The sequence below is a fragment of the Balaenoptera borealis genome (genome assembly GCF_965194805.1).
Source record: "Balaenoptera borealis genome assembly, chromosome: 11".
Classification (NCBI taxonomy): Eukaryota; Metazoa; Chordata; class Mammalia; order Artiodactyla; family Balaenopteridae; genus Balaenoptera; species Balaenoptera borealis.
Genome location: NC_138868.1, coordinates 8,100,839 through 8,344,631, shown reverse-complemented (window position 1 = coordinate 8,344,631; position 243,793 = coordinate 8,100,839). Strand labels below are relative to the sequence as shown.

Sequence of the window (243,793 nt, the reverse complement as noted above, 5' to 3'; positions counted from 1 at the left end):
GTCCTGGGGTAGGAGAATGAGGTCCCCATCCTTGCAGACAGCACAGCAGTTGCTAGGGTGTTAGAAGAGATCCCTGCCTCCCAGAGAGTCTGTCACCCACAGGGTGACAGACCCTGGACCAGTCCAGACCCTTCCCTCCCTGGACCAGTGAGCCCCCTTCTCCATGCTTGCTTATTCTCTTTTTTTTTAATAAATTTATTTATTTTATTTGTTTATTTTTGGCTGCGTTGGGTCTTTGTTGCTGAGCGCGGGCTCTCTCTAGTTGCGGTGAGCAGGGACTACTCTTCATCGTGGTGCTCGGCTGCTTCTCATTGCGGTGGCTTCTCTTGTTGCAGAGCACGGGCTCTAGGCGCGCGGGCTTCCATAGTTGTGGCTCGCGGGCTCTAGAACGCAGGCTCAGTAGTTGTGGCGCACAGGCATGTGGGATCCTCCTGGACCAGGGCTCAAACCCGTGTCCCCTGCATTGTCAGGTGGATTCTTAACCACTGCACCACCAGGGAAGTCCCAATGCTTGCTTGTTCTAATGCCAAAGGAAGTGCCCAAGGGACTGCCCTCATGACCCAGTGGTTAAGACTCCGCGTTTCCACTGCAGGGGGCGCAGGTTCGATCCCTAGTTGAGGCAGTAAGATCCTGCATGCTGCAGGGCGTGGCCAAAAAAAAAAAAAAAAAAAAGTGCCCAATGTGCAATATTGGAAAATGCAGCAGAAAAAGACCATTTTCCTGCCATCATCTAGAGAGCGCTACTGTTCACAACTTGTGTGTGTCCTTCCAAACTTTTATCTCTGCATATCTATTTCCCTAGGTATGTTTTCTTTGTTTTAGAAAAACAAGATCCTATCACACATTGTTTTCCTTGCTTTTTTCTTATCTGTTTTAAAACTTTTTTAACTGAAGTGTAACAGGCATACAGAAAAGTGCACAAGTCGTGAATGTCCAGCCACTCATGATGGAATTATCACGGGTGGACGCATTCTTGTAACCAGCCCCCAGAAGCCCCCTCGTGCCTCTCTCGATCCTATGCCCTCCCTCTTCCCCCAGGATCCCCACCACCTGACTCCTCGCCCACCACAATGGCTTAGTCCTGCCTGCAGTTGCACTTTATATAAACAGGACCACACAGTCTGTGCTCTTGGACATCTGACCTCTTCTGCTCAACATTATGTTTGTGGGAACCATCCATGTTGCAGCTGTAGTTTGTTCATTTTCACTGCCGTATAGTGTTTCATTATATAAAATACCACCTGGGTTCACTGCTCTCGTGTTGATGGACTGTCCCTAGTTTTGGGGAGGGGTGGGCTGCTGGAGGATGGGGGAGAGAGCAGAGACGTTGGTATTAATCCAGCTGCCTTATTTAACCTCTGCAAGCCTCCTTCCTCCTCTTTGATGGGAGTTCTGAAAGAAGTCACATCACAGGGGCCACGAGGAAAGCCCTGGAACAGAGCACAGGGGTACCTGCTCGACATACATTCACTCTTTTTCCTCCAGACGCAGGCGGAGGAGAGGAACATGAGATTCCTCAAGGGAGTAACCCAGGGAACCACAGAAAGGCCATCCCTTCCCAAAGCCTCTCCAGGGCTCCTGCCTGGCAGTGCTCTAATCTGGGCGTTATTACTTTGTTCACAGGACAAAAGCCTGACAAAGCCCCCGTAGGGCCGCAGGGAGGGCCCTGTCTCTTCATTCTCCCGGGGGCAAGCAGCTGGGGTCTGGGCCTCCCAGCCCTGTGTGCCTAGGCTATGCCCCTTGGGATGTGGGGGGAGGTGCCTAGAAGCATCTGTCCTGGGCTGTTTGCATCTGTCCTGGGCTGTTTGCCAGGGCCCAGGGCAGGGTGAGGGCAGGGGGCCTGGTAGCTGGCGGTCAGGCTGGACCAAGACTGCTGGACATTAACAATACCCACAAACAGGGTGGGGGAGATGGGGAGGGGTGGAGAAGGGCCCTGGATGGCTCAGGGCCTGGGAGACCACCTCTCCAGAAGAAGCTCAGGCACAGACCACCCTTTGGGGCACTCTGGGTCCATTCCCACCTTTCTGTGAGTACCCCCCTTCTCCCATGGGGCCAAGGCTTCTCCTCCAAAGCCCCTGTTTTCCGGGTCTCTTGCCACCTCACCTCATCCCCATCCCCTTTAGCAGCCTTTGATGCTATCGACTACAATATCAAAACTGGAACTGCTGGAACTTCTCCCTCTTGGCGGTTACTTTTGTGGTGGTTAAAAGCATGGGTTTTGGAGTGGATAGACCTGCCCTGGAATCCTGGCTAGACAGCCTTGGAGCTGCGTGACCTTGAGCAGGTCACCCAGTTCTCCAGGCTTATTTCCTCATTTGTAAAACATTTGAAATAATAATAGCATCTCCCTTGTGACATCGTTGTGAAGGTGGAGTGAGATTATATAGGTAAGGCCTGGCTCAGTGGCTGGCCCCTCACCCCCTTTCCTGTTCTCCTCTACCTATTGTTCAGTCTCCTGCAATTCATAAACGTCTGAGTGTCTGAGTGTGTGCCAGGCCCTTTGGAGACAGTGGTGAACCAGAACAGGCTCTGCCCTCACATGGCCCCCAGCCTAGAGACAGAGATCACTCCCGTGGGCAGGGGCTGCTGAGCACAGAGGCGGCACAGGCCTGGGGTGGCCAGGGAAAGCTTCCTGAGGCAGTGCCACCCCTGTTACTTACTATCACATCATGGCACTTTCAATAGCTTCTCATTAAGTGTTCGTCTCTTGTCTGTCTCTTACCTCTGGAATGTCAGTTCTGTGATAAGGGAGTCCTTGTTCACCTTGTTCACTGTGTGTCTAGAACAGTTCCTGGCAGACATAGGGGCTAGGAAACATTTGATGAATAAAGTAAGCTGTAACGGTTAGTGGAGACCTGGAAGTAGGAGCTGGAGTGGTGAAAAAGGAAGGCTATGTAGGTAAGAGATGAAAAAGTGTTCTGTAGAACATAAGATACAAAGAAGCAAAAGGCTTGGGGGTGGGGGGAGGAACCAGAGGGCAAGGAAGAAGGTGTGGAATACTTAGAGATGAGGCTGGAGAGTGATGTCCGGGAATTGGGACTTTGTCTGGTAAGCAATGAGGAGCTTTCAAATTAGGTGTATGACTTGGTTAGATTTATGTTTAAAGAGAAGGGAGGAAGGGAGGGAGGGAGGAAGGTCGGCTGCCTACTGCATGGAGACTGGACTTGGAGAGGGTAATAGTAAAGGGGGAGAGTTCATTTAGGAAGTTAGTGTCAGGCGGTCGGACCAGAAATAATGGAGTCCTGGCAGGGAGAGGGGATTTCTGAGTAGAGATTTGAGTATGAATGGAGGGAGGAGTCAAGAGTGCCGCCTGGGTTTCTGGCTTATGTGATTGGGTGGGCCACAGATGTCACTCACGAAGATAGGCGGCTTTGGAGGCGGGACATAATAGAAAGGAACGCCCCCCCTCTGTGCCCCGCCCATCGGTGGTAGGATGGCGTCGATTGGCTGTTTCGAGGAAGGCGCCAAAAACTGACAAGGGCGGGCGAGAGGTGTATCCTTACGTCACGTCCTAGGAACATCCGGGCCCCTCTTTTCCCGGCCCCACAGCTGCGGAACTTCCGGCTGGGGCCGCCATCTTGACTTCGCGACCTTGGGTTCCAGCTACTCGCTACCTGCAGTCTGCTCAGTGTGGTCATGTCCGTGCTGACTCCACTGCTGCTGAGGGGCCTGACAGGCCCGGCCCGGCGGCTCCCGGTGCCGCGGGCCCAGATCCATTCCAAGCCGCCGCGGGAGCAGCTCGGGACCATGGTGAGGAGCGGGCCGGGAAGGACATGGGAGATGCCGCCGGCCGCACCTGGGGTCCCGCGGCAGGCTGGGGGCCCGCCGGGTCTGGCGCGCTGCACCTCGCGGCCCGCAGCCTAACGGGGAGCGGCAGTGCTGGTTTGGGTCTGGAGGGCGCGAACGAGGGGATGGTGCCCGGGGTACAGTCGGTGTTCAGTCAGCCCCAGGGTCTCGGGTCAGACCGTGTCAGTGGAGCCCTGCCGCTCCCTCGCTGTGCGGTCTCGAGCAAGCTTCCTTAGCCCTCTCTGAACCTGTTTACCCGTCGGTTCATTGGGGGATGCCTGACGGCTGTCAGCGCTGTCGTTGTTACCGCTTTTATTTATTTGGGGTGGAGAAGAGGACCCCAGCAGGCTTTAGTAATGCCCAGAAACGTGGGCGAGTTTAACCCTTAGTGACTTTCACCTGTTTGGCGCATTTCTACATCTGCCTCAGTGGCAGAACTCGGCCTTGAGTGCGAGTCTTCAGGGTCCAGGTTAGTGGGCTTCCGGTTAGGAGCCGAGCCCGGAGAGCGCTGCGGCGGAGGAAATAATAGTGACAGGAATTGCAGCTGAGTGCCTGCTGGGTGCCAGGCACCGTGCTAAGACTGCTGTGCTGGCCTCATTCGGTCCTCCCAGTCACCCCGAGAAAGGGCCATTTTCTCCATTTCGTGGCTGAGGGAGCGGAAGTTTAGGAGCAGTGTATTGACTTGTCAGAGTCACACCTTCAGTGGCAAAGAAGGAATTTGAACTCCAGTCTGACTCCAAGTTGTGCTGTGATCTTAACTGCTGTCGGTAATATGGAAGTGGCTTTAAAAACGCTTACCTCTAGGACGAAGTGAGAGAGTGGCATGGACATATATACACTACCAAATGTGAACTAGATAGCTAGTGGGAAGCAGCCGCATAGCACAGGGAGATCAGCTCGGTGCTTTGTGACCACCTAGAGGGGTGGGATAGGGAGGGTGGGAGGGAGAAGCAGGAGGGAGGGGATATGGGGATATATGTATATGTATAGCTGATTCACTTTGTTATAAAGCAGAAACTAACACACCATTGTAAAGCAATTATACTCCAATATAGATGTTTAAAAAAAAACAAAAACGCTTACCTCTAGCCCCAAAGGTTTGGGAAGGGAGGGCTTTTTAAGACAAGGAAGGGGAGATGCATTTTTTTTAGAGTTATTGGTCTGTGCGAGGTCTCTGGGTCCCAACAGACCAGCTTTAAAACAGGTTTAACATCCTTGTTCCTGTCCCTTCACTTTATCATCTGGTGGTGGATTTCCCCTAACCCAGGCTGACCCCCCACCCCATATCTGACCCTTTACCTTAAGGCCTACAGTGGACCTTGGATGCGCTGGCCCTGCTCTGGAGCCTGAATCTTGACTCCTGGAGGGGGCTGTCTGGGCAGACTGCTCGGACTACGAGAAGCCTGGGGGAATCCTGACTCTGAGGGTTCCTTTTTTCTTGTGCTCTGTGTAGGATATCGCCATTGGGCTCACCTCCTGCTTCCTGTGTTTCCTCCTGCCGTCGGGCTGGGTCCTGTCACACCTGGAGAACTACAAGAAGCGGGAGTGACAGGAGCTGTCCTCTCCCTCACCCTGTGACCTGAGCACCCCGGCCTGTCCTGATTGTGTCTGCTGCATTCCTGGCCGGCCTCCCCTGGATCCTGTCCTTCAGTTACAGTGACCTCTTCTGCAATCGTGACCTCTTGATTTCTCCATGTTGACATCCTGGGACCACATGTATCCATTTAGAAGGCCCTGCTCGGTAGGGCCTCCCTTGTAACAATAAAGTCTATTTAAACCCTGCTTCAGAGGGAATTCCCTGGCAGTCCAGTGGTTAGGACTCCGCTCTTTCACTGCTGAGGGCCCGGGGTCAATCCCTGGTCAGGGAACTAAGATCCTGCAAGCTGTGTGGCGTGCCCAAAAAATATATAAATAAATAAACCCCACTTCAGAAACTCATCATGCCTTTGGCCTGGGCTCCTGCCTCCATAGTTGAGCTGAGGATGGTGTTGGGTGGGGTGTGGAGAAGAGGGCCTGGCCAGCTGCCTGGCCCTGCCGGCTTACTGCCCTGTGGTAGGTCCAGTGTGCTCAGCCGTTCTCCTCGATACCTGGAAGTGGTGCTTCCATTGCATGCTCTCCTCTGTTTAAATGTTTTCTGGCTTCTGTGGAAAACAAATCCTGTTGTCGTTGGGCAGCCTTTCTTGCTCCCCCTCTAGTCCTCTTGGTTGTACCCAGCTCGGGGCTCTGTGTCTGTGTCTGCCCTCTCCCAGTGGGGCCGGCTCTGCAGCTGGAAGCCCGTTCTCTGTGGGGCCAGCCTTCCCTGTCCTCCTTGGTCGGTGGGCTCCAGCCATTTCTCAGGTGCTTGTTGCCCTTCCTAGTTGCAGGTGGGCAGCGTTACAGTATCTTGCATTTTTATGTCAACCTGGGGCCCCTTTCCTTTTAGCACCATATCTGTAAACGCTTATGCACTGACTGGCTTCCTTGTTCTCTTCCTGCCTGCTTCCCTGTATCCTCCCCTACTTGGCTTGGAGAGTTTGCTGCTCCTCCATCCATCCCAAGGGCCCTTCCTCATTGATTCTTCCTGGGGGCGCCTCTTAGCTGGGACAGGCATGTGAAGCGCTCCCCACTGCGCTGGAATTCTGACTGCCAGTGTCTGGAAGGAAGGCTCTGACCTGCTGGACCCACCCCTGGAGAAGGACATGGCTTTAGTTCTCTGCATCCTCTTTGCTGGGGTGACATGAATGATTTCTGAGCAGACACAGGTTCAGCGTCCCCTGTGGAGCTGCTGGATGGTGGGCAAAGACGCCAGGTGAGAGCTGAGGGGCTCTAGGTTGTGGGTGCTTTAGGCCCTGGGTGTCAGAACATGCATCTCGCCAGCCACTTTTGCAGGGCTCGCTTTATGTTGACAGGAGCTGAAGGGGGACCCCGCTCTCCCTCCCTTGTCTAGTCTTTCCTGGCCGTTTTGTGTGGTGTCCAGTGACGCCTGGCTGCTGTGGGCACAGAGTAGGCTGTGAGCTGTCTTGTTTCTGTGGTAGCTCCACTGCCCTGACAAGGGTTTGATTGGGTGTCCCCCATTTTTGCGCCCCTGGATCCCAAAGGGACACAGTGGTCCCCTTGGCCCAGGAGGGCTACCTTAGCCCGAAGCTGTGTGTCTTGAGCCACCTCTGAGACTGATGGGAAGCCAGTGGTTACAGGCCAGATCTTCAGGACCCGGTCTGAGAAAGCCCTTAGGAAGCCCAATAGCACCTCCAGCCATTGTGCTCCCACACCTGCTGGGTGCTGCAGCGTGCTGGAAGGAGGCAGGGTTGTAGACTTGTGGGTGGGTGGGAGAGTTTTGGATGTGAGTGAGCTGTCATGCTTGGACCACATCTTCCCCTTGTTCTCAGTGGAGCCACTAAGCCTAAATCTGGTCACCTTTGTGTGTCCCTCTCTTATCCCTAACCAAGTCAGAGGCCGAGGGGCCATTCTTTGTAGCAAAAGCAAGGCTCCTTGTGCTCCCAAACAGCATTTTCTGTGTCTATTTGAGGATGTCTGTCAGATCCTGAGTCCGGAGGGGTGGAGGTCTGTCCTGATGTGCACACTGGGCGGGGTGGAGGGGTGCGGGGGTGGTTACAGTCATGGCAGATGATATAATGTCAAGAATAGTGGACTGGGAGGAGGCCTGGCTTGGCCATTTACTGTATGACCTTGAGCAAGTCATTTAGCCTCTCTGGGTCTCAGTTTTCATGATTGTACAATGAAGGTGGTGATGTGGCACGAAGAATAATGTCTTCCCCAAGATGTCCGTGCTGCCCTAATCCCTGGAACCTTGTGAATATGTTACCTTCATGGCAAAGGGGACTTTTCCGATGTGATTAAAATTAGGCATGTTGAAATGGGAGGTTATCCCCTGGGCCTCGTGTAATCATATGGGTCCTTAAGGTGGACGGGGAAGGCAGATATTTTGCATCTCAGAGATGCCGCCTGAGGACTCTGCCTGCCTTGGGGCTTTGAAGATGGAGCAAGTGGGCCGTGTTCCAGGGAATGCAGTGGCCTCTAGACGCTGGGAACAGCTCTCAGTTTACAGCCAGCAAGGACATGAGGACTGCAGCCCCAGAGCTGCAAGAAACTGAATTCTGCTAATAGAACCTGCATGAGTGGGAAGCAGATTCTTCCTCAGAGCCCCTGAAAGGGAACATAGCCTACAGATACCTTGATTTTAGTCTGATGAAACCCATTCCAGACCTCTGACCTCTAACACTGTAAAATTATACATTTGTATTGTTCTAAACCACTAAGTTTGTGGTGATTTGTTATGACAGCAATAAGGAGACAAATGTATCATTCTCCTGGTGCTGTGAGGCTCTCAAAGGAGAGGCTGGTGGCTGGATCCTCGACAGACTTGAGGTGAATTGCAATGTGAGGCATTTGCAGGAGGAAGGTGCCCCAAGGAGCGTGGGTGGTGTGAGTCGGGGGGTGGCGGGGCTCTCCCTTGGCCGCCTCTGCCCCTCCTCTGCTTGCTTCCTGCCTTAGGTGGTGTGAACCCTGCAGGCAAGCATCAACCCAGCCAGTGGCCCTGAAGTACAGCCCCTGCTCAGCTTCATCAGCCTGGGTGCACCATCAAAGCCTCCCTAGACCATGATTTTGGAGCTGGCTGCCTGCGGACCGTTGTGCATTCCTGCAGTGGCATCTCCAGAGGTCCGTTTCTGGGCTGGGCACGCCCCCACTCTTCCCACTTGGGCAGCTGCCTGACTCCCAATCCTGTGTTGGGAAGGATCACCGGGGCCTCATCTTTGGCGCACCTTGAGCCTTTCTCCTGGCCATGACCCCCCTGTGAGGACTGTGGCTTTCCCAAGGCCCATACCATGTCCTGTTGCCTGGCCCCTGCCCCTGAGAGGTTGGGTGGGCCTGGAAGCCTTGTGGCTCTCTAGGGCCTCTGTGCCGTTCCATAAACTCTTCCTCTGTGGCTGAGGTTTCAGAGTCCCTGGGTCCTGGTACGGGGTCTCCTCTCCCTCCACCTGACAGAATCCTAGGGACAGGGATGTGGGGTCTGGACACATGCCAAGCCTGTGAGGAGGCATCTATGCCTTGTCGGTTCCACGGAAAATAAAGTCCTGAGCCGCTGCCTGTCACCTTTGTGACTATTTCCAACAGCAGCCTGAACCCAAGCACCAGTGCTGCCTATTTCATTATAGGCCTCAGCAGGCAGGACCAGCAGTGCTGGACAATTTCTGGGTCCAGAATTGGAGTCCAAATCTGGGTCCAAATTGGGAGGCAGGGATAAACATCTGGAGCTATGCTGGTGATTCCTGGCAAATATGCTATTGGGTTTTAGACGCTTCAGGATAGAGAATCAAAACCCGAAAATGGTAAAAAGTACCAGGAGAGATGGAATGAGGGTAAGAGAACAGTTATTAACTACTAAATAAATTGGCATGGGAAAGAGTGGGGCAAAAGTTGACCATCCTGGGCTGGATTAAGAGCCAAAGTTTCCCCCTGGGCATTTCCTTCCCATTCTGCCTGACAAGAGGGGGAGAGTGGGCAGCAGGTAGGAGGACCCCTCGTTTACACACCCTGCATACATTGAGGGTGCAGGTCTGTTCTTCAAGCCCCAGACCCTTGTGTGGGAGGGAGGCATTTACTTGGTGTTGGCAGCCTGCCTGCAGTCCAGCACTGGGCCACAAATGGATTCCTTCTCACTCCAGAGCAACTGTGTTCTCTGTCCCCGCCATTAATCCCAATCCCAACTCCCCCTGAATGCTCCCCACCCCCCAGACTCCCTAGTCAAAGTAAGGAGTGGGGGTAAGGGTGGAGTTGTCTTATAGTTATTTTCAAGATTTTGTAAAGCCAAATAGAAATCATGTTTTTGTCATCAACTATCTTAGCTCATTTGGTAATACCAGTGCTACTGACTGAAGATCTGATTGGCAGTTACAGATTGCATTGTTAAAATTGGGAAAAGGAATGAACACTTTGGTAGGCATGGAATCCAAACAGGGTGGCCCTTTGCTTCCTTGAGTTTGGAAGCAGCCCCAAGGCTCAGTGACCCAATAAATAATAATTTGCAATGTGGCTGGGACACAGACTTGGCATTTGTAGCGTTGCTGTGAGAGAGCCACTGTGGGCTGTGTGGTGAGCCTGGGCACCAAATGCCCCTGCTCCAGGGCTGGATGTAGCTGATAAAGACATTAGATCACATCCCGCTCCTGTATTGTCACGAACTGAGGGATTTGATTGGAGCTCTGGCACAGCCTTCTCAAGTGCTAACAGACCACCGTCACTTCATGAAAGAAGGCCCTCCATAGTGAAAAGCTGACAACCAGAGCCCCAGACTGTAACCTCTCTAAATAACAGCATCTTTAGCATCCAAGGCCTTGCTACTTTTTAAGTTTTATTTTTAGATAATTCACAGACAATTTTAATAGAATACACAGAAAGATCCTGTCTACCTTTTACCCACTTTTCCCCTATGGGTAACATCTTGCATTTGAAACTACAGTACAGAATATTCCAGGATACTCATATATAATCAAGATAAAGAACATTTACATCTCCACAAGGATTCTCTCCTATTTCCTTTTTACAATCACACCCACCTCCCTGCTGACCCCTACTCCTCCCTAACCCTTGGCAACCACTAATCTGTTTTCCATTCTTATCAACTCCTTTCTTAAAAAAACCCAAAAAACCAAAAACCAAACACCCTGATTTTCTCATAACCAGAAGGGCAGGGAGTCCAAAGTTAGGTCCTTGACCCCAAGGGACATGTTCTCCCTGTCGTAAGCGGGACACCAAAGCCCGCTCAGAACCGAGGCTCAGTGGAGCAGGGCGGTGAAGCCCAGGGCTCTGATATTAGCACGATTCCTGGTCTCCTCCATCAGGTGATCCTCAATCGCCTGCCATGAGTTCTGGAGCCCGCAGCAGGAATGTTGCCTTGCGTGATTTTAATTTCATCTTCCTGCTTATCTCAATAACACAATCCGCGCTTCAAACTCCAGTGAAAAAAAAAAACTGAAGTGGCCCCAGGAGGCTCTTATCACCACCCGGCACCTTGGGAGCCTGGGAAGATGGAGCCGAGCGAGTGTGCGGGTGGAGGGTGGGCGGGGACTACCTTCCCTTTAACCTGCTTCTGCGGCGGCCTCACCGGACCGTGAGCCCCTCAGGTGACGGCGCCCGAGGGTATCCCGTTGCTAGGGGCGTTACCAAGGAGGGGCCACGAGGAGGGGCTCTCTTCCGGGAGGAGGGCAACTGGTAACCCGGAAGCGGTCGGCAGTGCGGCGCTGTTTAAAGATGGCGGCGGAGGAACCTCAGCAGCAGAAGCAGGAGCCGCTCGGCAGCGACTCCGAAGGTACCAACTGGGGGAGGGCCGTCCGGCCTGGGCTAGCGGGGGCGATGCCGGATGGCCGGTTCCCGAGGAGTGGCCAGGGGTGGGGCGGCCGGCGGCGAAGCGCGCGGACGGCCCCTTCCTCCGCCGCCTCGCCCCCTCCCCCTCACAATGGAAGGAGGCTCTGTCGCGACCCCCGGCCGGGCGGGCGGGCGGGCGAGCGAGCGAGCGAGCGGGGCGGGCCCACGGCCTCGGCTCTTCTCCCTCGCGCGCTCCCGGGGCGGGGCCTAGGCCGCCCCGCCCAGCGCCCAGCCCCTCCGTGCCGGGCGCCGGGCGCCGGGCTCCCGGGTCTCTAGCTCTCCCGCCCCGGTCCTTGCAGTCAGCCCCGGGCCTCCTCCGGGCCCGGCTGTCCGCCTTCTCCAGAGCAGCCCGAGCCCGGAGGGGCGTCGAATTACGCCGGGCTGCGGAGCACAAAGGACTGGGTGGGCCGCTGGGGATGCTGCGGGCGGCCCGGGGTTGTGAGCGGCCGCAGGTGTGTGCCCCTGAGGGCAGCAGCCTTCGTTTCCGGTGGAGCAGCCTCTTCTGGCTTTGCAGCCTCTTTCCTCCTGTCTAGGCATTGTTTTCTTAGACCCCTGAAGAGCTGGACCTTTCAGAACGGTCCCACCCTCTTCTTTTCACCCCTGAGTTAGACGCGAAGACTGAGTAGGTCACTAGGGTGGGAGGGACAGCCCTGTTGCAGGGCAGCATAGGGGATGGGTGGAGGCCCAGCTGAGGATCCGGGATGCTCAGGCTCAGAAGGACTGGCCTTAAAAATCATTCAGCACCCACCTCCCATTCCAGTCGCACACTTGAGGGACTGAGCTTTCGGAGACCCAGCCCCCTAGAAGGGACTTGTTCAGGATCATGTAAGTTAAGAAAGAGCCAGGGCCAGGATTCACATCTCCTGGCTCCTCACCAGTGGCTGCTCAGAGCGGGGCCCACAGGGTGGACCTGCCCAACTCACTGATGAGTATTTAACACTATGCCTCTAAGGTAGCGCCTCCTCATGACATTTCAGTGAAGGGGGAAGGTGGTGGTATAAGTCCCTATTCACAGCTGAGGATAAGCCTCGCAGTGAGGTAGCAGAGGAGGGTTATTGTGATGAAGAGTGCAGGCTTTGAAATTAGACAAACCTAGGTTTGACCACAGGTCTTAGACCTTGGGCAGATTACTTCACCCGTCTGCATTTGTTTTGTTATCTGTAAAATGGGCACCGTTAAGAATACCCAGGATGGCAGGTGGAGGAGGGGTGTGATTGAGCAAAGTGCCGGCTCACAGGAAGCTCTCATCCAGCCCAGGACTCTGCCTCCTCATCTTTCTTTCCTCAGGAGACCCCGCCTGGCTCCAGGGCATTCCCGGGCTGCTGGGAAGTGATGTTAGAAAGCAGGGGGAAGGGTTTGTTAGAGCTTTAAGAGTGCACCCTGGGGGTGATCACCTTGGCCTCCTCACTTTAAAGATGAGAAAACTAAGGCCCAGGAAAGGAAAGGACTTTGCCAAGATCACACAGTTGGGGTGGAGCAGGGTGTGACACAGGCTTCCAGATTCCAAGTCTGCTGTCCTCGCCTGCTCTTGTCCTCTGCCCAGCTGCCTGGAGTGGGGATAGCCAGGGCCCACTGTAATCCTTGGCCTCCTACCTTCTTCCAGGTGTTAACTGTCTTGCCTACGATGAAGCCATCATGGCTCAGCAGGACCGAATTCAGCAAGAGGTGAGGGGCTGTGGCCAGCGGCCCTACTTTGGGAATGCATAGGGTGGACCTGAGGCCGATGTTTGTCTCTACTTTGGAAGCCCCCTCCTCTCCAGGCTGAGCTGGGTACTAGATACCTTTATGGGGCGGTGGTCACTGTGCCACTCGGTGACTGGCCCAGCAGCTCTCATTTAGGTGTTCTGGCTGATAGGTGTGGGTCACTCCGTTCACCTATCAGAACATGATGGATTTCCTGCCCTCTGCAGATTGCTGTGCAGAACCCTCTGGTCTCAGAGCGGCTGGAGCTCTCTGTCCTATACAAAGAGTATGCTGAGGATGACAACGTCTATCAACAGAAGATCAAGGTGGGAGCCTGGCTGAGGGGGCAGGAAGAGCTCTCGGGTAGGGACAGGGCAGGAGCGTGCCTGCCTTAGACCTGCTCCTCGCTGGGTCTGGCCTCAGAGAGGGTAGGATGTTGGGGGAGCCCTCTGGTTCATAAGCATGCAGACTCTGGAACCAAAAAGACCTCGATTCAAATCCTGACTGCCACGCAGCAGCTGTCTCCTCAGCCGCTCCTTCGACGTCTCTGAGTTGTGGGGTCTTCATCTGTGAAATCAGGATGATGAGAGCATCTGCCTACAGGGTGGTTGTGAGGTTGAGGGAGGTGATGCCTGTGGGGCCTGGTGCAGGCTGCGGGCAGCTGACGCTTTCAGTGCTCACGGTGGGGCTGAGCGGGCTGGGGCCGGCTGCGGGACGAGGGTGGCAGCGGGGACGCAGTCCTGCATCCTGCTTCCGGGATGCACGGAGAGGTAGGCAGCAGTGGGGAAAAGGGGCCTACAGACCTTTGTGCAAGGCCTTGCTGCATCACTTACAAACAGGTGAGTCCTTTAACCACTCACTTCCTTCTCTGTGAGCTGGGAGTTTGAAATGCGACAGTGAGTATGTGTAAACTGTCTAATTGGCACAGCCTAAGGGTTTAGTAAAATTTTTTTTTTTTAATTTTATTTATTTATTTTGGGCTGCGTTGGATCTTCGTTGCTGCGCACGGGCTTTCTCTAGTTGCGGCGAGCGGGGGCTACTCTTCATTGCGGTGCGAGGGCTTCTCACTGCTGTGGCTTCTCTTGTTGCAGAGTGTGGGCTCTAGGCGCGGGCTTCAGTAGTTGTGGCACGCGGGCTCAGTAGTTTTGGCTCACGGGCTCTAGAGCGCAGGCTCAGTAGTTGTGGCGCACGGGCTTAGTTGCTCCGTGGCATGTGGGATCTTCCCGGACCAGGGCTGGAACCCGTGTCCCCTGCATTGGCAGGCGGATTCTTAACCACTGCACCACCAGGGAAGTCCCAGGTTTAGTAAATATTACTCCTCCCCACTCTCCCCCAAAGATCAGAGATGCTTAGAACCTTCCACCTGAAAGGATGGACCTTTGGGGTTAGCCATTTCAGGGGCCAGTCAGGTAACCCAGGTGATTGAAGGTGGCTGGGCAGGTGGTGAACAGCCACGCCACAGCTCGGGTCAGCCAGTAGCAGGCAGTGGAAGCTCATGGGGCTGATGGGAGTGTCCATGCCTGTCACTCCATCGGTGCTTCCAAGACAAGCCAGACGTTATTTTGTTGTAAAATCTCCAGACTCCTAATAGTTGGCAGCTTATTCAGATTTAAAATGTGTGGGCCAAACAATGCACACAGATCCAGCTATGTGTGGCCTGTGGTCTCCTCTGACCCCTTGCTCAGGGTGTTTGTGGTTTACCCAAGAGGCCTGTAGAGAGAGGAAAGCACGGACTCTGGGGCCCGATAGACCTGGGTTGGAGTCCTGGCTTCACCCCTTCTGTGTGATCTTGGGCAACACCCTGGGAGGAGGAGGAGGAGGATAATGGATATTAGCCCGCAGCAAAGGGCCTGGCAAAGAGTAAGTGCTCAGAATGATTCTGGTAGCGGCAGTGATTTGGGCTCTTTGTACACATTTTTTCCTGTTCATTTAACATTTCTGAGCACATACTGTGGGCCAGGCACTGTTTTAGGTGCTGGAGATAGAGTGATGACTACAGCTGTCGACTCCTGCCCTTAAGGTGATGGTTCATAGTGGAAAGACAGCCATTAAATGAGAGGTAACCCTAATGTATGTCAGAGGTGGTAGGCGCTGTGGAGAAAAGTGAAGCGGGACGAGGAGATCAGGAGTGGGAGGGTTTGCGGTTTTATTTTTTAATTAAAAAAAATTTTTTTTAATAAACTTTATTTATTTATTCATTGCTGTGTTGGGTCTTTGTTGCTGTGCGCAGGCTTTCTCTAGTTGCTGCAAGCGGGGGCTACTCTTTGTTGCAGTACATGGGCTTCTCATTGCAGTGGCTTCTCGTTGCAGAGCATGGGCTCTAGGCACATGGGCTTCAGTAGTTGTGGCACACGGGCTCAGTAGTTGTGGCTCACGGGCTCTAGACAGCAGCCTCAGTAGCTGTGGCACATGGGCTCAGTTGCTCCACGGCATGTGGGATCTTCCCGGACCAGGGCTCGAACCCATGTCCCCTGCATTGGCAGGCGGATTCTTAAGCACTACGCCACCAGGGAAGTCCCCGGGTTTGCGGTTTTAAATATGGGGGTGTGTGAGTAATGAACTGAGAGGCAAGGGAGCAAGCTGGCGCAGCCGGCTGGGCAGAGCTGGGTGGGGGCCAGTGTGGCCGGAGCAGAGCGTGTAGGAGACGCGGGGGTTGGAGCCGAGAAAGGACTCGGAGGGAGCTGAGTATTTAATGGGTTTCTCTGGTCGCTGGTGGCCTGGGTGGGGATAGACTGAGCAGTGAGGTGGAGGCAGGGAGACCTGTGTGGAGGCTTGTGCAATGAAACCGGCCGGAGATGGAGGGACAGCCAGGGCGGCTGAGTGGCCCAGGTGAGAAGCGGTTGGATGTGGGCACAGCCGAAAGGGTCTGCTGCTGGGTTGGATGGGGTGTGAGGGTGGAGTCGGCAATGGCTGGGAGGTGGAGGGCAGGCGGTTGAGGGGAGGCCGGGAGGAGGTCAGGAGCCGCCTGTTGGCTGGGTCGGTCTGAGGCGGTGGAGGCAAGGCAGTTGGGTGTGAGTCGAAGTTGGAGTTGAGGGCCAAGAAGGGGGCGGGTGAAGAGTTACGTTTAAATCCCATGAGCTGTGAGGTCAGGAGAGCGAGTAGAGCTGACGCCGAAGCTGCCCCGGGCCTGAGCAGGTTATGCTGTTCACATGGCAGGGGCTGTGGATGGTCTGTGGCGTGGTTGTCTTCTGGCAGGTGACACGTGGGCTCTTGAGGAAGGGTGCTCTGTGGTTTGGTGGCAGCCGTGACCGCCACAGGTTAGATGAGGAGGGGCAGCGGTGAGGTTGGAGGACATGGAGAGGGTGGGCCTGGCAGCACGTGAAGGGAGGACGGAAGTGGGGCGGGTGCGTCACCACACCAGTGGATGCAAGTGGACGCTGCTGAGCGGCTGGTCTGGGGAGGAGTGGGTTCGACCTTAGGGCTTGGGAGGCCATCCGTGACCTTCACTAGAGTAAAAGCCTGCTGGGATGGAGTTCACAGCAGAAGAGAAATGGAGACAGTGGGCACAGACGGCTTCACTAGAAGCCCCACAGGAAAGCAGAGAAATTGGGTGGTAGCTGGAAAGGAATTCACGGGAAGCAGAGCGTTTTTTTCGAAGGGAGAACTGGTCTGGGTTTATATGCTGATGGATCTAAATGGGTCGGGAGAGAGAAATTGATGATGCGGGAGGAGAGGGGAGACATCCTGGAACGGTGAACTGAATCCAAGAGAGGGGCGGCTCTGGTGGCCGCCTCAGACCCTCTGAGGATAGAGAGAGAGGCTGTGGGTGGGTGTGCTGCAGGGGCCGAGGGGTCCTCAGTCGGAGAGGAAGCAGGGTCATCGGGAAGGTGACTGGGGTGGGGGGGCTTCAGGAGAACGGAGAAGGTATGAGATAGGAGAAGGGGAGGGGCCCAGGCCAGGGGAGTGAGGCCTGCTTGCCAGACAGCACTGAGGGCCAGACACCCCCAACTCATTGGGGACGTTCAGTAGGCAGAAGAAATTTCATTGAGCTGAGGAGGAAACTGGAAAAGAGCAAACCAGCTGTGAGCAGGCAGGGTAGAGATTAGATGGGGGTGAGGGAGGCCGTTTCCCACCCCGGGGCTGTGTGGTAGGGCCTCAGGTGTGGCACTATGCCCCGTACCCTAACTTGTTTGCCCTGGAGCTCTCAGGGTTTGAAAGGCTGTTCACTGGAAAAGCTGTGTCGGTCAGGGACCCATTCTCTTGCCTGTTTTTATGAAACAGCAGCCCTTCGGGCCCAGCAGCATGGCATACCCATTGGCTGGTGACCGCTTCGGCAACCCGTGCACGCAGTGTGTCCATAACTCAGTTTCCTGGGGCTTTGGGGGCTCCTGGCAGTGGGTTGCTAAGTGAGCCCCCACCCCAGAGTCAGCAGCCAAGGCTGCCAGGTGGCTGCTTGGAGCTCAGTTGCCACCCGCTCTGGTGTGACCTTTCTTGGGGGGGGTTTCCTTGGCCTGCCATGGTTCTGGCCTGATGTTGATGGGCACGGGGTGGGCTGGGGGCTGCCTCTCCGCAGGACCTCCACAAAAAGTACTCATACATCCGCAAGACCAGGCCTGATGGAAACTGCTTCTATCGAGCTTTCGGATTCTCCCACTTGGAGGCGTTGCTGGATGACAGCAAGGAATTGCAGCGGTGAGGAGGGTGGCCACTTGGGCACAAAGGAAGCAGGTAGGGGAGGGTTCCATGAAGGGCTTGTGGGCCCCCTCCTCCCTCTTGATGACTGGGAGGTGCGGTTCCACCTGAGGCCCAGTGACGGGCTGGGCCTCTGCTTGGGGCTTCCGTCAGTGGCCAGTCCCCCACCCCTGGGCTGGTCTCTCTGGGCCCCTGCTCTGCTGGCCTACGAACTCATGCCAGCCTCTTCTTCCCTTCCATCCACAGGTTCAAGGCTGTGTCCGCCAAGAGCAAAGAGGACCTGGTGTCCCAGGGCTTCACTGAGTTCACAATTGAGGATTTCCATAACACGGTGAGCCCAGCCGCCCGGTCACCCGGTCAGCCAGAGTGGAGGGTGGGTGGCCTGGCTGTGGCAGGGTTGACCCATCTCCTCCCTCATCTTGCCCTCCGTCCCCCTCGGGTGGCAGTTCATGGACCTGATCGAGCAGGTGGAGAAGCAGACCTCAGTGGCCGACCTGCTGGCCTCCTTCAACGACCAGAGCACCTCGGACTACCTGGTGGTCTACCTGCGGCTGCTCACCTCGGGCTACCTGCAGCGCGAGAGCAAGTTCTTTGAGCACTTCATCGAGGGTGGCCGGACCGTCAAGGAGTTCTGCCAGCAGGTGCTGCCCCCTCCCTACTTCTCAGACTCGGGGCCCTTCTTTTCTCTCGTGCCTCGGGTGGGGAGCCCTGGGGCTGGCGGGGGGGGGGGGGGCCGGGGGAGGGGCACCGAGACGCGGGCCCTGAGCCGCCCCTGTGCCTCAGGAGGTGGAGCCCATGTGCAAGGAGAGCGACCACATCCACATCATCGCGCTGGCCCAGGCGCTCAGCGTCTCCATCCAGGTGGAGTACATGGACCGCGGCGAGGGCGGCACCACCAACCCCCACATCTTCCCCGAGGGCTCCGAGCCCAAGGTCTACCTTCTCTACCGGCCTGGACACTACGATATCCTCTACAAATAGGGCCGGCCCCGGCCTGCCGCTGCCCTGCCTGCCCTCCCCTCTGCCAGGCGCTAGACATGTACAGAGGTTTTTTTGTGGTTGTAAATGGTCATACTTCACTCCCCCACCCCCTTCCGTGTCACATGACCTTCCATGTTTTATTAAAGGGGACGCTGGTGGTGAGCCGCGTGTGTGCGTGTCCCTGCTCTGCTGCTGCCCCCCTGGCTGCTCTGTGTCTCGCTGCCCCCCTTCCCCGCAGGTGGGTTCCTCTCAGCCTTCTACCTGTCCACCCGTGAGCTTCCCCGCCAGGAGCAGTTTTGAGGGGGCTAGGCCTCTTGGAGGTCCCTCCTGCTTATTGGGGTTCTGCTTCCTTCCCTTCAGGCCTCTGCCCCTTCCCTCTTTAGCTGGCCAGGGGCTTCCATGGAGATGTGGAAGTCCCTCAGAGACTTGCCCAGGGACCCAGGACCACCAAAGCTTCAAGCTGCTCCCTCATAGGCCCCGCCGCCACCCTGCTGTCCTGGCCAGGGCCTGGGTTGCCTGCCCTCCATCAGGGCTCTGCACGGCGGAAGAGTTCCGGGCGGAGAGGGCCGGCGTGGTGGTGGGGCCTGGCTCCGGGCAGGTGGCGGAGCGGGGGCACCCCAGAGCCCCCCAGGTGGTGCCCACCAGGTGGGGGAGGGGCAGTCCTCAAGCCTGTGCTGGGTCCTCCATGCCCAGGCCTAGCGGGGCTTGCCAGGCCACCATTCTCTTCCCACCCCTCCCCTCGGCCCGCTGCCTGTGCCTGCTTTGCACCCCCACTGCTTGGGCCGCGGTGTCTGCATCGCCTTCCTTTTTGCCTTCACTTCTTCTCTTCCCCCCGGCACATGTGGGGTCTCGGCCCCCAGGCTGTGAGCTCCTTGGGGGCAGGCCCTCAATAAATGTGAAGTGCTGCTGCCCACCTCTGCTGTCTGGCCCGTGCCTCCACCTGCCTGGCTCACCGAGAGCGCTCGCCAGCCCCTTTAAGCCAAAGCACCTGTCCACACCTGGGCTGCTTCCCTCACCCCCCCCCCCGCAGCCAGGGCTGGGACAGTAGGAGCTGCAACAGTAGTGGTCTTTATTAGAATAGAGGCTGCTGAGGGGGCAGGGGGCGGAGGGAAAGAATAGGGTGGCCAAGCCAGGCCCTGCTGCAGGCTTCTTAGAGCTGGGAGCGCGGTCCGGTAGGCCCAGACGAGTCTGTGGGCAAAGCCAGTAGGTCAGAGCATGTGGGCCATGGGCCTCCCCCAGCCTCCCAGGCTTGCCTCCCTGGCTTCCCTGCGTGGGGGTGAGCGGAGCGCGGGGTGAGCGGGTGTGTTAGTGGGCACGAGGTTAGTGGGCAGCCACACGGAGGGCCAGGCCCTGCTTACCAGTCCTGGTCAGGGTAGGCGGCGGGCTGCCGTCATGCTGGAAGGCAGAGGACAGTGAGAGCCCGCCCGGGGTGGATGGGGGCGGGGCAGGGGCTGGCCGGGGCGCGCACCACGGGGTACGTACCGACGGGGAAGTAATGGGGGAAGCGTTGCCGGTAGATGTTTTCGTCCTTCTCCAGGAACACGCATATGATCAGCCGGTCCACCTGCGCCAGGGCCTGTTCAGCCTGGGCGGAAACCACCCACACCCCGGCTCCCCAGCTCCCTAGCTCCCCGGTCTTAACACCACCCCGCCCCAGCAGGTTTTCACCTGCCTCGCCCTTGGGGCGCTCTTCGACCTGAGTTTAGAGCTCAGGCTGCAGAAGGCGCTCATGGTGTGGTGTGCTATTGCCTTCTCGCACTACCCTGTGCCCTGGTTGCAGGGGAGGAAACAGCCCCGAGTAGAGGAGAGGGGACACAGAGAGCAATGGCAAGGCCTGAACCCCATGTACCCGGCACTCTGCACGTGACTGGTGGGGCTGGTCAGCGGGGCCGGGGTGCGCCCCGCCACCCACCCCCGTCCGGTCCTCTTGGCTGGGCCCAGGCCTCACCTTGTCCTTGTGCTGCTCCAGCCACTCGCGCAACGTGGTCAGCACTACCTCGGCCGCCGCCTCGTTGGGGTAGCCTGCGGACCGGACCCGGTGGGGCGGGAGTTGAGTCCCAAGCTCCCACCCGTCCCTCGCCGCTTTGCCTCGGCTCCCACCCACCCCTGTACCGGGCCCCACCCCTGCCCCGCCCTCCCGGGCCCCTCCCTGCGTCTGGGCCCACCTGCTGCCCACCCGCGCCCTTCCTCCTCTAGACCCCACTCACCAAACACTCCTGTGGAGATACAGGGGAACGCCTGGGGTGGGGGGGTGAGAAGGGATTGGGGACCGCGTCACTCTCCGCTCCGCCTCCCGCCAGGCCGTGCCCCACCCCCGGCTTCACGTCGCCCCCGCTCCCGCCGCCTGGCGCCCCTTACCACCGAGCGGAGCCGGTGCTCCAGCAGCAGGTCAAGGCTGCTCAAGTAGCAGCTGCGGAGCTCGGCAGCCTGGCTGGCGCTGGGCTCTCCGTGGGCGATGGGTCCCACCGTGTGGATGACATCTGTGGGAGGCGACGAGATCAGACCGGCCGGGGGCTCCGTCCGGTCCTCGGCTCTCCCTCCTGCCGGCCTGGGCCCTGGAGCGGACAGGAAACAAGCCCCCTCCTCCCCAAGTTCTGAGACTCCCCGGGGAAGGACCCCACCCAGGTCGGCACGCAGGTGTACCCTCGAGCCTCAGTTCACGCCTCCACAGACACAGGCAGGCCCACGCTGGGCCCCTCCCCACATCTGTAGGCACCCGGCTGAGGCAATGGGGCGTTGCTTCCTTAGCTCTTACCCTCCCTTCAAGTCCTGGCCCCTCCCCAGCCTCCACGCATCCCCTCCCGCCACCGGCTTCCTGGGGAAGGCGAGGAGGGGCCAGGTCCTGGCACTTCAGAAGTGCCCCGGAGGAGACCTCAGCAATTCTGTGGACGGTGCACCCCTGATCCCCAGTTACAGCACTCACACAGGCGCCCTGTCTGCGCCCCACCGGCGTGGGAGTGTCGGGGACTCACACTTGGCCGGCAGCCGATAGCCGCAGGTGATCTTGGCCTTGCCGGTCTCGCAGCTCTGAAGGGTCCTGCACTCGTCGGTGAGGAGGGGTCCGGCGGCCCGGTGGATGCAGCCGTCCACTGCAGGGGACGGGGCAGTGAGCCTTGGGGTTCCCCGCCTCCCACCTGAGCCCGTTTTACAGAGGAGGCCGAGGCCCACAGACCGAATACTCCCGATCCCCTGTCTGTGCTGGGACTCACAGGGCACCTCGCCTTTCTCCCGCGGCCTCCAGACGCTCCCTCACCTCTCCACCCCCTACCCCCACCCCTGGTCCCACACTTGTTTCACGTCTAGGGAAATCGAGGCGAAGACAGGGGCCAAAGCGGGCCCCGGCGGGAGCCGGCGCAGACCTGCCGGCAGGGGGCGCGCCCGGCCCGCCCTGCTCTTTCCTGGGCTCTCGGCAGGGGCGCGGGAGGGGTTGGGGTCTCCCCGGGCCGGGCACAGGTGGCTCCGGGAGGCAGGGTCCGGGACGGCAGGAACCGCAGCCCGAGCCGGGCTAGGGGGAAGTCCGCCCTCCCAGCTCCGGCCCGGACGCCCCGCGGTGCCCCGCTACCAGTCACCGCCTCCGCGCCAGGAGCCCAGAGTCCCAAGGTCGACCTCCCAAGGCGAGGCCCCTCGGACCTACTTTACAAACTCTAAGACCCACTTTACAGACGCGGAAACTGAGGCCACCTAGTTACAAGAGGCAGATCCGATCCCGGCCTTGAGCTAGGTCTTACAGCTCCTTCCCTGCGCCACGCGGGGAAGGTGATCCGGCTCGCGCAGGTGTCTCCGGGAGTGCACCCCAGCTCGTTAACGAGCCGCCTCGTTAGTGCATCCGGCTTAATTGGGGCCGGGCCTGGGCTTGTTTATCCGAGGGCGGCTCTGGGGCTTCGCTAGCGACCTTGGGGACCCGGACCCAGATAAACAACTTGGGCGCGGGCGGAAGAGACTCTTCTCCTGTCCGACCTCGCTCCCGCGGCGCTGAGGGACAGGCGGGGTTCGGCCTTGTCCCTCATTGGCTGCCGCACCTTGGTAAGCCCTTTCCCCGCTCCCAGATTGTCCACTGCCTCATCTGAAAATTAGGCACAGTGACCGCGCCCCCCCCGCCCCCCCCCCACCCCGGCCTCAGGGGAGGCGTTAACATCCTGGCCAGGAGAACATGACCCACCTCTGGCAGGTCCCCAGCTCCGATTGCACCCTAGGCCTGTGCCAGGGGCTTCTTGGACACCGAGCTCAATGCTCTGCAGCAGGAAAGGACTATCATTTCCTCATTTTACAGATGCGCAAACCGAGGCCCTGGCTCCTTCATCACAGCCCCACCCTCAACATCTTGGCACAGGACCAGGGACACCAGCTGGACCACCCCCTTTTCTTCTGTTTTCTTTTATGCCCTGTGAGCCCAATTAAACCTAATTTTGCGACTTCACTCAGGGATGGCACCAGGCGATTTCCCAGAGCGTCCCAGGAGTGGGGGTGGGCGGGTTGGGTAGAGGAGTTGGGGGAACCCGGGGAGGGAATCTGGGACTGGGTCCCCCGCCTCCTCCTTTCGGGCAGGGATGAGGACGGTGGCACCCAATGGGAGGGGGCGGAGAGTGTGGCACAGTGGGTGTACAGCGTCCACGTGCAGTGTGTCTGTTCTGGGTGGGGGTGCCAGGCGACCCACCCAGCACGGTGTGCCACAGCAGGGGCTGTGGAGCTGGGCAGCCTGAGTTCAGATGCCAGCTCTGCCGGGCACATTTGTGTGACCCAGGGCACTTAACCTCTCTGGACCTCGATTGCCCCATCTGTAAAATGGGATAATACTAGTACCCACCTCATAGGAGTATTGGAAGGATTAAGTTAATTCCTGTAACATGCTTAAGGCATGAGTGAAGGTGACGCCAGTGTTGGCTATTACTAGGTAAGTGAGACTGTATGGGCGGGTGCCCAATGTGTATATACCAGGGAGCGGGGCGGGAGGTAGCGTACAGGGTTAGCACAGGGACCTGCCGGAGCCGGCTCACCTGGGGACCTCCCAGCCCTGCCCCAGTGGTCTCATCCACTTGGCACCTGGTTGCCTGCCATCTCCCCGTGCTGTCCACCCTGCAGGCGACCTTGGCCCACTGTGGGGGCTGTGTGGAAGTGGCGCTCAGCGAGATCTGTGTTTGAGGGACTTATTGTTTCCTGCAGAAGTGGACGGGCCTGCAGCCAAGCGTTTGGGGCTGACCTGGGGGCATGAGGGGGGAGGCGGAGGGAGGAATTGGCGCTGGCAGAGCCCTCGGGCTGGAGTCCCCCGAGCAGCATGCAGAACAGGGCCGGGCCGTGTGCAGGTGCCCAGGGAGCAGTTCTCCCAAAGCAGAGCTGAGGGACAGGCCTGGGGTTCCAACCCTGCTCACCCTTCCCCCAAGAAGCCAGTGCCCAGACTGGCCCTGGCACTCAGGGTTTCAGCAGCCAGGCCCCCTCCTGCCCCTGCTCCCTGTCCACACAGCAGCCTGTGGCTCTCCCATCCCTGAGTGCCAGAGGAGGCCCCCAGCCCAAAGGGCTGCCCTTCCCATGTCTCCACCATGACCTGCACCTCCCCTGGCTCTGACCCCCAGGCCCGGTCCCGGCTCTTCCTTGGGCTAAGCTGAGCCCTGGAGACCAGAAGGAGGAGGCTTCCTGGGGTCCCATCCAAAGACAATGTCCTTCCTCCCCACTCCCCACCTGACCCTGGGGCAGCTGGCCCTTGGGCCTGCCTGGTTAGGGGGTGCCCCAGTTCATACCAATTGACCTTCGGTCCCCTCCCTGGTCAGCCACATCCAAAAACCCTCTAAAGCAACTATACTCCAAAAAAATTAAAAAAAACAAAAACAAAAAACCCTCAAAGCTCCAACTTGACCCCCACCTCACTCCGAGTCAGCAGAAAACCTGGGGTCTCTCCTGGGGAGACTGAGCCCACATGGGTGGTAGGGCCTTCCTCAGATGTCCCTCCACTAAGGTCAAGGCTGAATCCTTCCTCTCCCGGAAGATGGCCCTAAGGCCACTCTGCCTCCATCCTCAGCCTCCCCCTCGCTCCTCCACCTTTAAGGTCCCAGATCTGGCTCCTTAATTTTAGCCTCAACAGCTTCTTCTTTTTTTTTTTTTTTTTTATAAATTTTAAAAAATTTTATTTATTTATTTTATTTTTGACTGCCTTGGGTCTTTGTTGCTGCACGCGGGCTTTTCTCTAGTTGTGGTGAGCGGGGGCTACTCTTCATTGCGGTTCATGGGCTTCTCATTGGGTGGCTTCTCTTGCTGCAGAGCATGGCCTCTAGGCCCGTGGGCTTCAGTAGTTGTGGCCCTCGGGCTCAGTAGTTGTGGCTTGCGGGCTCTAGAGCGCAGGCTCAGTAGTTGTGGCTTGCGGGCTCTAGAGCGCAGGCTCAGTAGTTGTGGCGCACGGGCTTAGTTGCTCCGTGGCATGTGGGATCTTCCCGGACCAGGGCTTGAACCTGTGTCCCCTGCACTGGCAGGCAGATTATTAACCACTGCGCCACCAGGGAAGTCCCTCAACAGTTTCTTGGTGAGCAAGGCGCTGAGCCATGTACATCCACCGTCTTATTTGGGCCTCACAGCCTGGCTGTGCTATTATTTTTCCTGCTTTAGAGAAGAAGAAATTGAGGCACAGAGAGGGTGAGAGACTTGCCCAAGGTCACACAGCTGGACTGCTCTACTTCCTCTAGGACCATGAAAGGACCTGTCTCTCCGTTCCCATCCTGAGCCTCCCTCCCACCCTGGCTGTCTGTCTACTGTTTGCCCTCCTCACCCAAACACTTTGGGAAGACGTTTTGTCTACAGCTGCTGTCTCCTCACTGCTGGCCCCTGCCCCCTCCCCACATCTACATATCCCCCTCCCAACAGAGGGACTGCTTTGGGGACCTTTGGTTGCTGAGCGGTCTGGGACCACTCCTCTTGCACGACTGTTCAGCTGCACCCACAGGCTGACCACTAACTGTCTCCATCCGATCCAGCAAGGCTGCCTTGGAGACCTGCTCTCCCCGTCCTCCTGCCTCCCTGATCTCTTCTGTCTGGGGGCCCTGTCTGCCCTCTCTCTGTTCCAGCCCTAACTCTCCGCCCTGGTCCAGGCACGTTCCCCAGAGAAGCCAGCCGCCCCTGCTTGGAAGCCCACCCCAGCCTCCTGCCATCGGTGTCGCCTCCACAGCCCTGCACTGAGCCTTCAGGAGCATCAGCTCAGACTCAGCCCCTGCCTCACAAGTCCAGGGCTGGGAGGGCGCTGGGAGAGGGCAGGGCCTGGAGCCGGGCCCTCCTCAGAGCCAGTGGAGGTGAAGCAGACAGGCTCCCGTGGGGGCCATTTGCCAAGGCGCTTAGGATATTTTGGCCGCTATTTAGAGTGCTGTAATATTCATGAAGGGAAGATTAGATATTTAAATTTATTCAGCAATAAATGCATCTCAGTGGGGGAGCATTCCTCATGCTAAACAAACAAGCAAGCAGGGGCTAATTAATTATTTACAGGAACACAAGGAGGCCTGTGGCCTGGGGGAGAGGAGGGCAGCTGTGCCCCTGACAGAGGGCAGGAGACCCTGGCTGGCCCTGGGCCTACCACTCCATCTCCCCCCAATTCCCCTCCACTGTCCTGTGGGTCTGGCCGCCCTGCTCGCCCCCTTCTGGGATTTCTCTTTCCAGAAATCCTGCCCACAAGCTTGCCAGTAGCTTTGGGCCAGTCACTTAGCCTCTCTGAGCCTCAGAACTGGCCTCAGAAAGTTTGTGGGGAGGACTGAGGTTTGCTGAGAGGTGGCCGGGGGGCGGTGGGAGACTAAAGGCCAGAATTATTAAGCAACTCGTCCAAGATCTCACAGTTACAGGAGAGCAGATGCTCAGAGCCGCTTCCCCAGCCTCCATCTCATAGGAACAGGGACAAAAGCTCCTGGAGGCAAAGCCACTCTCAGCCAGGTAGGGGTTGTGAGGCCTTGCCTGGGCAGCCCCCAGCCCTACCCTGTGGGCTCCTGTGGGTCCGCAGGGCAGCGGAGGGAGAGGATGGGCCTGGGCAGTGCCCTCCCAGGGTGCCAAGTCTCAGAGCCTCTGAAAGGAGCTCGCTGGGGCTGTGTGGGCCACGCCTCCTGGTAGCAGAGCAGACCTGGCCCCGAGAGACCCAAGGCTCCCTCCCCCCAGCTCTCCCGCCACTCCGCTGGGTCACTTCACCTCCCTGCGCCTCAGTTTCATCTGTACAAGCTCAGTAACAGCACCTCCCTCTGCATTTGGTGTGAGCGTTCAGTGCGAGATGGTACCAAAGGGCCCTGCACGTTATCACATGTCGCCCCATTTTACAGATGGGGAGACCGAGGCACAGCCACGGACTCCGTAGGCAGAAGACTCCTCTGTCCCTCATGCTCTTGGGGTCCCCTTTGCCCAAGGGATGGGACACACTGCCAGGTGGAAATGTCACCCAGAAAGCCCTGGCAGAGAGAGGGCTGGGGAGGCAGAGGGGTGAGCTTGAGGCCCATGGGGCCAGGGGAGGGGTGCACCTCTCGAGCCCGGGAAGGCACCTGGGTCTGGGCCCTCGGGACCACCTCCCACTTAGACGTCTCACCCCGCAGGCCCCAGGGGCTGGGCGCCCGGCCTGAGAGCCCTCCCACTCCAACCACCTCCCACTCCAACCACCTCCCACTCCAACCACGTTGGCGCAGCCTGCAGCTGCCACCCATCCCAGCCACCTGCACAAACGCCGAATGCCAGGGCTGAAAGGGGGCAGAAGCCTGAGCCGCTGCACTGCCAGGCCCCTAACCTGCAGGGGGCAGGCCCAGCCATAAAGCCTGGCCAAGTGACCCAGGCCAGGGCCTCGGGCCCCCTTCTCTCTGGCCCTTCCTGCCCTCTTCATCTCTGGCCTCCATCTTCCTCCCAGGCCCAGGCCGAGACTTGGGATCCTCAGCCCCACATGATACCCCACTGCCAGAACTGCCTCGGCCTCTGCCTACACCCTCCTGGTCACTCATTCAGTCAACAAACCCGTGCCAGCCCCCGCTCTGTGCTAGCCTTGGGCTCATCCCACTGTGGGGGGCGGGATGCAGAGCCCGCCCTCGTCAGGACCCACCCTCGAGGGGCCAAGGCGGGTGGGTGCCCCAGGGAGAAGATGGATGAACGACAGCTCCGCGATGTGATCTGAAATTCATTACGGGGTGAGATCAGCTCCTTAAATGGGGATTTGAAAACATTAGGGCTTCATTATGTACACAACGGCAGCACCTCATTCATCATGCAAAAATCACTCCCGTTATTAAAAATCCCTGTGGCAGCTGCAGGCAGGGGCTTGGAAGCATCTTGCCCGCTGGGGGCAGGGCACGGGCCCCAGAGGCCGAAGCTGGCGTCCCTGCCCTTCTCTCTCCCACCCAGGGAGGGCTGGCTGAGGGGTGGGGTTGGGGAGCGCGGTTCAGCTCAAGGGACTTGGTGCCTCAGTTTCCTCATCTGCAAAATGGAGATGCTAACGGTACGCGTGTCCCACAGTGCTGTGACGGGGGTGAGATTCTGCAGGGAGAGCCCAGCAAGGCCCTGGCACCCCCGCAGGGAGCGCTCCACACGCCTGGCAGCTGTTAGCACCTCCTCCTCCTCACCGGGGCCTTTACTTGGGGGACCGTATCACTACCCTGCTCATGAAACCTCCCATGGCTCCCACAAGTCCATGAAATAAAATCATCAACGCTGAGCAAGGCTGGGGCTCCCTCCGGCCTCCGCCTTAGATGACATCCGGCCTCCGCGTGCCTCCCCCACCATCCTCGACACAGGCATTGGGCAGTGGGGAGGTGGACCCGCCAGGCGCCAGGCCCTGGGTGAGGGAGGCGAAGTGCGGCTCTAATATCACTGCAGTGAAACGGCAGAAGGAAACAGACTCCAGAGCCAGAGGAGAGGGAAGGGAGCTGGGCAGGCATGGGTGCGGTTCAGGGTTGGGAAGGTGCCTCTGAGAAGGTGGCATCTGAGCAGAGCCCTGAGTGATGAGAAGAAAGGCTTTGGGGAGGTCGGGGGAGGAGGGGTCCAGGCAGAGGGCTCAGCAGGGCAACAGGGGGAGAGGTGGGAGGGGAGGGCTGCATCAGCAGGAACCATTGCAGTGGGAAGGTGCCAGCAGGGCAGGAGCGTGGTCTGAGATGGCCTCTGGGGCCCTTTGCTGTGCCCTCGTCCAGGAATGCCCTTCCCCTCTCTGCCGCAGCACGGCCCCCTGCCCCAGACAACTTCTGGCCACACCCGTCCCATGCACCCCCCTGCCGCAGCCTGGCACGGAGCCGTGCTCAGGATCGGCTGGTCGGCCCACACGGCCTGGCCTGGAGAGGGCCATGGGGGCCCCCTGTCTGCCTGCTGTGCCAGGCCCCAGCTAATCGGAGCAGAGCCGGGAAGCAATCACAGATCAGCGGCGCTGGGCGATGGAGATAGTGCCAGGTGGAGGTGCGCGGGATGGCAAATGAGCTGGGCAGAAGTCGAGGCCTGAATCCTGAGGGCGAGTGAGCAGGAGAGAGCAAGAGGTGGAGAGAATGCACGTGCCGGAGGAGCCGGCGTGGAGGAGAGAGACAGAGAGATGGAGCGAGAGTGAGACGGCAGGAGAGGCAAGAGACAGACCGAGTGGGGGCGAGGGAGACTCAGACGGAGACAGAGAGAGGAAAGAGGGTGCCCCCCGCCCCCTGGACTCATGGGTCCCTGTGTGGAGAGAGGAGAGGCTGGGCCCCGGGTGGCAGGTTCTGCCCGAGCCATGTGCCTGCGTGGTGGGTGGGGGAGGAATGCACACAGATACCTGGGCTGTGGGGAGGCGCCCCTGGGCATGGCTGGGTCACCAACAGGTCCCCACTGAGCACCTACTGTTTTCCAGGAGGTGGACAGACAGACGCCCTGTGCATGCCCCTTAGTGGGGGAGTCTGATGGGGAGCAGTTGGTACTTAATCACACGAACAAGAGTCTGATTTTCAAGGATGACAGAATACTGGCCCAAGAGGGGCAGTGGCTGCTGTGTCCCAGTGCCTGCTGTGTTCCAGCACTGAGGACAGTGCCAGGAACGTGGCAGGCCCCTCAGCAAATAGAGCAGTGTGTGGGCGTGTGTGGGCGTGTGTGTGTGTGTGTGTGTGTGTGTGTGTGTGTTGGGGGGCTGCTGGTGGGAGGGGCTGCCCTGACATGGAGATAACTAGGTGGGAAGGTGTGGTGGGCGGGCACAGGAGCAGCATGTGCAAAGGCCCTGTGGCAGGAGAGGGCTATGCCGGGAGCCGAGCCACCTCTGGCTTCTCCCTGGTGGGAGATGCCTGGGACCCTGCAGTGTAAGGGACGCACACATGGACTTGCAGTGTGGGCATAGGGAGGAGGGCATGCAGAGCCGATAAGCAGGAGGGCAGGGTGGCTGTGCCCTCACAGGCCTGCAGGTTTGGGTGGCCTGCTGACCTCCGGAAGGGAGGGTCCTTGGCAGTGGCTGTGTGTGGACGGGGCTCCATCCTGCCCTGCCCCTGCCAGGGACCTGCCTGACCCCAGCCGCCCACCCCTTGGGCTGGCCTCCGGGGCTCTGGACAGGCGGGGGCAGAGATGGCCGCTGCAAGCAGAGGAAGGCGGCCCTGAATTAATCTGTCACTAAAGCTTGGCCGTGGCAGGCGCAGTCATGATTTAGATGAATAATTGAAACGCTCCGATACATTTATTATCCCTTTAGTGCGAAAGTGGCAGAGAAAGACGAGGGGTAATTGAAAAAGAGTGCACAAATCTCCACCAGAAGGCTGGCTCCTTATCGCCGAGTAAACATTTCAGTCCCAATAAACAGGAGAGACACGCGTCAGGGCCCTGTCGATTCCCATCCTGATTTAGGGCCCGCCTCCCTTCCTACCATACAATAGGAGAGTGTTTGTTCACAAAAATTTTTTATCGAGCCAGTAAAAGGCTCTCCAGGAAGGAGGCGGGAGCAGGAGTGGGTCTGGCAGTCCCGAGGCCTGAGGGTCCGGCTGGGTAGCTGCCCCAGCCCTGTCAGGTCTCCCCACCGCAGACACTGGGCTCTCTACCTGGTGGGCCTCTCCATCCCTCTGTACCCGACGAACTCCTATGCAGTCTTTGGGACCCAAGTCAAATGCCCCCTCTGTTGGGAAGACTTCTACCAAAATGGATCTCTTTGAGGGCAGGGTCAAGTCCTGAGTCCCAGGGTTTGACACAGGTGTCCTCTCCAGCTCCATATACACACACACTCAGAAAGAGTGCTGGGAAGGAATGGGGAGTGGGGGGCCTTCACTGTGTTATCACACCACCTACCTTGGCCTCAGGGCCTGGTGGGTGTCCAACCCCAGTGAGGCAGGCCCAGGGGCCCTGGACCCTTTGGGTTAAGTCCTTTTGGCCCCAGCAGCCCCTGGGGGTTCCCACTGAGGTTTAGGGTGCCAGAAGACTCCCCTACATACTTGCTGTAAACACTGCGGTTCCCTGCACCAAAGCCCCGCAGGCCAGCCTCAGCCCCCCTTTCAAGAGCTCCTTTCTGAACTGATAGCTACCCTCCCCCAACAGGACTGTATGAGAACCCCGGGGCGGGCTGTTAGTCCCCAGCTCCTAGGGCAGCACCCAGCACACAGGGGTGCAACTAACCACCCCACAAAGGCTGATCTAGGGGCTTGGAATCCCCTGAACCCTGTTCCTGGGGAGAGTATGTTCTAGTGGGGAGAAAGGCAATAAAAATAAGCACAAAACACAAGCATGTTGAAAGGGCATCCGTGCTCTGGGAACAGGCACAGGACAGGGGAGAGGATCAGCATGGAGGGCTGGGCTGGCTGGGGGAGTTTTCAACAGAGTGGCCAGGGCAGGCTGAACGGGACCAGTGCTTGTTAAATGCATGGGTGGTGGCTGGATAGGTAAATGGGTGGTGATGGGAAGTTGGGGGTGGGTAGAGGCCTGAACCCCTGCAGGGCTGGACTTGGGAGAAGAGGGCACCTGGGAAGACCAGGGTCTGTCTGGGCAGGGTTAGATGGGGACCCAGACCCCCCAGTCCCAGGCTGCCCCTGCCTGTGCCCTCCCTCCTGGCAGGTCGGGGCGTTAAGGCTGGATGGACCAGGGGGCGGTAGAGGGTACAGGTGGCAGATGTGAGAGCAGAGGACATCCCGGGGGCCCAGGGCCTGTTACCATTCCCATCCCAGGTGGGCGCCAGGCCCCCCCAAGCCCCAGCCTCTCCCTATCCCCTGTCCCCTCCCTGCCACCTCCGCCTTGTTCCAATCACATTAGCAGAGTGACAGCCCCAGTGAGCACTGGCGGCGGCTCCATAAATCTCGGCCGGCGTTAAAAGGCTGGACTCCGGGCCCACTTCCTCCTGGGTCCTGGCCCACCCCATCCATCTCTGCGTCGGTCAGGCTGTGCTTGGGGCCTGCTCCAGCCTCCTCTCACCCTCAGTGCTGCAGGAAAGGGAGCTAGAGGGACCCCACTGGGCCTCCCCCCTCAATCTGGCCAGAGCAGGTGTCCTTTGACCTCCCAGAGTGAGGTCACCAGGCCATCTATGAGTCACTCCCTGCCCTGCCTGAAACCTCAGTGGCTCCCACTGCCCTCATCAGCAAGTCCTTTGCTTGACATGTAAGGCTGTCTGTCCCTGCCTTTACCTGTAGTTCATTCATTCATTTATTTATCAACCATTTATTGAGCACCGACTGTATGCGCCAGCCCCAGTCCTAAGTGCTGGAGATACAGTCATGCCTTCTGGAGCTATCATTCTCCGCGGGGAGACAGCCAATAAACAATGAACATAATAAACAAGTAAATTATATAGCACATTAGGAGAGAGGTGCTTGGAGGAAAATAAAAACTAGAGCAGTGTGAGGGGCCTGGGGAGGTGGGGCAGGGGCAGGGAGCTGCAATTTCGAGGGGTCAGAGTGGGCCTCACTGAGTAGACGGCACGCAAGTAAACACTTGCAAGAGGTGAAGGGAGCAGCCACATGGCTCTCTGCGGAAGAGCGTTTGGGGCAGAGGGAAGAGCCAGTGCAAAGGCCCTGAGGCAGGAGTGGGCCAGGTCTGTTCCAGGAACTGCAGGGAGGTCGGTGCGGCTGGCACAGAGTGGAGAGGGCCAGGCAGTCTGACGGGCGGCTGGAGACCCTGTGGGCCGTGGGAAGGAGGTGAGGTGAGAGCCCTGGCAGAATTTTGAGCAGAAGAGGGGTGATGACCTGACTTAGGACTTATAAGTCCCACACCTTTCTGCGATCCTTTGCCTTCCTAACTGAACGGCTAAAAATCCAGCTCCGCACGTGGTCTCTGAGGCCCCTGAGTCCTCTCCCGTCTCCCCTCTTCCCGGCTGGGCTCCGACCACTCCAGTCTTCGGAGTCTCCCCGAATGCCCCACGCTCTCCCTCACTCCAGGCTTCACCTGTGCCGTTCCCTCTGCCCAGCACACCCTTCCCACTGCTCTTCACCGGCTGCCTTCTACCCATCCCTTGGGTCCCAGTGGAGGCACCATCTCCTCCAGGAGCCTCCCTGGTCCCCAAGCCCGGACACTGAGGCTGTACTCCTCACTGAGCACCCGGCCCAGCGCCCCCCGATCGCACAGACCACCCTGCGTCGTGGTGGTGCTCCCGTCTGGCCTGTGAGCTTGAGGAAGTAGGGACCAGGCTCCTTTGGTGCCCGGCAGATCTGTCCAGGCACTTGGCTCAGAAGAGGGTCCTAGATGGGCCTGTCTGTGGACCCCCAGTCCCCAGTGAAGCCACCTCATTCTGTGAGGCCGCCAGGGTAGCTGTGACCTCCACAGGGACAGCTGGAGGAGAAGCAGGGGAGGGAGGGAGGGAGTGAGGGAGGGAAAACGTCTCTAAACACAAACAGGCTCCCCGCGCCCCCCCCCCGCCCCCGATCCTGCATCCTGGCCGGTCATCAACAGCTCTTAACGCTGCTCTTATTTATTCCTGACCTTCTATGCCCCTTTTATTTTTCCCCTTTTAAAACCTGGCCTGGGCCCCGCCACGACTGCCGTAAGCGCACCCTGGGATTTATCCGACGGCGCATTAACCCCTGACCCTAGCTCACCAATCTTACGGCTGCCTGCACAGACAGCGGGCGGCCCCGCCAGCCGGGGGGTGAGGGGCTGGGGCTGAGCGGCTGGTGTGGCCAGCCTGTGCTGGCCTGGCCGGGCCCCGGGGCCATAGGGGCTGTCCCCCCGCCCCTCCCCGCCGGCACCTGCTGACCTTGCCCTGTGCCCCTGGGGGCCGGGCCCACGCTGACTTCCAACACCCTGCCCGCCTGGCCTGCCGGAACCCCTGCTTCCTCGTGGTCCTTGACAACAGTGAACACACACGCATTGCATTCTCGTGGGCTTAACCGTTGGCGGAGCTCCCCCTGACTTGATGAGAACTTGTCCTGGCGGCAGAGCCGCCCTGCGAGGTTGCAGAGACGCTAATTTTGCCCTCACAGGTGGCGAAACTGAGGCCAAAGGAGCGCAGGGCTGGCCGAGGGCCCGTGGGCGTCAGGGGCAGGGCTGGGCTTTCCCCACCACACCTGTGCCCCGGCCCCGCAACGACCCGGTCCCAGGCCCAGTCCCTTTGAAAGCTCAGGGGGCCCTCCAGCCCCCAGTTACAGACCAGGAGGCCTCTGCTCAGAGGGTGGGGACCTACCCCAGTCACCCAGTGCTGAAGCAGCCGGGCCTGCCAGCCAGGTGTCCGGCTTCATCCACAGTGAGGGCGACGCCGGGCAAGGCCGATGGGGTGGGAGGCGGTAAAGAAGGGCAGAGATGGAGAAATGGGAACGGCGCACCGTGGGGACCGGGAGGAAGGCTGTGGGGAAGGCGCATGGCAGCCAGCTGGGCTCCGCGGGTGAGGGGCCAGGAGGAGAGAAGCAGACCCCCAGCCAACCCCCAGGCCGCAGGAAGGGCGTACTCACCGCCGCCGCCTCCGAGCAGGGAGCTGTTGGCTGCAAGAGAGAAAGACGAAGGCGGTCAGTCGGGGAGAGGTTGGTGGGGCATGCAGCTGCGTGGAGGGGGCGATGGGGGGCTGCCAGCCAGGCCCGAGGGCCAGCCCGGGTCCCTGGACACAGGGTCCCTGAAGCAGGGGCAGATAACCAGGAGGCGGAGGGGGCTGGGACTTCCTCTCCAGCTGAGGCTCCCAATGGGCCTGGGTTTGGTAGGGTGGTGGGAGTGGGAGGCACCACGGTCGAGTCCGCTCACCCCGGAAGCAGCTGCATGTGGGGTCTAGAGTGGCAGACGACCCTCGGCCGCACGTATCCTTCATTCACTCGTTCTTTCTTTCTTTTTTTTTGGCTGCACAGTGCAGCATGTGGGATCTAAGTTCCCCGACCAGGGGTCAAACCCGCGTCCCCTGCATTGGGAACATGGAGTCTTAACCACTGGACCGCCAGGGAAGTCCCACGCTCATTCTTTCTTCCCACAGGGTCTCCCGAGCCCCTCTGTGCCAGGCCTGGTGTAGAGATGCGGAGCTCACAGACTGTGGGGGACACAGAGCTGCAGCCACTAGGAACAAACTGCATCGCTGCAGCCGTGGTAAGTGCCGCCCAGGGGATGACTGTGAACCAGGGCTGGGAGCCTCATGGACGACAGCACTCACGTGCGAGGTCAGCACCCCACCCCGGGACAGCGCAGGGAGGGCCCAGGGCACTGGGACTGGAACCGGACCGGAACAGATGGGTGACTTGTGAAGGTCAAGGAAGAGAGAGGGCTCCTCAGCTCCGCCGGCCCCTGGCCCCCCGCACCCTCGACCAGAGCTGGACCGCCAGCTGCCGCGGCTGCCCTGTCCGTCTCACTCTGCCTGGCCAGCTGCCCTCTCCGGCCTCCCCAGGGGCCGACGCAGGGGCGAAGTGAGGCTGGCAGCCTCTCCATCAGAATGTGAGGGCTGTGCAAGTCAGCACCCCCTCCCAGCCTGGCCTCCAGCTTCCGGCCACACAGCTGCCTCTGTGTGAAGCACTGATGCTAATGAGTGCAAGTGATGGGTGAGACAGGGCAGGTGCGTTCCCCAGGCCCAGGTGTTGCCCGGTGGGGAGATGGGTCAGCTGTGCCTCAGCCCCTCTGGCCCCACGGGTCCTGGCTCCCAGGCGGGGCCTCCAGCTCCGACACCGCTGTGGCATCCCTCCCTGCCTTCCCAGGTCCTGTTGCAGCCCCTCTGTAAGAGGGGGACCCGGAAAAGAGCCCAGGCCAGGAATGGGGGCCGTTTGTGAGCCGGCCCAGCCGTAGGCCCGGGGTGCGGCGCGGAGGCTGTGGGCGCTGCTAAGCGGTGTCGGGTGGCTCTGAGTGGCTGGTCTCCCAGAGCTGACAGCTCTTCGCTTGGGGAATAATTAATTCCACAGCCCGAAAACCCAGGGCTGCAAGTTGCCACGTTACTTGCAAGATTAATACAAGCAGCTAATTAAGATGGAGAGGCGAGGAGCGGCTGGGCGCTCCCAGAGCAGCGCTGGGGGGCCGCGGGGAATGTGGGCGGAGGCGGGCTGAGCAGGCGGGTGAGGCAGCCAGAGCCGGAGCCGGAGGGAGAGCGCGAGGAGGAGATGGACCACGCGGGACACCCAGGCAGACGTGGCAGGCTGCTAGGGGCTGGGCCCGCAAAGGCTTGGAATGTGGCCTCTGCCCCAGGAATGCACGTCGCCAATGACCGAGCGAGGGCTATTTGCCAGGCACAGACTGACCCCATTCACTATCATAACAAAGCCACAAGGGCAGTGCTACTGCTCCCATTTTACAGATAAGAAAACCAAAGCTCAGAGGTTGAGCTGCGTGGCGGCAGGATTGGAACGGGCTCTGTCTGACTCCAAAGCCAAGCCACAAAGCAGGCCAACCTCGAAGCAGACTGCTGAGGGACTGTGGGAGGGAGGCTTCCCCGGCCCCGCCCCCGCCTCCCCCCCCCCCGCCCCCCAGGGCTGGGGCCCGCCTCCTCCACATCGGGCAGAGCACACAGCAGGCCCCTCTGATGCAGTCTTGACCCGCCTCCCGCCCCAGCAGGTTGGCTGCAAAGACGAGGGGTCGGACGTCCGGAGAGCTCTGCCTTGGAGCCAGCGCGGGAGACCCAGGCATCTTAGGTCGGCGCGGGTCCAGCTCCCGGCCCCCTTGGCTCCCAGGGCAGTCCTGGCGGCTGTCGGAAGCTGCCCTCCACGGCCCTTCCCTGCCTCCCCCCATCACCTCTCTCTCTTAATTAACACCGGCCGCAAACGAGCTGGCTCCCGCTGGTGGAGAGCTCAGTGTCAAATGCACTGGCAGCGAGCCTCAAAGGGCCGGGAGGGGAGGGGCGCCGACTTGCTGTTTTGCAGGCCCCTTTGGAAGGAGATGCCAACATCCACCTGCCCTGCACCCCCTAAACCCCACCAAGTGTGGCCCTGCCCGGGTGAGGGGACTGGGGTGGATTGGCCCGATGTCTCATCCAGGGGCTGAGGAGGGAGGTGAGCCTGGGGCAGAGGCTGAGTTGGGGCAAGGGGGGACCAGGTAGCCAGGTGGCATTACCTGCCACAGGTGGGAGAGGAGGTATGGCCCAGCACTGGGGGCTCAGAATCAAGCTGCACGGAGGACCTGGTCACCAGCCTGTCCCCAAGTTCAGCAGGTAACCCAGGAGGCTGGTCTGCAGTGTCCCCTTCCCCCAGCCCACCATGCCCGGCAGTCCCATGGCGGGGCTCAGGGGGAAGGGCTGCAATCTGATGGTCTAGACCCCGTTCTCCTGCTCCTCTCTCCCTTAGGCCCCTGTCTGGCCCTCTCCCCAGGGGCCTGGACACCTGGTCACATGGTGCCCCTATAGGGCTGCCCGAGGCACTCACAGTTGGGAGGATGGCCTGGAGGCTTGGGGGGAACAAGGAAAATGGGGAGCAGTACCAAAGATACCACAGGCGGTCCCCTGGGTGTACCGCCCAGCCTCCCATCCAAAGCAGGGCAGTTTCAGGCCTTCCTGCTCCCCGGCCCGGGCTGGCCCTTCCCACCTCACCTCACCCGCACGCTGGCCTTGAGTCTCCAGCTCCTCCCCTTTCTGCCGCCCCGCCGCCCCCATGCTCCCCTCAGTTTGGTTTGAGGCTCTAAATCACAACTGGTCATTAGTCCATTTTTCCGATGAGGAAACTGAGGCTCACAGCGTGACTGGTGAGGGTAGGAAAGGAACCAGGATGGCTGGTTGTCACACCCATTTTCTTAACCCCTGCACCCTCCCTCTGTCTGAAAGGGCTTCCTTGCTGAGGCAGGGTGATGGGCGAGCAAGACGTGGACGAGCACTGGACCTCAGGTCCAAACCAGAGTCTGTAACACAGCCCCACCCAAAGGACCCAAACCTGCCCCAGCAAAGCAGGGTCATCAGGCTTGTGAGGCAGGGCCCACGCCTGGCCCTAGGGTTTGAGCCGGGCTTGAGGCTTGTTCTGGCTTTGTGGTGGGCGTAGGCTCCTGGGCCAGAGTGTGCGCCTCTGGGGCTGTGAGATGCCTGGTCCGACGCCTGCCATCCGAGTTGGCTTGTCGGCCCCCATGCAGGACGAGGTGGTCCAGCCCTGCCGCGGCCCCTGCCCGTGGATGTGCCTGTGCCGTGCTCTGTTGGACACGATTAACTGGCTAGGAGCCTCAGTGCTGTGCCTGTGACCTTGGGGCGGAAATGAGGTCCACCCCAGTCACTGCCAAATCCTCTGTCCGCTGACAGCGGCCAACCAGGCCAGGGGCTGGGGCTGGGGTGCGCTGGGGGCATCGCTCCCCGCCTCTCACACATTCTGCCAGCCCTTCCCTGCCCCCGCACTGCTGCTCAGGCAGTGCAGTCCCCCGACCCCCATTTCTCCCTTGCCTACTCCGCACCTTTTCAGGCCCGGGGCACCTGGGGGGGAAGCCCCTCCCCCGACTCCCAGCACCTGTTGTCCTGTGGGTGGGGGAGAGCTGCTTCCCAGTTTGTGCCCCAGCTCCCGGCCCAGTTCAGGGGCTGGAATGTGGCCACTGCCTGGTGAAAGGGAGAGGGCCAGACCCGGAGTGCTTGGCCACTGTCACTTCAGGGGACCCAGCGGCCCCTCTGTCACTCTCTGCACAAAACATTTTAATTGGGGACTCCCCTGGTGGCTCAGTGGTTAAGAATCTGCCTGCCAGTGCAGGGGACATGGGTTCGATCCCTGGTCGGGGAAGACCCCACACGCCGCGGAGCAACTAAGCCTGTGCGCCATAACTACTGAGCCCACATGCCACAACTACTGAAGCCCATGCACCCTAGAGCCCGTGCTCCGCAACAAGAGAAGCCACCACAATGAGAAGCCCGCGCACTGCAACGAAGACCCAACGCAGCCAAAAATAAATAAGTAAATAAATAAATAAAGATAAATAAGTACTAGGGGGTCTTCCCTGGTGGTGCAGTAGCTAAGAATCCGCCTGCCAATGCAGGGGACACGGGTTCGAGCCCTGGTCCGGGAAGATCCCACATGCTGCAGAGTAACTGAGCCCGTGCGCCACAACTCCTGAGCCCATACTCTAGAGCCCACGAGCCACAACTACTGAAGCCCACCTGCCACAACTACTGAAGCCCACGCACTTAAAGCCCATGCTCTGCAACAAGAGAAGCCACCGCAATGAGAAGCCCGCGCACTGCAATGAAGAGTAGCTCCCGCTCACCGCAACTAGAGAAAGCCCGCGCACAGCAATGAAGACCCAACGCAGCCAAAAATAAATGAATAAATTAAAAAAAAAATTTGTTTAAAAAAAATAAGTACTAGGGATGTAATGTACAACATGATAAAAAAAAAAAACAACATTTTGCTTGGGTGCCAACTGTGTGCCAGGGGCCACCAAGGGTACCCAAGTTGAGTCGAGGGGAGTGTGTAAATGTCCAGGTGAGGAAAGTACCAGAGCTGGAGCAGCCTGGAGTCTGGGGGCTTCACAGAGGAGGCGGCAGCACACCTTGGAGGGAAGGAAGGACATGCAGGGAAATGAGTCTGAGCATTTCCCTGGTTGGAGGGACGGGGAGCCACAGGGGTGCCTATGCTGGGGAAGGACGTGGTCGGCTTTGCCTGACTCTCCACAGGCCCAGCGAGGATCAAAGGGGCCAGAATGTGGTTGAACCAGGGCAGCAGCAGAACAGGGAAGGAGGGAGGGGGAGGCAAGGGGAGAGGGCAGAGGGGAGGGGGACACACAGATACATCTTCCTCTTCTTTTCTTTCGGGGCCACCCCCTCGCAGCATGCGGGATCTTAGTTCCCGACCAGGGATCGAACCCAGGCCGTTGGCAGTGAGAGTGCTGAGTCCTAACCACTGGACTGCCGGGGAATTCCCTCCTCTTCCTCTTCTGGTTGCTCCCCACTGCACACCCCCTCCTGCCCTGCCAGGCAGCACCTAGAGTGGCCCCACTTTGAGGGCCCAGGCAGGGAGTAATAGGCATGTATCTGGGGCTCATAATACTTTTAGGGACAATGAAAACGTAATTTCTTTTATTTATTTATTTTTATGTATGTATGTATTTTTGCGCTTTTTATTTTATTTTTTATATTTATTTATTTGGTTGTGCCAGGTCTTAGTTGCGGCAGGTGGACTCCTTAGTTGAGGCATGCGAACTCATAGTTGCGGCATGCGGACTTCTTAGTTGAGGCATGCATGTGGGATCTAGTTCCCTGACCAGGGATTGAACCTGGGCCCCCTGAATGGAGAACGTGGAGTCTTAACCACTGTGCCACCAGGGAAGTCCCTAATTTCTTTTAAAATCAGAAGACGGGCTTCTCTGGTGGCGCAGTGGTTGAAAGTCTGCCTGCCGATGCAGGGGACATGGGTTCAAGCCCTGGTCTGGGAGGATCCCACATGCTGCGGAGCAACTAGGCCCGTGAGCCACAACTACTGAGCCTGCGCGTCTGGAGCCTGTGCTCCGCAACAAGAGAGGCCGTGACAGTGAGAGGCCCGCGCACCGCGATGAAGAGTGGCCCCCACTTGCCGCAACTAGAGAAAGCCCTCGCACAGCAACGAAGACCCAACACAGCCAAAAATAAATAAATAAATAAATAAATTTATAAAAAAAAAAACAAAAAACAATACCAGGGGAATAAAAATAGAATCTGGGTAATAAAGTCTAACCTTTAAAAAAAATAAATAAATAAAAATAAAAAATAAAAAATTAAAAATTAAAAAATTAAAATCAGAAGAAAAAGTGAACTTTTAGGTTGAAAACAAAAGTTATATATAATTTTAAGTATATATAAAATATATAATATATATAAAATGTTAATAAATTCGTCTTTATGCCAACAAAGTCATACAATTAACTTTTATTTTTGTAGAGGAAGGGCCCACAGTGGCAGAAGGGCCTGGGCCTGGGCCAGGTAAGCTCTGTACTTGCATGAGCTCATTTAATCCTGACCTTGTGTGGAAGACACTATTACTAACTCATTTTACAGATGAGAGAGCCGAGCCATGGAGAAGGATCTTCTCACTATGCAAATATGAGCATCTCCTGTGTTACCCCCAGCTTCCTGGTTAAAGGTCCAAAGCCCCCTTTTGCTCTCAGGATAAAGAACAAGCTGCTCCCACACCCCAGGCCCATGACCCTGCTGACTTATCACCTTATCTCTGTCCTCTCTCCCTCCCATCTATCCCTCAGCCACACTCCAGGACCTCAAACTTGCCCCATTTCCTCCGGCCCCAGGGCCTTTGCATGGGCTGGTCCCCTGCCTGGAGGAGACTCTCACCATCTCTGGCCCTGAGAGCCGGCAGTGTCTGGAGCTGGTCTCCGGCTACACCCTCCCATGGGCCCTGAATCACTGCCTCCAGCATCCTCACCTCCCAGGTGAGCGTCTACTTTGCTACCCTACCCCTCCAGCCCTGAGTGTCTCGTCCACAGTGCGTCCCCAGCGCCCAGCACAGAGCCCAGTGCACAGCAGGCACCCGCTAACAATACACTGAACAAACCTGACAGGTTACGATTGTGCCCAGAGTCACTCAGCCAGGCCGCATGGGGTCCCCTGGCTCTGAAGGAGAGGCTCTCATCCACCAGGCCTCACAGAAGAGCCCACCCGGGGGGGCCCTAAGAGGCAGGATCTGGGGTGGGGGCCATGCAGGTGACAGGGCTGGTTCAAGGGCAGTGACAGGAGGTGGTGTAGGAGCTGCCTAGGCTTTTCCCTGACAGGGACTAAATCCTCCAGCCCGGGTGGGGGAGTGCCAAGGGAGGGGGCGGTGGGCCGTGTGGGCCACCACAGAGGAGACTCGGTGACCCGAGGAAAGCGCTGAGCAGGTTACTGGGCCAGGGAGAAGCTGGGTGAGCGGGCACAGCAGTGACTTTGCAGCAGGCACGGCCCCTCCGGGTGTTTCCGGAGGCTGCGGCTGCCACGTGGCCTCATCCTCGCCTCCAAGGCCTGAGAGGCTGCCGGCCAGGCTTGGGGTGGGGGGACTGCTCCCCCAAATCACCCAGCCCCTCTCCCTGGCCCCTTTCCTCCACCCTCCCCTGTAAGGCCAGATCTCAGCTTTCTATCATTTGACAAAGGCACATCCAGCCCCTGTATGTGCCAGGCTCTGGGACACAGACCGGCAAGGCCCTGCTGGCACAGATCTCATCATCAGGCAGGGAGACAGTCCAGAAACAACCAGATAAACTTGAACAAGAATTACCATTAGCGCCAGAGGTTGTGAAGTGGAGAGAAGGGAGGAGAGAGTGGCAGGCAGGTGGGTAGGGGCTCACCTAGAAGGAGTCGGGGACCCGCTGAAAAGGAAGCCACTTGTGAGGAGCACAGGCCAGGCAGGGGCTGGCCTGTGCAAAGGCCCTGAGGCAGGAGCCCGCCTGGTGGGTTTGAAGCACAGCCAGGAGCCGCTGTGGCTGAGGCAGAGTGAGTCGGGGAGAGAAGGTCAGAGGGCAAAGGGGGCAGGAGGGGGACCAGGGGGCTACTGCACTTTCCAGGTGATCCCTTCCCAGACCTCCTCCTTGGTTCTCCCCCAGTGTCTGTGCGTCCCCGAACAGCCCCTACAATTCCACTGCACCTGCCCCATTCCTGGCCTGCCTCTGCCTGGCCGGGCCCCCACTGCTCCCCTGTGTCCCGGAGTCTAGCACAGCGCCCGGCACCTATGAGGTGACGATTGACTGACGGCCCGCGCGATGGGATGGAATGGTGGCCCCAGCCCCACGGGGGGTTTGGGGGAGTGGGCTTTGTTCCCATGAAGTCCTCACCATTTCCTCCCCGAGTTCCCACAGGCCTGCAGTGGGTGTCCACATTACTTGAGGATGAGCCGTTTAAAACAGGTTTTAGATTAGAAACGTCCCACAGATGGAATAAAATGTGAAATGTGCTGAATTTCTGAAGAGAAAACAATAGACTTCAAAGGCATCTCAAGCTGTAAGAACAGTTGCCGTGTTTGACAAGCTCTGTCTCCCAGGCCAAGGTCACTGTCCTGTGAGGTGAGGCTGCCTGGTGGAAAGTGTGAGGCTTACTGGACATTCCCCAGGCTTGGGGGGCCCTCATAGGGGGCAAGGGGCTCACACTTATTGGCACCAGGCTATCAGACCTCTGCTGATCAGCTCAACATGTGTGTACGTGTGTACACACACCCCTTCCTGCCCTGTTTACAGATGGGGAAACTGAGGCCCAGAGAGGCAAAGTGACTTGCCCAAGGCCACAGCCCTCATCGGAGGAGCCAACGTCCTCGTGCTTTGCAAGGTCTGGTCCTGTAACCCTCAGCTGTGACCTTGGGCCAGTTGCTCCACTCCCTGGGGCCTGAGTTTCCTCATCTGTGGGGTGGGGAGGTCAGTTAAGTGAAGGCCTTTGGGGCATGGATGATAATGTTTAAAATGCCTCTAAAACTGTTACGGCGTCATAGAGCTTCGTGATGGCATTGGGTGCAGGAGCTGGGGTCCCCAGCTCTTCCCAGTCAGCCAGGGAGAAGGGTGAGATCAGCCTGCTGACAGGCTGCATTAATAATAATAACAACAATAATAATGACAGCAGCTTCTTCTCATCAGGGTTTGTTCACCAGCCTCCTAGGGAGAGCCATGGGGACCTTACTGGATGCACCACTCCATTTTACAGATGGGGAGACTGAGGCTCAGATAAGTGCCTGGCCCGAGGCCACACAGTGAGGGTGGTGGAGATAGAATTTCAATCGCATTGATCTGACTCTGGAGCCTGGACCACTCAGCATCCTGCTCAGCCAGATTTGGCTTTTTTGCCTCCAGGACCGAGCTCCTCACTCCATCTTCTGTGAGCGGAGCCCTGAGATTTCCCAAATCTGTTGGGAGTTGTACCCAGCTGGGCTCCCTCTTCCAGAGTCTCCCCCTCAGCCTCCTCCTTCCCACTGGCCCTGTGCCAGGCCCCCCCCTTCCTCGGCTCTCCTGAACCTCAGATGGGCCTCCCTCACTCCTGCCCCTTCACCCACGTCCATTCTGGTTCTGCAGTCCCCTCCCTGGCCCACCCCGGGCATCCCACCCCCATGCCTCTCCCTACAAAAGCTGCCCAGTCAGCCATTTAAGCTCAAAGCAGGTGACTTGGCTGCGGTTCCTGCTGGCCTAGGCCCCTCCTTTGTCCCCTCCTGCCTGGGTTCCTTGGGCTCTGCCCCTGGAGACCCAACCTCCCAGCTGGCGGTCCCCAAGCTGGACCCCAAACTCTTGGATCCCACCCTCCCACAACACCCATTCTCCAAGCCCCCTGGACACCTTCCACATATTGGTATTTTGTTTTGCAAGAAATTCATGTTCATTGCCCCAAATTGGATAATATACATAAAAAGCAAAAGAAAAGTGAGTCACCCATTAGCTCATTGCACAGATTTGGCTAGCCCCCGTTCACATTTTCCTGGAGGAACTTTTAGACTTTAAACAAACACAAAAAATAGTTAATAACACATTTATTGAGCAAATTCTTTGTGCCAGGCATTGGGCCAAATAGTTTCAGTGGATTCTTTCCTTTCACCCTTCCCTCCCCGCAGAGCCTAATGAGAGGGAGCTATTATTTTTCTCACTTTACAGATGAGGAAATAGAGGCTCAGAGAGGTTGCACGACTTGCTCAAGGGAGCCAGGCTTCGCATCAGGCGGTCTGATGTCTGAGGGAGTGCTGAGTCTGCAGTGCTGTGGGACCCTGGTTGCTGCCTGGGCCTCCCCTCCCCCAGGAGCCAGGGGTCCCAGCGCTCAGCGTCCCACCATTAGCATAACCACAAACATCCCTGAAACCCAATTACTAAGAGATGACTTGGGCCCCAGCCAGCCGGGCGGGCACAGTCTCCAGCCACGCAGGAACGAGGGGCTGGGGCCCAAGGGAGCCCTGGCGGGTGGAAGAGTGGACGACGAGGGGAATAGGTTCTGGGGGAGGGGCCTGGAGAGGCTGCTTCTCCTCTGCTCCCGGGGCGGTGTGGGTGTGTCCTGCAGGCAGCTTTGACCCCCTGCTCAGCCCCAGCTGGAGAGGCCCCCCTACCCCTCAGGAAGGGTCACAGGTTCCTCTACCCCCAGCTTGCTGGGTGATCCCAGGCAGCCCCTTGCCCTCTCTGAGCTTCAGTTTTCTTCCTGAAAGGAGAGGACCAGGGCTAATGGAGCAGAAAACAAATGACGGCCTGGGAGGAGGAAAGAGTGCAGGTTCTGAACAGCAGGGCAGGTCTGGGGCTGCATTTCTAACTTCCCCATGAGGTCCAACCACCGTCTCCTCCCACCTGGGCAGCTCCTCTGCTGGCCCTCACCCTCCACTCCGTCCTCTTCAGCAACCGGGGCTCCTTTTCTATTGAACACACACACACACACACACACACACACACACACACACACACGGCCCCTTGACCCACCAACAGCCCAACAAATACAATGTCATAGAAGAGGTGAAGCCCTCCCCTCCCCTCCCCTCCCCGACAGAGGAACCCACCACCCTGAATCGGGCATGTATTTTCTTTAGAGTTTTACTATGTATACCCCTCAACAGGCTATTACCCAGGTATTCGTGTTTTAATTTTTTTTTTTTGGATTTATTTAATTAATTTATTTATTTTTGACTGCGTTGGGTCTTCGTTGCTGCGTGCGGGCTTTATCTAGTTGCGGTGCGCGGGGCTACTCTTCGTTGCGGTGTGTGGGCTTCTCATTGCGGTGGCTTCTCTTGTTGTGGAGCAGGGGCTCTAGGCGTGCAGGCTTCAGTAGCTGCGGCACGTGGGCTCAGTAGTTGTGGCTCGCGGGCTCTAGAGCGCAGGCCTAGTAGTTGTGGTGCACAGGCTTAGTTGCTCCGTGACATGTGGGATCTTCCCGGACCAGGGCTCGAACCCGTGTCTCCTGCATTTGGCAGGTGGACTCTCAACCACTGTGCCACCAGGGAAGCCCATCGTGTCTTAGTTTTATATAAAGTGGAACTCTAGGATTGGCTGCTACCCTTTGTGGTGAGGCTTGGGAGGCTTATCCGGCAGGCCCAGGCTGCTCTGGTCGGTCTGCTTTCACCGCTATGTAATATTCCAGGCTGGGACTGTCCCACACTCTTCCACCCGTCCTCCCACTGACCACCAGTCAAGTGTGCCCAGTTTTGTCTCTTGCAAACCCAGCTGCAGTAGCATCTTGCACGCGGCCCGTGAACCCATGTGCTGGAATTTGTCTCCTATACGCCTGGCAGTGGGACTGCTGGTTGTGGTATATGCACATCTTTAACTCTACTAGTTATTGCCAAATTGTTCTCCAAAGTGGTTGTTCAGATGATCGTTTTAAAATATAAATTAAATCATGTCACTTCCCTGCCTAAAACTCTCAAATAGCTTCCTATTACACTTAGAATAAAATCCATACTCCCCTCCACAAATGCATGGCTGCATGCCACGCTCCATTCTCCCCAATTTCCTGGACTTCTTTCTCTTCCTCGGATAGGGCTGGCTCTTCCATGCCCCAGGGCCTTTGCACATACTGCTCCCTCTGCCTGGCACACTCCTCCTCCATCTCTTTCCAAACTGTCTCCCGCTCATCCTTCAGGTCTTCAATGAAAATGTCACCTCCACTGAAAGTCCTCCCCTGAAGTGCCTCCCACCCTGTTCCTCATCACCCTGTTTATTTCCTTCAGAGGGCACATCATGGTCCTGTAGTGATCCCGTCCTCTCATTTATTTGCTGGTTTATTACCAGCATGGCAGCCTATGGAAGAGGGCCTGGTCTGCTCTGGTCATTCCTGTGCTCCGGAGGCCAGCACGGCCGGCACTGAAGCTCTGCTCTCAGTGACATTCATTCATTCAGCAGATGTGGATTAAGCCCCATCTGGTTGAAATGTCCAGAGGGGAGTGAGCCCGAGTTGAGGGCAGAGGGGTAGCCAGGCCCATGGGGCCCTGAGCCTTCTCGCACGGCCATGGGGAACTATGGCAGATGCTAGAGTGAGGGGGTGGCAGGGTCAGGCTTGCACTTTAGAAGGCTGCTCCTCAGAGCTGAGGGGGAGCAAATTGGAGGGAGTGGACCTGGAGGCAGGGGCTGGAGGGATGGTGGTGGCCGAGGATGGGTTGATGGAGGGCCAGGAAGAGAGGCGATGCTAAACCCACAGGGACCAATTAGAGGACCACGGGAGACAGGATTGGATCGGGCACAGGATTGGCTTCCAAATGTGGCTCAATCCAGTTGATGGAAGGAGTACCTTGGTGTGAGGAAATGGCAGGGCTCTGGCCCCCTTGATGCCCCCCACCCCCATCTTCCACCACTGCAGGAAGCTGGGAGGGAGCTCTCCCAGTGATTTTGAGAGGGCGGCAGAAGTCCAGAGGTGCCTCCTTGGACCCCAGCGAGGCACACCTTGATCTAGTCCAGCCCCTCTGTGTATAGACAGGGAAACCGAGGCCCTAAAAGGAAAGGAACTAGAAGAAGACCACACAGCTGAATCCTCACGCTAGTTGTTGCTTTTGGAACATGAGGTGTGGTACTGAGACCAAACAGACATTCCCTTCTTCCGATATAGACAGAGGAAAGGGGCTTCCCTGTGGCGTAGTGGTTAAGAATCCGCCTGCCAATGCCGGGGGCACGGGTTCGAGCCCTGGTCCGGGAAGATTCCACATGCCGCGGAGCAACTAAGCCCATGCGCCACAACTACTGAGCCTGCGCTCTAGAGCCCGCGAGCCACAACTACTGAGCCCACGTGCCACAACTACTGAGGCCCACGCACCTAGAGCCCATGCTCTACAAGAAAAGCCACCGCAATGAGAAGCCCGCGCACCACAATGAAGAGTAGCCCCTGCTCGCCGCAACTAGAGAAAGACCGTGCACAGCAACAAAGACCCAATGCAGCTAAAAATAAAAAATAAATAAATAAATTTATAAAAAAAAAAAAAAAAAAAAAAAGACAGAGGAAAGGCAGCCAGCCTTTGCTGTGCAGGGAATTTAAGTTAGACACCAGGAAGGACTTCCTTAGAAACTCCACCCACCAGACACAGCCTTGTCAGGCCCGCCTTCTCTGGGCAGCCCCTGGCTGACAGTCCTGCAGCTGGCCCTCTGGGACACTCAGGACACGCGGTTGGGGAGGTGGCCCATTCAAGGTCACTCAGCTGGGAAGAGGCGGTTTCATCTGGGTCTAAAACTAGAGCTCCTTTGGCGGGAGGGCCAGGGGTGGTGCTGAGGAGTCCCAGTTCCCTCCTGTCCCAGGCCCTGCGGTCCAAGAGCCCAGGGTGTCCCCTGTCCTGAGGGCCTCAAGGCGGCCTTCTTGCCCCCTCCCAGGTTGTGTCCTGTGGGGACAAGATAGGACCCCAGTGTGGTTCCAGGCCCAGCTGCCTCAGGTCCCCCTGGGCTGGGCACCCCTCCTCCCAGTCCTGCCACCCTCCCAGCTGGAGCTCCACTCTTGGAGGGAGGAGGAGGGGGAGGCCGGGTGGCAGGCAGCCATTGGTACGTGAGGCCGTGCCTCCGCCCCTCCAAGCCCAGCCTTTTCTGCTCAGCTGTTTAAGGATCCCTCCTCACAGAGGCAGCGTGGTGGTTGCTGGGCAACCCCATCCCCCCACCGTCACTGGAGCCCTCCCCCTCCTTCCCCACCCCTCGTCTGTGGCTCCTCCCAGCACCCAGTCTCAGAAGTGTCCTGAGCTCAGAACCTGCCAGGCCTGGCTGCACCTGTGCCAGGCAGGCGAGGGGCCTTGAGTGACCCCACCCAACCCCAGCCCTGGACCCCAGCTCTGCTCCACCAGGACTCAGGAGGGGGAACCCAGGCTCAGGACACCCCGTCTGATCTTCAGTGGCTTCAGCTGCCCTGAGGTGTTGGAACCTGTTGGGAGGACAGAGAGGACCAAAGGGAACCAAAGGAGAAGGGCCCAGGAACTGTCTGAGTCCCCGGGGAGGTGGCCTACACAGGGCATCGGGCCTCAAGAGCCCCTGGGTGGTGGTGGGGACCAAGGCAGTAAACTCGGACGGGGGCAGGGGTGGGAGAGAGGGGAGCTGAGGGGGAGGGTGGGGTTCTGAGCCCGGAGAAGGAGGTCTGCAGGGGGTCAGAGAGGCAGTGGTGGGGTGGAGGGGTTGTCAGGCGAAGCCGGGCTGCAGCAGAGGTTTCTGAGCCTCCAACCTCAAAACCCCGAATTTTCTACCCCACCATCCTCCACCCTGCCCCCGCCTTCCACCTCCTCGGGCAATCAGGCAGACACTGCTCTCTGGCTCCCCAACATCTTGGGGATGTTCTCGTTCTTCCAACTTCCTTCCTGATCAGGCCTGTACTTCTGGCCTCGCCTCTGACTCTCCTTCCCACAGCCCTCTGCCCACAAGCTGCTCCCCATCTGGCCCTCTGTACCTTGGCACAGGCTGGTCCCTCCACTTGGACTGTCTTTTTTAAAAATTAATTAATTAATTTTTGGCTGCGTTGGGTCTTTGTTGCTGCGCTCGGGTTTTCTCTAGTTGCGGCGAGTGGGGGCTACTCTTTGTTGCGGTGCGCGGGCTTCTCATTGCGGTGGCTTCTCTTGTTGCGGAGCACGGGCTCTAGGTGCACGGGCTTCAGTAGTTGTGGCACGCAGGCTCAGTAGTTGTGGCACAGGGGCTTAGTTGCTCTGCGGCATGTGGGATCTTCCCGGACCAGGGCCCGAACCCCTGTCCCCTGCATTGGCAGGCGGATTCTTAACCACTGCGCCACCAGGGAAGTCCTGGAATGTCCTTTAAGACACAACTCAGGTCTCCCTTCCTGAACTTGACTTGGGATGTATGTAACAGGTGAATGATAGCCAGAGTCAAGAAATGCTTAAATCACCATCAGAAGCATTACTTCTGGGAATAATGGCCTAGGAGTGAGTGGGTGAGGGAGGCAGGGAGCAAGAGGCAGCCCCAGGTGCCTGGAGGAGATGGGGGATGGGGTGGTGGTGATGTCATTTGTGGGGGGAAGAGGAGGTTCCCAAGGGAGAGGAGGGCCCATCAGAGACAAGCCTGGACAGCAGCCTCAGTCCTGCCAGGGCAGGGGAGGGTGGGCTGGTGGGGAACCCTTGCCCCTGGGGTGGCATGGTCCTGCCTCTCCCCAGGCCTGGTTCTAACTCTCTCTGGCGTACTTCTCCCCACCCACCCAGGGGCCTGGAGTGGTATCTGTCCATTCTGATCTCCATCCTTCACCTCCCATCACCCCCAACTCATACAAACACATTAGGACCCTACCCTGCCATACTCCAGTAGCTGGAAGTGTGTCTGGCGCCCCTCTGAACCCCTGGAACCATCATCTTGGGGCATTTTTAGGAATCACGATTGGCCTTGGGCAGCTCTGTCACTGTTCCCTGCAGGGCTGTTCCAGCCTGACACTCAGCAACGCCTGATTGTTCTCCCCAGGTGCCCGGCACTGCAGCAGGTGCTGGGGACACGTGGGGACCACAAGAGGCCCAGGATGTGCCCCCAAGGGGCTCACAGTCTACTGGGAGAGACAGACACATACGACACTGAACACGGGCTCCATCGATTCTGAGTCTCACCATGGCTTCATGTACAACTGAGGAGGAAAACACACTACCAGCCGTGCCCCGATTTCAGAGATGTGAAAGTTTGGTCTAGTAGATGAAGAATGGAAGCACACAAACCATGCATAATCACAGACTGAGCTAAGTGCTACCAAGGAGAAGCTCAGGGGTCAGAGAGAACAAGGTGACCCAACTGGGAAAAATGGGTTCAGGGAGGCCTCTCAAAGGACACGATGGTCAAGCCCTGGGCTGAGAGGTGAGTAGGAGCTGGCTTGGTCTGGAGAGGCGGGAGAGTGCAGGGAAGCGGGACCCCTGATTCAGCTCCCGGACAAGGCGGAGCGGGTGTGCTCCCGGCCTGGCCAGCGGCTTCCCAGGCCAGCTGCCCCAGGCCACCATTCCCCACTGCTCCCAGCACCTGTCCTCGGGAGTTGCTGGCTTTGTCCTACCTAACTTTGTCCCTGCTGTGCCTGTTCCCTGGAGCACCCTCTCTGGGACTTCCGCCTGGGCTGGGGCCTTGCTGTCCCTGAAATTCTGCCCTGGGGGCCACCCCTGCCTCTCCTGTACCCTGACCCTGTGCTTATGGGGAGAAGCCCCCAACCCTCTGTGCTGTGCAGGATGGAAAGGTTTAGTGCACAGTGGCAGAAGAGAGAGCGTGGTGGTGTTAGGACTTGGATCAGAGAAGCCGCTGAGACTTTCTGGTGAGAACTGTTGTTCCCAGCCAGATGTGCACAGCCAGCCTACCCACAGGCCCCACGCCCACGAGTCATGGAAACATATCAGGGCGCCCCTGGGCGTCACCAGGAGACCACAGTCTGGGATGGCCAGGTATTCAGTGACTGCGATTCTCTGGGTCCCCCCCCCCAATCAGGTACCCCCAGATGCAGTGGACCCTGGGGATCTTGGAGGGCAGTGATCTTCAAGATCAAGCACCCACAGATGGGGCATAAAGTCCATTAGGTGGCTCTCTGGATCCAGGTGAGAGGCTGGAGGTCTATCCTCCCTGGAGATGATGTCCAAGCTGGGGCCTGTGGGGCAGGCTGAGCCTCTGACTCTTGGGCGGCTGGCTGAAGTCCAAGGTCATGCCCTCTGAACAGCAGCTCTTGGCCTTTTCAGTGGTGCTGATCCCTGACCACTCCCTCAGGGGGCTTCATTCCTGGATGCCCAGCACTGAGCCTGGGGCGAAGGGGTCCCTGGTGATGCCCACTGACCAGCCAGTGGGGCAGACCCTACCCCTCTCTTGAGTCAGGTAGTCCCTTCTGCTGCCCCCAGCCCGGAACAAGCCCAAACAGGGCCAAGGGTGGCACAACCTTGGCTGACAACAGTCTAATCATGGTGAGTTGTGTTGTTGCCGCACTTCACAGTATACAAAGCACTTTTCCTCTTGGGGCCTCATCAGACTGTCACAGCAGCCTTAGGAGGTCTGTGATGGCCCCATTAAGATAAGGAACAGGGAGGCTGCGACAGTGCCCGGGGTCAGCAGCGGGGAAGTGGTGAGGTGGTGAGCAGAATCCACATCCGAGGACTCCCAAGAAGGTGGGCAGATGGTGGGGAGGCCGGGGTGCTGCAGGCGGGGCCAGCGTGACCTTGGCTGCCCAGCATAGGGCCCACCGCACCTGGATGCCAGACACTGCCTGGGTTACTGCCGCCCTGGGAGCTGGGGAGCTGGGGCTTGGCGAGCCCACGGCTGAAGCCACAAATTGTCCCTGCGTGACATGTGCCGCCTCGTGCTGAGAGCACCTCTTTGACTGCCTGGCTCGAAGACTAGCTCAGTCGTCCTGGGCCAGGGCCCCACCAACCAATGCCCTCAGGGAGCCCCACAGCACACAGAGGCTCAGCAAGTGTTTGTTGAATGAACGAGGGATCTTTCTGAATCTCATAGCCAACAGTGCCTCTGCCGTACTTATCCTCCCTGGCACCCTACTCCTTCCAAGATAAAGGCCAGACTCTCCAGGCTTGTCCAAGGCCCCGTATACCTGGCCTGGCTGACATCAGTTACCTCATCTTCCACCATGGTCTCCGTTGACTCCTAACCCCCAGCTCCAACCAACAATTCCAGATCTCCAAACCCCAGGCTCTTTCACATCATAGCCCCTGAGAACAAGCTGAAATGAGCTTCTAGTGTCTGCCAAGAACATTCCTCCCTACCTTCCAAGACCAGCTCTATAGCCACCTCCCCTGGGAAGCCATCCTTGGATCTTGCAGTTGACTTGGCCCCTGTGTCCAGGGGTCACGTGGTAATGATGTCTGTTTCAGCAAGATCCTGCTAAGCCAAAACTATTTAGATGGCCATCCCCCGGCTGGATTTCCAGCTTTGCCAGGGCAAGGTACAGCAAGGCCTGATCCCCTTTGGTCTTTGGTACCCAAAAAGCACCTGGCACGGTAGACCTCCATATTCCCTGAACTGTGTGTAGCCACCAAGTACATCAGCTCAATGGAATATCATGCAGCCATTAAAACCACTATTATGAAGAAGATATTTTGATATCTAAGTGCAACCTGTCAAACCGCTATATCCATGCCATCCACTCCACTCCGAGGCTGTGAGTGCCTGCTTTGTGCCAGCCCTGTGCTTGGCATGGGGGTGGCAGGGATGGAAAGGGGTCCCTCCTTCAAGGGATTCAGTTTAGAAGAGGAGAAAGACACACATAATTCCTGAGCAACACGCCAAGTGCCACGATGGAGGGAAGATGGAGCCCCAGGGCCCCCACGTCCATCTGGGGGTCTGGGGAGGCGGGACAGAGACCATAGCTCTGTAAAAATTACAGCCAACAGTGCATGGACAAGCCTGGAAGGGAGCGGAGGAATGGAGGCTGTTGACGCCACAGGATGGTGGCAGTGTGGGTGATTTTTCTTTCCTTTATTGTTGGTATAATGCGGTTTGGACAATAAATAAAAATTGGGAGGAAAAAAATAGCTGTTTGGTGAATTGAGTATAAAGCAGGGGAAGGAAGAGAGGGAGATAAGGGGAGGAAATGGGAAGGGAGGGGTGAGGAGGGAGAGGCAAGAAGGGCCAAGGCAGGGGTGCTCACAGTGAGGAGAGGCAGCAGCCTCAGGCAAGGCCTCAGCCTGCTCCCAGGCTGGGGGCGAGAGGGCCGGGAGAGCACAGGCCGGGGGGAGAGGGGGCCAGTATCCCTTACGGTGACCTTCTCCCAGGGAGAAGCCGGGAGGGCATCCCAGGGGAGGGGTGGCCTGGCCAGGCATTGAAGGACAGCAAAGCGCAGGGAGTGCTGGGCTCCGGGAAGGGTCTAACACGGGCCTGCAGTTGGGACAGTGGGTGGGAGGTGCTGGGATGGGTCTGGGGGGAGGCGTCCCAGCCAGACTGTGGGCATTCTGGGTGTGGACCGGCAAACAGTGGGGCCTAGGTGGAGGCGGTGGGGTTCTACGTAGAGGCAAGGACTCAGAGCAGCCCTCCAGGGAAAGGGTTGCAGGGCCTGATGACTGAGCTCGGTAAGAAGGTCTGGCCAGGGGGAGGCCAGGCAGACAGAGAGCTCCTTAGTACCCCAGAGAAGGCCTAGAGCATGGGGACTTTCCAGGCTCAGAGGAGGGAGGTCTGGTCCACCGGCACCCTCACGCCCGCACCAGACCCCACACAACAGGTGCAGACATCTCCTTAGTCCCCAGTGTGTGCCAGGCATGACCCTAGCCACCTTTCTGCTCAAGGTCTCCTTCAACCCTCCTGTTAACCCTTGCAGGTAGGTTGTTAATGCTCCCATTTTACAACAGGGGACACTGAGATTCAGAGAGATTAAGTAACTTGCTCAAGGTCACGGTCAGCTAATGTAGGGAAAGGCGGGGCTGGGATCTGACCCGGGGCACTGCCTGCTCAGGCAGCTTGGTGGAGCAAGGCGAGCAAGCCAGACGAGGGGGTCCCCGCGGGGAAGGCGAGCCAGGCAGGGAGGAAGGGGTTACCTTGGCGCGCTGAGTAGATAGTGGGTAACTGTTTGTGAATGAATGAATGGACGGATGGTTGGAAGGATGAATGAATGAGTGCAGAGAGGAGGGGTGTAAGGGGAGGCGCACATGAGGGAGAACGCTTTTCTCTCTCCCCGCCCCCGCGCTGGAGGCTGGCTCCGGGAGCCTCCCTCCTCAGACCCCCCCGCGCACTGAGGACCGACACCCCAACCTCCCCACCCTCCCCATCCATTTTAGCCGAGGGCAGGAGGAGGGGGACGCGGAGGCCGATTCTCCCAGGCTGGGCCCGAGTCCCCGCGCGGCGGCGCAGCCTCCCGCGCCCGGTCCCGCCGGCCAGTGCGCAGAGCGGCGCCCCCGCCCCCGTCACCTCCTCCCCGCCCGCTGCCTCCCCCCTCCTCCCCTCCCTTCCCGCTCCGCGCCTGCACGCACGGCCCCCGCCGCCGCCGCCGCCGCCGCTGCCGCCGCGAGGGGAGAGGCGGCCGCACAGCCTGGTTCCCCGCGCCCTGCTCGCCGCCGCCGCTCGCGCAAGCCCTGCTGCTGGCCTTCGCCCCACCGAGCGCACCCACCCGGGCACACGCACCCCGGCCGCCGGGCGCACCCCCGCGCACGCCCCTCGCGGCTCCGCCGGGCGCCGGAGCCGGGCAGATGCGCCGCCGCGCGCCCCCAGCCCCGGGCCCGCCACCGCGCCCCGCCGCGCGCCGGGGGCTCCTCTCCCGGGCCCCCGTGGGCGCCCTCCGGCTCCAGTTCCCGCCCGCTCCTTGGAATAACCCCTGAGGCTCCAGCCGTCGCCGCAAAGTTTCCCGAGGAGACCCGCCTCCCTGGCCGTTGAGCAGGTAAGGGTGGATGCACGGGGCGGGGGCCGGGGTCCGAGCGTGCGGGACGGGACGCCGGGGCCAGCGGGGCGGGGTGGGAGAGTGCAGGGAGGCGCCGCAGGATCCGGCTGCCCGGCTTTGCCCGGCAGCCGCGGGGGCCGCGCAGCCTTTGGGATTTCGGGAGGGGGCCCCCCCAGTCGACAGCCGAGTACCCATGGCGCTGGCTCCGCCGCGGGGAGGCGCGGGGTGCGCGGCCGGCGGCTCCACTCTCCCCAGCAGAGGCTGGAAAGGGCGGGGGCTCGGCGGGAGCCCCGGTCCGAGACCTCGCTGCGGCCCCAGGGAGACGGCCCCGCCCGCGGGGGTCGCCTAGCTGGGCTGGACTGTTCCGGCTCCGGTCTAGTACCCGGGAACCAGAGGGCTTGGCGCACGCGAAGACAGGCAGCCTGCCGGCCCGGTCGCCGCGCTCCCGTCCCCACCAGCCGCGTGAGTCACGGTTGGAGCGAGGTTTTATTTTTAAAACGACTTCAAGGGGGGCATAAGCAGCCTCCAACTTCCCTCCCTGTGCGCGCGGTAGACTGTCAGCCCTGTGCGGGGCAGGAGACCAGGGCGGTGCACCTGGCGGCTAGAACGGTGGGACCTCTGGGCTGGAGGCCGGGGGCAGCCGGTGACCCCCCAAAGCCAGGGGCCGGGCGCATGCCCCTCCTCCCGGGGGACTGGGGAGTGTGTTGCCCAGCTGCAGGGAGCCCTGGCTGATCAGAGCTCTCCGAGGAGGAGAAAGTTGTGGAGCATGGACATCAGGGAGCTGCCCCAGGCTTCCCGGCGGCCCCGAGGGCTGTGAGGCTCTCTGGGGCGTGTGGTTTTAAGAGAACACAGCCCAGCTGGGCTGTGCGAGGCCCTTGTAGCCCAAGCCGGAGACCTGATGTGAATAAATAAAGCCTAGGCTGGGGGCAGAGGTGGGGGGCATCTGGGTCCTGCCCTGCCCCACCCTGGCCCCTGCATCCTCAGGGAGGACAGAGACCAGTCTCTCTCTCCCTCCCCAGGTGGCTCAGGAGTTGGGGAGGCGGCTGCCTGTGTGGGGCTCAGAGCCCCACAGAACGCAGGATGCCCCTGGCAGAGGGATGTGGGCTGGGGCATGCCCCTCTCTGCTCAGCAGCCGTGGGGAAGGTGGCTACGCTCAAGGGCTCCAGGCTCAGGTTTCTGGAGTGAAAGCCAACTGCATCTCTTCCTGCCAGCCCCAGGAGGAGAGGCGCAAACATCACCTGTCAGCTGGTGCCGACTCCGTGGGCGACTGTTCAGGGCTTCCTCAGAGGTTTAAATGGAAACGGCCTGAGCTGCCAGGGCCCATGCCCAGGAGGGAGTACTGCCCAGCTGAGCAGGCAGAGAGGGGGCCCTGGTAAGTGTGAGGGACAGGAAGAGCCGAGGGGCCGTCACATCCTGGCTGAAGGGTCAGACATGGGCCAGTTTGAGAGCAGGAGAGAGGAGGGCAGACAGAGGAGGGTCTGTGTATGGAGGCGGGGGGTGGCTTCTGTGCACGTCCCTGGCCCCTTGACCTCACATAGACACAGGGCTGGACACTCTTCTGTAAAAAGCCTCCCCGGCATGAGTTTGAGCCAGGCATGCCCCGGGGCTGCTGTAGCCTGTAGCATGTCCCCTAAGCCCCGGTCTGTGTGCCTTCGCTCTACCACTTACTGGTTGAAAGTCCCTGCCTCTCTGAGCCTCAGTTTGCCTTGTTGAGTGTACTCACCTCCTGAGGCTGAGTTTGGCGGGGACAGGATGCATTATAAAATGGGGTGAGGTGGACAGATGCCCTGCTCCTGTTGAAGGGGTCCCCGAGGGCTGAGAGCACCTGGAGGGCTGGGGGGGTCCGATTCCCCCCAGCCAGGGGCCTGTTGGTAGACATCAGCCTGACGGTGACCCTCAGCACCAGCGCCCTTCTTGGTGTCCCCCCTCGTACCTCCTCTGAGGCCCCCCGTCGTCGTGAGCCCCTGGGAGGTCCACCCGGCTGGTCTCTAAGGAGACGGTGGGTGGGAGGGCTGCTGCCGCCCCATCGCATCACCTGCTGCCAGGGCTCTGTGGGGAGGGCGTTGGCCTGCAAGACTCAGCTCTGCACAGACTGAGGTCTGGTGGCTGAGCCTGTGTCACCCACTGGGTGACCCCAGGCCTGTACCTCTGGGGACCCACTTCCTTGCCTGCACAGGGGGATATAACGGCTCTCCCACCCTGTGAGAATGGGTGGGCACCCTGAGTGTGGGTGTTGAGGGACAGTGAGGCAGGCCCGGAGCCGGCTGACTGCCTGCAGAGGCCCAGTACAGGGGCAGTTGTCAGGAAGTGGCTGCTATGGTGCAGGGGAGGATGAGGCCCCTGGGGCCCGTGGGGCAGAGCTCCCTCTGCCCAGTCAGGTGGGACAGAGGCAGGGAGGCAGGGCTGGGCGGGGCAAGGCAGGTTGCCCCCCTGCCCGGGGAAGGGGCAGATGGCTCAGGAGTTGCGGTGAGCGGGTGAAGGCCCTGCCCTGAGATGTAGATGGCCCCACTGTGTGTCCGCGGGGAACTGGGGACCTGCTGGCAGCCACCTCCCCAGCCAGCCAGGCTGCCCTGGAGTCAGGGCTGAGAAATGGCCTGATCTCAGAGATGGGGCCTGTCTGGGGCTGTGCGGGGGGGATCTGGCTGGGCCAGCCCTTCTGCCCCAGGGTCCTAGGGACTTGTGGTTCCTGGGGAGGGTTCTCTGCCTGGCCTGCTGACCTCGAGCCAGTGACTGGATCTCATTGGGCCTCAATATCCTCATCTGTAAAGTGGGGTAATAGCAGTTCCCACCTTGGGGTACCCACTATGAGATGATGCATATGAAGCTTCTAGCAGAGTTTATGCCTAACAATGCGTTGCCCCCTGGGGTCCCCACCCCTGGATCACGCTGGGCTGAGGGCTTTCAGCTTCTTCAGGCCTTGGAGTAGCAGGAAGGATGCCTCGGCACCCCGCCGCAGCCACCAAAGTCCATTCCGGGTGGGATCTCACATGCCAGCTGGCTGGGGTGTCAGCTCCAGTGACAGTGGGAGTGTCCAGGAGCAACAGAGGTGAGGCTGAGGGGTTTTGTCTTGGATCCCTCGTGGGATGGGGTGTGTGGGCTGTGCGGGCTGCGAGCGTATGGACCAGGAGGGGTGTGAGGCGTGTGGGCGTGGCTGGGGGTCTTAAATGCCTGCCGTGGGATGGGTGGTGGGTGCCCCAGGGTGCTCACCGTCCGGAGAGGCCGCAAAAGCTCTGGAAGGGTGGGGCTGGCACGGGCCTCAGGCCTGCTTGCTGCCCTTGATGTGTGCATTTGGGGGGTCGCCTCCCTAGAACCTGGGTCGTTCTCCCCGAGACAAAGTTCAGGCCTGCTCCGGCTTGTACCAGACATGAAGCAGCTGTATTCTTTCCTCTGCCACGAGGCAGTCACCCCAAGAAGGCCAGGGTGGGGGGACGGCTGGAGGAAAAGACAGGGGAATGGACAGTGTGACCCCAGGGTGCTCCTGCCATGCTCCACATCACGCCCCCGCCCCGCCGGCCTGGCATCCCCTAGAAGCAGCTGGAGCGGAGAGAGCTCCATGGAGAGGGCCGTGTTTGTGCAGGCCTGTTTGCCTGAGCGGCGGGTGGATGTCTGTTTACCGCCGCCTGCGGCCCCCAGGGCTCAGCCGCTCCCTGGGGTCAGCGGCTCTGCGGATGATGTCAGCATTCGGGGGCCTCGACTCGCCTTGTGGAAGTTGTTTGCTGGATTCACTGCAGCCCTGGGTTTTGAAACTCCCACCGTGGCCTTGCTCGTGCTGCCTCCCACCCCGCAGAGCTGGGGGGGGACATGGGGGGGTGGGCAGTGAGCGTGGGGGAGGGGAGGTCGGCCTCAGGCATTGCTGGGGGGATGGGGGGTTGGCTCACAAGGTGTCCTGCTGGGCACCCCTGGCTCCCTGGCTCTTCTGTCTTTCCCTCCCTCCTTCCTTTCCTGCCCGTTCATTCATACATTCATTCATTCGCGTTGAGCACCGGTTGTGGGCCAGGTGCAGTGCCGGCTCTGGGGGAAAGGGAAAACAAGAGCAGCTGTTAAGTCTTGCTCTCGGGGAGCTACAGTTGGGAGTGGGGGTCAGACTGCAATCAGTTACTTTCCCTCCCACCTCGGAGCCTTGGGCTCTGAAGGCAGGAAGGCAGCCCTCTGAGGTGGGGTGACCGGGGAGCCTGCTGGGGCCCGGGATCCGGGAACGGGGTGCTCGAGCCAAGGACGTGAAGGTGGAGCAGGAGTCGGTGAGGAGAAGGGACGGGAACAGGAGCCCGGAGGACAGAACCAACAGAAGGGGCTGCCTGTGGACCCCTTGGCAGGTGTGAGGAGCGTTGGGGGGTCGGGGAGGCATCTGGACGGCGGGTTTGTTCAGAGCTTGTGGTCTGTCTCCCTGGGTCTCTGCTGGCCTGTCCATCTCCATCTCTCGGGACTGCCAGGCCTGCCTCAATGACCGGCTGCCTAGTCCTCCTGGGTGGGCCCCTGGAAGGGTGGGCTTCCTGGGCTCAGGGTGGTCCCCTGTTCCTGAGAGCTGTGTGTCCGCCTGCGTGGGCAGCCTGACCCAGCCTCTGATGGGCCAGGAGGGAGAATATTTGGGCTGGTTTGTGATGGGGGCAGTGGCCCCAGTGTAGACGGAGGGCTGCTGGTGACGGAAGGGTGTTCCTTAGACACCCCTCCCCCACCTCGGCTTTGAATGTCCCTCAGTCAGGGGCTGGGGAAGAAGGCAGTGAAGGCCGGGTCTCCTGGAGGCACCAGGACCCAGCTGTATGGGGCTCAGCTAACCACTAGGGGACACTGCCTCCCAGGCAGAGCGCGGGACCCAGGCTTCCGGAGGGTGGCTGGGCCCAGGTGCTGCAGGCTCTGCTCACAGGGTGGGGGTGGGGGTGGGCCTCGCTGTCAGGGAGGCAGCGGCTGGGCCTTTGGGGAATGGCTTTGTACTTAATTAAAACTGGGCTTAAAACCGGGGTGGCCGAGGCGCTGGTCCTGGCCGCTCCTGTCTGCACTGCTCCCGAGAAGCAGCTCTGTGACAGCACGTTTTTTGCTCCCCATTCCCTCCCTCTGGCTGAATTAATCGTTGGCACCAGATTACAACAGATTTAGCAAACTGTAAAAAAAAAAGAGAGAGAGCGCGTGCGAGCGAGGAAGAGAAAAGAAAGGGGGATTCACTTCGGAGGAGAGGACAACGGCGTTTATCTACAGAAGCAAATTGCTCTTGTCGCCCTGGTGCCCCTCCAGCCTCCACCCTGACGATGCCTGCCTGGGAAGTGCTGCGGGAACATGTCCTCTCAAACGCCGCCGGGCGCTGGTGCCAGGATGGGCTTTCCCTGGGGGCGGGGTGCCAAGGGCTGCCTGGTGGAGCAGAGGGCAGAGCCGAGTTTTCAGGGGGCCATGGGGGGGCGTCCAGGGCTGCTCTCGGGGGGAGTGCCCGGCTGGCTGGTCCTGAGTGGTGGGGTCCGGGGACAAGGGGTCAGAGGGCCCGTGCGGCAGGGATGGCTGACGGCAGGGGTTGTGTCTGTCTTGCTCATCCCCAGGTCCTGGTAGGGGGCCCGGCACATGGTAGGTGTATCCCCAGGTCCTGCATCCCCAGGTCCTGGTAGGGGGCCCGGCACATGGTAGGTGCTCAGTGTGGCGCAGGGTGGATGAACGGATGAGTGAAAGACGAAGCCACGGCTGAACCGCCTCAGGAGCTGGTGTGGGGGGCAGTGGAGGGTCCAACGTGCCAGCTGGTACTCCTGGGGATGAAATCCGCTGGACTGAGCTGCCCTTCAAGGGACACGCCCCCCTGGGTCCTGGATCAAACTTGGACGAGGGTCCCTGCGGGCCCTGCCCAGGAGCTGCCCGCTGGCTTTCCCGGGATGACCTTGATTTCAAACATGCTCCTCTGTGGTCAGACCTGAGGGGCCTGGTTCAGGCTCAGGGAATCTGGCTGCCAGCAGGCCCACTGGGCTCCTAGACTGGGCTGGGCTGCCCCTGCCCTGAGTAAGGGGCTTAGGTTCGGTGGCCGGGGGGGGCTCACTATCTCCCTCAGAGAAGCTGCCCAGGATGGGCCAGGCCTGGAGCCCGCCACAGGTGAGTTATGCACAGTCCCAGTCGTGGCAGAGCCAGGTCAGGACGGGAGACAGGTGTGCACCGTGCTCACACCTCCCGCGTGCCCACACACACTCACACTCCTGCACAGAGGCTCACACCCATCCCTCTTAACCTGCCTTCCCTGAGCCGGGCTCTGGTGAATGACCCCACAGCCTGTCTGACCCCCAGGGCCCCGCTGCTAAGAAGAGCCTTGAGTGGCTGCCACCCACCCAGCCCAGGGCCTCTTCCTGTGCAGCCCCTGCCCATCCCAACCCTGCAGACAGGGCCGTCTGTCGCCCATGTGCTCTCCCTGGGCCCCTCTCTGGGGAAGGGGTGGATGCAAAGGAGTGAGAAGCTGGCGTGAGAGCCCCTCCACAAGCCCTGCTCCAGCTGAGGAGGCCTGGAGATTGTCAGCCTTGCAGCCTAACCTCAGACCCCAGGAGGGAGCCCAGCAGTCAGGCCGGCATGGCACTCGGCAGGGCCACCTGCTTGGATCCAGCAGCAGGGGAGGGGCTGGCCCATTGCTCAGAGCTGGCCAGCGAAGAGAGAGGACTCCTAGCAGAGAGAGGGCGGCGGGGGTCTTGGAAGCCCCTCCCCTCCTCTCTAGACTGTACCCCCTAGAAACTGCCCACCTGTCCCAGGGAGACAGACCACACACACTCCCCTACCCCCCGTCCCAGTCAGAGTCTGGGGCTCTCTGTGCCTCAGTTTCCCCACTATTGTTGGTCAAGGGGTTGGACCACCAGGCTCCAAAGGGCCCGAGAGCATCATGGCTCTGCGACTCTGAGCCCTGAGACCACCCCACCCCTTGGCTTGGGCTATTGAGGGGAATGGGCAGTGCCAGGCCCCCACTCTGCCTGGCTTGTCTTCTTCCCACTGTGAGTAGGGAGGCTGAGGCACAGAGTGGAGAAATGCCTTGTCCAAGGCCACGCGGAAGTCAAGATCCACCAGGAGGCAGCCGGACTGTGGAATGAAAGTGCCTACGCTCTGGAGTCTGGTGGACCTGAGTTCCAGTCCTACCGCTGTTACTTATCAGCTGGGTGCCCCTGGATGCCTCACTTCCCCTCCGCGTGCCTCAGTCTCCACACCTGTGAAAGGGACCGACAGAGTGCACTTCCCAGGGTCAGTGTGAAGATTCAATGTGACAGTGTCCACAGAAGGGCTCTGTAGGAACCAGCAGTTACTGCACTTCAGCAAATAGGCCAGGTCCTGCCAGACGCAGGGCTGGGATGCTGGCCCTGCTTGGGGTTCTGAGGAGCTCAGGGCCTGGGAAGGGGTGTACACGCTGGTCTCTTGTGCTTCCTGGCCGGCAGGCTCACGGGGCATTTGCTGAGCTCCTCATGGGGGCAGAGGTCGGTGTCTGAGGCCTGCGGCTCTGGTGGGTAGCAGGTGGATAGATGGGGGAGGGGAAGGGACCCTATACCACTCAGCTGTGATGAGGAGCGTGTTGGAATGTGGGTAACTCTGGGGAAATTGGGGAGAACTGAGCCGCCGAGGTCTCTGGGAAGCAGTAGGGTTGGGGGGTGGGAGGAGTGGAGGGGTTAGGGGCCAAGGAAGAAAAGGGAGAACGTGGGGCTCAAATGTCACCTTCTGCCCAGGGTGAGTCCCCTGGTATGGGGTCAGGCGGGTCTCCCTTGGGTATTTACTTACTGGGCACCTCCTGTGTGCCAGGCCTCGGGGTGGAAGCCAGGCACAGGGACCAGTGACTAGATCCCTCCCGTGAGGGCAGCAGAGAGGCCATTACCGCTGCCTTTATTGACTGTTCACTGTCTACGCAGCAGGCCGCGAAGCACCATGCTAGGGACTCTTCCCATGCAGGACTCCTTGAGGCTTCAGAACAACCCATTTTACAGAAGAGAAAACTGAGGCACAGACAGATTAAAGTGACCGGACTAAGGTTGCACAGCCAGGACAGGGCATCTTACCCCTTACCCCCCAACACATAAGGAAATGGTGGTCATCCTAGAGGTAGTAGCCGACAGTTTGCACTTGCTACGCACCCGGCGGTATTAACTGGATTTATCCCCCCCAACAAGCCTCTGAGGTAGACTAAATTATTATCCTGATTTTACCCCAGGAAACAGACACAGCTGAAGTGACTTGCCCAAGGTCACACCAAGGAAGGGCAGCCATCGAGGCACCCTTGGTCCTTACAATGCTCTTGAAGACACAAACCCAAGCACAGAGGTTCATCTCTCAAGCTTCCCCCTCCCCCTTGCCCCTCCCCTGCTGTCTCCTCCCATCTCAGAGCCTCGCGCCTCCTGTAGGGCCCCCCACTTGGCCCGCCCTCCCTGAGGCCCCACTGTGTGCAGGCGAGGTGCCGCCCTTTAACCCGCATGGGGTGGGAGGATGAGGGGAGGGCTCTGGCGGAGGTGCCAGGAGCCTGGAGGGAGAGCCAGGCGGGGGACCCTCTGGGCCGGGTCTGCTTTCCGGGCTGCAGGGTCGGGCTGCTAGCTGGCGGTGGGCAGGCTGGGTGGCGGCATGTGCTTCCCCTTCCTCCAGCTGCTCTCCAGCCAGACGCTGCCCGAGACCGAGACGTCAGCAGGCGGCCCATGGGGCCGGGAGGAGCTGGCGGCGCGGGGTCGCGGGCGGCCTGCGGCCTGCGGTCACGGAGCAATCTCCATTAGGGCCCAGAGCGAGTGGCTGCAGCTCCTGGAATCCTATTAAAAGCTTTTTCATTGTTCCCTGCGATATGCTCCGCTCCGCCGGGACCTGGGCATGTTGATAATTTATTTGTGGAAGGGAAAGGGGCGAAGAGCGCAGGAGAGAGGAGGAAATGTCATTATTTGCTCAGCCGGCTTTCTGCAGCGCGGCCCTTCCGCTGGCAGCTCGAGTGGGGGCGCCCCATCCTCCCCCCGATTCTGGAGGTTGGGGGAGCAAGGCTCTGCGAGGGTGCAGCTGGGGTGGCCTGGGCCGGGGGAGGAGGGAGGCCTGGGGGAGGTGAAGGTCGCATCCTCTGGGGCCCTGACAGTCAGAGGCCCCAAACCCACACCTGCAGCGGAGGGGGTTCTCCCGGCAGCTTCGTTGAGACTCTGGTGTGGACCGGGGTGCGGCTGGGGCCTCTTGCTGTCCTGATTCTGGCATGGGTAGGGGCCGGGGCAAGCTCGCGGGGTCCTGAGGGTGCAGAGTCGAGAGACGGCTCCTGGGGTCTCCAGGGTGGGGAGGGGAAGCTGGTTGCTGGGAGGCGGTGACTGGGGGGCCCACACCCCTGCAGCTGCCAGCTGTGTGATTACAGAAGTCCCTGTACCCCGGACGCCTTAAAACAGGAAGAGGCCTCGGCCTCTCTGGGGGACGGGAAGGGATTCAGAGCTAACATGGAAACAGCAGCGACGCAAGCCCATTTACAGAGTTCTCACGTGTGCTGAGTGCTTCACGGGCAGCGTCTCTCGCAATCCTCACAGCATTCCTGTGCGACGGAATGCCTAGTGTCTTATTACGCGTGAGGAAACTGAGGCACAGAGGGTCATGACCACACAGCTTCGAAGAGGCAGGGGTGGGATTTGCATGCTGGCCTCTCTCAGCACAGTTACTGACTCTGGTCAGGGCTCCACAGAGACCCGGCTTCCCCTTGGTCTCCAGCCCCCCTCTTCCAAGGTGAGGAAAGCCCAGAGGAGGGAACAGGGGTCCCCTCCTGCAGGCACCTTCAAGGGTTGAACTTAATCGTCCCAGGGGCGCTGTGGGGCTCAGGCATCCTTATCCTCCTCACAGACGTGGAAACAGAGGCTCAGAGAGGTGGTGTCATTTGTACCAAGTCAGGGCGGGGCCGGATTTGAACCCAGGCTGGCTCTGGGTTCTCAAAGTATCCCCTGTGCTGGGTGCAAGGCTGCCCACAGGGGCATGTCATGGTAGCCCTGGGCAGTGCTGGCTTTGGGACTAGGACCCCACAGAGGGTCAGGCTCTGGACGGCTCTGCGTGGCCCGAAGTCCCCTTCACATACACAGCCCTGACCGGCCCGCTCTAAACTGCAGCGGTGGGAAGGAGGATGCCACGTGGAAATGTCCCCCATCCCTGCCCCTCTAGCACAGACACTGCCAGACAGTTAAAAGAGTTCATACTTGCTCCAGTCACTCACTGGCTTTGAGATCATCAGTGACTCCCTATTTCCTGAAACACTGACCAAAGCCCTTGGCCTGGCATGTCAGACCTCCCCAGCCCAGCCCTGGCTGGCCCACCAGCCTCTCCTCCAGACCCTCCCCCACTAGGCCTGTGGATGACACGGCTCACACCTCTGCTGTTCCTTGTGTCCAGAAGGCCACCCTCAATCCCCACATCGGGTGACCGCTGCCTCCTGCGTGAAGCCGTCCCTGACCGACTGCAGGAACCAGCCCTTCCTGCCTCTCATCCCCGGAGCACTTAGCCGGCCTCCCTGTGATGGGGTAGGTGGCTGCGTTTACACATCTGCCCCACCTCCACCCACCTTTACTGCTCCTCCTTCCCCTCCCCAGGCCCCTGCAAGGTGCTGCTTATCTCTGGAGTCGAATCTGGGATTCATTAATTCATCCAAACAAGGCTTCCTGAGCCTGAGGTGTGTTGATAAATGGCTTTCTCTTTACAGCAGCCCTGGGAGTGGGTGGCATTAGCCCATTTAATTTTATTTAAAAATAAATTTTTTTTTTTTGGCCGCGCCGCAGAGCTTGTGGGATCTTAGTTCCCCGACCGAGGATTGAACCCGGGCCCTCAGCAGTGAAAGCACAGAGTCCTGACTGCTGGACCGCTGGGGAATTCCTGCACTAGCCCATTTTATAAAGGAGAAACCAAAGGAGGTTCAGTCGCCAGGCCAAGGTCACCCAGGCTGAGCTGGGGTTGAAGCCAGGTCCCAGGTAGGAGTAGTGATGGGGTCATGATTAGGTCAACAATCCCTGAGTCCTCACGCCTGCCTGGCACCAGGTAGAGAATTAAATGCAGGAATCATTTGATTCTCACAGATGCTCTGGAGGTGGAGGTGGGGAATGTACTTGGAGGCTCCATTCTACAGATGAGAAAACTGAGGCTGAGAGAGGAAGGGAAGCCTGGAGGCAGAGCCCCGGCCCCGCAGTGACTTCCTGAGAGCCCTGGGTGGGAGGGATAGGGGCTTTTCCCATGTTCTGTGTGCCAGGCCTGGAACTGTCACTTCAGAGCAGGGATGTGGGCAAGCCCTCCCCTCCACCCCCTGAGGCCCAACCTGGCTCTCAGGCCTGCAGCCTGCCCTGTCCAGGCATCCTCTGGGTGAGAGGAGGCTGGGGAGGCGGTGTGCCCAGCAGCAGGGTGGGCGTGGGCCCTGCCCCCACGGCAGCTGCCTGCCTGGCCCGGTGGCCTCACAGACAGACAGGGCTTGTGAGAGCCGGGGGCCTTCAAGGAGAGCTCAGCTCCCGCTGGCAGCTGCTCAAAGGCCTCATTGTGGCAGGAGGGTCCTCCACGGGCAGCTGCCCCCGCCTCAGGCACAGGCAGAGCCCAGCCTTTGTGCCAGCACACTGCCCCTGCCCTGACCCGGGGTCAGCAGGACAGAGGCTCTTGTCTGCGGGAGGCTGGGGGCCTGCCCGGGGAGGAGCTGCCCTGGACCCTCAGATGGCCTAGGATGGGTGTGGTCTGTGTTGCCAAGACCCAGGAACTCTTCCCAGCGCACAGATCTGGCCTTGGAGGGGGCTGGCTCTTGGTCTGGCTCAGGCTTGAGGAGAAGGTGTGGAAGCTGGAGGGTTAATTTAAAATAATAATAATAATAATGATAGCAATAATGACAATGGCTACTGCCGTTCGTGGAGCTCTTACTGCGTGTCTGCTGAGAGGCGTGTGTGTGTGTTTTATCTCATTGATTCCTCAAAGCATCCCTACAGGTTGTAGACAGTCATTTGCCCCATTTTAGAGATGAGGAAACTGAGGTTCTGCAAGGTTAGACATTCACCTCCCGTCACAGAGCTCTAGGGGAGCATTGGGACCCAATCCAGAGCCCATTCTTAAGTGCCATCCCTGCTGAGCACCCAAATGGCCACCACGGTGTACAGGCACAGAGCCACCTGCCCTGCCCCGCGGAGTTCCGAACCACTGGGCTTGATCTGCACTGCAGTCCCTTGTGAGGGAGGCCCCATCACCCCATTTTAGGGCCCAGGAAACATGCTCTGGGAGCTGTCTGGGTGCCTGGCCGGTGAGGGGCAGACTGCCTCTATATGCGGCTTCCCCACCTGCTCCTTCCTCAGGCTTGCCCTTTGGGGTAGGTGGGACAGTTGCCCAAACTTCGTGGCTGGGCTCCAAGGTCCCACAGCAGGGGGTGGCGGAGGAGGTGATGGAGTCCCAGCAAGAGACTGAGCCTCCTCCGACACCCACAGCCCCTCCTGGGAGGACCCTCAGAGACCATGTGTTACATCCACACTGTGTAGTCAGGGAGACTGAGGCACAGAGAGGGGGAAAGGGCCTGGCCCCGGTCCCACAGCCTTGGGGACTGAACGTGGGCCCCCGAAGGCTGTGCTGTTCACTAGGACACCACCGCTGACCTGGGGCGGGGTGGGAGAGAACGGCAAACTCTGAGCACTTTCCGTGTCCCAGGCCCAGTTCTAAGCATTGACCTGGGTAACTAATTAACCCTCACAAGGACCTTATAAGGGCTGTACTGTTATAATCTCCATGACACAAATGAGGGAACCGAGGCAACTGTCCCCAGGCCACACCCTGGAGGTCTCCTAGCTCAGCTGGTTAGATAGCCTCTCCCCTCCCCCAGGACCCTGACCTCTGGCACAGACACCCTGATGGTTCAGGGTCGGAGGTGCCTGCTGAGGGGGGGATGGGACTTCGGGTGGGGCCAGATGGACACCTCGGTGACCTTCTGCAGGACAGTGTCCTGTTGCTGAACTTGCCTCCTTCTCATCCTGAGCTGGGTGGTTTCCCCACCTGTGAAATGGGCGCCGAGCCTGCGCAGCCCCTTCCTAGGGGACCCACAGGTGAAATCCTGTCTGTAGACCCCCTCATTGCTGGGGCCGGGCCTCCCCTCCCCTCCCCTCCCCCAGCTGTGCCCTAGAAAGGTTCTGCCCCAGACCCAGACCCCACAGCCCTGGGGAGGAGACTGAGCCTCCCTCAGAGCCTGCTGGCCTGGGGATGACTCACGGCCAGCCCAGGCCTGGATGCCGGATTAGAAATAATTAATGCTATTAATATTCATAATGAGCGGGCTGGTGAAATGATGAGGGTGACCGTCTGCTCTTCCCTTGGGCTCTCTCCCAAGGATGGGAAATCAGGCTCTCGGGCCCTTATGCCCCAGCACCTCCTGGGTGGGCGCAGGTGACCCCCGCAGGGGAGCCAGGTGCCAGGCTCCAAGTCCCCTGTTCAACCCTGCTGGCTCGCTCCAGGACCCTCACACCAGCCTGAGGGGGTGGGTGGGGGCTGACGGCTCCGTTTCCCACGCGAGGGACCTGAGTCCCAGAGAGAGAAGCAGTCCCAGAGGACTGTCAGCTTCCAAGAGGCCCAGCCAGGGCTCCGTCCCAGGACTTGACTCTGAGTCCAGCGCTCTCCCTACCTGCCCTTCTGGAAACGTGCAGGCTGCCCGAGGGGAGCTGGACAAGGCCAGCGACGTGGCCTGCCTGCTGCCCAGGGTGGCTGCTGTCCCGGGCGCAGAGCCTTATGCAGCCCTTGGGAGGACACGGTGGTCCCAGCCCCGCTCCTTCCTGACCGTGTAGCTGTGGATGCTTCTGGGCCTGCACCCCCTCTGTGCTTCAGTTCCCACTGGTCTCCAGGGGAGGACAGTCCCCCTCCCAGGGCTGTGTGCAAGCCTGGCACAGTGAGGGCCACACAGCGGTTGATGGGTGTCACCCAGCCAGCAGACTGAGCACGTTCCTTTCGGCCGAACTGTGCTGGGTCCCAGGTGGTTCAGCCCCTGCCCTGCACCTGAGGATCCTCATGGGGGAGGGACAGGTTCGCGTGGTCCTGGGCAAACCACACACGCGTGCTGGGGCGGGAGTGAGGGCACGGATGTGGCTCACTGTGCAGAAGGGTCACTGGCCCCAGGCAGGGTTCTGACTCATAGGGGGAACCAGAGGGTCCTGAGAGCTGAGGCCGACTCTCCTTTGCCCAGATGTCTGAGCCGGGACTTCAGCACCCACAGCCTGACTCTCGTCCAGCCTCCAAGGCCTTCCTGCTGTAGGTGGCCTTGACTGTCCCCTCAGCCCCCACTTCTAAGTCCTCCTCACTCAGCCTCGCCAGGGAACAGCCAGATGTCCCCAGTCGTGCACGCCAGGGCTTTGGGCCCAGGTATTGTGCCCACCTGGGGGGTTAGCTCCATGGAAGCCTCCCTCTGGGTGCGGCTCCAGAGCCCTAGGTCTGAGTGCCCTAGCCACTCACCTGGCCTCCTCACTAGGCCTCAGCCTCCTCATCTGTAACATGGGGCCAGGGATGCCAAGACAGGATGATGTGGGCAGAAGCTCACCTCTCGTGGATGCCTGGTCAGGGGAGGGAAGGGGCTGGTCCCTCCGGGTGAAGCAGCTCTGGAAAGATACCAGCACTGACAGCCCTCTGGGCACCCAAGTGGGTGACAGGGTGGGTGTGTGCGCCTTCAAGCTGGGGAGGGGGCGGGGGACTCCAGCGGCTTGGCCTGACACTGTTGGTAGGGACAGCCGAGTGGCGGCCCCTCCCTCGCCGGGGCCTGGCTCTGGCTGAGTCTTATCATTACAGGGCGGGGGCACCCTCGCCGGAACCTCGCTTCTGGCTCCCGGGCTGGTGGCAGTGCTGTCGGCTGAGCAGGCTAACAGCTGTTTGCATGGAGACTAAATCTGTCCGGGTCTGACAGACGGGACTTGAGCCGCCACCCTGCCGTTTCAGTGTGGGAGAGGGCTACTAGCTGACAGCCGTGTGTACTCGGGACCTGGGGCTAGACGACTCTCTTCTCTGAGCCCAGGGTCCCTGAGCATATGGGGGCAGGGGGCCAAGGTCAGTGATTTCCTCCCTGCACAGTGGGCTGGCCAGACTGCCCTTAGGCCTTGTCCACAAGATGGGCAGGGCTGGGGCTCAGACCCTCAGGGGCTCCCTCCTACCCCCAGGAACCTTTCTACATCCTAAACTGATGGACAGAGCACCGTGGCCTCTAATCTCACTCCCTGCCCGTCCCCCAGGGACTCTGGGGCCTAAGCGGGCTCCTTTGGATCTTGGGGTCCACCCCCACCCCATCCCCAGGTCCTGTCTTTCCTCTCTGGGCGGGGGGCTTCGAGAAGGGCAGCTAGTGACTATTCCAAGGCCACTTGGTTCTGACGCACCATGTTATGTGTTTATGCCATTTCTGCTTGAGAAACAGGTGGGGGCTATTCGTGAACTTGGCTGGCATCTTGGGCAGTGTTCGGGGGAGGAGGAGGGCAGGGTCTCCAAGCCAGTGCAAATTCTTTCCTTGGAGGATGCCCCCACCCTCCTCCTTTCAGTGAGAAGGAATACCCTCAGGGCCAGGGGATGGCTCCGGACAGGCCACCCCAGAGTCTCAGTTCTGAACCAGGGTTGCTCAGTTCCAAATCTTGAAGGGTGGCGGGAAGCGCAAATGAATATTGTCTGTTAAAAACCTTTTTCAGCAGTGAGGCCTTATGTTTGAGGAGTTGTGAAAATTGTTTTCCTCTGACTGTGGGAAAGGTTTGAAATATTGACACAGAGATAAGCCTCTTCAGAGGCTGGCAGGATGGCTGGGATCAGAGTGGCACACGAGCCTACACGCCTACACTCCTTACCCACTGCCCTGGGCAGACATGACTAATCAATCCCAGCACTCTCCTCTGCTGAACTGGGGAGGGCCTGCCTGGGAAGGGAAGTTGTCAGGCATCTCTGGCAGGTGTTTTGCAAATGAAGAATGGGGGCTCAGAGAGGCAAAGTAGCTGACCACAACCACCTAGTCTCTAGAGGTGGAGGTGGGATTTAAACCTGGTTCTCTTGACCCCAGAGCTTCGTGATCATGGAAGCTGGTGGTTCAGGGGCTCCTTGCTCAGGTGGAGTTCTGCTACAGTGCCAATAGTGCTCTTGCTAGAGCCCACCCAGCTCCCTGTGGGACAGGCACAGTGTGGCCAGGTTCGTCCTCTCTACCATGGCCATCCCTCCCTCTAGGCCTGCTAACCTTTATCAGCTGCAGCCTGTCTGTGCTGTCTAATTACGGCCACTTACATTCCAGGCTCTTAACTGCAGCCAAGTGGTGCGTATGAATGTGGGACTTCCAACTCCCGCCAGCACGCTGAGCCTGACTGAGGGGTGTGTGGGACTGGGGAGCTGGTCAGCAGTCACCAGGCCGATGTAGGCTGGGAGCTGCCAGAAGCTGAGGGCTGGGCTGGGCCCTAGGAGGGGCATGCTGGGGGGCAGGGCGGGGGGCTCTCCTCTTTGGTGCCAGCGCTGCCTCTGCACCGCCTCGTGCCTTGTTAGGAGGTAGTTCTGCTGGCTTCCAGGTTACCCTTTTAATTAAGCCAATTAATTAGTGCCTTTAATGAAGCAGATTAATCAGGCTGGGCTCTGCAAACGGGGCTGTCGCAGCCCACGGTTTCCTGCAGGTTGGGATCTGGAGGTGGCTGCTAGGCCAGGCCTGCAGTCCTGGGGGGCTGACGTGCTGGGTCAAGCTGGGCCAGGGATGTCTGTGTCCCCCATGGGAGTGTGGCCAGGAACCCAGGCCTGGAGAGGGGCAGGCAGGGCTGGTCTGAGGCCACAGGAACCTCTGGACCCAGATGCCTCAGCACAAACAGCCCAAGGTTGGAGCGGGAGGGACACAGGGATTCTGCCTTGGGGACCCACGAGGGATGTTTGCTCAGTGGGGTCCTCGGCAGGTATGATTGCCTGGGGGCAGGGGCTTGGGGGAGCTGGAGTCCCTGCCCACCTTGCCCTCCCCTCTCTGGCTGCTCCCAGCCTGGTGGCACAGCCACCAGCTCCAGAGCCCCTCATTCGCCTGCAGGTGGGGAAAGAGACTTGGAGAGGGGAAGGGGTCTGCTCAGGGTCACCCGGCAGCTAGTGACAGGGCTGAGATGTGAGGCCATGTCCCGGGTTCCTTCCACACCATCCTGCTCACCACCTCGATGGCCTGGGGTCGGCTTCCTTACCAGGTGCTTCCTACGTACTGGGCACCGTGTTGAGTGCTCCACCCAGGTGATGCCACTGACTCCTGTCTCCAGCCCAGTTCAGGAACGGAGGCCTGGCCTGGGGTGGCAGGAGGTGCCCTAGCCTGTGGATGGCCCAGGCTTCTCCCACCAGGTAGGAGAGAGGAGCCGGATGCTAGCCAGAGCCAGAGAGGCAATCCCCAGTTCAGAGAGGAGCTTTGGGAAGAGACCAAGGGGGCCCCAGCTCCCTGGAGACGTCTTTGTGAAATGAGCACCCACTGGTGTGAAGAGGGTGAGGCCTCAACGCACTTCTGCCCTCAGTGCCCATAGCCAAGGGCGTGGGAGTAGGGCGGGCCTCCCCTGCGGGGCAGATGGCAGCCTGCTCCAGGACGGCCGAGCCCCGCAGAGACTGCTGGCTCAGCCATGACAGGAGAGATTTAGGTTAGACAGAGGAAGGACTGCCTGACAGCAGGGATTATTAACAAGTTTGCGAAGAAGGCAGCAGCCGCTTCCCCAGAAGACTGTGCTTGGAAGCGGGCTTGATCTGAGCGTTTCGGAAAACACGCTGCCCTACATATGCAGGCGGCATTTCCAGCAGGTATCAACAAAGTGGGCACTGGGCTCCCCGTAGGATGCCCTCGGGCCCTCACCCCTTTCATCCCCTCTCAGCCCAGAGTCGCCTGACAAAGCGCAGGCCGGCAGCTAGCTAGTGGGCCCCAGACGGTCTACGAGCCAGGGCAAGCCATGGAACCTTCCTGGGCCTCAGTTTCCTCATCTTTTAAATGGGTGAGTCCTTCCTGGGGAGAAAGATGACCTCATCTCTCACTTCTCAGAGAAGACAGAAAGTCCCCTCTTCTTGCTATCTACCCAACCTGTAAACTTTCTTGCTCCAGGCCTTCACCCACCCCTGGCCAGCCCCTTCCTGCCTTGAGGGGTCCTCCCTTTGAAACTCATCTTCTCTTTTCTTGAGTGGCCATCCCTCCTCAGATAGCATTTTCCAGGCAGCTTTTAAGGAGGTTTAATGTCTCCTATTAAAAACACCCTCCCTGGACCTCCCTTTTCCCTCCAGCTACTGCCCTCTATCTGTCTTCCCCTTCACAGCCAAATTTCTCAGAACAGTTGATGAATCTCCCACCTGCCATTTCCTAATGCACTGAAGTCTGGCTCTTGCCTGCCTTTTCTTTAATGTGCTGACATTGCCTCCTCCAGGAAGCCTTCCCTGCTTCCCCCACCCTGATCCAGAAGTTGACCCTCATTCACAGCCAGTTGGGGTGACCTGAGAGCAGCCCTAGGCCTTAGTTGTCCCTGAATCTGCCGTGCCCCGCTCAGGGCCTGGCAGGGAGCCCAGCCTGGATGAGGCACTCCTCTGGTGCCAGAGCAGGGGCGAGGGGCAGCCAGTAGCTCTGTCTCCAATTTACCGTGAGAGGGACACTGTGGGGTGGGCACAAGACAGGAATGGGAACGAACGCCATCATCACACTCAGAGACACCTCTTTAAATACCAGCTGGAAGCAGCCCGGTTTCTGGGTGGGTGGAGTTGCCCTTCATTAGCAGGAACCACGGGGGACAGGGGCTCTGTACAGCCCCCCGGGGGTGGGGAGGGGAGGCAAAGACAGAGCTGGGGGTGGGAGCAGGCAGCTCAGGGTCTGCCTGTCCCCATCCCACATGGCTCCCCCCCATAGGGTCTAGGAGGAGCTGGGGAGCATCTCACCTGTGTCCTTTCCCAGCACAGGGTACAACGTGACACTTTCTGTCTATAGCGTAACTCCTCTCCATTGTCTGTCCCCACCAGGCAGTGAGCGCTGCAGAGGCAGGAACCTCAGCTCTCTCCCGTTCCCCAGGGCCTGGCATGTTAGACAAGCAGTAAATATCCACGGATGGATGGAGGGTGGGCCGTGGGTGGAGTGCCAGGTCTATTCCTTGCCGCTCTGCACTGCCTCGGTGCCCCCTCCGTACAGGGAGCCCTGGTCCGGGTACAGTTCTTAGCACCAGGCCTGGCTTGTGACTGGGTGTGCTCTCGTCCCTTAGGGGCTGCTGGAGCACGCAGGGCACAGCAGAGTGGGGACAGAGGCCATGCTGGCCCCCGCCGAGAGCCACATGGGCCAGTCACTTGGGGAGCTCTGTGAGCAGGGGGGCCCCAGGAGACAGTGTCAATCCTCAGGGTCTCGGGCCTCCCACCCACAAAATGGGAGCACAGCGTGTTCTCCCTGTGGGGAAGGGTAGAGGAGGGAGGGGAAAGGGTGCTCAGGAGTCTGCTCTGAGCCCCCAGTTTGGAGCCAAGGCAGGTGGGACCACAGCCCGCTTGTCTCTCAGCCCCCCGGCCATCCGGGCCTGGATGTCGTTGCCTGTTTGGCTTCGTAGGAGCTGTGGCAGGCGAGCCACAGGAGGAACCGAGGGAGCCAGACCACAGCCCTGGTCTGCAGGGCCCCTGGGGAAACCCACTCCCCCTCCCCAGCCCCACCCATCCACCCAACTGCTTCCTGCTCCCTCCCCAGGCTCAGCTTCAGTAACAGAAGGAACAGGCCCTCCCTCCTAGTGGAAATTCATGCTCACAGCCCAACCAAGCTGTCTGCAGAGAGGAGGGTGGTGAGGAAGGGGGAGCAGCTGCGGGAACAGGAGGCTGTACGAGAGAGTGGACAGACGGACGGGGAGACAGAACCCAGACCTCCATCTGTAAGTGACAGCCGGGGGCCAGGTGGGCCGCCAGCCCTCATGGCCCAGAGGGATGGGGCCTGGGTGGTGGGTCCTGAGTCTGGTGGCAGCAGGCAGGGCTGGTTGTGACGAAGATGCGTGGCCAACAGGTTGTGGGACAGAGGGGACCGCAGGGGCTCTGCCCGCTAGTGGCGCTCACTGGGGACAGCTGAGAACGCAGTAGGGTTGCCAGGCCAATCCTGGGGTCTCCATGATTTGGGGCTGGGATGGTATGAACCTCGGGCTGAAGTCAGGGGTCTGAGGCACTGGGGGAGGGGCCTGTCCCACCCCCCCTGGGAAGGCTCCCAGTCTGTCTTATAAATCACGTCTATGCTCTTCAGACTCAAGGCGCCAGGCTCGGGGCTGGTCTACCTTCCAGACTCACTACCACAAGGACAGTGAGTCCTCCTTTCCACCCCCGCATCCCTGCCCAGCTCAAGGCCTTCCCTGGCCTTCCTTTTGGCCTCTGCTCCCGTGCTGCCTCCCCCAAGAAGCCCCCCTAGGCCACCCTGGCCACCAGGCCTCTCCCTGCAGGCCAGTCTGCACCACACTGGTTACCCCTAAACAGGGATCTCAGTATGCCCATCTAGTGGCCCTGGGTGGCCCCTACACCACTCTTGGCCTCGGTTAGCTGCTAGTTTACAAGGCTGGGTGAAAGGGCAGGGACCAGGTCTCTGAGGTGAGCTGGCCGGAGGCTGGGTTTAGGGGAGGGGGCAGCCTACTACGGTTCCTCCCAGTCCACCCACCTGCGGACTGAGAGCAGGTGGGGCCCCTGTGCTCAGGCCAGAGAGGTGGCAGGACCCTTGTCTGCCCTGTTGGTGCACAGCTCCTGCTTGATAAGCAGTTTCACCTGCCGAGGTGGACTCAGTACCTCGTGGGAAGTGACCACTTGGTGCCAGGCTCAGTGCCAGCTCCAGGACAGAGAGAAGCCAGACAGACCCAGTCCCAGCCCTGGGGAAGCTCCCAGCTAGCAAGGATGCCGGGCATGGAGTGAGTGCTCTCCAAGGCCCAACAGGCCATCATGGCCCCTTTTTAGACGAAGAGAGAGAGGCAGAGGGGCGGAGATCCTGAGGCCATCTGGCTCCTCTCTGCCTAGAAAAGGGCATCTTCAAACAGGAAGGGGACTCTTGCACGACTCTGTGGGCCCCAGAGGGCACAGAAGTGTGTATGGTGGGGAGGGCAGCCCCGCACCAGCACCCATCACCCCAGGGGCCAGATTAGGAGAGGGGGCTGCAGAAACGTGTCCCTCATGCAGGGTGCTCCTTTCTGTCTGCAGGTCTGACGGAGAATTTCCCAGAAAGGAGGGTCTGACAGGCGGGGGACACTGGCGCTCTTGTGGGAGGAGGGGGAGGGGACGGTCACTTGTTGGGCACTTACTCTGTGCTCAGCACTGCGCCAAGCGTTCTGTCCACGAGCCCACTGAGTTCTCAGAAACCACCCTGGGAGCAGGCAGCAGCGCCCCCACTTTACAGATGCGGAAATGGAGGCATGAATTGGTGAAGTCACAGGATTTGAACTCAGGTGGGTCCAATCCCAAAGCCGTTCTTGTTCCCCCAGGCCACTCCTGGGCCGTGGCTGCGCGCACAGCACTGCCAGGCGCCTCCCCATCGCCGGTCTGGAAGGGCGGCCCAGTGTCACCCTCGGCTCAGCCCTCCTGGGACAGCCATCCCCTCCCTGATCTGTGAGCCACAGCGTGATCTGCTAATATCGAGTGCGTTATGTACAATTGCAAACCCTTTACAGTCCAGTTCTCCTAATACATGACAGACTATCAGAGCTCCCAGTGGTGCTGCATTTCTGAGCGCTGCCCACCCGCGGAATGATGAATCCTCTCGTTCGGTGCCTGGTAGAGGGGGCGAGGCATCTGAGAAGGGTGACCTGCTCCTTCTCCCCGAGGGAACCCTGAGATGGGGCAGCTGGGGACTCCTGCCAGCCCAACTGTGTGCTCCTCGCTTCTCATCTCAGCTCCTGGCCTGAATACTCCTGATCTGTAGGAGAAGAGGCAGCCCAGGGCAGGGCTCAGCCTGGACCATCACCTGTAAGTGAGGAGGGCCTGGGGGGTGGGAGCTGGCACCGCTCCCCTGTACGCCAGGCCGGGCTGGGGGGGTCACATGAGTTGCGCACCTGGACAGGGGAGTATCAGGGCAGGCCTCTCTCTGGGCAGCTGCCTGGTGCTTTCTGGAAGGGGCAGCAGATGCCCCAGGCCCAGAGGTGCCGTGAGGACACTGGGGAGGGGGCGGCAGCGGAGCCGGCAGCTGTCGGGAGTAGCAGGCCTGGCCCTGTAATTGGGCAGCCTGTTCCCAGATAAGGCTGATGACACTGAACAGCTTCCCGCTCCACGCGGCCTGCGGCCGTTCATTTCCTGCTCCCACAGCCAGCGATCCCAATTACCTCACCTCCTGCTCGCCAGCGGCGGCTTCTGAGGCTGCCAGATGATTCTTCTGTCATCGGCCAGGCCTGGATCCTCTCTGGAGAGCGGGAGGGTATGGAGAGGGCAGCGGTGGGGTGAGCAGAACCAGCGATGGGGGGTCGTACTGGGCACGGCTGGAGGTAGGGGTGTGACACACAGACCCAGGCCATCCTGGGAAGGCCCCATTTCTTTCCTGCCCGCACCCCCAGAGCGGGTTCACTGTTTGCTGAATGGGCTGAGGAGCTGGCGAGTGGGCATGTGAACAGGACAGACAGAGCTTCGCCCACCTCTGGTTTTCCAGTAGCGTTCCCTGGCCTTGCTACCTCCACTCTGCCTGCTTCCTCTCTCTCCTGGGCCCTCCAGAAGACCCTGGACATGTCACTGAGCCCCTCGGCACCCATTGCCTTATCTGTAAAGCGGGGTGATGGAGGCAGTGCCCTTGCAGCGGGTGAGATGAGAGCTCAGAGTGGAGAGGGCGAGCTCCTGCTTCAGCGCCCCACACTCAAACCATGCCCGTAGGATGAGGATGGGCACCCATTTTGCACTGGGGTAAACTGAGGCTCACACAGGGGCTTGGCTAGTGTTGAAGCAACGAGACAGCCCCTGGCCCTTCTCCTCTGCTGCGACTCCCCAGAGGATAGACTTGGGGGAAGAGAGGAGGAAGGGGCAGCCTGTCTGAAAGGGGCAAAGGTTGGCTCCAGACTCCTATCACCCCAAGGGGATGGAAGAAGCACATAGGACGTGTGGGCTGTGAAGAGGGAACATGCAGGTTCCAGCTCCTCTTAGGGTGGGCGTGTCCAGCCACAGACTTGGGAGTTGGTGAGCACCCAAGAGGGGTGCCGCAGAGCGGGCTACTTGTAGGGGTGGTGGGAGGCTGGACCTGTTCTGAGGGGGCATTCCCAGGGCCTTCCACGGCTGGACCGTGCGGGCTCTGGGTCTCCCAGGCCATACCTGACTGGGGGAACCCCGCTGTGATTGGGGGAACAGGTAGCACAGAGGCAGTGGGCACGGAGGTGTCTGTACCTGGATAGAGGGCCTATGGGGGCAGCCCTGCGGTGGCACAGATGCGGAAACCGAAGCCCAGGCCCAGAGAGGGGTGGATCACCCAGCCACTCCAGGCGGATCAAACCGAGGCCTTCCCCTCCAAGTTGGGGTCCATTCCCTCGCCAAGGTGTTTCAGAAGCGCATTTTTAGGTGGAACCGAGCTTGACGGCGAGAGGCCCGCCCCTAGGCGCTGATTGGTTGCCTCTCCCACTGGCCCTGGGGCGGGGGCTCGAGACCCCTGGCGCCCAGACTGGCACTGGGGCTCTGGGGGGATGGGGGGGCGGCGACCAGGTGGCCCCACAGGCAGGGAAGGGCTGGGCGGCGAGGGAGGCGCAGGGATGGCTAGGGGCCCCCTCCCACACGGCGTGGGTGGGGGAAGCGGGTGACCAACTCCCTAAGGGGCAACTAACAGACCAATTAAGCTGCCAATAAAAAATTTAATCAAGTAATAATGCACCTTACTTTGTTTAATTAGTGTTCTGTCAAGTGAATGAATATTTAAGGCGCGGGTGGCGGTGCCAGCATCTGCCCAGCGGGCAGAGAGGCCGGACCCACATTTCAGTTGGCCTGACAGCTCCCCACGCAGGCACTGATTGTCGCCCACCGCCACCCAGGAGGCCCAAGAGCGCAGAGCGGTGGGGAGCTTTCCATCCCTGCGCAGGCAGACTGTGGCCGGCCCTGCCCCGTCTGGGCCTCAATTTTCTCATCTGTCTAATGGGAGCAGGAGTCCAGGCGAGCTCTGTCAGTCTTTAAAAAATCCTTGGATTGATTTTTTTTCTGAAACCCCAGAGTCCCAAGTGGGTGCGGAAGGCATTTGGAGCCTGAGAGCCCAGTGTGCTGCCCCGCCAAGTCTACGCCCCCAAGGATGCCCAGTGTCTGTCAGCTGTGTGAGCCTGTGAAGGGGTACCTGGAGAAGACCCCAGACCGGCGATACCCTGGGAGGTGGCCCCTCCATGCCCCCCCAGACTGAGGACCGAGAGTGGGTCCTCAGGCCTGTGAGATCCCGGCAAAGACTGTCTGGGCTATACTTCATCCTTTCCTTCATTCAACAACTTGGGGGCTTGTGCTCTGTGCCGGGCCCAGTGTTTCTTTCCTTGGAAAATGCAGGACTTGCGCTGCCTCTCGAAGACCCTGTCTGGGAACCCTGCAGGCCCCACATCGCTCCCCTTCCCCACGCCTCTCTCGGCCTCGGTCGGTGTGGGCAGTGGGCCGAGCCCTCTGAGCCAAGCGAGTCAGCCCCACCCTACCTCTGCGGGGCCTATTTGCATATTCATAACCTGGGTGGGCATGCGCATCGCATCGCGTTGGGCGGGCGGTGGGGCATCCTCAACTGGCGGCCTGTTCCTGCCTTTTCTTCATGGAAAGTGCCCGGCGTTCCTCCACCTCCCTCCCCAACCACCTGAGAGCCTCGCGCTGGAAGGACTTTGGTAATTATTTGTTTCAGTTGAGCTGTTTTCAGTCTAGGCTAGGCTGAGTCTTGTAATGAGTATGGATTTGCCAGTAAATAAGTCCCCCGCTTCTAACCCCTGTAATAAATGCATTTGGAGTAATCTGGCGATCACGCGGTGTAATTGCTGGCTGTCAGGGCAGATGGATGCGCCGCGCGCTGACTTTGCCACTGTCTGCCCTTCCTTCACGCTATGCCTCCGTCCCGCCCCCAGCTAGAGGTGAGGACCCTCTGCTAGGGGAGAGGAGTAGGTAGGCCCCGCCTGCTCGGACCCCAGTCCAGCCTCCGGAGCCTCGGCTCCCTCCTTGTGCCGGCACAGGCTTTCTAAGTCACCTGCCTCTGACCCCGTAGCCAGGGCCTTGTTCAAACTGCATGGTCCTGGGTGCCACCCCTAACTTGCAGGAGTGGATTATCTGTCGGTGGGGTCCCGAATCTGCATTTTAAAACACCTCCCTCTGGCCCCAATTTAGGCAGCTAGGGCACTTTTGAGAGCATCCCTCGGTGGAATGTCAAGTTCCAACTTTACTTTTCAAAGGAGTAAATGAGACACTCTTATACTTGGCCACCCGCTCCACCCCCCCGCCCCCCCATTTCCATTCCTTCTGTTGGTTAATTTTCCAAACAAATATGGCCTTGTTCATGCCTCTGAGACTTTGTGCAAGCCTCTGCCTGGCATGCCTTGGCCCCTTCTCTGCCTGGATGTCCACCTGGCCTTGCTCAAATGCCCCCTCTTCCATGAAGCCTTCTCGAACTTCCCTAGACAGGGGTCCCTCCTCTTCAGTCCTCTGGCTGGGCAGACAGTTGTCTTTCTACACAAGTGCCTGGTTCCGCCACACTGTGAGGGCTGCACCTCCCCTTTGCTTCTTTGAGCAGCCCCCTGCACCTCGCACGGTGCCTGGCACACAGTAGGTGCTCAATCAGCGTGAGGTGTGTGAACCAATGAACAAGTAATGAGCCTTGGCTGCCTCCCAGAGGGAGCCCTGAGTTTGTGGGCTGACTCGGGCTGGGCTTATGCAGAGGTCTTCCCAAATCCTGGTCTTATATCTGCTAAGTCCTCTGCCCATACCCTGGGACCACCTGGGCATTCTGGATGTGGAGGGGGCATATCCCACCACATACGAGGCCAAAGGAAATGTCACAGATTTCAGCCCAGTTCAGCCCAGCCTCCTCCTGCACTCTGGCACCCAAACTCGGGTGAGTGTGAGGTTATGTAACAACTCGGTCAGCATTTACTGAACACCCGCCCTGTGCAGGCACTGTTCCAGGCACTGGGGGTGGAGCCACACTGACAAACTGACATTTGATGAGACTGACATATGCTGGGACAGGGACACCACCGCTGCAAGGGGACAGGGCTCCTGCCGCACCTCACCTCCCGGCTATGAGGGGATTAAGGCGGTGTGAGGGCTCAGTTGCTGTAGTGCAGTCTCCACTCGAATGAAGCCTTTCAGGGAGCAATGTGGTCAGTGAAAAGGCCACTGTAGAGTGGTCAAGGGCACAGACACAGGAGCAGGGTGAACTCGAGCTCTGTGTGCCCTCAGACTGATCGCTTAACCTCTCTGTGCCTCAGTTTCCTCATCTGAGCAGTGTGGAGAGTGATACTAGTGCGCTCCTCCTAGGGTTATTACTGGCTGCAGGAGTTAACAGTTATAAAACACCTAGAAGATTGCCTGTTCATCGGAAGTGCCACTCGTGCATCAACTAAAAACACAGCCCATATGTATACCAGCTGTCACGGAAGCCCAGGGAATGAAGGAAGGAGAGGAGGAAGACTTCCGGGGGAAGTGACATTGTGCTTTTCTTGAAGGATGAACAGGAGTTCGTCAGGGGGTGGGGGGAGGGCAGTCTCAGGGCCCCAAGAAGCTCCCATTACTGCCCAGCAACCCTCCTAGCAGCTCCTTCCCCCTCTGCTCGCTGAAGCTCATATGGGAATAAAACCACCTTGAGAGGAGTGAGGCTTGGGTTACCTGGGTGTGTGTGCTGGAGAGGGCGGGAAGTGGGGGGTAGCTGGGACAGGCCTCAGTGTGTGCTGAAACCGGGCTCTCCCTACACGGGCAGCAGCTCGGCTGGTTCTCGCCCGCCTGTCAGCCAGCAATCATGTTTAATAAAGGCCCCAAATTAGACAGCCAAGCGCAAGCACCCTCAGTCTAACAATGCAATTAGCACAGACAAAGCCTCCCACTTCCTCCCCGGCCCCAGAAAGGGTGGCAGAGGGCAGGGGACGGGCTGGGCCCTCCCTAGAGAGCTGTGGAGAGGTTTGAAAAGGAACCAGCGATAGACGAAGAGGTGACGAATCGCATCTGAGTGACGGCTCCTCTTGTTGTCAGGCAGCTGCGAGAGAGCGCATCTTTGGTGGATCTTTGCAGGTTATCTGGCTTTGAACAGGGACACCCACACATACCTGAGGTCTCCTTGTCTCCGAGCCCCTCAATCTCTACGAGTCCCCCCCGTCTCTCCCTCTCTGTCCTGCATCTTCTCTCTTGCCATCTGAGGACAGATGCAGGCTGGGTTTCCATTAATAAACATCAGCAAAGGGGGGAAGTATCCCAAACTGCACAGCCCAGGTTTGAGGACAGAAAGCAAGCAAGCGACATTCCCAGCTCCATGTGCAGCCCTTCGGGTGCTGGGGGTGGCTGTCTCACCCAGGGAGGGCCTGCTTGTTCGGGGGTAGACCCGTCCAATGGCTCTGGCTCCACAGGGAGGGGGACGTGAGGTCTGGGAGGCTGATCAATGTCCGCACTGGCGCTGGGGCCCCGGGGTCCTGACTCTTCAGGACCTGGCACTGGAACAAGCAGTCTCTGTTTTCTCTTGGCCAAAGAGCTAGGGCCCTCAGGCCCTGCCCTGGCTGGGCACGTGGGGCCGGGTGTGTGTGTGCCTGACACACGGTCCTCGCCTGAGACCTGCCTGCTGGCTGTGCTTCCTCCTCTCCAGCCCTATTAAAACCCAGAGCGTGTCCTGACAGCGACAGAGCAGCAGGGTTCAGAGGGTAGGGCCTCTGGCCAGACATTAAACAGTACAGAGCTCTCTCAGCTCTCCCCTCCCCTCTCCCCTGCCTCCCACTGCCTGGCACCCACTGCCCAGTGAAGGTTGGCAGAGAGGGGGCTGTCAGACAACACCTTGGGCACTCAGTGGCCAGGAGCCCAGAGTTTCACAAAGACCTTAATCAATCATTTGTTCATTCATTCATTCATTCATTCACCAAGTGCCTCCAGGGCCCACCTAGGACACACCAGCCAGGCAGGAGGGACACCATGGTCGCTGAGACACTCAGGTCCTGTCCCCAGCACCCCAGCCCAGTCTAGTAGGGGGACAGGCCAGACATGGGGCAGTGATGGTGCTGGGGACATGAGCTGTGATGAAGGAAACTGGGACAGGCATCTGACCCTGACTTGGGGGCCTCGGAAACGTTTCCCAGAGGAAAAATGGGCTGGACATGTGTCTGGAGGTACGGTGGTGGCCAAGGAAAGGGTGCAGGATGGCATTTCAGGAGAAGGGCCGGGGTAGGAGAGGCCGAGGAGTGACGGCACAGAGGTCAAGAGTGGGGGCAGCATGAAGCGTGAGAGGTGAGGTAGAGGGCGGCAGGCCAGGGCAGGATGGCGGCAGGCCGGGGCAGGAGGCTGAGCTTTGTTCAGAGGTGGCTGGGGCCTTGGAGGGCTGCAACCCAGGGCCTGACACGGTCAGATCTGCCTTTTAGGATTTCCCTCCCTCTCTCCTTCCTCCCCTCCAAAACTGAACATTCATGGGGGCTGCGGTGAATGTGGCAGGGTGTGTGCTTGTCCTGAGATAGAGAAGGTTTAAAAGATGAAAAAGAGAGAGTCCACCATCCCTCGGTGCACAGCCAGCCGGGTTGGAGAGGACGCAGCAAGGTTCACCCCAGCACTGCGAGAGCACAACTCACCCTGCCTCAGGAAGGCTTCCCAAAGGAGGCGACCTCTGTGGGGGGGGGGGGGGGGTGGGCCTTGATCGATGAATCAGAGCTTGCCAAGTGGCTATAAAGGTGTATTTAAAGAGTTACTCTCGGGCTTCCCTGGTAGCGCAGTGGTTGAGAATCTGCCTGCCAATGCAGGGGACACGGGTTCGAGCCCTGGTCTGGGAAGATCCCACATGCTGCGGAGCAACTAGGCCTGTGAGCCACAACTACTGAGCCTGCGCGTCTGGAGCCTGTGCTCCGCAACAAGAGGGGCCGCAATAGTGAGAGGCCCGCGCATCGCGATGAAGAGTGGCCCCCACTTGCCGCAACTGGAGAAAGCCCTCGCACAGAAACGAAGACCCAACACAGCCAAAAATAAAATAAAAATCAATTAAAAAAAAAAAAAAAGAGTTACTCTCCTGAGGAGATATCTGCCTCCAGGGTGGGCACATGGTGAGGCTTCCTGCTTCCAGGTGCTCCTGGGCACTTTGACCCACTTCATCCTCACAATGCTCCTCTGAGCACCCGTCTTACAGAAGGGCTGCTTGCCTGGAAAGCAAATGGCCTAAGATCACACAGCTGGAAAGCAGCAGAGCCAGGATTTGGACCCAGGCATCTAGCGGCAGCGCCCACACTGATAACCAGGGTGCCCTGCTGTCCCCGTGCACAGGACGGGTCTGTACCGAACACCTGCTGTGTCAGGCCCCTGCCAGGTGCTGCGGAGGAGGTGCCAAAGCATCACCAGCGTCCCGGCCCTCCTCCCCTGGGCTGGGCGGACCCTGGGGAGACCAGTGAGGTTTCCAGTAACTCTCAGTGACCAGTGTCCCGGTCCATTTGCCAGGGGCTGGCAGCTCCCCAGGGTATGTGAGGTTTAAAGGGCAGAATGGAAGTGTCTCGTTTCCTCACAAGCAGGGACTGGCTTGGTTGAGGGCTGCTGGGGGTCAGGCGGGCAGGACGGCGGGGGAAGGAGGCCAGCATGCCCCCCCGTAGGAGCATGTAGCTCCAGGAGGTGGGAGGGGAGAGCCTTGCTCGGGGCACCCGCCGGCCCGATCGGCACAGCAGCGTTGCAGACAGGACACTTGGCCTCCCCCTGCTGCTTCAGTCTCCCCCGGGAGAGCCGTGAGGGGGAGTCCATTATCAGGCAAATAGCAGCTACTGATGTGAAAATGAAATATAGATTGAATACCTGTGCCTTTCGGCTCACAAATCATGCCCCCAGCCCAGGTGTCAGCCTGCACAGACGCCGGTTCAGATTACAGAACGCGGGAGGACAGACCTCAACCCCCCCACCCCAAATCCCCAGCAGTTCTCCCTGGGACTCACGGACCCAAAGCAGAGACCAGGCTCTGGCTCCCTGCTGCCCTCAGGAGTGACGGCAGAGACGGGCCTGTGGCTCCTGCACACACACCACCTGGTGTCCCCAGAGCAGGGAGCCCAGGGAAGGAGCTGCCCCAGCCTGCGGCATCGGAGGGGTCGGACTCAGTCGGCCCTCAGGGGCCTGGCAGGCATGGCCCTGCTTGGGAATTGGGGCTGGCTCCAGAGCTGTTGGCCTTCCAGCCTGCAGGTGGCTTGCAAGTCCCGCGCTCCCAAAATGGGCACCAAGGGGGTCCGGGAGGAGCTGAGCGGCGCACTTCCTGCTCCCGTCCATTTAGCCGACGTTCACTTGACTTTCAGTGGGCTGGCAGTGAACTCATCCCCGTTACAATGCACTCAGGGACCCTGACAACTAATTTAATTTAAAACATCCTTGCAATAAAAGCTCAGAACGGAAAACCACCAAGTCCTGGGGGTTATTTAACAAGTTGCCTCACAGATAAATACATTAAAACGATTCTCAAACCAGAGTCATGCGAAGTTAAAGTAAAATTAAGAAAGTCGAATCAAAATATAAATTAATGGCATTGAGATACAGCGTTTGAATTGGCAGGAGTCATGTGAGGGGAGCGTTGGCAAGGGCTCTGCCTTCTGTTCAGGTGACATGGCACCTCCAGGCAGTGCCAGAAACCCCTTCTGTACCAGGCATTGGGGAGCTCGGGCGAGGTGGCTCCAACCACACCCAGCACCCGCCTGGCCCACCCTTCCACCCTGGAGGACACTTCACACCTACCAGCCCTGGCAGGGACTCTGGCTGGCTTGCTCCCTGCCTCTGGCCCGGCTTTTGGCGTGCCCCAGCTGTTATAAAATGGAGGTGCCCACCACACCTGTGTTGACAGCTGGCATCAAGAAATAAGGGAGGGGCTTCCCTGGTGGCGCAGTGGTTAAGAATCTACCTGCCAATGTAGGGGACACAGGTTCAAGCCCTGGTCCGGGAAGATCCCACATGCCGCGGAGCAACTAAGCCCATGTGCCACAACTACTGAAGCCCTCGTGCCTAGAGCCCGTGCTCCGCAACAAGAGAAGCCACCGCAATGAGAAGCCCGCGCACCGCAACGAAGAGTAGCCCCTGCTCACCGCAACTAGAGAAAGCCTGCGTGCAGCAACGAAGACCCAACACAGCCAAAAATAATTAAAAAAAAAAAAAGAAAGAAGGGAGATTGGGCATGTTAAGGCCTGGTGCAGAGTGGAGCCTCGCATAAGCATGAGGTCCTAGGATGATGATGGTTGTTACCACTGTCGCACATATTTACTGCTGAGTGAATCTTAGAGCACCCCACAAAGCTGGCAAGGCCAGCATTCCCATTTGATTGACAAGTAAACTGAGGCCAGGGAGGCACAGGCAGAAATGGGAAGGGCTCCACACGCCGAGGGGCTTTTGCCTCCATCTCTTCCAGCCAGCATGCAGGGTCCTGATTTCACTTCTCTGTGTCTCTGTTTCTCTCCCAGCTGAGGGCAGAGAAGCTGGGGCTGGGCTGGCTGCCAGCCTGGTGCTCAGGTCCCGGCTGCAGCCCTATGGGCACGCCCACCCCCACTGTGGGCCTATGCTCCCAAGCAGCCCTCCCAGCCTGGCCAGGGTCAGCCTCTGGGCTTAGCTGGAGGTTGTCAGAACTGTAAGGGACTTGGCGGGAGATGGGCACCCATGTAACCACCCCCTTTTCCCAGGCTGGAGCGGCCCCAGGTGCCGACAGGCAGCATTGGGAACAGTATCTGGAGCTGCCTTTCTTGATAGTGCCACGAGCTAATCAGTCTGGGAGGGAAAAGAAGAGGGAATCCCCAGGGAACAGCGGCAGGGAGGGGTGAGGAAGGATGGGGCAGGACATGAGCCTAGGAGAAGGGAGGTGGGGGGGAGCGTGAGAATGCGGCCAACCCCCTCCCCCAGCTTTTGATGGCAGGGTGGTGGAGAGAGGTGGAGGGAGGGAGAGCGGGAAGGCACTGGTGTGTGTGTGTGTGTGTGTGTGTGTGTGTGTGTTGAGGGGGGCACGGGGGATGTCTTCACCTGGAATCACAGCCCATCTGACACCCGAGACAGCTCTGAACCGGGAGGGGAAAAGCGCTGCCAGGCCTGGCTGAGGGGCAGCCTGTAAGCTGTCTGCGCCTGGTGGGGCGGGTGGCCTCCCGGGCCAGCTCGAGGAAGGGATGGTTCTCGGGTGAGCCCGGCCACTGGAAGCCTGGGAGCGGGCGTGGGGGGCTCTCCCCGCCCAGCAGTCCTCCCAGATGTGGGGCCAGTTGTGGGGGCAGGGCTGCTGGCTCTGCCCTGCAATGGCTGGACCCCATCCTGGGCAGGGGGAGGCAGTCCCCTCCCTGCAGGGACACATGCAGAGCGGCGTGTTCACATGGGAGGGGGCGCAGTGACACTCCCGAGCCTGGCCTGGGCAGCTGTGTCACCTAAATGCTTCACCGGGAAACCTCTGCGAGCGGGCAGTGCTGCGGACGCAACAGGCTACTTATTGACAGTCATTAAGTCTTTAGCAAATGGTTTCGGGAGAAAAAATAGCCATGATGACGATTTATCTTGGGCGTCCATCTCAGACCTCAGCTATGAAGGCATGTGCTTCCCCGACCCCCGGGGCGCCAGATCCGTGTCCCTCTGCAGGGGAGCAGAGCAGGGGGTCCAGCAGACCTGTTGGAAGCTGGGGGGCTGGGGGAGGGTGGTGATGAGAGGTGTTGGCAGGTACCAAGCTCTGTGCTAAGTGCTCCCTGCATCTCAGTCTTCATGGCGGCCTTAGGAAGAGATGCTATTATGATATCCCTTCTACAGATGTGGCAGCTGAGGGCCCGAGATGCCAGGTCGTGTGCTCAGGGCCACGCAAGCTGGTGGGGGACAGGGGTGGGAACTGAATTCCTGCTGAACCAAGTGAGGTGACCGGGACCCGTGATCAGAGCCCAGCGCGTCCCCTCCAAGGAGGCCAGGCCAGGCCCGCAGAGCTGCAACTAAGGGTTAGGATTCTCCTGGCCTTGGGCAAGCCCCAGAGCCTTTCTGAGCTTGAGTTTCCTCTCCTGGGAAATGGCAGGGCTGGGCCTCAGGAGGAAATGTGCGGGAAGTGTCTGGAAAACTATAAAATGCCAGATAAACAAGAGGCTGTCGGGAAGCTTCCCCACACTCCTTGCAGGTGAATGGAGGGTCACCTGAGAGCCAGGGGCAGGTCCAGCGGGATCCAGCCCCGCCTGCCACTCGGGGGAAGGGCTGCTGCCACAGTGGTGGAGAAGGAAACACCGTAACTAACCGGGGCGTGCTGGGGCCATGGGGCCGCCCAGCTGATCGGGGCAAATTTAACAGGACTTTGAAAAATAAAAACGTAAAACAGCAAACCGCTGCCCGCTCCTCCCGCTGCAATAAAAATGGATTTATTTGTTCGTGGAATGAAATTTAATAACTTTGGTGGGAGATGAGGCGTGAACAATAATAGTTTTTTTGCTCTTTCTCATTTTGGAAGCAGGGAGAGAAGGAAGGAGGAGTGAGGCCGGGGGCCCATCTGGGACACTATGGGGGAAGGGGATGCTCGGGGGTCCGCATCCTCCGGGGGTTGGTTAAGTAAACCGAGGAGGGGCTGTCTTTATTCATTGCTCCCAAGGAGCAGTGCATACAGTTCATCAAACTTTCACATTTCCCGTGCTGGCCATACTCATCTCTCTGTTCTCCCCGTGCTCCCGTGTGGGACACCAGGCCTTTGCTCTGCTGAGCCCTCCAACTGGGGTGCCTCTCTGCCCTCGTCAAAATTGTACTCATCCCTTGGAGGCCCCTCAGAAGACTCCTCCTCCGAGGCTCCTGTGGTGCCCCCAGCTGAAAGCAGCCTTCCAGCTCTCCTGAGCCCCCCGTTAGCACCAGCCCTCAATTTCTGCCCAGTGCGGGGCTGTGCAGGGGGCCCGGCGTTCCTGGGGCCCGGCACAGAGCAGCAATCTGACAATATGTGTTGAATGAATGCGTGAGTGAAGGTCACGGACAGAGACCCAGTGTCTACCTTTCCTTGTAACCTGGTACATCCGGGGCCGGGCTGAGGCCAAGAACAGAGTCCCTTTGCCAGCTTGCCAGGCGGCCCCTGCCCCTGGACTGGGCTAGGACCAACCTGGGGCCTTCCCTAGACCAGGGCACCTGTTCCTGGAAACTCCTGCTCCTCCAGGTACAGCTTGTGCCATTGCACCTCTCTGGGCCTCAGCTTCCCCATCTGTGAAGTGGTTGTGGGGTCTGCACGAGACCAGGGCCCTTTGTCAAGCAGGAGGCCCCAGCATCAGGTGAGGCAGGAGACTGGGCCTGTGAGGGACCCTGAGTCAGGACTCACCAGGCCAGGCTGTGCACAGGGGCTGGGAGTGGCAGGAGGCCTGGGAGGGGGTCACAAGGAGCCCCCCAACCTGCCCAGTGGTGCTTCCAGCTCCAGGCTCCGCAGCCTGGAGAGGCCTGAGCAGCCGAGGGGGACGAGCCGCCTCCTGCGTTGTGCCGGCAGGTCGATAACAAAACAAGTGCACTATTGACCAACAGCGCACTAAATCCTCCTGGCAGACAAGATGATGCGAGCCTGAATCGACTGCTGAACTCATAACCCGCGTGGCCCTGCCCCGCCACTGGCAGCCAGAGGAGGGGACAGGCGGAGCGGCGGCTGGGGCCTCGGGGGGGCAGGGATGGGGCGCAGGGCCTCACATCATCCTCACGCTGCCCTGGGATGGAGAGGCTGATCCTGCCCCCATTGCTGGGCTGGGCCCCAGGGAGGCGGGCCTAGGACAGTCGCCTTTTGGGGGCTGCATCGGGAGGAGGCTTTGGAAGCCAAAAGTGCAGGAATCCCAGAAGCTAAAATTAGGAGGTCAGCTGATCCAGCTCTTTTGTTTTTAATTAAAATAATGACATAACATCAGATAAATACAAAAAATACATGTGGCATCTCTGTAAGTCATGAAGCACAATGATAAAGCACACACTCTGAACCCGCCACGCAAATGAAGCCCAGTGGTTAAATGCCCAGACTGCTGGGTTAAAATAACAGCTGTGCCGCTTCCCGCTGTGTGGCCCTGGACACGTTGCTTCACCTTTCTGTGCCTTAGTCTCCACAACCATAAGATGGGGAAAATAAAGAGTACCCCCCACCCTGGTTATAGGGTTGTTCTGAGGATGAAATGAGTTCGGATTTCTAAAGCACTAGGAGCACAGGAAGAGGTAACTGCTCCCGGCGGAATCTGGGATTTCTTTCTCCCTTGCTTCCTGTTGCAGCTTCATCCCACGTGTGGCCCCGGGGTCCCTCACCTGGCCTTTTGGGAGTCTGTGAACCCTAAGAATCCCTTGTAAACTTGAATGTCTGGGGGAAGAGGTTCATATTCCAGGAACACGATCAGATTCTCAAGGTGAGCCCTCTGAAAGTGAAGACCCCTGATCTGCTCCAACTGCCCCATTTTATGAGGGGTCCTGTGGCCCAGGGAGGTGTAGAGCCCCACTCGTGGTCAGCTAGAGGTGGAGCTGGCAGGCCAGAGGATGCTGACGGCTCAGAGGATGCTGGGCCATATGCAGGGGAGGGGGCCAGAGACACCCCCCCCCAACTGCAAGGTCCTGAGGGCCATGGGGCACCAGACCCCCAGGGCTGCCTGATGCTGTGCACAGGGTGTCCGGTTGTGACCAACGTGCTCTCCCCCAGCCGTTGTCCTGTGGTCTCTGTAGATCCCTGCTGCCCTGTGCCCATCCTCCCTCCTTTCTGAGGCAGTCAACACCAGACTCCAGGTCCCACAGGTCTGCCTTTGAACCCCACTTGCCACTTTCCAGCTTCTGCTCTGGACAGGTTACTTAGCCGCCCAGAGCCTCAGTTTGGGCATCCGTAAGATGGACAGAATGAAGCTGGGAGGTTTAGGGAAGGACTGTCTGAGGTCATATGTGGCACTTGTTAACTTATTAATTCAAAGTTAGTGCCAGTTTCCTGATGTCCCGAGGCCGCCCAGCTCCGGCCCCAGTTCAGGAGGCGCAGCCCGTAGACGGCGCTGGGGCGGCACATCTGCAGCTGGGCCGGGAGCCTGTGTGGTCTGGCGCGTCAGATGGTGTGGGAGTGGGCGTGTGCGCGTGGGTTCTCGCCTCCTAAATGCACTCCTCCGGGAGTAAAAGCTGGGCCTCTGCAGGGTAAACAGTGCAGCTTCCCGCGGAGAAGCCGGCGTCCGGCTGGGCTCAGGGCGGGGAGGCCCCACAGCCCCAGGAGCCTTGCAGGGGCCAGAGTCGCAGCTGGGACTCCGGGCTGTGCAGCTGGAGGCCTGGCTGGACCAAGAGTGCAGGGGAGGGAGGCTGGGGCCCTGGCCACTGGGGGTGCCGTGGAGGCCCAGGCACGAGGGAGCGGGGAGGCATCTTGCCAACCGCATCCCCAACTGTCTGCACCACGGGTGACCTGTCAGCCTAGCCGGTCAGAGGGATGTTGGGGGGATACACCCTCCTCACTCCAGTCCTGCCTTCCCCTAGGGAAGAGTCATCTAGACTGTCACAGCTAGACATGAGGCTGGCTCAGGGCAATGGTCTCCTTTTATGATGGGGAAACTGAGGCACAGAGAAAGGAAGGGCTTCCCCAAGCCCTCTGAAGCCTGTTTGTGGGGTTCTTTCCTCTCTCTAGCAGGGGGGTAAGGCTTATGAGGGAGGTTCCCTCACCTTTTCAACCTCCTGAATTCCTATGCATCCTTCAAGTCCCCATCTCTGGGAGAACTTTCCTGACCCCTGCCCTCTTACCTCTGAGGTTTGTGACCACAGCTTTCTGTGCTGAGCCCTAGTGGGTCCCCCTACCCTGGATCCCATGTGACTCTCAGAGCAACCTTGGGAGGGAGGACTTGTCTTTATGCTATAGAGGAGGAAGCAAGCTCAGAGAGGTTGAGTTTCTGGTCCAAGGTCACACAGTAAATACAGGGTGGACAAGCAATCCCCCTCTGTGCCCTCAGCCTCCTTCTCTGCGTGCCCTCCATTGTAGCCCTTCTCCCATCACTGAACCAGGCTCTCCTCGAGGGACAGCCCACACCTTTCCAGCGCATCCAGATAGACCCCCTTTTTCCCAGGAGCCAGACACTATTAATCAGCCCTGTGGGCCCCTGAGCTGCTGCCTGGGGTTCTTGGGCTCAGCGCTTTACTCGCAGCAAGCAGATTATCAAATCTCCAAGTTCCAAGCTCTTGGAGCTTGGGGTGGGGAAGGCTCTGGTTGCCCCAGTGATCTCTGACCTCATTTTGGGATCCTGAGCATACCCTTTCCACCTGGGAGTCTCCTGCTCGGTCAAGGAGATGGCACTCGGGCCAAAGGGGTTGTTCCCTATCAAATCAGTTGGCCTCCTGACTTCCCCAGGGCTGAAAAGGGAGGTCTGGGATCCAAGACCCTGCCCCAGCCACCCACAGGATAGGAAGGGTGTGAGGACCCGGGCATGTTGGACTTGAGGAGGCCTGGTCTCCATTATGGCCCCAGAAAGCACTTTATCTTCTCTGGGCCTGTTTCTTCTCCTTGGAGAAGATGGGAGGTGAGGCTGACCCCACAGGGTGGCTTATGAGGACCTTCCCCGGGAATCCTGGGCCACATCTAGACAGGCTGGGACCTACCTGGCCAGCCCCTGACCCCGCTCTCCTGATGACCCGTCATCACCCCATCTGGATAGAACTGGCCCTGCCCGGGGGTGGCCCTCCTGGGTCTGAACCACTCCCTGGGCACCATCTAAAGCCTGGCACTTTAAACGCTTCGCTTCTTTGGAGCCTTAGCACAATCCACTATTATTCCCATTTTACAGATGGGGAAACTGAGGCTCAGAGAGGCTAAGTAACTTGTCCAAAGCCACCCAGCTGGTAGGTGGCAGAGCCTCATACAGGCTCAAACCGAGGCTCAGGCAGAGGTGGATAGATTACCTGGCCCTGCTGACCCTCCCCTCGGTGGCTGGATTCTTGTCCTGTTCCCTCCTCATTTGAAGTGACAATCTACACAGCTCCTGAGGAGAGGGAGGGGAGACCCCGAACCTGGCCCTGGGGTGAAGGGAAGCTGGAGGGAACAGCCCGGAGGTCCCGCTCCACGTTGTTCTCACTCCATTCTGCTGCCTCCTCACTGGTGCCCCCTCTCCCTGCAACCAGAGGCATCTCCCTAAAACACAGTCTTACGCTGCCAGTCACCTGCTTGGGCCTGGGTCCTGGGGGAGACCATGGAGGGCCTCCACCTCTGGCCCCAGCAACCTTCCCAGCTCTCCCCCACCCTGCCCCCCCTTCCCCTCTCTCCCTTTGCTCCTCAAATGAGCCACGTGCCCCGCTGCATATCACCCTGCAGGTTTCTACTTCCTAAGCAAAGCCCTCTGACCCCTCATAGGCATCCCCACTGAGGTACCTCCAGACCTCCCACCTCCTGGGTCAAAGACCCCCCTCACTGCACCCTGGTTCAGCAGCTCTGAGGTCAGGACAGGTCTGGAGGCTCCCTGGGTGCCCAGAGCAGCCTAGCGCTCAGATCCCTGATCTGTCTCCAGCGCCCAGAACAGTGCCTGGCATATCACAGGCCGGCCTTATGCTCTGGGTGAATGAATGAATGAATGAATGAATGTCCTCTGCGCTGGGCTCTGTGCAGGCACTTAGGATCTAGAGATGGCCGACTTTCATGTCACCGCTCTAAGCTTTCAGCCAGTATCAGCTCATTTAATCCTCACAACAGCCATACACGGTGGACACTATTATCCCCATTTTCCAGAGGAGGAAGCTGAGGCACAGGGAGGGATGTGAAATCACCCAAGGTCACACAGCCAGGAGAATGTGGGCCCCCCACCCCGACTTCAGGAGCTGGAGGTCTGGTCCCAGCAAACACTAGGATGACTTGGGTGGTTTGTGGCACCAGAGCAGAGGGTGTGACAGCTGCCCCAGCGGTGAGAGGGGGCAGGACCCAGGGGTGCAGTGCAGGCAGGATGGAGCAAATACCTATTGGCCACTCCCCCTTTAGCAGCTGGACTGGCTCAGGCAGAGGGGTGGAGAGGGACTTGATCCAACGAAATAGAGTTCAGATTTAGCAAATAAAAATGCCACACGCCCGGGGCTTCCCTGGTGGCTCACTGGTTAAGAATCCACCTGCCAATGCAGGGGACATGGGTTCGAGCCCTGGTCCGGGAAGATTCCACACGCTGCGGAGCAACTAAGCCCATGAGCCACAACTACTGAGCCTGCGCTCTAGAGCCCGCGAGCCGCAACTACTGAAGCCTGCGTGCCTAGAGCCCGTGCTCCGCAACAAGAGAAGCCACCGCAATAAGAAGCCCACGCACCACAACGAAGACCCACTCGCTGCAACTAAAGCCCGTGCACAGCAACGAAGACCCAACGCAGTCAAAAATAAATAAAATAAATAAATTAAAAAACAAACAAACCAGATGCCCAATTAAATTTGAATTTTGGAGAAATAACCAATAATTTTTGTAGTATTAAGTATACCCCAGGTGATCTTTGGGACTTACTTATACCAAAAAAAGTATTGGTTGTTTATCTGAAATACACGTTTAAGTGAGTTTCCTATATTTTATCTGCCAGTCCTACAAAGAAGAGGTAGAAAGGACCCCGGTGGGTGAGAGCCAGGTTGTAATGTGAGATTACAGCCACTTTACAGAGGGGAAACTGAGTTTCAGAGCAGCAGGCCCTTGTTATTGAGAAAGCCAAGACAGGACCCAGGCTCTGGACTCCCAGCCCTCGTACTCAGTGGGCTGCCCCAGGAGACCAGGCCAGGAACACCCCTCCCCCAGCCCCACCCCCAGCCCCACAGCTCGGCAGAGCTGCCCCGTGCCCTCTGCCAGGTGCCTGATGCAAGCCACAAGCCACAAACCAGCCAGAGGGTCTCCTCTCCAACTTCCCCTACCACCATCCCTCTCCTTCTCATACTCCTGCCCTCACTCATCTCCTCGGCTTGGGGCTAAGACTCCCTCACGTGGAAGGGATCTGCATGGAGTGAATTTTCACAGCTGGGTTATCACCTCCCAAAAATAGGGCCGAGTGATGGATGGGGGCTGTTGCCAGGCCCTCCAGCCGTGGGGAGCAGCGGTGGGAGTGAGGGAGGGGGATGGGGCCCAGTGAGGGGTCCACAGGCCCCAGCCAGTGCCCTCGACCCTGGGGTGACTCCCCAGCCCCTGGTGGGCTTCAGCCCCCACTCATTGATGAGGGGGAAGCTGCTCTGTGCCTGAGGTCTTCAGAGATGGGCCTGAGCCTCCAGGAGGAACCAGCTGGACAGGCACCAGCCACACCAGGCCAAGTGATTCATCTGCCCAACAGGTGCCCCCGCTGGGAAGCTGCAAGTGTCCACATCAGGTGGGACTGGGGCTGTGCCTGGGGCAGAGGTGTCTGGGAATCAAGGACCCTGTGACAAGGCCGCCCTGCCCTCTCTCCCCAGCTGTGCCCTGTTCTCAATTTTGTCTTTTAGCTTCTTGGTTTTTAAACACCCATCAGCCTGGCCTCAGGATCCAGGTGCTGACGGGCATTTGTGGAGACATGGCTGGGCTTCAGCCTGCAGATGGGAAGGTGGGGGGCACGGGGGCTCCTTGCCCCCAACACACATACACACGTGCTCAGCCCGGACACACTGATGGGCACGCACAGACTCACAGACAGACACACCAGCATGCACACACCCACCTCTCCCCCTTGGTCTCTGGAGGCACTAACATTTAAGCCCAGGTCTGGAGGGGCGTCCAGCTGGTGTCACTGCCCATTATCTCAAGGTCACCTAGCATTGGGCTGACATTTTTTACAGAGGATCCCCCCAACCCACTGCCGGCCTGGGTCTCTGGCCACCTAGGAGCCTGGAAAGGCTGCTGCTTGACCACTTGGGCCAAGGGCCTCCCATGGTGATGGGTGGGCTTCAGGAGACCATTCTGGCCCAGCCTGGCCTCCTTCCCCAGTCCTTCAGCAGCCGGGGACCCAGGGGCTCTCCTCACACCCCAGGCCTGGGCCGTCTGGCATCAGGTCTGGAAGTGGCCTGCCCGTTTGTGAGGCTTGCCCTCGGTCCAGAGCTATGTACAGAGCGCCCCCCCCCCGTGGGTGCTGGCGACAGCCCAGTGCTTCCTCCCTCGTGCGCAGCCCCCTGCCCAGCCCAGAAAAGCTGGAAGAGCAGGCCATGTCCCTTGCTCAGAAGGACATTGCCCCCCCTCCTCCCACCCCGGAGATCAGCACGCTTGCCCTCCGCACAGGTGGGAGACGGGAGACCCCTGCCCCTGGCTTCTTCTCTAGGCCGAAGCCCCCACCCAGTCCCGTCTATGTCCATCCGCCGATGCTCTCAGGGGGCGAGGTGGCCTCGGAGTTACGATATTAAATGCAGCTGCACCGAAACATGGCCTCAATCCAATTACACCAGGAAACAAGAGGAGCCGCTTAGGCTAATCTGGTTATTCTGCCTTGGCCTCCCTCGGCAGCGTCAGAGGGATGCCCAGGAGGGGCAGCTGTCTGGGTGGGCAGCAGCCTGAGCGCGGCCCTGTGCCCCACAGGGTCCCACTGGGTGGCCGCGGGACGGACTGCCCATCTCCGGGGCTATGTGCCCGGTGCACTCGGCTCCTGCTGGCGGGGAAGCCACGAGGCTGTGGAGGCTTCTCGGCCCACAGCCCGGCGGGAGAGCCCGTCACCCATCCTCCTACAGATATTTACTGAGCACAGAGCTTCGAGGGGCCTGATCTGGGCAGGGGGACCCCGCAGAGAAGGGAGAGCAGGGCTCTGCCCTCAGGGAGGTAACTGAGCTGGGGAGACAGGCCACAGGTAAATCCGAAAGCTGGTTTCAGATGGGCGATGGCGGGGAGGAAGGCCCCTCCGAGGAGGACACGCTGCGGCGCAGGCGGGCATGGGAGGCAGGCCCAGGGAGGGAACTGCAGAGCCCAGAGTGGGGAGGGATTGGGCCCGATCCAGGGCCTAAAGGCAGCCAGTGTGTCGGAGTGTGGTGAGCGGGGAGGTGGAGGCCTTGTGGACCCTGGTAAAGAACTTGGATTTGTTCTAAGGGGAGAGTTGCGATGGATTTAGTTTCCCAGGGGCTCACTCGGGCTGCCGGTGGACAGACCGCTGTGCGGGGGCAGGCAGGAGGAGGCCATCGTGGACTCCAAGCAGAGGCGGAGCTTAGCGCAGGGTGGGAGCGGGCGGGTGGACAGATAGACGAGAGAGAAGTGGTTGGATTCCGTCGGTTCTGAAAGGACTTGCTGACCACTGAGGCGGGTGAGGGGGTCCAGGGGAGGCCCTGTGGCCTCTCCCTGCTCCCGCCCGAATAGCTGCCCATGTGGTGCTTTAGGATTGCAGGAGTTCTCCCACCTTTGCTGTGTGCTCCCCAGCGCTGGCGCTGTGGGTGCCTCTGGGAATTAGACAGACCCGGGTCTGCCCTCCGAGAGGTTGTGGTTAAAGGGAGAGACAGATTTGGAGTAAGAACTTACAGGCAGGAGGGGTAGCTATGCGGGCACATGCAGCGGGTGTCAGAGCCAAGATCCAAGGGATGAGCACGAGTCAGCCAGGGTAGTTGGGGGGAGTCACGCATGAGAAGTGTCCCAAGCAGAGGGACCAGCAAGTGCCAAGGCTGGGCGGTGGGAGAAATTTCAGCTGTCATGGAACGGAGAGCAGTCCAACAAGGCTGGGGGAGTGATGGACGGGTCTGGGGTGGGAGATGGGCTGGACAGAGAGGCAGAGTCAGGGCCCAGGCCTGAACAAAGCCTATGGGAGCCGAGACCCCTGGAGGAAAGGGATAGGTGGGGTGGGTGGGCTGGGCACAGGCAGTACTGGGCGGTGGATGGGGGAGGGGGGAATGTGGAGTGGGTGAGGAGGAAGAAGAAGGCACTTCTATCTGGAGGTGTAGCCAGGCCTGGAGGAGCTCTCGGGCCTATGGAAGGAGCAATAGGGAGCCAGTGAAAGTTCTTGAGTGAGGGAGTAGTAAGATTAAAGCTTGCCTTCAGTCATAAATGAGGGAAGCAGGGATGTATTGTGGGAAGTGTTAAAATGACCTGGGTTCCAACCTCAGCTGTGTTATTTGTTCACTTGAGACCTTGAGCAAGTTCCTTCCTCTCTCTGAGCCTGTTTTTTTTTTCTTTCTTCTTTATAAGGTTCAAACTCACTTAAAAAAATATATATATAATTCATGTAAGATAAAATTCTCCTTTTAGGGACTTCCCTGGTGGCTCAGTGGTTAAGAATCCGCCTGCCAATGCAGGGGACAGGGGTTCGGGCCCTGGTCTGGGAAGATCCCACATGCCGCAGAGCAACTAAGCCCGTGCGCCACAACTACTGAGCCCACGTGCCACAACTACTGAGCCCACACACAACTACTGAAGCCCGCACACCTAGAGCCTTAAAAAAAAGAAAAATTCTCCTTTTGAAGTGTAGAATTCAGTGGCTTTTCGTATATTCACAAAGTTGTGCAACCACTGCTTCTATCTAATTCCAGAACATTTTCATCACCCCAAAAAGAAGCTTCAGGTTTGTCATCTGTAAAATGGGGACACAAATAAGCACCTGAGTCAAAGGGAGGTGGTGAGGGTTGAATAGGAGACAGTGTACAGTGCCTGTTTGATAAGGAAGGGTTACATTTATGATACAGAAAAGGGCCCTTTCCTGTGTCCCCGTTTCACCCTTCCCTGTAGAACTTCCTTCCTCCACGCACCCACTGCACAGACCCAGACTACTGAGGACCACTCAGAACCAAGAGAGAGCAAATAGGAAACAGGAGAGGGCACAGAGGCCGTCCAGTGGATCCTAGGGTTGCTTTACAGCTAGGTGAGCTCACGAAGCCCTGGTGTGGCCCTAAGGGAGACAGTGACAGGAGAACTCTCAGAGCAGGGAAGTGAAGAGGCATCATATGGCCATCGCTGGCGACCGCAGCACGCAGCCTGCAGGGGAGAATTTGGGGGGGGATCCCCGATTCTCCTGAAGTCCCCACACTGACATTATTGGAGTCTATTTAACGAGGGGACCCTCTATCAACTTCCTCTGAAAGGCCTACACTTTGTAATTCTTTTAACATCAGTTACCGTGAACCAGTTTATCCTGAGTTTATCCCCGCTTGTCGGGCACACTCGGCATCACAGCATGGTGGTCCTGGAGCCTGGACTGTTCAGGATATGGACTGTGTCTGGTGTTTGTTCTGGCCCCATAAAGCCTTCTCCACTTGAACCCAGTCGGTGAGGGGGTGGCGGAAGCCTGTTCCTACAGGCAGTTGGCCACCCAGCACCAACCCCCCCTTGAGGTCCCAAGCTGAGCTGGGCAGGCATATGCCGCTCCCCATCTGCCTCCTTCAAGAGTAGCTAAGGAGCCCGGGAGAGGATGGGTGCATCCTCCCAACTCACAACGGCGGCTGCTGGGTGGTGGAGCTGAGGGTCCAGTGGTGGGGGGTTCTGCACTGGACTCCCCAGCCTCTGTCCTGGGTGCTGCTTCCCACCGGGTGCTGCTAATAGGCGTTCAGTCCCCACGGCTGTGTCAGCAAATCCGCCACTCGCATCCCAGGACAGGATTACAAAATATGTGAGCGCCAGCGTCCTGGGCTGGGCCAGGGGGGAGTCTCTGCCTGCTCTGTGCACGCCTGGAGTGGCCTGGCCGGCCTGTGGATCATGGGGCCTGTGCCTAGCTCCCCGGGCCCCGCCTGGCTGCCAGGCCTGGAGCCCCCAGGAGGAGGAGGATTGGGGGGAAACCATAGAAGACAGGACGGGGGGCCTGGAGCAGTTGATGGCTGGGGAGAAGCCAGACCATGCTCAGGGCAGGCTGGGAAGTCCCCCTGGAGGAGGTGATGATGATGGTGAAGGGGTTGGGGGCAATTGGGGGCTGGGCCAAGGGACTGAAGGTCAGGCTGGGGCCAAGAGCTTGTACTGGAGAGTGAACCAAGGCCACGGGAGTCAGAGCTCAAGGCTAAAGTGGGGTTCGGATTCGGGGTGAGGCTCAGGGGCCAGGAGCTGAAGACCCCACCTCTGGGTGCAGGTACTAGGTGTGAGGGTGGAGTCTCCAACCTGGAACCCCAGACCTCTCCACCCTGCAGGCTCTAGGCACCCCAAGAGGGGCAGGTGGGGTGATGGTGCTGTTGCCCTCTGAGAGGAATCTGGGGGAATTACTGGACCTTGGCATTCGAGAAGTTTGAGACTCCTGCCCAGACCGCTTTCCTGCAGTTCAGGACCCGGAAGGCCCCAGGATTCGGAGATGGGCCGTGCTGTGCCTGCTACAGCTCTTCACCCCCACCTGTCCTGCCCTGACTTCCTTCTCCTTCACCTTCTCTCCTAATCACGAAAGCACCCAAGAGCTGTTTGCCCCTCCCGTGTGCCAAGCACCTACTCGCTCCGTCTCCCCTGGCGTTTTCTCATTTCATCCCCTTAACATCCCCCTGGGTGGGCATTATTATCTGCATTTCCCAGGTGAGGAAACTGGGGCTCAGAGAGGCACGGTGACCCCAGAGCAAAATAAGTAAATGAAGAGCAGGATTTGAACCCGAGCCTGTCTGCTTCGGAGGCTGCGTTTTCCCACCCTACTCCACTCCCTCCTCTCGATCCTCTCTATTAGGTTGTATTTCTGTAAGCTGCTGCAAATCCTTTAGGACGAGACGGGAATAAATAAATAAATACATAAGTAAATAATGAGAGGCTGCAGGGGGATGGTGACACCAGGTCAGAGCTGGGAGTGGGAGACAGCATGGACAGGGCTATTTCCGGTCCCTTCTCTGTGTGTGTGTGTGTGTGTGTGTGTGTGTGTGTGTGTCTCCTGAGGTGCACCAGCCCCAAGGCTGGGTCTCCCAAGGTCAAGGGTGAGTCGGGGCTGACATGCAGCACCCACGGGGGGGCGGTGGGGCACCAGCCCGGGGAGGGTGCTGGGTGCGTTGGAAGGGGTGTGCACGGGGTGTGCACGGGGTGTGCACGCGTGGGGTTTGGGAGATGCAGCAGCAGCAGCAGTGTCTGCTTCCTCACCACGCTGCTGGCTTCTTAGAGCCAAGCCCCTGACGCTCCTGTTATAATGCAAATATGTTGACACGTTAATCCCTCCACCCTTGGGAGTACACTGGGAGGATTAGCCCAGCACTTGGAAGGGACAGAGCTGAGTTCCCAAGCAAGAGGACGGACGCAGGGTCCTCCAGCCCAGGCTGGAGCAGAGGGTGGGAATGGCTGCTGCAGTTGGAGGAGGCCGAGTCCAGGCTCCCAGATCCCCGGGTGTCTGAAAGAAGAACCTTGGATTCCTGGGGGGACTAAAGGATAAAAGAGACCCCAAGGGTCCCCGCTCAACACCTTGGCCCCAGCTCTGTGTGCGAGGGTGCTGGGCAGCCCCGGCTAAGGTCCAGCGATCGCCAGGAGCTGGCGGCCACCCACTCTTCAGTGCAGACCCCGCCCACACCCCACACCCCCACCGGCACTCCTGCGGGGCCGGGTGAAGGGTCTCATTGCACAACTGGAGAAGAAAGGTGCCGGGATCAGGCCCAACCTTTATTGGTCCCTCAGGAGGCCAGGACGGTGACATCTGAAGCTTGTCCCTCCCATCCTGTGTGCATGTGTGAGTTTGTGCATATGTGAGCGGGTGCATGTGGGAGGGCGTGTGCACGCACACGTGCCTTGTACAATCCTGGTTACTGCAGCCCCCTCCCGTCACCTCCTCCCCAGTCCTAGGCAGAGCAACGTCGGGGACTCAGCCTCGGAAGGTGACATGGCTATTTCCGGGCCTGGATTCCTGCCAGTGGCAGCACAAGCGTACATGCGTGCGTGCGTGAGTGTGTGTGCAAGTTCTGGAGAGGGAGATGCTTCTGCCCCCCCCTTCCCTGAGCCGGCCCAGCTCCCCCTCATCTCTCCATAACCCCCCACCTTGGACAGGAGCTGGGAGGCAGCAGAGAAATTGCAGGGGGCAGTTTCTTCACCTCTCTGAGCCTCACTTTCCTTATCTGTAAAATGGGTGGACAGTGCCCACTCAGGAAAGCACCTAAGAGGGGCCCAACATGGCAGTGGGGTGAGAACATTGATGGGGCCGCTCAGGCAGGGGATCAGCCCAGAGCGAGCAGGGTTGTGCATGGGGGGGGCCCACGTGCTTGTGCTGCCACAGCTCAGCCTTGGGGACCCCATCACTGTTCCTTATTCAATCAGACTGTGCAAACCCAAAGTAGCACCCCCAGGTCCAAAGAGATGACCCCCTGGCCCTGGTGGGGAGCAAGACCACAGGATTCTTGGAAAGTCAAAGACCCTCCTCGGCTTTGCAAACCCCTGCTCCCTCCCCTTCACAGCCTGGGCGCTGCCCTGTGACAATGAGGGGATTCCACCTGCAGGGCCGTGGTTACATTATTACATCAGCTAATAACAATAGGTCCTCTTTTACAGACTGTCCCATTTTACAGATGAAGAAACAGACCCCAGGAGGTTTAGTCGCTTGCACAAGATCTCCTAGCCTATCTGGGATTCCAGCCCAGGCAGTCAGGGCCCAGGGAGGATCAGGGTACTGGGCAGAAGACAGGGCTTGGGGACAGAGGGCAGCTGGGTGGCACACGGAGTGGACAGGTGGGGTGCCGGGCCACCTCCCCCAGTGAGGAGGCTGGTGGGCATGGTGGGGCCCCTCTGGAGGCAGTGCTGACCCTAGGTCCCAAGGGAGGCCCTGGCAGAGGCAGTTCCCACCCAAAGCCCATTCTGTCCCGTTCAGTTTTGAGCTGAAGTGCAAACGAGGCTCAGTGCCTGCTGCCGCCCCCCTGCCCTCCCCACGCCAAATCAAATTCAGTGCTATGATTTCAATGTGGGCGGCGGCCTGCCTTCCGGGGAGGGAGTGCGGGGGAGGCTGGCACAGGGGCCAGACCCAACCACGGGGCTGGCAGGCGGGAGCTGGCGGGGATGAGGCCATTTGTCTGGGGCAGCCGGCTTGGCTGGCCGGGATCTTCCACCCAAATTAAATTTTAACCCAGCTCATAGATCTTCCAAGTCCGTCCCCTGCCACCCGCCATGTCCACCACAGGCTTCAGCTTGGGCCAGCACAGGGACAGGTTCGTGCAATGTTCTGTGTGCCTGCAGGGCAGTGGGGTCTGCCTGCCTTGGGGAGAAGGGACAGTCATGCACGGACAGGCCTGGAGGTCCTGCCAGGCACTGGCTACTGGGGTTGACCAAGGGCCCAGCCTGTCTGTCCCAAGCGGAAGCTTGGTGTCATCAGCTGGGGGCCCTAAAGGCCTGGGCCAGGGTCCCAGTGGGGCTGTGGCTGGCTCTGCAGTCAGAAAGGTCTGGGTTCAAATCACAGCTCCACCTCTTCCTGGACAGGAGGTGGGTTTCCTAACTTCTCTAGGCCTCAGTTTGCTCAGCTGTGCAGTGGGGGAATCATAGCGTCCCCTGGAGGATGTAGGGGGAATAAGGAAGGTGATGTAGATAATGCCCTGGAACGGAAGTGGGCTCCTCTGGGGGCCACCACCAACCTGCGCTGTCAGAGAGGTGGGCTGGGTGCCCCTTCCTCTCGCCGCAGCCCCTGCCCCCAGCAGACAGCGAGTGGCCTGGCGCCCAAAGGGGAAGAGCAGGGGTGGCCACCGCACGAGCAATCTGGGAAGCCCACAGGCCTCCTTCCTCTGCCCCTCCCCCTGGAGCACTGGGGGCTGCACCCTGGCATGTGATGGGAGCCCTAGGGCTGGGGTGGGGAGCTTGGCCACCCTGCCCAAGGCCCTCTGTGCAGGGCCAAGGGAAGCTTCCCTTAGCTGTTAATTTGTTGTTTACGGAGGTGTAAGGCGCACGGCCAGCCACACACGAGCTGAAGTGCCAGCTCGGGGAATTTTATCTTGTACGCACCACCCCCAGCTCAGAGGATAAAACATTCCTGTGCCTGCCCCAGACCTCCCCTCCCCGGTTTTCTACTCTCAAGTCTCAGCCTGCCCCTCCCCCTCCACTCCGCCCTCCCCGGGTACCCCGCTGCCCTCAGGATGAAGTGCAGACCCATTCCCCAGGCGTCCCCAGCTGACTGACCTCCCCCCCAACCCCCCGCCCAGGTGGGCTTCTCTCATTACCTCCCCGAGTCAGCCTTCTCCCTGCTGCTGCCTCCCGCCCTGCTCCAGGCATCATATTGTCCATGTGGGCTCACGTTTAGGGAAGAAAGGGAGGAGAGAAGGAAGGAGAGAGGGTTATCATGCCCACAGCACAGGTGACAGCACTGAGGGATCTGTGACTCGCCCGGGTCCCCAGGCAGTTGCTGGCAGAGCCGAGGTCTGTGGGACTGTAAATTCGCCCTCCTTCCTCCCCCGCGCTGTGACTTCTGCAGCCGCCCTGGAAACAGGGGTAGGAGAAGCAGGGCTGACGCTGCCCCCTCTCCTCCGCTGCAGGGGTACAGAGAGGAAAACTAGAGAAGCCTTTTCCATGTAGCGACCCCTTCCTTGGCCCCCACATCTCCTGGCCGACGCTCCCAGAACACACTGGGTCCTGACACACGCAGGGTGCCTGGTTCCCCACCCTTCATGACCCACAGGCCCTCGGCCCACCTCGCTCTGCTGGCCTTTCCCCACACAGTGGCCACGCGGCCACCTCCTGGGTGGCGGCCACCTCACGTTTGCCCCCAGATGCATGTTCGTCCTGCATCAGTGGTGCACAGTTAATATCCCCACCAGTAAACGACGTGGGGCCGTATTTCACCCGCACCCAAACGTGGACCACGAAGGCATTAAAATAAATGATGGCGCAGTCAAGTGAGGCCCGGGAATTGCAGGTCTGGCAGAAGCGCACCTGTGCTGGCCTCCTGCTCCCCTGGGGCTCCAGCCCCACGTTGGCGCCCAGAACTGGGCCTTCTGGAAGGCCCCCAGGACCTAAGGAGGGAAACAAGCCGGCTGCCGTCCCCTCTGAACGCAGGCCAGACGGGGGATCCTGCTTCTGCGGCCCGGGGAGGGAACATGCGGGCAGATCAGGGCAGGGGAGCTCCTTCATGGTCTCACCACTCAGACCTCCCGCCTCTTCCACCCATGCCCCCCGCCCCGGCGCCGTAGGTCAGGCCGGCACCCCACAACCCAAGCCCCTTGTTCAGGGCAACAGGAGAACCCAGGCCGAGGGAGGGGCCTGGGGCATGTGGCTCTCACCGAGCAGGCTGTGTTCTCTAGGCCCTAGAACGGGCAGGGTCAAGCTGGGTGCAAGCCTCACCACCCCCTGAAGGAGCTCTGGGCTAGCAGACAGGGACCCAGGCCCCAGGCTGCCGGGCATCGCCAAGGATGCCCCGATGGTGGCCCGTAGAATGGGCACAGCTAGAGCCAATGTCCTGCCAGCCTCACTCCCCACAGCCCGGACATGGATGGCTGGAGGGCGGGATGCCTGGCCCAGCGTCTCTGCACTCCGGGGTCCGTCGACCACTTTCCTTGTGGGCGAGGGCGGGTGATGGCTTAGCTCCCCTTAGCTTCTGGGGTGAGGGAGAGGCCGGAGAGGCCCAGATTGTGTCAGGAGGGGAGTCCAGGCCTCCTCAGCTGTTTGAGGGCCCAGGGGGGACTCTGCCCCCAGGTCACCCAGTCCAGCGTGGATAGACAGACAGGTTCCCACATTATCACTGCCCCCCATCACCATTTGCCTCTCCTGGCCTCCTCTTCTGGCTCTTCCCATAGACACGTGGGCCCCTGTGAGTCTCCTGCCCCCACCCCAGGGCCCCGGGGACTCAGTTACTCAGACAGTGCTTGCAAAAATAAAGTTGAGCCACCTGGGGACTCCTCCAGGTGAGTCGATTAAAGCCGCTGTGTCCCCTGGGGAGAGACAGGAGGGCGCCCTGGGGAGCCGTAACCAGGAGATGGAGGGGCCTGTGTGTCTAGAGGCTCAGCTGCCAGGCAGGGCTGGGGACGGGCAGCAGGGACTTGGGGGCAGGGAGGCCGGGTCCAGCCCCAGCTCTGCCCCTCTGAGGCCACGAGACCTCAGACAGGCTGCTCTGGAAGCCTCAGGTTCCTCACCTGTGAAAAGGAGGCACCACCATGCTCCTTGTAGGGCCGCCGCTGTGAAGGTGAGCCTCCGCAGAGGAGGCGGGCGCTCGGTAACCGCCAGCCTCGCGCTCCCGCTTGTCCCCTGCACGTGGCAGCCGGGACTGTGGCCACCTGCAGTGCGGCCGTGTGACGGCCTTAGTCCCTGTGCTCTCCTGGGCAGAGCGCCCAGCTCAGGGCTCCCTGTGAAGTATCTGCGTCCCCCTTCAGCCCCCCGGCCTCCGCACCCCAGCCCCAGCATCCCTCTTGCAGGTACTCACAGGGTCCCTTCTGGCACCACGTCACACACACCGGGACGCCTGTGAGGGGCTGCTCACTGTCTGCCTGGCAGCCCCCGATGGCACCGCCTCTCATCCCTGTGGCTCCAGGGTGCACAGCCCTTTACAGTTTTGTCCTGCACTTCAGTCACTTAAACTCTCTGGGTCTCAGTTGTCTCATCTGTGAAAAGGGGACAGTATGCTTCCTCACAGGGTCGTTAAGAGAACGAAACGAGTCAATGCAGACAGTAGAAGACTTTGAACGTGCATGGCACGCAGTAGGCCCTCAGGAGGTGGAAGCGGCTATTCTGTTGTCACTTCGCAGGGGATCAGGGTGTACTGGAGGGGCTGTTCACACAGCCACGGACAGGGTTAGGGAAACCCGCGCGGGAAGGGGAGGCTCTCTGGGCTGGGGACAGTAGGGAGAGTCACCACGCAGGTCTGAGGGGGAGGGGAGGCAGTGGTACCCAGAGAGGGTAGCCAGGGCCGTCAGCGGGTCCCTGAACAAGAGAGGGACGCGGCCGGCCGGGGAGTCCGTGCTGCACCCGGCTCCCCTCCCTCCCTTTGCGCTGCTGCCGGGGCTCCCCATGGCCGAGCCCAGCCAGAAGCCAGGGCTCCAGGAGCTCGCTGGTGACCACAGCCTCCTGGGCCTAGAGCAGGCTGGAGAGTGATCTGAAGGGACAGCGTGCACAGCCTCTCAAAGTCCCACAGGCCCTGGAACAGGATGCAGGCAGGCGATGGTGAAGACATTTCACATAGGTTAAGAGCACCCACGGGCTCTGGGTCAGAAGGAGCAGGGTCCTGGCCTTGACTCTGCTGTGAGACCAGGGTAGGGTGACCAGCTGTCCCGGGTTGCCCAGGATTTGTGCTAAAACTGGGGAAGTCCCAGGCAAAACAGGACCTGTGGGTCATCCTGGACCTGGGCCAAGGTACCTCACGCCTCTGAGCCTCAGTTTCCTCGTCTGTAACATGGAGAAGGAGCCTTCTACCTGGGCGAGCAGGCCTGGGAAAATCAAATCAGGCCCAGCCGGTGGATGGGATGGGCGTGCGGGTCTCCCGCCCTTGCCTGTCCTCAGGAAATGGATCCAAGCGTGTTCTTCCCGACCAGGAGCCTAACAGTCAGCAGTTATTTATCATCGAGTTCTCAGTGGGTAGGAAAGCCACAGATAAGTAAATTCAGGCAGCAGGGCACAATTATCGAGCCCAGTGCTTTATTTCCCCATCTCGTCTCCAGCCCGGGCCGGCTTTTGGTCAATAATAATTTACGATGCAGGGCTTCCCTGGTGGCGCAGTGGTTAAGAATCCGCTTGCCAGTGCAGGGGACACGGGTTCGAACCCTGGTCCGGGAAGATCCCACATGCCGCGGAGCAACGGAGCCCGTGCGCCACAACTACTGAGCCTGCGCTCTAGAGCCTGCGAGCCGCAACTACTGAGCCCGTGTGCCACAACTACTGAAGCCCGCGCGCCTAGAGCCGGTGCTCCACAACGAGAGAAGCCACCGCAGTGAGAAGCACGCGCACCGCAATGAAGAGTAGCCCCCGCTCGCCGCAAGTAGAGAGAGCCTGCGCGCAGCAACGGAGACCCAACGCAGCTAAAAATAAATAAATAAATAGATAAAATTTATTAAAAAAAAAAATTGTGATGCAGCCCCTGCAAGAGAGGGGAGGTGGCCAAAAAACCACGGTAGGTTGGAGTCACCCTCCGTGTACCAGCTCTGCGCTCACAGGTGGCTGTGACGGCTGGGGTGGGGGCTGGGGAGGGAGGCCAGCGGCCCAGCGCACAGGGGAGGAGGCAGAAGGGGGAAGCCTGGGCGCCGCTGCACGGGTGCCCCTGGAGGAGAGCAGAGGGGAGCAGGCAGCTGAAGTGCTGACCGGCCCCAGGCGTGTCCCTGAGCACCAATCAGGCCCACATTCTGGGCCAGAGGTATCGCAAGACTAAAATGGGGCAAGGGAACAGCAGTGGGTCTCTCCACGGAGCAGTCTGGGATTTGTCTCAGGTGGGAGCCAAGGGGAGCAGGGCCTGAGACAGGGGTGCTGTGCCTGAGCTCGTGGGAAAAACCTAAGGGAGGACGTGAACCGGGAGAGGAGGGGAAGGGAGGAGCCTAGCGGTGGTCCTGGCCCGGATCTAATTCACGGGGGCTCCAGAGCAGAAATTGCACACAGTGGTGTCTCGCTGAGGCCTCGGGGCCAGCCAGTGGTCTCTGGGACCCTGCTTGCTGGAGGAGGAGGGAGAGGGCGTGAGTGGCTGGCGGGGCGGCTGGAGCCGCCGGCAGCCGCCATTCACAGTACGTGGTCTAGGGGTTCGGGGGCCCGGAGGCCTCCACCAAAGGGTCTCCAGTCCACAGAGCCTTTGCCAGCGTTTACCCTGCTGCAGAAGGAAAGGGCTGTGATTTGGATTTCATAATTTACATAGCTGATTTCATCACGTTTCATGTTCTGTCATGTTTCCTGCCATGACAATTTCATTCTTCCCTCTGGGGACACGAGGGCGTTAAACTGGGATGCGGGGCGGAGGTGGCACCGAGCTAAGCTCCTGTCCCATGGCCAGGCTGGTGCGAGGGAGAGTCAGACACAGCAGGAGTCTGCTGGTCTGGGGCCACAGGCTGAGGCTGGGGCAGAGGGGCTGCAGGAGGGAGGTGGGTTTCCCAGGCAGTCCGATGGGACGCCAAGGGAAGAGCTTTACCACGAGCACTTGTCTCAGGGGTTATGATAATAATGATCGCTGGCTTCCATATGTGCCTAGAGTGCAAGACTGGTCCTTAGGGCATCCACACGGTGCCTCCTTGGATCGTCACCACAGGCCCATGAGGTGCTGTGAGGTGCTTCCCTCATTACTCCATCTCATAGATACAGAAACCGGACGCTCAGAGACATAACACACTGGCCCCAAGTAACGCAGCTGTTGAAGCTACACAAGGAGTTCAACTCCGACCTCCGACTCCAGGCTGTTAACCACCTATTAACGGCCCTCCTAACCCTGCAGCCACATCCCAGTGCCCCAAGGAGGCAGCTGAGGCCCCAACAGGTCAAGGACTCATCCAAGGTCATCTAGCACTGAAGCACTCTCCCTGTGCCCACTGTGGGCACTCCCAGGTTGCCCCTGCCTCCCAGCCCTCCCTCTATCCGCACTGTGACCCCAGCCCATCTGGGGAGGCCCCAGGCTCCACTTTCTGACAGGAGCTGGGCAGAAACCTAATTTGCAAACAGTGGAGAGGCAGGCTGGCTGCCTTAATTAAGGGGGCTCCCTCCTGAAGGCCTCAAAAAACAACCCTCCCAAGCCAGGGCCAGCAGCATGCCCTGGTGTGTTCAGAAGGCCAGACTGGGCCCCTGCCCCTGTCCGCCATCCACTGGAAAATGGGCTGCCCCCCTGCTTGGCCTGTTTTAGGGACAGCAAGCTGGTCCTGGGATAGCTGGTAGCACCGCACATGGCCGACCCCCTCCTGGCCCTCATCAGGGGCAGTGTGACCATGGTGGGGGGGGGGGCGGGGAGGGGGAGGGAGGTGGCACTGCACCTTCTCAAGGCCAGCCGCCCAGAGAAGCTCTGAACACAGCCTCAAGGAGGGCCCCAACTTCCACCACTGATGCTTCCCTTTTCTTGTCTTTTCTTTCTGCCTGGCACTTACAAAAATTAAACACGGATGGTTTCATCTTGGGAGAATTAGTATTCTAGGCAGGGCTGGGGGATGTGATCGGAATGTCAAGGCCAGAGCCACAGAGCTGGAAGGGAAGGGAAGAGGGGCCCTGGAGTCGGGGCAGAGGGCTCCAGCCTGCCCGGGAAGCACGGTAGGGCCTGCGAGGGGCAGCCTGCTTCCCGTCCACCTGGCCTCACCTGGCCTCCACGGGTAAGGATGAGGCTGGGCATGGCCGGAGGGGGCAGCATCGGTCCAGGGCTGGAGGAGGAGGCGATGGGGGCGGCTCAGGACAGAGACTGCGTCTGGCCAGGACCTGTGGCTCCCCGTGGCCCCAGATCAGCTTATCTACACAACCATCCCCTCCCTCATTTGGCCCTCATTTGCTGATGCGTGTGCCTCTCGTGCGCTAGGCACCGAGCTGGGGGGGGTGTTAAGGGCAGAGACATGCCTGTCCTCACCACTGCCTGGCACAGAGCAGACACTCATCAAACATCATACTGTGTCTCCCAAAGCGTGATCTGAAGAACGTGCTAACAGGTTAACAGAGGTTAACACGTAACCGCTGGAGCGAACAGGGTTAAATTGGTATCTTTGAGACGGGACTTCTCAGAGCCTTTAACACGATGATGCGCCCTGTGAACCGGGTTGGGGGAGCGCTGGCCTGCAGCCCCCTGCCCGTCTGAGCGCAGCCCTCTGATCCTGGCCACACAGGAAATGTGCTGTGGGCACAGAGCTGAGTCGAGAGTGGGTTTGTGTTCGGGCTCCGCGGTGGACCCACTGTGTGACCTTGGGCAGGCTCCTGAATATCTCTGTTTCCTCAGGTGGAAAATTGAAACAGTAATAATAGTGCCTGTGGGTTCAGTGAGGTGATGTAAGAACAGCGCCTGCCTCAGACTTAATACGGGGTTGCTACTGTTGTTGTCATTGCTGTATTATTATTATCCACTTAGCTCTGTGTGCCTGGGCTGTAGTCAGAACTCAATCAGTTTAGCTACGGTTGTTGTCACTGCTGCTGACACAGTCCTTGCCCTTAAAAGGTCACAGCCAGGGGGTTAAAGACAATTAGAATCCAGGGTGGAGAGTACAGGGCTGGGGCTCTGTGGAGGTAGCCAGAAGGAACCACAGCATGGCTGCAAGAGCAGACCTCAGGGGATTGGCGAGGCCCCCACCTGACATGGTCATCCTGGTCCAGCCTCACTGCTAAGCGGCCATCCAGCCTGGGCCTTGGCACCCGCGGCAATGGAAGTCTGGCCCATCTTTGGGCATCTCTGCCTGTTACAGATTTCTTCCTTAACTGAATCTCTCCTGGTCTTCTAGTTCTTGGGCCTCCCAGAGTAGGCTGGTCTTCCTTCTCTAGGTCAGCTGTCCAGAAAACGGAGGACAGGGGACCAGCTCTCTTCCCCGAACCGTCCCATCCTCCCTCCGTCACTGCCCTAGCTGCCTCTCACTCCTCTGGGTCTCCTGTCCTGCAGTGTGGCTGTGCATCTCGTGGAGCCCAGACTGAACAGGGTTCCTGTTTAGTCTGACCCGGGCAGAAGCAGGCAGGGAGCAGGGTGCAGTCTGTCCCTCCTTTTAACACTGCCCATCCAGAACTAGGAGCTGGGGCCCTCCGCGTCTGGAGCACTCGGTCACCTTGCTCTGCAGACACAGAGAAAGCCAGTCTAATAGAGAGCAGGGTGCCAGGGGAGCCTGAGAGGCCATTCTAAAGGAGGCTGGGGACAAGGAAGGGTCAGGGAAGGCTTCCTGGAGGAGGCGGCAGCACTTATCAGCCAGAACCAAATGGCAGGCTCCCAGAGCAAAGACCTTCTGAGTCACCCAATCCGCCCCTATCTGACCACAGGGAGACTGGCAGAGCCGTTTGGTTGCTTACATCATAGGTCAGACTCCAGGAGCTAACTATTCAGGTGTTATAGGAGGGATCATTTATCTCGAGGAAATGTGGTTCGGGGAGGCCAACCACAGAGGCCAGGGACCCGGCAATGCTGGATCCCCAGCTCCTTGTCTACCAGGATTCAGAAAGTCCCTCCACCCATCATGACCATGGCATCCCTGGCTGTCCATGGGGTCCACGGGGGTGGGGGGATTCTGAGGCCAGAGAATCGCTCTAGCCCGATGCCCCCTGTCTGGGCCTATATCCTGGGAGGTGAGTGCCGGTTTTTTGGTGGCCACAGGACAGGGAAGCAGCTGCCAGGCGAGGCCGGCCCATGTGCTCCAGGAATGAAGGTACCAGGGGCCTCGTTAGCCGCAGCTTCAAAGAGCCCCATTATTAACAAAGTACGCCATGAATCCTTTTTCTTCCTCTTTCCATCCTTAAGGCAGATTCCCAAATGAAAAGGAAAATATACAATGAGTGGCAATGAGGAAACCTCAGAGGAAAGCCAAGCGGCTGCAGAGCCGGGAAGGAACATCAGTCCACCCTCGCGTGCGGTGTGGGCTTCCTTTCTTTATTTAAAATAGTCTCTCCCTTTTCCCTTCCTCCCAATTCAGCTGGTCTCTCAGGCTGCACTTTAAGTCCTTTTGAAGTGTTACAACCATTTTCTCCTCTTTCAATTAACAACAAGAAAAGGAAGCTAATAGCTTCCTGAGCCACTCGCTGTAAATATTAACAAAGCCTGGCCGCCTGGCCTGGGCGCACGCGTTGCTCCCAGCTGGAGAGTGAGTTTACGGGAAGGAGGGGAGGGGCGAGAGATTTCCAACGCAGAGGCGAAAATCCCTTGGCACAGGCTTCTGCTGGTGCAGGGAATCTGAAGAGCCGGGGAGGCAGGCGAGGGGGAGGCAGGCGAGAGGGCGCCTGTCCCTGGGGGCTGGGGGTCGGCACAGCTGGCGAGAGGGAAGTAGATACTTCTGGAAGAAAAGGCAGCTTCCACCAGCTGCACCTGAGTAACTTGGAGGATGTAGGTGGTGCGTGCCCTGGAATCCCCAGCTCGTGGCTTTGCGTGTGGTCAGTGGTGGAGGTCTAAGGAGGAGTGGCATTTTGAATGCAGCAGCTGGAGGGGTGCTGGGGTCCCCCGGGTGCATGCTAAACCCCGAGCACCTGCCTGTGCCCATACGGTGTAGGGCTCCTGAAGGAATCTGAGGCTGGGGAGGGGGCTGAGGGAAGGGGATGTGGACGAGGGGAGCTAAGACCCCACGAGCAGGGCCTGGGTTCTGAAAGCTCCTCATCCTGCTCCCTGGGAGGCTGCTGACCGTGACCCCCATGACCCCAAGCCTACCAGACACACCAGCAAAGTCCTGCTTCAAACATCTGCTCGAGAGTTATGGCATGTAGACTCCGCAGGGCCCATCTTGTGGCCAAGGTGGCCAGGGGGCCCGGGTAAAAGCACGCAGAGGCTGGTGGCCGGGAGGGGACTAGGTCTTCTGCCTGGGGCTCCCACCACCTGCATCCACTGAGGGCCAACCCGGCTAAGAGCTCACGGTGGGGTGCGGTGGGAAACGCACAGCCACTGTTCTGTCGGCAAAGGAGGCTAATTTCCTGAGAAAGGCCTGGTCTTCGCTGCCGCTACGCCAGACTCGTCCTCCCTGGGCTCCCACGGGCTGGACACAGCCGGTTACGACAAGCCCTGCGGGGTAGACCTGGCCAGCAGGCAGCCCCTTCCTGGGAGCCGCGGGCAGCGGGCAAAGGCCACGAATGCCCCGTGTCATGCACAGGCTGGCCCCACCGCTGCATCCCTCTACGCGGGCAGAGGGGCAGGCCTTGGAGGTCCTTGTGCCCTTGCCCTCCTCCACCCCTCCCGAACAGCAGGACCACCTGCAGCCCCCTCGAGGGCCTTCCCGCCCTCGGGCTGAGAGCAGTGGTCATGAGCCCAGCTGAGTGCCAGCGCCCTTGGCCAGCCCGTGCCCTCGCCCGCTCTCGCAGCTCCCGCGGCACCGAGTCCCTCCCGCCGCCCGCTGGCTCGGAGATTTCAAAGGCACGAGACCACTCCAGGTGCGGGAGGCCTCTGCAGGCACCTGCTTGCTCTTCTGTCTCACCGCTGCCCAGGGATGACAGTGCCCACTTGACGGCCTTTCTAGGTGCCCACTGCTCGGCCACATTGTGGGGGCAGCACCCTAAACTGGTACAGCCAGGCCTGGAGGAGCCTGGGACCCTTGAGCCGGCGGCTTCTCTGCTCTGGGCACTGCCCGCCGGCTCCCACGCTTGCACACCCATCCCTGAAAGTCTGGGTTTTGTCAGGAAATGGTTTAATTAGTAGAGTGGAGGCTGGGAGGGTTCACGCCCGAATGCAGGCTCCCTCACCTCCTCCCTTTCTCACCCGCGATGCTGTGCGGGTGCCATGCTGCCGTGCCAAGCCTTGGGGCCAGAGCGAGCGAGAAGGGGGCAGGGGGGCCGAATCACATGCAGAGGCAGGAGCTGGAGCCTCCAGCACGCCCCCTCCAGAGGCCTCCCTGCTGCCCTGCCCAGGGCACCTAGGACCAACACCCGCCTCGGGCAGGCTCGGAGCCCCCGGCGGGCCAGCCACCCATGGTGCTGCTTCATGCGGTCACGGGAGCCACCCTCAGCCACCCTCCAGCGAGGAGGAGAAGGGGGAGGGAACCCACTCAGCTCCTGGGCTTGTCTTCAGGGAGGCTCCAAGTCAGCCCCTTCCCCTCAACCCCCCTGCTCCCCACCCCTCCTCCTGAGGACATTGTCCCAGCCTCTCACTGGTCCCCTCCCATGCACCCTGGTAACCTCCAATTCTCCAGGAAAGTCTGGTCATGCCCCTTCCTGCCTGGGCACCCTCGCTGGCTGCCCGCTGCCCTCAAAATGAAGACCAGGCCCCTCAGCAGAGCATTTGAAACTCCCCCCAAGAATCCCATCTCCCACTTCAGCTTAGATCATTGCCCTCCACTAACTCAGAGCTTTGGGACACCAACCTTCTCACTGCACCAAGCCCTCTCACCTCTGAGCCTTTGCATATGCTGTTCCCTCAGCCTGAAACACCCTTCCTGCCTAAACCCCTACCGTGCTGACTCTGTTACAGGAGCAGTCCACACTCCCAAAAGGAAAAGCTCTCCCTGACCCATGGCCCTGGCCCCCAGCCCTCTGCGTCCCGGAGAGAGGGCACATGACTGTGGCAGCACCTGGGTCCACACTGGCACAAGCGAGGAGTGACCCACACACTGCAATGCGGGAGAAGGGACAGGCCCTGTGGATGGCCGTCCTCACGGCAGGAAGTCAGCAGCCACGGAACAAACTCCAGGTTTGAGTCACAAAGAGCCTTTTCATCTCTAGAGGTCAGATCCAGATGTTGACCTCAGCCTGGAAGTCTAAAATGAAAGAACACTCTGGGTCTCCTAGCTCGAGCCAGCTTTGACCTGCTTACAATGATCTAAACTCTGCCCTCTTTGCCACGGGGCAGCTCTGCCCAGGGAGGGGGGCAGGCATGTTGTTCATTTAAAACGCCACTCGGCTAAGTCACCAGCCATAAAGCCCACCTGGGTTTCCAGCAGCGCATACAGGAACCTGATTAATGACACACACATAAAATCCATCCCAAAGAGCCATAGGTTGGAAAGAAGCAGGAAGGCTAATTGCTAATATAGGAATTAATATCAGTGAGTACTGATCTTCAAGGCAGGTGGGAACTGTAAAGCTACAGAGCGTTTCCACTTCAGGTGGAGGCCCTGGGGTCCAAAGTTGGGGTGGCCACCCTGAAAGATGGATGGGGGGACCCCGGCCACACCTGCACCACTCTAGCTTGCCATTGAACCCACGTGACTATTGTGATGTGGGAGTCCAGAGGACCCCAGAACCACAGCACAGTGTCACCTTCCCCAGAAAGCCCCCTGTGATCCAGGCCCCCCCCCACACACACACCCAGGCTGGGCAAGGAGTGGCTTTTGGCTCTGCTAATGCCCTATGTGTGTCTCACAGTGTGGACTTCTGCAAACCAGTGGCCTCCCCCACTGGACCATGAGCTCCTAGAGGACAGGGGCTCCTCTTCAGGTCCATGTGTCCTGCACAGTGGCGGGAGCGTGATGGGTCTCAATACACATTTGCCAGATAGATGGATAGATGGATGTAGAGATGGAAAAACAGACGGACAGATGGAAAGATGGATGGATGGATGGAGAGGTAGATGGTTGATGGATGGATGGAAAGATGGATGAATGGATGGATAATTGCATGACAGGGACTCAGGAGAAACCCAAGGTCCCTGGGTGCATGGGCCTAAGGGCCACCTTGTGTTTCTGTTGCACTGAGACTTGGCATCCTGCAGGGAGAAGGAAACTGGCCCAGGGTTCAAGGTCCTGGCTGTCATGTAAGTCACACAAAATTAGACAAGTCCCCCCCTTCTCAGTGTCACTGCACCTGCACAGCGCGAACAGTCCTCCCTGCCCCGCCAGCTGTGCTGGGTTGTCCCGAGGCTCAGGGGAAATGGCAAAGCAGAAATGACCTGGAAAAGGATAAGGGACATTGTCCCCTTGTAAATGGCGTATACGTACAGGCAGACAGATCCGGCCAAAATGCAGAGTGCTGAGACGTGGGATTGTGCACTTGGCTTTCTTTCCCCCCTTTCAAATTTCTTTTAATACAGTTATGATGTTGTTATTTATAACAAAAAGTAAAATTGTGTAAGCATCTCAAGTACTTACAGATGGAAGCTTTTATTACGCTGACCCAAAAAATTGTTCTTTGGCACTGGAATGCAGGGACCAGACCTATGGGAACAGGGGACGGCCGAGGCAAGGAGCGTGAGCAGAGGCTGTCCTGTGGTCAGAGTGCCCAGAACTGGCCCAGAACTGGCCAAGGAGCGGCTCCCACTTACTGAGACCCTGGGACCATGCAGACTCACTTTGTCCTTGGTCAACTTGACGGAGGACTTTGCTTGCACTGTGTGGCCTAGGCTTACTCGATCCAATGTTGTGCCCACTGGGGACTGCATGGCCCTGATGATAGGTGTGTGCCAGAAGGGCTCATTTAGGAGGTATTCCTGGGCCCAGCGCATGCAAGTGGCTATAACAATCATAATCATGCACCCATGCGGGGAAAGTGCTCTCACCTCACAAGCACTGTGGCCAGGCTGCCCTTGGAGCACACACACCCCGGACACCCGAGAGGCACCCGCTCACCCAGAAGCACTCAAGGAGCCCATATCCTCAGTGGGGCCTGGGGCGTGCAGCGCTGCCTGATTCCCAGGAGGACCACACTCAGGGAAGGGGGATGCAGGGGAGAGTTACCCAGAATGCACAAGGCTGGACAGGCCCACTGAGAGCCTTGCTTGGACCCTTGATTTTCTAAATGAGAAAGCAGAGTGGGGAGTTCACTGGGTGCATTTATTAAGCACCTACTGTGTGCAAGGCACTGACTCAGGCACTAGGGGATCAGCCTCAGGTGAGCAGATGTGGTCTCTTCCTTGAACCAGCAAGATAATTCCTTTCAAGACATTATGTCATTGCCCTCACGGTTTGTGCAACCCTGCAGACAGAGAGGAGGCTGAGGGGTGATATTGGATGGACACTTGCAGGAGGGGGAACAGCATGGGGAAGGGCAGGGGCCAACTCGGGGAGTTAGGGGGAGGTGGTGGGAGGTGAGGCCGGGCGGGCGGGGTGGGGGCGTCAGGCAGGGCCAGGCCTTGTGGGGCCTTGGAGGCTGCCATAGGAGTGTCGCCTTCATCCTGAGGGCTGTGGGAAGGGCCTGACGCCAGCAGGATGCAGCTGCCTTCCTGGATTCATCATTTCGAAAGCAGAGCTCTGTAATGGGGGATCAGCCGGCCATGGCCAGCTGGAGCCTTGGCTCTGAGGACACTGCCACCATCCTCTCTAAATACGGAGGCCCAGCAGCCTCTGCCCCCACCCTCCAAGGTATAAAACAATTTCCTTGCCCCGGCCAGGGAGGCAGATGACCTCATTGGACGCTTTCCATCTCTCCCTTTCACAGAGAAATTACAATTTATAATTGGATGAAATCACGCGGGTGTAATAGCAATAAGAGCCGTGCTGGAGCCCAGCATTCACCTCTCCTGTGGGGACTCTGTCCTCATCTTCCCTCCTGTCTAACCCCCACCTGCCCCTTCCCAGGGAGCTGCACCCCACCTGCCTGCTCACACCTTGAGTGTTTGCCAGACCCTGGCCATGCAGGGGTGATGTCCTGTGAGCTCTTAAACCTTGCCGTTTCTTAACCCTCCTTGCTCCTGGGGAAGCTTGTCCCAAGACCTCCCCACTTCTCCCGTCAACCCATCAGCCTCCACCTGCCCTCCACCTGGCCAGCGCCTGCCCCTCTTCCTACACGCACTCCCTGCAAGGCTGGGCGCCCAGTGAGTGGTGACCCCCCGGCCTGTACTCTAGACTTGTTATAACGTGCACCCTAAATATCCTTGTTTTTATTTGTGACAGCCTCAGACAACACGCATTTCTCAAATCAGCCACCTTCGGCCCTACAAAGAAAAGTGCCCAGATGCAGCCGAGCCCATCTGGATCCAATTTCAAACCAGAGCTAACACTCTCAGATGTGTAATAAAAGCCCTTTTCCAAAGAGGGGCTCCTGCAGGGGGAATATGGACACCGGGGCACTGTGGGCCTTCAACACGTCATGCTAATGAGAGGCGATCCAGAGAGCTCAGGCTGTTTTGGATTCTGAGGAACAGCCAACCCTGCTCCCGGGTCTCCGGGGAAGGGGAAGGTGGCCGTGGAGGGCAGCCGGGGTGTGAAGCACTGACCCTGGCCTTGGTGGGGAGGCCAGGGATCCAGCTTCCCCAGTTCCCTGATGCTCCTGCTTCCCACGGTGGGGAAAGGCAGCACTTGTTCTGGAAGCCGAGGCCACGGTGGCCCAGTTGGATCCTTTGAATGACATTTAGCAAGAGGAGCAGGTGCTGGGGGAAGCAGAGCCAGCTCTGGGCCAGGCGGGCGGCCCCTGCACAGCCGGGAGCTCTCAGAACTTCATTTTTCCCTTCCCGGTCCTCCCACCCCCAGGAAAAGGGAAAGCAGGGAGCTGCGAGGAAGGGTGCTTGGCACGGCCGGCTGTCTGTTATCTGGATTTGGAAAGAGAGGGGAGAAATCCCAGATCATGGGAAAGTGGCGTTCAAGAAAACAGGTTCCTGAGGGATGGGAGGAGAGGGGGCTGCAGCCCAGGCTGCCGGTCCCCGTGCGGCTCCTAATTTCCCTGGGCTTAATCGCTTGTATTGCTTTTTGCAGGTGAGGAGGCAGGGAGTGGGTGAGAAGGACTCCTTTTTGGACAGACGAGACCAGGGCTGAAGCAGGAATAACCCGTGCCTCCACCTCCCCAGCAAGAAAGCCTTCCTACAAACAGGAGCAGCCAAGCAAGACTGAGTGACCCCCCCCCCCGCCCCGCCCCGCCCCGCCCCGCCCAAACATCTTCCCAAAGAGGGGCATGTGGGGCCTGACAGCTCGGCAGCGCATGTCAGCAGCTCCAGCCCCGCGGTGAACATCTGAACTCCTCAGCGGGGTAATGGACCCCCTCCTTCCCCCGGAGACACAGCCTGAGTGGCAGGAATACCGATTCTTTGGAGAGTGACTCCATCTCAGCTCTGTCACGCAAGAACGCTCTCTGCACCAGAGCCCATTCCGCCAAGTGACTTAAAGGGATTAAAAACAAAACAAAACAAAACTTGGTAAAGAAAAAGGGGTAAGAGCCACGCAGAAGCCTTTCAGAAGAGGTGGCGGCCAACAGACAAAAGGGCGGAAGTTGAAAGAGGGTGGGGAGGCCACCCTCCCCAAGGATGGGCGCCCGGCCCTAGGGCATGCCTGGAGAGCAGGGGCCCAGAACACCCTCAGGTCGCGCAGGGGAGCCCCGGGGCTTCGGGGGGGCACCCCTGCAGGCCCCTCACGCAAACCCCTCATTCCAGGAGGAGAAGCCAGCAGTGCCGGCAGCCTAGGGCGCGGGAGGTGCTGCTCCGGACCCGCAGCCACGTCTGAACACGAGGAGCCCAGCAGAGCGAAGCACAGGGTCTCCTCCCTGAGCCCCGGGCACCCCCAGCACCACCCAGCACCCCAGGTCTGTGGTCTGCACCCTGAGTGCCAAGGCTGGTGGGCTGGAACGTAAGCACGGCCCAGGCCCACCTCGACAGAGGCGCAGCATCCAGAGCTGCGGGCTGCCAGGCTGCAGCGAAGGAGGTAAGGCGGCTGCAGATGGGCTCCGGTGGCCCAGAAAGGCCCAGGGGCTCCTCGTGCCCAGAGAGGGCACAGGACAGGTGGGGCCTGTCCTCTTCGGGCTGGGTTGAAGGTCTGCAGCTCCACCCCGCCCACCCCACACATGCAGCTGAAGCAACTGCTGGCATCTGCTTGCCAGGGGAGGGCTCCTTTGCTACCTGGTGGCCCCTGTGCTGCTGGGCTCTGCCCCAGGGTGGGTGGACCCAGGATGTAAGGGAGTGACCTTCCCTGGAGGAAACTCCTGCCCCTCCCAGCCGTTGCCCCTTGGGGGAGGTCTCACTTTGAGCCCTTCTGAGTTCTGACCAGAGGGGGCAGCCATGAGGCCTTGGAGAGGCAGGACCTTTGGTGAACTAGCCACTGGCCATGGCACCTGCTGCCCTCCAACTGGAGAGGGTCCACAAGTCCCCTCCATCCAAGGCCTTCCCCTGCCCTGGCCAGGAGAACCCAGGGTGGGGTTGATCCAAAGCCACCATCCAAGGCCTTGCACCTGCTGGCCCTTAGGCATCATCTGCTCTGGCCTCCAGTTCAGCCCTTTTGTTGGTGAGAGTGGCTTGATGGGCCCAGAGATGTGCGTTTATTGCCCTAAGGTCACACAGCAGGCGGCGGCAGCAGTGGCGTGGCGCGGTCTGGCTAGGGGTGTGGGGGGTGTGGGGCCTACTTCTTCTGGCTTCTCAGAGGCCAGGGGGGAGGGTTCATGCCTCCCCAAACACAAATCCCAGAAACCCCAGGGCACCTCTATCGCAGCACCCTGGGCAGGGCAGGGAAGCCCCAATTCATTACCAAGATGGAAAATGACAATTCCCCGTGCTCTTCCCCAGGAGAGGGGCTGATTTATGACGGCGCCAGGGCCTGGGACATTTGTCAGCGCCGCACTGCACGCACGCCGTCTGAGGGGGCATTAATAGCTGTGTTATTAGCCACCAGCGTGAAAGATGCCCTGCGGATCGGCTATTTACTGTTATTTATTATAAAGGTGCACCAGCCCGGCAGCGGGGCCGTGAGGCGTCGTGAGCTCGCTGGAGCCCGAGCTCGGCCCCTGCCCAGCCGGCCTCCCTTCCCCCATCCCTACCTACCGCCCCATCACTTGCTCCTATTCTCCTCCCATCTCCTAGGAGAGACTGGTGGGTAATGCCTGGGGCTGAGGCCAAGCCAGAGGCGGGCAGCAGCAGGCCTGCAACCCAGATATTTATGGAGCATCTGCTCAGTGCTGGGCTCTGCCTCTGCTGAGCTTCCCTCCATCCCAAGGCAGGAAAACAAAGACCAACTTACTGGGCTCTGGGGCCAGACAGAGGTTGGTTAGCACCCTGGCCCTCCAGCTGTGAGCAGTGTGACCTTGGGGACGTCCCTTCCCCTCCCTGAGTGTGCTCCCCTTTGTGCACTGGGGACACAGGCTCCGCAGGGCTGTGGCCAGCTGGAAAGGAGAGGCGTTTGTGCAGGGTTGAGCATGCAGCAGGTGCTCAGCTTTGCCAGCTACTGCTACTAGTGGGACTGACCCCACAGGGCTAGAGGGGTCTGCAGACCTGCTGGTGGGCAGCCCCCATTAGATCCTGCTTGTGTTGGATACTGTCCACCATCATCCTCTCCATGCCAACCCTTTGGGAAAGGGTTTGAGAGTTCAGTGCCGGGGCCAGAGGAGGTAGGCAAGGGAGAGGGCTGTTCATGGCTGCTGGAGGGTTCTCTCTGCCCTGGAGCCATCCCTTCTCCTCTCTGGGCCTCAGTTTTTCCAGGGTCCTCTACCTCCCTGATTCCAGGGTCCTGAGGGTGAGTTCCACCCTTGTGCATATCTGCGGGGTGGGAGGGAAGGGACCATCTCTAAGAAAGTGGGGCCAGTCTCTGTGCCTGGAAGCAGACCTGCAGTCGGACAGGGCCTGGTTGGCCACCCCATGTCAGAGCAGACGAGAGGAGACAGCCAGGGGTTTTCCCTGGGTTTGCTCCCTCGGGGCCTGGGGTGGCCCCACCGGGCAGCTGAGGAGGGCAGGTAAGACACCTGGGAAAGGAAAGCCTGGGTTTCCGTCCAGCTCCTCCACCACCTGCTGCACAATTCAGACCTATCCCTTTGCCTCTTTGGGAGGCCGTGGTGAGGGCACCTGTCATTATTACCTCCCAGCGTGGGGCTGACAAAGGGCCAGCCTCCCTCTTCTCTCCCACTGCCCTGTCCTGGCTTTCAGATTCTGGGGTCTCCCTTTTGGCATCCTCATTCATTCATTCATTCATTCATACATTCATGCAACAGGTGTTTATGAACACCTCTGATGCCAGGCTCTATACTAGGCCAGTGAACAAGGCAGAACATATTCTGACTTGTAGAAGTTTACATCCTAGTGGGAGGGCTTGACAATCAACTTGTGATAAACAACTGGGGGAGGGGAGGGATTGCCCCAAGAACAGGGCCTGCATGTGGGGGATGCCACACAGCTCCTAGGGGAGCCCCAGCCCCACCCAAGCCTCTGTCTTATGATCAGTAAGCATCACCATTCCCAGTCTTTCCTGATCAGCCGGCTCCTCTCCCAGCCCCTGGCTGTCAGGATCCCGCTGGCTGCTGAGAAACCCAGCAGTGCAGAGCTAGGGCCCCTGCCCTGTTCTCTGGGCTGCCCCTCACCCAGAATAACAGCCCTTAGGCCCTCCTCCTACCTTCTGAAAAACACCTGACCTTTCCTTTTTCCTTCCCAGAAGGAATTAAGCCTCAGTCTAGGCAGCCTTACTAAAAATGCCCACAGACAGACAGAAATATAGGTGCAGCAACATCTTATTAAATAATACAGAGAAAGAAAGAAACAAAATTACATGTGTCTCCTTTCATCCCCCTCAACCCCTCCTGGCCCTGAATAGTTTAATATCGAACACTGTTATCAATATAATTAACCTCCTAAGACACAATTTTAAAGTCTTGTTTTTTAAAGCAATTTGCATTCTCTGAAGTTCAGGACATCCCACCGCCCGGCACAGCCCAGACGGCCTACGCAGTGAGGTGAACTCCAGGTACATTTTTAGTGGATTTGCGTACCTGTCTGTAATTATCGCCAGTGATAACAGCTGATGCATAATGCATGCGGCATGAAATTAGAAAAATAATTAACTTTAGGTTTTAAAAGAATCCCACCCCCTTCCCCCATGCATTACAAGTTCTCAATGGCACCAGTAGCCGAGATCAGGAGCAAAGTTGTGCCACGCAGGGTTGGAAGGGCCTTGAGGTCACGGCATCCTGCCTGAAGAAGGGGCCTCCAGTGGGCCTAGACTGGGCTGGGCAGGAGCAGGCCCGGGGCTTCTGCCTGAACGAGGGTGGGCTCGGAAAAGCCCCACTCACACAAAAGTCGCAAGTCCCCCTCCTGCCTGCAGTTCACATCTCCTGGACCTGCAGCAGGCCCTCTGCTCAGCACCCAGGGCAGTAGATCGTTTATGGTCCCATTTTACAGATGAAGGCCTGAGACCCAAGGCCACTCTTGGTTTGTGGAGCAGCTGAACTGATCCCAGGCAGGCCTTCTCAGGGAAGGGGCTTCCTAGAGGGGAGCTCTCCCCAGGCCTCCGTGAGCACCAGGAGGTGGAGGCTGGCCCCCCTGCCTCTAGGCCCTCCTCCCTCCATGTTGCTTGTAGCTGAGCCCCGAGAGACAGTGTCAGCTGGTGGAGGAGAAAAATGCGGGGTCCCTCATTGCTTTAAACAAAGGTTTGCTGAGGACCCATCACAGGCATGGAGGTGACCCTGCTCTGGTGGAGCTCTCAGCCCGGTGGGGAGGTCACTGCTTCCTGTGGGGCAGGGGTCCTTCTGGAGCTGAGAAACTGCTTCCGCCCCCAGTCTGCCCTGCACACCTCGCTCCTGCCTCGGGCCCTGCTCTGCCAGTAAGGACCCGAGGGCCTGGCAAGGTTTAGGGAAAACACAATGAATTGTTCTTGCTGAAGGGAGGGACTGAGAGAGTGCACAGAAAGGGCGAGGGAGAGGGGCTTCCCTCTCTCTGAGCTGTGACCCCCTTGCCCACTCGTGTCTGCCCTCCCTCTTTCTGAAGTTCAGCCAAGAGAGGCGGGCGGCCGCCCTGAGTGGGTCATAGGAGGACTTTGGGGTCCCTCCCAGGGGCAGGGTGGGGCAGCCCTTCTTTCCAAAACCTCCAGGCCTGTGCCGGGCACTTCACACAACCCCTCCCTTGTCATCTTCCCAGAAGAGTGGGGTTCTCAGCAACACGTTACAGATGAGGAAACTGAGGCCCAGAGAGCGTCACTGGAGGTCACACAGCTGAGGACTGGTGAGATCAGATTCAAACCTAGCCCTGGTGTCCTCTCCCCGCTTCTAGTCTACACGCCTCCTTCTCGGGGTCAGTGCCACCTGGAACTCTCTGATTCCCATAGTGGGGACGGAGACTGTACCTGGCACTTCGGGGGACGCAGCATCAGGACAGCCTCACATGAGCTGCCTTCATTGGCAAACGGGGAGGAAGGCCAGGACTGGGAGGCAGGGGGAGGCCTCTCCAGACTTCCCTCTCCTGCCTGGGATGCCCAGCTCCCTCCTGCCACGTGCCCCCGCCCCTGCTCAGCCCCTGGTGCGTCATGTCTAACTGTGCCCCGCTCCCCAGAGCCTGTGGCGGTAGATGCCCTCTCCTATCCAGTGTGCCAGGGCCTGTGCTGGGCCTGGGGTCCTGCAGCTGCCCCCCTGCCCTCACTCTGACTCCCCAAGAAGACCCCCCCAAAGAGGGCCGTGGGTCTCTGGCAGCCCCAGCTTGATGGGATTTGGGAAAGACAACGGGGCAGAGTGCCAGGAGGCCAGGCGTCTCCAACAGGGAGGCACCTCCATCCAGTTGGCAGGTATTTACAGATATTACTCATGTCCGACTACCACCAGTCAAGTGGGTATGGGAAGCAGAGCCAGACACAACTTGGGAGGCTTCATGGAGGGGGCGTCCAAGCTGAGGCCTGGGGGGTGAGCAGAAGCTGGCCTGGCGAAGCTTGAGTGGGGAAGGTGTGTTGATGTTCAAGAAGCAGGAACAGCATGTGCAAAGGCCCAGAGGCAGCACAAGGGAGAGCAGGCTTAGGGTCAGTGCTTCTACCCTAGCTTGGGGGGACAGGGCTGAGGAGGCACAGTTTGAGGTTGGGGAGACCCAGCATCACAGCAATGACAGGGAGTCTCTGCCAGGAAGCAGCTTGGCCTACAGCCTCCCAGTCGACCCTGGAGGCACAGCAGGGGCAGGGGAGTAAAGAAAGGGTCTCTGGATTGCAGAGGAAAGAGACAAGCAGTTAACACAGAGGCTAGACCGGTATGCCTGGAGCAGTCAGAGAATTACAGCAGCTTTTAAACCTCATGCACTTACGAGGGTGTACTTTGCAGGTATTACCTCACTGAGTGCTCAGTAGTGAGCTCCCCTCTAAGGGGAACTTGATGACTACATTCATAGATAAGGAAACTAAAGCTCAGAGAGGGCAAGTAACTTCCTCAAGATCTCACCGCCTGGAAGAGGGTGAGGCAGTACTCGAACCCAGGTGTCTCTGTCCTAGATGGCAGGAGCTAGCGACTGATAGAATATGCCAAGAATGACGCCCCAGGTCTCCTCTCGGCTAGTGGGGGTCTGGATACCTCTAGTCTGAGCCATCTCACTGCTCCTCTCCCCCACTTCCATTGCACACCAAGGATCCGGCTGTCAGTCATGGAGCTGGCAGGTCGTAACTCACAAAATGCTGAAGTCTAAGGGATTCTCACAACAATGAAAAGTGACCCCGTAAAAGACGGGCGATTTACCGGGTTTAATTTGATGGCCACATAAACCATCAAACACAAAACAAGGGAATAAAAGGGCCTCGTGGCACCCGAGCAATTAAAGGCTCCTCAGGCAAGGCACGCTGTCTTCCTCCCCGCCCCAGGCCCCTCCCTGCCTTACTGGAGCCAGGGCTCAGCATCGGGAGGCCTTGGGGAAGGGGGCGGCAGGGGAGACTCAGCCAAGATGGATGAGGGCCGCAGACAGGGGAAGAGAAAGGCCTTGGGTTCCTGCCTCCCAAATGCTTCTTGGTTATCCATCAGGCATCTCTGAAAGGTGTAATTTAGACTCTATTATGATGCCGGGGCCTCTGGAGGCTGAGGGCTATGGCCATGAGCTGAGCGGGCACTGGGAACTGATGTTCATGCCAGAGAAGGCGGTCTGGCCTCGTCTTTGGCCTTAACAAGTCCGCCCCCTGCTCAGGGCACTGCTCCGGCATCTGTGCGCCCAGGGGCCAACAGCATCCCTTGTGCCAAGGCTCAGAGGAGGGTGTGCGTCCTCTGGCCAGATGCTGGGGGCCTGGGCAGAGGTGCTCCTGGGCTCAGACCTGACCCCTGAGACCGAGGCAAGGTGGCCTTGAGCAGGCCTGAGGCTTCCTGTCCCCAGGACCTGCCCTGGCCCTGCCTCTTTGCTCATAAGCATCTTGAGACAGGACCTCCAGGCTCCATAACCTTCATGGCTCTGGCTTTGTGCAGAGGAAGGGACAGATGTGCAGCTGGAAACCTGGGCTGGCTGTGACCTTGAACGGGCCCCTCACCTCTCTGAGCCTCAGGCTGCTCAACTGTAAAATGGGACCGAGGACCTGTGTGTATGTGACAGGTGGGTGCAGATACAAACATGTGCCTGTGAGGGCGTTGGGCAGGGCCTGGCCAGAGGGTTGCCCCTTATGCCTGGGTTTATCCCTGTCCAAACCCACTGAGAGCTGGGAACACATGTGAGGGAAGCAAAGACCAACTCCAAGTCCCAAGGGGCAGGGGTGTGAGTGGGGTCATGACCCATAGACTAAGGACAACCTCCAAAGAAGCATCAGGAGTAAGTAGGCAAATGTCCTCAGCCCCTCAGGCCAGCTGCGGCGGCTGGGAGGGGGCTTGAGCTGGCTTCAGAGGCCCAGAGTGTCAGTCACAGTCTCACCAGTCCCCCTTCCTCCCAGCTTCCCTCGGGACCTCATCCCCCTCTGGCTCCTTGCGCAGATCCCGTGCACCCCTCCCCCTCCCCCTCACTTGCTTCCAGCCAGGTGTCCTCGGCTGGCCCTCCACCTGCCTTCGGTCCACCTCATGGATAAAGCTTCATTCCGCTAACAGGCCCTGAGCAGAGTTACTGCGTTAGCCACGGGCAAAGCCTGAGCTCCCTCCAGAAGGCCTTGGAGCTGCCGGCAGCCTGGGCAAAGGCCCCTGTAATGCAAATGGGGCAAGAGTTGAGGGGTTGGCAGGGAGCAGGGCAGAGGCATTCCCGCCTTGCCTGGCACCTCAGCCGGCTCCCTTCTGTCCTTGAGTGGTCACTGATGGCAAGCCACACCAGGCCTACACAGCCCACAGGCCCTGCCCTCGAGCACCCGAAATTTAGTCAGGGACCTTAAAACACTAGTCACTAAATAGTGCAACCCGCAGCCCACAGAGATGGGCACGAGATGCAGCACCACAAGCCTAGTGGTCAAGATCCTGGCTTAGGTTCTTCTTCACCACTTATCAAGTGGTCTCGAGCAAGTTAACACCTCCGAGTATCAGTTTTTTCATCTGTTAAATGGGAATAAAAAGGGCACTGACCTGACATTTGCTGGGAGGATTAAATGACTTAAATATTCATAAAATTCTAGGTGAGACCTTTATTATAGTGTGAGCTACTATCCCATCAGAATAGAATCCCAAGTGGCTAGAACACAGGTTGGCACATGGTAGGTGCTCAATAAAGACATGTTGAATGGCTGGATGGACAGATGCATGGATGGATAAGTGAGTGGGTAGGTGGATGGATGGATGGATGGATGGGTGAGTGGGTGGATGGGTGAGTAGATGGATGGATAGATGGGTAAATAGGTGAGAGGGTGGATGGATGGGTGGGTGGATGGATGGATGGATGGATGAGTGGATGGATGGATGGATGAATGGATGATGGATGGATGGATGGATGCATGAGTGGGTAGATAGATGTATGGCTGGGTGGATGGATAGATGGATGGGTAAATAGGTGGACGGGTGGATAGGTGGGTGGATGGATGGACAGATGGATGGATGGAGCAGAGGGAAGCTCTATATGGCATGAGGAAGACCTAGCAGAGGAGGAGACGTTTGAGCATGGTCCTGAAGGGTGACGAGCAGTTTGCTAGATGGAGAGGAGCAGTCCAGGAATAGAGAGGGACAGAAGGAAGAAGGGTTTGACGTGGTTGAGAAATGGAGACACAGGGTCCCTGGGTCATGGGAGTGAGGGCCCCACCGTCTCATTCAGTGAGTGGCTCCCAATTCTGCTCTGCACACCCGGGCTGCCCTCCAGGCTGCGGCCTCAGCTCAGGCTCCCAGAGGCCATTGTGTCTCACACTGAAAAGTGTTTGTGAACCTGGAGTTAGTTATAAAGCAGACCTTTGCCGGCTGCATGAACACCACTTCCCCACTGAGGTTGAAAGATAATTTCTCTTTAATTGATTTTTTTTACCACTATGAACAGTAACGTAATATGAGAAAAATCTACACTGCAATTTTTCCACTTGCGAAAACCAAAATTACACCTTGCAGACAATTCCCTCAGAGTGTGGACCCCTCCCTCCTTTTATTTGTTTCCTGTCTTTAAATGCAAGAAAACAGATATATATATTTTTCAAAATAGCTGAAAATTTCGTGATTTAGGAAGGGAGCAAAGTATGGAATAAGTTCTCACATTACGTGGAACACAGTAGGAAGGGCACCGCTGATAGAAAGAGATTTCTGTAAAGCCATGGGAAAGCAGTTCTGTTGACACCTCATTCTTCTGTCTATAAGATGCACAAGTGCAAACAGGACATGTTGTTTTAACACCAGACGATGAAGCGCCCCACTTTCCCCTGCTCGCCAGTGAGGACGCTGGCAGATTCTTTCTGCAGGTTCTAGTGATGCCCCTCCCCCACCTCGAGCTCACAGGCCTCGCAGAAACAAGCTTTCCCTTCAGTCCCTGGTTCCGAGCCAGAGAGGGATACGAGATCCCTGTTCCAATGAGAAATGGTGGCTCTAAATCCATCCCATCAACACTGAGCAGCCACTTTCAGCATCAGCCATAAAGACTGGCTTAGTGTGGGATCTTGAAAGAAGAGACTGAAACTGCAGCCCGGCTCCCAGTAAATTAACGTCACGAGGCCCACGGCCACGGTCCAGGAGGGCCAAGGCCACGTCTGTCTTGTTCACGGGCAGCATCTTTGCTCCCGCTGAGATTAACGGTAGCCAATGTCATTAGAGGCTGACCTCAGCCCGAGCTATCACCTGTGATGTAAACTTGACATTTGGAAGGGCCACGGGGCATGCACCTCGAGGTCTGACCTCTGCCCCGTGGCCTCGACTGCAGCCACCCCTCAGCGGCAGGTGGGTGGACACCCGACTCGCTCTCACCGCACATGTCTTGTGCTCCTTGCAGGTGTAGAGGCTGCAAGTCAAGTGGGGCCCGGCTCCCTCAGCCGTCCACCATGGTGGTGGCACACCCCACGGCCACCGCCACCACCACACCCACCGCCACCATCACGGCCACCGTCGTGATGACCACAGCCACCATGGACCTGCGGGACTGGCTTTTCCTCTGCTATGGGCTCATCGCCTTCCTGACGGAGGTCATCGACAGCACCACGTGCCCCTCCGTGTGCCGCTGCGACAATGGCTTCATCTACTGCAACGACCGGGGGCTCACCTCCATCCCCGCCGACATCCCCGACGACGCCACCACCCTCTACCTGCAGAACAACCAGATCAACAATGCCGGCATCCCCCAGGACCTCAAGACCAAGGTCAACGTGCAGGTCATCTACCTATACGAGAACGACCTGGACGAGTTCCCTGTCAACCTGCCCCGCTCCCTGCGGGAGCTGCACCTGCAGGACAACAACGTGCGCACCATCGCCCGGGACTCGCTGGCCCGCATCCCGCTGCTGGAGAAGCTGCACCTGGATGACAACTCCGTGTCCACCGTCAGCATAGAGGAGGATGCCTTCGCCGACAGCAAGCAGCTCAAGCTGCTCTTCCTGAGCAGGAACCACCTGAGCAGCATCCCCTCGGGGCTGCCCCGCACGCTGGAGGAGCTGCGGCTGGATGACAACCGTATCTCCACCATCCCACTGCACGCCTTCAAGGGCCTCAGCAGCCTGCGGCGCCTGGTGCTAGACGGCAACCTGCTGGCCAACCAGCGCATCGCCGACGACACCTTCAGCCGCCTGCAGAACCTGACCGAGCTCTCGCTGGTGCGCAACTCGCTGGCCGCCCCGCCCCTCAACCTGCCCAGCGCCCGCCTGCAGAAGCTCTACCTGCAGGACAACGCCATCAGCCACGTGCCCTACAACACGCTGGCCAAGATGCGTGAGCTGGAGCGCCTGGACCTGTCCAACAACAACCTGACCACGCTGCCCCGCGGCCTGTTCGATGACCTGCAGAACCTGGCCCAGCTGCTGCTCCGGAACAACCCCTGGTTCTGCGGCTGTAACCTCCTGTGGCTGCGGGACTGGGTGAAGGCACGGGCGGCCGTGGTCAACGTGCGAGGCCTCATGTGCCAGGGCCCCGAGAAGGTCCGGGGCATGGCCATCAAGGACATCACCAGCGAGATGGACGAATGTTTCGAGGCGGGGGTGCAGGGCGGAGCGGCCAACGCCGCCGCCAAGACCACGGCCAGTGACCGCGCCTCTGCCACCACGCCCCAGGGCTCGCTCTTCACCCTCAAGGCTAAGAGGCCGGGGCTGCGCCTCCCTGACTCCAGCCTCGACTACCCCATGGCCACGGGCGACAGTGCCAAGACCCTGGTCATCCACGTGAAGCCCCTGACGGCGGACTCCATCCGCATCACGTGGAAGGCCACGCTCCCCGCCTCCTCCTTCCGGCTCAGCTGGCTGCGCCTGGGCCACAGCCCAGCCGTGGGCTCCATCACGGAGACTCTGGTGCAGGGGGACAAGACAGAGTACCTGCTGACGGCCCTGGAGCCCAAGTCCACCTATATCATCTGCATGGTCACCATGGAGACCGGCAACACCTATGTGGCCGACGAGACGCCCGTGTGCGCCAAGGCGGAGACGGCCGACAGCTACGGCCCCACCACCACACTCAACCAGGAGCAGAACGCCGACCCCATGGCAGGCCTGCCCCTGGCGGGCATCATCGGTGGCGCCGTGGCCCTCGTCTTCCTCTTCCTGGTCCTGGGGGCCACCTGCTGGTACGTGCACCGGGCCAGCGAGCTGCTGACCCGGGAGCGGGCCTACAACCGGGGCAACCGGAAAAAGGACGACTATATGGAGTCGGGGACCAAGAAGGATAACTCCATCCTGGAAATCCGCGGCCCCGGGCTGCAGATGCTGCCCATCAACCCTTACCACAGCAAAGAGGAATACGTGGTCCACACCATCTTCCCCTCCAACGGCAGCAGCCTCTGCAAGGGCACGCACACCATCGGCTACGGCACCACGCGGGGCTACCGGGACGGTGGCATCCCCGACATAGACTACTCCTACACATGATGCCAGCACCCGGCTCCTGCCTCCTCCTGGTGTGGCGACTGTGTGGCTTTGACCAGCCTGCTGCCATCTGACAGAACAAGGAAAAGAAATTCCACGATGACTTTCCCATCAGAAAGCAGAGTTTGGGGAGGGCTGACAATTTTGTAGAACACAACAGTGAAAAAAATAATTTTTTTTAAGGAATAGAAGGCAGGAGGGGGATTTGACATTGATGAAGACATAATTTATACCAAATTATGCCAGGTGGGGAGGAAAAGACTAAAAATAATATCGCAGGAAGGGTTGGGTCGGGGCTTTTATTTTTCCTGAACTGGAAAGATGCTACCTGTGCACCGTCTGTGTGTGCCTCATGCTCTGTGCAGGGCCGTCACAAAGGAGCCATTAGAGAAGCAGCCAACACGCGCAGCCCCCGTGCAGCTCTCACTGCCGGCTGCTCACTGGAGACGACATGATGGAAGGTTTTCAGGCTCCTCACAAAGGAGAGGGGAAGAAAAGATGTTTTGCTGTGGAGATATTGTCCTGAAATCTCTTCCCTGGTTCTTTCCATGCCATTTCCCTTACAGATTTGCAGAAATAGCGCGTCTTTCACTGCATTCTTTGAACAACGATGTAGTTGATTAAAAAACAAACTTTCTTTTTCCTATACTGAAGCCCTCCTCAATTCCATGCACCATAGTCCATGGAAGCACCATGGAAGCTGTGGCTTTTCCAGGGCTTGGAGGTGCATCTATCTACCTGTTTATCTTTATGTCATGTCTCTATCTATAGATGGGTAGATAGAGCCACATATACAGCCCTTACCGTACTTCTTGGGTCAGTTCGTACAATTTCTTGAGACAATAGAGTCACAAAAATGTTGCTTTCTCCTAGAAATCATTGAGTAAGTAGACAAAGTGTGTTGGGGGTGGGAGTGGGGTGGGGGATAATGCTGTTCCTAAGGGCGGAGGCATGTCTGTCCTGGCTGGGTGGCTGGGGAGACCCTGGGCAAGGGGTGTTTTCAGTTCAGTCAGTCCTATCTCAGGTTGGCCAGAGCTGGGCCAAGCTCCTTTCTGATATAGAGAAGAGCTTTCTTTGACTTCCAGTGTCCTCATCTCTCTCCCCCTACACCCCCACAGATGCAATCACCTCAACAGCTACTTCCTGAGCATTTACTCTGTGCAATGTGCTTCCTCCAGAGACAGGTAGTTGGTGCAGAGACTTTTTTTTTTTTTTTTTTAAATATCAGCTGATTAGACCTAATGGTTTCCATGGCTGCTCAAACAAAGCCCAGAAAAAGACATGAAAATTCTCAGAAAAGCCCGAGGAGACAGCACGCCCCCCAACCCCAGAATGCAGAACACCCCACTGTGCCCACCCCTGGGATGCTGCTCTTAAGAGGAAAGACCAGATCCCTCTAAAAATGCCAGCCTCCAAAAGGGTAGTGACTGGAGCCCTCAGAAGAGTTAAGATTTTTTTTTTCCTCCCTCTGGAATCAATGTTGCCATCATTTATCAACTGACAGTGCTGTTTGGCGAGCCATGAGATTAAAACGATGATGAAATAATGACAGCAAATCTGGAAAGAAGAGAGGAGTGGTGCCTGGGGTTCTGATATCTCCCACATTCCAGCACTCGGGGAACTCGGGTCACCATCTGTCAAGGTGCCAGTTGTCCTGCGCCCAGGAAGGGCGATGTCAAAGGAGAGATGCTGTTCTGAGGGCAGGGAGGATGAGAGGGGTCCAGCTCCTGGCCGTGGTGTTTTCAAAAGGCCTTGACTGCTTTGACAAAAGCCAAAGACAGGAAGAGAAAGATGAACGGCAGTCACAGGGCTGCTGTGACAGGCCCGGGGTCCAGACATTTGCTGGACCTGAAAAGATGCTGCTGGCCCCTCAGGGAAGAGGCTGGGCTTGAAAGAAATGGACACAACAACCACGTGAGCGAGGTGGAGAAGAGGCGCGGCTCTCATTGCCAGGCTGGATGGATGGTCTCACCAAGGGGGGAACCCCAATCCCCAGCTCCAGGGAGAGGCCGAGGGTCATGGACACATTTCATTCTAGACTCAAGCTTTTTCTCTTTTCCCACCTGAAGCATTTTCTCATACAATGAGGTCAGGAGAGAAATGTTTCCAAGGCTGGGACCATGTTTCCAAGGCTGGGACCGTGTAAAGGTCACATCCGTGTAAAGTTCGCCCTCCCTTTGGCACCCCCCCAGACACAGGCGCATTCCCCGCGGCTCAGGGAGGAGCAGAGGGGCCTCGCTAGCAGCGTCCAGGAGGAGAGGGTGCACGAGGGTGTGGGGCACTGGCTGGGGGTCAGAAGTTCAAGGTCTCTGCTGGTTCTGAAATGCAGTTTCCTCCCCAAGGCACCACCCCTGTCTTTGGCCAGCGTTCCAGGAAAATCGGTCCCAGCCTCCCCACTTCCAACCCCCAACCCCTGCTGCCAACATGCTTGGTCCCCTGTTCTCACTCTTCATCCTCCTTTCTCTTCTCCCAGAGCCAGGCGGGAGGTCAGATCATCCCCTTAGAGGCTAAGAAGGCATTTGGGGAACAGCAGGTGGCCCTGTACAGGGAGGGCTACAGGGGAGACCTTGCAGCTCTGAGAGCCTGCCTGTGCCAGCAGCGCCCTCCAGGCCAGGCCTGGGTGATGAACTTTCCTGCCCCGTAGCACAAAGCAGGCCCAGGCAGGCCTGGGCCTGAGGACACATCAGTCTCCTGCTCCCGCCTCTTGCACTAATGGGGCTTGGGCCCCACCTCACACCAGGAGGAACCCGGGCCCTGCCTGCCTTGCTGCAGGCGTCCTCCTGCCAGCGTAAGTGCTGAAGATAGTGGAGACTCAGCCCAACCAGGGCCCGGGGGCACCCCCTCTCATCTTCTCTGCCCTCAGCATCCCAACATCTTTCCAGCATCCTTTCTAAGAACAAGCCTCCAAATGTCTGCTGTCTCATGGCCCCCCAAGCCAGGGATGGGGCCTGAAGGCAGGTCCACTCTGAAACCCCATCCCTTCCTGGTCCAGGCCCTCTGAGCCAGCCATGCAACATAATGAGAAAGGGTGTTCCAGGGCACCCAGCCTCCTCCACCCCCTAGAAGCACGTGAGGACACAGGGCTTGGGCCACCACTTCTGTCTAGAGTCTCCCTCCTGTGGGCGGCCAACCTGACCCTTGCAGCCTCTAACTAGCCAGAACAACCTCATTGACCTCAGCGTTGATGAGTGTATTTTGTGGCATTTAAGGCAGGTTTCAAGTTAAAAAAAAAAAACTCATGACACTTCTTTGGTTAAGTGGTTTACCCTTTGTGGTAATTAGATGTAGTGATTGGAATCTCTTTTCTATTACATGGCAATTTTCCTTTAAATTTCCCCTGAAAAAAAAAAAAAAAAAGGAAAGAAGGCAGCAGGGCCAGGCGAGTCATTTGCATTTGGCGAATGAGGCCTCTTGTAAGCTCAGCTCAGGCGTGGGGCCCAACGTATGGAATGCTTAAGAGATTACTAAGAATAAAATCTATTAATTAGTCATACTCAATTCCGCAGACATGATGTGCATCAAAAGCTTCTTTTCTTCCCTTTTCTCCTTCCCTCTTCCTGCGGCCTCCCACAGAAGCCTCCATCTTCTCTAAATTGCCTCCTGCTTCCTGGACCACCTCCCATTAACATGGCGGCTGCATGGCTGACTAGGGGACCTCTGGGGTTTGGGGGTCGGAGCTGGGGCACCGGCTCCTACCCACTCTGGGTGACGCTGGCAGGGGAGGTGACAGTGGCTGGGGGACCCAGGTTTCCCCACCCAAAGTCCAAAGCTTACCCCTGCCTGTGCCTCTTCCTTCCTCGATGGGCACCGGGCCTCCTCCCCCCTCCCCTAGGGGTCCAGGGAAGCCCACCAGCCCCAGCAAAGAGTAGAGTGCGAAAGGTCAGGGAGAGCTTCCAGGGAGATGCAGGGAAAGCAGGTTTTGCGAACCCACAGCCTCTGCCTCTGTTTCCCCTTCTGTAATGTAGGGGTGGGCTGAGGCCGGGTCTAGCTTCACCCAGAAAAGATGGGGGCTCCAGAAGTCAAATGGGGGCTCCCCCACCATCTGCTGATTCTGGAAGGTTCTGGTTGGCCCAAGGCAGGTGACGGAGGCCCAGAGTGAGAATGGCAGGCCAGGTGAGGGATCCTGGGGGTCTGAGGGGGCTGACTGGGCAACGTGCCAGGACTGCATCTGAGCCTCCCTCCTTCACCCCCTCAGAGCTGTGGAGCAAGGGGAGGACACCGCCACCCCCCTCCAATGGCAGCTCAAGTCCCAAAGCCAGCCCACTCCAGAAATCTGCTTCCTGCTGAACGTGCCACGGAGGACGGGGCTTCTGAGCCTCGCACTTATGAAAAATACAACAAGGAAAATTGGATGCGGCAGACAGGGAGCAATGGAGTTGAGAAGGCAACCAGGAGGGGGCTGGGGCATTTTCTGGAAGGAGGGATCTCGGGGCGCATGGCAGCCTGAGTCCCAAGGGCCAGACCACACTCTCAGGGCCAGGGCTCAGGCGGGGTCAGCTGCAGGTGTCCCCTGCGCCCACATCCCCCATCACTCAGATCAGTGCAGGTGACAGGCAGCGGATGCCTGGCTCTGGATCTGCGCCAGGGTGAATGCTAACAAGCAATTCACAGCCCTGCACAGGCCTTCTAGAATGCAGACAGAGGAGGCATCTTTTTTCTTAAGGAGGGATAAAAAGGCTCAAAAATGAAAATCATTACCGTTTACAAGCAAGCGAGTCTGCTAAATTGATTAGGAGAGATTAAACTCCTTGGAGGTGAAAGGAAAAGGGGATTTTTCGCATTTTTTGAACCTGCCCCCAGTGGCCGAAGGCAAAGCAGGGATTTTTCTGGGCCTGGCTGGTGGGGAGCTGGGGTCTCTGAAGGCTGACACCACGCGTGCCCCAGCGCTGGCTCCGGATATGTCGGTTGGACAGAGCCTGGGCTCGAGCTCGGGGTGGGGCGGGCGGGGAAGCATTTCTGCCTCCATCGAGTGCCGTGCGCAGCCTCTGGGACGAGGTGGGGGGGTTACGTGGCCCACACAGGTCACTCAGAAGCTGCCCTGGCCCCCAGGCAGAGACTCTGCCCCTGCCCTCCAGATTCCATCTGCCTTCGGGGTGAAAAGCTGGGGGAAGTGGCCGGGCTAGTCCCTTCGTGAGTAGGACTCTAAAGCCACGAGTCCTTCTGCTTCCTTTCTGTTCCAGGGTGGGTCTGTCTCTGATCCATTCCCTGCAGCCAGTGAAAGGGAAATGGGGCCAACGGTAAAGGGAAAACTGAAGTCAGGGAAGAGAAAGCTGGCCCAGCAAAAAGAATCAGGCAGTGAGCTCTTTGTCACTGGCCGCATTCAAGCACTTGATGGGGAGGTGGCAGATATTTTCCTGCCTAAGCCAAGGCCTGGTTCTTTGAGAAGATCCTGGTTCCCACTCTCACTTTACCGTCCCTGAGGACCCTTTAAGGAAGATATCGAGAGATTGCTCAAAATGACCAGTGTCCCCTGAAAATCGCAGGTCAGGGCTATCTCACAGCCAGGCCACCCAGCCCAGTCAAAGAGTCGGTTTTGCCACCAGACAGCCTGCAAAATCCCCATCCTCAGTGTCTAAGGGGCACCGGGAGAGGAAGTGCAGACACGCACCGCCCCATCTAGGAGTCTGGACAGGCAGGGAGCACAGAGGGTGACCCACCACCCGTGCTGGCTCTCTTGGGGCCGCTAGGGGGCCACCTCCCAGGCACTGCAGCTCCCCGTCCCAGGCCGCCTCCTGGCCATCCTCGGTGCCAGGACCCGCGCCCCCCTGAGCTCCCACCACCATCCCACTGGCTGTTCTCCCAACAGCAGGCTCACGGCTGCCGGCTCAGTGCACCAGTCCCAGCCAGGTTGACGGCTGCCTGGGGCACTTTTCACTCTACATTTTTAAGCATTTACCATTTCTTTTGAAATGTTCCAAGTAGTTGCCTGAAATATCCACATTTGCTTCTTTAAAAACACTCAAGAAGATTCCCTTGGCTCTTCATTCTCCCTCCCTTTACTTCCTCCCTCCCTTTGCATTTTTAACACACTGTTTTTCTCTAGTTTTGGAAATTCTATTATCACTGGGGTCAGGCCCATTTTTCTCATGTTAATATGATTTCCAGGATTGCCCAAGACCCCACCCCACCTCCCATGCTGCAGGGGCAAAGCCCACCTTTCCCCATGTCTCCCCTGGGGACATCATTCCCCGGGGCAGATCTTCAGCTGGTGGGTGGGCAGCTGCTGCCTTGCTCCCCGCTGGAGAGGCTGGCAGGCCAGGGGCTTTTTGAGACCACTGTCACTGCCCCTCCCACTTGTGCTGGGAGGGCAGTGTGGGCATACTGAGGGCACAGGGGGTCCTGTGGGGGGCTGACCCAGCCCCCACTTCCTGGCAAAGCCAGTCCCTGAGGCACTGTGGCCATCGGAGCTACCACGGTGCCATGGCCCCTGTCCTTCCCACTCCCACCCATGCCGACCCCCACCTGAAGGCCCAAAAGTCCAAGCCCGGAGAGTCCTTGCAGGAACGTCTTTGCTGTCACCGCCCCTAAATCTCTTTTACAGCAGTCAGGGTTGACGGCCGCTCGGGCAAGATGCCAGGTCCCTGCACTCCTCCGCGCTGGGTCACTGAGGCCCAGCACAGGGCACGGCACACAGGGGTGCCTCTCATCTCTTCCTCCCTCCTTGCTTGTCCCTGGGGCTCAGTGCAAAGGGCCCAGGCGGGTGTGTTGGCAGTGGCCTTCCTCTCATCCTGCACCCACCCCGCTGGCAGCCTGGCCCCAGGAGGGGCTCCTTCTCTCTGAAGCATCTCACTCCACCCTCCCTCGGACCCGCGATCACCAGCTGTGAGCCTGATGGGGAAATCCAGCCACTTGGCGAGATCTGGCCGCCAGCCGGGGTGACCCGGTTCCCCCTCTCCGAGCCAAGCCTCAGGTGGGTGACGAGGGGGGCAGAGAGCTGGGTGCCCCCCACCCCGTGTCTGACGCTTCTGTCGAGAGTCCCCGCACCCGAGCCGCCCACCTGGAAGAACTAACAGGCTTTCTCCTCAAGACGGAGGGAAACAAATGCAACACGAGCCAACGATCAAAGCCACAGCAGACACGGGACTGCCACTTGCTCATCTCCCAGGAGCCAATGTCCAGGGCGCCTCTCACCTGCCCTGTGCAAAGGACATGCTTGCAGAGGGTCCCAGAAACCACCCACCTCTGGCTGGTCCCGTTTTCAGAAGGTTCTGTGTACCCAGGAGGAAGACACACAAAACTCTGAAACTGGCTTAGATATTTTTACCCGACCCAGAACACCACCTGCCTGCAGGCCAGCGGCCTCAGCTGAGATGCCCACCTGGCATCCAGCTCCTGAAGAGATGCTGAGAGCCGTGGGGAGGAAGCAGAAGCGCCCAGTGTTTAGAGGTCTGCCATCTGAGAGGGAGAGAAGCGGGGAGATGGGGTTGAAGGTTGGGGACAGACAGCTGCAGGGCTGCGAGCCAGAGAGACAGTGCAGTTGTGCGCCTCTGCTGGCTGGAGCGGACGCCCCCTAATTATGAATGTCACAAGGCGGGTGTGAACGGAGAGGCAAAGGAGAAAAGTAAACTAGAAGAAACCCCACGCATAAGCCCTGTGGAGCAAATGTTTTTAACAGCCACCAACAGCAATTCCCCTTCCCAGTGTTCAAAGGTTACTGTATCCGGTGAGGTGTGGAGTGCTAAAGCGCTCGCTCGGGGGCCACCCAGCGCTGTATCAGCAGAATCCATCCATCCCTGGCGCCTGGGGAGGAAGAGAGCAGGGAAGGGTCCTTAGCCAGACCCTGGTGAATGCAGGGTCTGCTGCAGAAGGTGGATGCCCGGCCAGCCAATGGCATGGGGAGGACGGGGCTGTGAACAAGGTCCCTTCTGCCAACTGAGGGACCCCTGCTAGGGGCACCCCTGGCTTTCCTTGAGCCCCTGCCCTTTCCTACCTGCAGAATCAGCCCAGTGGGGCCATCTGGCCACCTGCTCCTTGTCTTCTTCCTTTTTCTCTGAAGGGCAAAGCAATCTCGGGGGTCTGAGTGACGGGACCAGTCCTGCTGCTGCCTGCTGCCATCTGACACCTGGCTGGCTGACTTGGCCTGGCCCCGGGCCCACCTGCTTCCCTCCCAACCTCACCACCAGACACACAAACACCCACCACGACAACAACACAAACCAAAGTGCACTGCGAACCGCCCTTGGGCCTCCTTCTTGTAGGTGCCTTGAAACTTCAGTGTTGAGATGAATGTGATGAACTATTTGGTCCTATTTTCTGTTTGTCTGTTTTCATATAAAATGTCCAAGTCCACTTTCCTTGTCCTTTCTTGAAATAAATAGAAAGATTTAACTTTTACAGTCCTCTCGGCTGCTGACTCTCAGCTCGGCGGCCCAGCGTGCCAGGGGCCGGTGTCTGTCACCCACGTGGTCTCGGCTGCCCACACCCCCTCCCCAGGCTTCGCCCCGAGGGTCAGCCCCGCTGTCAGGGTCCACTGGCACAGAGGTGGTGGCTGGGAGGGATGGAAGCTCTGGGTTAGTATATTCCCTGGGCACCATGGGAACCAAAATAATGATTCTGTTGCAGGATGGAGAAGGGACTTCTGGCCCCATCCCACAGGCCCCAGGGAAGGCGACTGCCAGCTAAAGGCAGACTCCAAGAGGGTTTCCATGTGGAGATGTATTAATCAGAGCCATGGATTATCTTGTAACAGGCTCCAGCAACCATGTGGGCACCCAGATAAGACTGGCACCATACGGGTGCTGGGGACACGGCTCTTCCTCCGCTTGCCTGGGTCCCGCCACCTCTGACACCCCTCATCCCCTAGACGCACCCACCACATTCACAACTCTCCAGGCCTAGCCTGATATCTCACACTCCAAAGAGGGGGAAAAGGAAAAAAGTTATTTTCCATGAGAACAATAGCAGTTTCTGCTAAATTTAACGTATAAAATAAGAGCTCATTACTTCTGCCTTAAATCTGATTTCACATCTGGATACAAGTTAATGAGCTTTTCCTTATATTCCAAGGAAGCAAAGTTATTTCTGGATGTGCCTTGGTGGCAGGTGGCCTGGCTGGGGTGACACGGGGTGCTCTGACCCCACAGGTGCCCCTCGCCCCCCCATCCTCTTCTCTTGGTCCTCACTGCCGGCCCCCTGGAGGCAGGAGCAGCCCGGAGATCATTCCAAAGGGCGGCTCGCCACATAGGCTTCGGGGAAAGGACCGAGTCTGTTTCCCCAAACTCTTCCTAGGGCCCAGCGCACAGTGGGTGCTCAGGAGGGCTCACCTGACACTCACCTTTCTAGAACCTGATCAGCCAGCCAGTCAGTAGATATTTACTGAGGGCCTACTATGTGCTGGGGCTGGGGCACCCTTCCAGCCTCACGGAGGGGGAGGGAAGGATGCTCACGGACAAGATTGGGGTGGGGAGGCTCTCTGGGAGCCAGGTCTCCACTGAGGGTGTTTCCTCAGATGAGCAGGACTTGGAGAGCAAGGGAGAGGGCCTGCCAGAAGCTCTGAGGCAGGGGGCATGAAGGCGAGTCCGATTCTGTCCCCCTCTGGAAGACTCCGCTTCCCCCATAAGCACAGGACCCATCTGCTGGGCCCAACTCTGGCCACACCGAGTACAGTTCACTCCCCAAGCAGGCCCTGCCTACCCAAGCGGGCTCTGGGTCTGTGCTGACTTCTCCGCTGGGTGCCCTTGAGGGCCCTTGAAGGTTCAACCCAGGCATTGTCTCTGGAGAGGCTGCCCTCTCCGGGCCACACCTGCTGGTTCTCACCTGGACAGGTAACTGGTTCCAGCACCTCGCTCACTAGGGGCCCCTGGCCAGCAGGTCTTGCCTTCCACCCCTTCAGATCCCAGAGGGCACTGGCCTGGCACACAGGAGGCACCGGAAACGTGAATGGAGGGAGTGAGTCAATAAACACCAGCAAATCAATCAACCAACAGATCAATCTATCAATGCTGGGCCCAAGGAGGACGACTTTCCAAGAGCAGCAGCCCTGGCATCCCAGTTGTGAGGCAGTCTCTACTTCTCCTCCCACCCCTCCAGGCAGGGGGAACCTCGGACGGGGCTGACCCCGCTCACCTGACCCTCCACACACTGGCAGCAGCACCACAGACCAGGTGCCCCGGCCACTCTCTTCAAGCCGGAGCGGGGGGGCTGGCTTCCCAGACTGTGTTCCTGAGCCCCTAGAGCTAACAGAAGTTCTGCCCAGGAAGGGTTCATGGTCACATGTGTTTGGGAGCCACTGGATTAACGTCTGTCCTGGGGGCTCCTCGGGCAGGGCCTTGGAGTCCCTCAGAACTGGGTGAGACCCACAGGCTCCACCACCCACCCCCTGTGCCTCCGTAAAGCGTACGCATGATGACAGCTCGCTGCTCTCATTTTTCCCACCACGACAGCACCGACGCTGCTGACGTGTGCCGGGGCCTCCGTGAGAACGCTGCTTTCCCCGCCACTTGTCCGGGGAGTGCAGGCCCCATCCCTGGCGCCCCTGGGGTTTACCCAGCATCCCTGGCCCCCAGGTACAGGTGCTGAGCTGGCTGGCACTCCTCCCAAGGAGGCCCAGGTGTCTCCGCAACAGCAAAGTGCCCCCAGGTCTGCACAGAGGAGAGACGTCGGAACAGGGCCTGTTCTCCAAACCACCCCGACCACACCCAAGGTCTGCGGCCTGCTCCCGAAACCTGCTAGACAGGCTCTCAGGCTGACCCGAGCTTTCGGCTTCTGGAGAACAGGGGTGGGGATGAGGGCATCTTAGGTTTTAATAAGTGGCCCGGAGGGGTTGGAGGCCCAGACAGGGTTGGGCCCCACAGGAGGAAATCACCAGGAACCATGGGGGAGGTTCCAGGACCTGTATTTCCGGTCAATGGAAAGAAGACCCTCCAAACATAACTGACCCTTTCTGAAGAGGAGGAGGTGGTCTGAGCGGTAGTGAGGCCCATCCTCACAGGAGAGCAAGCAGAGCTGGCCGGCCCCTCAAGGGGGTGCAAGTTCTGGGTGGTGGAGGCAACAGGCTGACAATGAAGGGCCCCTGTCTCTCTATCACGTCTTCAGATGGACCCTGGGAGACAGGGTGGTCTCCCCACAAACCCGGGACTTCTCCTGCTGCAGCCTCCTCTCCAGCCAAGCAGTTTCCAGCCCTTTCCTTCCCAAAGAAATCTCAGGACCCACATATTGCTGAGGTTACGGATATGTATGGGGCAAGTCCCCTGAATAGCTGCTCAGCAGACAAGGGGCACGCCAAAGTCCAGCGCCCCTGCTTCATGTGTCCAACTCCTCCTGTTCGGTCAGGCTCAGGACTGAAAGTTCCAGTTCAAGTGGGATGAAGAGTGGGTGGCCGCCATCCCCATCCCTGGACGCTGCTCTTACCTGGCTATCACCAGGTTCCAGAAGCTTCCCTCCTCCTGCCCCCACTTCCTAGGAGGGGTCCCTGCCCTCATCAAGCATCCTGAAGAAGCGACCAAACCCGGGAAGGGTCTAACACCCCAAATCCCACCTCACACCCAAATTCCGAGGCCAGTTCTTAGCACCCTGCATACAAAGCCCTGATCGGATCTGAGGTCCCCAGCCAGCCCCAAAATGCTGCCTCAGAAGGGCTGGGTGGGGACTTCCCTGGTGGCACTCCCGATGCAGGGGGCCAGGATTCGATCCCTGGTCAGGAAACTAGATCCCACAGGCATGCCGCAACTAAGAGTTCGCATGCCACAACTAAGGAGCTGGCGAGCCGCAACTAAGGAGCCCGCCTGCCACAACTAAGACCCAGTGCAACCAAATAAATTAAAAAAAAAAAAAGAAGGGCTGGGTGGAGCTTGCTCATCACTCTCAGACGCCCGCAGCCCACCTGCTGGATGCCTCCCCTCCCCTCCTCCACACCCCTCGGCCTCTTGTCAGCACCTGCTTCTGCACAGCCTGCTGCCCCCAGGTCCGGTACCAACACCTCCAAGGGACCCCCTCCTCCCGAGGCAGAGGAAGTAGGATCCCTCGAGCCATTAACTGACAGCACAAGTGAAAACCCGGCACTCCCGCCTCGGAGACTTACAGAGGAAGTGAAATCTTATTTGCACTGCTGCCAAGCCTGGGACGCGATGAAATGATGCCTCGGGGAGAGACCAGACGGCTCCCCGTGGAAGCCGCGGCATCGGAGCTGGACTTATTAAAAGCCACAGTGGCCACATTTCAACCTGTTTCAGGTGTTAAGTAATTTACCGCCACCCAGAATTCAGTGGCAGGTTTTTATCATTTTTATTTCTGTGATGCAGGCCCGAGGTCCCTGCACAGGGAACTGCGGGTCTAAATGCTCCCTGCACCCCCAGGACTGCGATGAAAATGAGGGAGCAGGGGCCTGGGAGGGGGTGAGGGTGGAGGCTGGCGTGGCAGCAGATGCCCCGATTCTCTCCCGGGTTACACCAGGCTTGGCTCAGCGTGACAAGGAGGACCGGCTCTAAGATCCCCCCGGACCCCACATTTAGGGGCTCAGGGATTCCCCAAAGACCCTGCGGGTGTTTTCTGAAGGCAGCAATAGTGTAAGCTCTGTGAGAGCAGAGGCTACCTCTTTCAGGACCTGTCCACCAACCACACAATCAACAAGTCTTTATTGAGCACCTACTGTGTGCCAGGTCCCGACATAGCAGTGAGCGAGACCCCAAAGACCCCTGCCCTATGGACTGCACACGTTGCTGGTAAGTGTCGAATAAATATTTGTGGTTGGTTGATTAAAATCTCTAAAAGGCAAACAAGCTCTTGAAAGAAACAATGCTGGCATGGGGGGCACTGGAGGGAGGGGCAGGGGGAAGTGAGCCCAACTGACCGGGCATCCGCTCCACGCGAGCCGCTGCAGCCACCCTTGAGGCAGGGCCTCCACGTCACAGACGAGAAGGCTCAGCGCCACAGTGCTTCTCACTGTTTTGCAGATCGTGCGGTGAGGGACCCGTGCCCTGACCTTCCATGGCCTTGACCCTCTTGGGGAATGCAGAGCCTCACATTCACAGAAAGCCAGGGACAGGGAGCCGTGCGGTCTGGGGCCCACAGGGTCACAAGCCTTGAGCACCTTCTCAGCAGTGCTGGGCGGAGGACTGTTTGACGCCTGCTGGCTTTGGGGGGATTAAGCCTATTACTGAGGCTCCGGGGGCTTATCCGACACCATTTCTGAGGCCCCCTTTCTCCACCTGTTTTCAGCTACTCCAGGAAGACCAAAGGGAATCTTCAAAGTCCAGGCTGAGCCAAAAGCAGAAATTCTTTAATTAGCTTTCTCTTGGATGGGGGCCCTGGCGAATGGATTAGTTGTGGTGGGCCAGAGAAAGGGATTGCAGTCCCTTAGAGCTGAGATTACAAGCCCGGGTGAAGGGCTGAGGGGCCGTCACCAGGGATGGTGGCTCCCCAGGGGCTGGCAGATGGAACCTATCACCAGGAAGACACAGGAGATGTGCTCTCAGTGAGGCCTTCGTCCCTGGGAAGCTGGCACGGAGAGACGCTTGGCATGGCCGGGCTGTGTGCCTGAGTCTACTAATGAATGTGCCTCCTTCTCATGTGATGGCCCAGATCTGGTACTTCATAATTAGGGGGGATTTCCTAAAGGGGCACCCATCTGTGAGAGGCAAGGCAGTGCAGCCCGATGGTGCCAGGCACCAGACACCTGTCACTGCGTTCCATCCTCACTCATCCCTGTTTTCAAGCAAGTAAACTGAGGCCCAGGACTAAGGCGCTTGCCCAAGGCCACGGTGACAGAGGTTAGTACGGGAGCTCGGTCCTGGCCGGTGAGACAGCCTGATTGGGGTCTGTGAACCTGAAGGGAAAGGCACAGGTACACCCCCACCAGAAATCGCTGCAGGGAAGTAAGCCTCCCCAGGCAGGCCTCCTCCAGGAAGCCTTCCCAGACCGGCCCACAGCACCTTGGATTCCCCTACTAGGCACTTACACCCTGTGCTGTACCCACTAGTCCCACTATACACTGAGTGTCTTTTAGAGGCAGGGACTGGGCTTTCATCATTTCATACTCTCTGAATGAGGGAAGGAGGACTGTGTCCTCCTCAGTCTGGGGGCGTCCAGAAAGAGAAGGTGGGCAGGAGGCTGGGTCTTGGGAGTAGAAGGACAGGGAGGACAGAGCCGAGAGAGGAGGCTGCCAGGGATCCCGGGAGCCGAGCTCCAGGCTGAGGTCTCCCCCAGGCCTGCGCTCTCCTGCTGCCCGGCTTTGCCCAGGGAGGCACAGGAGGGGCAGGATGATTCCAGGACGTGGAGACCCAGATTCCTCGGGACTGAAGCCCTTTGAAGTAGGACTTGTGCTCTCCCCCTTGAGCTCTGCATCAAAGGCAGCTCTGCCGTGGTCGGGCCACGCTAGGCTCTACAGATAAGGGCTGCCCTCTTGGGGCAGAAGGCGACTGGGCTCCCACAGCAGCCACCACCCACCCCAGCCTCCCTCTGGCTTCCCTGCCCCCGGGGCAAGAAGTTGAGCCACCCCCAGGGCGCCACCTCAGGCCCCTGTCTGGGATGCTCCCCTGGGCTTCCCCTTCCTGACCCTCCCGACAGCTCTGCCTCCAGGACCAAGTGCTGCAGGTGACCATGTCGCTCCCCAGGGTGTCCTGGCTGTCTGGACCACATCGCCCCTGCTCGCCCTTGCTCGCCCTTGCTCGCCCTTGCTCGCCCCTGCTCGCCCTTGCTCGCCCTTGCTCGCCCCTGCTCGCCCTTGCTCGCCCTTGCTCGCCCTTGCTCCCCCTTGCTCGCCCTTGCTCGCCCTTGCTCGCCCTTGCAGCCTCAGCACCCAGCACCTGCTGAATGAATGAATGTATGGCTGCGCTCTGGGGCATGTGGGAGGGATGCCTAACCCAGGTCAGGGCAGGTGTCTGGAGGAAATGACATCTAAGCCGGGGCCTGGCGCCTGACCAGAGTCAGCCAAGTGGAAATGGGAGGAGGAGGTGCTCCAGGCAGCGGGGAGAGCCCAAGCGAAGGCCAGGAGGTGAGAGAGAACACGCAGTTATGAGACCCAAAATCATTTAGTTGGGCTGGAATGGGAGAGGGTAGGAGAGGGAACCAGAAACGGCAGGAGAGGTTCTGGGGCCGGACGATGAGGGAGAGCCAGTCACGATGCCTGGGGAGCCAAGGTCACTATTAGGGCAAGACCTTCCCTAAATCGAGGATTCCCTGGGGTGTTGGAAGAGGCCATGATATCAGCCAGGGCTGCCCAACTCTGGGGGCCCCCATTTCCATTGTGGCCTCTATGAATACCACCCCCCACCCCGCTGTGCAGTGTAGTCCAGGCACCAGCCATGAGGTTGCAGAGACAGCTGAAACCCAGAGGCACTGTCCAGCAGCAGGAAATGGCATCCACCCCACAAGAGGCCAGGCCCAGAAAGACCACAGCCAAGGAAGCGTGTGGATCCCTGGGGCCAAGGAGCTGAGGGTGGGAATGAGGCCAAACCCCCCAGGAGCACCACCAGCGGAGGGTGTGGCAAACCAGGGGCCACAAAGGCAGCAGTGGCCCTGCGGAGACTCCCTGTGAGCAAGGAGGAGTTCTTTGTATTTTCTGGGATAAAGCAAGTATTTCCAAGCACCTACTGTGTGCCGGTTGGTGCGAGCTGCAATGGTGAGCCCAGCAAAGGCCTGTTTCCAGCACCACGCCTGTGCATATCAATACTTCCAGCCTTTGCCTCTTCTCCAGCCATGGAGAATGATGTCTCTTATTTAGATTAGGCTTTTCCTGATTGCTGGCGAAGTTCTGCGTCTTTTCACTTGTTTACTGCCCATTTGTTTTTCTCCAACCGGGAATTGGCTGTCCATATCTTTTGCCCACTTTTCTTATTGATTTGTAGGAGCACTTCGCATATCAAGAGAGAAGTAGAGAAGCAGCCTCCGCCTGGGGCAGACCCTCAGGGCCTCCCTTGAGGGTCCTCAGGCCCAGGAAAAGGGGGAGGATTTGCGTGGGCTTCTGAATGCTCCCACTGCATCTCTACACCCTGCCCAGCTCCCAGGGGGCCAACTCTGCTCAAAGATGAAGCACCGTCTGCAGGTGGGAGCCCCTGCCAGGCCTGCATCTCAGCTGGCAAAACCCAGGCTTATTTTTTACTGCACTGAGAAGTCTACACTGCCAGTAGCTGGCAGGGTGCCCCGGATGGCACCTGAGGGGAGCCAGCTGGTATAGCTGGGCATCCAGGAAGAAGGGATGACCATCCCAGCCCAATTCAGCAGGACCCAGCCGACAAAAGAGGCAAGTCCCAAAGCCTCAGGCTGACCCTCCCAACAGAATTCCAGGGCCCCCTCTGGTGCACACCATCCCGGCCCCCCTTCCAGCTATGACAGTCCCCAAAGAGTGACCCAGGCGTGGAGGACACATGTGAGCCCTGCCGCTTCACCCTCAGCCATCTGACCTTTCAGGGCTAGAAGCAAACCTGTGGTTCATTCCCCTCCAGTGCTTTCCACATTTCAGCAGACAAACAATACAGGCCATAAAACTGATTTCCAAAGCCTATAAAGGCAATAACATTTAGGGAGCCAGGAAAAAAAAACAACCCTCCTTTCCCGGAGTAATGACTGCCGAGAGTCCTCGTGGGGCCCTTTCAGTAGCTGGGGTGGCAGACGCGGGGACCAGCCCACAGACCTCCCTGCACCAGGTGGTAAATGACCGCTCAGCACGTGTTCCGACAGGGCCACAGCAGCCAGGGAGGCTGCAGACTTCCCGCTTATCTTTTCCGACTGCCCTGAGCCCAGCTGCACTGGCTCCCCAAAACCAGGGAGGGCTCACTGGCACCCTGTGACCACCCCTCTCCCACCCGCCACTAAGCTCCTGGCAGAAGAGTCAGACTGCAGACTGCAGGCCACCTGGTGCCGGCCAAGGTCACCCCCCTGCTCTGCGCCATGCTTGGGTGAGCCTCCCGGGAGGACAAACAACACCGCCACAAAGGTGGCCACAATGACCTCTGCATGACAGGAGGGGGGGGGGGTTCCCTGACCTCCCCCAAGCTCTCCAAATACCCCCATCCTGGGCTGACACCATGCCCACTCACCAGACACCTAGAACTACGAGTGGTTGCCATGAGCCCACTGCCCCTCATTCATTCATTCATTCATTCACTCACTCATTCATTCAAAGGGGATGTGACACAGAGGAAAGTACCCAGGATCTGGTTCAAGCTTCCGGACTGTCTGGAGACAAGTCACTTAATATCCCAGCACCACTGCTTCCCAACCTGAGAAGCGGGAATACTAAAAGCCAGCTCCCAGGTCATTGTTATGATGATTATCCTGGGCTCAGAGAATTGCTGGAAGAGGAGGGGACCAAGGTCTGGGTCTGTGGGGCAGGAGGCTGGGTCAGGGCTGAGGGCAAAGTGCCAGGGGCAGGTCTGCCAGCCAGAGGGGAGGGGGCCTGTCTGGAGACAGGGGGATAGTCAAAATGACCCCAACAGTCCCTTCCCAACAAGGATGAAACAGGGTCAGAGGACACGGCATCCAGGCCCTAAAAATCCCACCCTCAGGGCAAATCCATTGTGCAGCCAACAGATCCACAGACAAGGGTAAGGGAGGGACCCCCTCCCCTTGGGGACTGTGGGGACCCCCTCTCAGAAGTCATTCCTCCTCCTTCTCCTCCAGGATCAAAGCACATCGTGACATGGAATTAGCCGCAAGCTCAGCCTCCAGCTTAACCACAAAGAGGTGGAGAGAAGTGAGTATCTTCTAACCAAGGACGCCCCCCACAAAGGGGCCCCCAGAGTCTCTGCGGGAGCACGAGAGGTAGGGAGGTGGGGTGCCAGCCCATGGGAGCTTGGGGTGGGCTCCGAGGGCCTCTCCAGGCTGGCTGTGGGGCTGAGAGGTGGCATTTGCATGGAGAGCCTCTGTGGCTCTGGAATTTATGCAGCTGCCTGTGTGATTCCTAAGGCGAGACGAATCTCCAGGCCGCTTTTCTCAGCAGGAACAAGTCTTTTCTTCAAATTGATGGTGACACATTTTTAAACTCCGATATTAAGGAGGGAAAGATTTTGCCGCCCCCCCGGGGGCAACCCTTATTAGTCACTGGCTCATCTGAGAGAAGTCACAGTGGCGGACCCAGTGGGCCTGCACAAGGCAAGAGGCCCAGAGGCCAGGCCGCTGACAAGGGAATGGACAGCGACAAAAGAGAGGGCAGAGGGGCCTCCCAAGTCCGGAGCAAAGCACTTAGAGATGGCGCTCTGGAGCAAGGGATGAAGAATCTGTAGGGGTAATAAAGAAGAGTTGGTAAGGGTGATAGAGGGAGACAATGGAGGGAAAAGGGACAGAGTAGAAAGAGAAAGAGGCATTAAGCTGAAATATAAATGGATTTCCAAGTTTAGAGTTACAGAACCTAACATCTTGTTTCCCTTTTTGCTATGGCTGCCAGGAAGCTCAAGGCCACTTTTCATATTCAGTTGCAATAGACTTGTTACAATGGCCTAGCTTTGAGGTGTCTTCTGGGCGGGGCCAAGGTAAGTGCCAGGAGCCAAGCTGCCCAAGCAGCATAAAATACCAAAATACCACCAAGAGCATAAAATACAAGGGCATGGTCCCTCAGTAGACCAGACACCAGCATCCCAAGGCAGGAGGTAGGGCTGAGCAGACCCAGGAACCAGGCAAGAGGCCAGCAGGTCAGAAAGCACGTGCAAAGAGCATCCAGGCCAAAGGGTTCCAGGTGTGGCCAAGAGCACGGGGCACATTCTTATTGGATGCCCAGGTCAGCGTCCTCCTTGTCACTTGTTTCTTTTTATTCCTGTTTTAATCCTTCCCCGGTTTTATTATATCTGTTTTTCAATGGAAACAGGTAGGTTAAACATTTTTAAAAAATCAATTCCAGCTCAAACGCCCACTTGCTCAGTGATAACAGTCACCATTTATTGAGTTCCAGTGACTTGCCAGGCATTTGCATGCATCTCCGTCCTCCAAACCACCTTCGGGGGGGGCATCACTCTCCCAGGTTTACAGACGAGAAAACCGAGGCTCAGAGGGGAGGTGTATCCTGGTCAAGGTCACAAGAGCTCCTAAGTGGCCGCAGCAGCCCTGGCCCCTAACATGCCCCCACTCCCACCCCCTGAGCCCCAGAGCCAGCACCCTATTCTACGCACCAGAGGGGGCTCCCATCTGCCTTGTTAGGAGGGAGATGAGGCTGAGTCAAGGTCAAGGCCAGGGAGGCCAAGAGGTGGTCAGGTGACCCACAGAATTCCATCACCAACACTCTGGTCCCCTCCCTGCCAAACCCCAAAGCTTCAGCCACAACCTGCCCCACCTTTGCGTGACCCGTGAGCCTCACCAGAAAGTTCCCCGCCAGCTGCCAAGCAGGCCTTAGCTCCTTTGACAGAGCTGTAAGGCTCCCGTCACAAATGTCAATTCTGGGCCATTTGCTTCGTAGATTTTAATGTTCCTGTTTCTCCTCAACATCCTCAGCAAGGTAGCTCTTGCTTTTCAAAAGGGATGTGGCGTTTGATGATGTTTAAACCTACGTGAAATACAGCCAGGCGGCAATAATAAAACAGACTCGAGCCCTGCTGGTAGGGGGATGGCTGACAGCCGGGCCTCTCTCTTCCCACATGCTACGCAGCCCAGCCGTCACCGCAGCTAAGCTCCTATTTTTATGGCAATTACAATGTCCGAAGAGGGGGAGACAGCAGCGAGGGGGAGGAGGAGGGTGGGTACCGCTGTACAGGACCACTTGTTGCCGCTGGCTGTGGGGTGCGGCTGATGGGGTTTTAATGCACCGAAGCGGGTGATGCCAGCCAGCCGTGTCCACCCCCCGCTGCCACCCTCCCAGGGCCATCCAGGCTCACCGTCAAACCCGGGTCCACATCCCAGCACCTATCCTCCCCGGAGGCTGCAGCCCAAGCTCCTGGTTCCCGAGTCCTCACTGGCTCCTGACACTCCCACAAGGACATAAATATCTGTGGTCCCTCCCCTGCCCGACGTGCAGGCGGCAGGAGTTCCCGCCACTGTGCCCACTGGGCAGCCTGCTTTCACCCAGCGGTCCTCGGCAGAGAGGAGTTGTTAGTTCCTGTCCTTTTGTGTCCCTCCTGGGGAACTCCTGTGCAGACATTCTTGGACGGCCCCCACCACGGATGGGCACCGGCCATGTGCCAGCCCTGTCCGGGGATGGAGACCAGGGGTCAGTGGACCCTGCCCCTGCCCTCCAGGGGCTCCGGTCTAGTGGGTGGTGCAGTGAGATACTTCACTAATAAGAACAGTACTTATCATTTACTGAGCCCCTCCAGCGCGCAAGGCATTACAGGCACTAACTCATTTTTTCCTCTTAATCCTCCCATAAGGTGCACGTGTGGAAACTGAGGCCCGGAGAAGCAGCTAGTGGAACCGGATTTTACCCCAATCTATCAATATTTTGTGAGCTGGCTCTGAGGCCAGCCCATGCCACACCCGTGGGGGGGCTTCCAGCCCAGGCCTGGCTCCAGGACCCCCCAGGACAGCTGCACCCCTTCCATAAGTGATCAGTCAAGATTACAGGGGGGAGATTCCCTGGTAGTCCAGTGGTTAGGACTCCTCACTTTCACTGACGAGGGCGTGGGTCTGATCCCTGGTTGGGGAACCAAGATCCCACAAGCTGCTCAGCGTAGCCAAAAAAAAAAAAAAAAAAGATTGCAGGGAAAGGGAACCCATGATGCAGTCACTGCAGCCACGTGAAACACGGCTGCCAGCAGGACCTGAGGAAACATGAGTAGAAATAATTTGCAGAATAAATAAATGAGCCCCAAAGCTGAGCTTCTGAAATGCAAGAAGACCCCGAGGAGGGGAGAGGAAGGGAGGGCTGGAGGCTACAGGTGGCTTCAGGTCTGCCAGCTCAGGCTCAGGCGAGGCAGCCGAGCTCTGAAGGAGAGCTTCAGTCAACACCCCACCTCCTGGCCCCCAGCGGAGAGGGAACATCCCCCGTCCTGGGCTGTTCCCATGTGACACACACACCATTCCCGACAGAAGGCAGAGCAGACACTGACAGCCCTGCCACAGAGGGGAGGGGGGCTAGCCCTCCTGCCCTGCGTGCTCATGGTCGAGACCCCAAATCCAAAAGACTGGGGGTCAGGAAGGGCCCTCCTCACCTCCTTGGGCCCAGCAAGTGCTCAGCTCACCACAGGGAGGACGGGAAGGCGGTGCCCTCGATATCCCCTGACCCAGCCCTACTGAGGGCTGGTGCACAGCAGTCCTGGTTCCACGGGTCTGAGCTGCCCTCCCAGAGAAGCAGCAACAGCAGCGGGCCCAGAGCTGGCATTTCTTGGGTTTCCTCTATCCCAGACATCGCCGTGCTGAGCAAATTGTCTCCTATCAAACCCACGATGAGGGACTTCCCGGTGGTCCAGTGGTTAAGACTCTATACTCCCAAAGCAGGGGGCCTGGGTTCCATCCCTGGTCGGGGAACTAGAGCCCGCATGCCACAGCTAAATCTCCCGCACGTGGCAACAAAGATCCCGCAGGTGGCAACGAAGATCCTGTGTGTTGCACCTAAGACCTGGCTCTGCCAAAATAAATAAATAAATATTTAAAAAACAAACAAACTCACAATGACCCAGGACGTGGGTCCTAATGCATATTTTTTTTTTTTTTTTTTTTTGGCTGCACTGGGTCTTCGTTGTTGCGCGCAGGCTCTCTCTAGTTGTGGCGAGAGGGGGCTACTCTTCGTTGCAGTGCACGGGCTTCTCATTGCGGTGGCTTCTCTTGTTGCAGAGCACGGGCTCTAGGTGCGCGGGCTTCAGTAGTTGCGGTGTGTGGGCTCAGTAGTTGTGGCGCACGGGCTTAGTTGCTCTGAGGCATGTGGGATCTTCCCGGACCAGGGATCGAACCCATGTCCCCTGCACTGGCAGGCAGATTCTTAACCACTGCGCCACCAGGGAAGCCCCCTAATGCACTTCTATCCCTGTTTTACAGACGAGAAAATCAAGGCTCAGAAAGGTGAAGGGGCTTGCCTGAGGCCACACAGCTGGTGCACAGTGGAGCCGGGACTCATACCTAGGACTCCAACTCCCAATTTCAATGTCCTGTAATGGAGACTCCAGAGCGGGTGGGGCTGTCTGGAGATTGGGAGGTGAGGAAGCGGGGGCTGGATCCTTTCACTCTCTTTTAGGTCATATTATGTCCTAGAGGCCACCCCAAGTTGGGACCAGGGCAGGTCCCACCCAGGAGTCCCCAGAGCCAGGCTCTGGTGTGTGTGTAAGCCCACCCTAGGGGTCTGGAGAGAGCAGATTCATCTCAACACCCCCACAAACAGCACTGTCTGCACAGAGCTTTGTGTTGAGAGGGAGGGAGGGGAACCCCAGTTCCTGGGGGGAATCCATGGCTTTCACATGCTGCGCCAGACCCCCTTCACCTCCTAGGGACACAGGGTACCCGGGCGTTAAACGGTGGGCAAGACACAGCCTCCTGGGGAGGCCCGAAGCTGGCTGGGCAGCCCTTTGCCAAGGCAATGGAGGATCATTCCGGGAGAGCGATCCAAGGGCTGCAGATCCAGCCCTTTTCATGCTTGGCCAATTTAATGGTCCCCATTAATTTCAAAACACACACATTCCCACAAGCTCCAGGCTCCTCAGCTCAGTGCTTGGGGTGCAGAGCACGTCAGGGACACAGGCCGGCACACTGGTGTGGGTGCTGAAGGCTGGTGGCCTCAAGGACGAGATGAGCCGGACAGAAAGAGTTCCGGGCACCTCAGCAGGGGGTGGCGGGCAGCAGAGCCCTACCTGCGTTTCCTGACCATTTGTGTGTTGTGATGGGGAGAAAAAGGCCCAGGAGAAAGGGCAGTGCTGGGAGTTAGGAAGGCCTGCTTTGCCACTTCCCTGCTATGTGACCCTGAGCAGGTCACCGTCCCTCTCTGGGCTTCAGATGTTCCCCTGTCTTCCCTACAAGACTGCAAATGCCTTGGCGGCAGGCACTGGGTCATTAAGCCTCACACTGAGCCAGGAACCTCACAAGCAGCCCTCACAAGCAGCAGTCTGCCACTGTCCTCACCTGCATGATGCTTTAGTTCCGTCCAGCCCTGGCTTCTATGACCAACCAAGAGGGGCTGTGTGGGGTCTGGGCTGGGGCAGGGGGAGGGGGCCCAGAGGGGATCACTGGTTCATCCAGTCCCTCCTGCTGCCTGACCAACTCTCAAGGACATCTGATCACTCATTCATTCAACAAACATTTACTGAGTCTCAGGACAAAAGATCATTGGGTCCAAGGTCCATTGCCCACTGTCACGTTCCCTATGGAAGGACAGGAACAATCTGGCTAATAAAGGGAAACTTGGGAGAAGACCTTGGGGCAGAAGGACCTTCCAGGATCCTCGAGTCCCGCCCATCGGCCAGAGCTCGGCTCACTGGCCCAGGCCCTGCGAGCCCTTGAGGGAATCTCAATAATTCAGGAGGGATCCATCATTTATGAATTTATGTAACCGCTTCTCGACCTTGTGGAAATGAGCCTCCCTCCTCCTGCAGTGGTGGAAATCAGGCCTTGGCACAGTCTTTGGTGTCCCGGGCTTTCTAATGTGGGGAGGGAGCTACCTGCACCCCAGGCCTCCCTGTTGGCCTCCCAATCCACTCAGCCCCTCACCCCCAGACTGGACCCAGAGGGAACTTCTGAAAAAGCAAACGTGACGGCATCCTTCTCAAACCCAAGTCTTAAAGATGAGGGTTTGATTCCTGGCTCGGCCTTTTACCCAGCACTGTGGTCTCATACGTGCCTCAGTCTCCTCATCTGTAAACTGGGGGAATATTATTGCCTGCCTCAGAAATGAGGTGATATGTCCAGTGTGGGGGCAGCCCCTGGCCCAGAGGGAACACACAATAACACACTACCCCCACCCAGAAGCAGGGCTTGGTGGGGTGCTCAGGGCAGGGACTGGGGCACAGGACAACCAAGCAGCCGCAGGAGCAGGAGTCCACCACGAGGCCTCGTGGGGCCAATGAACCCGGACCCATCTTTTCTGCACTGACCACCTAGTCCCCATCCCGCTTCTCTGTTTCCCTGTAGTGAGGACAGATGGCAGCTGACCCACTCCGGGGACCCAAAATTTTAAACCAGAAAAGAAAAGGGAACAAAGAGAAGGTATTCCCAGCTACCCACAAAAAAAGTGGGGGTGGGGATTTCCTGGAGGCTCTTCAGTCTGGCAAACCTTCCCTACCTGTGCCACTACTGTTTAGCTGTGTGGCCTTAGGTAAGTTGCTTCAAGTCTCTGAACCTCATTTTCCCATTGACACCGTGGGGCTGATATAATAACACCAGGAGGCTAGGAGAGGTAGCATGGGGGGTGGATACAGCCTAGACCTAGAAGGAGACGCTCAGCTCAGACCCACCACGGCTCATTCCAAGACCCCCAGAGCTTCCCCTGAGTCCCACCCGCCTCACCCTCCCTGCCAGTGCTCTCCCTCTCTCCCCTTAGAATGTCCTTGTCCAACTTCTAACTCAGATCTCTACTTCTCAGCTCAAGCACTGCCTCCTCCAGGCAGCCCTCCAGATTGCCTCCCACCCTTGCAGGTGTGATTCCCATCCCTCATGCACTTTGCTGTCCCTTCCATTCATATTTTTCACTCTGTATTTGGGAATTGAGATTGAGTCTTCTGTAGCCCAGGATCTACCACAATGCCTGGTGCACAACAGGCCTGCCATGTACGCCTGCTGATCGAATGAATGAAAGGCTACACATGAGCTTGAATTCTGACTCAGTCACCTGCCAAGCTGGGGCATGTTATCTCCTTCTTGAGCCTCAGTTTGATCACCGAAAATGGGGATCAGAGTCCTGCTTGCTTTGCGGGGATGCCAAGTGGGCAGCATGGAGGGAGTGGCCGGTCTCACCTGTGCTCCCCAGGGGCCAGGGCCCCAGGAGTCTTCCGTGGCTCACAGGTTCCCGCCCACCCTTCTTGCCCACTGCGAAGAGGCTGCTGCTGAAGCTAGCTGTGGAGGCCCGGCCTCAGTAAACACATTTAAATCTGAAGTGACAGGTAAAGCGATTTACGGAGACAGTTCAGCGTCAGACCACTTCCCACAAGGCAGTCGGCGTCCCTCGGCCCCCCTGCTTGCTAGTCCATCAAGGCGGTCTCTAAATCACTGACTCCGAGCGGTGGCCCAGGGACAGCCAGGGGGCCAGGCTCCTCCAGGCCCTCCTGGCAGCAGAAGGGATGAAGCAAGGGCTTTGGCTGGCTTGCGGAGACGAGGGTGATACAAGCAGCTGGCAGATTTTCACAAATCAAAGCCCCAAGACTTAAGGAAACAGAGCACCACTTCATGCCTTATTTTAAATAAATAAGCAACTTAAAAAAACTCCCAGTGAGGCCAGCTTGTCGCTGTGAAACATGGCTTCCCACCTGTTCTGCACGGCCCGGCCCGCATGCCGGGGCCCCTCAAAGGCTCCCCTGACCCTCCTCGCCTCCCGCGCCCTCTTTGCAGAATTAACTGGTCCCTGAGGCGACGCGTGGCACTCTGTTCAGACCTCGCTTCCAGTGCTTTGTCACATTATATTCTACTTAGTTTCTCTCATGCTGACTTTCCAACACTAATTTACAGGGGCTTACTATGTGCCAGCCCTGGGGTGGGGCCAACGATGCTCCATTTTTCAGATGGGGAAATAGAGGCTTGGAGACGCCTGACCGGAGGCTACAGCACGGCAAGCGGGAGTGCTGGGATTCCCACCTAGCTCCTGGCCTCTGTGCCCATGGCCTTGACTCAGTGGCCTGGGACGGCTTTGCAGTTTAATATTCCTTCTGTCTTTGCACAAAGCATCACATTCATCCCTGCTCTGTCCCGTTATGCCCTGAAGGCCAAAGCCGGCAGCCGGACCCTGGACTGGCCAAGAATGGGGGTCTTTCTTTGTGCCAGGACATTTCCTGCCTGGGATTCAGCTGTCTGTCGGGAAGTAGGGGCCCACAAGCACAGGCTTGGTAAGCTGGCAAACTCAAGGGCATGGAAGGGACCCCGTCAAGGTCATGCTGCCTCTCCCCATAGTCCCCACCATTCCGTGGCAAAGAGAAGACATAAACACTCCAGAAGCTGAGGCGCCCCCCCAGACCCAAGCTTTCTCTGGAGGAGATGCTAGGCCTGGCTCTCCCTAGACACAGCCTGGGGGACGTGGGGCCGAGCTGGAGAGGCAGGCGCTGCCCCAGAGAATCTCCTGCTCCAGAATGGGGGCTGCAGGGGCTTCCTGGCTTATCTCACCAGCGTGGCAGCCCAATTTAATTAAGATGGATGCAGTGTGCCCCCGTGGGCAGGAGCCGTGGCCAGCACAGATGGCAGGAGCCTGAGACTCTCCAGACTCTGCCCGAGCAAGTGGCCTCAGCTGGCAGCCACTGGGGCAAGACCAAGGATGGCCCAGGGAGGCCTGCACTGCCCCTGGGGGCTTGAGAGGGTTTGGTCCTGTCCCCTGTGACCTCATGCCCTGCCACCAGCCAGGCACACATCCTTCTACTCTGTCCCAGCCCCCCTCCACATATCATATAACATCATACATCATATTATACACACAACAAATCACACACATATCCACTATTATAGGCACATAATAGCACATACATCCCAGTCACATATCAAATACCAACAGAGTGGGGTAAAAACCAGCCCTGGACTTCAAATGCCAGGGGAACAGTTGGGAAACTGAGTCTGAGTTTCCAAAGTCCTGAGCGAGGCTGTGGGTGGAGTCACTCTGCGGGGAGGGGAGAAGTGAAGGGGGCAGGAAGGGAGGACACCCAGCCCCTGCCCTCTCCAAGGACCCCCAGGGTCCTCCCTAGGGATGGGAAGAGCGCCTGCGTGGCTGGAGACACCCCCGAGACACAGCTCTTCAGGATGGAGGGGTTCTGGGGGTGCTGACCGCTTTCTCGCACAGGCCCTTCCCAGCCCCCTGCAGGCCTCCCCCTCCATGGTCCCTGCAGCTGGAGCAAGGCCCAGGCAGCGATGGCATCTTCCCTACCCTTCCCCATCTGGCCTCAGGGACAAAGAGAGACTCCCCGCCCCCCACCCCGTCCCGAGAAAATCCACAAGCTCCACAGTGGACCTCAAGCCCCCAGCCCTGTCCGACCCACATGGCTCCCCATGGGCCACAGACCCTGGCGGGGCCAACACTGCCCCTGACTTCAAAAATAAAAATTAAAAAATTCCCACCCCGAGATAATTGCTCGCTCCTTTTCCTCATTGTGGTGGCTCCGCGGTCGGCGCTGAGAAGCAATTATTCAGGGCTAATGATTATAATCAAGTCAAATAGAATTTAATGGACACGTATTCTCTTCCTGCTTGAAACTTTACATATGAATTAAGCACATGTGGGTTTCACGAGGCACAGACCAGATTTATGCAGCCCTGAAAAGCCCCGCGTTGCCGCGACTTTTATTCCGCTAATAAACAGGCTGATTTACGGGCTCTGCTGCGCGCAGGAACCGCGATCTCTGCTGCCCCCTGGTGGGCGGCGGCCCCAGGCCATGGCGGGGGCCCCAGGGAGGATGCCGGAGGGTACCAAAACCACCAAAGACCCCCGAGGTCTGATTAGTGCCAAGGCCACCCAAACACCGGGCTGGGAAAACCTGCAGGGAGGGTCCGCAGGGGATGCAGGCTCTGTGTGGGAGCTCTGGATCCAGGGCCCGCCTCAGCCGTTTTTGGGGGGTTCCAGGCAGGTTCTGGGTCCTCTCTGCTATGAGACTCTTTCCAGAAAAAAAGAAGATCCCGGGAAGACACACCAGGAGGTATTTAGTAAACTGAGGCAGGCAGGGGGAGGCATAGCTACTCATTTGTAGGAGGTACCAGGATCCCTTGGCATCCCTGGGCCAGGGTTGACGTCCAGTGACTCTGCTGGCATCACTTCTAGCACCGACAACAGCGGTAGGCGCTGAGGGCTCTGTTCATGCCAGGGGCTGCGTGAGCATCACTGTTCATGGGCGTCAGACCCTAATATCCCCAACTATCCAGTGGGTGGGTTTCCCACCATTCCCATCATGAAAGCCCAGGCAGGTACATGGAGAAGGGGAGCCCCCAGAAAGACACAGCAAACACTGCCATGCCCAGCCCTGGCGAATCAAATGAAGCCAGGACCAAAGGGCTTCCCTGAGAGCATGAGAGGCTGACAGAGCTGCTGCACTCAGAGTCTGGCCAGGCACAAGGGCACTTAGGAAGAGCCATTAATCATGCCTGCAGCCCCGCGAGCAGAGCCCCCACCCCACTCCATCTGCATTCTGCCCACACCCTGCCTTGGTCCCCACACCCTCCCTCCTGGCCGCCAACCATCAACCTGGCTGGGAAGGAGGTGATAAGATGCCCTACTTTTCCCTCTGGCCACTTTGCAGCTCAGGAAGAAAAGTACCAGTAGGGGGACTTCCCTGATGGCTCAGTGGCTAAGAATCCACCTGCCAATGCAGGGCACACAGGTTCGAGCCCTGGTCCGGGAGGACCCCACATGCCATGGAACAACTAAGCCCGTGCGCCACAACTACTGAAGACCTCGTGCCTAGAGCCTGTGCTCCACAACAAGAGAAGCCACTGCAATGAGAAGCACGCTCACCGCAACCAAGAGTAGCCCCGCTCGCCACAACTAGAGGAAGCCCGCGCACAGCAACGAAGACCCAACACAGCCAAAAATAAATAAATAAAATAAATAAATTTATTTTTAAAAAAATAGTACCAGCGGGGCGCCCCCCACACCCTTGCCAGTGACTGACAGGGCCAAGGGCACTAGGCAGGGCAGCCTCGCAGGGCTGTGTCAATGTCCCCTCAGCCGGGGCCCCAAGGCTTGGTCTTTCCACCTCAGGCCATCACTCTGGGGTCCAGGCAGCAAGAATACCCTTCTCTCCTGGGCCACTATGACTTGACTTGTCTTAGCCCCGTGTCTCCCCAGATGGAGACCTTGCTGCTACCCACCATCCTAGTGGCCCAAGAGAAACACATCAGAGGAAGCACCAGCAGAAACCCAAAGGTGACCCCACCACTCCCTGCTCCGAGTCAGAACTCCTACCTTCCTGTGACTGGTCACCTGTGCGCTGAAACAGGCAATGAGGAGGGAGGGAACACCCCTGTGACCACACAGTTCTGCGAACATCAGCGGGGAGACATGCAGATCAATGCCACCGCCGGAAATGCAACCCAGATCACAGACAAGCAGGCCCAGAGCGGATGAGCGGCCACCTCTCCCCTGGTCTCTCAAGCCCAGTCGCTTAGCAAGACCAGCACGGGCACCACCAAGACCCAGAGTCACTGGGCCACTCCACGTCCTGGCCAGCACTGGGGTCAGCCACTGGCTGCAAGCCCAAGGGTGCGATGAAGGAGATTTGAGACGCTCCTGGGAACGCCTGAGACTGCGCAGGTGGGGAAGGGCTAGCACAGTGGAGTTTCCCTATGAGTCAGAGCCCAAGACAAGGGGGTCTGCCCAGGTCTGCGAACCTTTCTGCAAGAAGGAGGCTGCGTCCTGTGACACTTGGCAACCACAGAGGGGGGATTCGGCCCCCACTCGCCCTTGTCCTGTGAACCACCTGAGCACCTGCTGGACTTGACCGCCCCTTGACACACCACTCCTGACCTCAGCCAGACAACCACTGCCTGAGAGGAGAGCCGCCACCTCCCTCCCTCTCCCAAGATGGGAGAGACACAGCAGACTGCTCAACTCATCACAATAAACTGCCCAGCCAGCAAGAGCCGTTGCAGGAAGCTGACAGGGGTGCAGGGGCCTGTGCCCCCACCCTTCTTCTGACATGCTCCCCAACATGCTCCCTCGCCCACCCCAATTAGAAGGGGGGCTGGGAGGGCAGGAGGCGGAGGAAGGAAAGCACTGGTCAGGGGCATCTGCAGCCCCCAAGGTTGGACCACCCCATCTGGCCACCGCCTTCCTGGCAGGGCAGTCCGGCGCAATTCCAGCGGAGCTCTCTTCCTTACCAGCCGCTAATGGGTCTCAGAGCTTCGAGGCAGCTCAGCCAAGGCGCTCCTGACACAGCAGTCAGGGTTTCAAGGGGAGAGGAGTCCACGCTGCCAACACGCTGGGCTCCCGTGGCGCCAGCAGGCCACCTTCATCCAGCCACCCGAGCCTCACTGGAGCCACGTGGCATCCACGCGTGCCTGGCACAGTGACGAGGTGGCCACCCAGGTCTCTGGCTCAGGCTGGCCAGAAGCCCTCACTCACCGGCGTTGACGATGGCGTCCACCTCCAGCTTGGTGATATCGCCTCGGAACAGGGAGATCTTCTCGTTGAGCTGCTTGTCCTTCTTGTACTTGGGCTCCTCCACCTTCATGGTCACCCCTGGAACAAGCAGAGGCCAGGGGTGGGGTCACAGAGAGGTCCCCACTGCAGAGTGACCCACCAGTGGCCACCAGTCAGGCAAGCCGCCATCAACTGCCCTCCACCTCCAGAGGCAATGTGCCACGCAAGGACTGATGACACGGTAATGACAGCCCACACTGACTAAGCACCTACTGTGTGCAGCACACACTCATCTCGTTGAATCTTCACAACGCTGCACACAGGTAGAGTATCAATGCCATCCATCCCCATTTTACACACTAGGTAACTGAGGCCTAGGAGGGTTAAGTAACTTGGCCTGGGTTCCCGGTTACCAGGCCTGCAATTTGCAGGGCCTACGTGCTCACCAGGACGCCGCACTGCAGGCCACTACACCAAGCAGCAAATCCCAGCTCCAGCGGCCATGGGATTGCAGGTCTAAGGCTCAGTTTCCCAACGGTATAATGGGGATAAAAACCGAGCCTGCCTCAGGCTGTGTTAATAATTAAATGAGGTGACACTGCAAAGTGCCCCACACGTAGCAAGCACTCATAAATGCTGCCGCCATTCTTCTTCTTGGCCTTGTCTTTATGATTCTCCCAAGATATGGGCCTGAAAGGACCACACACCACCCAGCCAGCTGGGCCCCCCAGCGCAGGGCCTACCTTTCGCCGCCTCCTTCCACGTCGGGATCTTCTTCAGCCTGACGAAGTCCCGGCAGAAGTAATGTTCCTCCCGCTGCTTGTCACTCAGGCCCTTCAGAAACGCTGCAGGGGCGGGGCGGGGTGGGCAGGAGAGTCAGGCGGGCCGGGAGAGGAGCAGTCCAGGGGGCCGCCCCACCGCCCACAGGTCTCCTATCCTCACGGAGATGCTCGCCTCGTCCAAGGATGCAAAGCAGCCCCGCATGCCCATCCTTCCAGCAAGCACGCGGGGAGGGGCGCGGAAGGAGGGTCCCCTAGAAGATCTTGCTGTGCCCTCTCTGTTAGGAGGGGAAACTGAGGCCCATGGAGGTGGAGGGTGTCTCTCAGGCACCACAGACCTGAGTTCAGAATTCAACTCTGCTGCTTTCCAGTTGCGTCCACACCTCTGGGTCCCTAATACCTTCAAGACAGCCCTTGCAGACTAATTTCAAGCTTACTCATACATGCTAAGGCCAGGCAGGTCGGCGGCACTGACTCAGTTACATCATCCGTCAGTTACATCATCATCGTCGTTATTTGTAGGCAGCAGGACACAGGGAACCAGGACACCCGTGCTCCTCAAAGAGCCACAGAACCAAGCAGGTCTGGTGCCCGTTTGTGACAAACCCCCTGCATTGGCAGAGGGCTCCCCGCGGAGAGATGCCCGCTGGGGTGAGTCATGGATCAAGGGAGTGGCTGGAATTGTCCCCATTTTACAGATAACGAAACAGGCTCAGGAAGGTCAGGAAGCCACCCGTGGTCATACAGCTAGTGAGTGGGAAGCCAGGCCCCCCCATCCACTCACAGACTCTGGGTCCACCCAGGCTGGGTCCCCTGCTGGGCCTGGTCTTCCCTTTGGGCGGCCCCAGGCAGGGGAGCATCTCTCCAGAGCAGCAGTCCAGGCTCGCGGCTCGTGGGCTCCCCCTGCCGGCCTGAGGCCACCAGGGCAGCCGGGCTCTCAGCCCAGCCTTCTCCTCCACCACACACTCCCCAGATGGAGCAGCCCCCGGTGACCACCAGGGGAGGGGGAGACGACAAAGAGGAAAGACCACGGTCAAGGAACCCAAAAAGCATCAGAAAATGTGCAGAGGTAGGAGGGCAATTAGAGGGGGTAGGGGGAGAGGTAGGGTCTGTCTGCTGGAGCCTTCTGTGGAAAGGCAGAGACGGACAGATATTCAAGAGACAGGTGGGTCCCCCACATGTGCCTCTGCCCTGCCACAGTCAGTCCATCCAAGCCTCTGCTCCTCAAGATGCCCGAGGAGCCTGGAAAGGGCCCCGTTCACAGTCCAGCTCAACACTGTAGGGAATTATTACAAAAAGCTCGTTACACCTTGAATCTGCTTACACCAGCTCCAGCTCAAGATAGAACCACACTCTCCGGCAGCCACTTCCCACCCCCTTCCCTAGACACCCATCGCACACAGGTCCTACAGGTGGTGGTGGGGATCCAGCCCCCAGCAATGCAGACGTGGTCCTGGCCCTCGTGCATTTATAATGCAGCAGGGGAGACAGAGGCTGACCAGGCTTTACCCAATCAAGCAAGCAATCCAAATTCCAAGAAGTGCTATGGAAGGAACGCTCGGGGACTGGGAGAGGAGGTAGCCGGACCCCCAGTCCAGTGGGGCTTAGCGGAGACTGGGAAGAGGACTGAGAGGTAGCCAGAGTAGGGAAGGGTGTTCCACCATCCGGAACAGCATCTTCGAGGTCCTGGGTGGGTGCAATCCAGGGTGTGGGGCAGGGGGCAAGCACAGGGGGAGAACGATGCTGAGGGGAGACAGGGGCACCCAAATCAGATTAAAAATGCTTCCACCAGGTAGAGATTAAGAATCCCCCCACAGCAGTGCCATTCCCATTCTTTCTAAGAGGCAAGGGTATCCAGCGTGGATGGTACCCAGCGTAGACAGTCCCCTCTGTCACTAGAGTCCCTGGATACTCACAGCCCATTTCCCAGCCTCCTTCTCAAGGGTCTGCCCTCCCCATGATCTAAGAAACGGGCCAAGAGCTCCTACTTTAAACGCTCCTTTCTTTGTGTGTTGGGGGGGTGGCGGTGGGGGGATGGTGCTGGTATTTGAAGGAACTGAAGTGCTTCTCCAAGCCTTGCTTGCCTTCTTCTGTAAAATGGGGGCACAGAAAGCTCCCTCGCGTTAAATGAGAAGCAGAACAGGCTTAGTTGGGCACAAAACAAAAGCACTCAGCTGCCGGCAGACGGTACCACCAAGCAAAGAACGGGCTCGGCTCCATCCAGGCTCTGCCCCTCCCTGGCAGTCTGAATACAGATCAGTCAGTTAACAGACATTTACTGAGGACCCACCATGCACCAAACCTGGGAGGTGAGGTGAGGTCTGGCGCCTGACCGAGCAGAGGGGCGGCCGGGATAGTTTCCTGGAAGAGGTACCCCCAGTTTCTCTGGTCTGCCCCAGGAGCTGCAAATCGCTCGAGAAACTCCCACCAACCAAGCAGAGGCTCCCTCTAAATTCTTCATCTTCCCCAGGTGGCCACTCCAGCTGCTCCTTTGGAAGTGGGTGCCCCCTCCCCTTCTCCCTCTCCCAGGGCTCCTCCGCTCGTCCTCCCGGCCAGCCATCCAGCGGATGCTGCCTCCCCCTCCCACCAAGGCGGGAACACCCCCCCACACCTGCCCATACCTCGTTCTCCCTCCCTCAGGTCACTGGGCACGAAGGTCCTTCCTCCCAGCCGAGGCCGCCCAGCTCACCTTCCCAAGGACTCACTCCTGCGGCTCCCCCTCCACTGGAATGTCCTGCCTGCCCTCAAACACCTTCTGGTGTACCCCGGCTTTTAAAACAAAACCCTCCCTCAACCACGCATTCCACACGCTGTAGCTGTGGCCTCGTTTCTCTGCCCCACTCCACTGTCTACACTCGCTGTCTCCACTTCCTCCTCCCCCCGACCCCACCTCTCCATCAAGACCAAGGTCAGAGGCACCACACTGGCCACTTGTCCTTATTCAGTGGCCCTTCCTGGCCTCCCCTGTACCCTCAGCACCCCCAACCCCTTCTTTCTTCTCAGGACCCCCAACTTCCGATCCCAGGCTGCTCGCTGGCCCCCCTTCTCAGCCTCCTTGCTGCCTCCCCTCTTCCTTAATCTACAGCCTCTCCCTGGGTTTTCACATCAGTTCCACGCATTCGAAAAGGCTCATGATCCCAAGGCTGCACCTCCAGCCCCTCACCTCTCCTGAGCATCTGCTCCCCAAGGCCCACAGCCTGCTCTCATCCCCAAATGCTCTGTGTGCAGAACTGAACTTCTGACCTCTCCATCCTTCCTCCTTCTCAGTGAACGGCCCCAGACTTTGCTGGGGCCCCAAACCAAGAGTCTTTCCTTTCTCTTCTTCCCTCTTCCATCCATCTGCAGGCTGTTAGATTTATCCCCCCAACACCACAGACACCATGCCTTCTGCTACCCCCAGCAGGGCTAAGCCTGCGTCACTGATTGCACCCTAGACCCCTCTGGAAGCACCCCACCCACCCTGGCCAGCTGACTCCCTGTGTCCACCCTATGGTCTGTTCCTAACACAGCAGCCCAGAGATATTAGGGACAGAAGTCAGATAGAAGCTGTCTCTCTGTGTGAAGCTCAGTTCAAACTCCAAGTCCTTGCCAGGGCTTGGAGAGCCTGCCTCTTTCCCAACCTCCTCCCGTGCTACCCTCCCCACTGCACTTCACCCTGACCACAGCCCCTCAGCCTTTCAGTTCCCCCAACAGCCAAGCTGTTTCCCGCCTCAGGGCCCTTGTACCTGCTGTGCCTCCTGCCTGGTCTTCCTTTACAGTTCCCTCCTCACTGCCCTCCCCCTCCCAGAGCAGCTGCCTCCCCTACCATCTGTGCTTTGCTTGACCTTGGCCATATGGGGATATGTCATGTTTATGTTGGATTCCCAGCACCTGGCACAGCATAAAGCATGTGTGAGTGTCCCTGGGCATCTGTGGGATGAATCAATGAACCAAGGAGCTGAGACCTGAAGGTTGTGGGCAAGTTTGATAACAGAACAGGGTCTTCCAGGAGGAGAGAACAACGCGTGCAAAAGCCCTGAGGTCGGAGAGAGCATACGGGTGGGGAAATGGAGAGAAATCTAGAACAGCTGGACGGGAGAGCAAAAGCAAGGCTCTGGCAGCCTCCCCCGGCTTGTCTGAGGCATTTGCTGGCCCACGGCCCGGCCACTGCTGGGGTTTTGATTCCGCTCATGCTCCTTGGTCCCCCCAGGTTTGGGCTCATGACCTCCCACCATCATGTTCATGGGCAAGGTGCTCAGCCTCCATTTTCTCATCTCTACAATAGGGACAAGGCCGGCCTTCCGTGGCACCCAAGCTTGCTGTGAACAAGAAGACTGGCTGCGAAAACACAGAGGAAGCTGTCGAGTGCGATAGACACATCAGATACATTCACTCTTTCCTGTGTGTGAAATAAGAAGGCCCAAAGAGAGCAAACGAAAACAAGACAAAACTTGGGAGGGGAAACATTATTTTTCCAACTTGGGGCAAAGCAGGTGCAGGAGCTTTTTAAGTTATTTGGGTCCCCATATTTATCATCTTGCACAATTGTGACCAAAGGCCCCCTCCGAGGCCTTGGCATGCCCAAGTGCCAGTACTCAGAGCTGGCTGGACCTGCGGCCAGAGTGCAGGCCCGTACTGTGACACTGGAGGGGCTGGTCAGCCAGAGCCCAGACCAACCCCACAGGACTCCCAAGACCGGAGTCCCTCTGGCTGGGGCAGGCCCCAGGCACCCCACGGAACTAGTCTGGGATGCCCCGAGATGGCTCAGGTCCCTGAGCAGACACCATCTGGCAGATGCCACCACCTTGCTTTACAAAAGCAGTAGAGCAATCGCCCTGGCCACAGGCAAGCAAAAGGAAGCCAGGGCGGGACCCAGCCCAGGGCTCTGTCCTACACTGTCCTCCCCAGTACCTGAGGTCTGCTCTGAGTGACCCACAGCCCGCGCAGTCCTCTCTCTCCAGCAAAGACCAAAACACGACTCCACTTCCCGGAGACGGCAAAGAAAGACCGTCAGAGCTTCCAGCTCAGCTACCAGCTGACAAGGCGCCAACCATGGGGACACCTGTCAGCCTGCCCTTCCGGCCTGTGGTCCCCAAGCGCACACCTCTCGAGGCCAGTGTGCGGGGTGCCGTGTTCTCACTCATCTCCAGAACAAGGCTGCAGCCTGACTGACCCCGAGGAGCTACAGGCGGCACTGCTCTCTGATTTATGCGAAAGGAGAAGCCAACTGAGGACCGGAGCGCTGTCTTCACAGCCTCAGCTTCACCGTCAGCGGGGCCGCCCCCAGACCCTCCTCACTCGTTCTGGGAGGAGGAGAAGCAGGACCCTTACGGTGGGCATATGCCCCACGCATTTATAACACGCGCTACCTCCCTCTGCCAGGACAGGTGCCGACTTAAAGCACAAGTGAGTTTTATTTTTCTTATAAAAGATGTACAACATACGTTTTAATTTTCTTTCTTTTTTGGAGAGGCGAGAGTATTTCACAGCTCAGTGAGACAGGTGCTGTAAAAGGATGTTTGCAGTAAATTTTGATGGGGAGGTCTGACCCCAGATGAAGCTTTCAGCGGCTCCCGGGCACGAAAGCCGAGCTGGAGGAAGCAGGCTGCGTCAGAACCATAAAGTGCACCGGGTGAACGGGAATTCAATGATGTGTTTTAAGAAGTGTCTTTATGGCACTTCACAAGACGGTGTTCGGAAAGGTGAGGGCAGGCTGGCACGGAGGGAGGCTCCTCTTCTGGAGAAGGGTGGGTGGGCAGGGCTGGTAACAGCTGGGCTCTGGGAACACGGCGGTGGGGGCATTAATCACCTCTCACCGTCCCCCAAGAGCAGGGGCTCGTCAAAGCCTATGGCACGAGCAAAGGGGAGATGGCAGGAGGCATGTTGGAGCTTTTCTGCTCTCCCAGACCCCCTCGCCTCCACCTGCACTGGGACGTGCCAAGGCTGCTTCCCCAGAAGACAGGTGGGAGAAGCCCACCCAATTCCCAGGTGTGCCTGGGAAATTTTCTGGTTCGGCAGTCGAATCAGATAAATCATCCGCTCTGCATGAAATTCCACAGGGGTTGAAATCAGTCTTTGCCCTGCCCCATGCAAACAGGCTGGAACACATGAGCCCTATCCTGAGCCACCAGGGAGAGGAAACAGGGCTCAGGACCTGAGGGTCAGGGTTCTAGCATTTGACACCATGGGGGAGACAAGTTTATATAAGCCCAGTGTCCCCATGGCCAGAACAGGGCAGAGAGAGGAGACAGACCCAAGGGGCGACAAGGGATGGGGGGCATTGGGAGGTGACAGGGGGGGCACTGGGGACCCTTTGGCCGCTGTGTACAAAATGGTTTCTAATGTGATCCCAGCACAACCTACAAATCGGGTGCTGTTGGTCCCATCTTACAGATGAGGAAACTGAGGCTCAGGGAGCATGGAAGCAGTGGTGCCAGGGCTTGCCACGTCTGATGACACCAATGCCCGTTCTCTTTTTTAGCACACAGCTCTGCCCCTACCGCAGGTCAGAAGGAGGATCTGTGCCCTTCTCCTGGAGGCCAGGCCCCTCCTGTGGTGGCAAAGCCCCCAAATACCCCAGTGCCTGAACTTAAGTCCCCTCACACCCAACTGCCTTACAGCAGGACTGTTTCCACAATCTTCTGATGAAAAGGCACAACCTGGCGGGGACGGGTGGTAATGAGACACTCCAGAACTGAGGGAATTAAATTATAGAAATTAACCCCTGGCCAGTGAAATCAAATACTGCAGAGGTCTCTCAAAAAGACTGAATGTCTCCTAGCCAGGAAGGTCAGCCTGATGATATTTTCTTACCTAGAGAAAGAATAGGTCCACAGAAAGAATAGGTCCATAGAAGTGGGTAGTCAGCTTGAACCCAGGAAAAAGGAATGTGCAGAACCCAGGCAGAATTTGGCTATCTGTCCAGAGGACTCGCTGGGCCATGGACTGAGGCATCTGCACCTGGGGCCCAGAGCAGGCACTCAGCACTGCATTTGTACTGGAACACTGAGCAACCACCCGGGGAAGGGCATCCTCAGTGGGTAGGCGCACCCCTGGCAGGGAAGCTTGCCCAGCCTGCCCAGGGCAGTGGGATCAGCTTCCAGAATCATTCAACCAGCTCCCTAGTTGAGAACACCTGCTGCTGAGCAAACTTAAGACTATGAATTGGCTTCCACATGGCTTTTTTACAGGGAGAGGAGGCCCTGCCCAGGTGCACCAGTTTCCAGACCCACAGCTATTACATTTCCCCAGCGTGAACTGCACCTCAACCCTCTGAACTATACATCAGTCTCTTGTGAGTTTGGTTACTATGTGCCAGTCTTTGAGAGAGGATCATCTCAGGCATAGACAGGCATTTAGATGTCGGGCTTCCCTGGTGGCGCAGTGGTTGAGAATCTGCCTGCCAATGCAGGGGACACGGGTTCGAGCCCTGGTCTGGGAAGATCCCACATGCCGCGGAGCAACTAGGCCCATGAGCCACAACTACTGAGCCTGCACGTCTGGAGCCTGTGCCCCGCAATAAGAGAGGCCACGACAATGAAAGGCCCGTGCATCGCGATGAAGAGCGGCCCCCGCGTGCCGCAACTAGAGAAAGCCCTCGCACAGAAACGAAAGATCCAACACAGCCAAAAATAAATAAATTAATTAACTAATTTAAAAAAAAAAATGTATAGAGGCCTATGTAGGTATATCCCCAACAGAAAGATGAGCACATGTCCATCAAAGACATGTACAAGGATATTCACAACAGCTTTATTCTCAACAGTCCCAAACTGGAAACCAAATGCCCATCAACAGGAGACTGGGTGCACAAACTGTAGTACATCCACACCACGGAATATTACACAGCAGTAAAAAAGAGCAAACTGTCGGTACACCCAATAATGTGGACGAATCACACAGATATTAGTAAAAAGAACCGGACACACTGTATGCCTCTGGTGATATGAAGTTCAAGAAGAAACAAAATGAATAGATAGAAAAATGACTAGCAGTAAGGGGTACTGATTGGAAAGGGGCTCAAAGGAACCTTGTGGGGCGATGGCAATGTTCTACCTATTGATCAAAGTAGTGGTTACACAGCAGTATACTTAGGTAAATGAACACTGATTGTAGGAATTCCCTGGCGGTCCAGTGGTTAGGACTCGGGACTTTCACTGCTGGGGGCCCGTGTTCAGTCCCTGGTCGGGGAACTGAGATCCTGCAAGCCGAGCAGCGTGGCCAAATAAATAAATAAATAAAGGATCAAAGCTTGGACTCCAATCAGAGGCAGAATCCAGTTGAGGCAGTCCCTCAGTGCGGTGGTTTTAAAAATATGCCCCAAATTCTTTGATCCTCTTTCCTCCCAAAGGTGAAAACTAATTTCCCTCCCCTTGAATGTGGGCCAGATGAGGCATTTGGGCAACAGCCATTTCACAGGAGTGAGCCATCTGGGAAGGGCTCACTCCACCCCTAACCAAACCCCCGCCAACCTCCTGAGAAACCCTGAGCCTGACCACCCAGCTAAGCTACTCCCAGCTTCCTGAGCCTCAGAGACTGTGAGATAACGTAAATGTTTGCTGTTTTAAGCCACCACGTGTCTGGGTAATCTGTTATTATGCAGCAATAGCTAACTAAGACACAGAGACGTCTCTGTGTCTCACCCCCACAAACTACCACCTAACGGCTGCTGGGGGGCGGGCGGCTTCACACCTAGGGCTGGGGTTCCTGGGGCAAGCCCACCCTCCTCACACTGCCCCCTGACTGGACACTGGCACTCAGGCGGCCCCATGTGCCACGGCTTCTTTGCAGCACTGACCTCTACCTGGCATTGTCTCATTGCCTCGATCACATGCTCTACTGTTTCTTCCCCCTAAGCTCCGTGAGGGCAGGGTCCTTGCCTGTCTCCGCAGCACAGCAGTGCTGGCTACACAGAAGGCACTCGATACGCATGGACTGAACAAATGGAAATCCCAGCTCCTAGCAGAGAGCAGCCTGGGAATCCCTGACCCATCAGCTTCATGAGGTCTGGACGTTCTCAGTGGCACCCAGGAATGGGAGGGGCGGAGAGCTGGGTCCTAGAAAAAGTGGCAGATCCAGGAACAGGTGCCTGGGCCCCTGGCCTCCCCAGCTCTCTTTCCCACCACCCTGGGTTACTGTTCTCTGACAGAGAAGGGAAAGCAGGGCTCCCTGTGGGGACAGTCCCCGTACCAGGGGGCCAGCCCCCTACTCCCCACCCTGAACGGTGTTCTGGGGCCAGGGCTGAAGGGCTGACAAGCACTCCTTGTGTTCCCGGAGCAAAGTCAAGTGCTTCCTGCTGGTGCTTTAAGATCCCAGTGAAGGCAATGCAATTCATGAGAGTGGTAAGTCATCTTGAACTCTACCTCCAATCCCAAGAGGATGCCTTCCCCTTGCCCGCAACCACAGCCCGCCCTAGGCCTGACTTCCCAACCCAATTGGCTGAATCCACTTCACCACAACGGCCCAGCCAATGAGCTGTTGTCCCTGCTCTTTTGAAAGGGGATCCAGCCCGAACAGTCACAAGAGCCCAGGGAGCAGGCCCTGAAGGGCAGGGGCAGCTGGACAGGCAGCCGGGGCTATTTGGGGCTCTGCAGGTCAGGTTGCCTGCCTTCCCTGCTCTATTCGGGCCCAGAGTCCAGCCCTGGGATTCATGCCCACCAGGACTCATGCCCTGCCCCAGAGCGGGAGGAAATGGCTTGATTCCTGGGTAGGGGGGGTGGGGGGGGGAGGGCGGAGGGGGCGGCGGGGGGTCACTGTTCTCATAGGCACAACGCCCCATCTCTGCCCTGCCCCGCAGCTCCTCTGTCCTGTGTCCCCCAGGAATAAGGCAGAGAGTGCTCACAAGTGTCCAGAGGCCAACGTTAAGGGCAAAAGGGCACCAAACCACGTGCCTAGAGAGGCAGGCCCCCGGGGTAGGCGTGGGGGAGGTGGAACCGGCCTGCTCAGGGAGGCCACTCCTTGTGGCTATCTGATCCCACCAGGTGGGATGCCAGCCCCAGAGCTGTCCCGTCAGCCCATTCCCTGCCACTCTGCCTAAAATGCCACCCCTTGAGAAACCATGCTATGCAAAACCTGGGGAGTTCAGAGCCTACTGTCAGATCCTGAAGCAAACTCCAAGTGACCTTGGCCTATTGGCTCTGGCACTGGGCCTCAGTTTCCCTCGTGCACAACAGATTAAGGTACTAGGTCTTGGATGCTCCCTGGGGGTGCCCAGCAACACATTTCAATGGCGTGAGGCCACCCTCCTCACACTGCCCCCCACTGGGGGCCTGGACCTGGTCGGGGCGGTGAAGTAGTTTATGGGGCTGGGCACATGGGGGGCGTGGCTGTTAATGGGGGTCCATACCGGGGCACATGGGACCTTAACTTCCCCAGTTCTCTGGGGTGGACGAGGCTGCTGGTGGGGTGCTGTCCAGCCGGAGAAGGCCCACGTAGAGCCGCCCTCGCCCCTCGCGCCCCCCTCCTGCTTACACTTACATTTTGCCTCCTTCCAGTCGGTGGAGGTGCTCAGGTCCACCTTCGCCGCCATGGCCAGGGGGGCCCAGGTGCGCACCCCGGCTCTCCGCCCCACCGCCGCCGCCCCCCAAGCCCCAACTCCCGCTGGGGTCCGCGCGCGCGGGTCGTACGCGCCCAGGGACGCCGGGGGACCGCACGCAGTGCTGCGGGTCCGCGTGGCACCCGCCGAGGGGCCGGGCCAGGGGCGCCGGGCGCCGAGCAGCTGCCCCGCCGCGCGCAGCTGTGCCAGGCGGCCGGACACTCGGCTCTGCAGAGACATGAGCGGGCGGCGCGGGGCGGCTCCCCGCCCACTTCGACTCTATTTACGGTGCTCGGGGAGTCTCTCCCTTATTTACTCGGGAACCAGGTGACGCGTGCCAACCCGCGGCGACCTGCTCAGGAGCCAGCGGGCCGCGCGGCCAGAAAACCCAGGCGCGCCGCTGGGCACCCTGGAACTTGTAGTCCGGGCCGCTGACGGGCCCCCGCACTCGTATACACACGTGCGCGCCCCGCCCGGCCAGCGGGGTCGCGCTGCGCCTGAGCCCCGCTCTCGCAGGGTCGCGCGTCCGCCGTGCGCCTCCTCTTGGGGCTGTCTCGGCCGCCGCCAACTTCCTGGTGGGAGGTGCCTCCCGCCGCCGGCCCCGCCCCTCTGGCCGGGTGTACTGAGCCGAGCGCGGCTGCCTAAGGGTCACCGGGGACCCACCCCGTCCCCAGTCCCCGGGAGCCGCGCGTCCCCGCCGGCGATGGGGAGGTAACGAGTGGCACGAACAGGTACGTCCGGTTGGGCGACTTTCCCCAGGCCGCTGCGCTGCTGCTTCTTAGCCGGCGGCGGCAGGAACCGAATCTAGAGCAGCTAGGGAGGCAAAGGTGGAAATCGTGTAATTTGAAGGCAGAAAATTAGAGTTCCAAGTGGCCTTCTCGGTGGAAGAATTGGGGTGATTTTTTTTCTTTATATTTTTCCTAATTTTTTACAAGGACTATAAGGATGGATTTTTTTAATATAAATATTTTAATGTCTTTCTATACCATTTTATTATTTGATAAATATGATACTGGATATTTTTTTGTTTGTTTTTGGCCGCCTCCCGTGGCTTGCGGGATCTTAGTTCCCTGACCAGGGATTGAACCGCAGGCCCACGGCAGTGAAGCGCGGAGTCCTAACCACTGGACGGCCAGGGAACACGCCATAGTGGATATTTTTTTAACCTGGGACAAGAAGCCAGGGTTCCAGAGAAGGTTTTAGCACCAGCTTTGCTCGTTCTTACTCGGGTACACTGGCCCCTTGTACCTTGCTTCTTGAGCTGTATATGAGGAAGACAGCGCTCAGGTCTGACTGGTTGCAGACCTGCCTTGTGCTCCAGGCCTCTCTGGAGCTGAGTGTGGCAATAACTCTTCACAGGGCTGTGAGGAGGATCACAGAACCCTCCTGTGGATGCAGCTGGCACCACTGTGGTGCCCAAGAGAGGATCAGTGAGCGACCTGTGTGCAGAGAGGGTAGATCAGAAGCCAGGGGACAGGAAGGAAGGGCCAAGGGCCCCCAACACTCCAGGACCACCAATGACCAGGCCTGCGCCTTTCCCCGAAAAGGTCAGCAAGATGAGTTCAGGATGCTAGGCCCCCAGGCCTGAGGTCACCTCACCACTTGCCGCTTCTCCAATAACTTACCAGGGCAAGAAGGGCCTTGCCAACTGCATCCAGGACAGCAGCCATTCACAGGGGGCTAGGTACCAGCTGGCGCTGAGCTAAGCCCTCTACCCCCATTTGCTCTACTTGCATTAACTCACTATGTGCTCCCCACAGCCTGGTGCGGCAGCACTGCCCCAGGCACACATGAGAAGCCTGGACTGGCCCAAGGTCAGCATGGCCTATGGGGGTCAGAGTCCAGGCTTGGGTCAAGGTTGTTTGGTTCCTATCTGTGGTCTGGTAAGTGATTACACAGATGTCACTGATTCAGGCAATGAAGCATGTGGGTGACCCTGTGTATTAGCTTCCTGTTGTTGCTATAACAAATTCCCATAAATGTAGCAGCTTAAAGAATAAACAAGGGCTTCCCTGGTGGCGCAGTGGTTAAGAATCCGCCTGCCAATGCAGGGGACATGGGTTTGAGCCCTGGTCCAGGAAGATCCCACGTGCCGCGGAGCAACTAAGCCCGTGCGCCGCAACTACTGAGCCTGCGCTCTAGAGCCCGCAAGCCACAACTGCTGAGCCCGTGAGTCACAACTACTGAGCCTGAGTGCCACAACTACTGAAGCCCGCAGTGCCTAGAGCCTGTGCTCTGCAACAGGAGAAGCCACCCAATGAGAAGCCTGCGCACCGCAACGAAGAGTAGCCCCCGCTCGCCACAACTAGAGAAAAGCCCATGTGCAGCAACAGAGACCCAACGCAGCCAAAAATAAAAATAAATAAATAAATAAATTTAAATAAATAAACAAAATTCATTTTCTTAAAGTTCTGTAGGATACAAGTCAGACATCGGTCTCACTGGGCTAAAAATCAAGGTGTCAGCACCAGCTTCCAGAGACCACCCACATTCCTTGGCTTGTGGGCCCCTTCCTCCATCTTCAAAGCCAACAATGTTCCATCTCACTGACCAGTCTTCCCTGGTGGTCTTTCCCTCTGACTCTCTTCCATTTTCAAGGCCCCTTGTGATTACATTGAACTCACCGGTGATGATCCAGGATGATCCCATTTAAAGTCTGCTGATTATCAACCTTAATTCCATCTACAACCTTAATTCCCCTTTGCCGTGTAAGGTAACATATGCACAGGCTCCAAGGATTAGGATGTGGACATCTTTGGGGGGCATTATTCTGCTTACTACACCCTTCCCGGCAAAGTCTGGGGAGGAGAACACAAGGAGAGGCAGGGGACCCAGCCATAGGAAGTATCAGTGCCTATCAGGAGGCTGCCTTCTGCACAGAGCCTGAAATCCATGTCCCCCAGAGCCAGGCCATGGAAGCACCCTGGACACCCTCGGCATCTGAACTAGTCCTTCTGTTTCTTTTTGCTGGGATTCAGCTCTGTTCTCACATGGCAGCCAGGATAGAGAAGGTCCCAGACAATAGCCTACCAGGGTCTGGTCTAAGAGAGGCCTGGGCCCCACACACGGATGGGTCTAGGCAGAGAAGTGTGATTCTGACTTGGCAAGGCAGGACCTCTTCACAGAGTTTCAGCTGGACCTTTTAGAAAAGGTAAAATCTTGCCAGGTACCACAGATGTCTATGTGTGTCAGGAGCATTCCAGGCCGAGAGACCCACGGAAGCAAAGGCATGGGAGTCTGTGGAATGCCAAATCTGGTGGGGCTGTAACACCCGCTGTTGTCTGTTGAGGATTTTTAATGTTGGAGAAGGGGTTTTTTCATGCAGAGAAAAGTTACCTACTGCTGCTTGTATTTAATACTGTATTTATTAAACTTATAAATTAAAAGAACTAGCTTTTCTTAAACATCCAAATGCAACTTGCAAATCTAGTTTTCTATTTATAAATCTAATTTCTGTGTAAAAATAAGAACAATTACTTTCACTTAGTCTTTGATGAATATTTAATTAAATCACAGGTTCAACAGGTTAAATTCTGAAAATGAATGCCAATTGCAAACTTAGGTAATTAAATTCCCTAATAGATTTTAAACTACATTTTACAGAGTTGAAATAGCTGGTCCTCTCAAATGCCTCAAACTCTCAGCAGAAGAGACTTACACATCTAACAAGCATATTTTTTTCTTTTTTGTTTTTTTTTTCTTTACAAGCAGGGAGGGAGTAGGGGGTAAAGATGCCTTCATCCCCCACCTTATTCTCGCCTCCCAAGCCAAGCATATTTTTTTCTAATCAGTTAGCAATTCTTATACACTAATAGATTAAACTTACAAACATGGTAAATCAGTTCTCTTAAATATTCAAACGCCGTTTATGAACTTAGATCCTTTTATACTGTCTCAGTTATCTTTTGCTGCCTCATAAACCACTGAAAACTCATTGGCTTAAAATGACAACCAGGCCTCTGCATCAGCAGTTTGGGCTGGGATGAGCTGGAAGTTTCATCTGCTGGTCTTGCCTGGGTCACTCCTGCGGCCACAGTCATCTGACAACCCAACTGGGGCGGGGGGCCCAGGATGGCCTCACCCACGTGACTGGCAGTTGGCGCTGGCTGTCAGCGAGGCCCCTCGGTTCTGCCCCATGTGGCCTCCACGACGCCAGACTGGGCATCTTCACAGCATGCTGCTCTCAAGCCCTGCTCCGAGAGGATGTCAGCAGAGGCTGCAAAATGCCTCGAGGCCTGACTCGGAAGTCACACTACATCACTTTCACCACATTGTGTTGCACAGAATTCACACAGTCACGGCATTCAGTGCATGTCACAAGGCCAGCCCAGAATCCAAGAAGTGGAGAAATAGACTCCATTTCTTCATAGAAGCAGCCAAATCCCATGGCAAAGGGCAGGCATACAGGGATGGGAGGCATTATTACAGTCATCACTGCAGGCTGTCTCCCATTCATTGCTTTCTAATTAAAATTGCAAATCAAATAGGGCAGATTGATGCATGTTTCAAAACATTTAATAAACATACAGGTATTAGCACAATGATTACAAAACTTCCTAAACTGGTAGCAAGATTCTGGGTTTGCTTTTCTGGCTTCCACACCTTTCAGGGTTGCAAAGGTACCCAGAGGAGCAGATTCACCATCTCAGCAAGACTGAACATGCAGTGAGGTGCGGGACCACAGTACGGTGAGGGTTTCCAGCTTCTGGTCTTTAAGACCAGAGCAGGACCCAGGAGAACTGCCAGATCTAAAGAGACCCCCAAGGCAGTGCACTCCTCTCCCCAGGGGCTTGATTTTAAAGGCCAGTGCATTATTGTTTCCTGAGTCTTTCGAGTTTTAGCCCTACCCCATTTTACCTGGCCATCTTTCTTCTTTTTACTGCCTCATTCAGGTAGAGGAACCCCTGCACCTCCCGGGTCCCCCTAACATCTTTGCTGTGTGATCACAATTTTGCACCTCCCTTCATCCAGGTTGTAGTGCTCTCTTCATATTTTATCACCTGCCTGTTTCATTTTACTACCTGTTTCGTTGGCCAATATCATATTGTTGTTATACTGAGAGGTGTGAAGGGGAAGGATGGGTTACAAGGTACTAAACGTCCAGAACATGTAGCTATAAATCATAGGCCTGCATGGCAGAGGCCTCGCCATCTGCTTCCTCTCAGGGTGGTCTGAGGACCTGGCCGGTGATCCGGAGCGGCTCACACTGCCTTCCTCAGGGGAAGGGCCTCAGAGGGCCCTGGAGCTGGCTAGGCTGGCAGAGGTCACTAGCTGCCCCTCCTCTGACTTCAGAGGAGGCCTGGGAAGGAGGTGGATGCTCTGGGGACATTTAGCTCGAATAGGAGCGTTCAGTGTAAGAAATTTTTTTGCCCCCTCACCCCCCCACGCCACACCGCGCAGCCGGTGGGATCTTAGTTCCCTGACCAGGGATCAAACCCATGCCCCCTGCAGTGGAAGCGCAGAGTCTTAACCACTGGACCACCAGGGACATCCCCACTGTAACAAATTTTCACAACATAATAGAAAGTGAAAGCCTCTGTTATGGGCTGAATCGTGTCCCCCCAAAGAAATTCATACGTTAAATTCCCAACCCTCAATACCTCAGAATGGGACAGTATTTGGAGACAGAGTCTTTAAAGGGGTGATGAAATTAAACCGAGGCCCTCAGGGTGGGCCCTGATCCAATCTGATTGGTGTCCTTATAAGAAGAGGAAAGTTTGGGAGGTCCCTGGTGGCCTAGTGGTTAGGACGCTGGGCTTTCACTGCCGTGGCCCATGTTCAATCCTTGGTCAGGGAACCGACATCCCGCAAGCCACGTGGTGTGGGCAAAAAAAAAAAAAAAAAAAGAAGAGGAAAGTTGGATACACAGACACTGGGGATGCGTGCTTGCATAGAGGAAAGACCATGTGAGGAAACAGTGAGAAGGTAAGGTAGCCATCTTTAGGCCAAGGGGAGAGCCCTCAGAAGAAACCAGATCTACCAGCACCTTGATCTTGGACTTCCAGAACTGTGGGAAAATTAATTTCTGTGGTTCAAGTCACCGAATCGAATCTGTGGTATTTAGTTATGGCAGCCCCAGCAAATGAATGCAGCACCCCTCCCCATTCCCAAACCACAGAAGCAACAACTTTAGCAGTTAGCTATATATCTGTCTAGACTTTTCCCATGCATATATATAATCATATAGAAAGATACACACACATTTTTTTACCAAAAGTAAGATTCGCCATACACACTGCTGCATGACTTTCGTCGTTCTGCAGTCTATCATGGGCATGTTTCCATGTCAATATCTACCGGAGTGTTCTTTTGAACACTCACTAATATTCCGTCCTCTGGCAGCAACATCGTGTTTCCCAGTATCCTCCATGGATGCACATGTAGTTGGGTACTATTCCTTTTGCTGTCACAAACAGGGCTGCAGTATACATCCTTGTGCCACCAGGCTGGGCCCAGGTGGGATAAATCTGTAAGCGAGGAATTGCTTTTTGTATTTTAAATAGATGTTACTAAGTGTAACTTCCCATCAATAGGACATGAGAGGGCCCATTTCCCCATGCTCACGCTCTGCACCACTTGGTATTTCTCAAGAAACAGATATCAGAAACAGCGGGATTGAGATGTTTGAATCTGATGGGACTCAACCATTTGGCCCAGAGAAGGGTAAGCAGAATAGGGAGCAAGGAAGTCTAGAGGGAAGAAGGCCAGAGAGCCTCCCTGGGAGGGGCTGAGGGTCCCATGGGGGGTAGAAGGATGATCAGCTCCATTTGCTCATTCACCAAACTCTTACGAGCATGGACTAGCTCCCAGGCCCTGAGCACACACGGCAGTGAACAAATCACAGGCCCTGCCCTCTGGAAGCAGCATCTAGCGTGGGAGGCCTCGATATGGCCTGGGAGCCCAGGCCGGGGGTCCCTTCTGCCTCTGGCCACCTACCAGCTCAGGGAGCCAACACTCCGTTCCCCTTCCCAAAGCCAAGAAATGGCTGGGTGATGAACTGGATGAACTGGATGAACAAGGATGCCTCCGAAGTTTTCAGCCTGAACCAGCCCAAGAATAGCGAGGCCACTGATGAGAGGGAAGTCAAGGGAGGAACAGCTTCAGGGGAGATTATCAGGAGCTCTGATTCGAACACGTTGGGAAGTCCATTTGCCAACCAAATGGAGACATCGAGGAGGCAGCTGGGTAGACAAGTCTGGAACTTGGGAGCGAGATCTGAGCCGAAGCTAATGTGGGAGTCATCTGGGATTGTGTTTATAGCCACGAGACTGGCTGAGGGCACCCCGGGAGGGCCTGTGGATGGCGAGCTCCCAGACTGGGCTCTGGGCTCTCTGATAAATAATTATCGGATAATAATTACCATCGTTTTATTCCTTGAAGTATCTGGCACAGTTCCTGGCTCTGTACGAGTTCACTGAATTGAGCAGCACTCTATGGCACTTTATTTCCCCCCACACTTTTCCTGCTAATCAGGACTCAGACTCTGTGGTAACAGGTAGCTCAAAGTTGGAATCACTCAGTTGAGTGGGAAATGAAAATATTCTTTAGGGATTTCTCAGAACATGGAATGGAACTTCACTCTCACTTAGAGAAGGAAACTCAGGTTGTCTTAAATTCCCACTCCAACACTAAAAGTTCTTATAAAAACAAAACTTCCATGTTCTACAGACGCCAGAATTCTGAGCTGCAACCCTCCCCTAACCCCCACTCCTAACTCCTCACTCCCATGCTAAGCTTCCTGAGTTCCAGCTGTTTTCTTTTTTCTGATATTGGGAGAACTTTTTTTTTTTTGCCGAGCTTCAGGGATCGCAGTTCCCCAACCGACCAAGGATTGAAACCTGGCCACGGCAGTGAAAGCCCAGAATTCTAACCACTTGGACACTAGGGAACTCCTGGGAGAACTTTAAAACTGGGAATTTGCTCTGCAGAGAATCTGGTTGCACGCGGTGACCCCTTCAGTCTCTCAGTTGCTGCAGGATTTGCAGCCTCAGAGTTGACTCCAAACGCAGCCCTTGCCATTTTGCTCCCCACCTAAAGAGCAGCAGCACTAAAATAGCAGCATGAATCACTCCGAAGCGTCATGCATCGCCAAGGGCCAGGATGCCTGCTGTGGTGGAGCTTATGCTTGAGTTCCAGGGACCTGGGGAAGGGGACACTGGCTAGCCAGCCTGTACCACTGCCTCCTGGCCCCCAAGGGAGGGCTCTGAGTTCACTTGGAGAAGCCTGAGTTGGTGGAAATCATAATGTTCAGAAGTGGCTTTACCATGACACTGAATAAGCTTAAACCTCAAGGTGCCTCATTCGCACTCCTTCTAAAGCGCCATGGTTTTTTTAATCTGTATTTTTCTTTTCTCAAAGAGGGCTCTCTGGAACGTCCCTGGTGGCGTAGTGGTTAAGAATCCGCCTGCCAGTGCAGGGGACACAGGTTCGAGCGCTGGTACGGGAAGATCCCACATGCTGTGGAGCAACTAACGACCGAGCCTGCGCTCTAGAGCTCGCAAGCCACAACTACTGAGCCCATGAGCCACAACTACTGAAGCCCGCATGACTAGATCCCAAGCTCTGCAACGAGAAGCCACCACAATGAGAAGCCCGTGCACTGCAACGAAGAGTAGCCCCCAATCTCCACAACTAGAGAAAGCCCGCACACAGCAACGAAGACCCAATGCATCCATAAATAAATAAATAAATAAACAAACAAACAAAAACTTGAGTATGGGTTACTTTGTTTAATCCTCAAAAGTGACCTTGGGAAGTCATAGGCAGTTCATCATTTTCATTTACAGACAAGGATACTAGAAAAGCCTTCTTTGGGTTCCTTGAAAATTCCAAATTTGTTTCAGTCTCAGGGTCTTCGCACTTCCTGTTGCCCTGTCTGGAACGCTGTCCGTGTCTTGCTTTTCATAACTGCAAGTCTAAGGGGCCTTCACTAACCCCCCACCTCTAGGCACTCCTTCCCTGCCTCCCTGGTAACTCTTTATCCTTACTTTTTGTTTTCTTTATAGCACACACCACTCTTTAGAATTATCTTTATTTGTAACTTTATTTTTATTTCACAAATGTATATGGTACTTATTCTGTTGTCAGGCACTGTTCTCAGTGCTTTGTAAATATCCAATCATTCAATCCTCACAAGTACTCTGACACTGAAACTTTTTCATCCACATTTTAAAATGAAAGCAACTGAAGCACAGAGAGGTTAAGCAGGTTGCTAGAAGTCACAGAGCTGTTGAGTTTAAGTACCATCTGTCTCTCCCACTACAAGAGAAGGTCCATGTGTGCAGAAGCTGCATCTGCGGGCTGCCTTGTTCACTGTTGAGCCCCTGTACCCAGAGTACTGTGCCACACACAGAAATATAAAAAAGATGTATGACAGCAGAGACCAGGTTACAGAGAGGGAGGGATGGCAAAGAAGCCTGGAGAGAGGCTGTTGAGGAGACAATATAAGGCCTCAAAAGGCCTCCAGAGGTGGAGAAAGAGCTGGGCTGGGGGGCAGCAGTGGGATTGGCAGGAGTGCGGTGGTCTGGGGACGGTGCCAAGAAGAAAGGAAAGGTCTCGTTGACAGATATAACTTAGCAGACGAGTAAGAGGCCAAACACCTTGGCGTCACCTCCTTCCTTCACGCTCTGCATCCAATACATCAACAGATCCTGTCAGCTCTTCCAAAATGCATTCTGAATCCAACTTTTCTCACCCATCCTCTGCTCCCACCCTGGCCCATGCCATCACCGCTCTCCTAGAATCCTGCAACAGCTTCCTAAGAGGTTCCTCTGCTTTCGTCCTCTTCATTGATACAGCAATCAGAGGGATCCTGATAAAACTGTCAGATCACATCACTTTTCTGCATGTCCCCAAGTGAACACAATGGCCTCCCATTCTGCAGGATCTGCTCCTGCTTCCTCTAGCCCCACCTCCCACTCCCTCCCTGCCCCTGCCATTCTGGTCACCCCAAGGCCTTTGCATCTGCTGTTCCCTCTGACAGCAAGGTTCTTCCCTAGGATTTCCATGAATCTCACTCCTTCACTTCCTCAGGTTTTTTCTCAAATATTAGCTTCTCACTGTGTCTGATCTGGACCCCTACTGAAAATGCAACACTACCCCGCTTGCCCAATGCTCTGCTTTATTTTTCTCTACTGCAGATACACTATGCAAACTTTTTTTAGTTTGTCTTTCTCACTAAAATGAGCACCACAAAAACAGTGATTTTTCTCAGGATTGCTCACTGCTTTTCCCCAGTGCCCACAATTACACCTAAAAAATGATAGGGCATATTTGATGAATTAATGATTACCTGCTATGTGCAAAACGCTGCACAACGCACCTGGAAGACAAGGATCTAAAGGAAAAGACACAAAGCCCTTGTAGGCCCTACAAAATGTGGTACAGATACCACAGTCTCTGGTTTAATATGTGATTGGACACATGTGTAGACCATGATGCTGTGAAAGCAAATAATAGGTGGGCAGAAATTTGTGAGTTCATTGGGGGCAGGTCGTCAAGGAACCCTGTCAGATCATCTCAGCCTGAAAGACCTGAGGAGACGCTAACCTGGCAGAGTTGGTGGAAGGGCGATCCCAGCAGAGGAAACACCTTGCAGGCAGGCCCAAAGTGAAGGAGCCCACCTAGTTCAAGGAACAGACAGGTCAGTGCGGCTGGAGACTGGTGCTGAAGGTGGAGGACAGGGAAAGAAGAGGTGGGAAAAGTAGGCCTGCCATGTTAGACAGGCCCTGATCCCCAATGTAAAAGCCTCCAAGAGTTTCGAGCAAAGGAGGGGGTTATCAGGCAAGCGGATCTACAAGTGACCTTGGCTGTAGTGTCGAGAATGGGTCAGACAGCTGGGATGGAAAAGGACGCTGTGGAGACAACCTAGTAGCATAGAGGGCAGTTAAAACCCTGGGAAGGGATGGCATTACCCAGCGGGGGCGGGGGAGAGAGTTCACAGCGGGGCCCAAGACCCTCAACTAAGCTCCCTCCAGACCGTCATGCGGCTGCTTTGTTCCGTGAACCACATGCTGGTCCAGGACGAAAAATCATTTCTCTCTCACGTTCTAAATCCTTTCGCTTCTCTCCGGGTACCTGCCCTGCCTCTTGGCAGAAGAGCCGAGATTTTAAGGACCGCCCAGGCCGCCGCCGCCCGCCAGGTGATGGAGCACCTCAGTGAGGTCTTTTGTCTCCCTCACCCCTTTACCTCCGAATAACGGAGATACCTCCCCTTCATTAAGTGCTAAATACTCTACTGCATAAATATGAACGATCCACGGCCCTGGATTACCAAACCCTCTTCCCGAAAGGTTCATAGAGGTGGTGCGATTCCACGGAGGGTCCCCGCCAAGATGAGATTCCAGGCCTGTCCTACCCAAGCCCCAGCGCCTTCACCACCACGCGGGATTTTGGAACACCCAAATCCAACAGCGGGATCCGGGGACGCGTCGGGGGGCTCTCCCGAAGCCGACCCAAACGGCCACCCGCCCCCCCGACCCCAGGCTGGGACCCCCGAGCCCGACGCTCGGGCGAAGGACCAGGTCTCTCTGCCGCCGGGGAGGAGCGAATTGCCTCGGCCACACTCCCCGCAGAGCGAGAAAGGAAGCGGCCAGCATCGCTAGCGACCCCACCAGCACCGCAGCCTTGGGAACCACCGCGGCAGACGGCGGCTGTGGCCTCGGACTCCCATAAACCACGGCTATAGTAAAACCCCACCCTGCTCTTTGAAGGGCAGCAATTTTAACCTATCAGAGCAAAGTGTCTGCAACTCACCGCCCAATTGAAATTTTTTAAAATCTGAAGGCGATTCCGTCATGGAGTCCGTCAGCCCAATGGGAGAGGTGGAAATTTCCAGAAAGAACAGGACCAATGGGCGCGGCCAGCGCGGCCACGATTGGCGGACCAAGTGACCAATCATTGTCGCAGAGGTCTGCCCTTCCCTCCAATCATAGAGCTTATGGTGGGCGGAGCTTTTAGGGGAAGTCCAATCCCGAGATGCGGGGGAGGCAGGGTTCTCCATATTGTCCAATGAGAGAGAAGCAAAGATGATGGGCTAGACTTCAAGCCAATAGTAGAAAAGCTCACAAAGACCCCTAGAGGAGCGCGACCAGTGAGCCCGAGAGGAAGGGGCGGGATCTGGGGGTCCCGGCAGCTTCTAGTAGGTTCCAGAAGGCGGCGCGTGCGGTTGGGAACGCGGAGCGGACGGAGTGTATTCAACTGGGTTCCGGGCCGGGCTATGGAGCAGGTGAAGGGGGAGGGGCGGACTGAGGCCCGGGGCCGCTCGGTGACCCTCCGAGGCTAGGCCGCGGCTGGAGGAGCGGGGCGGGAACCCGATCGGGGGGGCCGGGGCGGCCGGGGTGGGGGCCGGGGCCGGCGGAGCAGCTGGGGCGGCGAGGGAGTGAGGGCCGCGGCGGGCGGGCGGGGAGCGAGGGTTGGCTGTGGGGAGCGCGGGTTCGGCTCAGCGCCTGTCGCCACCCGACTCGGCGAGATGGGCTGAGAGACGTATCAGTTCGGCATAAGTCCGGTTCTCGGCGGGAAGAGGAGTCGCGGCCGGACTCCGGAGGTCTTTCGGGAAGTAGGTCCAGGCTGAGCAGGGGGATGGCGCCCGAGGCGCTGGGAGGGATGGAGGTGGGCGAGGGGCCTTGCGAAAGGCAGGAGGGATCGGGTCAACCTCTGGGAGTTCGTCATGTGAAAGGGGGATTCGAAATTGCGGACGAAGAGGCTACCCAGGACTTGGCACAGTTAACTTGGAGGAATTCGGGGAGCGGGGACGGGAATACACTGGAAGTATCTGTATTCTTAGTAGCCAGTTGGGGAAAACCCTACTTCTCTGCATCTGAAAAGGCCGGGATGGAAGAGTGTTGAGTGAAGGTATGACGAGCAGCAGGCCGACTTCTTTTCATGATGCAGGAAAGGGGAGGGTGCAGCAAAAGTCCTTGGAATGAATTTCATCCCTACCAGTGTTTTACAAACGTATGTGCGGCTCCTCCCCCTTCTCGTTTTTCTTTTTGTGTGCGTGCGATTCAAGAGTAACAGGACTGATACTTATAAAACTTCGGTTTCAAATTGCAGAAGGAGGAATTAGTTGCTTAGAAAATATAGAATATACAGGTAAACAGTAAAAGTAAGTTATTTAACTCCGCTCAGCATTATTGGGGGGCCGAGTTTGAAGCTGCTGCTAGTTGCTTTCAGTGATTTAATTGTACCCTCTGTGGCCTGAGGGTTGTGAAAAGCCCAGAGAGGTTTTATTCAATTGGAAGCTGTTATTAGGCTGTAATGATTGACTGGGGGGAGTGGGGGGGACAGCTCGGGTGTTCAGGTGTGATCTACAAAGCCGAACCTTTTGCCTTAGTATGGGTATTGCTCTTTTAGCCAAACCTGGGGCCTCTTCGCTAAATTTTTAAAAATTAGAGTGGTAACGGAGAGGTTAATAAACATTTTGCGCCCTTGTGATAATTAAATTGTATCTGGGATTCAGTAGGCTGTGATACAGACAAGAAACAGAGGGCTGATGTGAGAAACATATTGCTGTGTTAAATTCAAGAAAAGCTGTCATCCCGCCATTATCAAAAGAGGAAAAAAATTTTTCTTAATCTCAATTGCCTCTTGTAGAAGTGTACGTACAGGTAGACAGTGAGTGACTAAACTCAGGGACTGCACGTTTACCATGCCCGTTGTACAAATGGCCTGGCATTTTATTCCAGGAGTGTTAGAACCTACTGTCTTGCCCCCATTCAATATGTAGCTTCTTCCTTTTTTTTTTTTTTTTTTTTTTTATTCTGAGATCCATGTTTCAGTTTTAGGAAACATTCAAGTTGGACAAATTTGAGTGTCCAAAATCGTGTTTTTTTAACTAAGCACCTTTCAAATCTCATAGTGATAAACTGTTAAAATTTGACCCAATACAGACATACAACTGTATAACATGTCAGACAAAACAACTTCCTGTATTATATGTACCACATGCTGATATTTTCTATTCCATTTGATGTTTTAAAGTGTTGCTTGTGTACGAACTTGATTTCCTGACCTGCAGGTAGGTGCCCGGTTTGGAAGATGTTCTGTAAGATAGGCAGGGACATCACCAAGCTGTTCTCAGCTGCCTTGTGGTATTAGTTGAGTTTTTAAACTTTTTGCCTTCTGGCCTGCATCTTGGGCTTTAAGGTTTTTATCCCTTGCTTGCTAAATTTGGTAGTTTCTTTCCTTTTTTCTCATAGAGGTTGTCTCTCTAAGATCTCTCTGGTTGGTGGAGGTTCCCAATTGGTGTGCCTCAAGGTTCCAAAGTCATTTCTCATAACAGAATTCTTGTATCACTACACTGGGTCATGGGCAGATGATAGGTACCAAGAAAGAATGACTTTGTGTCTTGAGGGACACAGCTTGATCTCACCAAGTGTGTATGCCTTTGAGGGATGACCCTCCCCTCTTGTAGGGCTCCCTGGTTAGAAGCCCTTTAATTAGGATCCTGCTCTGATAGGGCCAGGGTCACTTTATTAAACGTTTTGATGCATTCCTGCTGTTTTCATTCCGGATATTTGAGAGGATAGTGGATTGAACCACAAATAGTGTTTCTTTATTCTTCTCCATCCTTTTAGTAACATATTAATATTTAAGCATGGCAAAAACTGTTTTTTTCTAGCTTTCCTTTACGCGTTAAGGAATAGACCAGTAATCTATCGTGTTGTGACATGTTACCACATCTGTAAGTGGAAACAGATTGTTCTTTGATCATAGGTGAGCGTCTTGATGCTCCTGGAGCCGGCAGGTTGCTGAAGCACGTATCAGTGCACGCTCAGTCCACTTCCTTCTTGGTCGCCTCTTCCTGTGAGGAGTAATTAGGCCTGTGTTCAGTTTATCATTTGAACTCTGGAAATCCATGGCAAACAAATTTGTTTTTCCACAAAAGGAACTCATGAGTATGTTCTAGAGTGACTTCATCAGCTCAAAGGAGAGACTTTTGGAAGAGTGGCTGGAGTTCTCACTGATCCACAGGGGAGCCAGCAAAGAACAGTGTCAGGCCGCTTCTTCCTGGTTATTTTTTCCTTGCTGGTTCCCAAAGGTGTGGGAAATGTAAATTAATTAATCTGTGATTTCTCTTTTCTGATCCATAAAGTAACCTGTTTGTCAATAGTTGCAGAAAGGAATGAGTATCCCCTAAGAAATTGGGACTAAAGAGACATTTTATGGAGAGAAACTGTATTGGTTCCTTTTCTTCTCAGGTAAATGAGCTCAAAGAAAAGGGCAACAAAGCCCTGAGTGCTGGCAACATTGATGACGCGTTGCAGTGCTACTCAGAAGCCATTAAGTTAGACCCCCAGAACCACGTGCTCTACAGCAATCGTTCCGCAGCCTATGCCAAGAAAGGAGACTACCAGAAGGCTTACGAGGACGGCTGCAGAACCGTGGACCTGAAGCCTGACTGGGGCAAGGTAAGCTGCGTGCGCGCTGGGGCTCCTCAGGTGCCCAGAAACTCCTTTTGGGGGCAGTTCTTAAATACCAGCCCTCCTGGCTTGCCTAGTTGCCTATCCTGAGAGACTCATAGTTGATTATCCCCCTCCCCCCATTATTCTTCCTACCTGTTTGAGAATGTTCCTCAGACTGATGGCATGTTTCATCAAATCTGAGGTACCATCGGTTAAGACATGTCTTATTTTTTGTACTACTAGGAAGGAAAACACTACCCAAAAACTGACAACACTTAGGGTCATAAGATGAACTGGGAAGGGGCAGGTGTGCACCTTAGATATTTGGCTGTGTTCTGCAGGGTCGATAATGTACCATTGTTACATCCTGCTCCTCTTTCTGTTTTTTCTTTGGCCTTCACGTGAATACCCATTTTGTTTCATGAAATGTAAAATAGATTTTTTTGAGTTCATCTTAGGAATTTACCACTAGGTGTCTTTTATTTTTTATTTTTCTTTGCTGGTTTAAGGGCTATTCCCGAAAAGCAGCAGCTCTTGAGTTCTTAAACCGATTTGAAGAAGCCAAGCAAACCTATGAGGAGGGTTTAAAACATGAAGCAAACAACCCTCAGCTCAAAGAAGGTTTACAGAATATGGAGGCCCGGTTGGCAGGTATGCAGGCCCCACGTATACTGCTCTTCTCCTTTTATTTACTATTATTTTTTAATTGGGATTAACTTTGAGGCTCCCCCATCCCCCAGTGTCAGTCTAGTAGGCTATGTGGGCATAGTAACTGACTTCTCGTGATGTGCTTTCCTTTGAAACAGAGAGGAAATTCATGAACCCTTTCAACATGCCTAATCTATACCAGAAGTTGGAGAGTGATCCCAGGACAAAGATTCTGCTCGCTGATCCTACCTACCGGGAACTGATAGAGCAGCTGCGGAACAAGCCCTCCGACCTGGGCACGTAAGTCAAGGCAGCACCGTTTGTCTCTGGAAATGGACATGAACGTTGTGCTTTCTTCCTGGGATCCTGTGGCAGGGGGTTCCCTCGACCAGAATGCAGGGTTTCTCCCTTTGTTTTTTCTCCAAAGAGCTGTAGGAGTTTATTGCTTTGTTTACTGTTTATTTGTATTTTTAGAAAGGGTCAGGGGGAGTATATATCAGAGTAATCTAGTGTTTGTTCTAACCCTCCCCTGCCTCTTCACTGCTCTCCTGCTATGCTGACCTAGCACCAACCCTATCCTTTCTTTACACATAGGACCCCCTTTCTCTGTTGGTATATTGGAGTGGAAACTCAAGGTTGAAAAGGTGTCAGATCTAAAGAGGTCTCTCTAAACCTTGTACTGCTCTCTGTGACTGTCTGAATCCCTCTGGCTCCTGAGATCAGACAAAGTGTGTCTATAACTCATTTCTCTGTGTATCTGCTGGTCTCAAGAAATAAATTTGGTCTGTGTTACCTCATTTTATATGGATATTTGAAGGGTTGAGGATTCCCCATTTGTAACTTTTAGTACAGGATCTAGGAACCTTCTCATGGGTGAGAAGCTTTTATATACAGTAATCTGAGCTTTAGCAGTAAATGGGGTTTAAGATCAGTCATGGGGAGGACTAAGTGCTGTTTTTTGTTTTTGTTTTTTTAACCAATACCAGGAAATTGCAGGATCCCCGTATCATGACTACTCTCAGTGTCCTCCTCGGGGTCGATCTAGGCGGCGTGGATGAAGATGAGGAAGTTGCGACACCTCCACCGCCGCCGCCTCCCAAAAAGGAGGCAAAACCAGAGCCAATGGAAGAAGATCTTCCAGAGAATAAGAAGCAGGTGTCTCGCTCTCTCTCTTTTTATTTTATTTTTTTTAAACACTGTTTACTATCATGCATTTAGAAGAAACAGCCAAGTCAACTAGAAATATGTGTGTCAGGTGGGACCATCTATAGACTTTCATTGGCTGTGATTGTTTTTTGAATGCTCAGTATGTGCTAAAGTTACTATTGTTAATTAAAATGGTCAGGGGACTTCCCTGGTGGTCCAGTGGGTAAGAGACTGTGCTCCCAATGCAGGGGGCCTGGGTTCGATCCCTGGTGGGAACTAGATCCTGCTTGCATGCTGCAACTTAAGAGTTCGCATGCCACAACTAAGAGTCCACGTGCCGCAACTAAGACCCAGTGCAGCCAAAATAAATAATAAATAAATATTTTAAAAATAAAATAGTATATTAAAAGGTCCACGTAACAAGCAGTTTCATAGGAATCGTGTGTCTCTAAGTCTTCAGGCAGCGGAAGCTACTAGCCCATAGTCCCACGGCCGCTGTGGTTCTGGCCGTGTGGATGTCAGCCAGGGCCAGCCAGTAAAGTCGTGTGTGGCCCTTGTCCTTGCGGAGATCCAGAAGAATGCTGTCTATCATTCCTTACGCTTCTGTTTCTTGGTTGGACGTGGTGTGTAGTTGAAAGTTGTCTGTGTTGCTAAGTGAACAACTTTCAGTCTTCCAGAGCAGGAGGCATGTGCCTGAACGATTTTATTTCCCTTCTTATAAATGGGAACAGCAGATTGTTGCCAAATTTAGTACCTTTAAATGGGTAAGCGTTGGTTGTTCATGGTGCCGCAAAGCTGGAAAAAGGCCCTATAACGTGGGTGGTAGTGAGCTCTGCTGAAGACTCCTGCCACCAGGACAGCCCCTTCTGCTGCTCCTCACCCTCTCTGCTGGTGTTGCCTGACAGCTAAGACCCCGAGACAGCACGTGACAGAAACCGAACTTGCTCAGCCTCTCAGAATTAAACCTAGCACAGAACTGTGTTGTCCTCTCTGAAGTTCTTTCATGCTGAAGGGATTTCCTGTCCCCTGAAGAAGCCCTCACTTGCTGACAAAGATCCAGGAGAGTAGGTGGGATAGGGGGAGTTTCAGAGGAAGCAGAGATGGAAGTCTATAATTTTTCATCCTAACAGCTGATACTTCACTGTGGGTGTGGAGAATCTGCTTCTGTAGCCTTGTTAGTTGTGTATGCTGCGTGGTACCTGTGACGTCACAGGCCCTTGCTCTCTTTGCCGTCTGGTTAGATGTGCTCAGCACTGACTTCTCCCACACCTCATCTAGGCACTGAAAGAAAAAGAGCTGGGGAATGAAGCCTATAAGAAGAAAGACTTTGACACAGCCTTGAAACACTATGACAGAGCCAAGGACCTGGACCCCACCAACATGACTTACATAACCAACCAAGCAGGTGAGACCCAGGACTCAGGTGCAGGAGTTGTTACGTGGTCCTGGGGGTGAGGCATGGGCTGACTCTTCCTTTTTGACCCTCCTGCCTGGCAGCCGTGTACTTCGAAAAGGGCGACTATGGTAAATGCCGGGAGCTTTGTGAGAAGGCCATTGAAGTGGGGCGAGAAAACCGAGAAGACTACCGACAGATTGCCAAGTACGCTTGACCTGGAATGCCTTGAGCGGTGTGGAGGGTTCCATGTCTGCATGGGGAGGGGGCTGCTGGCTGCACAACCTACTTTGTTAGCCGTGGGCTGGAAAGGAGGCTGCAGGATCCTAGACAGGAGGTGTTGGAAGGGCATGGTGCCTGGGGCAGTGATGTGGGCCTTGTGTCTAGTTGGTTGCAGGTGTTTTTTTCTCTGCAGGGGCTGACGTTGTCTGTGTTCTGCCCTCAGCAAATTCTTTTTCCTCTTGTCTTTGTCAGAGCTTACGCTCGAATTGGCAACTCCTATTTCAAAGAAGAAAAGTACAAGGATGCCATCCATTTCTACAACAAGTCTCTGGCAGAGCACCGAACCCCAGATGTGCTCAAGAAATGCCAACAGGTGGGTAGGGAATACGGACTGTTTTGCTATTTTTTGTTTTATTTATTTTAGTCATTACTATTTAATGACAGATCTGTTGTCTTTGGTCATTGTATATGATGCTGCCCCTGTCACTTAATGATGACAACATGTAGGGAATAACTCAGTTTTTCTGCTGTACCTTTTTGTCGGCCAAGGTTTCCACCATAAATTTGTTGATGTTGAGGGTCAGTGTTCTGACAGTGTTGTGGTTACTGTAATTTAAGTTTCTTCTTACCTTATACAACCAGATTATGTAGGGGGGTGATTTTATTCACAGAAAGATTAGGCAGAAAATTGAGCTGTCAATACATCCATCATTTTCATATAGAGCATATCTTTGTACCAAGTGTACATCAATACCGTTCATTCTGCTTCATAGTACCTACACCTTGATGATGAGGAATATAAAATTTTTTTTTTGAATTGAGGTTAAGTTGGTTTACAACATTATACTTCAGTTGTACAACATAGTGATTCAAAATTTTTAGATTATACTTTATTTAAAGATATTATAAAATATTGGTTATATTTTTTATGCTGTACAATATATCTTTGTAGCTTACTTAAGCTATACATAGTTTGTAAGGAATATAAAATCATTAAACCAAAAGTTAAATCTTGCCACTCTGAAAATTGAAATTCTAATCAGACTTTTTATTAGGCCAATGTTTATGAGAGTTTAAATGACTATTCCAAGAATTAATATTTTTTTTAGGCAGAGAAAATCCTGAAAGAGCAAGAGCGGCTGGCCTACATAAACCCTGACCTGGCCTTGGAGGAGAAGAACAAAGGCAATGAATGTTTTCAGAAAGGTACCTACAGCTCAGATGATGGAACTTTTGGATAAGAGCAGCGTAGATGTTGCTTTCTGTGCCTTGGCTGACTGTGTGGTAGATGCGCTCTGGTGGTGTGCTTTATTTTATTTTTTAAGTTTGTCTTTTCCATGTTCAGGGGACTATCCCCAGGCCATGAAGCATTATACAGAAGCCATCAAACGGAACCCAAAAGACGCCAAATTGTACAGCAATCGAGCTGCCTGCTACACCAAACTCCTGGAGTTCCAGCTGGCACTCAAGGTGAGGCTCTGGCAATGCGGAGCAGCCGTTAATGTAGCCTGTGCACGAGGAGTGTGTTTTCCTCTTTTCGTGTTTTCATCAGCATCAGCTTGATGTTATTTTGATCATAGATTCAAGGTGGTGATGCACATGTGAAATTTGTAAAAATACAGGGCCTGTGTCTCTACCCTGTCCTGGCCTGTGGATTTATTCGTGGTTGGGAGTATTTGGGAAAGTAGATCCTTTTCCCTCCCCTTTGTCCTTCCTTACATTTTTTGTTGTTGTTTGCCTTTTTAACATTTTAAATGTATGGTTGAGTGGCATCAAGAACCTTCACATTGTTGTGTAGCCATCACCAACATCCATCTCCAGAACTGTTTCATCTTCCCAAACGGAAACTGCATTTTCTTTTTTTAAAATAATTTAGCCCCCAGATCTCATTCTTTTTTTTTTTTTTTTTTTTTTTTAATTTACTTATTTTTGGCTGTGTTGGGTCTTCGTTTCTGTGCGAGGGCTTTCTTTAGTTGCGGCGAGCCGGGGCCACTCTTCATCACGGTGCACGGACCTCTCACTGTGTGGCCTCTCTTGTTGCGGAGCACAAGCTCCAGACGCACAGGCTCAGTAGTTGTGGCTCACGGGCCCAGTTGCTCCGTGGCATGTGGGATCTTCCCAGACCAGGCCTCGAACCCGTGTCCCCTGCATTGGCAGGCAGATTCTCAACCACTGCGCCACCAGGGAAGCCCCGAAACTGCATTTTCTAAACACTAATACCCCAGCCCCCTCTCCCAGCCCCTGGTAACCACTGTTGTATTTTCTGTCTCTCTGAATTTGATCTCTCTAGGGACTTCCTGTAAGTGGAATCATACAGTGCTGGACCTTTTGTGTCTAGCTTACGTCACTTAGCATAATGTCTTCAAGGTTCACGTTGTAGCATGTGTCGGCAGTTCCTTTTTCGTGGCTGAATAATATTCCATTGTGTGGATAGGCCACCTTTTGTTTATCCATCCATCCATGGACATTTGGTTGTTTCCACCTTTTGGCTATTCTGGACAGTGCTGCTGTGAACATGGGTGTACAGATATCTGTTTGAGTCCCTGGTTTCAATTCTTTCAGGTATTTTATGCAACAGTGGAAGTACTGTAGTTCTGTGTTTAATTTTTTTGAGGAACTGCCTTACTTTCCACAGCAGCTTTACCATTCTTCTTTTCTTCCATACTCCAGTTAGATAGATCTGCTGTTGTCAGTCACATCAAGTATGGTCAGGTATGATAATGTTCAACACTGAAGGAGTTACTCTCCATAGCTCTCTTGAACATGAGCTACTCTGTGCCTCTTGACGATTTTTAAACTGTTCTCTGGGAGGTAAACCTGGACTATCTTGTGGGAACAAGACAAAATGTTATCTATCTAGACACCCCAGTACCTGAGCCCGTGATGGGTTTTGTTTGATGCCACTGTCTTCTCGGTCCATCTGGCCTAGAGACATCACTGCTGCTGGTGGGACTGCACAAGGGGAATGTCAAAAGCAAGTTGGTTTGCAAAGCAAAGAGTAACATTGTTAGTCACCTGAGAGGTGGAGCAGGACTTTCCCAATCTGCAAATGGGAGGAAAGGATGAGTAGAATTGCTTCCAGTCTTAGAGCTTCTTGGTAGAAGTTGATTGGGCCTCAGTGCACACACTACACTGCATAGCATTCTTTTCTCTGTGATTTTGTTTTGAAGATATTTCAGACAAAAATACACAGAATACCTATGTTTTCCTCCTTTTCTTCAACCATAAGCATTGACACTTTTGGCGAACCATTTGTGAAAGGAAATGATACATTCTGGCACTTGACCTCTGAATTCGTGAGCATACATCTCCCGAAATGGCTCTCCCTGTCCAGTCACAATATTATTAGCACCTAATAATAGCAAAACTCAGGCCATAATGTCATCTGCTGTATGTCTATGTTCAGATTTCCTTAGTTGTCTAAAAATAAAGTTTTAAAGTTGTCAATATCAAGGTCCATTCGTTTCATCTGGTGGTCATGTCCTCTTTAGTTTCTCAAACTAGAAGTTTCCCCACCTTTTGGGTTTTGGGGGTTTTTTTTCCTTTTTAAATCATAACATCAGCCTTTTGAAGAGTCCCAGTCCCCTTACATGAGATGGTCCATGATCTGGCTTTGTTATCCCGTCTGGTTCTGCTTTCCTTCCTTCTCTACTCTCCTTTCGTTGCACCTGCTGTTAAATTACCAAGCTGCCAGGAACAACAGAAGCACTAGAGGGAGGAGGGATGAATTGGGAGGTTGGGATTGACATACACACACTACCATGTATGAAATAGGTAACTACTAAGGACCTACTGTATAGCACAGGGAACTCCACTCAATGCTCTGTAATGGCTGTGTGGGAAAAGAATGATCTACTTTACTGTACACCTTTACAGCACCTGTAAATCAACTCTACTCCAATAAAAATTTTTAAAAAATAGAACAGAAGCATTAGAACAAAAGCAGAATGTTCTGTAATGGCCCTGGGTGAACAGTTAGATTTGTAATTCCAGGTGATCAGTCTGCCCTAGGGTAGCTCCTCTAAAGGAATGAGCCTAATTCTTTTTTGCCTTTCCTCCCTAGGACTGTGAGGAATGCATCCAGCTAGAACCGACCTTCAGTAAGTGCCTTTCTGTGCTGCTTCTCTGTCCCCTGACTGGCCAGAGGGCTGAGAGAAGGAGAGAGCATATTCTTTGCCTGTGTGTCTTTCGGGTTTGTAACGTTGAGGAGCTAGTGTCAGGCTGAGGAACGATGGTGTTCAGATGAAGAGGTGAAACAGCAGCCTTCGGAAGTGTGTTTTAGGTGATGCCTCACCTCTCCCTTTCTGCCTGTAGTCAAGGGTTATACACGGAAAGCAGCTGCCCTGGAAGCGATGAAAGACTACACAAAAGCCATGGATGTGTACCAGAAGGCCCTCGACCTGGACTCCAGCTGTAAGGTGGGGCTGCCCTGGCCTGCAGTGAGCTCTCCGCTGCCTCCGTGTCTCCGATTCTTCCCTCTCGCCTGTTTCTCTGTCTGTCTGTCTTCCCCTCAGTTACCTCTGTTGTCTCGGACCTGCCGCAGCAGTGAGCCAGGTAGTGCTAACACCCTCCGCTTTTGGCTTTGCCGGAATGCAGGAGGCCGCAGATGGTTACCAGCGCTGCGTGATGGCCCAGTACAACCGACATGACAGCCCCGAAGATGTGAAGCGGCGGGCCATGGCCGACCCTGAGGTGCAGCAGATAATGAGTGACCCGGCCATGCGGCTCATCCTGGAACAGATGCAGAAGGACCCCCAGGCGCTCAGCGAGTGAGTCAAGTTAGGGGCAGACGGCCTTCGAGGGAAAAGGTGGACAAAAGCATTGAGAATGCACAACGTTGGCAGCGGTGTGATCTGAGTGGAATATTTATAGTGTAATTCTTACTTGGAAGGTTGGCGGTTGATGGTGAGCTGGAAGGATTTCATTTATATGTTAGTGGCGATGGCTTAAGTGGTTAGTTGCAAAGCCCAGTTTTGCTGGGAGAATGGTCTCAGCTTAAACCTGTGTCCGTGGACTCCTGTGCAGCAGGACCAGGAGCAGGACTGGTCAGGTTCCGAACACTGGCAGAGGAGGCCCGTGTGGGTCCCCCTGGGCAGTCTCTGCCAGGACTCCCTTACCACCTCTTGTTGGTTGGTGGTGTCCAGGGGGGTTTGTGTTGGTTGGGGCTTGCTCTGGGAGCAAGTAAGAATTTTTATAGGTTGTCTCATTTCAAATAACTTGGCCTCTTGTTTGTCAGACACTTAAAGAATCCTGTGATAGCGCAGAAGATCCAGAAGTTGATGGATGTGGGTCTGATCGCAATTCGGTGATGACTTGCTCGTCATGCCCCTTCCCTTCACCCTCACATGGAAAGAGGAGCTGGGACCGCGGCAAGCAGCACGGAGCAGAAGGGAGAGAAGGGGAAACAAGCGAACAACTTATCTATATATTTATACAGACGTACGAGGAAGATTCAGAGACTTGTACTCGCGTATTCGTGCAGCCGCTGCCTCTGGGCCCTCCCAGCACACGCATGGTCTCCTTCCCCTGCCCCCAGTCGCTGTCTCAGCTGCTCTCCCATAGTTGGTTATTTTTTATTTGGGGCAGTGGGCTTGTAAGGGGAGGGGAGGGTGTTCTTCCCAACCTCAGGTCCCAACTGTCTTCACGTTGTTAACTCCACGTCCTCTTCTCCAATAAAACAAGCCAGTCAGGCGTGGTTATACATTGCTATGTCCCCGAGTAATTTTTTTGCCAAAAGACTTTGAAGCAGATGTCCTGTAGGGGTCACAGCCTGGATTGGGAGAGCTGAGTGCGAACTGAACACTGGGAACCAGGCCCGCACGCTCTCTTCCTTCCTGAAGGGTGGGGTGGGTGTGAGCTTGGCTGGGTTCCCTGGCCTAGCAAGGTGGCCACTAGGTGGTGCTGTCGCTCAGTGAACAACTGAAAGGGGACATGGAGGCTCCTGACCCAGAGTGGCTCCAGCTCCGGAGGGTCAGATGAACTTCCAGGTAATTCCCGTGCTGTCAGTTCTCCACACTCAAATCGCAAAGCCAGAAACCAGTTAGATCCAGAGAACAGTGGGTTCCACTCAAGAACTGAAAACAATTGCTATTGCAAGAGACACTTCAGACCTCCTTTTTGGAAACGTCAAATCTGTCAGCTGCTGTATGTTAGTTGTATGTTAGTTGTAGTTCTTAACTGCTCTCAACTGAGTTAAAAGTATGTTTTAATTACACTTTTCCACAGTTGCAACAAACTTTCTAAAAACCCTCTACTTGGACTGGGGTGGCTTCTGAGGCTGGACTGAAACTTCATTTGTTCCAGGAGTGCAGCTTTGGGGCTAGGAAGCTGCTGAGGCCAGCAGCTGGCTGCACTTCCTGCTGCCTTGACTTTGCATAAGCTGGCCTTCCCCTGGGAATCCCCAGCAGGCCTCCGCCATCTGGGTGGCACAGTCCTCCACAGGGATTCTGCTGCACCTCTGGTGCTACTGTCTCTTCAGGCTCTGTTCCCTCCATCCCCAAATTGATTGTCTAGAAAGGCTGAATTTCTGCTGGGAGCCAGTGACTATAAGACCTTGCTTTCCCAAAGCTTACATCCTGTTGCAGGTGATAAGAAGACGCTGGGCCACCAGGGGCCCTCTGAGTCACATTTGTGTAGGGACATGACAGGAGTGAGTCTCGTGGGTACTGGCCCTAGAGGAGAGTGATGCAGGTGGAGGGACAGTAGAGGTGGCAAGTCTGAAGTCTTGAAACCTGAAGGCGTGGGGGAGGCAGGTCGTGAAACATCAGGGGCCAACTTCTGTTCAGCTTTTCCCCTGGGCAGCTCTAAGGTTGACAAGTTTGGAAAAGAGGCCCTTAACTGGGGACAGGAAAGACATAAGGAAGTCGTTTCCCTCAGGGCCTTTAAGGATCTACTTTGTGGTGATAAAGGACATTCGGGGCTTGAGCTGACTTGACCTGCCAGGTCCCTAAATAACCCAGATCCAACCCTTTGAACTCCACCGCTCTCCCTCTCTGCAGCTGAGTGATGCTTACAGCCCAAGGACCCCCACCTCATGACAGGTTGGAGATGAGAGATGGCTCCGACAAGGGAACATAAATAGGTGGCTTCTCTAGTTTGAAACGAGCTTCCCTCCAAATGACGGGACCCTTTGTGTGGTCTGGGGTCCACAAGCCCCACTTGCTTCCTGTGCTCACTGGGAGCAAAGGCAGGGCCCCACTGGAACCCCTGCCGCGCCACCACCGCGGTGCTGCTGCTGGCCGTTGCTTCCTGCCCCCAGTGCCAGCACGCCCTGGGGAGGGGCCAGGCCCGCCCTGCTCTGATAAGGCGCAAGGGCTGCCCTCTGAAGGAAGCTCCACGGAGAGAGAGGAGAAGGAAGCACGCAGTGGTCTGCAGGTGTGCGGGCTGCAGCCGGGAGTGGCTGACGCTCCGACCCCCACCTCCAGCCCCAACCCCTTGCAGGGAAGGTAAGCCGGGCCGGTGGCTGGAGACCCAAGGACCCTTCTCTTCCTCGCCCTCCGGCAGCCCCTCTGCCCAGCATGCCTCTCTCCATGTGGCAGCCTGGACTTTCCACTGCCCTAGAGAGGCTTCGGCTGGTTTGGGACGATGGAGCTGACCTTTGGGCCTGACTGGAGCTATTTTCTGACCTGGGCTCACAACCATTTCTAGGGTGGGCAGCTGCCAGTGCGGGCTTGGGCTGGGCTGTGGGCTGAGCAAGCTGACGGAGCTTGTGCTCAGCTCTGGCATCGAGCTGGGTCATGTTGAGTGAGGCCCTTCTTATTCTTACCGAGCCTCGTCTTCCCATCTGCAAGAAGGGAGAGGGCTGGGCAACATAGACTCTGAAGGTCCCTTCAGCCCAATCATCTGTGATGGAGAGAGGGTCTGAGGTTCGCCTGCAACAGCTCAGCTCCCAGCGTCTTGCTGCTGCCGTGGCATTCTGGCTTACGGGCTTGCTCTCTGGGACCCCGCCTGTCCCGGGCACCACAGGCAGCCTACCAGGCCCCAGCTGCCCACCCTGCCTCCTTCCCACCCTCTCCCCAGAGCTGCCGCAGCCATGGCGGGGATGAAGACAGCCACAGGGGACTACATCGACTCGTCCTGGGAGCTGCGGGTGTTTGTAGGAGAGGAGGACCCCGAGGCCGAGTCGGTCACCCTCCGGGTCACAGGGGAGTCACACATCGGTGGGGTGCTCCTGAAGATTGTGGAGGAGATCAGTGAGTGCCCACCGCCCCCGCTGCCCACAGGGTCCCCTGGCACTTCCGGACCAGCCCTGCTGCGTGGCCCTCGATAATGGAGTCACAGTGACTCAGGCACCAGCTTAATCATTTGGTTCCAAAAAAGACATTTCCCCAACTTAACTTCCCCTCCCTCCCACTGTTTTTCCTCCTTCCCTCCCGCTCCAACGGGTTCCACTAAGACCCCAAGGAGCAGACCTGGCCACGGTCCTCCGTTCACCCACTTCTGGGGCAGGAGAGGCCTTGCCTGGGCTGAGGCAGAGGTCCCATTCTGGGAGTCGAGAGGAGCCCAGAGGGGGATCCTGCTGACTTGGGGACGGGCTCCCACACCCTCTCCCCGGGCGGGCGGAAGCCCTCAGCAGGCGGGTGACAGGCCCAGCCTGGGTGGGAAGGCCCTGCCCCCACAGGAAGTTACAGCACAGCCGCCTGTGGTATCAGCCCTGGAGGGGAGCAGGGCCACTGACACAGGGGCTTCTCATCGCCTTTCCCTGCTGGGGGTGTGGGCTGCCCCTTCCTGGGAGGGCGGCAGGCTCGCTCCGATAGCCAGAGCCGGAAGGCAGGCCCGCGATAGTGCCGGCCAGCCTGGGTCCTGGGTCCCCCGGCGGTGGGGGTGAGTGGGCTTCCTCAGACCCAGCCAACCCGCCGTGGGCGGCCTGGGAGGGAGGTCAGTGGCTTGTGGACAGCGCGGGGCCTCAGGGCAGCCCGGCCACAGGGCTGAGGTGGTGAGGGAAGCCTCCAGAAGGCAGGGCCCAAGGAGGTTGTGAAAGCAGAAGTGGCGAGTAGAGGGTCCCTCAGGAGACCGGGTGTCAGAGACTCAGGCAGGCTTGGCCGAGCAGGGCGGAGAGGGTGAAGACCAGGTGCTCCAGGAGAAGAGCCGGCTGGCCCCGGGGCATGGCCCACAGCGAAGCGAGAGGCCTGAACCAGCGGCCAGCCGGACCCACCCCTCTACCCGCTGCTGGGCCCCTGGGGTCAAGTCCCTCCAGATCCTGTCCCCAGCCCCGAGGATACTGTTGTGCCCAACCCCCCCCCCCAACTCCCACTCATTCCTTAGCACATCAGAGGTCTACTGATGGCCATGCTAGCTGGGCCAGCCCCTGATCTGGAGCGCAGCCGGGCAGGTGGAACCCGCCCTTTAGCACAGGGCTGAGTGTTGGCTGCTGCACCCAGCCCGGGACAATATGAATCCTGAGAGGGGGCCACAGCAGGGAGGAGCGAGGCAACACACTGGGGCACAGGGACGCGCAGCTCTGAATTGGAGCCCCAAGGCTGGGGAGGACTCCTGGAGTATGACAAGAAACGAGGCTGGGGTGAATGCCATAAGGCATCTTGGACTCCATCCCGGAGGTGGAGAGCAGCTGTGCCGAAGGGTTTCCAGTGCGAGGCTGTCAGGCTAAGGCAGGCCCCTTGGGTCGGGTGAGGATGGACTGGTGAGTTTGGAGGAGGGCTGGCATTGGTAAAATGTGGTGGCTAAAAGTGAAAGGGAGGAAGCTCGGGCCTGGCAGGAGAGCCGCTGTCACCCAGCCCCCAGGGAGCTGATGAGGGGAGGCGGCACCTCTGTCCAGTGTCAGAGAGAGCGAGGTGAAGTGGAGCACCTTGAGGGCTGGGACTAGGAGTCACTGCGTTTATAGTCCCAGAGCCGGGCACGTGGGCTGGTGAACAAGGGTTTCTGGAATGATCGAAGCCAGTGGACGTGCCCCTTAGCCAGTGGCTTGGGGGTTTCTGGCCTGGGGCTCACAGCAGGAAGATGAAGCCGTAGACTAGGTGAGACCCCGGGAAGAGGCCATGGCTAAGGAGGGAGAAGAGGGTCCTCTGACTGAACCAACGGGGAAGCACGGGGGCAGGCCAGGAGAGGGGGCCAACGAGACAGAACAAGAGCAAAGGGTCAGGAGGAGACGGGGAGTGGGTGCCACAAAACCAAGAACAGAGTGAAGGCACAGAGGGCGACTTCAGGGCAGGAGGAAGAGGGAGGGGGGTGGGGCAGAGGACGGGACCACTCCCCAGGAAGGGCTTTGACACTAGTGGGCTCTGCTCTTCCACTGTGCTCACCTGGCACCAGTTCAGGCTCCTGAAGGGAAGGTGGAGAGGAGAGCACGTGTCCTCCTTCACTAGCTGCATGACCTCGAAGTGCTCGCATTTCTAACCAAAGGCCAATGCGCTGTGTTGATGCGGCTGCATGCCTGGGTCACTCAGTGTCCATTGCTGCTCACATCTCAGGAGCTAGAAAACTGAGGCCCAGAGAGGTTCAGGTCTTGGCGAAGGTCACAGAGCTAGTAACCGCTAGATATTTATGGAGTGCCTGCTGCTGCGTGCCCGGCACAGCCCCAGGCCCTGCAGTTGCCTCTGGCTCCCGGGAATGCCAGAGAGAAGCCATGAAGCCAGGAACTGCGGGAGGACACAGGAGGTGCTGTACGGGGGAGCCCAAGGCACTGGAGTGCGTGAGGCGGGAGCACTGAGATTCTGGGTTGGGGGCTCCCCTGGGAAGTGACTCCCCTCAGTAGCAACTGAGCCCAGGGGACAAGCAGGGTGAGCCAGCAAAGAGCCGTTCTGCCGTGACCTCCGTCTTAGCCCCCAAGCCAACCCCGCCTGGCCCCGCCCCTGGCCTGGGCAGGGGAGCGGCGGTCACCACCTCTGAATTCCAGGCTTGTGCTCAGCACTGGGGGCAGGGCCCTCCAAGGCTGACGTGGTCCCCCCTTGCCTGTGGCCTCACAGAGCGGAAGCAGGACTGGTCAGACCATGCCATTTGGTGGGAACAGAAAAGACAATGGCTGCTGCAGACCCACTGGACACTGGACAAATACGGGATCCTGGCGGACGCCCGCCTCTTCTTTGGGCCCCAGCACCGGCCTGTCCTCCTGCGGCTGCCGAATCGCCGTGCCCTGCGCCTCCGAGCCAGCTTCTCCCAGCCCCTCTTCCAGGCTGTGGCTGCCGTCTGCCGGCTCCTCAGTGAGTCCCGGCTGGTCTCCACTCTGCCCCCTGCAAGGGTCCTGCCAGGGGGCACGTTCCCTCCCTTTCCAGGCCCAGCTGTTGTCACCTCGGTCTTGCTGATCTGTTCCCCACCCGGCTTGTGGGGCTGGGCCCTGCCCCAAGCTGCCCGTGGGTGGGGCGGGCAGTCACAGGGCAGGACCCCAGCCCCCACCGAGACCCTTGCTCCTCTCAGGTATCCGGCACCCTGAGGAGATGTCTCTGCTCCGGGCTCCTGAGAAGAAGGAGAAGAAGAAGAAGGAAAAGGAGCCAGAGGAGGAGGTGTATGACTTAACCAAGGTCGTCCTGGCCGGGGGTGAGTGCAGGCGGGGCAGCCCAGGGGCGGCCACAAGGGCAGGCCCCGGACGCCTGGGGTCGGGGCCGGGCCTGGTTGACCGTGACCCGCACTCCAGGCGTGGTACCTGTGTCGTTCCGGGGGATGCCAGCCCACTTCTCAGACAGTGCCCAGACCGAGGCCTGCTACCGCATGCTGAGCCGGCCGCTGGCACCGCCAGACCCCCTCCTGCTCCAGCGCCTGCCTCGGCCCAGCTCCCTCTTGGACAAGACCCAGCTCCACAGCAGGTGCCTCGCCTGCCGGGTCTTCACCTGCCCTTGTGTCTGAGCTTCTGCTCCCAGAGCCCACACCCTCCCCTGTGTCCTGCTCGTCCCAAACCCACGCCTGTCCCCAGGCCTTTCCTGCATGGGTGTGCTCGCCCCAGCCCCTGCCCAGCCCGCCCCACTGCCCTCGGCTCAGCCCTGACCCTGCCTCTGCCTGCGCTGCGGCCCAGGTGGCTGGACTCGTCGCGGTGCCTCATGCAGCAGGGTGTCAAGGCTGGGGACATGCTCTGGCTGCGCTTCAAGTACTACAGCTTCTTCGACCTGGATCCCAAGGTGGGCTGGGTCAGGGAGAAGGGGTGTCTGGATCAGTGGGACACGGGGACCTTGCTTCGGGGGTCTGGGCTCTGGGAATGTTAGACACTTGTAGGGGTCTGTCCCTCTGTCCATTTGTCCATCCACACCCGTTTATTAACTCCACCGACATGGTGCTGGGCCCCGGTTGATGGCAAGACCTGTTTCTCAAGGACCGTCAGGGAGATAATGCCCACAGCTCAGTGTAGACGGTTGTAGGTGCCCCTGGGAAGGCTGCTCAGGTGGGAGGCACCCACACCTGCACTCAGGGAAGGCTTCCTGGAGGCGGTGGCACTGGGACCTGCAGGGACTAGGGGCAGGTGAAAGACGAGGCTTTGCGGGCAGCCACCTGTGTGCCTCTCTCCCTCCCTGCCTGCCGTCCCCACAGGCCACCAACAGGCTCCATGAATCCATCTGGAAAACCTCCAGGTGCTCCCTCTACCTGTGGCCCCACTTCTCTGCACCCCTTCACTGCAAAACTGCTAAATGCCATTGTCTCTAGAACCCTGGGGTCCAGCGTCTTTGCTCCCCGGAAGCCTTTCCTGTGGGTGCCCCTCGACTCCCTCTCTCTCCTCAGCCAACTCTATCCTAGAGTCTTCTATCCTGGAGTCCCTGTCCTGCTGAGGTGACCACGCCCTCCATGCCATCTGTCCCCTGCTCACTTCCCGTCCACTTCTTTTTTTTTTTGGCTGCGCCACGTGGCATACAAGATCAAACCTGCACCCGCTGCAGTGGAAGTGTGAAGTCTTAACCACTGGACGGCCAGGGAAGTTCGCCATCCACTTCTTACTTGGCCACTTGGGATCCCCACGCGCACAGGGGTCTGCAGCTGCCCTGCCCAGGTTCCTCAGCCCTTCCTCCTCTCTCCACAGCCTCTGGGAGTTGCAGGCTCCAGGGCTCCATCCCCAGCCTCCTTCTCTCTACCCTTTCTCCCAGGAAGCTCCAGCCTCCTGGATTTAAGGATCATCTCTGTGCTCTTTATAGATTTACCACCTCCAGCCCAGACCTCTCTCCCCTGAGCTCTAGACTCTCATGTCCAACTGGCTGTCTCTGCTCTGGCACCTAACGGGCATCTCAGCTTCTGCCTGAAACAGAACTCTTTTTTTTTTTTTTGAAAGTAGCCTTCCACTAGGATAAGCCTACTTGTTTTGGACATAGTAACCTTTTAAAATTATTTATTTATTCATTTGTTTATTTATTTATTTATTTGCTGCATTGGGTCTTCGTTTTTGCGCGCAGGCTTTTCTCTAGTTGGGGTGAGCGGGGCTACTCTTCGTTGCGGTGTTCAGGCTTCTCATTGCGGTGGCTTCTCAAAGCACAGGTTCTAGGCGCGTGGGCTTCAGTAGTTGCAGCACACAGGCTGAGTAGTTGCGATGCATGGGCTCAGTAGTTGTGGCACGTGGGCTCAGTAGCTGTGGCACGCAGGCTCAGTAGTTGTGGCTCGACGGGCTCTAGAGCACAGGCTCAGTAGTTGTGGTGCACGGGCTTAGTTGCTCGGCGGCATGGGGGATCTTCCTGGACCGGGGATCGAAGCCGTGTCCCCTGCATTGGCAGGTGGATTCTTAACCACTGCGCCACCAGGGAAGTCCTGCAACAGAACTCTTGATTCCAAGTCTGCCCAGCACATCCTCCCACCATGGACTCATGGCAAAATCCCTGCACTTACACTATTCTGGGTCTTTCCCTTTCCCTCTCATCTCATCCCTCATTGTGTCCTGTTGATCCTTCCTTGAACTAAACATCCCAAACCACCCATTCCTCTCTGTCTCTTCATCTGTCCAGCATCAGGCTCTCTCGTGTGGGTTGCTGCAACCCCTCCTAATGGACCTCTCTCCTCCTTTGGCCTCCCCAACCTCCACGCAGCATCTGGAATGAACGTTTACAGGTGCATTAGGTCCTGTCAATCCTGCTTAAAAGGCTGCTGTGGGTGCCTGTGGCCCAGGACCATGCTGATCTGGCCCAGGCGCTGCCCACTCCCTCCCACCCGCCCGGCCTCCCTTTCCTCTCCTTCCACGTCCCTGCTCCTTCCTCTCTTCCAGACTGTTGTGCCCTTTTCCCGCCTTCCCTGCCTTCTTTTGTTTGTTGGTTTTTATTGAAGTATAGTTGATGAACAATATGATCTAAGTTAAAGGTATACCGTATAGTGATTCACAATTTTTAAAGGTTATACTCCATTTATAGTTATCATAGAATATTGACTATGTTCCCTGTGTTGTACAATATTCCCTGCCTTCTTTTTATTTTTTAAATTTTTTAATTAATTTTTTTTTTTTGGCTGTGCCGCGCAGCTTGCGGGATCCCCCACCAGGGGTCAAACCTGGGTCCCTGGCAGTGAAAACACCGAGTCCTAAACCACTGGACCTCCAGGGAATTCCCACCCCTGCCTTCTTTTGGATTGAGTAGTTTTCATGATTCCATTTATCTCCTTTATAAGAGTGTATTATCTATGCTGCTTTTTTTTTTCTGTTTTTGGCAGTTGCTTTAGGGGTTATAATTACCATCCAGCGAAACACCGCTTCACTACAGTGTAAGAACCTTGCGGTGGGATCCCCTCTTCCCCTCCCAGCCTCTGTGCTCTTGTTATCACACACTTCCCTTGTACATACGTCAAAGCCCACGATACATTGTCATCCTTGTTGCTGCTATTCTTATTTATTTATTTATTTATTTATTTATTTTGCCGCGCCGCGCAGCTTGCAAGATCTTAGTTCCCTGACCAGGGATCGAACCCGTGCCCTTGGCAGTGAAAGCACGGAGTCCTAACCACTGGACTGCCAGGGAATTCCCTGTTGCTGTTATTATTATGATGATGGCTGTATTGAGAAATAATTCATTACCATATAATTTGCCCGTTTAAAGTGTACAACTCAATGGTTTTTAGTATATTCACAGAGTTGTGCAACTATCACCACAATCAGCTTTAGAACATTTTCATCATCCCCAAAAGAAATCTCACACCCATTAACAGTCACTCCTCATTTATCCCCCACCCCCCCTCAGCCCCAGGCATCTACTAATCTCTTTTCTGACTCTATAGATTTGCCTGCTCTGGACATTTCATATATATGAAATCGTGCAATATGTGGCCTTTTGTGGCTGGCTTCTTTCACTTAGCATAATGTTTTCAAGGTTCATCCATTTGTAGCCTGTCTCAGTGTTTCATTCCTTTTTATTGTAAAATTATATTTCATTGTACATATATGCCACACTTTATTTATCCATTCATCAGTTAATAGATGTTTGTTTTACCCCCACTGGTTGGTTGTTATGAACAATCCTGCCATGAATATTCATGTACAAGTTTTTGAGTGGGCATATATTTTCATTTCTCTTGGGTATATATCAATACCTAGGAGGAGAATTGTTGAGTCATCATCATGATTATTTTTACTTTAACCAGTCCATTTTTTTTTAACATCTTTATTAGAGTATAATTGCTTTACAATGGTGTGTTAGTTTCTGCTTTATAACAAAGTGACTCAGTTATGCATATAAATATGTCCCCATATCTCTTCCCTCTTGCGTCTCCCTCCCTCCCACCGTCCCTATCCCACCCCTCTAGGTGGTCACAAGGCACCCAGCTGATCTCCCTGTGCTATGTGGCTGCTTCCCACTAGCTATCTATTTTACATTTGGTAGTGTATATATGTCCATGCCACTCTCTCACTTTGTCCCAGCTTACCCTTCCCCCTCCTCGTATCCTCAAGTCCATTCTCTAGTAGGTCTGCGTCTTTTTTCCCGTCTTGCCCCTAGGTTCTTCATGACCACTTTTTTTTTTTTTTTTTTTTAGATTCCATATAAAAATATGAAACGCTTCACGAATTTGCATGTCATCCTTGCGCAGGGGCCATGCTAATCTTCTCTGTATCGTTCCAATTTTAGTATATGTGCTGCCAAAGCGAGCACAGTCCATTATTTTTTTATTACACTTTTAGTTTTGAGATAACTGTAGATTCACAGACAGTTGTAAGAACTAATACATGAGATCCCAGATACCTGGGGACTCATTACCCAGTTTCCCCCAACCAGTATCACAACCAGGACCTTGACATGATACAGTCAAGACACAGAACAGTTCCATCAGCAAATTGTCCTGCAAATGCATTTTTAAAATATGGAAAGCAGTCTTTTCTCTCTGCCTACACACTCACCATTCCCTGTGCTCCTTATTCCTGTGTATCGATCTGGATTTCCAGCTGGTATCATTTTCTGTCTGCCTGAAGGACTTCCTTTAACATTTCTTGTCAAGCTGGTCTACTGGTGATGAATTCTTTCAGCTTTTGTATGTCTGTATAAGTCATTATTTTGCCTTTGATTTTGAAAGATATTATTTGGTGTAGAGTTCTTGGTTGTCATTTTTTTTTCCTTAAAAATTCTGCCTCACAGTCTTGTGGCTTGTCTCTCTTTGTTCATCTGTATGTAACGCGTGTTTTTTCTGACTGCTTTTTTTTTGTTTTTTTTTTAATTTATGGCTGCGTTGGGTCTTCGTTTCTGTGCGAGGGCTTTCTCTAGTTGTGGCGAGCGGGGGCCACTCTTCATCGCGTTGCGCAGGCCTCTTCACTATCGCGGCCTCTCTTGTTGCGGAGCACAGGCTCCAGACGCGCAGGCTCAGTAGCTGTGGCTCACGGGCCCAGTTGCTCCATGGCATGTGGGATCTTTCCAGACCAGGGCTCGAACCCGTGTCCCCTGCATTGGCAGGCAGATTCTCAACCACTGCGCCACCAGGGAAGCCCCTTTCTGACTGCTTTTATGATTTTCTCTTTATCACTGGTTTTAAACAATCTGATGATCACGTGCCTTGGTTCGCTTCAGGTTTCTCATGCTTGGGGTCCATTGAGCCTCCTCAATCTGAGTTTATAGTTTTCATCAACTTTGGAAAAATTTTGGCCTTTATTTTTTCAGATATATTTTCTGCCCCCCCCCCTTTTATGGGATTCTGATCACATGACTATTAGACTGCTTAAAATCATCCCACAGCTCACTGATGCTCTGTTCAGTTTTTTTTTTTCCCTGTCTTATTTTTCTGTGTTTCATTTTGGATAGTTCTATCGCTCTGTCTTCAAGTTTACTAATCTTTTCTTCTCCCGTGTCTAATATGTCATTAATACCCTGCCTAGAAGTTCAATTTTGACCTTTTTTAATATTTTCCATCTCTCCTTAACATGCTCATGCTTTTCTCTACCTTCTTGAACATACAGGATATATTTAAAATAATTTTTTTTAGTGTTTTTGTCTACTAATTCTATTATCTGTGTCATTTCTGGATTTACTTTTATTGACTGTTTATCTCCTAATTATGAGTTGTATTTTTCTGCTTGTTCTCATGCCTGGAAATTTTTTTTGTTTTTTGGAAAATTTTTATTTGATGCCAGACACTACAAATCTTATGTTCTTGGGTCCTGGATTTTTTTTTTTTTTTTTTGGTAGTGCTTTAAATATCTTTAAACATTGTTTGGGGATGAAGTTAAGACACTTGGAAACAGTTTGATCCTTCTAAGGTTTGCTTTGAACATGAACTAATCGTTATAATTTATAATAATTAAATAATAATTAATTAGATCAGAAAGAAAGCATCTTTTAATCTAGGGCTAATTTACCCCATTATTGTGGCAAGAGCCTTCTGAGTTTTTTTTTTGTTTTTTTTTTTTTGCCACACGGCTTGTGGGATCTTAGTTCCCTGACCAGGGATTGAACCTCGGCCCTTGGCAGTGGTCACCGCTGGACCACCAGGGAATTCACGTGTTCTGAGTATTCTGATGTTATATATATGATGAGGCTTCTCTAATCTGTGTTGGGAGTATGAACTATTCCGACCCTCATGTGAGCTCTGGTAAGTGTTCTTCCACCTGCTCCTTTTAGTGTTTCTTTCTAGCCTGGAGTTATTTCCTTATACACATGTGCTGATCAGTACCCAGCTAATGACTAAAGAGGAGCCCTCTGCTGATTTCCATCCAGAGTTTTCTCTCTGTGCAGCTCTCTCCTCTGCAACACTCTGTCCCGTGAATTCTAGCTGCCTTGGACTCCCCAGATTCTCAACTGCACCTGCTCACCTCAGGGAATATGCTGGGCTCCGTTTGGGGTCCTCTCCTTTCCCTTCTCTCAGGGATCCCTGTTCTGTGTGGTCTGTTGTCCAGTATCTAAAATCCGTTTGGTCTTTGTCGTTTTCTTTGTTTTAATTAAATTTTAGGGAATTCCCTAGAGGTCCAGTGGTTAGGGCTCTGTGCTCTCGCTGCTGAGGGCCCGGGATCAATACCTGGTTGGAGAACTAAGATCCCACAAGCTGTGTTTCATGTCAAAAGAAAAAAAAAGCTTAAATTTTATTTTATTTATTTATTTTTTAAAATTTATTTATTTATTTATTTATTTATTTATGGCTGTGTTGGGTCTTCGTTTCTGTGCAAGGGCTTTCTCTAGTTGCGGCAGGCAGGGGCCACTCTTCATCGCAGTGCACGGGCCTTTCACTGTCACGGCCTCTCTTGTTGCGGGGCACAAGCTCCAGACACGCAGGCTCAGTAGTTGTGGCTCACGGGCTTAGTTGCTCCGCGGCATGTGGGATCCTCCCAGACCAGGGCTCGAACCCGTGTTCCCTGAATTGGCAGGCAGATTCTCAACCACTGCGCCACCAGGGAAGCCCCTTAAATTTTATTTTTAATCAAAGTAACATATGGTGGCTTAAAGAGTTGAATTGTCCTAATAGTAATAACAATAAAACAAAACAAAACAAAACAGTTCCCTGCCCCACCTCTCTCTTTCCCAGATTTCTGATCCCTAGAGACTATAGGTTTTGACTCTGTAGCTTTTTATTTATTTATTTATTTATTTTTATAAATTTATGTATTTTTATTTATTTATTTTTGGCTGTGTTGGGTCTTCGTTTCTGTGCGAGGGCTTTCTCTACTTGTGGCAAGCGGGGGTCACTCTTCATCGCGGCGCGTGGGCCTCTCACTGTCGCGGCGTCTCTTGTTGTGCAGCACAGGCTCCAGATGCGCAGGCTCAGTACTTGTGGCTCACGGGCCCAGCCGCTCCGCGGCATGTGGGATCTTCCCAGACCAGGGCTTGAACCCGTGCCCGCTGCATTGGCAGGCAGATTCTCAACCACTGCGCCACCAGGGAAGCCCCTCTGTAGCTTTTTATTCTAGTGTTTACATCTATATGACAAGCTTATATATGTCTATTCCCTTGACTTTTTCATTTCACGCATAATCTATTCACTTTGTATGAAAGGTGAAGATTTATCTGTCTTATATCCTCCCTCCTTCCCCCACAACACACGCATCTCTTTGCATCTTTCCAGTTGAGCTGTGTTGTAGCTTTTGGTTAAAACAACGTGAGTGTGGCTGTAAATAGTAACACATATAAATAACGTTCTTAGCTAAGCCACAGAGTAACTATACTTCCTTTCTTGGTTTATTTCTTTTCTATTAATTGTCTGTCTGTGTACAATTAGAAGAGAGACCCCAAAAGGCTATCTGGACACTCTCTGTGAGTCTGTGGCTTGCCATGGGGCATCTTCAGAGTGATGAGGTGGGATGTTCCATAACCAAGCCCCTCCAACACTGCAACCTAAGGACAATGCCCCTTTCAAAATGATCGATCACCTTAGGATATCAGTCAGTGTTATTTCCTGGTCAGAACCATGGAATGGTAGCAGTCTAGACCCATTGCTTAACTGTTGTCCTTGAACTTCCCTTCACTATTTCCTGGGAATTCCTATATTGGATTTCTTGATTCCTGGATCTCTTGTGTTCCTTTTTCTTGACTGACTCCCTCATCTTGATGGAGCATATATTTCAATAGCTTCCCCTAAAATGGTAAAATAGTAATAGCTTCCCCTAAGTGGTTTGAAATCCTGCGTGTTTGAGAAGGTTGCTGTTCTACCCTCACTTGCATGATAGTTTGGCTAGGTACAGAATTCTAGGTTTGAAACATTTTCCTGCCAAATTTTGAAGCCACCTTCCCATTGTCCTCTAGTTTCCAGTGTTGCTGTTGGGGAGTCCAATGCCATTTTTTATTTTCAATCCTTCCATGTGTGACCCTTTTAATTTTTCTTGAAAGGGGAGGGGAGGCCCCAGAAGCTTTTAAGAATCTTCTTGGGAGTTGCCTGGTGGTCTAGTGGTTAGGATTCAGCACTTTCACTGCTGTGGCCTGGGTTCAAGCCCTGGTAGGGGAACTGAGATCCTGCAAGCCATGCAACGTGACCAAACAAAAACAAAAGCAAAAACACAAAAGAATCTTCTCCTTATCACTTGGTGTTTAAAAATCTCTCAATAGTATGTCCTCGTATGAATCTTTCTTCATTGATTGTCCCGCACACTTGCTGAGCCCTTTCAAATCAGGGTCCTCCAGTTCTAGAATAATGTTCTATACAATCTCTTTAATAATTTACTCCCCTCTATTTTTCTGCTTTTTTTTTCCCCCCTGGAACTTAGTAGATGTTAGACCTCCTAGATTAATTTTTAAAAGAAAAAAATTAGACATTTATATTTTCTTTCTTTTTTTTAATGCTTGTTGTCTTTTTGTTCTACTTTCTGGAAAGTTCCTTGACTTATCTTCCAAATGAGCCATTGAATTTTTAATTTCTGCAACTGTCTTTTTAAATTCTAAGAGCTCTTATTTTCTGACTGTTCCTTTCTGAAGTGTTTTTTGTTTTGTTTTGTTTTTTAGTGTAACATACATTTAGAAATATTCACAAATGTAAACCAAAACTTTACCAGCCTTCAGAAGCCAAGCAGTATTTCTCACAGGGGGAACCACTAATGTTACTGCTAACACCATAGATTAGTTTTGCCTGTATTTGAAATTTACATAAATGAAATCACGCAGTCTATACTCTTTTGTGTCTGGCTTTTTTCACTCAGCATTATGCTTGTATAAGTCATCCATGTTCATACAGTGGTAGCATATTTCTCAATGGTGTGTAATATTCCATGCTGTCAATATACCACAACTAATTTTCCATTCTGTTGTTGATGAGCATTATGCAATTTTCAGTTTGGGCTATTATGAATAGAGATACTGTGAACATTCCAGCATATGTTTTTGGTGAACATATGTACACGTTTCTATAAGGTATATACCCAGAGGTGGAATTGCTGTGTTGTGGGGCAGGCATTGGTTTAGCTGTAGTAGATAACTACACACTCATACACCCCCACCAGCAGCGTATGAGTTTCAGTTGTTCCACAACTTCACCAGCAGGTATTTCCTACCTTTTCCATTTTAGCCATTCTGGTAGGTGTATAATAGTATCTCACATGGTATTTTGTTTGTTTCTTCAAGCAGCTTTACTGAGATATAACTTACAGACCATAAAAATTGCCCACTGTAAGCAGTTTATTCTTAGTAAAGTTATACAGTTGTGCAGCCATCACCACAATCCAGTTTTAGAACATTTCCATCACCCCAGAAGGTTCTCTTAGTGCCCATTTGCAGTCATTCCTCATCCCACACCCAACCCCAGGCAACCAATGATGTGCTTTTTAAAAAAATTATTTATTTGTTTGTTTTTATTTTGGCTGCATTGGGTCTTCGTTGCTGCGTGCAGGCTTTCTCTAGTTGCAGCGAGCGGGGGCTACTCTTCGTTGTGGTGTACTTGCTCTAGGTGCCTGGGCTTCAGTAGTTGTGGCACACAGGCTCAGTAATTGTGGCTCACGGGCTCTAGAGCATGCAGGTTTCAGTAGTTGTGGCATGTGGGCTCAGTAGTTGTGGCTCACGGGCTCTAGAGTGCAGGCTCAGTAGTTGTGGCACATGGGCTTAGTTGCTCCGTGGCATGTGAGATCTTCCCGGACCAGGGCTCGAACCCGTGTCCCCTGCATTGGCAGGTGGATTCTTAAACACTGCGCCACCAGGGAAACCCTGATGTGTTTTTTATGTGGCTTTAATTTACATTTCCCTGATGACTAATCAAGTTGACAACTTTTTAATATGGCTATTAGCCATTTGGATATCCTCTTTTGTGAAGTTTCTTTCCAACAGTTTTGACAGTTTTTATATTGAGTTGCTTGTCTTTTTCATATTGCTTTGTAGGAGTTCTTTATATATTCTGTACATGAGTACTTTGACAGATAAATATATTGTGAATATATTTTCCCACTCTGTGCTTTGCCTTTTCATTCTCTTAGTGGTTTATTTTGCTAAGCAGAAGCTCCTAATTTTAATATAATCTGAGTCTATTTTTTCTTTTATGATTAATATTTTTTGCACCCTGTTTAAGAAATCTTTTATTCTAAGATCACACAGATGTAGGCCTATTTTTCTCCAAAGACTTTATTGTTTTAACTTTGATATTTAGATCTTTGACCCAAATGGAATTGATATTTGTATGTAGTGTGAGGTAGGGATACAAAAACTTTTTTAATTTTTTAAAAAAATTTATTTATTTTTATTTATTATTTATTTTTGGCTGTGTTGGGTCTTCGTTTCTGTGTGAGGGCTTTCTCTAGTTGCGGCAAGCGGGGGCCACTCTTCATCGCGGTGCGCAGGCCTCTCACCATCGCGGCCTCTCTTGTTGCGGAGCACAGGCTCCAGACGCGCAGGCTCAGTAGTTGTGGCTCACAGGCCTAGTTGCTCCGCGGCATGTGGGATCTTCCCAGACCAGGGCTCAAACCCTTGTCCCCTGCATTGGCAGGCAGATTCTCAACCACTGCGACACCAGGGAAGCCCTTTAATTTTTAAATTAAAAAAAATTTTTACCATATGGGTATCCAATTGACCCAGGTCCATTTAGTGAAAAGAGCGTCCTTTCCCCAGTGATGGCAAGGTCACCTTTGTCTTAAGTCAGGTGAACATACATGTGTGGGTCTCTCTCTGACTCTCTTCGATTACATTGATCAATTTGTCTCTCTTTGTGAATGCTATGCTGTCTTAATTACTATAACTTTATAATCACATTTCTTTTATTTGTTTATATATTTTTTTTTTAAATATTTATTTATTTATTTATTTTTGGCTGTGTTGGGTCTTCGTCACTTCGCGTGGGCTTTCTCTAGTTGCGGGGAGCAAGGGCTACTCTTCGTGTGGTGCACGGGCTTCTCATTGCGGTGGCTTCTCTCGTTGCAGAGCACGGGCTGTAGGCGCACACTCTCAGTAGTTGTGGAGCACGGGCTTAGTTGCTCCGCGGCATGTGGGATCTTCCTGGACCAGGGCTCGAACCAGTGTCCCCTGCACTGGCAGGCAGATTTTTAACCACTGCGCCACCGGGGAAGCCCTGCATTGGGTCTTTGTTGCTGTGTGTGGGCTTTCTAAAGTTGGGGTGAGCAGGGGCTACTCTTCGTTGTGGTGCGTGGGCTTCTCATTGCGGAGGCTTCTCTTGTTGCGGAGCACAGGCTCTAGGCACGTGTGCTTCAGTAGTTGTGGCTCACGGGCTCTAGAGCGTAGGCTTGGTAGTTGTGGCACACGGGCTGAATTGCTGTCTTCCAGGACCAGGGCTTGAACTTGTGTCTCCTGCATTGGCAGGCGGATTCTTAACCACTGCGCCACCAGGGAAGCCCCACATTCCTTTTAAAAATAGCAACCTGTTCTTGTTTTATGAGTGCAGTATTTTGTCTCTGTAAGGATTCTGACTGGTGTTTGAAGTTTTTTCTGCTCCCTGCGTTGTCTTTATTTCCTCCAAGCTCTTTTTTTCCCCTGTCTGACTATAGTTCATGGGTCTCTGTTGTTCATTCCAGCAGCTTTCCTAAAATGTGGGTTATCCCTGCCTGTCTTTTCATATTTAGAAGTAAGGCTCTAAGAAGCCAGTTGGAAACCCTGAGTGGATGAATAGGGCTTGGCATTTTAGGCCTCCTGGGGAAGATGGGGCAGGAATGCCACTTTCTGTGGGGGTTTTCTCTTTGGCTTCTCAGCAGTGAATGCTCTGATCTCCTGACTGGGGAATAGAAGGCTCATTGCCAGTGTCTTTGGTGACAAGTGGGGAAGGGCTGGGGATGTCTCACCTTTCAAAATGCCAACTTTCCCTTAATTCAGCTGTTCTCAGCACAATGCACCCCACACCCAGATGTACCAAATGCAGGGGTACCTCTGTCTCAGCATCTCGAGAGTAAATCTCTGGTTTCTACCTGGTGCCAGCTAGCTGTCACTTGGCTGCAGGGAGTGGGGAGGGAAGTGCTCTTTTTATAGATTTTCTGTGGTCCTCATTTCAGCCCACCCTCGCCTCCCAGAGGATCCCAGACCTGAGCCTGTCCGCCATGTGAACTGGATGCCTTTGTTCAGATCTTAGTTTTTTTGCTGTTTGCTTTCTGATCTTTTTTTTTTTTTTTTTAACATCTTTATTGGAGTATAATTGCTTTACAATATTGTGTTAGTTTCTGCTGTATAACAAAGTGAATCAGCTATATGTATACATATATCCCCATATCCCCTCCCTCTTGCGTCTCCCTCCCACCCTCCCTATTTCACCCTTCTAGGTGGTCACAAAACTCATTAGTGCTTTTGCCATAGAACAAGAAAGGGAAAAGGGTGTGAGATCCCAGCTCTCCTTCCCTGCAAGTCAGTTCCCGTTCATGTTTTTGCTTGTTCATCTTCCAAAATTTTGTTGGTATCTCTCACCAGCTGTAGTTGTCTCCCCTCTCTCTTCTTTGTCCTTTTGGGTTTATCCTTTTTATGCTTTTGCTATCAATTTTGGTGGGTTTCAGAGGGAGCGTGGGCTTGGTCTTCTGTGGGTAACTGGGATCCCCCTTTGAGTTCCTTCTCTCTGGAATGTTCTTCCTACCACTCTTCCCTTCAGTGGCTTGCCCATCCTCAGGTCTCAGCGCAGCATGTCACCTCCCCAGGGAAGCTTTCCTGGAATGCTTCCTCCTGTGGAGTAGCCCCCCCGCCCCCGCACCCCAGTTCCATTCTCTCTCATCACCATCAAACTTGTGGGCTTCCTGCCTGAGCACACAAGTGAGGTGCCCTTTGGAAGCTACTTCCTTTATCGCTTTGATCGTACTCTTGAATCACTTCACTTACTTACTGACTGATTTACTCAGTCCCCCCTGTCCATTCAGCAGCATGCAGGGCACGCAGTAGACAAATACTCAATATCTGCACAAAGAGGTTTAGAGGGAAGGAGCTGCCGCTTGCCTGGGCAGATGGGGCTGGCAGGCTGGGAGGCTGGGAGGCTGGGATTGGGGCTGTGGAGCCACCAAATGAGCCTGCACAGCACAGAGGCAGGACTGAGGCCGGAGGCGCGCAGGAGCTGGCTGCAGGAGGTGTTCAGGGCAGTTAACACCCGGCCAACCCAGCCTCCTCCTCCCACCACTCCAGACAGAGCCGGTGAGGCTGACGCAGCTGTACGAGCAGGCTCGGTGGGACCTGCTGCTGGAGGAGATTGACTGCACCGAGGAGGAGATGATGGTGTTTGCAGCCCTACAGGTGCCGGGCAGGCCTGGGGACCCTGGGGGGCTAGGTGCGCGCCAGGCCCAGGGCAGGGAGGGTGTTCCAGAGGGGACCCATCTCCGGGGAAGCCCAGCTGAGGGCACTGTTGGGCTAAGGGGCTGCCCGCTCAGCCCTCCTTGGTCACATGCTCCTCCCAGTACCACATCAACAAGCTGTCCCAAAGTGGGGAGGTGGACGAACCGGCTGGCACAGACCCGGGGCTGGATGACCTGGATGCAGCCCTGAGCAACCTGGAGGTGAAGCTGGAGGGGTCGGCGCCCACGGACGTGCTGGTGAGGAGGGGCCCCAGTCAGGGGTTGGGGTCAGGGTCAGGTGCAGGGACCAGGTCCCCCCCTGACTCCTCTCCTCCCCAGGACAGCCTCACCACCATCCCAGAACTCAAGGACCATCTCCGGATCTTCCGGTGAGTTTGGGCCCAGAATTGGCAGCCCGGCTGGAGGGGCCCAGTGTGGAGAGAGGACAGCAGGGAGGGAGGGGGCCTGCCACAAACCTCCCACCTCACCCTCAGGCCCCGGAAGCTGACCCTGAAGGGGTACCGCCAGCACTGGGTAGTGTTCAAGGAGACCACGCTGTCCTACTACAAGAGCCAGGACGAGGCCCCCGGGGACCCCATTCAGCAGCTCAACCTCAAGGGTGAGTGAGGGCGGATTGGCCAGGAGAGGGACAAGGGCTGTGTGCTGGCCGGGTGAAGGCTCTCACTTGTCTCCTCCTGGGGGCGGGGAAGATGCCCTCTGACCTGTGGCCACTGTGCAGGGCTGGCGTTCACCCAGGGCCCTCTCAACAGGGCTCCCTTCCCCAGCCTAGCCCACCCCTTCTTCCTCCAGGCTGTGAAGTGGTCCCTGATGTCAACGTCTCAGGCCAGAAGTTTTGCATTAAACTCCTGGTGCCCTCCCCTGAGGGCATGAGTGAGATCTACCTGCGGTGCCAGGATGTGAGTGAGGGCTGGGCAGGGGCCAGGGCTGAGGCTGGAGTGGGGATGGGGCCAGGGCTGAGCCAGGCCAAGGGCAGGGGGCTGAGCTAGAGCCTCGCCAGCCCCTCACCTCCCTCTCCGCCTCTCCCACCCCAGGAGCAGCAGTATGCCCGCTGGATGGCCGGCTGCCGACTGGCCTCCAAGGGCCGCACCATGGCAGACAGCAGCTACTCCAGCGAGGTGCAGGCCATCCTGGCTTTCCTCAGCCTGCAGCGGACAGGCGGCGGGGGCTCGGGCAACCACCCCCAGGGCCCTGACGCCTCCGCTGAGGGCCTCAACCCCTACGGGCTTGTCGCCCCCCGCTTCCAGCGAAAGTTCAAGGCCAAGCAGGTGCCAGAGGGAGTAGGTGGCGGGAATGGCCAGACGGTTTACCTGGCCACCCTTGCCCCTGGATGTCCACAGAGCCTTCCTCTGGAAATGCACACGCTAACTCGCTCCTTCTCCCACCTGGGTCCCTGAGACTGAACGTGCTGGTCCCCACCCTCTGGGGGGGGTGGTCACGGTCCAGCTGCCCACATCCACCTCAGGGCCCAGCTCAGCTCACATTTGCTGAACGGTGAGAGGGTGCACTCGGGTGGACCCACACTGGGCACTGGCCCTGCCCCAGGCTCAGCATCCTGTCTTCCTGATGGGGACAGGCAGGGGGTCTCAGGGACCTTGGCAGCCCCTCACCAGCATTGTCCCACAGCTCACTCCACGGATCCTGGAAGCCCACCAGAATGTGGCCCAACTCTCGCTGTCTGAGGCCCAGCTGCGCTTCATTCAGGCCTGGCAGTCCCTGCCTGACTTCGGCATCTCCTATGTCGTAGTCAGGTATGAGTACCACCCCAGTCCACTCTGCTAAGCACCATCTCTGAAGATGGTAAAGCCATCTGAAGCCTTCCTTCCTGTCCTCTGCGGGGAGACCTTACCGAGGGCACCCTGCGTGCACCCCCTCCATCCTGCAAACACAAGAGAGGGATCAGGCGGGGAGAGCAGGAGATCCCGCACCCGTCCCAGCTCTGACACACACCATTTCCTCTCTGGGCCTTGGGCAGCTGATCTGCAGGACAGGGTTGGGTGGCTGCTGTGACAGGAAGTGCCCCCTTTGACTGCCCATTTTCCAAGCCTGCAAAGATAGGAGCAAATGGAGGACGATGCTACAAGAAAAAAGTTGCTATCGAAGAGCATGGACTCTTTGCCTGACGCTGCTAAATGCTATCATCGTGATTATATTGATTAACCCCCATTTTCCAGATAAGGAACTTGAGACCCAGAGGACCTAAGTGATTTACTTGCCAGCTTGCTGCTGAGCTCCGCACCTGGCTGTCTGGGAGGGCTCTGGGGCCATGCGGGGTGGGGCCCCAGCTCACACTCTCCCCTTGGACACCAGGTTCAAGGGCAGCAGAAAAGATGAGATTCTGGGCATCGCCAACAACCGACTGATCCGCATCGACTTGGCCGTGGGCGACGTGGTCAAGACCTGGCGCTTCAGCAACATGCGCCAGTGGAACGTCAACTGGGACATCCGGCAGGTGGGCCCGGAGTGAGGGTGGGGGAGGGACACGGGGCTGGGCCAGACCCAACCAGGGCAGGGCTGCTCCCTCATCCCACCCCCTACCAGCCCTCTGACTGCCCACCCCGCAGGTAGCCATCGAGTTCGACGAGCACATCAATGTGGCTTTCAGCTGCGTATCTGCCAGCTGCCGCATCGTGCATGAGTACATCGGGGGCTACATCTTCCTGTCAACGCGGGAGCGGGCCCGCGGGGAGGAGCTGGACGAGGACCTCTTCCTGCAGCTCACAGGAGGCCACGAGGCCTTCTGAAGCCTGTCTTACTGCCCCCGCCCCACTCACCACCTTCCATGACCGCTCCAAAGCCCACACCCATTGGGATTCACTGCCCACACCCTCTCCAGATGTGCACTGACCGAGCTGGGCACATTCACCCACTGTCACTGGCCTTGTGTAGACCAGGGACCTGGCTGGGCCAGACTCCGCCATCCCCCAGGCTAGGGAGGGTGGGCTCTAGTTTGTACAGCACCCGCCCTTCCCTTGTGTGAGTGACCAAGACCAACACCCCTGACCTAGCTGTAGTCCCATGAGGCACATGAGGAAGACTGGCTACAGCTACAGGACGATGACTCACAGGTTCAGACTGGAGTTTCTCTTTTGTTATCTTTTTACATTTAAAAAAAATAAATATTTTATTGTTGGGTCATCCTTCTTCCTCTGGAGCTGTGCTTGGGGTCACTCTGACACTCTGTCTCTTCATTACCAGCCAAGGAGAGGGGCTTTCCTGAGAGAGAAAAGAGTTGGTTAGAGAAGGGAGAACTAAGTCAGTCTGGGGTTGGGAGCTGGGAAAGAGGTGAGGGCAGAGGGCACAGGCTTCAGGCACAAAGAATAGGGGTGGGGTGGTGGTTCTTACGGGTAGGGTGTAGCTGCAGGGCCTCCTTGAAATACTTGGGAGGCAGGACGCCATCAGCGTTCCCTGGAGTCAGGATCACCCCGTTAGCAGAGCAGAAGAAGGGGATTCCATCTGCAGACAGAGCCAGAGATGTGACTCATGCCCTCTCTGAAGGCCTGGGGCAATACCTGCTGTGTCCAGACTCACCTGCCAGGGCCAGGGGCCCGTTGATGAACACGGCCACTTCGCAATTTGGCCGCATGCCTGAGTAGACAATTGGAGCTGGGGTCTGGGGCGTCTGGATTGTAGTTATCAAACCTGGGTGGGCTGGGGTCCTGAGCTCATTGCGGTGCGGGTGGGGGGTTGCTCCTGCATGCAGGGCTTGGGCTGCCCCTGGACAAGAGGCTATGACCCTTGGAGGGGGACCTGGGAGGACAGAATGGGTGGGAGTAGCTTGGGGGGGCACTGACCACTGATGACACCAGGGTCCCCAGGCAGTCCCGCGGCCAGGTGGATGTGCGTCCTCCCCCGGCAGGACAGGCCCTTGAGCAGGATGGATGGCCAGTGCCGCCAGAATGTGCCATGGACGAGCATCAGGGGCAGGGCCTGCGGGGCCTCCAGGGGAATCAGCTCCAACTCAGGTACCTGGGATGGATGGGGGAATGGGCAGCAGTGAGACCCCCTCACAGACAGGGGTCTCACATGGCTCTCCCACTTGTCCCCTTAGCTCCCACCTGCAGGGAGTGACCCTGATTGGCCCGGATGAGAGGGCCGGCGCCGGGGTCCCCTGGCCGCAGGGCGAACCGCTGCTTCCCATTGGTGTTCACCACGCGCTGCACATCTTCAACTGAGAAGCTGCAGAACTGGGGCAGCTGCAGGAGGGTGCCCAGGGGCACAAAACCATCTGTGGGCAGGTAGAGTGGTCAGGAGCTGAACTTGCTCTGGCTTGGGCCAGAGTTAACAGGGGAAGCCACAGGCAACAAGAACAGAGCCTGTGTGACCTACAGAAAGTCTGCCCTGGGACTTCCCTGGTGGCACAGTGGTTAAGAATCCGCCTGCCAATGCAGGGGACACGGGTTCGAGCCCTGGTCCAGGAAGATCTCACGTGCCGTGGAGCAACTAAGCCCATGCGCCACAACTACTGAGCCTGCACTCTAGAGTCCGCGAGCCACAACTACTGAGCCCGCGCGCCTAGAGCCCGTGCTCCGCAACAAGAGAAGCCACCGCAATGAGAAGCCCGCCCACCGCAACGAAGAGCAGCCCCCACTCGCCGCAACTAGAGAAAGCCTGCACGCATCAACGAAGACCCAAGGCAGCCAAAAATTTAAAAAATAATTAAATTAAAAAAAAAAAAAAGAAAGTCTCCCCTTTCTGAGCCTCAGTTCCTCAACTTATATGGGAATAGGATCTGCCTCATGGAGGGTCACAAAGATCAAGTGACCCTTTTAAGCACAGTACCCAGCCCAGAGTGGACGCTCAATAAACATCAGTTGCCCCAACACACCCGCAGTGCCCAGTCTTGGGATAAGTGTTTATTGGGCCACTGGGCTGGAGGTATCACCAGGCCTGGCCCAGATAGAGGCTCCTCTCCCCGTCTGCCCTGGACATGATACTGGGCTCTGGGCCTCGGTCTTCCCTATACACGGAAGGGATGTACCTTCTGTGCTGTTCCCATAGGACTGCGGTGGGAGCCATGAGGGAAGGCAGTCACAGACAGGCTCACACTGTTCCCTGGGCTCCAACCACTCCTGGGCCCAGCCTCTAAGATGCTCACTTACCAGCCCCCATGGGAAGCCCCAGCTTCAGGGCCCCGTGGCGCAGGGCATAGGACAGAGCCTTGGACAGTTGTACATCTCGGTCCTGAAAGAGCCCAGAGGTGGCCGTTAGTCCCCGCGGTGACCCTGCCCTGCTGCTCACCCTGAACTCAGCGATCTGCTGTAGGAGACCAGAGGGAGAGGTGTCCCTGTGCTCCCCGGGAACAGCACAGTCCATCTGCCCCCACTCCCACCCCACCAGCATTCCCCAGGGAGCAGGACTGAGTCCCCCTCCCCTGCCCTCCCACATTAGGAGCAGGGGTGAGGGTGGAGGGGGCGCACCTGTTCCCGGGGTCTGTGAGCCCTTCTACCCTTGGGCCCTGCTGCTTCCTGCCTCCTTCCTCTAGAGGCGTTCATGGCCAAGACCTGTGGGGAGCAGTGAAATGTGGAGACTGTTAAGGACCTTCCCATGTCCCCACGCTGCCCAGAAAGTCACAAAGCCTCAGGATGTGAGAGCTGGGGGGAGGGGGATATTCAGATTTCTAAATTCACTTCCCACCCCTAACTCCCTGGTGCAGATAGGGAAACTGAGGCCCAGCAGGCAAGACTTGCCCAAGGTGACACTCTGTCAGCCACAGGGCCCAGGGGAGTCGAGCCCCAGCGACCCAGGCTGCTGGTCTGCCCCGCAAAGCGGGCCTGGGGAGGCGGGGCCGGCAACCAGGCTAACGGGGCAGAAATGTCTGGGCCGGCCAGAGAGACAGAGCCGGGACACACGGGAAGGCTCACCGACTCCGGGGCCCAGGCAGCTGACCCCGACGGGCCCTGACCGCCAGGACCGGCCAATGAGAAGCCGAGGAAGAAGGGGGCGGGTACTTCCGCTCCGGGGGAAAGAGGCGGAGCCTGCGAGGAGAGTAGGCAGGTGATTGCCGGCTGCAGCCTGGAGCTTCCGGACCCTGGGAAGGGTCCCGGCGCGTCAGGGGTTGGAGGCGGGACTTTTGGTTTGGGGAGGCAGAGGCATTAGGGGGTGACAGGACCCAAGACCTCTGGGTCGTAGGGATGCCCGGGAGTCTCAGGGATGTCTGGTAGCAGGAGCCTCGGAGCTCTTGCTGGGACGATAAGACATTTTACAGACGAGGGAGGGGTCACGCGGGTGCAGAAGGGCTAGGAGTACCCTCAGGAGGTTTGTGGCAGAGGGGGCCAGCTGTCGGGCCCAAGGGTGGCTGTGGGTCCCCCGGGGTGACAGGCCTGGCTGTGCCCTCCCCCAGAACTGCCCTATCCAGATCATGGACCCTGAGGTGTCCCTGCTGCTGCAGTGCCCCCCGGGGGGGCTGCCTGAGGAGCAGGTACGGGCTGAGCTGAGCGCTGCCTACGACCGTCGCCCACTGCCAGGAGGGGACAAGGCCATCACCGCAGTCTGGGAGAGCCGGCTTCAGGCCCAGCCCTGGCTCTTTGACGCCCCCAAGTTCCGCCTGCACTCTGCCACCCTGGTGCCCACTGGCTCGCCGGGGCCACAGCTGCACCTGTGCCTGGGCCTTACTTCCTATCGAGACTTCCTGGGCACCAACTGGGCCAGCTCAGCTGCCTGGCTGCGACAGCAGGGGGCCACCGACTGGGGTGACAAGCAAGCCTACCTGGCGGACCCCTTAGGGGTGGGCGCTGCATTGGCCACTGCTGACGACTTCCTTGTCTTCCTGCGCCGCTCTGGGCAGGTGGCTGAGGCAACTGGGCTAGTGGACGTGCCCGGTGGGCACCCTGAGCCTCAGGTGAGATGCCAGGCTGGACGCAAAGACCCAGAGAGCTCGGCTTTGTTTTCCTCATCCCTTAAAGGGGGAGTTGGCCTGGTGCTTATCCGAAAGTCTCTGCTCAGGGCAGCCTCTCAGCCTCCCTGCTGAATCCTGCCCCAGACCCATGGGAAGTTAGGGAATTGGGGGTGGGGGTAGGGACGGAGGACCTAGCTGGACCTGTGGTTTTCCATCTGGAAAAACAGGGCCTGGGTCAGGGGATCACCAAGGCTCTTACTCTGTGCCCAACCAGGCCCTCAGGGCCAGTGAGTGTGGGGAAAAGCAGGGCGGGAAGAGGGGAGCAGGGGCTGAGCCTGACCTCTTACAGGCCCTGTGCCCAGGTGACAGACCCCTGCACATCAACCTCCCTGGGGAGCTGGTGGTGCATGAGCTCTTCTCCAGTGTCCTTCAGGAGATCTGTGATGAGGTGAGCGAGAGGCAGGTGGGACAGAGTGGTGGGCAAGGAGGGAGGGGGTAGAACAATCCAGAATTTTACAGGTCCGGGATGGCAGGAGTGTCTGCAGGCATCTAGCTTTTTTTTTTTTTTTTTTTTTTGGCTGCCTCACGTGGCTTGTGGGATCTTAGTTCCTTGACCAGGGACTGAACCCAGGCCCTTGGCAGTGAGAGTGTGGAGTCCTAATCACTGGACTGCCAGGGAATTCCCAGGCATCTGGCATTGAGCAAAGAGCTTGGCTTTGCAGCTAGGCACACTTGGAGTGGAATTCTGACCCTCATCTCTGTGTGCCTCGTCTCTGTGTTCCTCTTTACAATGGAGACAATAATAAATGTCTTGCCTACTCCCCCCAGGTTTGTTGAAAAGAGGAGTAAATGGGAGTCCCAATTACTTTTTTAAATTTTATTTATTTATTTTTGGCTGCGTTGGGTCTTCGTTGCTGTGCACAGGCTTTCTCTAGTTGAGGCAAGCGGGGGCTACTCTTCGTTGCGGTGCGTGGGCTTCTCATTGCAATGGCTTCTCTTGTTGCGGAGCACAGGCTCTAGGCGCATGGGCTTCAGTAGTTGTGGCATGCGGGCTCAGCAGTTGTGGCTCGTGGGCTCTAGAGCGCAGGCTCAGTAGTTGTGGCGCACGGGCTTAGCTGCTCCCCAGCATGTGGGATCTTCCCGGACCAGGGATCGAACCCGTGTCCCCTGCATTGGCAGGCTGATTCTTAACCACTGCGCCACCAGGGAAGCCCCCAATTACTAAACTGACTTCCCTAGGGTGACCCTGGGCTAACTGTTCAATCTCTCCCGTTGTGGTTTTCCTATGTGAAATGAACATGCCCAAGATCTGACATTCTGTGATTCTGGGCACTTGAATTACACACTGTAAAATGCTGTACAAGGGTAACATGCTGTTCTTCATTGAGAGGGGCAGGGATGTGGGCAGTGGGCACTGACAGGTGGTACCCCTGGCCCCAGGTGAACCTGCCGCTGCTCACCCTGAGCCAGCCGCTGCTGTTGGGCATTGCCTGCAATGAGACCAGTGCCGGCCGTGCCAGTGCTGAGTTCTACGTCCAGTGAGTGAGCTCTGGGAGACAGGATCCTGGGTCCTGGAGTAGGTGGGTGGTTGAGCGGCATGGCTGAGGCAGCTGGGACTCCACAGGGACCTTCCAGGGTCTAAGCACTCACCAGGCCACTCTCACGTCCTTGTCCAGGTGCAGCCTGACTTCTGAGCAGGTGAGGAAGCACTACACGAATGGGGGACCTGAGGCCCACGAATCCACAGGAATCATCTTTGTGGAGACACAGGTTTGTGGTGGCAAAGTGTGTCTCATTTGGACAAGGAGCTGGGTTGGGGCTTGCAGAGGCCTGGTGATGCATGTCTGTCTCCTGGGCCTGGGTCAGAGGGGCCTCCCAAATCTCTCAGAGCTTCCCTCCAGAGGCACAAGGCCTCATTGGGGATGCCCTCAGCCCAAGGGAGAGGGCCAGGGACCTGTTCAGCCCCCCAGCATGTCTCCCTAGAGGGCTCTGAGGCTCAGGAACTGTGGGCACAGCTCCTGCAAGAAACCCGAGGTCGGAATGTTTGGGTCTCACTGTCTCCCCACAGAGTGTGAGGAGGTTGCAGGAGACTGAAATGTGGGCCGAGCTCTGCCCCTCAGCCAAAGGCGCCATCTTCCTCTACAACAAAGTCCAGGAAAGTTCCACCTAAGTCTCCCTAGAGTCCCCAGCCCTATCACCACAGCTTGGAAGACAATAAAGGACTTTATTCTTGGATTCCGTTGGCGTCTGCTGTTTCTGTGAGACAGAGAGGGGCTGCTGGGAGAGCCCGGGGTGGGTGAGAGCGACAGGACAAGTGACTTGGGGGTAAAAAAGGCCCAGCCTCAGTTTTCCCCTCTGTAAGCTGAGGGCTGTGCCCCCTTGCCAGGCTCCGGTGAAGTTCCAGGCCGATTATGGGGTGGAAACTGCTTTGTGAAACGCGTCTCGCTGCAGAGCGGAGTAACAGCCATGTCCGAGGGAACAGGGCAACGGGGGCTGAGCCGAAAGCCTCACTGAGGGTCAGGCCCCGTGCAGCCGCCTCCCCAGCTGGGCGCTGACGCCTTTCTGCAAGTCCCCGGGCTGCTGTCTCGATGGGTGGGCCCGAGGCGTCAAAGGCCAATGGATGTGCGGGGGCGGGGCTTCGCCGCTGGTCCGCACCTTCAGGCCCATGGGCGTGGTCTGAGTGTCTAAGCCAATGAGAGTGTGGACGCGGGGCCTGAATAGGAGCAGGAAACGGCGGCCGCCGAGGGGTCCGTGAGTGAAGCGGGGGCGGGGCTTGGTGTGGCTCTTCCTGCACCCGCCCCCCGAGCTCCCAGGGTGGGAAGGGGGTCTCGGTGTCCGGGGATGGCTGTACAGACACCGAGACAAGTGTGGAGAGGGGCCCTGGACGCCCGGGTCAGAGGCGGGGACAGGGCCAGGACACTGGGGTCTGGTCTTCAGCAGGGAGGTTCCACCCGCCCCTGAGTCCCCCGGGCCTGCTTCAGTTTTCCTTTGCATCTCAACGGGGCCAGGCCCCTTCCCTCTGCCCCCAACCCCCACCCCTCATCCCCGCTGCAGTGGTTGAAGTCTGCTCCCATCCCACTGTTCTTTGTGACCTTTCACCAGCTGCCCGCCTGCCTTCATGCTGCCCCTGCGCCTGCGCCGGCTGTGGCCCCACAGCCCTCCCACTCGGTTCTTCGCAGCGGCCGCCCGGCAGCGGTGAGTCGGGCGCCCGGAGCCGGGCCCGGTCGTTCAGTAGGTTTTTGTGGCTGGCCTGCCCAATTCTAGGCCCTGCGCTAGGTGCCGGGATAGTCTAGGTGCTGGGATAGTCGTGATCTCTTACTCTGCGTCAGGCGCCTTACAGGCTTGTCAGATTACCCTCACCTTCACTGCTGAGGGCACAGGATCAGAGATTAAAGGATGACCCCCAAGGTCATACAGAGAGTTAAGTGGCACATCTGGAATTTGAGCCCAACCAAACCCAATGCACTTTCCACAACTCAGGTGGTTGTCAAGCATCGCTGTGCATAACCCAGGCGGGGTGTGGGGAGCTTACAAAACTGCAGATTCCTGGGCGCTGCTCTGGAGATTCTGATTTGCAGGAATGAGGTGGGCCTCAAGAATCTATTTTTTAAAACATGCTTTTCAGGCGTTTCTGTTGCAAGGGGTCTGAAAACAACACTTTGAGACAATCTGATCTGCCCCTTACCTGGAACACTCAAAAAGGAAGGGATGATTTAGAGATCTCCCTTGGCACCTGCCTCAGCCCCCTCAGCATCTGGATGCTGAGTTGAAGGGTGTGGTCCAGGGGGGCTGGGATGGGCAGGGAAGGGGTATCCTCTGTGTTTTCCTTAGCCCCTGCAGGTTTGGGTCTCTCTCCACAGGTCTGGCCCCAGTAACTACTATGAACTGTTGGGGGTGCATCCTGGTGCCAGCGCTGAAGAAGTTAAACGAGCTTTCTTCTCCAAGTCCAAAGAGGTACCAGTGGTCTTAAGTGGAGAGGGGGAAGGGAAGTCTGAGCCAGATGGGGTACGCTCCAAATTCTCAGGAATGGAGCCGAGAGGCTCACTCTGGCTGGTGCACATTCCCTCAGCATTCATAGGGAGGGGGAGCTGCCCCAAGGGGAGAGATCTGGCCGGGTGGAAGGAAAGGCTGTGGGGCAGGAGCCAGGAGTCCTGTCTGATGGGCTGGGCTTGGTTCTCTTGACCTGCCTGCTCTTGAGAAAGCTGGGACCAGGGCATACAATCAGAGCCAGGCAGCAGGTGGGGAGGGCTTGAACAAGGGGAGGGGGCAGGAGTTTGTGCTTCCTGACTCTTTGGTCTTCTAGAGGGATGCGCAGGCCTGAGAGTGAGGGTCGCTGCCCAGGGAGGGCCTCTGGGTATGATATGAGCCCTTGTGGGTGGATATTATCAGGATAGGTCATGGGAAGGGAGATGAGGGGAGTCCTGCCCCACCCCAGCTGCACCCTGACCGGGACCCCAGGAACCCAGCCCTGCACAGCCGTTTTGTGGAGCTGAGTGAAGCGTACCAAGTGCTGAGCCATGAGCAGAGCCGCCGCAGCTATGACCACCAGCTCCGCTCGGCAGCTTCCCCAAAGTGTCCAGGAACCACAGCCCATCCCAGGTCTGCTCATCAGGCACACAGGTACAGTAGTCCTGCCCCCAGCTTGCCACCCCCAAGTCTCCTGGGGAGCCCCATCTTTACACTGTCCCTTCTTCTACCTCCCAGCAGCTCCTGGGCACCCCCCAATGCAAAATACTGGGCCCAGTTTCATGAAGTGAGGCCGCAGGGACCAGAGTCAAGGCAGCAGCAGCACAAGCACAACCGGCGGGTGCTGGGGTACTGTCTACTGGTCATGCTGGCAGGCATGGGCCTGCACTATGTTGCCTTCAGGTGCACGTCCCCCTAGGGTGATGGGCAGAGGGCAGGAGGGTGGGTGAAGCCCAGTGTCAGCCATCCATCCATACCACCCCTGTGGCCTGCACCCTTGTGTCTCTCAAGCTAAGAACTGCATGAAATAGGTCTCCTCCAGAGCCTCTTCTTATTTAGCAAAGGCAGCTCTGCACTAAGGGCTAATGTCATTTTCAGTTTTTTATAATTTGAATTTAAATCTTTGGTGCTGGTTGCCAGAGAGTGCTGGAGCCAACCAAAATCCTGCACAAGAAGGAAATGCATTGACCTGGGCCTCACCAGCAACTGTCTTCATTTGTTTGGCAGTTGCTGTTTTCCTGCCACCCTCTCATGCGTGCCATTGCCACTGAGGTTTGATAGCAAAGACACCTAAAGGCTGGTGCACACTACTAGCAGTGTGCCTAGTTCAGTGACGGAGTTAGATGAACAAACCTTTCTAGTCGCCTTCAAGGACCTCCATGACAGACCTGCTGTCACCATCTTCAGGACAGTCAGGGACCTGGGTCGCCATTAGGCCCTGGACAAGTCCCAGCTACTCTCTGCCCCTCTCCTCACCTAGCACAGGCAGTTAGCTGAGGTCCCCACAAGTGTAAAGCTGTGAGACCCTCAAGTGGGGTGGAGGGGGGTGGGACTTGGGGGACAGCGGGGATTGGGGATTCCCAGAGTCAGTTGTAACCCCCTTGCAGGAAGCTGGAGCAGATGCATCGTAGCTTCATGGATGAAAAGGATCGGATCATCACAGCCATCTACAATGACACTCGGGCCCGGGCCAGGTCTGTCCCAGCTCTTTCCTGCCCTCTCCTCACTGTCCTGGCACCACCCTCCAGGATCCCAGTCCCGACTACCAGGTGCTCTCCCCTGCAGGGCCAACAGAGCCAGGCCCCGGGAGGAGCAACGGCAGGGGCAGCAGCTGCAGCCACCACCCGGGCCTCCTCAAGGCCCCGGGATCGTGCCCCCCGGCCCCAGCCCCTGAGCGGCTCACCTTGGAGAGCTCACCTTGGATGGGGCCTGCGGTGTGCTCCCTTCTGGGACACCCCACTCCCCAAAACGCGTGCAATAAAGTGATTCTCAGAGCTCTTGTCTGGCTCGCTCCTACAGGCCCAGAGCCCCCGGCCCGGGCCCCGCCCTCCGGGTTCTGGCGGCGGCAACCCGGGAGCCCGGCCCCCTGGGCGGTGCGTCCCCTTTCCCCTGCTGCGGCAGGAGGTGGGGTGTGTGTAGAGGGGGCGGGCCCCGCCGGCGGCCTCGCCCCCCCTCCCCCACCCCGCCCCCGCCCCGCGGCCCGGTGGGGAGCGCGTGTCTGGGTCACATGAGCCGCCCGCCCGCCAGCCCGGGCCCGGCCCCCCGCCGCCCCCGCCGTCCCCGCCGTCCCCGCTGTCCCAGCCGCCCGCCGCCGCCACCACCGGCCGCCCGCCCGCCCGGCTCCTCCGGCCGCCGCCGCCGCTGCGCTGCGCTGCGCTGCCTGCGCCCAGGGCTCGGGAGGGGGCCGCGGAGGAGCCGCCCACCGCGCCCGGCCCCCGCCCGCCGCTCCCGGGCCCGCGCCATGGGGCTCTGGCTGCCGCCGCCCCCCGCGCCGCCGGGCTAGGGCGATGCGGGCGCCCCCGGCGCGCGGCCCCCGCGGGCACCATGAGCCCCCTGCTCCGCCGCCTGCTGCTCGCCGCGCTCCTGCAGCTGGCCCCCGCCCAGGTACGTGCGTCCGCGACAACCCGCCCGCCCGCCGTGCCCTCTCTCAAGGTTGGCGGAAGTGGGGAGGCGCGGAGCGGCCGGGTTCTCGGGGATCCGCGGGGTCGGGCCTCGGACGGGGGCGTCTCGGGAGCCCGGCCTGGGCATCCCTCGGGAGGTGTCCCTCCCCGCCCGCCCGCCGGCCCAACTCCGGGGCCACTCCCCCGCCCCACCCCGTCCCCAGGGCGCAGCCGGGGGCGGGGCCACCTCGGTGCCTGCAGGATGCGGTTCGGCGCTCACTGTGCCCCCTCCTGATCTGCGACCTCGAGAACAGGCCCGGTCCCCAGGCTTGGAGGTTCGACGCTGCCGGCAGAGCGTGCCTGGCGGGTTGTAGCCAGGGCAGGGCCCAGGTCCCAGGTGGCCTGGAGAGGACAGGTAAAGCTAGAGTGGCCCCAGGAACAGAGTAGTCTGGAAAAAATGTCGGAGATGAGTTTAGGCCTCCTGACTGCAAGGGCAGAGCCCTGGGGCCAGCGACAGGGCTAGCCCTTCCTGGAGTGCACCTTGGGTCCAGGTTTCTTCTCTCCTCCTGCAGGGCCCGGTCTCCCAGCCTGATGCCCCTGGCCATCAGAAGAAAGGTAATAGTAACAATAGGAACTTTCTACTAGCCAGCACTAAGAATCTTTTCTTCCAGTCCTGATTCCAGACTCTGTGTATTCCTCATCTTGTGTAATCACACTCCTCTGTAAGATGCACACTCTTATTCTGCCCATTTCACAGAAGAGGAGATTGAGGCAGGGGGGTTCCTGGGTTCTGGATGAACAGGGCAGGGAAGACAGATGGGGAGGGCAGAAGTGGGGGCTAGTGGAGGGTGGCTGTGACATGGGAACTAAGGAGAACAGCTTCTGGGCGCAGGGGTAGGGGAACCAGGGAGCAGCTGCAGGAAGCCCAGTGGGGACCTAACCCTTACGCATCTGCCCCCAGTGGTGTCATGGATAGACGTGTATGCTCGTGCCACCTGCCAGCCGCGGGAGGTGGTGGTGCCCCTGACCATGGAGCTCATGGGCACTGTGGCCAAGCAACTGGTGCCCAGCTGCGTGACGGTGCAGCGCTGTGGCGGCTGCTGCCCTGACGACGGCCTGGAGTGTGTGCCCACTGGGCAGCACCAAGTCCGAATGCAGGTATGGGGCAGGTGGAGCGTGCCTGGCTGGATGCTAGCGTTCTGGGGACTGAGAGGGTGGCAACCAGAGCCCTGGCTGGTGGGCAAGGTATTCTCATCTCTCCAGCCCATGGAGCGTCCCCTTCCTCTCTCTCTGACTGTCTCTCTCTCTCCCTGTTCTTCTGAGCACAGATCCTCATGATCCGGTACCCAAGCAGTCAGCTGGGGGAGATGTCCCTGGAAGAACACAGCCAGTGTGAATGCAGGTGCCAGCCAGGCCCCACTCCTGAGTTCGCAGAGACAAGGCTTGGGGGGTGCTGGGTGTTGTGGTACACCATAGTGGGGACCAGGTTTCCAAGAGTATAGCCGGGTAGGCCTGGGATCTAGGGCAAGAGAGTAGGATGCTTGGCTTCCTGATCCTCTTTTTCCTTGTCTCTTTCTGTGTCTCTTACTTTTCAGACCAAAAAAACCTGAGAGTGCTGTGAAGCTGGACAGGTGAGTCTTGGGCTCTTGCTGAGGTGGGGTTGGAGCCCAGGCCCAGCACCCAGAATGTAATGTGTGGGTGGGGCAGGGGGTGTAAGAGTGTGTCAGGAAGTTGTGGTCCCCCGCCTTCTCCTCCCACTCGTGTCCCCCTCTCCCCTTTTCCTCTGCTCCCCAAGACTATATGCTCTTCCCCGACCCCAGCTCCCGGGAAGACTCTTACTTCTCACCCGAGACATGTTGCTTCTCCTCCTAGGGCTTCCACTCCCCACCACCGTCCCCAGCCCCGCTCTGTTCCGGGCTGGGACCCTGCCCCCGGAGCACCCTCCCCAGCTGACATCACCCATCCCACTCCAGCCCCAGGCCCCTCTGCCCACGCTGCCCCCAGCGCCGCCAGCGCCCTGACCCCCGGACCTGCCACTGCCGCTGCCGACGCCGCAGCTTCCTCCGTTGTCAAGGGCGGGGCTTAGAGCTCAACCCAGACACCTGCAGGTGAGGAGTCGGGTGTGGCGTCAAGCTGCCATCCTGGAGCAGGTCCCGGTGAGCCTGCTGGTGGGAGAAGAGCCAGGGAAGGGGAAGCTTTGAGTGTGCTGAACTATTGACCAAGCGCCTGCTGGCACTGGGGTCAGCATAAACAAGGCTCGCATTCTGATGCGGGAGTCAGACACGAGGGCACATGATGCCAGCAGAGGATGTCAAGTCAAGAGCTGTGGTGAGGGGCACCTGACATCGTCTTTTGAGAGGTTAGAAATGTCCTGGAAGAGGTGACATCACCAGGTGTAGAAAAGAGAAAGACAGCCTTCCAGTTTGCAAAGTTCTGAGCCTTCCCAGAAACCCCTGTGGTAGAGTTTGTTCCACCTTATGTGCTCCGAGAGGCCAGGGGATGTAGTGGAACGCTGGTCCACCCTTGTCCAAGTTGCTTCTCACCACCCCTCCTTTCCACAGCGGGGCCCTGGGGTGGCGTCCTGTGGGCCAGGCCAGCTGGGGCTTCCCAGGAGTGTTAGTGGAGAATGAGGTTCACAGAAGGTAAGGGGGTGAGTCTAGAGGAGCAGGGGCTGAGCTGTGCCAGCATGAACAGACCCCTTCTTTCCTTCTCAGGTGCCGGAAGCTGCGAAGGTGATACATTGCTTTTCAGACTCGGTGGGGCCACTTGCCTCACAGGCCTGCCCAGAGGGGAACAAGAGGGCATCCTGGTGGGCACAGTCCAGTCCCCGAGACCTCAACCTGGGCGGAAGCTCCTCCAAGCCCTGGGCCTCTCAGAGGGCTTTCCAACTGCCCCTTGTCTCTCTGAGGCTGCCGTCCAACAACGTGGACAGAGTTGGGTGAAGAGACCTGGAGGCAGCACAAGGGGTCATGTACCATCTTGGGAGAGAACGGGGTCCCGCCTCAGTTTTTAACCACCTTGTGCAAGTGAGCATCTTACAACTGGCTCCTCCGTCCCCTCACTAAGAAGACCCTGGTCCTCTACAAAAAAATGAGAGTTGGGCTTCAGTACAAGAACTGTGAACCCCAGTCCCGATAAAAGAGATAGAAGGAACTGTCCCTGCCTGTGTCACTGTTTGTCACCGTCCAGGCTGGCTGGTTTGGACATGAATGTCTGCGTCACACTGCCTCCTAGACATGGAGCTTGGAGGAGATGAGGCCCAAGGCCCCACAACAGGTCACAGAGCCAGAATCGTGCATCCTTCACATTCATGTTGTGCTAACAGGCCCTGGGGAGTCCCTGCCCTTCTGCTCATTACAAGGGTTCCTTTCTGGAAGGAGAGGGCCAGTGAGCTTGAGGTGGGACCCAGATCTGCTGAATGACCTTGGTTGTCACTGCCCCTCTCTTTCTGAGCCTCAGTTCCCACATGTGCACATGGAGGGAACAGATGATTACTGTGGTCTGGGCCCTTGGGCTCCAAGAAAGTTCGAGAGTCACGTAATAGGAAAGAACACCCATCTTCCCTGCCGGGTTACACTCTGTGTTTGCAGCTTTTTGCTCCCGGTAGCTTAACTCGAAGGTCACGCACCTGCTCTGCCCCCACCTCACTCCCACATCCCTGAAAGGGAGGCAGCACCAAAGGTCTGTGCTTGGTGGGCCCCACTCACCCCAACCACACAGTCTTCTCCACTCTCGCCTCCCTTGCACCTTGGGCTCCCCTCCCCAGGCGCTGCTTGGGACTCTCCTGACCTTTATCTGACCCAGCCCAAGCTCAGTGGCCAGCTTTCGGCCTGCAGCCTTCAGTGCCCCTGGGGCTGAGTGATGAGGGGGTGAACTGAAGGGCAACCTTGGGCACCAGTGCTTTGCCCCATCGAGACAGAACATTCATGGCAGAGGTTAAGCCAAAGCAGCTACCCTAATGGAGGCCTTCTCTTAAGTGTTAGATTAGAGGGTGGGGTAGTGATCTTGTTGGGCCCAAACCAAGAGTGGGGTTAAACCAGAAGAGGCAATTCCTGACAGTGAGTGCTACTTTCAAATCATTTTCTCAGCTATTCTGTCACCCAAAATGCCAGAGCTCAATTAGAGTGAGACAGATGAGGGTTAGGGACACTAGCTACCACCTCCCAAGCCCATTTAAGCCTGCCCAGCGTGCACACTGCTCCGTATGTGCCTTCTCGCCGAGTCCTCAATTCTGAGTGTTGTAATTATCTTCCTTTTTCAGTTGAGGAAATAGGCTCGAAAAGTCTGACTGACCTGGGGATTTGGCCTCAGGTCGGCTCTCTCCCTAACACTCAGCTTAGGTTTAGCTGCCTCCCAACTGCAGGTTCATTACTTCAATGGACAGATGTTCACTCCTGGGTGCTGTGGTGCCTGGAAATAAGTCCGGTTGGGGAACGGACCCAGCCAGACCATTACAGTCATGATTCAGGGGTCATTGTACGGCAGGTAGAGGCAGGCCTGTACGCTGGGAGAGAAAAAAAGGAGAGCATTCGCCGTGGACCAGGGCCTGGCAGTGCACATCACTTGCAGCAATCCTACAGGGGCCCTGCGGGGTGGATGTTATCAAGCCCGAGTTACCAGGCCAAGGAACTTGCTCAAAGTCACACAGCCAGTCAATGAGTGGCAGACCCTGGATTCAAACCCAGGGCTCACTCTGAAACCAGGCTCTTTCCACAGTAACTGAGGATTGTGGATCCTGAAGAGGCTCAGGGGCAAACAGGAGAGCCGTGGGAGAGGCTGGGGGCGACATAAAATGGCGTCTCAAGACCCCCTCCGCGAACCCGCGCCCACCTGACCTTAATTTCACCTCGACCGGAAGTGCCTTCGGCCCTTTCAGAAGTCACTTTCACCTAACCTTATGGACTACAGACCCACCGGACATGACGCATAAGTCACATGGCGGCGCGGGGGGCGGAGCTAGAGAAGGCCGCCCAGGCGGGCGTGTGGCCGCGGGTTTCGCACGGTCCAATGAGGGCGGGCGGCGTGGCCGGGTCTGGTGGCGACGATGACGCGCCTGCGCAGAGACGGCAGCACGACTGGGGTTGACTCCGGGGGCGCGGCGAGGAGGTGAGCGGGGGCCACAGCCCGGGCTGTGGGGAGCCGGGGTGCAAGGGGGCAGGCTGGATCAGGCGGGGCAGGAGCGGGCCGGGGCTCTGAGTGTCAACAAGGGATAGGTTACGAGGAAATTGAGGGTTGGGGTCAGAGCTGTCTGGGGATGCCGCAGGGGGAGGGTTCTCACGCCTCACGGGGCGGGGCTCCGGGAGTCGGGGCGGGACGTGGAACGGAGACGGGCGGGACCTCTGAGCTTGTGTCGGTGGAAGGCGGAGCTCCAGGGCGGGGGGCGGGGTTAGGACTGGTGAGGGACGGAGACCGGCCCTTGGAGGAGGAGCTGGAACAGGCGGAAGGAGAAGCCTCGGGTTTGGAGACCGAGGGGGAAGGAGCCCAGGCACCGGGGGCGCGGCCTCAGCCGGTGAGTGGCGTGGCTACAGTTCAGGAAAAAGGGTCTAGTCCTGTCGGGGGCGGGACTACAGGGCCGGGGGCGGAACCACGCCCTCTAAAGGGTGGGGCTAAGGAGCCCAGCGAAGGGGTAGGCCCAGGTAATGGCCCGGGGCGTCCACGCGGGGGCGGTCTCCGTGGTGGCCGTGCCTGGGGACGCGGTAGGCCGAAAACTCCCCCGGGAGAGGTGGTGTGGGTGGAGCGGGCTCGGCGGCCACCCGACACGGGGCCAGTGTGGGTGCCCCGCAGGCCCCCGAGGGCTCAGAGTTGGGGCGGCGCCTCGGGCGGAGGCACAGGACCAGCCTGGGGGGTACCCCCGGAGGACAGGGGCTCCCCGGAGCCACCCAGTGGCGACGTGTGGGTGCCTCGGGGCCGACCCCCTGCGGCAGCCGCAGAGGTGTGGGTGTGCTGGGCGGGAGGCAATTGGGTGTGGCGTGAATGGGGTCGCCCGGTTGGGGCAACTGCTGCGCAGCCAGATAAGGTTTGGACTTTGCGGAAAGGGACGGGGGGGAATTGAAGAGCAGAGCTGGGGACTGGGAGGGACGGAAGCGCAGGGGGTGAGCAAAGGGGCTGGACCCTGGCTGCTGTGGCCTCCCCTGACCCCCTCCCCCCGCTGCTGGGGTCCTCGGGCAAGCCCCCTTCTCACTGGACTGGTAAGTGTGGCCGCGGAGCCTGGGGGAGGGGGCGGTGACCCGGGACAAGGGGATCCCCAGGGGCAGGCAAGGTACGGTGGGGTGGAATCCTCCTGGTACCTGCCCGTATTCCATGCCCTCCCGTTCCTCTCCCCCGGTTGGTTGGTCGGGGTCTGTCCCCGCAGAAACATGAGGCTGAGCTGGGTCCTGACAGTATTGTCCATCTGCCTGAGTGCCCTGGTCACGGCCGCCGGGGCCGAGGGCAAACGGAAGCTGCAGATCGGAGTCAAGAAACGGGTAGACCACTGTCCCATCAAATCACGCAAAGGGGACGTCCTGCACATGCACTACACGGTGGGTGAGGGAGTGGAGCTTCTGTGGGTGGGTGGGCCTTCCGGGGACCAGAAAGGACTTGGGAGCCAGGTTTGCCTGCCAAAAGGTGGGTGACCCTTGGGCAAGTCTCATCTACTTTGCATGATCCTATCTTGCTCTTCACTGTCTAATCCCAACTGGCACCAGCAAGCAGTGCAATGTACTGTGAGCTGCCCAAGGTGCTGTCCCTTTCTAGGACTATGGCCGCCAGTGCTGTGGGCTGCCACCTTGATGGGAAGAGCACCTGGGGGTGGGGGTGTCAGAGCAGACCCTCCTCCTCACTGGCCTTCCCATGGTCTCACAGGGTAAGCTGGAAGATGGAACAGAGTTTGACAGCAGCCTGCCCCAGAACCAGCCCTTTGTCTTCTCCCTGGGCACGGGCCAGGTCATCAAGGGCTGGGACCAGGGGCTCCTAGGGTGAGTCGAGGGGCCATGGCTGTGGTCCAGGAGGTGAACTGTGGGAGGCAAGCTCCAGGTATGGGGTGGGGGCAGGGAGCCTGGGTGCTGCCACATGCTGAACATGTGTTGTCCTACAGGATGTGTGAGGGGGAAAAGCGGAAGCTGGTGATCCCATCAGAGCTAGGTAAGAGGCCCTTCCTGAGTGGGGATAAGGAGTTCAGGGTTATATCTACGTAAGGGTGAAGACTGGTTCAGCCTCTGCATTGATCTCCACTCAATCCATTCAATACATGCCACTTCCAAGTCTAGTTGTGTCCAGCAGTGAGGACAGGGCAAGACCCTTGGGACGCTTGGCTCTGGTGCCCACTCTCTGCCCTCTACAAGACCTTTAGCAGCCCCCTCCCAAATCCATTACACCTTTTCCATTTCTGGCCTTGTGCTGGGATGGGCAGAGGCTTGGTTTCAGCCTCGTTGTCTGCAGAACACCTCACTCTGCCTGGCCACGGCTCACTTTCTTTGTGCATCTTTGCAGGGTACGGAGAGCGGGGAGCTCCCCCAAAGATTCCAGGTAATAAACCTTCCTGCCCCCCATCTCCTGCACCCATTCCATCTCGCTGTGGCCCTGGTTCTCATTCTGATCCCACTTCTCCCCTGCAGGCGGTGCAACCTTGGTGTTCGAGGTGGAGCTGCTCAAAATCGAGCGACGTTCAGAACTGTAGCCAAACTGGGGAGGGGTGGTGGAGAGGCCCCCATCAGGGACCAGACTGTTTAAAGAAAGAAAAAAACTTTAAAGCCCATGAAGTGAGACTGTGTTTGTCTGTGGGCCCTGGAGACTTAAGAAACCACAGCTTCAGCCTTCCCTCTCCCTCATCCTCCCCCCATCCCTCCCTCTCCTTTCCTGGTTGCAGAGCCTTGGGGTCTAGTAGGTTCAGTGGCATGGAGGTCACGATGGCCAAACCCTGGGTGACGTGGTGGCCCTTGTCCAGAGGGAAAAAGGAGTATTCCTGCCTGCCAGTAGCAACACGGCTCCTCCCCAACTCCCCAGCCACTTCCAGATCCTGGTCTGGGAGCCAGCACTGGGCTATCGCCATGGCTACGTGGCCCTCAGGAAGGCCTGCGGTCACCTGGGGAGAAGCTGAGCTGGCAGCAGTTGTAGAGCAGTGTGTCCCCCCTAAAAGAAACCAGGCGAGCCTGTTAACTGCACCAAAGGCATATCCTAGCTTTATTAAAGGGCCCGCGCCGCAGTCAATATAAAAACACAAAAAGTCCCGTCAGTTTAATAATAATAAAAAACCCCAAAAATGGAAAACTGAGGGGGCAGGGAAGAGGCCCCTGGGCCAGGGGCACGGGGAGCACTGCGCATGGCACCAGGCCTGGCCGCAGGGCCCCCCGGTATTGCTGTTGCTACGAGGTTGCGGGGCAGCGATTGTCCTGTGGGAGCCACCGTTCACCTGGGTCAAGGACCCTTACTTCTTCTGGGGTGTGCTCAGCTTCTGCATGCCCCGGATCTTGTCCAGCAGGCCAGAGATGAAGGCCTGGAGGGAGGGAGGACATTAGGGAGACCAGAACCCAAGATGACAGGACCCCAGGCTCCTCACCCCACCCTCTGGGGAAACCACCTCCTTACCTCAGTGGGTTTGTAACAGTCAACCAGCAGCTCCTAATGGGGCATGGGGGAAAAGTATAACTATGAGTCTCTAGAACACGGGCCTAAAGTTCACCTATACCCTCTTCCAACGCACTGGGGCCACCCTGAGGCACAGGAGATGCCACAGCTACTGAAAAGCTAGGCAAGTACCACTGGCCCTATTTGACGGAGCCAGAAGCTGAGCCCAGGAAGGTCACAGAACTGGCTGACTCAGACCAAAGAAGGCCTGGCTCCAGAGGCTTGCCTACCCACGGGGCAGTGCCTCCAGGCACCCCTCTATTCCCTGCTCCCCTGACCTGGCCCTGTTGCCCCCCAACCCCTCTCACCTTGACCCTGGCAGCTCGGGTATCGTCGCTCTCCATGTCCAGGAGTTCATCCACGTCAATCTCCAGCTCCGGGATCTCCTCTTCCTGGGGTAGGGGTGGGGGAGGAGGGAGAGACAAGGGCCTGAGTTGGGGGAGAGGGTGTGAGAGGGGCTCTCTGGCTGAGGCCCCTGCCCTACTGCAGATGAGCCAGCCCTCTTGCCCAGCAGACAGCGGCAGCTGCTCCGAGGAGAAAACAGATCAGGCCTGTGCCAAGGCAAACTGCCCAATGAGGGGGGGAGCTTCCTGTCCCTGCCAGTTGGGCACCCTGGGTGCCAGACAGCTAGGGCTGGGGATCCTGGGCTGGGAACCCTGCAGATGTGTCTCCCCAACTTCCGGGCCCCCCATCTCAACCAGAGCACAGGTGGGGCCAGCTGTCCCAACTCATCACAGCCCCTTCCCCTCCCCCAAACACCTGTCACAGCTTCCCAGGAGTGAGGAGGAAGTGAAGGGTGAGGGGTCAGTGGGAAGGACCCAGGCCTGGTAAAGGGGAAACAAAGAGTCCATGCTTTGCTGAGGGAGGGGGTGCCTGCCACCCCTCCCCCCCCAGGAAGCATCTCTCCGGTCTGGAGTCAGCTGCATCCCAGGGCTGCACTAGGGTAGGCAGCACAGGGCAAGCCCACTCCTCCACCCTGCCCCCCGGGGACTGAGTCACCATTTGATCAAGGAAGGAGTCATAGGGTGGAGAACTAGAACCCAGAGAGTGGGCTACCCTACCCCCCATGGCAAGATGGAGCTCCAGGTTAGCCCATTAGAATAGGCAAGACCCGTACCACCACCACTCAGGCTAGCTAGCGCCTTTTAACCAGTCTAGGCTAGCAGGCAATAGGTAGATCTCCTTTCCCCGCCAGCCCAGACAATCTCCGAGTCTCCTGTCTAAGGCAGCAGATAAGAAAGGAGTGACTTAGGTCAGACAAGAAAGAACATACATTGAGGGCGGGGAGCACGGAGAGCTGGGGAGCGCGCGGAAGCGGAGCGCCCATTGACTCCGGGTGACAGGCGGGCTCAAGGTGGGGTTCCCAGGCGGCCCGAATCGGGACCGATTTTAGGGTGTCGGCGCAGGGTGGGGGACACACCTGGCAGTCGTAGAGGCGAGTGAGCTGCTCCAGGATCCACTCCTCCAGGTTGAGGCGCTTCCGTAGCTCCTTGCGGTCGTACTTGACCGTGACCTTCCCTTGGCGCCTCACTGGGCCCTCGTCGTCCGCGCCGCCAGGGCCCTCGCCTGCAGCCCCAGGGGGGCTCTGAAAGTAGACGCGGGGCCCTGGGCCGCCACTCCCGGGTCCAGGGGCCGGAGCCGCCAACGCCGCGCCCCCTGCGGGGCCGCTGTCCGCCATGGCGGCCGCCGGGGCCACGTGCGCGCGTCGGGCCCCTCCCTGCGCCGCCGCCTCCGGGACGCCCGCCGGCTGGCTCCGGGCCGCTGGCTCGGGTTAGCTCGTGAGCTCGGCTCCGCACGGCTCCGCGGCGAGGGCGGCGGCGGGGGCGCCCGGGGGCAGCTGCAGCATGCGGAGCCCCCGGGCCTGGCCTGGCCGCGCCCCGCCCCCTCCCCGCCGATCCGCCCGCCCTTTGTCCCCCGCGGCCGCCGCCCGAGCCGCCGCAGCCGAAGCCGCTTTCTCTGTCTCGATCGCTTCCCCCGCCCCCCGACCACACCCCCTTAAAGGGACAGTCCTGCAGCAGGCCCCTCACCTCTACCCCGCCCCCGGGCAGGGGCTAGGAGAGGGTCTAGTACTTAGAGGTTTGGACCTAGCTGTCCGCTATCCCTTTTAACCTTCCTGCCCCAAGCCCAGGCGTTCGAAGCGTCCGGTAGCCGGATTTGCCCTCCTGCGGGGAACCTAGTGTTCTGACCTCACTGAAGCAAAAACAGGGGACGTCTGAGAATGTAGGGGAGTGGGCACTGTATACAGGACAGAGGTCCGAGGAAGAGACGTGGGAGCCCCCGACTTCTGGGTCCTCAGGCCCTTGGCCAGCGGGTAAAGAGCAGGCTTCTTCGCGCGGACGGACACGTGGGCCGGACGCCCGGGGGTGGAGGAGTGGAGAAGGCGGGCAGGCGCTGCCCAGGTCACCGGACGCCCTACTCGTCGGGGTTCCGCGCCCCCCATGATGGAGGCCTAGGTTGGGGGTGAGCTGAGCCATCCGGGCGGCCTGAAGGGCCAGACCCCAGGCAGCCACCGCCCACCCGCCAAGATGGCGGCGGGGGACGGAATTATGGGAAATGTAGTCCCCAGGGTCCGGCCCCCATGGCCGCCCCTCCCCTGGAGCGGAACCGGGTCCTGGAAGCGCAGAACTTGTTTGGAGCGCTCTCGTAGGGCTGGTCTCCACAGGGCGCGGTTCTCTGCACCCCGCAACCTCTGTGTGTACAAACTGAGGTGTAAAGAGCTGGGAAGTGGGGGAGCCGGTACTCACGATAATAAAGATAATAACAGCTGACCCTAATGAGAGTTCCTCCGGTCGGTTCCACGTAGTCGGTTCCAGTGTGAGGGCACCTCACTCGCTCTCCGGTAGATCCTCGCCCTGCGGCCTCCTCTGTCCTTCAGATCTCACAGGCGCCTTATCTGGCCCACCTCTCTTAAGCAGACCGTGCGTCTCATTCCCGCACCTGCTTTGATTTTCCATATTTTTAAATAGTGTCTCTCATTCATTTCTTCATTGTCTGTCTCCCATTTCTCAACTATGAGCTCCATGAGGCGGAGACCTGTCTGGACCTTGTTTACTGCTGATGCCCATGGCTGAGTGCGCCTGCTGGGCTTCAAACCCACATGCATCGTGCAAATTACCTGACTCTTGAACTCTCAGCACCTAGGTCAGACTCATAGTAGCTGTTCGATAACTATTGGTTGAACAAATGACCGAATGAAGGAATGAATGGCTTCTTCTGTGCATCCATTTCCTCTGAAGGCTGTGGCAAAGATTAAATAGGAAAGTGCATGGAAGATTCAAGGACTGAACCACAGGGGTTAAGTCACACAGCCAGACAGAGATGGAGCTCAGCTTGTATACCCAGGTCCCCTGACACAAAATCACTACTCATACCACTGCACAAGGCTGTGGAGCTCTGTTTGGGATACTTCCACAGACAGCAGGCTCACCCTCTGCAGTCCCAACCAGAGTCTCAGGGTCTGAGAGGCAGTAAGTCCCAACCCCTCACAGACACCCTCTCTCTGGATGCCAGAGAAGTCCTCTGCAGTAGGTGGAGTTCAGAGAGAGGTTGACACTGGCCCAGGGTCACACAGCTGGTGCTGCAGACAAACTCAAACCTAGGACTGTAGGCTTACCTTGTAGCTGTGGAGAATAGACAATGAGAAGGCGCTGCTGAGAATGGTGTGTGTGGTGATGGTGGTGGTGGGATTCAGGCCAGGGTAGGGGGCAGGTTAATGTGGCTCGGTGACGGGCTGACACCTCCTCCCTCTCCAGCCCCCATTCTGGCCTTAGCCTCCCTTTGGCCAGCCTGGGGGGCCAGGGAAGGACTGACCCTGCTCTTGCGGATTAGGCAGGACCCACTCTTTCAAAGAGAGCCCCATCCCCAGCCTGGCCTCTGGCTCTGAGCTTGGCCTGATGGGAGAAGCAACTTACCCACGTCCAAATTCCCCACCACACCCCACCTCACCCCACTGGGGCGGGTCTGTTCTTTCTGAACTGGAGCATTGATTCAGGCCTTGGGGAGCTCACAGTTACAAGAGAGGATATACCGTAGCTTGTTGTGGGAGTGAAACCTACTGGCGGTGAAGACCTGGGTACCAGCCCCAGCTCTGCACCCCCCAGATGCTATGACCCTCAGCAATGATCTTCCTGTCCCTCCTCCCCTCAAGGCTGGTGTGAAGGCCTCCGGTCATGTCCAAATTTCAGGGGTCCCCTGAGGATTCTCTAGGCTGAACAGGGAAGAGCCAGGGATGCTTTTCCTGACTCTCCCTCTCTCCACCTCCTGTGCTACCCCCAGGGCACTCCCAGATTCCTGGGGCTGACTCCCCTGCACATCCAGCCCCTTCCCATGGCCGCCTACCCTGTGAACAGTTAGCGCAGATGGCCATGACGGCCTGCAGCTGTCTTGGAGGCTGGGCTGCCCAGCACAGAACCTTGGAGTGGAAGAACTGGGTTCCAATCCTGCCTCTGCCCTAGGCTTCGAGGCCCTGGGCAAGTCACTTACCTGCCCTGAGCCTCTTCAGAGGGGCAGATTCTGCTGACTTCTGGTGGTTTGGGGCTGAGGTCAGGGCTCCAAGACCATATCCCAGCCCTTGCTCTCCTGTCTGAACCTGTCACCGCTGCTGCTCTTCATCCTTCCAGCCTCGGGCTGTGGCCTCCCCAGCCCCACCCCTCTTGGGATCCTGGCCCCCCTCCACCAGAGGGCAGCTAAGGCTGCTTTCAGCACCTCCTCAAAGCAGAGGCCCTAGGGAGGGTCCCTTGGCTGAGACCGCTCCTTTAATCAAGGGTAGAGGCCGGAAAGGCTGCCTTCCTTCCACCATTTACTGCTTGCCGAGAAACTCCATTACCATTACCAAGGCTGCAAGAAAGTGTCCGAGGAGGAAGAAGCCCTCTAATGGGGGTTGCCCTGGCCTCGGGAGACACAGGGGTGGAGGGAGAGGGGGAGGGGCTCAGGCCCAGGAAGCAGGCTCCCATCCTGTTTTCCAAGGAGCTGCTGCCTAGAGCTTCTACCCCTAAACTCTAGGCCCCGCTAGCCCCCTGCCCCAGAGCTGATCCATGCCCTTTCCTCCTTCCTCCCCCTTGTCCCCACAGCCTGCTCTCACTCCTTAGAGATCTAGCTGTCTACACCTAGGGGTCATCTCATACTCATTTGACTATTTCATCCTCTGACAACCTTCACCTTCTGGACAAGGTGACTGAGGCACAGAGAGACGAGGTTCTGCCGGTAGACTTGAAC

The 243,793-nt window shown here is 57.2% G+C and overlaps 12 protein-coding genes and 2 long non-coding RNA genes across 49 annotated transcripts; 9 read left to right on the top strand and 5 right to left on the bottom strand.

The window, feature by feature from the left end:
• The first annotated feature begins 3,549 nt into the window (after positions 1-3,549).
• Positions 3,550-5,568, top strand: COX8A (cytochrome c oxidase subunit 8A). Its single transcript, XM_082344227.1, has 2 exons — positions 3,550-3,750; positions 5,240-5,568. Exons 1-2 carry the CDS (start codon positions 3,637-3,639, stop codon positions 5,333-5,335), a joined length of 210 nt encoding a protein of 69 aa, XP_082200353.1. The 5' UTR covers positions 3,550-3,636; the 3' UTR covers positions 5,336-5,568.
• Positions 5,569-10,975: 5,407 nt separating this feature from the next.
• On the top strand, positions 10,976-19,357 carry OTUB1 (OTU deubiquitinase, ubiquitin aldehyde binding 1). The gene is made up of 7 exons (XM_082344181.1): positions 10,976-11,092; positions 12,752-12,813; positions 13,059-13,157; positions 17,345-17,463; positions 17,710-17,794; positions 17,910-18,104; positions 18,247-19,357. The coding sequence occupies exons 1-7, from the start codon at positions 11,035-11,037 to the stop codon at positions 18,442-18,444; spliced, it is 816 nt and encodes a 271-aa protein (XP_082200307.1). The 5' UTR covers positions 10,976-11,034; the 3' UTR covers positions 18,445-19,357.
• On the bottom strand, positions 14,954-17,338 carry LOC309606751. Its single transcript, XR_014232041.1, has 2 exons — positions 15,894-17,338; positions 14,954-15,302 (listed from the first exon to the last, which is right to left on the bottom strand). It is a non-coding gene; the product is annotated as an uncharacterized lncRNA (long non-coding RNA).
• Positions 19,358-19,496: 139 nt separating the features above from the next.
• MACROD1 (mono-ADP ribosylhydrolase 1) lies at positions 19,497-172,651 on the bottom strand. Of its 4 annotated transcripts, none has more exons than XM_082344159.1 (11): positions 172,212-172,651; positions 161,721-161,822; positions 160,960-161,076; positions 34,227-34,256; positions 21,417-21,533; positions 20,803-20,924; positions 20,652-20,682; positions 20,393-20,466; positions 19,927-20,008; positions 19,803-19,839; positions 19,497-19,632 (listed from the first exon to the last, which is right to left on the bottom strand). In XM_082344159.1, the coding sequence occupies exons 1-10, from the start codon at positions 172,507-172,509 to the stop codon at positions 19,835-19,837; spliced, it is 978 nt and encodes a 325-aa protein (XP_082200285.1). In that variant the 5' UTR covers positions 172,510-172,651; the 3' UTR covers positions 19,497-19,632; positions 19,803-19,834. The 4 variants fall into 4 exon arrangements, with proteins under 4 accessions (XP_082200285.1, XP_082200286.1, XP_082200283.1 ...); XM_082344160.1 differs by having other exon boundaries at positions 19,803-19,840; positions 19,931-20,008; XM_082344157.1 differs by lacking the exon at positions 19,803-19,839.
• On the top strand, positions 48,613-139,271 carry FLRT1 (fibronectin leucine rich transmembrane protein 1). Of its 10 annotated transcripts, XM_082344094.1 has the most exons (5): positions 74,010-74,556; positions 75,851-76,095; positions 114,413-114,631; positions 118,566-119,504; positions 128,867-139,271. In XM_082344094.1, exon 5 carries the CDS (start codon positions 128,916-128,918, stop codon positions 130,938-130,940), a length of 2,025 nt encoding a protein of 674 aa, XP_082200220.1. In that variant the 5' UTR covers positions 74,010-74,556; positions 75,851-76,095; positions 114,413-114,631; positions 118,566-119,504; positions 128,867-128,915; the 3' UTR covers positions 130,941-139,271. The 10 variants fall into 10 exon arrangements, with proteins under 10 accessions (XP_082200219.1, XP_082200225.1, XP_082200224.1 ...); XM_082344099.1 differs by lacking the exons at positions 74,010-74,556; positions 75,851-76,095; positions 114,413-114,631 and adding an exon at positions 54,641-54,817 and having other exon boundaries at positions 118,566-118,836; positions 119,237-119,504; XM_082344098.1 differs by lacking the exons at positions 74,010-74,556; positions 75,851-76,095; positions 114,413-114,631 and adding an exon at positions 54,641-54,817 and having other exon boundaries at positions 118,566-119,016; positions 119,237-119,504.
• Positions 172,652-184,341: 11,690 nt separating the features above from the next.
• Positions 184,342-196,783, top strand: STIP1 (stress induced phosphoprotein 1). Its single transcript, XM_082344135.1, has 14 exons — positions 184,342-184,495; positions 187,470-187,679; positions 188,183-188,324; positions 188,480-188,621; positions 189,308-189,476; positions 190,746-190,872; positions 190,965-191,067; positions 191,335-191,455; positions 192,192-192,288; positions 192,428-192,552; positions 195,146-195,182; positions 195,397-195,500; positions 195,679-195,851; positions 196,319-196,783. The coding sequence occupies exons 1-14, from the start codon at positions 184,487-184,489 to the stop codon at positions 196,389-196,391; spliced, it is 1,632 nt and encodes a 543-aa protein (XP_082200261.1). The 5' UTR covers positions 184,342-184,486; the 3' UTR covers positions 196,392-196,783.
• A 1,616-nt stretch (positions 196,784-198,399) lies between these two features.
• Positions 198,400-219,709, top strand: FERMT3 (FERM domain containing kindlin 3). The gene is made up of 15 exons (XM_082344100.1): positions 198,400-198,527; positions 199,102-199,274; positions 202,005-202,238; positions 202,453-202,572; positions 202,670-202,838; positions 203,045-203,147; positions 216,408-216,515; positions 216,677-216,811; positions 216,893-216,942; positions 217,048-217,172; positions 217,364-217,470; positions 217,606-217,839; positions 218,198-218,322; positions 218,882-219,023; positions 219,136-219,709. The coding sequence occupies exons 2-15, from the start codon at positions 199,115-199,117 to the stop codon at positions 219,313-219,315; spliced, it is 1,992 nt and encodes a 663-aa protein (XP_082200226.1). The 5' UTR covers positions 198,400-198,527; positions 199,102-199,114; the 3' UTR covers positions 219,316-219,709.
• On the bottom strand, positions 219,641-222,522 carry TRPT1 (tRNA phosphotransferase 1). 3 transcript variants are annotated; one of them, XM_082344194.1, is made up of 8 exons: positions 222,436-222,522; positions 221,992-222,075; positions 221,674-221,755; positions 220,630-220,799; positions 220,366-220,540; positions 220,103-220,159; positions 219,917-220,027; positions 219,641-219,787 (listed from the first exon to the last, which is right to left on the bottom strand). In XM_082344194.1, exons 2-8 carry the CDS (start codon positions 222,064-222,066, stop codon positions 219,696-219,698), a joined length of 762 nt encoding a protein of 253 aa, XP_082200320.1. In that variant the 5' UTR covers positions 222,067-222,075; positions 222,436-222,522; the 3' UTR covers positions 219,641-219,695. The 3 variants fall into 3 exon arrangements, with proteins under 3 accessions (XP_082200320.1, XP_082200318.1, XP_082200319.1); XM_082344192.1 differs by lacking the exon at positions 222,436-222,522 and adding an exon at positions 222,262-222,369; XM_082344193.1 differs by lacking the exon at positions 220,103-220,159 and having other exon boundaries at positions 222,436-222,512.
• A 24-nt stretch (positions 222,523-222,546) lies between these two features.
• Positions 222,547-225,644, top strand: NUDT22 (nudix hydrolase 22). 2 transcript variants are annotated; one of them, XM_082344180.1, is made up of 6 exons: positions 222,547-222,568; positions 222,915-223,412; positions 223,759-223,857; positions 224,850-224,947; positions 225,086-225,179; positions 225,478-225,644. In XM_082344180.1, the coding sequence occupies exons 2-6, from the start codon at positions 222,933-222,935 to the stop codon at positions 225,577-225,579; spliced, it is 873 nt and encodes a 290-aa protein (XP_082200306.1). In that variant the 5' UTR covers positions 222,547-222,568; positions 222,915-222,932; the 3' UTR covers positions 225,580-225,644. The 2 variants fall into 2 exon arrangements, with proteins under 2 accessions (XP_082200306.1, XP_082200305.1); XM_082344179.1 differs by having other exon boundaries at positions 222,557-222,628.
• On the bottom strand, positions 225,614-230,389 carry LOC309606747. Its single transcript, XR_014232037.1, has 2 exons — positions 230,223-230,389; positions 225,614-226,122 (listed from the first exon to the last, which is right to left on the bottom strand). It is a non-coding gene; the product is annotated as an uncharacterized lncRNA (long non-coding RNA).
• Positions 226,094-229,369, top strand: DNAJC4 (DnaJ heat shock protein family (Hsp40) member C4). 14 transcript variants are annotated; one of them, XM_082344167.1, is made up of 8 exons: positions 226,126-226,156; positions 226,512-226,604; positions 226,890-226,994; positions 227,250-227,363; positions 227,799-228,029; positions 228,114-228,278; positions 228,983-229,069; positions 229,161-229,369. In XM_082344167.1, the coding sequence occupies exons 3-8, from the start codon at positions 226,990-226,992 to the stop codon at positions 229,267-229,269; spliced, it is 711 nt and encodes a 236-aa protein (XP_082200293.1). In that variant the 5' UTR covers positions 226,126-226,156; positions 226,512-226,604; positions 226,890-226,989; the 3' UTR covers positions 229,270-229,369. The 14 variants fall into 14 exon arrangements, with proteins under 14 accessions (XP_082200299.1, XP_082200303.1, XP_082200302.1 ...); XM_082344177.1 differs by lacking the exon at positions 226,890-226,994 and having other exon boundaries at positions 226,096-226,160; positions 227,270-227,363; positions 227,845-228,029; positions 228,117-228,278; XM_082344176.1 differs by lacking the exon at positions 226,890-226,994 and having other exon boundaries at positions 226,096-226,160; positions 227,270-227,363; positions 227,845-228,029.
• On the top strand, positions 229,631-233,133 carry VEGFB (vascular endothelial growth factor B). 2 transcript variants are annotated; one of them, XM_082344200.1, is made up of 7 exons: positions 229,631-229,979; positions 230,548-230,590; positions 230,937-231,133; positions 231,304-231,377; positions 231,571-231,606; positions 231,949-232,083; positions 232,690-233,133. In XM_082344200.1, exons 1-7 carry the CDS (start codon positions 229,920-229,922, stop codon positions 232,709-232,711), a joined length of 567 nt encoding a protein of 188 aa, XP_082200326.1. In that variant the 5' UTR covers positions 229,631-229,919; the 3' UTR covers positions 232,712-233,133. The 2 variants fall into 2 exon arrangements, with proteins under 2 accessions (XP_082200326.1, XP_082200327.1); XM_082344201.1 differs by having other exon boundaries at positions 229,635-229,979; positions 231,848-232,083.
• Positions 233,134-234,924: 1,791 nt separating this feature from the next.
• Positions 234,925-237,710, top strand: LOC309606719 (peptidyl-prolyl cis-trans isomerase FKBP2; the record flags this gene model as incomplete). Of its 7 annotated transcripts, none has more annotated exons than XM_082344183.1 (6): positions 234,925-235,081; positions 236,328-236,496; positions 236,819-236,931; positions 237,051-237,097; positions 237,446-237,481; positions 237,571-237,710. In XM_082344183.1, 6 exons carry the CDS (start codon positions 235,020-235,022, stop codon positions 237,630-237,632), a joined length of 489 nt encoding a protein of 162 aa, XP_082200309.1. In that variant the 3' UTR covers positions 237,633-237,710. The 7 variants fall into 7 exon arrangements, with proteins under 7 accessions (XP_082200309.1, XP_082200308.1, XP_082200311.1 ...); XM_082344185.1 differs by lacking the exon at positions 234,925-235,081 and adding an exon at positions 235,357-235,484; XM_082344187.1 differs by lacking the exon at positions 234,925-235,081 and adding an exon at positions 235,587-235,611.
• Positions 237,711-238,112: 402 nt separating this feature from the next.
• Positions 238,113-240,502, bottom strand: PPP1R14B (protein phosphatase 1 regulatory inhibitor subunit 14B). Its single transcript, XM_082344224.1, has 4 exons — positions 240,000-240,502; positions 238,888-238,971; positions 238,541-238,573; positions 238,113-238,448 (listed from the first exon to the last, which is right to left on the bottom strand). Exons 1-4 carry the CDS (start codon positions 240,255-240,257, stop codon positions 238,380-238,382), a joined length of 444 nt encoding a protein of 147 aa, XP_082200350.1. The 5' UTR covers positions 240,258-240,502; the 3' UTR covers positions 238,113-238,379.
• Between the last annotated feature and the right edge of the window lie 3,291 nt (positions 240,503-243,793).

Coding starts and splice junctions, on each gene's coding strand:
- COX8A (XM_082344227.1), top strand. CDS start 3,637: ATGTCCGTGCTGACTCCACTGCTGCTGAGGGGCCTGACAGGCCCGGCC. Junction 3,751..5,239: donor GGGAGCAGCTCGGGACCATG/GTGAGGAGCGGG, acceptor TGCTCTGTGTAG/GATATCGCCATTGGGCTCAC.
- OTUB1 (XM_082344181.1), top strand. CDS start 11,035: ATGGCGGCGGAGGAACCTCAGCAGCAGAAGCAGGAGCCGCTCGGCAGC. Junction 17,464..17,709: donor GACAGCAAGGAATTGCAGCG/GTGAGGAGGGTG, acceptor TTCCATCCACAG/GTTCAAGGCTGTGTCCGCCA. Junction 18,105..18,246: donor TCAAGGAGTTCTGCCAGCAG/GTGCTGCCCCCT, acceptor CCTGTGCCTCAG/GAGGTGGAGCCCATGTGCAA.
- FLRT1 (XM_082344093.1), top strand. CDS start 128,916: ATGGTGGTGGCACACCCCACGGCCACCGCCACCACCACACCCACCGCC.
- MACROD1 (XM_082344157.1), bottom strand. CDS start 172,509: ATGTCTCTGCAGAGCCGAGTGTCCGGCCGCCTGGCACAGCTGCGCGCG. Junction 21,534..34,226: donor CCTGCTCGGAGGCGGCGGCG/GTGAGTACGCCC, acceptor CGTCCCCTGCAG/TGGACGGCTGCATCCACCGG. Junction 20,683..20,802: donor AGCACCGGCTCCGCTCGGTG/GTAAGGGGCGCC, acceptor CCCCCACCCCAG/GCGTTCCCCTGTATCTCCAC.
- STIP1 (XM_082344135.1), top strand. Junction 188,325..188,479: donor TATGGAGGCCCGGTTGGCAG/GTATGCAGGCCC, acceptor CCTTTGAAACAG/AGAGGAAATTCATGAACCCT. Junction 191,068..191,334: donor GACTACCGACAGATTGCCAA/GTACGCTTGACC, acceptor TGTCTTTGTCAG/AGCTTACGCTCGAATTGGCA.
- FERMT3 (XM_082344100.1), top strand. CDS start 199,115: ATGGCGGGGATGAAGACAGCCACAGGGGACTACATCGACTCGTCCTGG. Junction 216,943..217,047: donor GACCATCTCCGGATCTTCCG/GTGAGTTTGGGC, acceptor CCTCACCCTCAG/GCCCCGGAAGCTGACCCTGA. Junction 219,024..219,135: donor TCAACTGGGACATCCGGCAG/GTGGGCCCGGAG, acceptor CCCACCCCGCAG/GTAGCCATCGAGTTCGACGA.
- TRPT1 (XM_082344194.1), bottom strand. CDS start 222,066: ATGAACGCCTCTAGAGGAAGGAGGCAGGAAGCAGCAGGGCCCAAGGGT. Junction 221,756..221,991: donor CTCACAGACCCCGGGAACAG/GTGCGCCCCCTC, acceptor GGGCTCTTTCAG/GACCGAGATGTACAACTGTC. Junction 219,788..219,916: donor CCTGCAGCTACACCCTACCC/GTAAGAACCACC, acceptor TTTCTCTCTCAG/GAAAGCCCCTCTCCTTGGCT.
- NUDT22 (XM_082344180.1), top strand. CDS start 222,933: ATGGACCCTGAGGTGTCCCTGCTGCTGCAGTGCCCCCCGGGGGGGCTG. Junction 223,413..223,758: donor GTGGGCACCCTGAGCCTCAG/GTGAGATGCCAG, acceptor GACCTCTTACAG/GCCCTGTGCCCAGGTGACAG. Junction 224,948..225,085: donor AGTGCTGAGTTCTACGTCCA/GTGAGTGAGCTC, acceptor GTCCTTGTCCAG/GTGCAGCCTGACTTCTGAGC.
- DNAJC4 (XM_082344165.1), top strand. CDS start 226,102: ATGAGAGTGTGGACGCGGGGCCTGAATAGGAGCAGGAAACGGCGGCCG. Junction 226,605..227,269: donor GCAGCGGCCGCCCGGCAGCG/GTGAGTCGGGCG, acceptor CTCTCTCCACAG/GTCTGGCCCCAGTAACTACT. Junction 227,364..227,844: donor TCTTCTCCAAGTCCAAAGAG/GTACCAGTGGTC, acceptor GCCCCACCCCAG/CTGCACCCTGACCGGGACCC.
- VEGFB (XM_082344201.1), top strand. CDS start 229,920: ATGAGCCCCCTGCTCCGCCGCCTGCTGCTCGCCGCGCTCCTGCAGCTG. Junction 229,980..230,547: donor TGCAGCTGGCCCCCGCCCAG/GTACGTGCGTCC, acceptor CTCCTCCTGCAG/GGCCCGGTCTCCCAGCCTGA. Junction 231,607..231,847: donor AGTGCTGTGAAGCTGGACAG/GTGAGTCTTGGG, acceptor TTCTCCTCCTAG/GGCTTCCACTCCCCACCACC.
- PPP1R14B (XM_082344224.1), bottom strand. CDS start 240,257: ATGGCGGACAGCGGCCCCGCAGGGGGCGCGGCGTTGGCGGCTCCGGCC. Junction 238,972..239,999: donor CTCGCCTCTACGACTGCCAG/GTGTGTCCCCCA, acceptor CCCCTACCCCAG/GAAGAGGAGATCCCGGAGCT. Junction 238,449..238,540: donor ACTGTTACAAACCCACTGAG/GTAAGGAGGTGG, acceptor CCCTCCCTCCAG/GCCTTCATCTCTGGCCTGCT.